Source organism: Kogia breviceps, chromosome X (assembly GCF_026419965.1).
Source record: "Kogia breviceps isolate mKogBre1 chromosome X, mKogBre1 haplotype 1, whole genome shotgun sequence".
NCBI classification, from domain to species: domain Eukaryota; kingdom Metazoa; phylum Chordata; class Mammalia; order Artiodactyla; family Physeteridae; genus Kogia; species Kogia breviceps.
Window position 1 is genome coordinate 61,259,096 of NC_081330.1, and position 288,358 is coordinate 61,547,453.

Consider the following 288,358-nt stretch of genomic DNA (forward strand, 5'->3'; position numbering starts at 1 on the left):
CTTTTTATTATGGCATCTCAATTTATTTATTTCTTTATTTATTTATTTAACATCTTTATTGGAGTATAACTGTTTTACAATAATGTGTTAGTTTCTCCTTTACAACAAAGTGAATGCATCTACATATGTTCCCATATCTCTTCCCTCTTGCGTCAACCTCCCTCCCACCCTCCCTATCCCACCCCTCTAGGTGGTCACAAAGCAGAGGTGATCACCCTGTGCTATGTGGCAGCTTCCCACTAGCTATCTAATTTACATTTGGTAGTGTATATATGTCCCAGCCATTCTCTCTCTTCATCACATCTTACCCGTCCCCCTCCCCATATCCTCAAGTCCATGCTCTAGTAGGTCTGTGTTTTATTCCCATCCTATCACTAATCTCTTCATGACATTTTTTTTTCTTAGATTCCATATATATGTGTTAGCATACAGTATTTGTTTTTCTCCTTCAGACTTACTTCACTCTGTATGACAGACTCCAGGTCTATCCACCTCATTACAAATAACTCAGTTTCATTTCTTTTTATGGCTGAGTAATATATTCCATTGTATATATGTGCCACATCTTCTTTATCCATTCATCTGTTGATGGACACTTAGGTTGCTTCCATGTCCTGGCTATCGTAAATAGAGCTGCAATAAACATTTTGGAACATGACTCTTTTTGAATTATGGTTTTCTCAGGGTATATGTCCAGTAGTGGGATTGCAGAGTTGTATGGTAGTTCTATTTGTAGTTTTTTAAGGAACCTCCATACTGTTTTCCATAGTGGCTGTATCAATTTACATTCCCACCAGCAGTGCAAGAGTGTTCCCTTTTCTCCACACCCTCTCCAGCAGTTATTGTTTCCAGAGTTTTTGATGATGGCCAATCTGACCAGTGTGAGATGATATCTCATTGTAGTTTTGATTTACATTTCTCTAATGATTAATGATGTTGAGCATTCTTTCATGTGTTTGTTGGCAATCTGTATATCTTCTTTGGAGAAATGTCTATTTAGGTCTTCTGCCCATGTTTGGATTGGGTTGGGTTTTTTTTGTTATTGAGCTGCATGAGTTGCTTATAAATTTTGGATATGAATCCTTTGTCAGTTGCTTCATTTGCAAATATTTTCTCCAATTCTGAGGGTTGTCTTTTGGTCCTGTTTATGGTTTCCTTTGGTGTGCAAAAGCTTTTAAGTTTCATTAGGTCCCATTTGTTTATTTTTTTTAATTTCCATTTCTCTAGGAGATGGGTCAAAAAGGATCTTGCTGTGATTTATATCATAGAGTGTTCTGCCTATGTTTTCCTCTAAGAGTTTGATAGTGTCTGGCCTTACATTTAGGTCTTTAACCCATTTTGAGTTTATTTTTGTGTGTGGTGTTAGGGAGGGTTCTAATTTCATACTTTTACATGTAGTTGTCCAATTTTCCCAGCACCACTTATTGAAGAGGCTGTCTTTTCTCCACTGTATGTCCTTCCCTCCTTTATCAAAGATAAGGTGACCATATGTGTGTGGGTTTATCTCTGGGCTTTCTATCCTGTTCCATTGATCTATATTTCTGTTTTTGTGCCAGTACCATACTGTCTTGATTGCTGTAGCCTTGTAGTAGAGTCTGAAGTCAGGTAGCCTGATACCTCCAGCTCCAGTTTTCGTTCTCAAGATTTCTTTGGCTATTCGGGGTCTTTTGTGTTTCCATACAAATTGTGAAATTTTTTGTTCTAGTTCTGTAAAAAATGCCAGTGGTAATTTGATAGGGATTGCATTGAATCTGTAGATTGCTTTGGGTAGTAGAGTCATTTTCACAATGTTGATTCTTCCAATCCAAGAACATGGTATATTTCTCCACCTATTTGTATCATCTTTAATTTCTTTCATCAGTGTCTTATAGTTTTCTGCATACAAGTCTTTAAGACAAATTTTTAAGAGCGGTTTTAGGTTTATAACAATATTGAGAGGGAGGTACGATTCCCATATATCCCCTGTTCCCACACATGCATAGCCTTCTCCATTATCAACATCACTCACCAGAATGGTACTTTTTTTTTAACCATGGATAAACCTACACTGACACATTATAATCACCCAAAGTCCATAGTTTACTGTAGAGTTCACTCTTAGTGCTGTACGTTCTATAGGTTTGGAGAAATGTACAATAACATGTATCCATCATTATAATACCATACAGAGTAATTTTCTCTGCCTGAAAAATCCTGTGCCCAAAGTTCTTTGTCCTTTTGCATAAATTATTGATCATCTCTTTTTCACAGCTTACCTACTACCAGTTCTCCACCCCAATGACTAAAGGAGGAATGTATTTAGACTTCACAATGCTATATTTTAAAAAAAATATTTATTTATTTATTTATTTATTTTTGGCTGCGTTGGGTCTGTTGCTGGGTGGGGGCTTTCTCTAGTTGCAGTGAGCGGTGGCTACTCTTCGCTGCGGTGTGCGGTCTTCTCATTGTGGTGGCTTCTCTTGTTCCAGAACATGGGCTCTAGGCACGTGGGCTCAGTAGTTGTGGAGCACATGCTTAGTCGCTTCGTGGCATGTGGGATCTTCCCAGACCAAGGCTCGAACCCATGCCCCCTGTATTGGCAGGCAGATTCTTAACCACTGCCCCACCAGGGAAGTTCCACAATGCTATCTTATCCAGGCAATATAAATCATTATCATAGAACATGAGTAGAATTGGAAGGTTTCCATATGCAACTTGATATTACATGTATCACTTCTGTATTGAAATCAAGTCTTTTCAGGAGATGTGATACATTTTTTTCAAATTCCTTGTATTAAAAGCCTGCTTGTTGGTCAGCAAGGGAATATTAATTCTACCACCTTAATAAAATTGGAAATTGGATTATGTAACATACAATATTTTCTAAATAATTCTTTACCCATTTTATTAAACATACTCAGATGTTCTAGCATCCATGTTTACATTATATTTTGTTGTAAGAAGAATAGCAATCAGACCATATGATCACCACTGTTTATGTCAGCATGGGAACTCAGAGGAAAGCATGATAGACCATATGCCATGAGAGGCGAGTAACTGGAGTCTAACATGCCCAGTGGGATGGCCACTTTGGAATAAGTTTAGTTGTAGATAATAAAAAGACACACTGAAAGGCAGGTGGGAGTGTTTAGAAGGCATAGTGGCAGCTAAGAGTTGGTAATCAAAGTAGTAATAAGGAGGTAGTAAATGAGTGTTCCCCATATCAGATGAGGGCCTAAGAGGAGAAGGGAGGGAGGGCGGGAGATCAGGGCAGACATAAGGAATGAGTGAGAAGGTGGCAAAAGGTTAGGGGACTGGGCCTGATGAGAAGAGAATGAGGGAGTAAGGAGAAAATGCAAAGGAGAGAGAAAGGGTGAGTTCTTGAGGGAAGAAGCATGGAAGAGGGCATGGAGAGAATTCAAAGGGGCTCAGGAAGCCTGAACATAGAATAGGGAGAGAAAGAAGTGGGAAGGCAGAAGCAAGAGGGGGTTGGGAAGGGAGGTTGAAGGAGATGAGGTATTGTGGAGGCAATCAGCTTGTTATTACAGGTTTTATGTTTTGCAAGCAAAGAGGATGGATGACATCTATGGATAATTTAATTTCTATTAATTTGAGTCACTTATTTAATTCCTATTTCTTTGCTCCAGTGAGTTTAAACAGTGTGGCTCCTCAAATTGTTTGGGGGCATAGGCAGAGTAAATAAATTATATATGTAAACAAAGTATTAATAAATAATACAACTCTTTTACTACTAATCTACCTTCTAAAAAAGAGGTTAAGATTAAGCAATGGGATAATTAGCAATGGCATGTAGCCACCTATTTGGGAGAGGTTAGTTACTGAGAAGACTGGTATTATAGCTATCTTTTCTTTTCAAAGAAGTTTAAAGTGTTGCTTCTTTTTCTGAAACACTTCCATCTTGAATTTGTGATAATGTGAGAATGTGCACAGGCTTAAATGGTCATAAGAAACTACAAAAGGCAGTGTGCAAGAAGTAGAGTTAGCTTTTACTTTAAGAAAATATTTGCAGTATCAGTGTTTATTAAATCTGTACGTACAGCATATTTATTTCTCTGATATTGAATATGAATGTTACATTTTTAAAGATATTGTCTTTCCCAAACATACATTCTTAACTATACATATTTCAAACACTTTCCAAAGGAAATTAAGATAATTCGAATAATGATTTTTATTCCTCTTGTAAAATATGTTAAAAGGTAAGTCATTTCTCTGCCATTTAATAAAGCAATTTATGCTCTACTGTGGCCTCATTTAAAGAAACACATATAAAATTTAAAATATCTAAATTTGAATGTGCTCCTTTCTGGGGATATCCAACAAAATTTTTTTAGGTGGAACAGTTGATGCTAGGGTGTAGCATATCAGAGCTATCCCTCTGGGCCTCCCATTTTAGGATGTTGTGCACTATTGTAGGGAATGTGTTGCTTGCACTGCACAAATACTCTGGAAGGACAGTGACTCAGTATGTTAGTGGGAGGGAAAAATCAGGTGACAGAACAGGCTATTGCTAAAAAGGATTTGAGGTATTCTTATATAATTAGCACATAAACACCCACACCCATAACCAAGGTAACAAGGCTAGTTTGGTCATAAGGTTTCCTGCCCTTTAAATACTTTCCTTGGGCCTCAAAATGCCCTTTTGCAAAATCCACTCTTTGTACTTCCTTACACACTCCTCAACTCTCTTTACATTACCCTCTACTATTGTTCACATTTTTTTTGTGTGTGTGTGTATTTCCTTTATTTTGGTCTGTTTGATGCCCTTTTTAAAAGTCAGGTTTATTGAAGAATACTTTTTATACAATAAAACACTATTTTTTGGGTATAATTCTATGTTTTGATAAACACATAAAGACATAATCAAAAATACAGAAATCTTCTGTCACCCACCAAAACATCTGCCTCTTTGAATAAAACCCTTCCTTTCACCTCCAGCCCCTGGCAACCACTAATCTGTTTTCTGCCCCTACAGTTTGCCTCTTCCAAGTTGTCACACAAAAGGTACAAGAGAGTATGAAGCTTTTTGAGGGTATGTTTTTTCACTTAAAATAATGTATTTACAATTCATTCATGTGTTGCAGGTACCAGTGGTTCCTTCATTTTTATTGCTGACTAATATTCCTTTCAATATACCACAGTTTATTTATCCATTTTTCCAGTTGAAGGGCATTTTGGTGGTTTCCAGTTTTTGGAGATTATGATTAAAACTGCTATAAACATTCACATGCAAGTTATTATGTGAAAATATATTTTAACTTACTTGGATAAATCTAGGAGTAAGGTGCTAGGTTATTTGATAATTATATGTATAACTTTACAGGAAACAGCCAAACTGTTTTCCTAAGTGGCTGTAAAATTTTGCATTCCAATTAACAATCAGTGTTCCAGTTGCTGCGTGTTCTCTTTAGCTTTTGGTATTGTCAGGTTTTTCTTGTTTGTTTTTTAAGTCATTCTATTAGGTATTGTCTTAGTCCATCTGAGCTGCTACAACAAAATACCATAGATTGAGAGGCTTAAACAACGAGCACTTATTTTTCACATTTCTTGAGGCTGGGAAGTCCAAAACTAAGGTGCTGGCAGATCTGGTGTCTGGCGAGGGACCACCTCCTTGTTCTTAGATGGCTGTCTTCTCATTACATCCTCACATGGCAGAAAAAGGACAAGAGACCTCTCTTGAGTCCCTTTTATAAGGGCACTAATCCCATTTATGAGGGCTCCACCCTCATGACCCAATTACTTCCCAAAGTCCCCATCTCCTAGCACCATCACATTGGTGTTATGGTTTCAAAATATGAATTTTGGGAGAAAACAAACATTCAGTCCCTAATAGGTGCTCAGTGGCATCATATCGTGGTTTTCATGTGGATTTCCCTAATGACTAATTGTGTTTAGCATTTTCTCAAATGCTTTTTCTTCATCAGTATATCTTTTTGGTGAGTTGTCTGTTCAAACAATGTGCACTTTTAAAAAATTCTTTTTCTTTTTATTATTGGGTTTTGAAAGTTCCTTATGTATTCTGGATACAAATCCTTTGTCAGATATATGATTTGCAAACATTTTCTCCCACCCTGTGGCTTCTCTCTTCATTCTCTTAATCATGTCTTACAAGAGCAGACATTTTAAATTTTGATGAAGTCCAATTTTTTTCTTTTATGGATAATGCTTTTAGTGTTAAATCTAAGAAACATTTGCCTTATAAAGTCACAAAATTTTCTTCTTTTTTACATTCTTTCCTCTAGAAATTTTATAGTTTTAGGTTTTACATTCATGTTTATGATCCATATTGAGTTACTCTTTGTATATGCTATAAGGAGTGGATCAAAGGTCATTTTCTTCCACATGGATACCCAAGTTTTACACCACCTGTTGTTGAAAAGTCTATTCTTTCTCCACTGAATTGCTTTTCCAACTTTGTAAACAGCTTACTATGCATGCATAGTTCTATTTCTGAGTCTATATAGTGTTCCATTGATCTATATCTAATAATACACTCTCTACATTACTGTATTTTTATAAGAAGTCTTGAAGTCTGATACTGCACATTTTTTAACTCTTGTTTTTGAGTTATTTTGGCTATTCTAGGTCTTTTGCCTTTCCATATCAACTGTAGAATCAGCTTACAAATTTCTATAAAAATCATGCTGGGATTCTCATTTGAATTGCACTGAATCAATAGAGCATATTGGAGAAAATTATGTTAATAATATTGAGACTTTGAATCTGAATCCAAATGCAGTCCATCTCTCCATTTACAGAGGTTTTCTTTGATTTCTTTCATCAGTGCTTTGTAGTTTCACCACACAAAGTCTGAAAATATTTTGTTAGGTTTATATCTAAGTGATCCACATTCTTTTATGCTAATATAAATGGTACAGTTTATTTAATATTAATTTCCAATTCTTTGTTGCTAGTATTTAGATATAAAAATGATTTTTTCATATTGATCTTATAGCCTGTTACCTTGATAAACTCTCTAACTACTTCTAGTAGATTTTTAATATATATTTTTGGTTTTTCTATGTAGATAGTCATGTTTTCTATGAATAAAGAGTTTTATTTTTTCCTTTCCAATCTGTACGCCTTTAAATTATTTTTCATCTCATATTGCATTGGCTGGAAGTGCCACTGTAATGTCAAATAGCAGTGGTGAGAATGGACATTCTTACCTTTCTTCTCCCTGACTTTTTTAAAAATTTAAGGTAACATTGGTTTATAACATTATATAAGTTTCAAGTGTACAACATTATATTTCTACTTCTGTATACACTGCAATGTGCTCTCACACACAAAATTTTAGTTTCCATCCATAACCATATGGTTGACCACCTTTACACATTTTACCCTCCTCCCCACCCCCTTTTCTCTGGTAATCACTACTGTGTTCTCAGTATCAACATATTTGTTTTTGTTTGGCTTCATTTGTTCATTTATTTTGTTTTTGTTTTATGTTGATTTTTTTTATATTCCACATACAAGTGAAATCATATGATATTTGTCTTTCCCCATGTGACTTATTTCACTTAGCATAATACCCTCAAGTTCCATCCATGTTGTCACAAATGGCAAGATTTCATCTTTATGGCTGAGTAGCATTCCATTGTGTGTGTGTGTGTGTGTGTGTCTGTGTGTGTGTATCTTATATCTTCTTTATCCATTCCTCCATTGATGGGCACTTAGGTTGGTTCCATGCATTGGCTATTATAAATAATGCTGATGATCTTGGTCGTGATCTTAGGGGGAAAGCATTTGGTATTTTATCACTGAGTATGAAGTTAGCTGTATGTTTTTCACAGATGTCCTTATTCAGCTTGAGGAAGTTTCTTTCTGTTCTTAATTTTCTGAGAGTTTTTATCATGAATGGATGTCAGATTTTGTCAAATGCTTTTTCTGCATCATTGAAACAATGTGATTTTTTCTTCTTCAGTCTCTTAATTTGTTGAATTACACTGATTGTGTTTCCAATATTGGACTAATCTTTCATTCTCATGAGAAATATATTTTGGCCCTAATGCCATTTATTTATTTTGTAATTAATTTTTTATTTATTGATAGATTGATTGCCACATTGGGTCTTCGTTGCTGCACACGGGCTTTTCTCTAGTTGCAGCAAGCAGGGGCCACCCCTCACTGCGGTGCGCAGGCCTCTCATTGCAGTGGCCTCTCCCACTGCAGAGCACGGGCTGCAGGCATGTGGGCTTCAGTAGTAGTGGCACACAGGCCTAGTTGCTCTGCAGCATGTGGGATCTTCCTGGACCAGGGCTCCAACCCGTGTGCCCTGCATTGGCAGACAGATTCTTAACCACTGTGCCACCAGGGAAGCCCCACCTTTTATTTTTTAATTTATTTGTGGACTCTGCTCATATTTTAGAGAAGATGTTTGCTTCTATGTTCTTGAAGTATACTTTATTTTTATTTTCTTGTAATTTCTCTCTGTTTTGGTATCAGGTTAATATTGGAATTAAAAATAACTTGGAAAATGTTTCCTCCTTTTATTTTCTGGAAGAGCTTGTGTGGAACTGGTATTATTTATTAACAAAATATTTGTTAGAACTCACATGTTGAGCTATCTGGGCTTAAATTTTCTTTGTTGGAGTGTTTTTAACTATGAATTCAATTACTATAATAGATACAGGATTATATTCATGATATCTATTTATTTTTATTGATATATAATTCACATACTATAAAATTCACCCTTTTGAAGTGTAGAATTTAGTATATATACGAGATTGTTTCACTGACACCACTATATAATTCCAGCACATTTTCATCTCCCCCAAAAGAAACCCCCTACCCATTAGTAGTCACTCCTAATTTTCCCCTCCCCCCAGACCCTGGAAACTGCTAATCTACTTTCTATCTTTATGAATTTACCTATTTTGGACATTTATATAAATGGAATCATAGGGGACTTCCCTGGTGGCGCAATGGTTAAGAATCTGCCTGCCAATGCAAGGGACACTGGTTCGATCCCTGGTCTGGGAAGATCCCACATGCTGCGGAGCAACTAAGCCCATGCACCACAACTACTGAGCCTGTGCTCTAGAGCCCATGAACCACAACTACTGAGCCTGCATGCCACAACTACTGAAGCCTTCGTGCTCTAGGGCCTGCATGCTGCAACTACTGAAGCCTGCACTCCTAGAGCCCATCCTCCACAACAAGAGAAACCACCACAATGAGAAGCCCATGCAGTGCAACGAAGAGTAGGCCCCTCTCGCCGCAACTAAAGTCCACAAGCAGCCAAAAATTATAAATAAATAAATAAATAAATAAATAAATAAATAAATAAATAAATTGAATCAAACAGTATGTGGTCTTTTGTGTCTGGCTTCTTTCATTTAGCATAATGTTTTCAAGGTTCATCCATGTTGTAGCATGTTTCAATATTTCATTCCTTTTATAGCTGAATAATATTCCACTTAATCTTTTTTTTTTTTTTTTTTTTTTTTTTTTTTTTTTTTTTTTTTGCGGTATGCCGGCCTCTCCTGTTGTGGAGCACAGGCTCAACGGCCATGGCTCACGGGCCCAGCCGCTCCACGGCATATGGGATCTTCCCGGACCGGGGCACGAACCTGTGTCCCCTGCATCGGCAGGCGGATTCTCAACCACTGCGCCACCAGGGAAGCCCAATTCCACTTAATCTTGAATGAGCTTTTGTTGTTTTCTTCTTTCAAGTAACTGGTCACAACTAACACAACATTATAAATCAACTATACTCCAATATACCTTTTTTTAAAAAGTAAAAAATATAAAAAGAAAGAAACTGGTCACTTTTATCTATTGGATTTATTGGCATAAAGTTGTTTTTAGTATCCTTTATTATACTTTTCATATATGTAGAATTTGTAGTGATATTTCTTACTTCATTCTTGATATCTGTAGTTTGTGCCTTCTACCTTTTTTTTTTTTTTGATTGGTGAAGACAGTGGCTTATAAATTTGATTCATCTTTTCAAGAAGTATCAGAGTTTGGTTCTATTGATTTTCTTTATTGTTTTCTGTCTTCAATTTCATTGACTTTCAGTCTTATTTTTATTATTTCCTCCTTTCTGCTTGCTTTGAGCTCAATTTGTTCTTCATTTACTACTTTATTAAGGTAGAACTTTAGGTTATTTATTTGAGAAGTTTCTCCTTTTCTAATATAAGCATTTAATGCTATCGATTCTAAGTACTAATCTAATATTGGGGGGACAAAAACATTCATACCATAGTAATGTTGAATATCTTATTTTTTTTAAAAAAATAGACACTTTAAAGAGCAATTTTAGGTTCACAGGAAAATTGGGAGGAAAATACAGAGGTTTCTCATATACTCCCTGCCTGTATATATGAACAGCCTCTCCCACTATCAACGTCTCACACCAGATGCATTTGTTACAACTGATGGACCTACACTGAAACATCATTATCACTAAAGTCCATAGTTTACTTTAGTGTTCACTCTTGGTGTTGTACATGTTATGTGTTTTGACTAATATGTAAAGGCCTGTATCCACTATTATAGTATTGCACAGAATAGTTTCACTGCCCTAAAAGTCCTCTTTGCTCCATGTATTTATCCCTTCCTCCTCATTAACTCCTGATAACCATTGTTCTTTTTATGGTCTCCATAGATTTGCCTTTTCCAGAATGTCATATAATTGAAATCATAACCTTTTCAGATTGACCTCTTTCACTTAGTAATATGCATTTAAGGTTCTTCCATATATTTTAATGGCTTGATAGCTTATTTCTTTTTAGCACTGAATAATATATTACCTGGATATACCACAGTTTATGTATCCACTCACCTACTGAAGGACATCTTGATTGATTCCAAGTTTTGGCAATTATTAATAAAGCTGCTATAAACATCCATGTGCAGGGTTTTATGTAGACATAAGTTCTCAGTTCCTTTGGGTAAATAGTAAGGAGCACAATATCTGGATCATATGTTAAGAGCATGTTAAGTTTTTTAAGAAACTTGCAAACTGTCTTCCAGAGCAGCTTGTACCATTCTGCATTTCCATTAACAATGAATGAGAATTCCTGTTGTTCTACATCCTTGCCAGCATTTGATGTTGTCAGTGTTGAATATCATTTCATGTGCTTATTGGCACATATGTTCTGTCTGGTGGAGTGTTGGTTCCAATATTTTTCCTATTTTTAAATTCAATTTTTTGGTATTTTTTTTCCTTTTGAGTTTACAGAATTCTTTATATATTCTGGATCAAGGCTTTTGTAAGATATGTAATTTGCAAACTTTTCCCCCAGTTTGTGGCTTATGTTTTCATACTTTTAATAGGATCTTTTGCAGAAAATAATTTAATTAGATGAAGTCTAATTTATCAATTTGTTCTTCTATGGATCATAGCTTTGATGTCCTATTTAAGAACTCTTCATCTACGACTTGTAACCCTAAGTCACAAAGATTTTTCTTATGTTTTCTTCTAAAAGTTTTATAATTTTAAATTTTACAATATGATCCATATTAAATTAATTTGCCATTGCTTTTTATTTGGTACAAACTAGCATAGTGGTAGGACAAGGGAATTTCTCTGTTGTCCCGGTGTAGCCTCAGTCTTAGACACACCTTGTTTCCCTTGGTTTACCAGAGTGGAGTTTTCTCAGCCATACTGCCTCTCCTCTGCATGGCAGCTAAATATTGCCTTATATATTTGGTGGGCCTTTGAAGGAAAGTTTTCTGCCCCTTCTCATTGCTAGGAAGCCTCTAACCGTCTGGGTCTGGGACAGCTTTCTGCCCCTCTCCTAAGCAACAGAGGGATTATTTTTCCTTTTACCCTTCCTTGGAAGCAGTGGGTGTTCACACATTTCCTGAGGGGCAACAGTGTGTGCTGCCGCACCTCCCCCTACCAGCCAGTAGCATTTGTGCAGAATTTTTGCTTTTTCTGTAGCAATGGCTTCCCCCCTCTTCCAGGCCTGCAATATTCAGAGAAGCTTTACCTGGTGTTCTGCCCTGCCACCCATCTTTCTCATGATCTCCAGGTGTAAGTCTGTGGAGAACAGCCTGAGAGTGGATGCAAACTTCCCTGGTCTTTGCAGTTCCAAGTTTTATAATATCATGTTACTCCACATTTGGACTTTAGAAAAATCATTTTAAAATTTAACTCAATTCTCCTTACTGCTTTATGGCATCATATATCTTTTACTCCTGTGTTGGGCTATAGGAGAACCAGGGCTAGCATTCCATCTCTCCTTGGAAGGCTTGTCTTTGGATTTTAGGCTACTCTGTTGCCCTGTAACCTCAGCTTTCTGATTGGTTCAAGAAAAGTTATTACTTTGTTGTTTATTTTCCTTTTTTCTTGTTAGGCTAGAAATGATGCAGTTTCCATCTTTTCTACATCCTAGGCTGAAGTGGAATTCTCGGTGATATCTTTTAAAAAATCAATTTTTTAAAAGAATGTTTAGGGAGAGGTCATATAGGAGTTTCCTTTGGCACTCTATGTCCTTGTGTATAAGCCTAGTCATCTATTTTAGTTCTAAGATGTATTGCAGTGTTAATATTTTATTATTTTTAAAAGGAAGTCAAATCTTCCCTGAGTTAAGGTATAGTATTTATGTTTTTAATGAGATTTTTTCTCATTTAAATGCCATTTGATAAACAACAAAGGGTTTCTAAGGTATGAAATTAGATTCATTTTGAATAGCTATTAATTTAAGTAAGGCTTTAATTTAAATTCTTTTCTTGAAAGAGATAAAGATCCAAAAGATAAGAAATGCCATTGCAGGACCACTGATTAAGGGTCATTTTTACTAAAAATTGAACTACCATATGAACCAGTAATCCCTCTTCAGGGTATATACCCAAAGGAAATGAAATTAGTACTTCAAATAGATATCTGCACTCCCATATTCATTTTGGCATTAGTCACAGTAGTCAAGATATGGAAATAACCTAAGCATCTATTGATGGATGAGTGGATTAAGAAAATGTGATATTTGAAATATTATTCAATCATAAAAAATAAGGAAATCCTGCCATTTGTAACAATATGAATGAATCTGAAGGACATTATGCCAAGTGAAATAAGTCAGACACAGAAAGAAAATACTGCATGGTTTCACTTATACATAAAATCTAAAAAAGTTGAATACATGGAAATTGAGAGGAGAATGGTAGTTAACAAGGGCAAACAGGGGAAGGAAATGGGGAAATATTGTTCAAAGGGTACAAGGTTGCAGTTATGTAGGATGAATAGGTCTAGAGATTATCTACAACATGATGACTCTAGTTAATAATACTGTATTGAATCCTGGAAATTTGCTAAGAGAATAGATTTCAGGTGCTCTCATCAGACATCAAAAATGATAACTGTGAGGATATATGTTAATTAGCTTGACTGTAGTAAACCTTTCACTATGTTCATATTGAACACCTTAAGCATATACAATTGTTATTTTAAAAATAGGTTTTAATCTTGCTTTAATTAAATGTCCAATTAAATATACTAGATCATACTCAAAGATGTAGAAAGCAGAGAAGTTATGTAGAGACTGTGTTGCCTTTAAGAACTTTTCCTGATTATATAGGCTATATTTTCTAAAAGTGTGCTAAAGAGTTACAAGATTATTTTCTATAACATTCACTTTGAAAATCTCTTGAAACTAGACTTTAGGTCAATTCAGTAAATAATTTAGGAGATAAATGAACTCTGAATCACTAAATGCAGAAAGAAAATAATAAAAATAATTCTCAGTTTTAGGATGGAAAGCCAATTATTGTTTTTAAACATGTTTATTGGAGTATAATTGCTTTACAATGGTGTGTTAGTTTCTGCTTTATAACAAAGTGAATCAGTTATACATATACATGTATTCCATATATCTTCCCTCTTGTGTCTCCCTCCCTCCCACCATACCTATCCCACCACTCTAGGTGGACACAAACCACCAAGCTGATCTGCCTGTGCTATGCAGCTACTTCCCAATAGCTATCTATTTTATATTTGGTAGCGTATATATGTCCATGCCACTCTCTCACATTGTCACAGCTTACCCTTCCCCCTCCCCATATCCTCAAGACCATGCTCTAGTAGGTCTGTGTCTTTATTCCCGCCTTACCCCTAGGTTGTTCATGACCTTTTATTTTTATTTTTTTCTTAGATTCCATATATATATATATATATATATATACCTTTTTCTTCTGTAGCCACCTCCAAATTTGCCTATTTTCCCAGTTGAACTCCTAATATAGGGCATCAGGAAAAAGGGACTTTTATTTCCTTCAACTATATGTACTAATAATAAGTTGTTAGCTTGCCAACTGTTTTTATATAATGAGGTCTTAAAGGGCTTCAGTGGAGTTTGTACCTTTTATAAGATTTCCTTTGTAGATATTTTGCAGTTTAAATTCGCATTTACTTTCCAATCCCTATAATTTTTGATATGAGTTTAAAACTGTGAAATGTGAATGAATCATATTGGCTTTTTGAACAAAATTACTCTCTAAAATATCTGTCTCTTACTTTGGCTTATTCTCACTTAAAACAGTGGTTCTCAAAGCTTGACTCTAAGACCAGCAGCATCAGTATCACCTGGGAACTTGGTAGGAATGCAAACAATCAGTCCCCAATCAAGATTTAATGAATCAGAAACACTGGGGCTCAGCAACCTGTGTTTTGACAAAGCCCTGCAGGTGATTCTGATGTGCACGAATCTTACCAACGACTTATAGTACAATGTTAATAAGACCATGACCATAAGCCTGTAATTATCTGGTTCAGTTTAATATAATTCCTATTTAGAAACTTTAAATACCAGGAGAACCTAGTGAACATGTATGGATGGGCCCAGGGAAATCTTTTATCATTACCTCAGTCATGGGAACTCTAATCACATGTTTTATTGTAGGTGACAAGAGTCTTGCAAATTATATGCAAAAGACAGTCTGACACTAGGTAAATTGGTGGATGCACAAATTTACTTTTTTTATTGCTTTACAGATTTATAAGTTATGTTTGAAGTCTTAGCAGGGTAACATGGTTACTCTCATATCCTTAATCAAATATTGGTCCACTTTTATCTCAGAAGAAACTCTCCTCAAAAAACTTCTAAGATTTGCAAGGGACCCAATTGAAAAATTGTGAGCTAGGGAAGAGACATTATATAACCAGTCAAATTAATTGGCTCTACCTTGGTTAATAATGCTGTGAAGGATGTGGGCAGCCTGATTACCTTCGTATCTGGTGCTATTGCTTGGGCTCATAAAAATGTATCTGTTTTTCTTCAACTATGGCTGATTATTACATTTATGTATGTCATCCTCAGAATTCATTTCCTGTTTAGTAGATCCATCATTCTAACATTTTGGCAAACCCACTATTAAGATCAGCTGTTTTTGTTTTTGTTTTTCCAGAAAATGCCATTATAACCAAATATGTTGGCTGAATTTAAAGATATTTAGAAATAAAAAGAAAATAAAATTTTACTTTTTGATATTTTGCTTGTATATAATACAGAAGAATTCCTTTGTAACCTGTGCCATTGTTAAAATGAAATGAGTTGCAGTTCTAGCTAAATCGTAAAATGTAAGTATCTTTCATAAAAATCTTAGGAGTTAGACTACAAACAATGGTTACTACTCTTCCCCCTCTCTAGTATTATTAAGGGATTTTACTCTCTGTGCACTATAAACCTTAGTTACTGTCCAAAGAGGAATAACTACTAAACTATGGTCATATGTATCATCTATTTACTGTTTAATCTCATTCATCTCAACAAAAAGGCAATAATGAAACATATTTCACAAGTATGTGTGACTTGCTCCCACTTTTGAAGTTGATTTGCAGAGGGACCAAAGTTAATTAGTATTTTTAGAGAACAAAAGTTATCTGACACTCCTAAGGAATTATTTAAATATAAGTATTTGCTAAAACAAAAGTTTCCTGTTTCTGTACATAGATCCCATTTTTATATTTTTCAATCAGAGTATCTCTAAGATAAAATATTTGAATATTTTTCTAATAGTGCTTTTATGCTCTGTGTTGGCTCATCACTTTCCAGCTATTTGGATTTTAAACTTCGGGGAACTTGGAAGAGATTACTTAGGGATTGTGTGGATGTTTCTATAATTATACCCTAAATATACATTACTTTGTATATGTCACAGTTTTGGAATCAGAACCACAATGTATGATCTGTGGGTGTTATGTGATCTTCTGCTCAACGGTCCTTGGTTCATACTTCACACCACCTCAGTGGAGCCAAGATGGGTTGTTATTTTATCTCCATAGGGGTCAGTTAACTTTTTTCAGCTAAATTGCATGACCACCCACTTTCACACCTGACCCTGATCATCCAGTGTGTGCCATTTGTCACAGGGTAAAGAAGTCAATGTGGAGGTTTGTGTACCCTTTCCCTAGTCCTGGAAATACTTAGAAAACATGCTCTAATGATGGTAGAGTCCATCTTTTTTTTTTTTTTTTTACATCTTTATTGGAGTATAATTTCTTCACAATGGTGTGATAGTTTCTGCTTTATAACAAAGTGAATCACCCATACATACACACATGTTCCCATATCTCTTCCCTCTTGCGTCTCCCTCCCTCCCACCCTCCCTATCCCACCCCTCCAGGCAGTCACAAAGCACCGAGTTGATCTCCCTGTGCTATGCGGCCACTTCCCACTAGCTATCTATTTTACGTTTGGTAGTGTATATTTCTCCATGCCACTCTCTCACTTTGTCACAGCTTACCCTTCCCCCTACCCATATCCTCAAGTCCATTCTCTAGTAGGTCTGTGTCTTTTTTCCCATCTTACACCTAGGTTCTCCATGACATTTTTTTTTCTTAGATTCCATATATATGTGTTAGCATACAGTATTTGTCTTTCTATTTCTGACTTACTTCACTCTGTATGAAAGACTCTAGGTCCATACACCTCACTACAAATGAGTAAATTTCATTTCTTTTTATGGCTGAGTAATATTCCATTGTATATATATATACCACATCTTCTTTATCCATTCATCTGATGATGGACACTTAGGTTGATTGCATCTACTGGTTATGGTAAATAGAGCTGCAATGAACATTTTGGTACATGTCTCTTTTTGAATTATGGTTTTCTCAGGGTGTATGCCCAGTAGTGGGATTGCTGGGTCATATGGTAGTTCTATTTGTAGGTTTTTAAGGAACCTCCATACTGTCCTCCATAGTGGCTGTACCAATTCACATTCCCACCAGCAGTGCAAGAGTGTTCCCTTTTCTCCACACCCTCTCCAGCATTTATTGTTTCTAGATTTTTTATAATGGCCATTCTGACTGGTGTGAGATGATATCTCATTAGAATTTTGATTTGCACTTCTCTAATGATTAATGATGTTGAGCATTCTTTCATGTGTTTGTTGGCAATCTGTATATCTTCTTTGAAGAAATGTCTATTTATGTCTTCCCATTTTTGGATTGGGTTGTTTGTTTTTTTGTTATTGAGCTGCATGAGCTGCTTGTAAATTTTGGAGATTAATCCTCTGTCAGTTGCTTCATTTGCAAATATTTTATCCCAGTCTGAGGGTTGTCTTTTGGTCTTGTTTATGGTTTCCTTTGCTGTGCAAAAGCTGTGAAGTTTCATTAGGTCCCATTTGTTTATTTTTGTTTTTATTTCCATTTCTCTAGGAGGTGGGTCAAAAAGGATATTGCTGTCATTCATATCATAGTGTTCTGCCTATGTTTTCCTCTAAGAGTTTGATAGTTTCTGGCCTTACATTTACGTCTTTAATCCAGTTTGAGTTTATTTTTGTGTATGGTGTTAGGGATTGTTCTAATCTCATACTTTTACATGTACCTGTCCAGTTTTCCCAGCACTACTTATTGAAGAGGCTCTCCTTTCTCCACTGTACATTCCTGCCTCCTTTATCAAAGATAAGGTGACCATATGTGCGTGGGTTTATCTCTGGGCTTTCTATCTGTTCCATTGATCTATATTTCTGTTTTTGTGCCAGTACCATACTGTCTTGATTACTGTAGCTTTGTAGTATAGTCTGAAGTAAGGGAGCCTGATTCCTCCAGCTCTGTTTTTTGTCCTCAAGATTGCTTTGGCTATTCGGGGTCTTCTGTGTTTCCATGCAAATTGTGAATTTTTTTTCTAGTTCTGTGAAAAATGCCAGGGGTATTTTGATAGGGATTGCATTGAATCTGTAGAATGCTTTGGGTAGTACAGTCATTTTAACAATGTTGATTCTTCCAGTCCAAGAACATGGTATATCTCTCCATCTTTTTGTATCATCTTTAATTTATTTCATCAATGTCTTATAGTTTTCTGCATACAGGTCTTTTGTCTCCTTAGGTAGGTTTATTCCTAGATATTTTATTCTTTTTGTTGCAATGGTAAATAGTAGTGTTTTCTTAATTTCACTCTCAGATTTTTCATCATTAGTGTATAGGAATGCCAGAGATTTCTGTGCATTAATTTTGTATCCTGCTACTTTACCAAATTCATTGATTAGCTCTAGTAGTTTTCTGGTAGCATCTATAGGATTCTCTATGTATAGTATCATGTCATCTGCAAACAGTGACAGCTTTACTTCTTCTTTTCCGATTTGGATTCCTTTTATTTATTTTTCTTGTCTGATCACTGTGGGTATAACTTCCAAAATTATGTTGAATAAGAGTTGTGACAGTGGGCAACCTTGTCTTGTTCCTGATCTTAATGGGAATGGTTTCAGGTTTTCACTGTTGAGGACGATGTTGGCTGTGGGTTTGTCATATATGGCCTTTATTATTTTGCAGAAATTTCCCTCTGTGCCTACTTTCTGCAGAGTTTTTATTATAAATGGCTGTTGAATTTTGTCGAAAGCTTTCTCTGCATCTATTGAGATGATCATATGGTTTATCTCCTTCAGTTTGTTGATATGGTATATCATGTTGATTGATTTACGTATATTGAAGAATCCTTGCATTCCTGGAATAAACCCCACTTGACCATGGTGTATGATCCTTTTAATGTGCTGTTGGATTCTATTTGCTAGTATTTTGTTGAGGATTTTTGCATCTATGTTCATCAGTGATATTGGCCTGTAGTTTTCTTTCTATGTGACATCCTTGTCTGGTTTTGGTATCAGGGTGATGGTGGTCTCGTAGAATGAGTCCATCTTACCATTTTTTTTTTTTTTAGTTTTTGTGGCTGAGCATTATTTTCTTAATTTTTTAAATGTATTTTATATTGGAGTATTGTTATTATGAACGATATATTATTTAGAAACTAGTTATAATACATCCCATTTCTAGAACCACCAAAATATTGCCAAATATTTTTTGAACTTTTAATGCTATGCTACAATAATTGGAAATCCAGAGATACATAGGCATATAGAAATTCTGAGGCAAAATTATCCTGAAGACTTAATGGAAAGCAACAAACTATGCTGTTTATACTTTGTAGAAGATTTAGAAGTTCCAGTCCTCCTTAGTACATGCCTTTGTGCTTAAGTAAAGTCATCATATTTTTCACCAACAATTCGAGGGTCTTCTTGTCTAGTAGAAATTAGATGTAATAGTCCCTGGTTACTAATAACTTAAAATCAGATATACATCTTTTATACAGGGAGTCAACACAGAACAAATTGGCATTAAACTTCGCAGAGTTAAGTACTGTCATACATTTTTATATCAGATCACAGCTTTAATATAGTGTCTGGCTAAAGCAGAGAAGTGTTGTTTGTCCATCCAACATATTTATTGAGCACCAGCCATATGCTGTGAATGCAGAGCTTAAGAGGTTAATACAGTAACATAAAACAGCTCAAAATTCTCTGGTAAAGAAAGATAAAGAAGTGCTGAAATTAGTATATGGAAAAGATATTATGTAAGTACAGAGGAATGGGTGACTAATTTATCCCTGTGATGAGTGGAAGGAAGGAATGAAGAGGGGAAGTTAAGCTCAGAGAGGTTTTACAGAACACCAGAGTGGGGTAGAAGGTTTGACACCAGGCAGACCTGGTTTTAATTCTAGATTTTTCATTTAATATCTGTGAGGTCTTGGGGAAATTACTGAACCTTAGGCTCAGGTTCCTCATCTGTAAAATATAGATGATATAAATTTTCACAAGTTGTTATGTGGGCTAAATGAATTCATGAAGGGCATATGCCTGGAGCATAGTCACCTCTCAGTAAGTAATAGTTAATGTTGACTGCTATTAAGAGAAAGTTGTCTAGGAAGACTAGGATAGGGAGGAGACAATAACATATGCATAAATTTGACTGGAATATGAAATGGTAGATGAAGCTAGGAAGATAGTCAGAGGCCAGATGGGGAAAACATTTAAACATTTGCATTTAGAGCTAAGGAGTTTGGATATTTTCCTGAAGATGATAGAGGAATCATTGGAGAATTTTGATCAATGGGCTGCCAAGTGAGGAGGATGGATTGGGGAGACAGTATAAATTTAGAGTCAGAGAGATCAGTTAAGAGGAATCATTGTTATCATTGGTTCAAGTAAATATTTTACAAGGTGAACTGAGTCAATGGCAGTGGGGATAGAGCAGACATTGAAAAAATATTTTAGATAGAAGAAAAAAGACTTGTTAACTGATGGAAGGATTTGAAAAATGGGAGTCTATTAAAACCAGTGAGTTGAGGAAGGAATTTTTAATAATTTTTTAATGAGAGAGACATATGTATGTTTATATGCTAAGGGGAATGTTGAATGAATGAACATATATGAAGGTTAAATTGTATATAGAAGCAGAGTAATACATAAGCAGATAAGCAGAGTAATACATTCATAGTGAGGAAGATTCTTTTTTTTTTTTTTTTTTTTTTTTTTTTTTTTTATTGCAGTACGCGGGCCTCTCACTGTTGTGGCCTCTCCTGTTGCAGAGCACAGGCTCCGGACGCGCGGGCTCAGCGGCCATGGCTCACAGGCCTAGCTGCTCCGTGGCATGTGGGATCTTCCTGGACCGGGGCACGAACCCGTGTTCCCTGCATCAGCAGGCAGACTGTCAACCACTGCACCACCAGGGAAGCCCGAGGAAGCTTCTTAATATAGTTGATGTGGTGTATTTATCAAATGCATAAAACAAGAGCAAAGGACAAATTCAGTCATTCAGAAAATATTTACTGAGCCTCATTATGTTCCAGGCATTATGCTAGGTGCTGGAGGGAATAAATAAATAAATAAATAAATATTATACCACATGTTGATTGGTGTTATGAAGAAAAAGCAGGATGAGGCTAGATAGTTATGGGATGGTGTTTTAGACTGGATGGTCATAGAAAGACTCTGAGGTGACATTTGAGCAAAAAACTAGTGGATGGTGGAGGTCATTAATTATTCTGAAGAAGATTAGGTGAGGAGCAGGTTGGTTAGGGTCGAATCAAGAATTCAGTTTGAATGGGCTGTTTGAGATGCCTACCAGGTATCCAAACAGAATAGGCAGTTGCATGTGCAAGTCTTGATTTCAAGAAGAGTGTATGGTTGGGGGTAAAATTTGAGAGTCCTCAGCATACAGATGGGATTTAAAGCCATGGAACAGGATGGGATATGGAAATGCCTAGACTGTTGGGGAAGGTAGAGGTCAAGGATTGAGCCCTGAAGTTCCAACTTTTAGAGATTAGGAAGATGAAGGATGATCTGGCAAAGGACACTGAGAAGAAATGGCCAATGATGGAGGAGGAAAATGAACAATGTTTTGTTTTGGGGGCCAAGTGAAGAAAATGTGTCAAGAGTCATGAACTGCATCGAATGCTAATGAGTGGTCCAGCAAGTTGAAGTCAGTAACAGCATGTTTTTTGTTGATGGGAAATGTCCAGTAGAGGGAGGAAAATAGATGATGTGAAAGGAGCGGGTGGGGGGCGGGGCGGGGGATTACAGAACAAAGCCTTTGAGTAGGCAAGAAAAGATGATATCCAAATCTCAAAAGTGCTGGCCTAAGACCGCTGTCAGTTCAGCCAAAGGGGAGTTTATGTGCGTGTGCGCACACACTCACATATTTTCACTGTTTATAGCCCCATGCCCCCCACTACTTTCAAAACTTTCATTTTCACAGAATCATATTCATAAAGCTCACTTTCTCCCTGGGATTTTAAGCAGAGTAGGTGGGAGTGACCTACTAGTGATCTTTGCGATTCTGTGACTATCTCTGTGGTCCACTTTACTTTGCTAACGCTGGACACTAGATGGTGAAATAAATAGAGGGCACAGTTCAACGTTTTCTGAGAGCACATTACCACAGCCCTAGATGTAGTAGGTGGGAGGGGGTGCTTTATGTCTACCATTAGAAACCTCTCCAAGGTACTGAGCTGGCTTAGTCGCTGTTACAGTTGCTCTTTTAAGTTCTTTGAAGTGTCAAACATGGAATAACTTTTTAACTTTAAGTTCTGAAGTGTTTCCATGAGCAGGATCTTGATCATCTCCCTTGTATGAGGCTGTACTTTATCTCAGTTAAATCGCTAGTGCCTAGTACACCGTGTGGCTTAGAGTAGCAAAGCAGTAAATGTTTGATTTGGAGAAGAGAGAAAAATGATAATTTCTGTCACTATAGGTCCAATATCCTCAGAGCAGGGTGGAGGTGAGGTTAGCTTCATACATTCTGCCCTTACTGCCACAAGTAGAGTCCAATAAGTGGTGATGTATGTGAATACTGGAAACATTGTGTGCCATCAATAGTAGGAAGACAACCAACGTAAACACCAACACCGTGAGCGGAACAAGCGGCGGGCCGGGAGTTAGGGAGCGCAGGTGTATTGATTTATTTTAAACGGATTTTATTCCTATCTACAGCTTCTAGGAGGATAACGTAAACCGGACTAAAACCCTTGCCCTAGTATTTGTCACTAAGTACCAAAATGGGCGTGGTTCGGTGTATAGGGCGCCTGCTTTTGCGAGCCCGGAAAGCAGATATTCCTGGAGTCCTCCCCTGACACTGACCCCCTCCAACGCTCAGGAGGGTCCCCGGTTACCCCAACCTTTTTGGGAATCCTCCCGCCGGCAAGACTGTTCGGTAGACTTGAGAGGGCCTGCTGAGCATGTGTGAACAGCGCCGCGCATGCTCCGTGGAGAGGGCAGGTTTACCGAGGAGCTAGCAGAGGATTTTACTACTCCTCTCTTGCCTCCCCCGCCCAGCTCGCCCCCCTCCCCTCTTTCCCACCCCCCACCACGCGGTCTCCCGCACCCACCCCCGCCCCTCTTTCCCACACCCCCTTCACCCCAGGCTGGGGAATCTCCATTGACGTTCGGGTGACGCTGCTGTGTCGCCGCGGTGGGGGGTTCCAGGCGCCGCACAGGTAAAGCCGCCGCTGCCGCCATATTGACAGAACTGGGAGCTGGGAGGGGGCCCGAGGAAGCGGGGTGGGGGGGGAGTCACCGCTGAGCGACTGTCGCGGCGGCTGCAGCGGCGGCAGTGGTGAGCACGAGCCGAGCGGCAGCTCTTGGAGAGGCAGCACAGAGTTGTCTTCTTTATGGGGAGCAGCAGCCTGCGGCGGCGGCGACCCCTCGCTCCGAGTCTTTGAGGGACCCCACGGCGAGGGCAGCTGTCGCAGAAGGCAAGGCTGGGTATCCCGGCGGCGGCAGCGGCGGCGGCAGTGGCAGGCAAGCTCAAAAGACGGGATGCGCGGCCGCGCGGGCGGTTGGCAGCTCCTGTTCGAGTGCTCCTGAAGGGGCGATGCTACCGTTCGCTCCTCAAGACGAGCTCTGGGACCAAGAAATGGAGCTGTTCGGCGGCAGCGCAAGCAGCTGCGAGGTTAGTGCGGTGGCCAAGAGGGGCTGGAGCCGCCACCCTCCTCCTCTCAGGACCGTTGCCGGGGGCCCGAGAGAGAAGGGGCGTGGGGCTGGGAAGCGAGGTGCCCAGGCCAGCCTACTTGAGGCTGCGGGGCGGCGGAGCACACTGTGCCCAAACCGCGCTTTCGCCTGGGAGCCGGCGGGGACTGGGCGGCGGGCTCTCGAGTTGGGAGTGAGTGCAGCCCGGGCCCGGGCACGGCCTCGGGCGGAGTGACTGCCTCGCGGGCCACGCCAGAGTTGTGACTAAGTTTCTTCACTTTGCGACCTGAAGTGGAACTGGTGGATGCGCCAGGTGCCGCTCCTGGCTCCGCGTGTCCCTCTTTCTACTCTGCGCCAAGTTTGCTAGTTGGGAACATTTTGGGGGACAGCTGCTGACTGCAGCTCTCTGTTGAACCCCGGGTGCTTTAGGAACCCAGCGCAGCAGAAGCACAGCAAGGTGACAAACTCTGGGGAGATTTGCACATAGGGATGAGTGCTCCTTACTTTTCTCATTTCTTTGTGGCTTATTGTGGTTTCTTTGTAACAACCTAAGTGGAGATTAACTGGAGGCGAGGTTTCTTTATCTACATTCAGGTGATGTTCTGCAGCCTCCTTTGCGGTCCCCTGAATTCTACTGCCCTCTTCCTCCCGCCCCTTCTCCCTTGCCCAACTGTTGTCCCCGCCCCGTTGGTCAGTAAAAGAAAACGCAAAGTAAACCCCAGCCCTTGTGAGACCAATCTTTGGTAAGACAGCGAGGTTCAACCGAAGTATTTTGGTTCGCCTCTCTTCCCGCTCTTCTTACTTTGAAACTGTTCTGGTTGGGCTTTGGTCAGCTGTGCAGTGAGAACTTAGATGTGCACAGGTACTTTGTTTTTATTATTGTTGCTTTGTTGTTTTTGTTGTTATTAAAGCAAGCGGCATTTAAACACAAAAACGAGACTTTGGGGATAGAAAGTCAGATCTTTTTTCTGATAACCTAATCACTGACAGCCTAGTAGTACAGTAGAGACCATCACAATCACAGACATTAAAATATTGAATGCCAAATTGATTCACAGTAGGATATTTTGAGGTAGGACTCCCGAGCCTCCACATCTCTAGGTGCAAGTTTGTCTTGAAGTACTTGCTTCATCCTTAAAAAATACACGTTGAACTGCTGTCTGTTTAACTTGTTCTTTTTTCTTTTCAAATTTCCAACTGAACTGGGATTAAAATTACATACCAGAATAACATTTAACAAGAAATGTAGTGGAAATATGGAAGGAGTCTAAAGTTGAACCGTCTCTACTTATAGGAAATATTTTACTAGTATGCTAAGGAATTCCTAAGTACATACTAATATTCTACATCTCTTAAGAACAGGATAAATGAAGAGGGGTTTATTTCTTCTTGGAATGTTTCACAGTTGCAAGAATTTTCTAGAAGACTATTCAAGGGGAGGGGAATTTTGTTTTATTTATGTATGTAATCTATTGACTTGTAGTTCCAGGCATCTGGTTTATAAAAACAGTTAAATACTTGGATATAAGGTTGGGATGGGGGGGGGGCTTTCGCATGCCTACTCCTTATTATTTTTGTTAACTTTGAATGTAGAAATGTTTTAAATTGTAATTACTGCATATGGTTTTTTTTTATTGTTTGCAGTATGTTTTAGGTATTATAGAGATTTAACAATGGGTCTCTCTACCTCAGCAATTTGGAAAAATACTGGAGTGGAAATTGTTAATCCCTATGAAGTAAAACGAAAGGTGAAGGTAATGTGGTAAAGATAGTATTTCTGCCTTCTTTGTCTAAAACAGTTATGATTGGTTAGATTTAACCCTGCAAGTGACTTAATTAAAAATATTCTTGGTGAAAACTAAATGCTACATCTGAATCTCCTTAGACCTGCTTAGTACTTAGAAGAGGGTTTTGTTGTTGTTGTTGTTGTTGTTGTTATTGATGTTTGTTTATAATGGTATTCTTTTGATAAGAAGGAAACAATTTTACTTCCCAGAATTTATATTTATTTTAATTACATGTTTGTTGATGTTGGCTTTAGAAATGTTAACCTTGAGCATGAGCTTTGCAGCCCTCAATCGTGATAGTTTTTAGGACTAAGGGTGCTTTCATTGTAGAATATATTTTTTGAAAATGTGTTGGAGTCCTTAAGAAAATGTAAGTAAGAATCTGTTAACTTTAATGTCAAAGGAAACTTTAATGTCTATTTCTGTGTGTGTTAAATACTGGTAAAATTAAAGATTATATACACTGTCATATATTGTGGAGTGTTTTTCAACATCTTTTACCTGTCTTGTTTCATGGGCAGCTGTTAACCTTTGAATTATCATTCAGAAGTGTGAGAGTTGGTTGTTTAGACTCTTAATATGTTTTTGCACAGGAAAAAATTATTAAGGATAGTTACATTTTTAGACCAGTGCACAGTAGAGAGGTATCGTGATGAAGAGTCTAATTACTGTATGTAAAATTGTCCTATGGGAAAATGTGTCAGAGGTTTCAAACAAGAATTAGGTTGGCACCAGTGAGAGGTGGAGAATGGGCCTGAAAAAGGGAAATATGGGCTCTATGGACTCCTGAGAAGAGGGTTCTTGGGAGAGGGGAAATAGGATAAGCAAGAATCTTTGGTTGTGAGAACTCTTACAGGGACTGTCTCAATTAGGTCTACTGGGACTAGGGACTTCAAAGGATATCAACCCTCAGGCAGCCATATTACCTGTTGCCTGGATTCTGTCAGGATCAGGGAAGAGGTATAATGATGAAGAGCCTAATCACTGTTTGTAAAATTGTCCTGTGGGAAAATGTTTCAGAGGTTTCAAACAAGAATTAGGAGGTGTGATAGGTATTGGTCATTCCTGGACGAGGGCCATTAAGAATAGCCTGTTTTAGTAAAGTTGACTTTTCATGAGGTAGTGCCATGTACATGGTTTGTGCATTTTGTGTTTTGGTGAGGGAGTGCTTGGTTCCTGATGGAGTTTACTATAGAGTTTTCAAATTGTATATTATATCATATCATCATATTATATTAAGTTTTAATTGGTACTTATTTCTTTAGCAATACTGCTTTTGTTTAAAGAAGTTAGCTTTGAAAGTAATACAGTTCACTGCTAAAAACAGTTTGGAGCTAAAGCTACAGACTCTAAAAATTTAACTAGGATGGCAAATTATGGCAGATTGGGAAAAACTGCTAGTTTTAATTAACTTCATGAGACCCTGTAGTAATAGGGGAAATAATATGGGCTTTGGAGGCCAGTTTAATCTGAGTTCCAATCTCACCTCCAACGTATACTAGCTGTGTGGCCCAATGCAAGTTACCTAACTTCTCTGAGCCTCAATTTCTTCATCTGTAAATGGGAGAAAAACCATCTTCAAGAGTTGTTATGTAAAAACTGAATACTGTACTGTGTTTAATTCACTTGGCAAGGTGCTTTTCACACAGTAGGTCTCCAGTTCCTTCTCTTTCCCCACAGTCATCATCATAGCCCTTGCTCTGCCCCTAAACTCTGAATTATTGTTAACTATATTAAAACCTTGGGATTTAGATAGCCATGGTCATTGGTCCAGCTTTCCCTTTTATGAGCAGTTTTTGTTAAGACCTCCTTCATAGATCTGATTATTTCATTTAAGTATGGTGATCACATTTGTAATCACAGGATGATTAAGGATGAACTATGAAGTCATATTTAGGACTACTTTGGGGGATAAGGAGAGACAAATAATTTAATTTGTTATAACTGGCCAGTGAGGTGTTTCACTGACATTTATTTTTTCCTATTCTGAATTTTTGTCATGGTAGGAATTGGTTCAATTCATGAAGTGTTTATTGGGTACAAGGCAGTGCAGTACATGGCATTGTAATGTGAAGTGTCTAAAGGTATACCATTCTGAATCCCATCCCAGCCCCATGGGTTTACATTCACGTGGGCTAGATAGACATACACAGAAACTGCTATTATACAGATCACAAGACCATCAACAATGGGGTGGTTGTGGTGGTGGTTTAGGGATGGATCTAGGAAGGCCTTGTGAAAGAGGTGGAATTTGAGCAGGGCATTGGAGAGTGGATTATATTTTCACAGACAGATTAAAGGAACATATTTCTGGTGGATGGGGACAATATAAGCAAAGGCATGGAGGTGTTCTTGGAGGAAGGAGGAATCTGATATTGCTAGGATATAAGTCTGTGATGTGAGAATGGGGATATAGTGTGAGATGAGGTATTCATCTAAAGTTAGGCAAGGCCCGGATTGTATGGGGCTTTTAAAGCTAGTTTAAGTGTTTTCAGTGTTTTTCTGTAAATGGGAGCTACTGAAGATTTTTGAGTTCATGAATGACATGACCAGATCTGTGTTGGCAATAACAGATGGCAGTGTATAGGATGGATTGGAGTTGGGGAGAGACTGAGGGTAGGGAATATTAATCAGTGGAAGTAGTAGTGAGATTTTTAAACTAGGCCAGAAGGGGTAAAAGGAGAAGACTGTTGGGAAATACCTTGCAGACTTAAAATAGTTTGGCAACTGATTAGATGTTGGGGAGTAAGAGAAATTAGGAGTGTTGTGGTAGGACTTAATTCAATATAACAGATATTTAATGCTTGTCTGCCAATAAAAGAGTCTATGCTAGCCACTGGACTAATAAAGATAAATAGATATTTGCAGCATAGGGAGATAGAAAGCTAAAATGACCCCCCCCCATAGTGTCTTGACCAAGAACAAGCCAATCTAAAGATTTCTGGTTATGCTTGGCATGCTTAAAATCTTTACTACTAATGGTGAATGCACTTACTACTAGCTAAAAAGTTTTTCAGTGCTTTTAAAATGGTGCTCAGGCCTGTAATTTTTGCTTTATCAATATTCATCTTAAATAGCAGCCCCCGGTGCAGAGGGCTGTGCTGAAAATAGTGACTGGTGCTTCTTTCTAGAATGTGGAAAAGAGAACAGGGACATATATATTTCTTATATACTTTCACCAGGTTTATTTGGACTAGAAAGCGGGGAGTGACCGACAGGGCCCTGACCCCTCACCACCACTGGTGCCTTCCCAGTTTCTCCAAGACTATCTTCCTTTGAACCAGTCTGGTCTGGAAATATTCAGGTCAGTTCCTTCAGGGCAGGGCCTCTATATTTCCCTACCTTGATTATTTCATCGAGAGGTAATCATTACCTCACCATTCCAAAATAAGGCCTGACTTGGTGCCGTTGCTTCCTCAGGCCATATTGTTGTTTCAGTACCACCCCTCTCAGTCTCTCTCATTTACAATTTTGAGAGGGAAATATAAGATTTTTTCCCTTCTTGCTATTTCTCTCTTGGTGGATGCTGTCATTATCTTTAGCGGCAGTTCTCAGGATCTGGTAAGTACTTCGAATCTTGAGGTCTTACATTTTAGTACTTTGTCAGAATTTGCTGTATAATATTTACACATTTATGTTATTTCTAAAGATTATTTACTGTTCTTGATGATAGTAGTTTTTTTTCTTTGTCTATATTGTTTTCTTTTGGTTTGTTTTTAGGTGGAAGGGAGTTGAATGGGAGAGAGATTTAGAGCTAAGCTTAAACTGGCTTTTGTAGATAATAGAGATGTTTTCTGAATTGCCCTGGAGGCATTCTATTTAACTGATTTTGCTGCTCGATTTTAACTTGTATCTGTACATTTGAAGTAGGTCCTGCTGTGTGTGTGTGTGTGTGTGTGTGTGTGCGTGCGCGCGTATGTGTGTGTGTGTGTGTGTGTGTGTGTGTGTGTGTGTGAGAGAGAGAGAGAGAGAGAGAGAGATTGAGAGGGAGCGAGTGTGTTTTGCTTATTACTTGCTTCATTTCACAAAGTATTTGAGATGGTTTATAGAAAGTAAAATCCAATAAAAATCATTTTGATATTCAGGATACAGGAAAACGTAAAGTAGAAGGTATATGGAAAGGATGGAGGATGGAGTTGGAGGGCGAACTAGGACACAGGTAAGCAGGTTCTAGAGGTTTGCTACACATTTAAAATATAGTTGAATTGCAAATTTGGCCTCGGATTTCCTTGGGCTGGTAGTTCTCAGTTCTGACTATAGATCAGATATACCTGGGAATTAAAAATAAATTTTCCATGCTAGTGCCTAACACAGAGATTCATATTTAGCTATCTGGTGGGTGCCTGGGCATCATTTCCCAGATGATTATGATGTACAGCCAAGGATAAAGAACCATAGCTCTAGGCCAAAGTAAAAAGAGATATAGTCATATAGTTCTCATTATTCAACAGGAAAAAAGCATATCAGTTCCTAAGCTAGCAATTAGCTTGAAAATAAATTTTCTTTGAATTGTAATGTTTTTCTGTATGTTTTATTCTGTTGTTGTTTGAAGATATAACTGGGGCAAAGAAAGTATTTGAACTGTCTTGTATGCTTTTGCTGTGTAGTTTTGAGGAATTTGCTTTTCCATAAGAGAAAAAAAATATAGTGTCCCAGCTGATTTCTGATACAGTTTAGCCTTATAATTTGGAAGCTAAATAATCTGCATACCTTATTCCTAGCTAAGTAAGGGGATAGTGACTCCGTTGTGAATAAAATATCCTATCACATCTCTAACAAAAATTTCAAAGGCGACAGATAATTATTCTTACTATAGGACCTGTCTGTCTCTCCTGTAAAGTGGCTGGGGACAGACTTTAAGAGGAAATAGTAATTTTAACACCCAATGTAAATTTTTTTACCCAAAAAGACATTGGACGCCATTCCATCTTAAATGTATCTCTTAACTTAAGGGAGAAAGAAATGACATTTATTGAGCATGTATTATCTTTTCAGTTTTATTCACTCTTCAAAGCAGTTTGGTGAGAAAAAGTGTATCTTTTTGATACATCTCATCTTTTTGACAGATGAGAAAGACATATAAATCAGTGGAAGGCACAGCTGGAATTTGAACGTAGATCATTTTAAATTCATGCTTTTTCCTCTATACATTGTTGTCTCACTTATAAGGACGATATTGAAGATAAGGAGAAGATACAGACAAGTTGTTGACAACCATATCAGATCAGTAAATCACAGCTGCTGATTCAATAGCTATTTTTACTCAAAATGAAGGTCAATAAAATCCAACAAGGTTTTATATAGACATAGACAAGTTTATTCTAAATTTCATATGTAAAAGTACAGGGCCTAGAATATCTATAACAATTTTGAAAAAGAAGACTAAAGTGCAAGAAATCACTCTATATGGGATGGTAATGCAATAACAAGTAATTAAGGCAGTGTGGCATTGGAAGAATAGACACATAGATCAGTGGAACAGAATAGGGAACCCAGAAATAGATGCACACAAATAGGCTCAACTGATTTCTGAGAAAAGTGCAGAAGCAGAGTAAAGGTCTTCGGTTTCCTCATATATAAAATGGAAATTAATGTGTTTATCTCTGATTATTTTGAGAAGTAAATAAAATGTTCTTTATGTATAATATTTGACAAGAATAATAAATTTCTTGTTTTCAACCAAATAACTCTAAGATTTAGGTGTCCTAGACAAAGTACTTCTTTTAGCCAGATAAATAACTCAATGGACAATTTAAACTTATTTCACATTCCCCAAGGTTATATTTTAATGAAATTTCATGGACCTCATATCTCTAAGAAGTTACTACAGTGAGGAGAATTACTGCTAAAGAGTGCTATGTGTGTACACATGTCATGTATATATGTGCATTCATCTGTACTACACACAATACATGTATCCTTTGAAAGTAAAATTTCCAAAGCATATGTTGTAGTTCATATGAGACTGGCCAGATGGCCAATGCCTTGGCATGGGGAACATTTTGGAGCTATTTAGAACCATTAAAATCATTAGCTCTGATTTCAACCACACAGAGTAAACATATTCCTGCCTGAACAGTAACCAGGGAAGCTGCTTTACTGTCACTGGACCAAAGTTTTAAAATGTTTCCCAGATACCTTCTAATGTATATATAATATTGATATGCTTAGCTCACCTCATAGTAACCTATCATTTGTACAACTACCAGTCCTTTTAAAAGCATGATGATACTTAGATTGGTTTTAATTGGTTCTAAATATTATTTTGCATGCATTAATTAAGCAAATGATCATTAAATGCCCACCTGTGTAAGTTATTGTGTTAGTTACTAGATAGGATTCATTTGGTTATTGCTCCGGGTTTCTACTGTGATAACTGAAAACCAATTAACTGTATATCCATCCATTCTTCATAGTCACAAGGAAATGTTTGAAAGGACAGTATATTATGTCACAAAGACCAACAAATTTAGGCTGACAGAAAGCTTTTTAAAATTTTAATTTTTCTGGGGTATTAATGTCAATTCCATACTCCTGTGAAATTACTCACAGGTTCACTGATAACTCCTTCCAACTCATTTGCTTTTTAAAAATATTGATAGTTTTAAAAAATATTAATAGATTTCCTCCTATTCAAATCAGCTATCAAGAGTGGAGCCTCAGTAGGTATGGCAATTCTATTTGTCTTATTTTTTGCTTTATGTACCTCCACTCCTGGCAGTGGATTATGGCAGTTGATGAATATTATTATTTGGGGGCATGTGTCCCTTTTGCTTTTATTTAGTGCTCTTCTACAGTCGTTTTTGCTACATGGGAAAGGAAATGTATTTTCCTAATGAATTGTCTTTGAATTTGGGTCTCTTAGTTATTGATAGAGAAATAATGAAGAGTCTACATGTTGGTTTTCTGTGTTAGCAAGTTACCCTTCAAGTTGCTAGTGATGGTTGTGTTTGATTTTGTATATTTCACCTCCAAGTTTCTGAGGTGTATGCTAAAATATGGCAGAGAACATAAATGACTATTGTAGCAATAGTAGTAAAATTTTGAAATTAGGTTTATCCTCATTGTTTTCATAATGAGATTATTCAGAACCTGGGTAGCAAGATAAATAATAGCTTATGTGACCAATTTTAACAGATACATGTAAGCAGTCGCTGGGAAACATGGGCTTGGCTAGATAACATAGGGCTGACTTAGGCCCTTTTATTTAAACTTTTGGGCTCTGTGTTGCAGAGAGATTATTAAGAGGGCCATGGCATGACTCTTTTTCTAGAAATAACAACGTCTCTGAAGATACAGAGTGATCCTGAATTAGGGTATTATTTTGAAGACTCATCCCAATTGAATAAATTTAGTAACTTTAGTGTCATTGTCTCTTTTTAATTTGAGAGAAACAGAAATGTCATCATCATTACTTCAGTTTTTACATTTTTAGATTCTTGTTTTTAAACAGCAGTGTACTTACATGCCATGGAGCGGCTGGGCCCATGAGCCATGGCCACTGAGACTGCGTGTCCGGAGCCTGTGCTCCGCAACGGGAGAGGACACAACAGTGAGAGGCCCGCATAATGCAAAAAAAAAAAAAAAAAGCAGTGTACTTGACTCTATTTGTTTTAAATCCTTGTAGCACTTAGTGTGGCAGAGTGAGATACTGAAAATGATTTGACTGAATTATGCCAGTTCCAAAAAGTGAACTAAGTATTCATTAGTCTCTTATTAGGGTTAACAACTTCTAAAAATATAACATACTCTTCTTCTGCCTTAAGGGAGGTGATTATCACAAGTTTCTGTCAATAAAGTTATTTCAAAAAGCATGGAAAATAAGAATCCATTATGCTGACCCTTTTTTTTTTTTAATTTAAAGGGTACAAGGGACATTGGAGTAAAAGTAAATTGAAAATACAGGTTGAGTGGTATGAAATTATGAATATAATCTGGATGAAACAATATTTGTACTGCAGCAATTATAATTCCATAGAGTAGATAATTTTAGTTTGTTATTTCTTTGCTAGGCCAACTTGGTATTCTTTTGTGCATTTTTTAAGGTAAATGCTTCTAATTACTAAAAAATTATATAGTTTAGATCAAGGAGTGGTAAACTTTTTCTGTTAAGAGTCAGATAAATATTTTAGAGTTTGTTTGCCTTTTATAATCTCTATTGCACATGTTTTAAACAATCCTTTAAAAAAATTAGCCTATGGGGCCCAGTTTAGACAAATGGCTTTAAAATGTGGTTTGCAAAGTTAAGTTTATACTAATCTGCTGACAAAATTTAGGGTTAGGAACCTAACTAAAAAAAAAAAAAATATATGAACCTTTGAAATAACTCCCATGCAATATATGAATTACCAAGAATTTATTCTTTTTTTGAAAAATATCTTATGAATGACCAAAGCTATGTGTTTTTAAAATGATTTTGAAAAAGTTCAATTTCTGTTGGCTGTTAGAATTTAAAATTGAGTCAGAAATGATAAGCAAAATGACTACTGGAAATACTTTTTGAAATTAAGTTTCAAAGTTCCTTTTAAATGTTTCAAGTAAGAAAATTAATAAAAACTAAGGAAAACCTATAGCAGTTACTTATTACTGAAGTTATTTTTACATTTAATTCATTCAGATTACAAATTCAGTCATTCTATTCCACAAATATTTTTCCAGGATCAATTATATTCTAGATAATATGCTAGATATTGGGGTTACAAAGAGTCATAAGACATGATCCTTTCCTCGGGGAACTTACAGTGTGATAGAGGAATGGGACAGATACTTAAGTAAGACAGTGTTTATGGATAGAAGTCTGTGTGTGGTAAGGTGGAAGGAAAAAAGGGAATGTGACATTGAGTCTTGATAAAGGTGAGTTAACGTTCAGAAGCACAGGCATTTTGGAGATTAATCCTTTGTCAGTTGCTTTGTTTGCAAATATTTTCTCCCATCCTTAAGGTTGTCTTTTTGTCTTATTTATGGTTTCCTTTGCTCTGCAAAAGCTTTTAAATTTAATAGGTCCCATTTGTTTATTTTCATTTTTATTTTCATTACTCTAGGAGGAGGGTCAAAAAAGATCTTGCTGCAATTTATGTCAAAGAGTGTTGTGCCTATATTTTCCTCTAAGAGTTTTACAGTGTCTGGCCTTACATTTAGGTCTTTAATCCATTTTGAATTTATTTTTATGTATGGTGTTAGGGAGTGTTCTAATTTCATTCTTCTACATTTAGCTGTCCAGTTTTCTCAGCACCACCTAATGAAGAGGCTGTCTTTTCTCCATTGTATTGGGTTGGCCAAAAGTTTCATTCAGTTTTTTCTGTAAGATGGCTGTAGTAGTGCTTAGTTGTCATTAACTTCATTTGAAACAGTTTTGTTAGATTGTATTGTGACAGCTGTCATAGTGTGCATTTAAAAAAATAACTTATCAAAATTGGTGAATTTTTGTGTAGCCATTTTAATATTGAAGATGAAAGGAAAAAACCAACATTTTCTGTGTATTATGCTTTATTATTTCAAGAAACATAAAAGTGAAACTGAAATGCAAGAACAGATTTGTGCTGTGATTGAGCAAACATGTCAAAAGTGGTTTGTGAAGTTTTGTGCTGGAGATTTCTCGCTGGATGATGCTCCACAGTCTGGTAGACCAGTTTAAGTTGATAGTGATCAAATCGAGACATTAATTGAGAGTAATCAACATTATACTATGTGGGAGATAGCCGACATACTCAAAATATCCAAATCAAGTGCTGAAAATCATTCGCAGCAGCTTGGTTATGTTAATCACTTTGATGTTTGGGTTCCATGTAAGTTAAGTGAAAAAAACCTTCTTGACCGTATTTCTGCATGTGATTATCTACTGAAATGTAACAAAAACATTCTGTTTTTAAAACAAATTGTGATGGGCCATGAAAAGTGGATACTGTACAATAATGTGGAATGGAAGAGATTGTGGGACAAGTGAAATGCACCACCACCAACCACACTAAATGCCAGTCTTTATCCAAAGAAGGTGATGTTGTGTATATGCTGGGATTGGAAGGGATTCTTCTATTATGAGCTTCTTCCAGAAAACGAAATCATTAATTCCAACAAACGCTGCTCCCAATTAGACCAACTGAAAGCAGCATTCGACAAAAAGCATCCAGAATTAGTCAACAGAAAATGCATAATCTTCCATCAGGATAACGCAAGACTGCATGTTTCTTTGATGACCAGGCAAAATCTGTTACAGCTTGGCTGGGAAGTTCTGATTCATCTGTCATATTCATCAGACATTGCACTTTCATATTTCCATTTATTTCAGTCTTTACAAAATCCTCTTAATGGAAAAAAATTCAATTCCCTGGAAGACTGTAAAAGTCACCTGGAAAAGTTCTTTGCTCAAAAAGATAAAAAGTTTTGGGAAGATGGAATTATGAAATGGCCTGAAAAATGGCAGAAGGTAGTGGAAGAAAATGGTGAATATGTTGTTCAATAAAGTTCTTGGTGAAAATGAAAAAATGTGTCTTTTATTTTTATTTTAAAACTGAAGGAACATTTTGGCCAACCCAATATATTTTTGCCTCCTTTGTCATAGATAAGGGGACCATAGGTGTGTGGATTTATCTCTGGGCTTTCTATCCTGTTCCATTGATCTATATTTCTGTTTTTGTGCCAGTACCATGCTGTCTTGATTACTGTAGGTTTGTAGTATAGTCTGAAGTCAGGAAGCCTGATTCCTCCAGCTCCATTTTCCTTTCTCAAGATTGCTTTGGCTATTTGGGGTCTTTTGTGTTTCCATACAAATTGTAAAATTTTTTGTTCTAGTTCTGTGAAAAATGCCATTGGTAATTTGATAGAGATTGCCTTGAATCTCCAAAATATACAAGCAGCTCATGCAGCTCAATAACAAAAAAACAAAAAAACTCAATCAAAAAATGGGTAGAAGACCCAAATAGACATTTCTCCAAATAAAACATATAGATGGCCAACAAACATATGAAAAGATGCTCAACATCACTAATGATTAGAGAAATGCAAACTGAAACTACAGTGAGGTATCACCTCACACTGGTCAGAATGGCCATCATCAAAATCTACAAACAGTAATTGCTGGAGAGGGTGTGGAGAAAAGGGAACCCTCTTAAACTGTTTGTGGGAATGTAAATTGATACCGCCACTATGGAAAACAGTATGGATGTTCCTTAAAATATTCAAAAAACAAAACTACTGTATGACCCGGTAATCCCACTACTGGGCATTACCCTGAGAAAGTCATAATTCAAAAAAAGTCGTATACCACAATGTTCCTTGCATCTCTATTTACAATAGCTAGTACATGGAAGTAACCTAAGTGTCCATTGACAGATGAATGGATAAAGAAGATGTGGCACATATACACAATGGAATATTACTCATCCATGTAAATAAATGAAATTGAGTTATTTGTAGTGAGGTGGATGGACCCAGGGACTGTCATACAGAGTGAAGTCAGTTAGAAAGAGAAAAACAAATACTGTATGCTAACACATATATATGGAATCTAAAAAAAAAAGTGGTTCTGAAGAACCTAGGGGCAGGACAGGAATAAAGACAGATGTAGAGAATGGAATTGAGGACACAGGGAGGGGGAAGGGTAAGCTGTGATGAAGTGAGAGAATGGCATGGACATATATACACTACTAAATGTAAAATAGATAGCTAGTGAGAAGCAGCCGCATAGCACAGGGAGATCAGCTTGGTTCTTTGTGTCCACCTAGAGGGGTGGGATAAGGAGTGTGGTAGGGAGATGCAAGAGGGAGGAGATATGGGGATATATGTATATGTATAGCTGATTCACTTTGTTATATAGCAGAATCCAACACCATTGTAAAGCAATTATACTCTAATAAAGATGTTAAAAAAAGACACATGCACCCCAATGTTCATAGCAGCACTATTTGCAATAGCCAGGATATGGAAGCAACCTAAATGTCCATCAACAGAGGAATGGATAAATAATATGTGGTACATATACACAGTGGAATATTACTTAGCCATTAAAAGGAACGAAATTGGGTCATTTGTAGAGATGTGGATGGACCTAGAGACTGTCATAAAGAGTGAAGTAAGTCAGAGAAAACAAAAAACAAATATTGTATATTAAGGCATATATGTGGAATCTAGAAAAATCGTAAAGATGACTTTATTTGCCAGGCAGAAATAGGGACACAGAGGATAAATGTATGGATAGCAAGGGGGAAAGGGATGGAGTGGGAAGAATTGGGATATTGGGATTGACACATATACACTATTGATACTATATGTAAAATAGAAAACTGATGGGAACATACTGTATAGCGCAGGGAACTCTACTTAATGCACTGTGGTGTCCTAAGTGGGAGGGAAATCCAGAAAGGAGGTGATATATGGCTGATTCATTTTGCTGTGCAGTAGAAGCTAACGCAACATTGTAAAGCAACTATACTCCAATAAAAATTAATTTAAAAAATAAAGTTATTGTCAACTATATGAAAGAAAAAAGCACAGGTAACCTGAAATGGTAAATACTTCAATGATCATTCATATTTAAATTTGGACTCTGTTTTTATGCTTTGATTTGAACATGGATGTGTTTTATCAGCTAATTTACTTTATAGTAGAGTCTCATATTTGTTTTTCAATACCTGACTAACGGAATAGCTCAGAGGCGGTTCTCTCTTTCCCAACCCGAGACTCTCTTTTAAAAAGATAACTCTTTCAGGGGAATTCCTGGGCTGTTCAGTGTGTGACCACCTAGAGGGGTGGGATAGGGAGGGTGGGAGGGAGGGAGATGCAAGAGGGAAGAGATATGGGAACATATGTATATGTATAACTGATTCACTTTGTTATAAAGCAGAAACTAACACACTGTTGTAAAGCAATTATACTCCAATAAAGATGTTAAAAACCAAATAAGAGTCTGCTCTTGTGGTATGGACATATATACACTACCAAATGTAAAATAGATAGCTTGTGGGAAGCAGCTGCATCGCACAAAGAGATCAGCTCGGTGCTTTGTGACCACCTAGAGGGGTGGTATAGGGAGCGTGGGAGGGAGCCGCAAGAGGGAGGGGATATGGGGATATATGTATACTTATAGCTGATTCACTTTCTTGTACAGCAGAAACTAACACACCATTGTAAAGCAATTATACTCCAATAAAGATGTTAAAAAAAAAAAAAAAAAAAAGACTCCGCTCTTTCTATCCCTGGTCGGGGAACTAAGATCTCACAAGCCATGTGGTACAGGCAAACCCCCCCCCAAAAGAATAACTCTTTCAGATCGATTTGAAACACAATTGCCCTTTCTTAAATCTTCCCTGAAGCAGTGACAGTGGTTAGGTGGGTATGTTTGAAAGGACTAACCTATTGGCGTAAAAACAACAGGAATATTGTATAATTAGAAAGCCAGAAAGATCAAAGCAAATCATTTTAATGAGTATTGCAGGTGCTATCAAATTATCTATAAGTTGTCTGTTGACTGTAGAATTCAATCTAAAAGATTAAAAATATAAAACGTCTACTGAGGAGGGCTTCCCTGGTGGCGCAGTGGTTGAGAGTCCGCCTGCCGATGTAGGGGACACGGGTTCGTGCCCCGATCCGGGGAAGATCCCACATGCCGCGGAGCAGCTGGGCCCGTGAGCCATGGTCGCTGGGCCTGTGTGTCCGGAGCCTGTGCTCCGCAACGGGAGAGGCCACAACAGTGAGGGGCCCGCATACCACACACACAAAAAAAGTCTACTGGGGAAATGGCCATAACTGTTAATAAATTTGAAAATATTTAGTAGTTTAAAACTCAGGATGCAAATTAAACCTTCTATGTGGAAAGCAAAACAAAAAGACTTATTTTTGGAAATGCCCAACTAAAAGACTTAGTGAAATTGATAAAGTGTGTTATAGTAAAAATATACAAAGATACTTTTCACTTCTCTCCAATTTGATTCTTAAAGTAAGGCATTTATGCATGAATATATGTACCTTTATGGGTTGATTTGGAAGATGGAAGATTGTTTTCAAGTTGACCAAAAATGATTCTATCATTATTTGAGTAATGTTCCCACAATAGTATGTTGAAACTAAATCTATTAAATTAGTAGCATATGATGATGTAGCAGTAAGTTTTGATGCACAGATATATTATTTTGCACACAGGTAGCATTATGCACCTTTGGTGAATTATTAACTAAAATGTTTCATATACACTTTTCCTGTATTTTCTTTTTGGCAGGAAAACATTCACACATCGGGTATTTATGAGCACATGTCAAACACTGTGCCAAATGCTTTAAGAACTTTATATTAATCCTGAAAACAAAACGGGGGTTATCATGATAATATGTTGTTGCACAGTGAGGTAAATGTGGGTGTGTGGAAGCTGGATCTGATGTTTCCAGGTAACCTCAGGATTCCCTTGGAACAAATGTTCCTAAGGAACTGTTGGGCATTTGGTCTAGTTCTGTTGACCAAACAGGGAAAGGGAACTGTGGATTTGAGTAGATGGACACAATATGCTAGGAGAATAGATGAATTATAAACAAGACATGGTGGGGGGATACCAGTAAGATTGGAGGTAGCTAAGGTAAGGGGATCTCAGTATTCAGTGAGTAGTCTGGGGCACTGATGATATATCCAACAGTCTGTTTGATTTCCTCCAGTGGCTAGACTTTGGGAAATGTGGACTAAGGGATTATTTTCCCAGGCGTAAGGGGTCTGTATGGATATTAAGAGAGACATTATAACAACATAACTCTAGTGAAAGAACTATCCCAAGAAAAGTCAGCCATTTTAATATAAAGGGGAGTAAAGTTGGCTCATTGGCCTTGGTTAGTGAAAGAATCCCAAGCTGAACAGATTAATCAGATGGCCAAGAATTGGGGCCAGAGGCTTATTCCCAGCAGAGTTAAAGCGAGGTCTATGGTTTTCATAGAATTACCACCAACAGAGGATGCCCACTGTATGTAGTAGGGCACAGAGCATTAAGAAACCTGTAGCCACAAGGAAGAGTCCCAAAAGTTCAGTTCTCCAGTCCTTCAAAATTAGGGGATCAAAGGGCCAGGGTTACTTTTTCTGGACTGTCATTCTAGGTGTAAACACATTCATGAAAATTTTTACTCTTTGAAAACGTGTCTAATATAAGAAGGAGTATAAGGAGAGTGGTAGGTTGATGCATCACCAGATATTACATAATGAAGGAGATATCACAACTCTATGGTGACCACAATTAGAACACGGGTAATGAGAGAAATTTCATTGCTGGGGATCATGGAGAGTACTGGCCTGGTCCAGAGTCTTGGAAGAGCCATCTATATCAGGTGTCATCTGTTTCACATCTGGGTCAATTTCAGCTTTAGGTCTCCAGCTGTTTCAGAGGCCCACTCAGGTGGAAACACTTTTTTTTAAATGTGAAAAATGAATCCAAGAATCAGTGCTTTTAAGTTTAGCAGCACAGGGGTTGGTTAAAAGTATTATGATAGGGTCCCTTCCATCTGGGCTGTAAGGAGTCCTTTAAAAGATGTCTTTTTCCAATAAACATAGTCCCCTGGTTGAAAACTGTGGTGGTCTATACCTTTGTCCCCTGGGAGCACAGTGTGAAAAGGTTTTTCAACCAGGTGCTCATTTTTCTTTATAGCCGTAATGATACTTTGACAATAATGTAAAAGGTCTCCCTTGACTAGAAGTGGCTCTTACAGTCCTGAGTCATGAATCGTGGATCTTCCAGTGATTATTTCAAATGGTGACAGTTTCTGTTTTCCAAAGGGTATAGATCTTCAGTTTAATATAACTGTGGGTAGCAATTTAAACGAAGGCTGAAGGCCTTAGAGAGTTTTGCCAATTGAGTTTTGATTATGCCATTGGTCTTTCCACTAGACCAGAAGATTGAAGATGATAGGCACAGTGGAAATGTAATACAGGCCAGATCACAAACAGCATTTAGAATTTGTCCAGTGAAGTGGGTACCTTTATCACTACGTAATTCCAAGGGAATTCCCCAAGTAGGAATAGTCCTTAGCCGATAGGCATGCTTTTGTCTCCGTGTGGCTGAACGAGCACTCCAAGGGTATTTCCATTAACTTCATAGTAGAAAGGGAAGAGAATAATTAGGATTTCCTAAAGCAGGGGCTGTGGCTAACTGAGTTTTTTTTTTTCTTTTTTATTCTTTTTTTTTTTTTTTTTTTTTTTTTGCGGTACATGGGCCTCTCACTTCCGTGGCCTCTCCATTGCGGAGGAGCACAGGTTCCAGACGCACAGGCCCAGCGACCATGGCTCACGGGCCCAGCTGCTCCTCGGCATGTGGGATCTTCCCGGACCGGGCCATGAACCCATGTCCCCTGCATCAGCAGGCGGACTCCCAACCACTGCTCCACCAGGGAAGCCCCAGCTTTTTAAAAGCTTTAAAAGCTGACTCAACCTCATGATTCTAAACAAGAGGATTGTGTCTCTTGTCCTTTAAAGTGAAATAAAAGGGTTTTGCATAAAAGGAGAAATTGGGAAACCAACTCCTATAATAGCCTGCTATCCCGGGAAAGCCCCTCAACTGGTATTTGGTGACAGGAAGGGGAAACTATGATATGCCTTGGATGTGTGTAGTATCCATCATTAGCCCTTGAAGGGTAAACAAATGACTCAAGCATCCTACCTGGGTTTTGCTGACTTAAAGAAAAACATACAACATAAGAGTTGTGAGTTGAAGTTTTATTCAAGGACCTTAATGAACATCTTTTTATATGCCTAGCAGACAGCCTCTCCATAGCTCTGAGGGAACTGCTCCACGGAGGTAGGGGAGAAGCCAGTATATATATGATTTTTTATCTGGAGAATACGTGCAGGCAAGCATAATGCATCTTCCTGAAAGTTTACTGCTAGTCACGAAGAACAGATATCTCAAGTTATGATTTTAGTGCTTCTCTACGTATGGGAAGATGCAAGAATCTGGGTTCATTAAAATTCTTCCTGAGATATATATCTAACTATTTAAGGGGCCTGCTTGTCCAAAGCACAGAGCATCCTGTTATTATCTTAATTTCCTCTCAGACCACGCTGTTGGTCAGTGATTGCAGTGGGTTGTGACTTGATCCTTGTAGAACTGGTTGGTGAGCAGAAGCACTCTTTGCTCTTCTTTGTTTATATCTCGAACAAATTGGAACTTAGCCCTTGAGACCTTATGTTCTTTATGTGCTAGCTGAGTGAGGAGGTGTACGCTATCCTTGAGGCTTGCTTTCTCAATGTGGGGAGCATAACAAAAGGTCATCACCATATTGGAGTAAAGTAGAGCCTTGGGCAAAATATAAATTGGCCAAGTCTTGTCTCAATATCTGTGAAAAATAAGTAGGGCTTTCTGTGTAGCTCTGAGGCATAATGGTCCAAGTAAATTGATGTCCTTCCTACATAAAGGCAAACAGGTACTGACTATCTGGGTGGACAGGAATGCTGTAGAAAGCACTACATAAATCTCTGACTGTAAAGAACTGTGTGGTTAGAGAGATTAACTTGAGAATGGTATGAGTGTTGGAGACCACAGGGTGACACGGTATGACTATATTGTTTATAGCTTGAATATCTTGAACAAGATGCCAACCTTGACCATGAGGCTTGCATACAGGAAGAATTGGTGTGTTGCAGGGACTGGGGCATGGGCTCATTAGGCCCTTCTGGAGTTGTGCCTCTACAGTGAGATAAATTCCTTCCAGTGCCTCAATCCTGAGAGGGTATCATCTGAGGTGAGGCAAAGGTTTATTAGGGTCTACCTGGATCTTAATTGGTAGTGCTGAATGAATGCATCCTATGTTATTTAAAGAGGTGGACCATAGACAGGAAGAACATAATTTAGCAAATCCTTGTGATTAAGAGTTGACAAGACAGGAGCAAGGAAGGGATCTCAATATTAGGACTAGAGTTAGAAGTAGACCTTGAGGAGTCAAGGATTTGTAAGTGTATTTCCCCTTTTGGGGAAGAAGAAATATTAGGTTGTAATTTTTCCAGGAGGTCTCAGCCCAAAAGGTGTACATGAGCAGAAGGAGTAAGAAGGAACTGGTGAGTTCCCTAAAGAGAGCTTATCTGGAAAGACAAGGGGGCCACCATTTGTACTTTTTATGTACTCTGAAGAAGGAGGACCTTGAGGCTGGTGGGGTTCAAGACAGACAAAGTTGCTCCTGTGTCCATAAGAACAGTAATAGCCTTGGCTCCTTATAAAAAGGTGCAGTTCTCCCAGTGGGAGTACTGGGAAGACCCCGACATTTTCCTCAGAGCATCCCTATTCATGAGTGTACAAAAAGGAGGCACTTCTCAAATTTCTCAGAAAGTTCATGAGAAAAGTCAGAGCAAGGTGTCTCGGGCTGCTAATAGGACCTTCTTTTTAACTTTATGCAATTCTTCTAGTGGCCAGTCTACTTACAATAGTGGCAGGCACTTGGCTCCTGGAAGGGGACCTTATGGGAACTCTGGTCTTTCCACTGAGGTGGCCACTGAGCAGCAGCAGCCAGTTCGATGCAGTTGCACATTCATGATTTTAGTGGTCTTACTTTTTTTATACATTTGATTGTTAGATAGCTGATTAGCCAAATTTACTAGATCAGGAGAGACCACTGTTTCCCAATTTGATTGTACCCATTTCATCAGCAGTCCAAGTTCCTCATCTAGTCCCCAACAAAGATTGAATTAAAGAGGGTTGAATATTGTTTACCCCAGCATGTAGTCTGGAGTTTTCCCAGAATACTAATTTTAGGTATGAATAATAATCATGAACAGTTTTATCAGGTCTTTGTGTAGTAGACTGAATTTTCCCCAGTCAGCGGGGTGTGGAAAAGTCTAAGGAATTACTTCATGAAGGGCTTGAGCCACCTGAGAAGCTGGTGCCATCACACTGATGACCTTTCTGTGGATATCATCTAAAGGGTGAAGCCAGCTGGCAGTAGTTTGCAGTATCTGGCTTAATTTTCTCCAACTAAGATTCCTTTTAGTTGATACAAGTCAGAAAAGACTGGATCATAGGTTTATATCACAAGGTTAAATTCTTCTGCAAAGCGGAGGGGGTCCTCAGTGACGTTGGGAAATTCCTTGGCTATGACCCATAATTCTGCAGGGGATGAAGGCCTGTAGTCTACCAGATAGCAAATGCTATCAGTGTTCAAAGCAGTGACAAAGGGAAAGGTTTTTATGGGAGGGCTAGGAGGTGGGGATAAAGATTTTGGAGGAGGAATAGGAGAATCAGAAAGATAGAATGGCAGCTCAGCAAGTTTAGTATACATAGGAGCCAAAGGAGAAAGAGGGGAGGAAGAGGGCTCTTGAGCCTTTTCTGGAGTATTTAGATGAGAGCATAGATCTTTATTTGCAGCAGTGAGTTTGGAAACAGTATCCTGAAGTGAAGCAGATTTTGGTTTTTTTTTAACGTCTTTATTGCAGTATAACTGTTTTACAATGGTGTGTTAGTTTCTGCTTTACAACAAAGTGAATCAGTTATACATATACATATGTTCCCATATCTCTCCCCTCTTGTGTCACCCTCTCTCCCATCCTCCCTATGCCACCCCTCTAGGTGGTCACAAAGCACAGAGGTGATCTCCCTGTGCTATGTGGCTGCTCCCCACTTCCTATCTATTTTACAGTTGGTAGTGTATATATGTGCCTGCCACTCTCTCACTTCGTCACAGCTTACCCTTCCCCCTTCCCATATTCTCAAGTCCATGCTCTAGTAGGTCTGTGTTTTATTCCTGTCCTACCACTAATCACTTCATGACATTTTTTTTCTTAGATTCCATATATATGTGTTAGCATACAGTATTTGTTTTTCTCCTTCAGACTTACTTCACTCTGTATGACAGACTCCAGGTCTATCCACCTCATTACAAATAACTCAGCTTCATTTCATCTTATGGCTGAGTAATATTCCATTGTATATATGTGCCACATCTTCTTTATTCATTCATCTGTTGATGGACACTTAGGTTGTTTCCATGTCCTGGCTATTGTAAATAGAGCTGCAATGAACATTTTGGTACATGACTCTTTCTGAATTATGGTTTTCTCAGGGTATATGCCCAGTAGTGGGATTGAGGGGTCAAATGGTAGTTCTATTTGTAGATTTTTAAGGAACCTCCATACTGTTCTCCATAGTGGCTGTATCAATTTACATTCCCACTAGCAGTGCAAGAGAGTTCCCTTTTCTCCAAAACCTCTCCAGCATTTATTCTTTCCAGAGTTTTTGATGATGGCCATTCTGACCGGTGTGAGATGATATCTCATTGTAGTTTTGATTTGCATTTCTCTAATGATTAATGATGTTGAGCATTCTTTCATGTGTTTGTTGGCAATCTGTATATCTTCTTTGGAGAAATGCCTATTTAGTTCTTCAGCCCATTTTTGGATTGGGTTGTTTGTTTTTTTGTTATTGAGCTACATGAGTTGCTTATAAATTTGGGATATTAATCCTTTGTCAGTTGCTTCATTGGCAACTATTTTCTCCCCTTCTGAGGGTTGTCTTTTGGTCTTGTTTATGGTATCCTTTGCTGTGCAAAAGCTTTTAAGATTCATTAGATCCCGTTTGTTTATTTTTGGTTTTATTTCCATTTCTCTAGGAGATGGGTCAAAAAGGATCTTGCTGTGATTTATGTCACAGAGTGTTCTGCCTATGTTTTCCTCTAAGAGTTTGATAGTGTCTGACCTTACATTTAGGTCTTTAACCCAGTTTGAGTTTATTTTTGTGTGTGGTGTTAGGGAGTGTTCTAATTTCATACTTTTACATGTAGCTGTCCAGTTTTCTCAGCACCACTTATTGAAGAGGCTGTCTTTTTCTCCATTGTATATCCTTCCCTCCTTTATCAAAGATAAGGTGACCATATGTGTGTGGGTTTATCTCTGGGCCTTCTATACTGTTCCATTGATCTATATTTCTATTTTTGTGTCAGTACCATACTGTACTGATTACTGTAGCCTTGTAGTATAGTCTGAAGTCAGGGAGCCTGATTCCTCCAGCTCCATTTTTTGTTCTCAAGATTGCTTTGGCTATTCAGGGTGTTTTCTGTTTCCATAAAAATTGGGAAATTTTTTGTTCTAGTTCTGTAAAAAATGCCAGTGATAGTTTGATAGGGATTGCATTGAATCTGTAGATTGCTTTGGGTAGTAGGATCATTTTCACACTGTTTATTATTCCAATCCAAGAACATGGTTTGTCTCTCCACCTATTTGTGTCATCTTTAATTTCTTTCATCAGAGTCTTATAGATTTCTGCATACAGGTCTTTTGTCTCCTTAGGTAGGTTTATTCCTAGATATTTTATTCTTTTTGTTGCAATGGTAAGTGGGAGTGTTTTCTTAATTTCACTCTCAAATTTTTCATCATTAGTGTATAAGAATGCCAGAGATTTCTGTGCATTAATTTTGTATCCTGCTACTTTACCAAATTCATTGATTAGCTCTAGTAGTTTTCTGGTAGCATCCTTGGGATTCTCTATTTATAGTATCATGTCATGTGCAAACAGTGACAGCTTTACTTCTTCTTTTCTGATTTGGATTCCTTTTATTTCTTTTTCTTCTCTGATTGCTGTGGCTAGAACTTCCAAAACTAGGTTGAAGAAGAGTGGGAGAGTGGGCAACCTTGTCTTGTTCCTGATCTTAGTGGAAATGGTTTCAGTTTCTCACCATTGAGAACAATGCTGGCTGTGGGTTTGTCATATATGGCCTTTATTATGTTGAGGAAAGTTCCCTCTATGCCTACTTTCTGCAGGGTTTTTATCATAAATGGGTGTTGAATTTTGTCAAAAGCTTTCTCTGCATCTATTGCGATGATCATATGGTTTTTCTTCTTCAGTTTGTTGATATGGTGTATCACGTTGATTGATTTGTATATTGAAGAATCCTTGCATTCCTGGAATAAACCCCTCTTGACCATGGTGTATGATCGTTTTAATTTGCTGTTGGATTCTGTTTGCTATTATTTTGTTGAGGATTTTTGCATCTATGTTCATAAGTGATATTGGCATGTAGTTTTCTTTCTTTGTGACGTCTTTGTCTGGTTTTGGTATCAGGGTAATGGAGGCCTCATAGAATGAGTTTGGGAGTGCTCCTCCCTCTGCTATCTTCTTGCAGAGTTTGAGAAGGATAGGTGTTAGCTCTTTTCTAAATGTTTGATAGAATTCGCCTGTGAAGCCATCTGGTCCTGGGCTTTTGTTTGTTGGAACATTTTAATTCACAGTTTCAATTTCAGTGCTTGTGATTGGTCTCTTCATATTTTTTATTTCTTCGTGGTTCAGTATCGGCAGCTTGTGCATTTCTAAGCATTTGTCCATTTCTTCCAGGTTGTCCATTTTTTTGGTATAGAGTTGCTTGTAATCTCTAATAATCTTTTGTTTTTCTGCAGTGTCAGTTGTTACATCTTTTTCATTTCTAATTCTATTGATTTGAGTCTTCTCTCTTTTTCTCTTGATGAGTCTGGCTAATGGTCTATCAATTTTATTTATCTTCTCAAAGAACCAGCTTTTAATTTTATTGATATTTGCTATTGTTTCTTTCATTTCTTTTTCATTTATTTCTGATCTGATCTTTATGATCTCTTTCCTTTTGCTAAATTTGGGGTTTTCTTGTTCTTTCTCTAATTGCTTTAGGTTGAAAATTAGGTTGTTTATTTGAGATGTTTCCTGTTTCTTAAGGTAGGATTGTATTGCTATAAACTTCCCTGTTAGAACTGCTTTTGCTGTATCCCATAGGTTTTGGGTCGTCGTGTCTCCATTGTCTTTTGTTTCTAAGTACTTTTTGATTTCCTCTTTGATTTCTTCAGTGATCACTTCGTTATTAAGTAGTATTTTATTTAGCCTCCATGTGTTTGTATTTTTTACAGATCTTTTCCTATAATTGATATGTAGTCTCATAGCATTGTGGTCGTAAAAGATACTTGATACGATTTCAATTTTCTTAAATTTACCAAGGCTAGATTTGTGACCCAGTATATGATCTATCTTGGAGATTGTTTCATTTGCACTTGAGAAAAATATGTATTCTGTTGTTTTTGGATGGAATGTCCTATAAATATCAATTAAGTCCATCTTGTGTAATGTATCATTTAAAGCTTGTTTTTCCTTATTTATTTTCATTTTGGATGATCTGTCCATTGGTGAAAGTGGCGTGTTAAAGTACCCTACTATGATTGTGTTACTGTAGATTTCCCCTTTTATGGCTGTTAGCATTTGCCGTATGTATTGAGGTGCTCCTATGTTGGGTGCATAAATATTTACAATTGTTATATCTTCTTCATGGATCAATCCCTTGATCATTATGTAGTGTCCTTCTTTGTCTCTTGTAATAGTCTTTATTTTAAAGTCTATTTTCTCTCATATGAGAATTGCTACTCCAGCTTTCTTCTGATTTCCATTTGCATGGAATATCTTTTTCTGTCTCCTCACTTTCAGTCTGTATGTGTCCCTAGGTCTGAAGTGGGTTTGTTGTAGACAGCATATATATGGGTCTTGTTTTTGTATCCATTCAGCCAGTCTGTGTCTTTTGGTGGGAGCATTTAATCCATTTACATTTAAGATAATTATAAATATGTATGTTCCTATTACCATTTACTTAATTGTTTCAGGTTTGTTCTTGTAGGTCTTTTCCTTCTCTTGTGTTTCTTGCCTAGAGGAGTTCCTTTAGCATTTGTTGTGAAGCTGGTTTGGTGGTGCTGAACTCTCAGCTTTTGCTTGTCTGTAAAGGTTTTAATTTCTCCATCAAATCTGAATGAGATCCTTGCTGGGTAGAGTAATCTTGATGGTAGGTTTTTTTCCTTAATCACTTTAAATATGTCCTGCCACTCCCTTCTGGCTTGTAGAGTTTCTGCTGAAACATCAGATGTTAACCTTATGGGGATTCCCTTGTGTGTTATTTGTTGTTTTTCCCTTGCTGCTTTTAATATGTTTTTTTTGTATCTAATTTTTTTTTTTTTTTTTCGGTACACGGGCCTCTCACTGTTGTGGCCTCTCCCATTGCGGAGCAGGCTCCGGACACGGAGGCTCAGCAGCCATGGCTCACGGGCCCAGCCGCTCCACGGCATGTGGGAACTTCCCGGACCAGGGCATGAACCCGTGTCCCCTGCATCGGCAGGCGGATTCTCAACCACTGCGCCACCAGGGAAGCCTTGTATCTAATTTTTGACAGCTTGATTATTATGTGTCTTGGCCTGTTTATCCTGTATGGGACTCTCTGTTCTTCCTGGACTTGATTGACTATTTCCTTTCCTATATTAGGGAAGTTTTCAACTATAATCTCTTCAAATATTTTCTCAGTCACTGTTTCTCTTCTTGTGGGACTCCTGTAATTCGAATGTTGGTGCATTTAATGTTGTTCCAGAGGTCTTTGAGACTGTCCTCAGTTCTTTTCCTTCTTTCTTCTTTATTCTGCTCTGCAGTAGTTATTTCCACTATTTTATCTTCCAGGTCACTTATCCGTCCTTCTGCCTCAGTTATTCTGCTTTGATCCCATCTAGAGTATTTTTCATTTCATTTATTGTGTTGCTCATTGTTGCTTGCTTCCTCTTTATTTCTTCTAGGTCCTTGTTAACTGTTTCTTGCAATTTGTCTATTCTATTTCCAAGATTTTGAATCATCTTTACTATCATTATTCTGAATTCTTTTTCAGGTAGACTGCCTATTTCCTCTTCATTTGTTAGGTCTGGTGTTTTTTTATTTTGCTCCTTCATCTGCTGTGTGTTTTTCTGTCTTCTCATTTTGCTTATCTTATTGTGTTTGGGGTCTCCTTTTTGCAGGTTGCAGGTTGGTAGTTCCCATTGTTTTTGGTGGCTGTCCCCAGTGGCTAAGGTTGGTTCAGTGGGTTGAGTTGGTTTCCTGGTTGGCAGGACTAGTGCCTCTGTTCTGGTGGATGAGGCTGGATTTTTTCTTTCTGGTGGGCAGGTCCACGTCTGGTGGTGTGTATCGGGATGTTGGTAGCCTTATTATGATTTTAGGCAGCCTCTCTGCTAATGGATGGGGCTGTAGTCCTGTCTTGCTCTTTGTTGGGCATAGGGTTTCCAGCACTGTTCATTGCTGGTCCTTGAGTGAAGCTGTGTCTTGGTGTTGAGATGGAGATCTCTGGGAGATTTTCGCCATTTGATATTGCGTGGAGCTGGGAGGTCTCTTGTGGACCAGTGTCCTGAGCTTGGTTCTCCCACCTCAGAGACACAGCCCTGACACTTGGCTGGAGTGCCAAGAGCCTTTAATCCACATGGCTTAAAATAAAAGGGAGAAAAAATAGAAAGGATAGAAAGGAAGGAAGGAGGGAGGGAGGGGAGGGAAGGAAGGAAGGAAGAATGAAAGGAATTAAGGAAGGAAGAAAGGAAGGAAGCAATGAAGGAAGGAAGAAAGCAAGAAAGGCAGGAAGGAAGAGAGGAAGAAAGGAAGGAAGAGAGGAAGGAAGAGAGGAAGAAAAGGAGGAAGGAAGGGAGGAAGAAAGGGAGGAAGGAAGGCAGGAAAGAAGGGAGGAAGGAAGGGAGGAAGGAAGGAGGGAAGAAATGATCTAAGAAAGGAAGAAAGAAAGGAAGAAGAAAAAATAAAGTCGGATAAAATATAGTTATTAAAATAAAAATAATTATTCAGAAGAAAAATTTCTATTAAAAAAAATGGGTTGGTCTAACCCTAGGACAAATGGTAAAAGCACAGCTATACAGACGGAATCTCACATAGCAGCACACACATACACATTCAGAAAAAGAAAAAAAAGGGGAAAATAATAGTATATCTTGCTCCCAAAGTCCACCTCCTCAACTTGGGATATTTCGCTGTCTATTCAGGTTTTCCACAGATGCAGGGCACTAGAAGTTGATTGTGGAGTTTTAATCTGCTGCTTCTGGGGCTGCTGGGAGAGACCTCCTCTGCTCCTGTTTGTTCTCACAGCTCTTGGGGTTCAACTTTGGACTTGGCCCCGCCTCTGCATGTAGGTCATCCGAGGGCGTCTGCCCTTCGCTCAGACATGACGGGGTTAAAGGAGCAGCTGATTCAGGGGATCTGGCCCAGGCCGTGGGGAGGGAGGGGCACGGATGCAGGGTGAGCCTGTGACAGCAGAGGCCGACATGACGCTGCACCAGCCCGAGGCGCACCGTGCATTTTCCTGGGGAAGCTGTCCCTGGATCCCGGGACCCCAGCAGTGGCAGGCTGCACAGGCTCCCGGGAGGGGCAGTGTGGAGAGTGACCTGTGTTCGCACACAGGCCTCTTGGTGGTGGCAGTAGCAACCCTAGCGTCCCACACCCGTCTCTGCTGTCCGTGCCAACATCTGCGGCTCGTGCCCGTTTCTGGAGCTCCTTTACCCGGTGCGCTTAATCCCCTCTCCTCTGGCACCAGGAGACAGAGGCAAGAAAAAGCCTCTTGTCTTTTCGTTAGCTCCGCGCCCGGTTCTGGAGCTCCTTTAAGCGGCGCGCTTAAACCCCTCTCCTCGCGCACCAGGAGGCAAAGAGGAAGAAAAGGTCTCTTGCCTCTTCGGCAGCTCCAGACTTCAACTGGCCTCCCTCCCAGCTAGCCGTGGTGCCCTAACCCCTTCAGGCTGTTTTCACTCTGCCAACTCCAGACCTTTCCCTGGGATCCAGCTGAAGCCCGAGGCTCAGCTCCCAGCCCTGCCTGCCCCGGCGGGTGAGCAGACAAGCCTATTGGGCTGGTGAGTGCCGGTCAGCACAGATCTCTGCAGGAATCTCTCTGCTTTGCCTTCCGCACCCTGTTGCTGTGCTCTCCTCCATGGCACCGGAGCTTCCCCCTCTGCCACCCGCAGTCTCCACCCGCGAAGGGGCTTCTAGTGTGTGGGAGTCTTTCCTCCTTCACGACTCCCTCCTAGTGGTGCAAGTCCCGTCCCTATTCTTTGTCTCTGTTTATTCTTTTTTCTTTTGCCCTCCCCAGGTACGTGGGGAGTTTCTTGCCTTTTGGGAGGTCTGAGGTTTTCTGCCAGCATTCGGTGGGTGTTCTATAGGAGAAGTTCCACGTGTAGATGTATTTCTGATGTATCTGTGAGGAGGAAGTTGATCTCAGCGTCTTACTCTTCCGCCATTTTCTCGCCTCCGACTTGAAGCAGTTTTAGATTTGCAAACCTTTTGGGTTTCATGAGCTCACTGGGAGGCTTCAATGTACTAATAGAAATAGGCTTCCTATTTTATTTGTTTAGTTTTAAACCATTTAACTTCTAATTGTGCACATAAAAAGACCAATTTTGAAATTTCAGAAGTTCCCCATTGTAGCCAAATGTTATCTCTGGTATACCATTGTCATTCATCTAGGTAAGCACAAGAGGCAACACCATACTTTTTGTACAGATACCCAGCTGGAGTCCCAGATGGGCGAGAATCCTCCCCCAAAACAGTCTTAGACTGTGAACATCCCATTATAGTGCACTCACCAAAAGGGAGCAAGCCGTTAAGCGATTGACCAAACAAAAGACACCCAGAATATGGGCCTGACTCTCAACCTAGGAGAGAGGTTTGGGACTGAGAGGACTTATTACCCAGACCCAACGCCACTGGGGAGGCCACAGAGCACAAGGGGCTCATGCAAGTATGTTGCTCGAATCCATGGCGGCTTTGGAGATGGGAGGAAGACTGCTTTGGATCCCAATTCTGACACCAAAAATGTCAACCAAAAAGTCCATGAACTGTAAAGAGGCAAAAAGACAGTTTATTTGGGGTCTTGGAATTGCAATTCGGGGATCACAGATTCTGGAGGAACCCAGAATAGTGTCCCACTGGAAGAAAATAACAGGGATTTTTATAGGAAAAAGAGGGCAGTTAACATAGGCTTTCATAGGTTGTTTACCAAGAATTTGGATTGGAGGGTAAAATTGTTCTTTACATACAACTGGGTTTTGAAATGCATCTCATTCATTACTAGGGAAAGGTATGTTTTCTTTAGTCCTGAACAAATCCAGTTCTCAGCATTATTATTTCCTTTTGGCAACAGAGAAACTATTCAGCAGTTTTAATTTAGAGCGTTCAGCAAAAGTCCAGCATGAACAGCAAACATGGAGGTCCTCAGGTCACATGTCATTCATTCCTGACATAGTTCTTTTCACAACTCTTGCCAACTTTCCCCAGGTAACCTGGATGATATTTGTAAAAGTTGATCCTGTGTTGATGCATGCCACCAGCATTACTCTGGCCTCCTGGGTACTTCTGGCGTTTGCCAGTGCAGTCATGGCTATGGCTCACGTGGCCTTTCAGTGTTTGGGTCTTCCTTAGTCTGGATGACATGTCGGCAGCCAAGATCTGTGATCAGTGATCTTTGATGTTACTGCTACAATTCACTGAAGGCTCAGATGATGGTTAGAAGTTTTTAGCAATAAACTATTTTTAAATTAGGGTGTGTACATTGATTTTTAAGACACAATGCTATTGCACACCTAATAGACTACAGTATAGTGTAAACATGACTTTTATATGCATTGGGAAACCAAAACATTTGTGTGACTTGCTTTATTGCAATAATCTCTTTATTTTGGTGGTCTGGAACTGAACCTGCAATATTTCTGAGGTATGCCTATATACAGACAAGGACCTTTGTTTTAGGCAGATGTGGACCCACCTCCAAATTTAGATCTGATTTGCTGTAGCTATTTAAATGAAGTGAAAATAATTGAAGAACTCTTGTTTTTAAATCTGTCAGCAGCTAACCTGTAAACATGAAGCTTATTTGAGAGAGAAAATTTTCTTTATATGTGAACTTCTTAAACATTTGTAACATTAGGTACTATATAAATATAGGACTTTTGCTGCTGGGTGGAATTTGGGGGTCCTGGAGACTACTTGAAAGTTTATAATACTATCAAATTTGTTGTGAATACTGGTGTCCTATGTATGTTTTGTTAATGATTTACATCACCCATACTTCTCACTTACTTTGTACTTTGTTCTTCCTTTCTTGTTTATCTTGCTACTTCTTTCTTCAGTATATCTGTCAACACCAAGTTATGAGCTTCTTGAGTTTGACGAAACATATGTATGCTTAATAGTGTTAGCATGGCCAGATTGCAGTCTTTTTACAAAATTCTGTGCACTTACGTGTTCATTTTCCCACACTACCTCCAATTCTAAGGAACTGAAGGGAAAATATTTTTTTCTCAGTTTAATTTTCCATGATGAGCTGCTTTTGTCATTAGCAGTAAGAAAATGATAGTTTTGGGGTGACCTATATGATTTTCTGAGATCAGGTGAGTACTTTGACTCAGTTTAGTATTTCTATTTGTCCAGAATCTTTTAAAGTGATCTATTTAATTATTTTCTGAGAGTATGAAAATAATTTAAACGAATTATCCACTAGGCTCTGATATGAGAGGGTGTTCACTTGGGTTTGAGTATTTGAGTAAATTATTACTGTCTTTATAATTGTTGATAAGCTTTTCAGAATCTTATGTAGGAAATTTTTTCTTCCCTATTTGGCACTTAGTTGAGGAAAACAGCCTATCTGCGTGTTTTTTCAAATTATAAATTTTAGTTTTGAAATAAAGGTTTATCGTCCCAGAGAATTCTGAAAATGTTTTTGTTTTCATGCAGGTAAAAATGACTTAATTTATAGTAAATGTCACTGAATACTGAGGTCCTTTATAGGAATTAATACTCTTATGCTTCATGCTAATTTAATCATAAGATGGTATGAATTAGAAGTAACCAGTAACTGAGGTAATAGAGGAAAGCAATATTACCTTTTTCTATGGATAATCCTGAGAGCCATTTTGTAGTAAAATTTCAATTATCAGTATTCTGTCTTAATGCTGATTTGTGGACTCTCTTGCTGAATATGCCTTTTCCTATATGCTAGTGATGAATTCATTACCGTGTTTTTTTTTCATCCTGCATAGTCTATATGTGCTTTTGAGTTAAAATGATAAATAATGGTGCTGTTTATTGAAATCAGGAACCCTGGAGGAAAGCAGATTTATGTGTGTGTGTGGGTTCACTAATTTGTTTTTTTATTGGTTATTTTTGAGACATGTGAGATGAGCAAATGGAAATGTCAAGTAGGCAGTTCGTTATATGGATCAGGAGCTCAGAAGAGTAGTGTCTGAGTAAATGTGAGTCATGTCAGTAAATTAGCTATCTGGGGAAAGAATGAGGAGCGAGATGAGAAGGTGAGCCAAGTCCATTTCCTGAGGATCTACAATGTTTCAAGGATACTGAAAAGAGCAAAGAAATTGGAGTAAAAGAAAATTAAAGTATGGTATCACAAAAACGCAAATAGAAGAGAGTAGTTGGTCAATTGTGACATGCTACAGCAAGGTCAAGTAAGATAAGGACATCATTGGTGATGAACCATCATTTATCTGGTTTTTCTTGAGATTTTAGAAGAAAGATGCTAGTCAAGTAAATAATGCAGGATAAATTACTCTTTAATAAGTTAATTTTAAAATTTACCTACAGTAAAATTCACTCTTTTTCATGTAAGGTTCTGAGCTTGGACAAATACGTAGAGTTGTGTAACCACCACCACAATCAAGGTGTAGATTAGTCCCATCATTCCCCCCCGCCACCCCCCACAATTCCCATTGATGCCTACCCCTGGGCCTAACCTCTGACAACTGCTAATCCCTTCTCCATGCCTTATAGTTTTACCTTTTCCAGAATGTCCTATAAATGGAATCATACAGTATGTAGCCTTTTGAGGCTGTTTTTTCCCATTTACTATATAATGTATTTGAGATTCACCCATGTTGTTGAATATATCAATAAATCATTCCTTTTCATTGTTGGATAGTATTCCCCTTTCCTCTCTCCCCTTCCCCTGAAACCAGTGATATGAATTCTTTCCCTATAACATTTTTCAGTGTCATATACATGTAACCATACAATATTTAGCCTTTTGGGTTTGGATTCTTTGTCAGCACAAAATGTCAACATTTAAAATTTATCCATGTTGTTATAAGTATCAATAGTCTTTTCCTTTTTATTGATGAGTAGTATTCTATTCTTTCTCCATGTTGAAGGACATCTGGAATGTTTCCAAAAAAGTTATGAACAAAGCTGCTATACACATTCATGTATAGAGATTTTTGTGTTAACATATGTTTCCATTTATCTCAGGTAAATATTCTCCTACTGGTTTCTGACCTCCATGATTTCTCATAAGAAGTCTGCGGTTATTTAAGTTGATGTCTATGTAATGTGTTTTTCTCTCATTACTTTCAAAACTTCTTCCTTTTTTCTTTTGACTTAGAGTAGTTTAATTCAGGTATGTCTTGAGGTGGCTTTCTTTAACTTTATACTTTTTGGGTTTCACTGAGCTTCTTAAAACTGTAAATTTATATTTTTCAGCAAATTTGGGAAATTCTCAGCCTTTTCAAAAAAAGTAACTTTATTGAAACATAATTCATATACCACATAATTCACCCATTTAAAATGGACAACCTGGTGTATACTTAGTATGCAGTATTCACAAATATGTACAACTATCACCACAGTCAATTTTATCACTTCTTTGTCACATCAAATAGAAAGCTTTTACTATAGTTTTAGCTATCACCCCCATCTCCCCATCCCCCAGCCCTAAGGAACCACTGAATTACTTTCTGTCTCTACAGACTTTCCTCTTAACATTTTATGTGAATTGAATTGCAATTATTTATTTATTTTTTTCTGTATTACTGTTTTCTTTTTCTGTGACGTTAATGATATAGATTTTAGATCTTCTGATATTGTTCCACATGTCTCTAAGACTCTGTTCATTTGCTCTTAATCATTTTCACTCTCTTCTTCATATTGGTTAATTTCTATTGATCTGTCTTCATTTATTATTTCCTCTGCCATCTCCATTCTTTTATTGAGCCCATCCAGTATTTTAAAAATATTTCATACATTGTAATTTTTAGTTTTAAAGTTATTTACATTTGATTTTTTATAGTTTCTTTTTCTCTGCCTATAACTTTTAATCATCCCATTCAAGTGTGTTTATTTTCACCCAAAAGAGCATAGTTATAATAGCTGCTTAAAGTCTGTGTTAGCTATTTCAACATTGGAGTTGTCCTGGAATTGATACATGCTGATTTTGATTGTTTCAGCAGACAGTCTGTGTGGTTAGGTTCAGACTCCCAAGTTTTATCTCTCCCTCTCTGGATGATGGTTCCAATGTTAAATATGTTTTCAGAGTGTTTGGGTCAGCACCCTGCATTTGCCACTTAGTGCCTGTGCTAAGTCAGTGGTTTAGTCTGAGACTTGAGCAGTGATTGATATTGCAGTTCCATTTTCAAAGCCTTTGTTAGACTTCTTTGGTCCTATTCTACACATGTGCAGTTTGCTGTTGAGGCCAGTACTGTGTCTGTTCATACACAGAATTAGGGAATATCCTTTTCCCATATGGTCTCTTCCATGATTTCCTCTATGGATTCTCCAACTGACATGGACCTTTTATTCTTGTTCCTCTGACCAGAAATTTGAATTTCTCTCATAGTCTTAGCCTTTCATGCTGTTACGTAGCTTTGCACTGCTGGGGCTGCCTGTTGGGGTGAAGTGAAGGAGAGAGTGAAAAAAACAACAACAGGGATTACCCCCCATACTATTCTTATATGAGCCTCTTCTTCTGGTTCCTCTGACCAGAGAGAGAGGTTTTCTCATGAATGAGGCTTGCGTTGGAGCAGGAATGGCAGTCAAAACAGGGGAAAAAAGTGGGAGAAAAAGAAAAATTAGGTTTCTCCTTATGCTCACCAGTGCAAAAGTGTGTCATTTTCTGGTCCTCTGTTTAGAAAGTGGGATTTCTCTCGGAAATTTTGTTCATACAGGTGTTCCATGACTCAGTCTCTCCTTGTGTCAAAATCAAGAGATAAATGTGAAAAATAAACCCAAGAAACTCACCAGAGTACTAGTTACTATTCAAATTTTGATTTCCCTTCCTAATCTGCTTGCTATTATTTAGTTTACAGAGTCCTCAGGTAGTTGCTTTTTGTGTTTTGTCCAGAGTTTTTAGTTAATAATCAGAGGAGAGATAGTCTTATTCCATCTTGGCTGTCGCCAGGAGCTCTATTTAATTTACTTTTTTCTTCTCTCTTTCTTTTTTAATATTTTTAAAATTTTCTGTGGACTCATAAATAGTAACAGTGGTAAAATTTATTTTTTAGACCATCTTGCTGTTGCTTAATTTTCAAATATCTTAGATCAGTGGTTAGCAGACTTTTTCTGTAAAGGGCCAAACAATAAATATTTTAGGCTTTGCAGGCATAGGTTCTCTGTTAACTGGTCAACTCTGCTGTTGAAGTGAGAAAGCAGCCATAGATAATATGGAAACAAATGGATGTGTCTGTGTTCCAGTAAAATATTATTTATAAAAACAGTGAGCCAGATTTGGCCCATGGGCTACAGCTTGCAGACCCTTGATCTAAGTTCTCTATGCTTACTCCTTCTTGAAGTATTGCTTGAAGAGTATTATTACACAGTAAGCTTTGTATTTTGAAATAATTTTGTTTCCATGGCCATTTATATTTTTCTCCTATAGTTTATTATTTCTTCTGTAGAGTAACTCAAATTTTAATTGAACTGATCGAAAGGAAAGGAACTCACAATGGTACAATTATATGAAACTCTTCCCATCCTAATTTGCTTTGAATATATCCTCACAATAAATTTCCTCTGTGGTATTTTTCCTGTCTCATATATATTTGGTTCGGGACAGTCCTAGTGAATGTATATAGGTCATATGTTTAGTATATGTTCATTTACCATAGCAAAGCTTTAAACAATATGAAATGAAATACACAGCTCTGAAATTCAAGGATTTTCAAAGACAATCTGGAAATCATATTAGTAATGTTCCTTTTTTAGTACCTTCTATGTGTCCTTTGTCCTTTTGTGTTTCAGTAAGTGTGGATCTTGTTAAATTGTGAAGGGCAGTGCCTAGGGTCATATTTTTCTTAGTTACTACTCTTGTTCTATTACTCTTGAACTTCAGTTTTTGAACAATATTTTTCAGGTGAATGGTCTTAAAATGGTTGATGAGCCAATGGAAGAGGGAGAAGCAGATTCTTGCCAAGTAAGTACTCATGTTAACTTATTAAGCTACATTTTTAGACTATAAGGAAAGAGAATAATATGAAAGGAGAAAATCTTCTGTCAATTAAATAAATGTATTCAGGTAAGTTAATAAGCAAATCCAATTATTAATAAAATGGCAACAGTTCAAAATATAGGCCAGATTTTCTTGCCAGAAATTCTTATCCATAATTTTTTTTTTTTTTTTTTTTTTTTTTTTTTTTTTTTTGCGGTATGCGGGCCTCCCACCACTGTGGCCTCTCCCATTGCAGAGCACAGGCTCCGGACGCACAGGCCCAGCAGCCATGGCTCATGGGCCCAGCCGCTCCGTGGCATGTGGGATCCTCCCGGGCTGGGGCATGAACCCGTGTCCCCTGCATCGGCAGGTGGACCCTCAACCACTGTGCCACCAGGGACACCCCCATAAAGTTTTTTTTTAACAACTTTATTGGGGCATAATTTGCATGCCATGAAATGTATCCATTTTAAGTGTAATGGATGAAGTTTTTATTACCAGTATATGAGTAACTGGATTATTTAAATATAGAATCCTCTGAATTAAATAAGACTGTCTTCAACTTTAGAGTAGAAAGGAGATCTAACAAGAAAATATTTAACTAAAAGGATAAACTAAAGTCGTTTAAAATCTATTTCCTGGCTTTCAAAAAGGATTGCATGTAAATTATTTCAGAAATTTCTAACTAGTTTAAAAGACTGCTTAGCTATTAGGCCATTCTATGCAAGGCCTGTAATCCTAGTCTTTCGCTTTGCAAGATCTAGTTATACAGAAGAGAGTTCTTAAGATTTTAGGGAGGGTCTGACTAAAGTAGACATCTCCATTGATGATGTTATTTTGATTATCATTTCTATAGATATTTTCATAGAATTGTAGATTTTTTTTAAACCTGGAAGGAGCCTCAGAGATAGTACTCTATAATACCTTCATTGTATAGGTAAGTCTACTGAGACCTGTAGAGGTTATTATGATTTATACTAGGCCATAAAACTAACAAGTAGCAGAATCAAGGCTTAATGACCCAGTGTGCCTCATGTTAGGTCAGCTGTGTATTGTGTAGATGCAAAGAAGTGGAAAATAAGGAAAGCACTGTTCTTTTCTTATTTAATTGTGGATAAAATCATCCTTCATGTCTTTATTTTCCCCCTGAAACTGGTTAAAGTGAATTTTGCTCAGATAGGTACCAGCAGAGAGATTAAAATTGGGTTTGTCCAAGACTCTCCTTTGAAATGTCCTATGTAAAAATCAACTTTCTCTGCAGATACCGACGTTGTAACAATAATCTCAGTTCTGATTAACAAGATGGCACGTAAAATGTTGTCATTTTAGCTTTTGTAATTTACATAATAACTTTTATGTTAATTTTGAATGTAATTAAATGTAAACTTCTATCAAAATCATCTAGAGGGCTTCCCTGGTGGCACAGTGGTTGAGAATCTGCCTGCTAATGCAGGGGACATGGGTTGGATCCCTGGTCTGGGAAGATCCCACATGCCATGGAGCAATGGCCCGTGAGCCACAGTTACTGAGCCTGTGCATCTGGAGCCTGTGCTCCGCAACAAGATAGGCTGCGATAGTGAGAGGCCCATGCACCGTGATGAAGATTGGCCCCCACATGCCACAACTAGAGAAAACCCTCACACAGAAATGAAGACCCAATAAATAAATAAATAGGAAAAAAAGCCCGTGACAGATGTGGTGAACATGTGATCTAAAAGAAAAAATCATCTAGAGCTTTATCTGCAGATCATATGCACTAAGGCATAGTAATATTTATGTTGCTAGTTTATAAATGATAGAGTGTAAGGAAATACAAAGGCAATGGGTAAGTGTGTATTTCAGTATTAATAAATTAACAGGGAAATACCATGCCCCACAACACAGGAGGAAAAAAGAATGTGTGTGTGTGTATGTATGTATGTGTACATGTGTAGCCAATGTAAACACATAGACATATACATAAGGTTATTGCTAAATATTTACCTTTCTAACTTTAATTTAAAAAATGATGGTACCAATGAACTTATTTACAAAACAGAGTCACAGATGTAGAAAACAAGCTTATGGTTACCAAAGGGGAAGGGGGGAGGGAATAAATTGGGAGATTGGGATTGACATATACACACTACTATATATAAAATAGATAACTAATAAGAACCTACTGTATAGCACAGGGAACTCTACTCAATACTCTGTAATGACTTATATGGGAAAAGAATCTAAAAAGTAGTCGATGTATGTATATGTATAACTGATTCACTTTGCTGTACAGCAGAAACTAACACAGCATTGTAAATCAACTATCCTCCAATAAAAATTAATCTTAAAAAATGAGCCAAGGGGCTTCCCTGGTGGCACAGTGGTTGAGAATCCGCCTGCCGATGCAGGGGACATGGGTTCGTGCCCTGGTCCGGGAAGATCCCACATGCCACGGAGCGGCTGGACCCGTGAGCCATGGCCACTGAGCCTGCGCGTCTGGAGCCTGTGCTCCTCAATGGGAGAGGCCACAACAGTGAGAGGCCCTCGTACCACACACACACAAAAAATGAGCCAAGAAGTACAGTTTTAAAGGAAAGACAGTAAAAATATAGTGCTCGATGTTAATGTGATTTACATTAGGCAGTCAACTTCAGTGGCTAGAAAGGGGAATCTAAAGTTTTGCAGAATAAGGAATCTAGAATCACTTCCAAGGATTTGATTTAATTTGTGGCCTGAGTTATTGGGACTTAAAACATTATGTATTTCTGCTGTGTGAGAGTTCAGATATTCATTTTGTGTCATTTGAATGATCTGGGTGATAAGAAACACTAACCATATAAATTTTATTTTATTTTTTAATTTTTTTGCCTTGCCTCGCCTGGCTCCTGAGTCTAGCCTGCAACTGACCACAGGGCCATGGGAATACTTGGTGCTGTGTGGATTGGATTTGATCAAAATCCTGGGTAGAGAACAGGGGAAAAGTGGGGTCCCAAAGGAAATTCTGGGAGCTGTTTTACCAGATGAATGATGCTCCCTACTCTCTCTGAGGGAGGCAGGACAGACAGAGCACTGGATTGAGAGGAGGCCTGGGTTCCCATTCTGGTTCTGCTGTGGACTCACTGTGTGACCTTGAGCAAGTTACATATTAACTTCTCTGGGCCTGGCTTTAAAATGAGGGGATGAGGTGTGATGCTCTCTAAGGGACCTTCCAGCATCAACAACCTTACCACTCGGGGCCTTTCCCATCTGTTTAGTCCATCTGTTTTTTTTTTTTTGTGTGTGTGTGCCTCTAGATTCTAATAGTAATAATCCATAGAAAACCCAGTGGGTGTTTTGTAGGGAAAGTTTCGGAGAGTAGGGCTAAGTTTGGGAACCTGTAGCAGGGCTAGAGAGGCTTAATTTTCCACATAAAGGACTGGGTTCATGGGAGAATTTGGGGCCTGAGCAAATGGCCAGGAACTACTAAGATTTAGGGCTTGTCTGCCATTGGGGTTAAACCTCATCCTGTGCCAGGTGTCAGGGCTTAGAGTGTGGCCAGGGTTGGGGTGATTGTGAGCATTGGGGTCATTTTTTTTTTATTTCAAATTTTATTTCATTTGTTTTTTAATACAGCAGGTCCTTATTACTCATCAATTTTATACACATCAGTGTATACATGTCAATCCCAATAGACCAATTCATCACACGCCCACCCCAGCCCTCTGCCGCTTTCCCCCCTTGGTGTCCATACGTTTGTTCTCTACATCTGTGTCTCAATTTCTGCCCTGAAAACTGGTTCATCTGTACCATTTTTCTAGGTTCCACATATATGTGTTAATATACGATATTTGTTTTTCTCTTTCTGACATACTTCACACTGTATGACAGTCTCTAGATCCATCCACGTCTCTACAAATGGCCCAATTTCGTTACTTTTTATGCCTGTGTAATATTCCATTGTATATATGTACCACATCTTCTTTATCCATTCATCTGTCAATGGGCATTTAGGTTGCTTCCCTGACCTGGCTCTTGTAAATAGTGCATCAGTGAACATTGGGGTGCATGTGTCTTTTTCAATTATGGTTTTCTCTGGGTATATGCCCAGTAGTGGGGTTGCTGGATCATATGGTAATTCTATTTTTAGTTTTTTAAGGAACCTCCATACTGTTCTCCATAGTGGCTGTATCAATTTAGATTCCCACCAACAGTGCAAGAGGGTTCCCTTTTCTCCATACCCTCTCCAGCATTTACCGTTTGTAGATTTTGATGATGGCCATTCTGACCAGTGTGAGGTGATACCTCATTATAGTTTTGATTTACATTTCTTTAATAATTAGTGATGTTGAGCAGCTTTTCATGTGTTCTTGGATATCTGTATGTCTTCTTTGGAGAAATATCTATTTAGGTCTTCTGCCCATTTTTGTATTGGGTTTTTGGTTTTTTAATATTGAGCTGCATGAGCTGTTTATATATTTTGCAGATTAATCCTTTGTCCATTCATTCATTTGAAAATATTTTCTCCCATTCTGAGGGTTGTCTTTTCATCTTGTCTATGGTTTCCTTTTCTGTGCAAAAGCTTTGAAGTTCCATTAGGTCCCATTTGTTTATTTTTGTTTTTATTTCCATTACTATAGGAGGTGGATCAAAAAAGATCTTGCTGTGATTTATGTCAGACACTGTTCTTCCTATGTTTTCCTCTAAGAGTTTTATAGTGTCTGGTCTTACGTTTAGGTCTCTAATCCATTTTGAGTTTATTTTTGTGTATGGTGTTAGGGATTGTTCTAATTTCATTCTTTTACATGTAGCTGTACAGTTTTCCCAGCACCACTTACTGAAGAGACTGTCTTTTCTCCATTGTATATCCTTGCCTCCTTTGTCATAGATTAGTTGACCATAGGTGCATGGGTTTATCTCTGGGCTTTCTATCTTTTTCCATTGATCTATGTTTCTGTTTTTCTGCCAGTACCATATTGTCTTGGTTACTGTAGCTTTGTAGTATAGTCTGAAGTCAGGGAGTCTGATTCCTCCAGCTCCGTTTTTTTCTCCTCAAGACTGCTTTGGCTATTCGGGGTCTTCTGTGTCTCCATACAAATTTAAAAAAATTTTGTTCTAGTTCTGTAAAAAATGCCAGTGGTAATTTGATAGGGATTGCATTGAATCTGTAGATTGCTTTGGGTAGTGTAGTCATTTTCACAATATTGATTCTTCCAATCCAAGAACATTGTATATCTCTCCATCTGTTGTTATCATCTTTCTTTTCTTTCATCAGTGTCTTATAGTTTTCTGCATAAACCTACCCTAGGTAGGTTTATTCCTAGATATTTTATTATTTTTGTTGCTATGGTAAATGGGAGTATTTCCTTAATTTCTCTTTCAGGTATTTCATCTTTATTGTATAGGAATGCAAGAGATTTCTGTGCATTAATTTTGTATCCTGCAACTTTACCAAATTCATTGATTAGCTCTAGTAGTTTTCTGGTGGCATCTTTAGGATTCTCTATGTATAGTATCATGTCATGTGCAAACAGTGACAGTTTTAATTCTTGTTTTCCTATTTGTATTCCTTTTATTTCTTTTTCTTCTCTGATTGCCATGGCTAGGACTTCCAAAACTATGTTGAATAATAGTGGCAGGAATGGACATCCTTGTTTTGTTCCTGATCTTAGAGGAAATGCTTTCAGTTTTTCACTATTGAAAATGATGTTTGCTGTGGGTTTGTTGTATATGGCCTTTATTATGTTTAGTTAGCTTCCCTCTGTGCCACATTCTGGAGAGGTTTTATCATAAACGTGTGTTGAATTTTGTCAAAAGCTTTTTCAGCATCTATTGAGATGATCATATGGTTTTTATTCTTCAATTTTTTAGTATGGTTTATTACATTGACTGATTTACATATACTGAAGAATCTTTGCATCCCTGGGGTGAATCCCACTTGATCATGGTGTATGATCCTTTTAATGTGTTGTTGGAATCTGTCTGATAGTGTTTTGTTGAGGATTTTTGCATCTATATTCATCAGTGATATTGGTCTGTAATTTTGTTTTTTTGTAGTATATTTGTCTGGTTTTGGTATCAGGGTGATGGTGGCCTCATAGAATGAGTATGGGAGTGTTCCTTCCTCTGCAATTTTTTGGAAGAGTTTGAGAAGGATGGGTGTTATCTCTTCTCTAAATGTTTGATAGAATTCACCTGTGAAGCCATCTGGTTCTGGACTTTTGTATGTTGGAAGATTTTGAATCACAGTTTCAATTTCATTACTTGTGATTGGTTGTTCCTATTTTCTATTTCTTCCTGGTTCAGTCTTGGAAGGTTACACCTTTCTAAAAATTTGTCTTTCTTCCAGGTTGTCCATTTTATTGGCATAGAGTTGCTTTTAATAGTCTCTTAGGTTGCTTTGTATTTCTGCAGTGTCTATTGTAACTTGTCCTTTTTCAGTTCTAATTTTATTGATTTGAGTCCTCTCCCTCTTTTTCCTGATGAGTCTGGCTAATGGTTTATCAATTTGGTTTATGTTCTCAAAGAACAAGCTTTTAGGTTTATTGATCTTTGCTATTGTTTTATTTGTTTCCATTTCATTTATTTCTGCTCTGATCTCTATGATTTCTTTCTTTCTGCTAACTTTGGGTTTTGTTTGTTCTTCTTTCTCTAGTTCCATTAGGTGCAAGGTTAGATTGTTTATTTGAGATTTTTCTTGTTTCTTGACGTAGGCTTGTATAGCTATAAACTTTCCACTTAGAACTGCTTTTGCTGCATCCCATAGGTTTGGGATCGTTTTTTCAATGTCATTTGTCTCTAGGTATCTTTTGATTTCCTCTTTGATTTCTTCAGTGATCTCTTGGTTATTTAGTAACATATTGTTTAGCCTCCATATGTTTGTGTTTGTTACATTTTTTTCCCTGTAATTGATTTCTAATCTCATGGTGTTGTGGTCAGAAAAGATGCTGTATATGATTTCAATTTTCTTAACTTTACTGAGGCTTAATTTGTCACACAAGATGTGATCTATCCTGGAGAATGTTCCATGCGCAATTGAGAAGAAAGTTTAACCTGCTGTTTTTGGATGGAATGTCCTATAGATATCAATTAAATCTATCTTGTCTATTGTGTCATTTAAAGCTTCTGTTTCCTTATTTATTTTCATTTTGGATGATCTGTCCATTGGTGTAAGTGAGGTGTTAACGTCCCCCACTATTATTGTGTTACTGTCGATTTCCTCTTTTATAGCTGTTAGCAGTTTCCTTATGTATTGAGGTGCTCCTATGTTGGGTGCATATATATTTATAATTGTTACATCCTCTTCTTGGATTGATCCCTTGATCATTATGTAGTATCCTTCCTTGTCTCTTGTAACATTCTTTATTTTAAAGTCTATTTTATCTGATATGAGTATTGCTACTCCAGCTTTCCTTTGATTTCCATTTGCATGGAATATCTTTTTACATCCCCTCCATTTTAGTCTGTATGTGTCCCTAGATCTGAAGTGGGTCTCTTGTAGACAGCATATAGATGGGTCTTGTTTTTCTATTCGTTCAGCCAGCCTGTGTCTTTTGGTTGATGAATTTAATCCATTCATGTTTAAGGTAATTATCAAGATGTATGTTTCTATGCTGGTTTTCTTAATTGTTGTGGGTTTGTTTTTATAGTTCTTTTTCTTCTCTTGTGTTTCCCACTTAGAGAAGTTCGTATAGCATTTGTTGTAGAGCTGGTTTGGTGGTGCTAAATTGTCTTAACTTTTGCTTGTCTGTAAAGCTTTTGTTTTCTCCATCGAATCTGAGTGAGATACTTGCTGGGTAGAGTAATCTTGGTTGTAGTTTCTTCCCTTTCATCACTTTAAGTGTATCATGCCACTCCCCTCTTGATTGTAGAGTTTCAACTGAGAAATCAGCTGTTAACATTATGGAAGTTACCTTGTATGTGATTTGTTGTTTTTCCCTTGCTGCTTTCAGTAATTTTTCTTGGTCTTTAATATTTGCCTATTTCATTACTATGTGTCTCAGTGTGTTTCTCCTTGGGTTTATCCTGTATGGGACTCTCTGCATTTCCTGGACTTCATTGGCTATTTCCTTTCCCATGTTAGGGAAGTTTTTGACTATAATCTCTTCAAATATTTTCTCAGGTCCTTTCTCTCTCTCTTCTCCTTCTGGGACCACTATAATGCGAATGTTGTTGCATTTAATTTTGTCACAGAGGTCTCTTAGGCTGTCTTCATTTCTTTTTTCTTTATTCTATTCAGTGAATTCCACCATTCTGTCTTCCATGTCACTTATCCATTCTTCTGCTTCAGTAATTCTGCTATTGATTCCTTCTAGTGTAGTTTTCATTTCAGTTATTGTATTCTTCATCTCTGTTTGTTTGTTCTTTAATTCTTCTAGTTCTTTGTTAAACATTTCTTGCATCTTCTCAATCTTTGCCTCCATTGTTTTTCTGAGGTCCTGGATCATCTTAACTATCATTATTCTGAATTCTTTTTCTGGAAGATTACCTATCTGCACTCCATTTAGTTGTTTTTCTGGGGTTTTATCTTGTTCTTTCATCTGCTACATAGCCCTCTGCCTTTTCATGTTATCTATCTTTCTGTGAATGTGGTTTTTGTTCCACAGGTTGCAGCATTGTAGTTCTTGTTTCCTCTGTCTGCCCTCTGGTGGATGTGGCTATCTAAAAACCTTGTGCAAGTTGCCTGATGGAAGGGAATGGTGGTCCATAGAGCTAACTGTTGCTCTGGTGGGCGGAGCTCAGTAAAACTTTTATCTGCTTGACTGCTGATGGTTGGGTCTGGGTTCCCTCCCTGTTGGTTGTTTGGCCTGAGGTAACCCCAATCTGGAGCCTCCCTGGGCTCTTTGGTGGGGCTAATGGCTGACTCTGTGAGGACTCACACCAAGGAGTACTTCCCAGAGCTTTTGCTGCCAGTGCCCTTGTCCCCACGGTGAGCCACAGCCACCCCCTCCCTCTGTAGGAGACCCTCCAACACTAGCAGGTTGGTATGTTTCAGTGTCTCCTGGGGTCACTGCTCCTTCCCCTGGGTCCCGATGCACACACTACTTTGTGTGTGCCCTCCAAGAGTGGAGCCTTTGTTTCCCCAGTCCTGTTGAAGTCCTGCAATCAAATCCCAGTATCCTTCAAAGTCTGATTCTCTAGGAATTCCTCCTCCCGTTGCTGGACCTCCAGGTTGGGAAACCTGACGTGAGGCTCAGATCCTTCAGTCCAGTGGGTGGACTTTTGTGGTATAAGTGTTCTCCAGTCTGTGAGTCACCCACCCACCAGTTATAGGATTTGATTTTACTGTGATTGCACCCCTCCTACCATCTCATTCTGGCTTCTCCTTTGTCTTTGGATATGGGGTATCTTTTTTGGTGAGTTTCAGTATCTTCGTGTTGATTGTCCAGCAGCTAGTTGTGATTTTGGTGTTCTCGCAAGAGGGAGTGAGAACACGTTGATTTACTCCATCATCTTGTTTCATAATCCCAAGAGTTTCTCCACCATATAAATTTATCTTCATGCTTTTTAATGTTTTCATATATAGGATTTATTTTTATTTATTTTTTTGGTTGTGGTTGCCTATTCCAATGTGATGCTGGCAACTGTGTATTTTTTTTGTGTGTGGCTTTGTTATATTTTACTTTTTTACATAATCATGGATTGTAGAGACTGCTCTATGTTGCATAGATTCTTTAAAACAGTATTGTCTAAATTTGAAATTTATGTATTGTCTATCCTGGCCTAATGCTGATTTGTGATTGACTATTTTTGATAACCAGTCTGCCCCATTGAAATTATTGTCACCTTAGACTTTCATGGCCATTTGATTTCTTCAATTAAAACAAGCAAAATTAAATAAAATACTTCCCAGACTCCATATATATAGCGTATGATTAGCAAAGCTGAATTATAGTTAATATGATTTTAATATGTCTATATTTGTTATGAGGAATGTTTCCATCTCCCAAGACAGCCTTTACATTCAGTAAGCATTCAATAATAGGTCACTGATAAAAGATACCTGATATCATATTTCACCACTTGGTCCCATACTTCTCGGAACACTGTCTAGGTTAGAAAAAATATGTTATGATTCTTCTTTAGTAGATGACTGAAATGAGTTAATTGTTTACATTGTCAAAATAAGCATGTTATATTTGTTAGCTTATGACTCATTTATATTTACTTTTGTGTGTGTGTGTGTGTGTGTGTGTGTTGCAGAGTGGCTATATCTTTTTTTAACAATTTTATTGCAGTATAATTGCTTTACAGTGGTGTGTTAGTTTCTGCTTTATAACAAACTGAATCAGCTGTACATATACATATATCCCCACATCTCCTCCCTCTTGCGTCTCCCTCCCACTTTCCCTATCCCAGGTGGTCACAAAGCACTGAGCTGATCCCCCTGTGCTATGTAGCTGCTTCCCACAGGCTATCTAGTTTACATTTGGTAGTATATGTATGTCCATGCAACTCTCTCACTTCATCCCAGCTTACACTTTCCCCTCCCCATGTCCTCAGGTACATTCACTACATCTGTGTCTTTATTCCTGTCCTGCCTCTACGTTTTTCAGAACCATTTTTTTCTTTTGTAGATTCCATATATATGGGTAAACATAAGGTATTTGTTTTTCTCTTTCTGACTTCACTCTTCATGACAGACTCTAGGTCCATCCACCTCACTACAAATAACCCAATTTCATTTCTTTTTATGGCTGAGTAATATTCTGTTGTATATATGTGCCACATCTTCTTTATCCACTCATCTGTGATGGACACTTAGGTTGCTTCTGTGTCCTGGCTATTGTAAATAGAGCTGCAGTGAACACTGTGATTCATTACTTTTTTTGAATTATGATTTTCTTAGGGTATATGCCCAGTAGTGGGATTGCTGTGTCGTATGGTAGTTCTATTAGTAGATTTTTAAGGAACCTCCATACTGTTCTCCATAGTGGCTGTATCAAATTACATTCCCACCAACAGTGCAAGATGGTTCCCTTGTTTCCACATCCTCTCCAGCATATATTATTTGTGGAGTTTTTGATGGTGGCCATTCTGAGTGGTGTGAAGTGATACCTCATTGTAGTTCTGATTTGCATTTCTCTACTCATTAGTGATGTTGAGCATCCATTCATGTGTTTGTTGACAATCTGTATATCTTCTTTGGAGAAATGTCTATTTAGGTCTTCAGTCCATTTCTGGATTGGGTTGTTTGTTTTCTTGATATTGAGCTACATGTGCTGCTTGTAAATTTTGGAGATTACTCCTTTGTCAGTTGCTTCATTTGCAAATATTTTCTCCCATTCTGAGGGTTGACTTTTTGTCTTGTTTATGTTTGCCTTTGCTGTGCAAAAGCTTTTAAGTTTCATTAAATCCCATTTTTTTACTTTTGTTTTTATTTCCATTTCTCTAGGAGTTGGATCAAAAAGGATCTTGCTGTGATTTATGTCACAGAGTGTTCTGCCTAAGTTTTCCTCTATGAGTTTTATAGCGTCTGGTCTTACATTTAGGTCTTTTATTGATTTTGAGTTTATTTTTGTGTATGGTGTTAGGGAGTGTTTTAATTTCATTCTTTTACATGTAGCTGTCCAGTTTTCCCAGCACCACTTATTGAAGAGACTGTCTATTCTTCATTGCATATTGCCTCGTTTTTCAAAAATAAGGTGACCATATGTGTGTGGGTTTATCTCTGGGCTTTCTATCCTGTTCCATTGCTCTGTATTTCTGTTTTTGTGCCAGTACCATACTGTCTTGGTTACTGTAGCTTTGTAGTATAGTCTAACATCTGGGAGCCTGATTCCTCCAGCTCCATTTTTCTTTCTCAAGATTGCTTTGGCTATTTGGGTTTTTTTGTGTGTTTGCCTGCATATTGTGGAATTTTTCGTTCTAGTTCTGTAAAAAATGCCATTGGTAGTTTGATAGGGATTGCATTGAATGTGTAGATTGCTTTGAGCAGTACAGTCATTTTCACAATGTTGATTCTCCTAATCCAAGAACATGGTATATCTCTGCATCTGTTTGTATCATCTTTAAGTTGTTTCATCAGTGTCTTATAGTTTTCTAAATAGAGATCTTTTGTCTCCTTACATAGGTTTATTCCTAGCTATTCTTTTGTTTTTGTTGCAATATTTAATGGGAGTGTTTCCTTAATTTCTCTTTTAGGTTTTTCATCATGAATGTATAGGAATGCAAGAGATTTCTGTGCCTTAATTTGGTGTCCTCCTACTTTACCAAATTCATTGAGTAGGTCTAGTAAGTTTCTGGAGCACATTTAGGATTCTCTATGCATAGTACCATGTCATCTGCAAACAGTGATAGTTTTACTTCTGCTTTTCTGTTTTGGATTCCTTTTGTTTATTTTCTTGTCTGATCGCTGTGGCTAAAACTTCCAAAATTATGTTGATCAAAGCTGGTTAGAGTGGACAACATGTCTTTTTCCTGATCTTAGAGGAAATGGTTTCAGTTTTTGACCATTGAGAATGATGTTGACTGTGGGTTTGTCATATATGGCCTTTATTATGTTGAGGAAAGTTCCCTCTATGCCTACTCTCTGGAGGTTTATTATCATAAATGGGTGTTGAATTTTGTCAAAAGCTTTTTTTTGCATCTATTTAGATGATCATATGGTTTTTCTCCTTGAATTTGTTAATATGTTGTATCACATTGATTGATTTGCATGTATTGAAGAATCCTTGCATTCCTGGGATTCACCCCACTTGATCATGGTGTATGATCCTCTTCATGTGCTGTGGGGTTTTGTTTGCTAGTATTTTGCTGAGGATTTTTGCATCTATGTTAATCAGTGTTATTGGCCTGTAGTTTTGTTTCTTTGTGACATCTTTTTCTGGTTTTGTTATCAGGGTGCTGGTGGCCTCCTACAATGAGTTTGGGAGTGTTCCTTCCTCTGGTATATTTTGGAAGATTTTGAGAAGGATAGGTGTTAGCTCTTCTCTAAATGTTTGATAGAATTTGCCTCTGAGGCCATCTGGTCCTGGGCTTTTGTTTGTTGGATGGTTTTTAATCAGTTTCAATTTCAGTGCTTGTGATTCGTCTGTTTATGTATAGTTGTTCAGTCTCAGAAGGTTGTGCTTGGTTCAGTCTCAGAAGGTTGTGCTTTTCTAAAAATTTGTCCATTTCTTCCAGGTTGTCCATTGTATTGGCACAGTGTTGCTTGTAGTAATGTCTCATGATCCTTTGTATTTCTGCCATGTCAGTTGTTACTTCTCGTTTTTCATTTCTAATTCTATTGATTTGAGTTTTCTCCCTTTTGTTCCTGATGAGTCTAGCTAATGGTTTATCAATTTTGTTTCTCTTCTCAAAGAGCCAGCATTTAGTTTTATTAATCTTTTCTATTGTTTCCTTCATTTCATTTTCATTTATTTCTGATCTGATCTTTATGATTTCTTTCCTTCTGCTAACTTTCGGGTTTTTTTTTTTGTTATTGTTGTTGTTGTTCTTTCTTTAGTTGCTTTAGGTATAAGGTTTGTTTGTTTATTTGAGGTGTTTCTTGTTTCTAGAGGTAGGATTGTATTGCTATAGGGTTCCTTCTTCGAACTGCTTTTGGTGAATCCCATAGGTTTTCGGTCATCATGTTTTCATTGTCACTTGTTTCTAGGTATTTGTTTTTCCTCTTTTGTTTCTTCAATGATCTCTTGGTTATTTAGTAATGGATTGTTTGGCCTCCATGTGTTTGTATTTTTAACAGTTTTTTTCCTGCAATTGATCCTAGTCTCATAGTTATGGTCAGAAAATTACTTGATACAAATTCAATTTCCTTACATTTACCAGGGCTTGATTTGTGACCCAAGATATGATCTATCTTGGAGTATGTTCCATGAGTACTTGAGAAGAAAGTGTATTCTGTTGTGTTTGGATGGAATGTCTTATAAATATGAATTATTATTATTATTATTGTGTGTGGTACGAGGGCCTCTCACTGTTGTGGCCTCTCCCATTGCAGAGCACAGGCTCTGGATGCACAGGCTCAGCGGCCACGGCTCATGGGCCCAGCTGCTCCGCAGCATGTGGGATCTTCCCAGACTGGGGCACAAACCCATGTCCCTTGCATCGGCAGGCGGATTCTCAACCACTACACCACCAGGGAAGCCCAACTTGTCAAGTTTATGGCTTTTGGTTGGAGCATTTAATCCATTTACGTTTAAGGTAGTTATCAATATGTATGCTCCTATTACCATTTTCTTAATTTTGGGGGGTTTGTTATTGTCGGTCTTTTCCTTCTGTTGTGTTTCTTGACTAGAGAAGTTCCTTTAGCATTTGTTGTAAAGCTGGTTTGGTGCTGCTGAACTCTCTAAGCTTTCACTTGTTTGTCAAGATTTAATTTTTCCATTGAATCTTAGTGAGATCCTTGCTGGTTCATCTTGGTTGTATGTTCTTCCCTTTCATCACTTTAAATATGTCCTGCCATTCCCTTCTGCCTTGCAGAGTTTCTGCTGAAAGTCAGTTGCTAACCTTATGGGGATTCCCTTATATGTTACTTTTTGTTTTTCCTTTGCTACTTTTAATATTTTTTCTTTGTATTTAATTTTTGATAGTTTGTTTAATATGTGTCTTGGCGTGTTTCTCCTTAGATTTGTCCTGTATGGGACTCTCTGCACTTCCTGGACTATTTCCTTTCCCATATTAGGGAAGTTTTCAACTATAATCTCTTCAAATATTTTCTCAGTCCCTTTCTTTTTCTCTTCATCTTCTGGGATCCCTATAATTAGAATGTTGGTGCATTTAATGTTGTCCCAGAGGTCTCTGAGACTGTCCTCATTTCTTTTTATTCTTTTTTTTTCCCTTTTTCTGCTCTGCAGTAGTTATTTCCTCTGTTTTATCTTCCAGGTCACGTATCCATTCTTCTGCCTCAGTTATTCTGCTCTAAATTTCTTCTAGAGAATTTTAAAGTTCATTTATTGTGTTGCTCATCATTGTTTCTTTGCTCTTTCATTCTTCTAGGCCATTTTTAAACATTTCTTGTAGTTTCTCCATTCTATTTCTAAGATTTTGGATCATCTTTACTATCATTACTCTCAGTTCTTTTTCAGGTACACTGTCTATTTCATCTTCATTTGTTTGGTCTGGTGGGTTTTTACTTTGCTCCTTTATCTGCTGTGTGTTTTTCTGTCTTCTCATTTTGCTTACCTTACTGTGTTTGGGGTCTCCTTTTCGCAGGCTGCAGGTTCATAGTTCCCTTTGTTTTTGGTGTCTGCTCCTAGTGGCTAAGTTTGGTTCAGTGGGTTGTGTAGGCTTCCTGGTGGAGGTGACTGGTGCCTGTATTCTGCTGCATGAGGCTGGATCTTGTCTTTCTGGTTGGCAGGACCATGTCTGGTGGTTTTTCTTGGGGGTGTCTGTAACCTTATTATTTTAGCCAGCCTCTCTGCTAATGGGTGGGGTTTTGTTCCTGTCTTGCTAGTTGTTCTGCATAGCTTGTCCAGCACTGTGGCTTGCTCGTCGTTGAGTAGAACTGGATCTTAATGTTGAGATGGAGATCTCTGGGAGAGCTTTCGCCATTTGATATTACATACACCTGGGAGGTGTCTGGTGGACCGATGTCCTGCACTTGGCTCTCCACCTCAGACTCACAGGCCTGACACCCAGCTGGAGCACCAAGTCCCTGTCAGCCACACGGCTCAGAAGAAAGTGTAGAAAAAAAGAAAGAAAGAAAGAATAATATACAATACAATACAATATGATACAATAAAGTTATTAAAATATTTTTTTTAATTATTAAAATTTTTTAAAAATTATAACAATAGAAAAAATGGACAGAGAGAACCCTTGGAGAAATGATTAAAGCAAAGGTATATAGAGAAAATCACACAAAGAAGCATACACATACACCATCATGAAAAGGGAAAAAGGAAGAAATATATATATCTATATATACAAATTTTTAAACAGGAAGAGAGCAACCAAATCAATAACCACATCTACCAGTGATAATTAACTCTAAATACTAAGCTAAGATAAACATAAAACCAGAAACAAGTTAGATGCAGAAAGCAAACTCCAAGTCTCCAGTTGCTCCCTAAGTCCACTGCCTCAATTTTAGGATGATTCATTGTTTATTCAGGTATCCCAGAGATACAGGGTACATCAAGTTGATTGTGGAGATTTAATCTGCTGCTCCTGAGGCTGGTGGGAGAAATTTCCCTTTCTCTTCTTTGTTCACACAACTCCTGGGGTTCAGCTTTGGATTTGGCCCTGCCTCTGTGTGTTGGTCCCCTGAGGGCGTCTGTTCTTCTCTCAGCCACGACAGGGTTAAAGTACCAGCTGATTAGGGGCTCTGGCTCACACAGGTCAGGGGGAGGGAGGGGTGCAGAATGCGGGGTGAGCCTGTGGCAGCAGAGGCTGGAGTAATGTTGCAACAGCCTTAGGTGCACTGTGTGTTCTCCCATGGAAGTTGTTCCTGGCTCAAGGGATCCTGGCAGAGATGGGCTGCACATGCTCCTGGGAGGTGAGGTGTGGATAGTGACCTGTGCTTGCACACAGGCTTCTTGGTGGCTGCAGCAGCAGCCTTAGTGTCTCATGCCTGTCTCTGGTGTCCCTGCTGACAGCCGCGGCTCACGCCTATCTCTGGAGATTGTTTAGGCAGTACTCTGAATCCCCTCTTCTCACGCACCCTGAAACAATGGTCTCTTGCCTCTTAGGCAGTTCTAGACTTTTTCCAGGTCTCCCTCCTAGCGAGCTGTGGCACACTAGCCCCTTCAGGCTGTGTTCACACAGGCAACCACAGTAGTCTCCCTGGGATATGAACTTGGAAGCTGGACCCTCAGCTCGCAGCCCCCACCTGTCCTGGCAGGTGAGCAGAGAAGCCTCTCAGGCTGGTGAGAACTGGTTGGCACTCATCCTCTGTGCAGGAATCTCTCTGCTTTGCCCTCTGCACCCCTGTTGCTGCGCTCTCCACCGTGGCTCTGAAGTTTCCCCCCTGTCAGCCCCTGTCTCCGCCAGTGAAGGAGCTTCCTATTGTGTGGAAACTTTTCCTCCTTCACAGCTTCCTCCCAGAGGTGCAGATCCTGTCCCTATTCTTTTGTCTCTGTTTTTTCTTTTTGCTTTTGCCAGGTATGTGGGGGAGTTTCTTGCCTTTTGGGAAGTCTGAGGTCTTCTGCCAGCATTCAGTAGGTGTTCTGTAGGAGTTATTCCACATGTAGATGTATTTCTGATGTATTTGTGGTGAGGAAGGTGATCTCCATGTCTTACTCCTCTGCCATCTTGAAGATCTCCCCTATATTTACTTTTAAAGTTTGTATGGAATGGTTATTATTCCCTGAAATAAAATACATATTTTTAATGCTACCAGTGTTTTAGGAATTTTAAAAGAAGATTTTGTAGATTTTATTAGCACAAGGTCAGCAATATTTTTAGTCTCTAAATTGATTTATATATTTATTACCCAGAAATGTAAATGTTACTTTTAACTGAAAATATATATTCAAAAAAATAAAACTGATTTCCTGACATTTTTAAGCCATCAGTTTCAAATTTTAGAAACCATTCTTGACGTGTATCTATCATAAAAATATTTTAAAAAATACTGTCTCACAAAGATGTTTTACGGTTCACGGGCCTCTCACTGTTGTGGCCTCTCCCATTGTGGAGCACAGGCTCCGGACGCACAGGCTCAGCGGCCATGGTTCACGGGCCCAGCCACTCCGCGGCATGTGGGATCTTCCTGGACCGGGGCATGAACCTGCGTCCCCTGCATCAGCAGGTGGACTCTCAACCACTGTGCCACCAGGGAAGCCCTACTTAAACTTTTTGTAGCCATAAGTAGGGAGTATTTTAAGTTGGAGGGTCTGCTCCCTATATGGTGTGTTTTTCCTTCCTCTATTTGTCTTTCCATTTTGATGGACATTTAGCCTTTCTCTGCTTCAGTAGTTTTCTTCCCTTTCACAGTTGATGCTTGCTTCTACTTTTTATTCACCCACCCTGTTTAGAAAATAATTGGGGGACTTCCCTGGTGGCACAGTGGTTAAGAATACGCCTGCCAATGCAGGGGACATGGGTTCTATCCCTGGTCTGGGAAGATCCCTCATGGCACGGATCATCTAAGCCCATGTGCCATATCTACTGAGTCTGCGCTCTAGAGCCTGTGATCAACAACTACTGAGCCCACATGCCACAACTACTGAAAGCCACACACCTAGATCCCATGCTCCTCAACAAGAGAAGCCACCACAATGAGAAGCCTGTGCACCACAACAAAGAGTTGCCCCCGCTCACCACAACTAGAGGAAGCCTGCATGCTGCAATGAAGACCCAATGCAACCAAAAATAAATAAATAAATAGATAAATAAATAATTGATTCTTAAAAAATTAATAATAATTGGAACCCTTCTACTACAGATTTGCAAAACAATTATTGTTCAATTAAATGTTGGTGGACAGCCACTATAAGATGGGGTTGTATGCTGCACCACAAGGGATGCAAAGGTTAATAGTACAAATAAGTTTAATAGCTTTAATTTTTATAGGTGTTTTGTGGTTTTCAGAATTCTCAGTTGACTGTTATAACCGAAATCTGAAATGGATTGGGTAGGTTTTATTCCCATCTTATATATGAGGGAACTAAAGAGCTGACTCTAGTAAGTATTGAATAGAATTAGCCAACCCCAGTGGGAACTAGTTTATCACCATTTTTTGTTTTTCAGACATCACTACAAATTGATACAATTTTGCAAACCTAAGTATCCTGCAATTACTTTCCAGTGTGTACATCATTTGATGTGTTTAGTTCACTCTAGTGGCATTTTGACATGTAAATTATTACTACTGTTAGCTTCTTTCAAAGTATGCTGACACTTGGCTTGGTTTTCAATGACCCTGAATTATTCACTGCATGAAAACGGTATGTCAAGATGCTTTTCCAGAACTCTGCATGTATCTTCTAACAAATCTGTAGTTTTAACTCTTCTTAGAATTTCAGAGTGATCAAACTGGGCTATCTATCCACAAATAAAGCAAATGTTTGAACAGGTAGGTGGATGTTGCATTATTACATAAAAACCAAAACTTTAGGCTTTAAAAATCCCTCTTCTTTTGTTTTGTTGTGTTTTCTGTGGGTATCTGTGCTGAGTTCCACAGTCCTATGAAACTGTTGTAATAGAGTTATATAGTATGGCTTCCTAATAGGTTGTCATCACAGTATGTTTCTCCAGTGTTACTGCATTGTTGGCTCCCTGAATTCAAAAAGATGATCACAGATTTTAGAGGTCAGAGCACATTATTTTGGTTGTGGTTAAGCCTTCATAATTTTTCTCTTTATCAACAATTACTATGAAGTTAAAAAAAAAAAAAAACACACCATCTAACTCATAATAATCCTTGCCTCAAATTTGTCATTTGATGTTGGAAAGAATAGTAGTCCCTATTTCAAAGTCACTAAATTTTAATTTTATAGTACCAACTATTTTTACACAGATAACTATGATTAGGTATACTGAATATAAGTTTTCTAGGGCTGTCATAACTAAATATGACATACTAGGTGACTTAAATAACAAATTTGTTTTCTCACATTTCTAGAGGCTAAAACTTCGAGATCAAGGTGTTGGCAGTGTTTGTTTCTTCTGAGGCTTCTCTGCTTTGCTTCTAGATGGTTGTCTTCTCCCTATGCCTTCACATGCTTTTTCCTCTGTGTGTGTCTGTGCCTAATCTCTTCTTCTTATAAGAATACCAGTCATATTGGATTAGAGCCCACACTATTGACCTAATTTTACCTTAATTACAACTTTAAAGGCCCTATCTCCAAATGCAGTCACATTCTGAGGTACTACGGGTTAGGACTTCAGCATATGCATTTGAGGGGACATGTTTCATCCCATAATGTATTGTATACCTTTTTGTTTTATTAAGCGACCTGATATTTCTGACAACATTTGCTCTCCTCAAGTCCACATTTTATCTCTGTATCCCCAGTGTGTAGTATACTGCCTAATACATAGCATGTGCTTCATGAATGTTGTTGATTTTTTGAGTGAGTGAATACAGAGAAAAGAGTGTATTATGAGAAGAGAAGGTGTTATATTACAACTTTATTATACCAGGATAGGAATATTTTTTGGAAGATGATTCACTCTGAGGAAAAACAAATGGATCACTGATAAGTACATTACTACCTTATTTTGAGCTAGATTGCTGCCACTCTTAAGCTTTCAGAATGGTGCAGAACCAGAAGAAAGAAATGTGGAGGAAGGAAGGAGGATTGCAGATGAGAAGAAAAAGAATATTTTAATAGTAAGCATCAATAAATATAACCTTGGGAAAGCTGAGAATTTTTAGCCAATAGACAAGAATGGGGCAGGGAGCAGATGAATTAAGAAAGATCAATATTGGAAGTGATGGAACAGGAGGGTACCAGATAATTTGGCACTACAAAAGAGCTAGTGGCATACAAATACAATAGCACTTCTGTAATAAGTAGCCATTTGTGTGTGTATATATATTTGTGTGCACATCTATCTGTCAACCTAACTATATATCTTAGAAGCACCTAAATAGTGTTCCCCAATTCTGACCATTTATTAGAATCATCTGGGAACATTTTAAAAACTACATATGACTGAGCCCCATCCTAGTTCCTTTTTTTTGAGTATAGCTTCTTTACACTGCTATGTCACTTGCTGCTGTACAGCGAAGTGAATCAGCCATACGTATACATAATATATCCCCTCTTTTTTGTATTTCCTTCCCACTTAGGTCACCACATAGCAACAAGTAGAGTTCCCTGTGGTATATAGTAGGTTCTCATTAGTTATGTATTTTATACATAGTAGTGTATATATATATATATCAATCCCAATCTCCCAGTTCATCCCACCCCACCCTTTCCACCTTGAATGCATAATTTTGTTCTCTACGTCTGTGTTTCTATTTCTGCTTTGCAAGTAAGATCATCTATAACATTTTTCTAGATTCCACATATACGTGTTAATATATGATATTTGTTTTTCTCTTTCTGACTTACTTCACTCTGTATGACGGTCTCTAGGTCCATCCACATCTCTACAAATGACCCAATTTCGTTCCTTTTAATGGCTGAGTAATATTCCATTGTATACATGTACCATATCTTATTTACCCATTCCTCTGTTGATAGATATATAGGCTGCTTCCATGTCCTGGCATAGTGCTTCAGTGAACAATTGGGGTGTGTGTATCTTTTTGAATTATGGTTTTCTCTGGGTATATGCCCAGTAGTGGGATTCCTGGGTCATACGGTAGTTCTATTTTTAGTTTTTTAAGGAACCTCCATACTGTTCTCTATGGTGGCTGTATCAATTTACGTTCCCACCAGCAGTGCAAGAGTGTTCCCTTTTCTCCATACGCTCTCCAGCATTTATTGTTTGTAGATTTTTTGATGATAGTCATTCTGACCAGTGTGAGGTGATACCTCATTGTAGATTTGATATGCATTTCTCTAGTAATTAATGATGTTGAGTGTATTTTCATGTGTTTGTTGGCCACCTATATGTCTTATTTGGAGAAATGTCTATAGGTCTTCTGCCCATTTTTTTACTGGATTGTTTTTTTGATATTGAATTGCATGAGCTTTTGTATATTTTGGAGATTAATCCTTGTCAGTTGCTTCATTGATAAATATTTTCCCCCATTCTGAGGGTTATCTTTTCATCTTGTTTATGGTTTCCTTTACTGCACAAAAGCTTTTAAGTTTATTTAGGTCCCATTTGTTTATTTTTGTTTTTATTCTCATAACTCTAGAACGTGGGTTAAAAAAAGATCTTCCTGCGATTTATGTCAGAGTGTTCTGCTATGTTTCCTCTAATAGTTTGATAGTGTCTGGCCTTACATTTAGGTCTTTAATCCATTTTGAGTTTATTTTTGTGTATGTTGTTAGGGGGTATTCTAATTTCATTCTTTTACATGTAGCTGTCCAGTTTAGCCAGCACCACTTATTGAAGAGGCAGTCTTTTCTCCATTGTATATTCTTCCACCCTTTGTCATAGATTAGGTTACTGTAGGTGTGTGGGTTTATCTCTGGGCTTTCTGTCCTTTTCCATTGATCTATATTTCTGTTTTTGTACCAGTACCATACTGTCTTGATTACTGTAGCTTTATAGTACAGTCTGAAGTCAGGGAGCCTGATGCCTCCAGCTCAGTTTTCCTTTCTCAAGATTGCTTTGGCTCTTCGGGGTCTTTTGTGTTTCTATACAAATTGTAAATTTTTTTGTTCTATTTTTGTGATAAATGCTGTTGGTAATTTGATAGGGATTTCATTGAATCTGTAGATTGCTTTGGGTAGTGTAGTCATTTTCATGATATTGACACTTCCAACCAAGAACATGGTGTATCTCTCCATTTGTTTGTGTCATCTTTGATTTCTTTCATCAGTATCTTACAGTTTTGTGCTTACAGATCTTTTGCTTCCTTAGGTAGGTTTATTCCTAGGTATTTTATTCTTCTTGTTGCAGTGGTAAATGAGATTGTTTCCTTAATTTCTCTTTCTGTTCTTTTGTTCTTATTGTATAGGAATGCAGGAGATATGTGTGTATTAATTTTGTATACTGTGACTTTACTAAATTCATTCATTAGCTCTGGTAGGTTTCTGGTGACATCTTTAGGATGTTCTATGTATAGTATCATGTCATCTGTAAACAGTGACAGTTTTACTTCTTCTTTTCCAATTTGGATTCCTTTTATTTCTTTTTCTTCTCTGATAGCCATGGCTGGGACTTCCAAAGCTATGTTGAGTAATAGTGGCATGATTGGATATCCTCGTCTTGTTCCTGATATTAGAGGAAATGCTTTCAGATTTTCACCATTGAGAATGATTTAGCTGTGGGTTTGTCATATATGGCTTTTATTATGTTGAGGTAGGTTCCCTGTATGCCCACTTCCTTTAGAGTTTTTTTCATACATGGGTATTGAATTTTGTCAAATGCTTTTTCTGCATCTATTGAGATGGTCATATAGTTTTTATTCTTCAATTTGTTAATATGGTGTATCACATTGATTAATTTGCATATGTTGAAGAATCCTTGCATCCTGTGGATAAATCCCTCTTGATCATGGTGTATGATCCTTTTAACGTGTTGTTGGATTTGGTGTGCTAGTATTTTATTGAGGATTTTTTCATATATGTTCATCAGTGATATTGGCCCATAATTTTCTTTTTTTGTGATGTCTTTTTTGGTTTTGGTATCAGGGTGATAGTGGCCTTGTAGAATGAGCGTGGGAGTGTTCCTTCCTCTGCAATTTTTGGAAAGGTTTGAGAAAGACAGGTGTTAACTCTTCTCTAAATGTTTGATAGAATTCGCCTGTGAAGCCATCTGGTCCTGGACTTTTGTTTGTTGGAAGATTTTTAATCACAGTTTCACTTTCATTACTTGTGATTGGTCTGTTTATGTTTTCTGTTTCTTCCTGGTTCAGTCTTGGAAGGTTGTACTTTTCTAAAAATTTGTCCATTTGTTCCAGGTTGTCCATTTTATTGGCATATACTCACTTGTACGAGTCTCTTATGATCCTTTGTATTTCTGCAGTGTCAATTATAACTGCTCCTTTTTCATTTCTAATTTTATTGATTTGAGTCCTCTCCCTTTTTTTCTTGATGAGTTGGCTAAAGTTTTATTATGTTTTATGTTCTCAAAGAACCAGATTTTATTTTTATTGATCTTTGCTATTGTTGTTTTTCATTTCTATTTCATTTATTTTTGCTCTAATTTTTATGATTTCTTTCCTTCTACTAGCTTTGGGTGTTGTTTGTTCTTCTTTCTGTAGTTGCTTTAGGTGTAAAGTTAGGTTGTTGATTTCACATTTTTCTTCTTTTCTGAGGTAAGATTGTATGCTATAAACTTCTCTGTTAGAACTGCTTTTGCTGCATCCCATAGGGTTTTGGTTGTTGTGTTTTCCTTATCATTTGTTTGTAGGTATTTTTTGATGTCCTCTTTGGTTTCTTCAGTGATCTCTTGGTTGTTTAGAAACGTATTTAACCTCCATGTGCTTTTGTTTTTTACAGTTTTATTCTTGTAATTGATTTCTAATCTCATACTGTTGTGGTTGGAAAGGATGCTTGATATGATATCAGTTTTCTGAAATTTACTGAGGCTTGGTTTGTGACCCAAGGAGTGATCTCTCCTGGAGAATGTTCCATGAGCACTTGAGAAGAAAGTGTATTCCACTGTTTTCAGATGTAATGTCCCATAAATATCAATTAAATCTATCTGGTCTAATGTGTCATTTAAGGCTTGTGTTTCCTTATTAATTTTCTGTCTGGATGATATAGCCATTGGTGTAAGGGGAGTGTTAACGTCCCCCACTATTATTGTGTTATTGTCAATTTCCCCTTTTATGGCTGTTAGCATTTGCCTTATATATTGAGGTGCTCCTATGTTGGGTGCATAAATATTTACAATAGTTATATCTTGTTCTTGGATTGATCCCTTGGTCATTATGTAGTGTCCTTCCTTGTCTCTTGCAGTAGTCTTTATTTTAAAGTCTATTTTGTCTGATATGAGAATTGCTACTCCAGCTTTCTTTAGATTTCCATTTGCATGGCTTATCTTTCTCCATCCCATCACTTTCTGTATTTATGTGTCCCTAGGTCTGAGTTGGGTCTCTTGTAGACAGCATATTTACATGTCTTGTATTTCTATGCATTCGGCCAGTCTGTGTCTTTGGTTAGAGCATTTAATCCATTTACATTTAAGGTAATATTTGATATTTATGTTCCTATTATCATATTCTCAATTGCTTTAGGTTTGTTTCGGTAGGTTGTTTTCTTCTCTTGCACTTCCCACCTAGAAAAGTTACTTTAGCATTTGTTGTAAAGCTGGATTGGTTGTGTTGAATTCTCTTAGTTTGTGCTTGTCTATAAAGCTTTTGATTTCTCCATCGAATGTGAATGAGATCCTTCCTGGGTAGAGTAATCTTGATTATACGTTTTTCCCTTTTATCATGTTAAAAATATCCTGCCACTCACTTCTGGCCTGCATAGTTCTTGCTGAAAAATCAACTGATATCCTTATGTGAATTCCCATGTATGTTATTTGTTAATTTTTCCTTTCTGCTTTTAATATTTTTTCTTTGTATTTAACTTTTTCAGTGTGATTGATATGTGTCGGCATGTTTTCTTGGTTTTATCCTGTATGGGAATCTCTGTGCTTCCTAAACCTGGGTGATTATTTCCTTTCCCATTTCAGGGAAGGTTTTTTTTTTTTTTTTTTTTAACATCTTTATTGGAGTATAATCGCTTTACAATGGTGTGTTAGTTTCTGCTTTACAACAAAGTGAATCAGTTATACATATACATATGTTCCCATATCTCTTCCCTCTTGCATCTCCCTTCCTCCCACCCTCCCTATCCCACCCCACTAGGTGGTCACAAACCACCTAGCTGATCTCCCTGTGCCATGCAGCTGCTTCTCACTAGCTATCCACCCTACAATTGGTACTGTATATATGTCCATGCCACTCTCTTAATTCATCCCAGCTTACCTTTCCCCCTCCCCATATCCTCAATTCCATGCTCTACTAGGTCTGTGTTTTATTCCTGTTCTACTCCTAATCTCTTCCTGACATTTTTTCTTAAATTCCATATATATGTGCTAGCATACAGTATTTGTTTTTCTCCTTCTGACTTACTTCACTATGTATGACACTCTCCAGTTCTATCCCCCTCATTACAAATAACTCAGTTTCATTTCTTCTTATGGCTGAGTAATATTCCATTGTATATATGTGCCACATCTTCTTTATTCATTCCTCTGTTGATGGACACTTAGGTTTCTTCCATGTCCTGGATATTGTAAACAGAGGTGCAATGAATATTTTGTTACATGACTCTTTTTGAATTATGGTTTTCTCAGGCTATATGCCCAGTACTGGGATTGAGGGGTCGTATGGTAGTTCTATTTGTAGATTTTTAAGGAACCTCCATACTGTTCTCCATAGTGTCTGCATCAATTTACATTCCCACTAGCAGTGCAAGAGTGTTCCCTTTTCTCCACACCCTCTCCAGCATTTATTGTTTCTAGATTTTTTATGATGGCCATTCTGACTGGTGTGAGATGATATCTCATTGTAGTTTTGATTTACGTTTCTCTAATAATTAATGATGTTGAGCATTCTTTCATGTGTTTGCTGGCAATCTGTATATCTTCTTTGGAGAAATGTCTATTTAGGTCTTCTGCCCATTTTTGGATTGGGTTGTTTGTTTTTTTGTTATTGAGCTGCATGAGTTGCTTATAAATTTTGGAGATTAATCCTTTGTCAGCTGCTTCATTTGCAATTGTTTTCTCCCATTCTGAGGGGTGTCTTTTGGTCTTGTTTATGGTATCCTTTGCTGTGCAAAAGCTTATAAGTTTCATTAGGTCCCATTTATTTATTTTTGTTTTTATTTCCATCTCTCTAGGAGGTGGGTCAAAAAGGATCTTGCAGTGATTTATGTCATAGAGGGGTCTGCCTATGTTTTGCTCTAAGAGTTTGATAGTGTCTGGCCTTACATTTAGATCTTTAACCCATTTTGAGTTTATTTTTGTGTATGGTGTTAGGGAGTGTTCTAATTTCATAGGTTTACATGTACCTGTCCACTTTTCCCAGCACCAATAATTGAAGAGGCTGTCTTTTCTCCACTGTATAGTCTTGCCTCTTTTATCAAAGATAAGGTGACCATAGGTGTGTGGATTTATCTCTGGGCTTTCTATCCTGTTCCATTGATCTATATTTCTCTTTTTCTGCCAGTACCATACTGACTTCATTACTGTAGCTTTTTAGTATAGTCTGAAGTCAGGGAGACTGATTCCTCCAGCTCCATTTTTTTTTTTCAACATTGCTTTGGCTATTCGGGGTCTTTTGTGTTTCCATACAAATTGTGAAATTTTTTGTTCTAGATTTGTAAAAAATGCCAGTGGTAGTTTGATAGGGATTGCATAGAATCTGTAGATTGCTTTGGGTAGTAGAGTCATTTTCACAATGTTGATTTGAGACTTCTCCCTTTTTTTCTTAATGAGTCTGGCTAATGGTTTATCAATTTTGTTTATCTTCTCAAAGAACCAGCTTTTAGTATTATTGATTTTTGCTGTTGTTTACTTCATTTCTTTTTCATTTATTTCTGCTCTGATCTTTATGATTTCTTTCCTTCTGCTAAATTTGGGGTTTTTTTTGTTCTTCTTTCTCTAATTGCTTTAGGTGCAAGTTTAGGTTGTTTATTCGAGATGTTTCCTCTTTTTTAAGGTAGAATTGTATTGCTATAAACTTCCCTCTTAGAACTGCTTTTGCTGCATTCCATAGGTTTTGGGTCATCGTGTCTCCAATGTCATTTGTTTCTAAGTATTTTTTGATTTCCTCTTTGATTTCTTCAGTGATCACTTCATTATTAAGTAGTGTGTTGTTTAGCCTCCATGTATTTGTATTTTTTACAGATCTTTTCCTGTAATTGATATCTAGTCGCAAAGCATTGTGGTCGGAAAAGACACGTGATATGATTTCAGTTTTCTTAAATTTACCAAGGCTAGGTTTGTGAGCCAAGATATGATCTATCCTGGAAAAAGTTCCATGAGCACTTGAGAAAAATGTGTATTCTGTTGTTTGTGGATGGAATGTCCTATAAATATCAATTAAGTCCATCTTGTGTAATGTATCATTTAAAGCTTGTGTTTCCTTATTTATTTTCATTTTGTATGATCTGTCCATTGGTGAAAGTGGGGTGTTAAAGTCCCCTATTATGATTGTTTTACTGTCGATTTATCCATTTATGGCTGTTAGTATGTGCTTTGTGTATTGAGGTGTTCCTGTTTTGGGTGCATAAATATTTACAATTGTTATATCTTCTTCATGGATTGATCCCTTGATCATTATGTAGTGTCCTTCTTTGTCTTATAATAGTCTTTATTTTAAAGTCTATTTTGTCTGATATGAGAATTGCTACTCCAGCTTTCTTCTGATTTCCATTTGCATGGAATATCGTTTTCCATCCCCTCACTTTCAGTCTGTATGTGTCCCTAGGTCTGAAGTGGGTTTGTTGTAGACAGCATATATATGGGTCTTGTTTTTGTATCCATTCAGCCAGTCTGTGTCTTTTGGTGCGAGCATTTAGTCCATTTACATTTAAGGTAATTATTGTTATGTATGTTCCTACTACCATATACTTAGTTGTTTCGAGTTTGTTCTTGTAGCTCTTTTCCTTTCCTCTGTTTCTTGCCTAGAGAAGTTGCTTTAGCATTTGTTGTAAAGCTGGTATTGTGGTGCTGAACTCTCTCAGCTTTTGCTTGTTGATAAAGTTTTTAATTTCTCTGTCAAATCTGAATTAGATCATTGCTGTGTAGATGAGTCTTGGTTGTAGGTTTTTCTCCTTCATCACTTTAAATATGTCCTGCCACTCCCTTCTGGCTTGCAGAATTTGTGCTGAATGTTCAGCTGTTTATCTTCTGGGGATTCCCTTGTGTGTTGTTTGTTGTTTTTCCCTTGCTGCTTTTAATTTGTTTTCTTTGTATTTAATATTTGATAGTTTGATTATTATGTGTCTTGGCATGTTTCTCCTTGGATTTATCCTATATGGGACTCTCTGTGCTTCCTGGACTTGATTAACTATTTCCTTTCCCATATTAGGGAAGTTTTCAACTATAATCTCTACAAATATGTTCTCAGTCCCTTTGTTTTCCTCTTCTTCTGGGACCCCTATAATTCAAATATTGGTGCATTTTATGTTGTCCCAGAGGTCTCTAAGACTATCCTCAGATCTTTTCATTCTTTTTTCTTCATTCTGCTCTGAAGTAGTTATTTCCACTATTTTATCTTCCAGGTTACTTATCCATTCTTCTTCCTCAGTTATCCTGCTATTGATCCCATCTAGAGTATTTTTAATTTCATTTATTGTGTTGTTCATCATTGCTTGCTTCCTCTTTATTTCTTCTGGGTCCTTGTTAACTGTTTCTTGCAATTTGTCTATTCTATTTCCAAGATTTTGGATCATCTTTATTATCATTATTCTTAATCATTTTTCAGGTACACTGCCTATTTCCACTTCATTTGTTATATCTGGTGGGTTTTTACCTTGCTCCTTCATCTGCTGTGTGTTTTTCTGTCTTTTCATTTTGCTTATCTTACTGTGTTTGGTGTCTCGTTTTTGCAGGCTGCAGGTTCGTCGTTACCATTGTTTTTGGTGGCTGTCCCCAGTGGCTAAGGTTGGTTCAGTGGGTTGAGTAGGTTTCCTGGTTGAGGGGACTAGTGCCTGTGTTCTGGTGGATGAGGCTGGATCTTCTCTTTCTGGTGGGCAGGTCCACGTGTGGTGGTGTGTTTGGGGATTCTGTAGCCTTATTATTATTTTTGGCAGCATCTCTGCTAATGAATGGGGCTGTGGTCCTGTCTTGCTAGTTGTTTGGCATAAGGTGTCCAGCACTGTAGCTTGCTGGTCGTTGAGTGAAGCTGGGTCTTGGTGTTGAGATGGAGATCTCTGGGAGATTTTCGACATTTGATATTGCATGGATATGGGAGTTCTCGTATGGACTAGTGTCCTGAAGCTGGTTCTCCCACCTCAGAGACAGCCCTGATGCCTGACTGGAGAACCATGAGCCTTGAATCCACACAGCTTAGAATAAAAGGGAGAAAAATAGAAAGGAAAGAAAGAAAGGAAGGAAGGAAGGAAGGATGGAAGAGTGGAAGGTAGGAAGGCAGGAATGTAGGAAAAAATGAAGAAATGTAAGGAAGGAAGAAAGAAAGGAAGAAAGGAAGAAAGAAATGTAGAAAGAAAGAAGATAAAATAATGTAGGATGAAATAAATTTATTAAGATAGAAAATAATTATTAAGAAGACCAATTTTAAAAAGTAAAAACAAAAAAGGGACAGTCAGAACCCTAGGACAAATGGTGAAAGCAAAGCTATACAGACAAAATCTCATATAGAAGAACACACATGTACACTCACAAAAAGAGAAAAAGGGGGAAAAATTCTATATCCTGCTACCAAAGTCCACCTCCTCATCTTGGAATGATTCACTGTCTATTCATGTATTCTACAGATGCAGGGCACTTCAAGTTGATTGTGGGGCTTTAGTCCACTGCTTCTGAGGCTCCTGGGAGAGACCTCCCCCTCTCCTCTTTGTTCGCACAGCTCCTGAGGTTCAGATTTGGACTTGGCCCCACCTCTGTGTGTTAGTCACTGGAGGGCATCTGTTCTTTACTCAGACAGGACGGGGTTAAGGGAGCCACTGATTCAGGTGCACTGTCTCACACAGGCCAGGTGGAGGGAGGGGCACGGAGTGCGGTGCGATCCTCTGGTGGCAGAGGCTGGAGTGACGTTCCACCAGCCTGAGGCGTGCCATGTGTTCTCCCGGGGAAGTTGTCCCTGTATCCCGGCACCCTGGCATTGGTGGGCTGCACACGCTCCCAGGAGTGGAGGTGTGGAGAGTGACCTGTGCTCGCACACAGGCTTTCTGGTAGCGGCAGCAGCAGCCTTAGCATCTCATGCCCATCTCTGGTGTCTGTGCTGATAGCCGTGGCTCACGCCCGTTTCTGGAGTTCCTTTAAGCAGCACGCTTAATCCCCTCTCCTTGTGCACCAGGAAACAAAGAGGCAAGAAAAAGTCTCTTGTCTGTTCCGCAGCTCTATGCAGGTCTCTGGAGCTCCTTTAAGTGGCACGCTTAATCCCCTCTCCTCTCGCACCAGGAAACAAAGAGGCAAGAAAATGTCTCTTGTCTCTTCGGCAGCTCTGCACCTGTCTCTGGAGCTCCTTTAAGCAGCGCTTAATCCCCTCTCCTCGCGCCCCGGGAAGCAAAGAGGGAAGAAAAAGTCTCTTGCCTCTTAGGCAGCTCAAGACTTCTCCTGGACACCCTACTGGCTAGCCATGGTGCACTAACCCCTTCAGGCTGTATTCATGCAGCCAACCACAGTCCTCTCCCAGCTTCTGACCGATGCCTGAGCCTCAGCTCCCTGCCCCCGCCTGTCCCGGCTGGTGAGCAGACAAGCCTCACGGGCTGGTGAGTGCTGGTTGACACCAATCCTCTGTGTGGGAATCTCTCCACTTTGCCCTCTGCACCCTGTTACTGTGCTCTACTCTGTGGCTCTGAAGCTTCCCCCTTTGCCGCCTGCAGTCTCCTCCCATGAAGGGGCTTCTAGTGTGTGGAAACCTTTCATTCTTCACAGCTCCCTCCCACCGGTGCAGGTCCTGTCCCTATTCTTTTGTCTCTGTTTATTCTTTTTTCTTTTGCCCTACCCAGGTACGTGGGGGTGTTTCTTGCCTTTTGGAAGGTTTGAGGTCTTCTGCCAGCATTCAGTGGGTGTTCTATAGGAGCAGTTCCACGTGCAGATATATTTCTGATGTATCTGTGGGGAGGAAGGTGATCTCCACGTCTTACTCTTCTGCCATCTTCCCAGAGTCTCCTCAGGGAAGTTTTTGACTATAATCTCTTCAAATATTTTCTCAGACCCTCTTCTGTGACCCTTATAATTCAGATGTTGGTGCATTCAGTGTTGTCTCTTAGACGTTCCTCATTTATTTTCTTTCTTTTTTCTTTATTCTGCTCCATGGCAGTTATTTCCACCATTCTTTCTACCGGCTCACTTATCCGTTTTTCTGCCTTAGTTATTCTGCTATTTATTCCTTTTTGTGTATTTTTCATTTTGTTTATTGTGTTGTTAATCACTGAGTGTTTGTTCTTACTCCTCTAGGTCCTTGTTAAGCATTTCTTGTATCTTCTCGATCAATACCTCTGTTTTATTTTCATGATCTTGGATCATCTTTACTATCATTGCTCTGAATTCTTTGTCAAGTAGATTGCATATTTCCTCTTCATTATTTGGTCTTGTGGGATTTTACCTTGCTTCTTTGTCTGCAACATATATCTCTGTCATTTTGTCTAACATACTGTGTTCATGGTCTGCTTTCCACAGGCTCCAGCGTCGTAGTTCCTTTTGCTTCTGTTATCTGACCCTGGTGGGTGAGGTTGTGCAGGGGCTTGTAGTAGTAGGGACTGGTGCCTGCGCTTTGGTGGGTGTAGCTGAGTCTTTTCCCTCTGATAGGCAGGGCCCCATCAATGTGTTTGGGGGTGTCTGTGAGCTTAGTATGGCTTTAGGAGTTTGTCTCCTGATGGGTTTGGCTGTGTTCCTCTGTTTCTGGTTGTTTGGCATGAGCTTTCAAGCAGTGAAGCCTTCAGACAGTTGGGCGGAGCCAGGGCTTGATGTTGAGATGGATATCTCCTGGAGGGCACACACCAATTAATATTCCCTGGGCCTGGGAATCCTCTAGTGATCTAAAATCCTGGACTCAGCAGTCCCACCCAGGAAGCCCAGCCCTGACCCTTGGCTGGGGAATGAAGAGCCCACAAGCAGCACAGTGTGGCCAGAGAAAAAAGAAAAAAGGGAAAAGAAAACCAACAGACAGACAAAACCCAATGCAAATAGCAGAAAGAAAATCCAACAGACTGCAACAACAACACGGGAAAAGAAAGAAAAAAAAACATACAAACCAAACCCAGGAAAAATGATTAAAACAAAACCAAACAGAAACAAAGAAACCCACAAAAACCCCCAAGAAAACAAAAAACAAGAGAACAAACAAAAGAACTCAAAAATGAAAGCAGTCAATAAAGGTAAACTAAGAAAAAACAAAGAAATGAAAAGCAGAACAAGAACGGGAAGCAAACAACAAGAAAAGCAAAAAAACATAAAACAAACACATAAAAACGATCAAAAAAGGATCAAATATGAGAAGAAAACACAAAACAACACAAAATCAAAGTAAAATAAAAAAATATATTTTAAAAATTTAAAAAAAAATAATAAAAACAACAACAAGAACTTCACCTTCCTGCCAGGGTCACTGGTCCCTTTTATGAGTCCTCTTTTCATTTTTTTCTTTCTTTCATCCTAATCCATTGTGAGGGGATTTTTCTTGTTCTTTTAGGTGTCTGAAGTCTTCCACTAATGTTCATCCGGTGCTTTAGGAGAATTGTTCCATTTGTGGATGTATTCTTTATGCACTTGTCAGGAGGCATGAATTCTGTCTCCTCCTATTCTGCCATGTTGACTCCTTCCCCCCGCCCCATCCTAGTTCTAATGAACCATAATCTCTGAGGGTAGGAATGAAACATGCATATTGAATAAATATTTTATAAGTGATTTTTTGAAACTAGAGCATTGTAAACAACTGTCTACTTAAAGGCAAACAATCTATAATTTAGTAATATACATATAGTTGTTTGTCTAGGAACATATATCTATAACAGGCAGATGACCAATCAGTAAGTTAATATCAGCATTTTTTTTAAAGTGCAGATTCTGGGGTCATTATACCCTTCATTTGTGTTGAGTACAACACAGTGTAATAAGAATACTGATCATGAGGAATACCCTGGTGGTCCAGTGGTTAGGAGCCTGTGCTTCCACTGTAGGGAGTACAGGTTTGATCCCTGGTTGGGTAACTAAGATCCTGCATGCCATGTGGCATGGCCAAATCGTGAATTATCTGGGAAAATGTTTATTTATATTCCTCACATCTCAGGAAAAATGCTTATATTATTAAATTTAGATATATTGTCATCACAAAGTCAGTTCTATTCAAAATTTACATAATTCCATTATTCAGAATGAATCTCATGTTTCCCTATTACCTTTATATGTTTAAAAATTAAATTCTTCATACATATTTTTATGTTTTTTAAAAAGGTATTTAAAATAATTTTGAAGTTTCTTATTGATTACTTTTACAAATCTTTCTTTTAAAAAATAAGTTTCTCTTCATTCCCTTTTTATGAAATTGGTTGGATTTTTTGGGCTGTCTGCTCCCATAAGCTCAAACAAATATTGTGCTAAGCATTATGAATGCAGACATGAATGTGATATTACCTGGATACAGGTTGTTTACCTGTCTAGTAGGAGAGAAAGTAAAGGTAATAAGTTGTTAGGACACAGTGTAACAATATTCTTCCCTGGCTGTCTGCTGGGAAAAGTTGTCTTTTCTTATCTAATAGCATTTTCATATTTGAAATTTTATAGTGTAATGCTGCTGAAAATCGAAAGAGATATTGCATTTTTAAAGGATGGGCATATGTGGATTTTAATTAGAGGAGGCATTGGGCAGACACTTCCATTTGAAGACTTGCTTAGGTTTTGTGAATCTAAGTAGGGTAGAGTACAGTTGTTTCCTAGCTCTGAACATTTTTAAAAAACCAATGTCATGACCCATGTTTATAATGATGATCTTAAATGTGGCAGAGACTGAAGTGCCTTCTTAAACATAAAAATATTATATTGTGTTCAATATAATATCACAGACTTGAAGGGGACTTTAACGAACAGCCTAACATAATCTGTTTGTCATGTGAGGACACTGAAGTAGAGTGGTTTGTGATTTGCCCAAGGCTGCTTAGCTTATGCATGGGAGAACTAGAAGGAAAACTTAGGCTGTGACTCTTCCGTCAGTGTTCTTTACACTGGAGAAAACTTCCAGTAAGTATGTTTTTGTTATATTCCATTCTTTGAAGACTATTACTACATTCATAATATATGGTATAAAATCAGTTAGCATAATATTAATATGAGCATACAATTTGATGTTGCTTTTGGTGTACATGTATTGGAAAAGTGCATAAAGATATGCCATACTTTAATATAATTCAAAAATGTCAGCTACAGAACATATGTATTTGCATTTAAAAAGGTCCTTGACTTTTTGCAAAAAAGGCCCCTTGAAAAGGGGAAACTCACTCTCATAGCTACTTAAAAGAGTCCAGTGAAACTGGAAACATCCATGGACATATTTTCAGAACAGATACTTCATTTCTGACTGATTAGTGGTTCTTAATACCTAAAGCTAAAACTCCTCTGCTGGATACCCTTCTTTGAGAGTAAATGTCTGACTACTTATATAACATGACAGTTATTTTAGCTGGCATGAAGCCAGCTTACTTGGGACCATGCCTTGCCCAGTTTGACCAAAATCACCATTGATTAATCAGTTAATTAAAGGGTGAGTAGATTGGGAACATTCTTGCCATCCAGACCAGAATTGATATGATATGATAGAAAACTACCAAGACTTCTAGACATCATGATTAACTAGTCACATGAACTTAAACTCTGTGGGTCTCAGTTTTCTCCCCTATAGAGTCAGAAGGTTGGATAATATATCCCAGCTTTTGTTATTTTGTGATATATAATACATTTGAGGGTTTTTTTTCATCCTAGCTACTGTGCTAGGGACTAGAATTACAGTTCACCTGAGTGTAGTCTTGATATAGAGTCTTATATGAAGGAGCAGAAACATTTCCAAGGTGACTTCCTTCTGCCTGACCCAGGTGGTAGGAAATCTGGCATATAATTTATATATAAAGTTTCAGTAAAAGTAGGCTCATGGCCTGGAAACATATGTTTGGGCTTTGCAGATTTTGTTTGTCAATGCTAGTTTCTTTTTCATTGATATGGCTAGCTGGACATTTAAATATTCATATATCACTGACTACTTAAAATGGTATAGTGAAATACTATTTAAAAGAACTCTTGAGGTTCACATTTTTTGTCATGTCCCACAATTTACAAGGTTTTATCTATTTCTTGATTTTCTCTACCTCATAAGTCATACTCCATTGAGGGTCTTAAGACTTTTAGTTGTTGAATGTTTTTCTTCTGTCTCTGCCTAGTTGGAACAGAAGCTGAAGCATAGATTTTACATGCTTCTGTTTACATGAAATTATATAATAGGGGTGATGGTGGTGATGGTCTATCTCTATGTGTTAGAAAACCCAGGAAATGGGGATGCTAGTAGCCCATAAAACTCTGTGCTAGATTGAAGGAGTTAGGTATTAAATTATTTCTGTTGTGATTTCTTGTTCTAAATGGAGCTAATCATAAGATGTTGTAAGTATATTTGAGTATTGCTTGGATTTCTCTTTTCAGGATGAAGGAGTTGTTAAAGAAATCCCTATTACTCATCATGTTAAGGAAGGATATGAGAAAGCAGATCCTGCACAATTTGAATTGCTCAAAGTTCTTGGTCAGGGATCCTTTGGAAAGGTAATGAATGCCTTTTTCCCCATTTGTTTTTCTTCTAAGCATTTAGCCAAAAAGTGTACACATAGGTAGAAATCTGATAAATGTGCTGTTTCTAAATTGTCAAAGGATACACACAAAGGCAGCTCTAATTTTACTCCTTTTTATTTCTGTTGTATTTTTAGTTCAATTTCTTTATACTTCTCTGTAACAATAAAGGTTTTCTAATCCCCTAGGATCACTGATATCTCTAGGACAAAGTATAGCATGCTATTTATTAGCTGCCTACATCAAGAAAGTTTGAATTTTGTAAAAGAGATCTTGTTTCTCTGTTCACATGCTAGCATGACCTTAGCTTTCTTTCTTGGTGATTTCATCTGTATTCCTTAGCTCTATCACAGAAGTCAGAATGTATGTATCAATTCATGTATTGAATGCATGAATTAATCTTTTAAAGTAAATCTTTTAAAGTAAATATGCGTGTAAAGTACAGCTATGATAAGTACTGGGTGATATATGGATTATGTGAAACTCCTGCCTTAAAAGGGCTTAAATTTCAAGGGAAAAAGCAAAATTGAGGAAGATAAACTCTGACACTCATTATTAAAATTGGTTATTAAGTGCTTAATGGTATATGATTCTTGGAAAATAAGTGTGTAGGTCTGGTTCCTCACTTTTGTATACCTAACATCTAAGACATGAAAAGTATTGCATACACATATTAAGTAACAGCCTTTAGGAAACAGCAACAACGGCAATTTAAGGGGAGGAAGTTAATGAGAAACTACTAATTTCAGGGTGGCTGAGATTTAGTTTCAAAGGAGAAAGTAAGGAAGTTGAGCATTGCTTATTTATGCTCTGAAACATTTTAAAAGAGAGACATTTATTGAATACCTGGTTTGTATATAACACTTAAAAAAACAGCATTGGTTAATATAAAGTAGACATAATTGTCTTAAAGTAATCTGATACCTGTGTGGTATAGAATACAACATGTAAAATATAGAGAAACATTTTCAGGACACAAAAAGGACAAACTAAGGTGGATTATGGTTTGGCAGTGAATTGGTACAGGAGGTATATGATGACAAGGAGATAGGACTTGAATAGTTGTGCTAGGGAGAGTAAAACTAGAACTGACCTGTAGAGTAAGCATGTGCATTTTGAACACCTTTATTTTTTAAAGTTATTAAAAGTACAGTATTTTAAAAAATATTTTACATTATATTTTATGATGTTAGTTTTAGAACAGAGATGAAGTTCTTTTACATTCCCAATATATAAATGCTTACATAACGACTTAAATAAAATATCACCAGGCAATCATTTCAAGCCATTAAAAGTATTTGTTGTGTCATTTGATATATATAAATTTATTCATATGTGTATTTATTTATATCCAGCTTTGTTCCAGAAAGAATTTAAGGCTTTCACAGATGAATATTAAATAAAATAAAATTTAAAATAAGTGGGGAAGATGATGGAAGCAGAAAAATTAGAGCAGGAAAGCTGAGATGAAGCCAGGAATAAACTCTGTTGCTCACAGATGCATGGTATAAGGGCCTAGAAATGGGGCAAAAGTGAAGACAAATATTTTGGCAGCCATTATAAAGAGGCTGAAACATTTAATTATATGATTATTGACAGTATCTTTAAGAAACAGATCAAGCAGACCAGATAAATTTTTCTTATGGGGCTTCATGAAGAAACTACAGTATAACATAATAAAATGTCTTCAGTAACATCTTCACATTAATTATAGCAACATGCTGACAAGTTGTCAATGCAGTCCTTAAAAAATTCAGGGAACACTCAGCTTTGTACAGGAACTTTGCTTTAACAAGGATATCATAGAAGCCTTTTAAAAATTTCTGATACTAAAATACAGAATAGTGGTCCTTGTGCAGTTCATCAACCAAAGAAATATTAAGGAGGTGGCTTATTTTTTTCTTCCTAGGATGTGAACATACTTGCTTGTCAGTATTACGTCATTTGCGTAGGCATTGTGTGGGTGGGACTTGTTATATGCTGAACCTATTCAGGAATTTGGCCAGGGCTGTGCATCAAATAAGTGTAGGAGCAATTCCAAGAAACTTTGGGCTGCAGTCTTATTTATAAGTTTTTCTGTGAAAGGCCATTGTTAAAATGCAATAAATGGAATTTTAACCTATATAATGCTTTGTGACATTGAACATCTATATTGTCTATTTAATCAGGAAAAAATCTTACGAAAATCAGTTGCAAAATTGTACTTTAAAGAAGCATGCATTATCATAAAAGATGCATAAAAATTTCTGTACTAAGCACTTCAAGTAATGTGTGAATTGAAATGAAGTATACCAAACAACTTACATTACTTATTTTAAAACACAATAAAATAAAACACTTGAAAACATGTTTGACATTGTCAGACTAGCCTTTCATATATGTCACATGTCAAATCACATTTACACAAAGCATACATACATTTTAACATTCATGCTTCATATTTTTTTGCTTTTGTGATAGTAAAGCCTTTAAATATAGGACTTAAAAATGGATTTTTGAAAATATCAAACCCTTGCCCTCCTTAGTAATTGATTAGCTATCAAGAGATAGTTTTAAAAATATATGTTTACAACTTAAAATTTCTTGCAAATGGTCCTTTCTCTTCAATCAGTATTAAAGCTGTGCAGTTCTGCAGTTCACTTCAGCAAACATTTCTTAATGGAAAATATAAAAGTCCATATGACAGAGAGAAAAGTATATTGGAGTAATTCACTCATTCATTTCTCTTCTGAACAATTTCTGAGAATTGGATTAGGATGACTGAAAAGAAACCTCTCTGATCAGGAGAGAGATGTTTTTAGAAGCAGTAGTTTGAAGTCATGCAGCTTCTTCTGTAGTTGATCATGGGAAGAGAGTAGAGTGAGATGATGTTTTCTTATGCTAGGAAAATTCACTCATTAGACCTGAAAAGAACAAATCAGGTAATGAACAAATAAACAGTTACATCTCTAGACTGTGAATGATGGCTTCTATTAGATGCCATATTGAGATACTAATGAGTGTTTTAAGAGATAGGGGAAAAGTGGCTGCTTTGTGTGTCTTTTTTAAAAGCCTAGACTTTTTCTTTCTTCTTTAATTGCCTCTTTTTACCCTCTGTATTCTATTCTTTTCAACTGCACTAAAGGCTGTGTTCTAGAGCAGTGATTCTCAAAGTGTGGTCTTACTACCCCTGGATATCCACAGGACACTTTCAGGGGGTTCTCAAGGTCAAGACTGTTTTATAATACTAAGATATTATTTGTAAAACTTTTGGCACTTTGGCACAGTCAAAGAAGTGATTTTAAACTACATCAGTAATCATATTCTTCACTGTCACCCACTTACAGTTAAAAAATGTGTTTTACTTAAGAATGTCCTCGGTGAGGTTTTAACAGTGATTAAATTTATCAAGTATCAACCCTTGAGTACACATCTTTTTAATATTGTGTGATGAAATCGAGAAGTACACAAAATACTTTAGCTGCATACCAAAAGAGTATGATTGTCTCAAGACAGAGCACTTTTGCAATTTTTTGAGTTGTGAGCTAAATTAGACCCTTTTTTCATGGAAAAGCATTTTTACTTGAAAGAATGATCGACAAACTATGGTTAATTAAACTTGGGTATTTGGTAGATGTTTTCTCAAAAATGAATGGAGTGAACCTGTTATTTCATGGAAAACAACTGATAACATTTTTGTCAATGATCAAATTTGAGCTTTGAAGCAAAAAATTAGAATTTTGGAACATTTTTATTTGCCACTGTGGGCTCAACTCTTCTCAATACTCAAAAGACTTTCTTGATGAGATTGCTACTGTCAACATTTGGAAGGTCTGCATAACTCAGTGAACCAATGTTTTTGAGTTGACCAAACACATATTATCAAATCAGACATCAGTACAAAAATCCATTCAAAGTGTCAGGTAGACCATGGCTTATTATGTAAAAGAATATGGACAGTTAATTGATGTGGTTTCAGATTTTTCATTGCAACTAATCTTTAAGAAACTGCCACTTGTCAAATTCTTGTGTCGTATCAAAGAAGAATAACCACAATTATATGGAAAGGCTTTAAAATAGTATTCCCTTTTCCAAATACATATCTGCATGAGGCCTGATTTTCTTCTCATAATTTAAGCAAAACAACTTAATTGCAACAGATTGAATGTAGAAGCAGATATGAGAATCCAACTGTCTTCTGTTAAGCCAGATATTAGAGACTTGCAAAGATGTAGATCAGTGTCAATCTTCTCATTGATTTTTTTTGTTTTGAAAAAATATATTTATCTTTATAAAAATATTTATAGTCACATATAACAGGTATTTATTATTTTAATGAATCAATACATAGTTAATTTTTTGTTTTAATTTCTAATATAGTAAATATCAATAGATATAACCCACAAAAACAAAAGTACTTTGGAGTCATCAGTAATTTTTAGAATTATAAAAGAATTAATTTTTATTATGTTTATCATCTTTAAGGTTTTTATTTTTATTTTTTAAAATATTTATTGGAGTATAGCTGCTTTACAATGTTATGTTAGTTTCTACTGTACAGCAAAGCAAAAGAATTCTTGAGACCAAAAATATTGAGAATTGCTTTCTTGGAAGAGACTGTGGAAGATAGTTCTCCTACTTGTGGTGTAGTCAGCACTCACGAAATTACTTGACTCCTTTGTTGTCAACATCTTGGTCACATGATATTGATTAGGAAAGAGGAAACTGTTTATCTACCTTTATTTGCCCATGTCAGTAAAATTGAATGAAAACTTTAAGTCTGGTGCTTAGGGTTAATGCCGCTTGCTTAGCTTTGAAGCTTTTTTTTTTTTTTTTTTTTTTGTGTGTGTGTGTGTGTGTGTATGTGTGTGTGCGTGTGTGTTATGGCAATTAATTTAATCTGCTGTTTAAAAAACTGATATAGACTGAAATCATCTATATAAATACGTACAAGTCCACTTGTTTGCCAAAAGTGGAAAACTTGAAAAATACAGATAAGAAAATGTGCATCTGGGGTCATAGCTTATTTAGCTCACTCAATAAGTTTTATATGACATTTAGAACCCCATGGTAATCTAGTTTGTGTGTGTATTCTCTCTAACCCAGATTGAATATATTCTTCTGTGATTAAAAAGCCTGATTTAACACTATTCATTTCTAAAATACTAATTTTATTTTCTAGTGAATCTTCGTTATAAAGGAGACCAAGGGTAGGCTATAGGTGTGTTAAATTTGACATTTTGTTCCATTGCTTACTATTTTCATCAGTGAAAAGTCATGGATTTTTAGGACTATCCTCTCCAAGTTTAAACGCACTAAAAGTAACTCCATGGAATGAAGCTGCTGAAATCTTCTGTGGCAATGTACACTTCCTTGGGGTTCTACATTGTTTGGGGAGATCTTGTTGGAGTTCAGAGTAGATATTAGACAAGAAAGTAACATAGGGTAGTAGTTTTGTTATTTCTTTCAATACAGAAATGTTTATGATGATATGCAAAATTTATGATTTAGTTCAAGCCCTGAACTTTTCTTTTCTCCAAAGAGAGTTTTATGTTGCAAACCCAGCCATCTGTTAATATGTGAATTCTCTTGATTAGTCTACTCCAAGTGTGGTATGAACTATTACTAACTTACTGTAAGACATGTTCACAAACTGAGAGTAAGCATTTAGCAACTTTTACAGAAATTTGACAAAGTAATTTTATGTGTAGAATCTATTAGTATAAAAAGGGATTGTATTTTATGACATTTAAATTTCAATTTTCTAAATAATTCATTTTGATTATATTTTATAGAAGTATGGTCTGCAATGGACTTGGAGAAAAGGGGGAAAAATATTGGTTGGTCTACACAGAAAGTGTGAGAAGCACTACACTAGATGAGTATGAAAACTGTAAACCTGAAATGGTCCTTGAGTTTAGGTCTGATATAAAGAATAGGAGAAGCAGAGATTAAAAGAAGTAAAGATTCCACCCCCTCACCTGCCCAGTTGGCTGATACATAATTATCACATAAAATATTTGGATTAAAGGGTTTTAAGCTCTACCTTAGGAAAGAGGCAAGACAAAAAATTACTTACAAGCTCTCCCATCTGCAGTTTTGTGTGAACAAGTTAGTTACTTGATCACATTTTAAAGTTAAGCAACACTTGAATAGAACTTGTTAGAGTTGAGGATGGCAGGTAAGGCAGTGAACACGTTTTACTAAATAATTTAAAAAATTGAAACAACCCTTTACTAATAAACAACTCATAAAACTGTAATATACTCATATTTATCTTCATAACTGAGGCTTTTTAAAACTTAGCTTTTAATGAGTCATAATCCTGGTTTGAAAATATGAGATATTATTACTTAAGCTTACTTGGTAACTTTAAATAATTTAACTTTCAATTCTTTATTGAAATATTTGCCATTTTGATTCTTTTTCTTGGCAGACAGATAAGAATTGCCTCTGATTTCTTATTAGAAAATAAAATACCTGATAACTTCTAAAATAGACAAATAGGGAAGTAGAAATGAATATATCAAATTAATGGTCATCACATTTGTTTGCTCCTTATTAAGATAACAAAAAGGAGCTTGGGTCTTATAAGGAACTCCCTTAGCTCAAATTGTCTTTCGTTATATTATTTATCTCTTACATCAGAAACTTCTCAAATGTTCTTTAAAATTTTCTTTTCCACAATAGGATGTATGGGAGTGTGATTCACTAAGTGAATGAAAGTGAGAAAATATTAACCAAGTATAATTTATAGGGAAAGGTATATCTTTATAAAATTAGAGAAAATGCAAAGCCATATGTATGTGCTAAAGTATATGTTTAGCAGGAATGGCTTGGGATGTGAATTTCACTGTTTTAATTTTAATTCTCCTATTAGGTTTTTCTTGTTAGAAAGAAGACTGGTCCTGATGCTGGACAGCTCTATGCAATGAAGGTGTTAAAAAAAGCTTCTTTAAAAGGTAGAAAATTAGAAAGCTTATTAAAATAGAATTTGGTAAAGCTTGTTTTAAGAAATATGCTGTGTACTACTTATATAAGATGAGTAGATGAGTAGATTTAGTTTCCTTTTAAAATGAGTAATTGTTACAGATTTCTAGTGGTAAGTGATATTTCTAGGTTTGATATTGGCATATACCCTAAGTTAGTGAGAGTGTACCCTGGTAAAAATTTACTGGGATAAAAAGTGACATGTTTTATTTAAAGTGAACTTATTTTATTAAACTATATTCTTTTATTTCAAGATTCTTATTTTTTCTGTCTATCTGTGTTGGTATTGTATATTGAGAAAGCACAGCCACCTGCATACACTTATATACACTGTCTTCCAGGCTGTGATTACAATAACACTGTGCTCAGTTTTATTGTTTGTTTGTTTGTTTGTTTGTGGTACGTGGGCCTCTCACTGTTGTGGCCTCTCCCGTTGCAGAGCACAGGCTCTGGATGCGCAGGCTCAGCATCCATGGCTCATGGGCCCAGCTGCTCTGCAGCAATTGGGATCCTCCCAGACTGGGGCAGAAACCCGTGTCCACTGCATCGGCAGGCAGACTCTCAACCACTGCACCACCAGGGAAGCCCTGTGCTCAGTTTTAATCAATAAACTCATTTGAACAATTGGAGACTAATGTATAATAAATGCTTATTCACCAAATAACTTTGTGTCTATTTAGCCCATCTCTAGATCTAAACTGAATTTGTTAGCTTTCTGAGAATATGATAATTACTGTCTAGGAATATAGACTGCAAATGCGGGCACTTATAAAGTTATGTTTTATATTTCCATATTTTTGTTTGGTTAATTACTGATGGGATCTCTACTGAAATTATATATGAGAGCAATATATTCTACCCTTCTGTAATTTTTAGTTCGAGACAGAGTTCGGACAAAGATGGAGAGGGATATACTGGTGGAAGTAAATCATCCATTTATTGTCAAATTGCACTATGGTATGTAATCTTTTTTTTTTAAATTTTGGAATTAGAGAACTAAGATTTCCTTTCAGACAATAATATAACAGGAGATAAATACTTTAAACAGGAAATGAATATGGAATTATTTAATATATTCAACTATGTAAAATATATTTATCTGAAATAAGAATTAATATCTAGCTTTTAGTTGTATTTCCTGTATTTGTTGGTTAACTTGTCTAAGGTAACAAGATAGTGTCTTCTGATTACTTGTCTAGTAGTATTTCTGTACTATGCTATACCTCCAGGGATCTTAGGCTATAAACTACTGTGGTAATTTCTTCAAAACATTTTTGTGTTTGGAAGGGCTCCTCTTACATGTTCATAATGAGCATATTAATCTTACTTCCTCATTCTGTTGAGAGGACCATATGGTATATTAGTCTATTTGAGTTATTTTTTCTTATGTTTGGCAGGAGAGGAATACCAGTGAGAAGCAGTAGGTACAATGGAAAGAACATGAATTTGGAGTCAGACAGTTCTGAGGTGTTTTTTTTTTTAATTATGATATAGTTGACTTACAGTATTATATGTTTCAGGTGTACAATATAGCGATTCACAATTTTAAGGTTATATCCCATTTATATTTACTATAAAATATTGGCTATAATCCTTATGTTGTATTATATATCCTTGTAGCTTATTTATTTTATACATAGTAGTTTGTACCTCTTAATCCCCTACCCCTATCTTGCCCCTTCCCCCTCCCTCTCCTCATTGGTAACCACTAGTTTGTTCTCTATATCTATGAGTCTGTTTCTTTTTTGTTATATTCACTAGTTTGTTTTATTTTTTAGATTCCACATAGAAATGATATCATACAATATTTGTCTTTGATTTTCACTAAGCATAATATTCTCTATATCCATCCATGTTGTTGAAACAGCAATATTTCATTCTTTTTTATGGCTGAGTAATATTCTTCTGTGTGTATTGTGTGTGTGTGTGTGTGTGTGTGTGTACACCACATCTTTTTTATCCATTCACCTGTTGATGGAGACTTAGGTTGCTTCCCTATCTTGGCTATTGTAAAAAATGCTGCTGTGAACATTGGGGTGCATATATTTTTCATGGTAATATTTTCATTTTCTTCAGATATATACCCAGGAGTGGAATCACTGGATCATATAATAGTTATAGTTTCTTTTTTTTTGATGAAACTTCATACTGTTTTCCACAGTGACTGCACCAATTTACATTCCTTCTGACAGTGTATGAGAGTTCCCTTTTCTCTACATCTTCTCCAACATTTGTTATTTGTAGACTTTTTGATGATAGCCATTCTGACAGGTGTGAGGTGATACGTCATCATTGTTTTGATATGGGGTTTTGATACTCTGATGATTAGCAATGTTGAGCATCTTTTCATGTGCCAGTTGGCTATCTGTATATCTTCTTTGGAAAAATGTCTATTCAGGTGTTCTGCCCACTTTTTAATTGGGTTGTTTGTTTTTCTGATGATGAGATATATGAGCTATTTATATATTTTGGATATTAATTCCTTATTGGTCATACCATTTGCAAATATTTTCTCCCATTCAGTAGGTTTGTTCATTTCATTGATGGTTTCCTTTGCTGTGCAAAAGCTTTTAATTTTAATTAGATCCCATTTGCTTATTTTTGCTTTTGTTTCCATTGCCTGAGGAGGCAGATCCTAAAAAAAAACATTACTATGATTTATGTCAAAGAGTATTCTGTCTGTGTTCTCTTCTAGGAGTTTTATTGTTTAAGTCTTTAATACATTTTGAGTTTATTTGTTTATGTGGTTTTAGAGAATGTTCTAATTTCATTCTTTTACATGCAGCTGTCCAGTTTTCCCAGTACCACTTACTGAAGAGACTGTTTTTTCTCCATTGTATATTCTTGCCTCCTTTGTTGTAGATTAATTGACCATAAGTGTGTGGGTTTATTTCTGTGCTCTCTATTCTGTTCCATTGATCTATATGGCTCTTTTTCTGTCAGTACCATACTGTTTTGATTTTTGTAGCTTTTAGCATGGTCTAAAAGTCAGGGAGTGTGATGCCTCTAGCTTTGTTCTACTTTTCCATATTGTTTTGGCTATTTGGGGTCTTTTGTGTTTCCATACTAATTTTAAAATTATTTGTGCTATTTCTGTGAAAAATGCCATTGGTATTTTGATAGTGATTGCACTGAATCTGTAGATTGCTTTGCATCACCAATATTAATTCTTCCAATCCATGCAGTTCTGAGTTTTAATCATGGCTCCATTGCTAGTTTAATGTATGCATGAGATTGTGGCATTTGGCTTCCCTGGAGAATTCAAAGGCATATACATTATTAAATCACTGATCCAATCTACTATGTCACTCTCAGTTTTTGAAATTTAAAAAGATAGCAGCTATTGATTTTATTCTTAGGTAATTTTGACAAATAATGCATTATAGTATGTACCCAACTCTCTCTGTAAAAATCCCTCTAGAATTTTCCACCCATTATTCTTTTATTCCCCATTACCCTAATGGAATGAGAGTAGTAGTAGTATCTAAAGATCTCCTTCCTTGAATCTCTAGGATATCATTAGATTAATCACTAAACACCAGTTGTGTTCAAAATATTCTATTCAATTCAGTGGGCTCTAGAGGTAAAATAATCTCTGATCTCAAGAAATTTATAATCTATAGGGAACACAGACATGTAAGACCAATTAATTGTATAAATCAAAATGGATTAAATACCATAAGAGAGACATAAATAAAGTCCAATGAGATCTCAAAAGTAGTAACAAGTAATTCTGATGGGGAAGAGGTTAAGGATGCTACAGGGAAATGTAAAAAGAGGGAAACCCTTAATAGGAGAGAGCTAAATAGAGGAGGTGGCATTTTTGTTGAGCTTGACAGAATTAGTAGATTTTCAGTAGGTGGGGAAGTAGAGTTCAGGCAATTGCAGTAGAACATGGTGCTCCATAAATCAGGAAAACGATGGTGGTACAAGTTTCTGTGTAAAGCTACATCCAAGGTTAATTATGTTCTGGGAAGGGGTTTATAGCTTTTTCAACACTAGTTTTAATTTTGAGATAATGTTATCCAATCATGGACCATGTGAGTAAATGCTTAATTGCTTTATACTGTTCAGTAATAAAATTCTAAACATATATATTAATTAAAAACTATGCTAAGCTTTGTAAGTCTTAAAATTATTATTACTACATTCTAATTAGCCTTTCAGACTGAAGGGAAGCTGTATTTAATACTGGATTTTCTCAGGGGAGGAGATGTCTTCACAAGATTATCCAAAGAGGTGAGTATCTGTAAACTTTTGCTATATTTTATTGAAACAAAACTAAGAATAATTGTTTTTGTTCTTTTGCTAATTACTTTTTTCCTATGAAAATTTTAAATAATTATTATTTTTTTGTTACATAGTATTTAGTGAATGTGCCACAGTTAATGGCATTTTCTGTCTGCCTGCCATTTAGATCATCTCAATGTGTTACTCATTTTTCTCTTAGGCACAAGATCAGTATAAATAATTGGATGAAGTAGATAGGGGCAAACCTAGGACTTTGGCTACTCAAGCTACCAAAATGCCTCTGGGAGTAGTGTTTAATTTATTCAAATTTAAAACAGCTTTATGGAGGTACAGTTGACATACACTAAACTGCACATATTAAAGTACATGCTTTGATAAATTTTGACATTTGTATAAACTTGTGAAACTATCAACACAATCAAAATAATTAGGTTATTCATCATCCCTAACATTTTCTTATGGCCTTTTTTAATGCTTCCCTCCTGCCCAACCCCTGCTGAATCTGCTTTCTGTCACTGGTTTGCATGGTCTAGGACTTTATATAAATGGAATCATATAGTATGTATTATTTTTTGGTCTGGCTTTTAAACTCAGCATAATTATTTTGAGATTCATCCAAGTTGTTGCATGTATCAGTAGTTCATTTTTATTGCTGAGTGGTATTCCACTGTATGGATATACAATGATTTGTTTATTCATTCGCTTGTTGACGGACATGTGTGTTTTTTGCAATTTTTGGATATTACTAATAAAGCTGCTACAAACATTCATGGACAAGTGATTGTATGGACATGTGTTCATTTTTCATGGTTAAATACCTAAGAATATAATGACTGGGTTATAGAGTAGGTCTATATTTTAACATTTTAAAGACACTGTCAAACTGTTTTCCAAAGAAAACTGTTATATAATTTGTTATATAATTTTTACATTCCCACCAGCAGTATATGAGAGTTTCAGTTGCTCCATATCCTTACCAACATTTGGTATGGTCAGTCTTGTTTTAGTTTTGAATATCTGGTAAGTGTGTAGTGATACCATATTGTGGTTTTGAATTGCATTACCCTAATGACTAATGATGTTAGGCATCTCTTCATGTGCTTATTTGACATATATCTATCTTTTTTGATGAAATGTCTGTTTAAATCTTTGGCCCATTTTTTATTGGGTAGTTTTCTTACTGAATTTTGAGTCTTTGTATATTTTGGATGGTAAGTCCTTTATCATGTATGTTTGAAAATATTTTCTTCTGGTCTATGACATGTCTTTTCATACTCTTTACAGTGTCTTTCAAAAAGCAGAAGTTCTTAATTTTGATGTAGTCTGATTTATAATTTTTTTCCTTTTATGAATTGTGTTTCTTGGTGTCCTGTTTAAGGAATATTTGCCTAATCCTAGGTCACAAAGACTTTCTCTTATGTTTTCTAGAAGTTTTGTAGTTTTTGGTTTTACATTTATGTTTATAATCAATTTTGAGTTCATTTTCATATATGGTGATAAATATGTGTTGGAGTCCTTTTTTTCGTTTATAGATATCTCATTATTTTGGCATCATCATTGGAGAATACTGTGCTTTCTCTACTCAATTACCTTGCATTTTTTGTTGAAAATCGATTGACCGGATATGTGAAGATCTGTTTGTAGGCACTGTTCTGTTCCGTTGATCTGTTTGTCTGTCTTTATGACAATACAACACTTTCTTGATTACTGTACTTTTATAATATGTCTTAAAGTCAGGTAGTGCAAATCCTTGATCTTCGCTCTTCTTTTTCAAAGTTGTTTTGCCTCTTCTAGGTGCTTTGCATTTCCATATCAATTTAAAAATCAGGTTTTCACTCTCTACAAAAAAGCCTGCTGGGATTTTGATTGGGATTGTATTGAATCTGTAGTTCAATTTTCAGATAATTTACATTTTCACAGTATTGAGTCTTCCAATCCATGAACATAGTATCTCTCTCCGTTTATTTAAGTCTTCTGTAATTTCTCTCGGCAATGTCTTGTCATTTTCAGTGTACAGGTCTTGAATATCTTTTGTCAGATTTATCTCTAAGTATTTTCTTTTTAAAAAATGCCATTGTAACTGGAATTACTTTCTTAATTTTATTTTCAAATTGGATGGAAATATGATTATTATTTTTGTATATTGGACTTTGTATCCCACAGTATAACTAAACTTAGTGATTTTATCTAGCAGCTTTTTGGTAGACTACAAATAGAACTTTCTATTGGTAATCTGCACATAAGGAGTTTTACTTCTTCTTTTCCGTTATGGACATCATTTATTTGTCTTTGTTACACTGGCTTGATCCTCCAGATCAGTGTTGAAAAGTATTGGTAAGAGTAGACATTCTTGCCTTATTTCTGATTTTAGGGGGGAAAGCATATTTTCACCATAAATTACAAAGTTAAGTATAGGTCTTTTTGCATGTTCTTTATCAGGTTGAGAAAGTTCCCTTCTATTACTAGTTTGTTGAGGTTTTATCAGGGATGTATGTTAAATTTTGTCAAATACTTTTTTTTGCAGTTATTGAGATGATGATCGTGTTTTATCTTCTTTAATCTTTTAATATGGTGAATTACATTGATTGATTGTCAAATGTTGAAGCAGCCTTGCATCTGTGGATGAACCCCATGTAGTCATGATGTTTTCATCCTTTTTGCATATTATTGGACGTTATTTACTAAAAGTTTGTTAAGAATTTTTGCATCTATTTTCATGAGAGATATTTGACTGTAGTTTTCTTTATTGTTTATATCTAATTTTGGTGTCTGAGCAATTCTGGTTTCATAGAATGAGTTGGGTAGAATTTTCTCCTCTTCAATTTTCTGGAAAAATTCAGTGTTAAATTGTTATTAAATGATTGGTAGTATTCACTAGTGAAGCCATATGGGCCTGAAGTGTTTTTTTAATGGTACAGTGTTTAACTATAAATTCAACTTATTTAATATACTTGGGACTATTCAGTTCATCTTTCTTTTTGAATGAGCTTTAGTATCTTGTGTCTTTTAAGGAATTTGTCCATTTCATCAAAGTTATCAAATTCATTGGCATAAAGCTTTCATAATATCCCCTTGTTATGACTTTTATAGGTGTAGAATTGTTAGTGATGTTGATATCATCATTCCTGATGTTGGTATTTTGTGTCTTCTTTTTTCATCTTACTTAGCCTTGCTAGAGGTTTATCAATTTTATTGTTCTTCTTAGAGAACCAGCCAACTTTTGGTTTCACTGATTTTCTCTATTGTATTTCTGTTTTGTTTCATTGTTTTCCACTTTAATCTTTATTACTTCATTTTTCTCTGCTTAATTTTGTGTTTCACTAGCTTTTCTGGTTTTTAAGATGGAAGCAGAAGTTATTGATTTGAGACCTTTTCTTCTTTTCTAATATAAGCATATAGCATTACAAGTCCTCTAAATACTGCTTTAGCATCATCTCACAAATTTTGATATGTGATGTTTTTATTTTCTTTTAGTCCACCGTGTTTTCTAATTTCCTTTTATTTCTTCTTTGTCTCATGGGTTATTTAGAAGTATGCTAATTAATTTAAAATTATTTAGTCAGTTTCCAGATAAATTTCTATGATTGATTTCTAATTTAATTTTATTGTAGTCATAAAGCATACTTTGTATGACTTGAATTCTGGTAAATTCACTTAAATTATTTTATGCTTCAGAATATGGTATATCTTGGTAAATGTTCCATGTGTACTTGAGAAGAATGTGTACTCTGCTTTTGGGTAGTAGAAGGTTCTGTAAATGTCGATTAGATTAAGTTGGTTGATAGTGGTATTAAGTGTACTATATTCTTCCTAACTTTTTCTCTACATGTTCTAACATTTTTTGAGAGACAGGGATTGAAATCTTTTACTATAATTATGGATTTATCTATTTCTTCTTGAATTTCTGTCAGATTTTGCTTCATGTATTTCAAAGTTCTGTTATTAAGTGCACAAACCTTTAGGGTTATCATTCCCTCTTGGTGAAATGACCCTTTGTCATTATGAGATAACTCATTTTATCCCTGCTAATGTTCTTTGCTTTGAAATCTACATTGATATTAATACAGTCACTCCAGATTTTTAAAAAAATTAGTGTTAGTTTAGTATATTGTTTTCCATATTTTTATTTAATCTATTTGTCTTTATATTTAATGTGCAGTACTTAAGGCAGCATATAATTGTCCTTGTTTTTTATACAGTCTGAAAATCTATGCTTTTTAATAGGTGTGTCAGCCTTGTTACATTTAATCTGACTATTGATATGGTTGGGTTTGAATCTCCATCTTTCTATTTGTGGGTTTTTTTTTTTATCCCTTCTGTGTTTTGTTCTTTTATTCCTCTTTTGCTGCCTTATTTTTAATTAATTATTTTTCATGATTTTATTTTTATATCTTTGGTTGACTTTTTATCAAAATAACATTTAGTTGTTGTGTTATTTTAGTAGTTGCTTTAGGGATTTTAGTATAAATTTTTAATTCAGGAGTCAGGAATCTATAGTCTCAGGCCAAATATGACCTGTTGATTTTTTTTGTAAATAAAGTTTTATTGGAACACAGCCACACCCTCTTGTTTAGGTATTGTCTATGGTTGCTTTTGTGCTTTAGTGGCAGCATAATTGTATGGTCATTTTTTATTGGATGGCAGGTGTTATGTAATTAATTTTCTTGTATTCTAGATACTTGTGTTTTCTTATAAGTAGTATTTAGCTTTGTTCTGGGATGCAGTTAACCTGTTGAATCTTGCTTTTAACCTTTGTTATGTGGTACCAATGCAGAATTTAGGATTAATTTTTCCCAATACTGAAACATGACCCTCCTTAGTACTCTAACTAGCCTATCAATTATGAGATTTTTCATTCTCACTGTTTGGTACAGGACTTATCCTGGTCCTTTGTGAGCTCTGTGAATTCTTTTTAAAAAATCTCTTAGGGTTGTTATTTTCCTGGGCTCAAGTAGTTTCCTTAGATCCATGATTGGGAATTCTTCATTGGATGGCAGACATCCTGAAATTCACCTTGTTAGGTGATGGATATTTTTGTATTCCTATAAACATTATTGAACTTTTTTCTGGAATTTGTGTGGAACTAGTTTATTTCAGATTGTTAAACTGGACCAGAGCAGTGTCTAATTGGGATGATTTTACACCACTGTGAAGCATCTGATTACTCTGTCCAGTGCCCTGTGAATTATGGGTTTTCTGCTCTGTGTGGAGGTAACAGGAACTATTCCTGTCCCTGAGTGAGTTCCATGGATTAGTCCCTCTAATACTTCCATTGGTTATTTTTCTGGCTCAGGTTTCCTCACTCACATGTGCTGAGCATTTCTCTGCTGAATACTTTAGAGAGACCATCTACATAACTCTACAGTTCTCTCTCTGTAATTCTCCCTTCTATACTCTATCTTGTGAATTCTGTCCTTCTTGTCTCCCCACTCTCTCAGCTCCATCCCATCAACTCAGGAGCCTTCCAGGCTCTGGCCTGACTTTGCCCTCCCTGCATTGCTGCTTAAGAACTCTTTCTAGGTAGTGAGCTAGGACAGTTGTAGGGTTATTTCCATCTCTCAATATTCACTGTCCTTTGTTGCCTGATGTCCAGTGTCTTGAAAAGTGTAAGTCCATATATTTTGTCCTGTGTTTTAGTTGTTTCAGATGGGAGATTAAATCCTGTCTTTGTCTACCTCATTTTGTCTTGAAGTGGCAGTCTGGGAGTAGAATTTTAATTGGGTGATAGTGGTTCAACATTTCACTTCCAGAATTAAAATATGGGAAAAATACTCTTGATTCTCAGAGCTCTAGAACTTTCTGTGAGAAAGGAACAGTGTGATTCTGGGATGCTAGCTAGTGCTTAAGTGGCTAAGACCTGTCTACCTGTCTACCTCTACCTGTCTACCTCCAGTATAGAACATTCCATGAATGAACATAGACTGTGACCTTGGTATATTGTTTACTGTAGAACAGAGTTCAGTATGTGATAGGGTCTGTCTAGGACCCCCTTCCCAGAGGGTCTTTAAAGGACCTTATTAAAAGCTGGTTCCAAGACACAGAGGGGAAATAGTATAACAAGTATTCATGATTTCTTGTGTTAGATTGCAGAAGCATGAAGAATATGTTTGAGAAATTCTTACTTGTAGTCATTTCTAATTTTCTTTTAAACTCTTCAGACCTCTATTCTCGATGTGGGACTATCTAAACCCATACTAGCACAGAGATGCAGTCAGTAAGTTTTGATTCCTAAGTCTGGAATATTAGGTAAGAACAAGCATTTTAAATGCATTTCCCAAAAGACAATAAATTTATATATTCATTGAAGAGGATGCTAAGAAATTTTTTAATGGTTACTTCTATAGACAGCTTATTAAGTTTTTTATTGGTTATACTTCATGTGTATGTACAAAAAACTGCTATATCATCAAAAATGAGAACTTACTCTTTATGCCTTAGAAAAAGACTTTTAAAAATACATTTTTGTATTTGTTAAAGAAATTTATAATGTATGTCATATATATTTTAAAGGGAATGGCACCTCCCCAAATTTCTCTCCTCAAAAACACACACACAGACACACACCTCTAAGATCATACCATATTTTGTTAATGTCAAGAAAATACAATGAGATGAATGCCTGAGAATTATAAAGCTGCCAGTTCTTCCAGAATTAATTTGTAGACTTAACAAAATTTCAGACAAAGTCCCAATAGGAATTCTTGTTTGAAATTGACAGATGATTTTATCAGCGTGCTTGGAAAAGTAAACAAATGGAAAGAACTAAGACATTTTGAAAATAAAGAACACCATTTCCTTGCCCTACCTCTTGTTTAAAACTTTATAAAGCTACTGCGATAAGCAAACCATCACAGTATCAACACAAGATTAGAAACATACTGTATAGTCCAGGAATATTCTGTTATGTATGACTTACCGTATATTATTATAATAGAGGAAGAATCACAAGTTAATGGCAAAGATATTGATTGTTCAGTAAACTGTATATGAGAAATTTCAGAAAGAAAAAAACATTTTAAATTGTTATTACTACTACATACAAAGATAAATCTTACTTACATTAAAGAGCTAAATCTGGAAAACTTCCTATCCTAAAAGAAAATGCAACTGAATGTGTAGTTGACTGTTGAATGGGGGTCTCCTAAATCATTAAAGTAATGAAGTAAAATCATATAGAAATTATATATAAATTTGACTACATAAAATTAAGAATTACTGAACATCAAAAACTAGCACGAAGTGGGGAAAATATTTTCAAATAGTATGATGAGGACTGATATTTTTAATATTTAAAGGGCCTTTACCAATTGAAAAAACAGTAAGTAAATAATGGAAGATAGGCAAGAACATTACTGATAATTCACTAAAATAATAGAAAGGCCACTAGACATGGAAAATTATATAGCCTAAGAATCAGAACAATTGATTCCATTTCTGTATATCAAATTAGAAAATATATTTTAAAAGGATATATTCAATGCTATCATGAATGTGGTAAGACAGATTCTTTCATAAGCTGCTGATGGGAGTGTAAGTTATTATAACCCTTTGACAAATAATTTTGTTGTATATGTCGAGTCTTGGACTATTTATTCTCCTTGACTGCCTAGTATTTGCTTTTTTATTTCTCAGAAATCCATTTTGGGGAAATAACCATAAATATCAAAAATATATATGCATATTACAGAGTTATTTATAATAGTGAAAAACTGGAAATAACCTAAATGAACATTAGGTAAATTATAGTAAATTAGCATGTTGAGATTGTACAGCTATTAAAAACTCTTTATTAATAAGTTAAAAATATAGAAGAATGCCTATAATATAATATTAAGTGGGGAAAAAGGAGGCCACTAAATAGTTTATGTAGTGTGATCTCAAATATGTTAAAACACACACCCTCATACATACATACGTGAATGACTTGAAGAGCAGACAGAAAGACTAGCAGTCCTTATCTCAGGGTGCTAGGGTTTTAGATGATTTTTATTTAGGGGAAGACTCAGGATAATTAGTGATTAGAAAAGCATTAATGGTAGTGAACCTGAAACTTAAAAAGTTGTAACATAACATATGGCAGAAGTAGCTTCTGGGGAAGAGGTAGTTCTTAGGGACAATTATTTCTGAGTTCAAATCCTGCCTGCTTCTTACTGTGTTTTTCCAGGCAAGTTACTTTATCACTCTGAGTCTCCATATGTAAGGTGGTGATAATACCTACCTCATAGGATTGTTTAGAAGATTGTAATAACATAATGAAAAGTGGCTGGCACATGATAGTTACTTAATAAGTTTCTTATTTGTGTCCATCATGAAGCTTTCCTCACAGACAATTTCATGACAAGATAATATGCTTGTCATAAACTGTAAACTAGGCAGTTTTCTTCTTTTAGCGTTTGAAAGGTTTTTCTTTAGGGTTTTCTTATGTGTTAAATTTCCATGAACGTTTTGATTAGCCTTCCTCAGAAGTGAAATAGGTTAACACCTGTTTTCCTTCTTAATAAAATACCAAGTGAAAATGATGTTCTTATACTTTTACCATTATAATATTCAAATGAATTCTCCTGAAACTTAGATGATGAACAATCGTTTTTCTATAGATCATTTTAAAAAGTGGGTGGAATATCAAAATGTATCTTTCATTGCTCATTCTCAGAAATTTTACTGGTACCTGAGTCTGCATAATGTAATTCAGTGGCCATAATTCTAAGTGGGCAAGCCAGTTATAAGATTTTATGATATTTCATTAAAATGTTGAGCTTTCCTAATAAACTAGATATTTCTTTAATGACAATAACCAATTTCTAGACAAGTTATTTGTTTTGCCAATTAGAAGCCCTTGATAAATCTTAACAATTACGTCTAATGGTTGAGTAATGCCCAATTCTGTGTGTAAATTAACACTTACTTTTGAATGAATATAGACATAAACCTATAACAATAATACCTCATGGTTACACACATAGGATTTTACAATTTGCAAAGATTTTTCCCACAGAAACTAAGCTGACTCTTAAAACAACCTTGTTAAGTAGATGTAGCAGATACTATTATCCTTATTTTACAGATTTGGAAATTGAAGCCCCGAGGGCTAAGTGAAATATCAAACATTACACTGCTAATTCTAATTCCAAGTCCAGTGCACTTTCCACTTCATCATAGAAGCTGTGTTCCCAGGCAGAAAAAGATTGAGGAATTCAGTGCCTTTAAGCTCATGTATTCTACTAGCAGAAGAGTCCTGGAGCTACCCCTTAGGTCAGAGATTGGGTTTAGAACCATGTTTAATATGAGTTACTAATTCGACAACTTATGTTGGTATAATTGAAGCTTTAGATTAGTAGAGCTGCTAAAAGCAAAATTCCTGAGAAGTGATAGTAGACAGTGAAAGAGAAAATAGTAGAAATAGTGGAATTACCAATGCTAAAACAAAATATCTAATATACTGCAAAGATCCTGAGAGCATCCCTATATAGTAGTGTACTAAATATAATAACCGAATTATGACACTAAGTCATTTTTAAAAAGGTAAATCCTGTGCAGTACATTCAGAGTAAAAAGTTATGCAAGCTACATAATATGTTTTAGGAAGATCTACATTAAAATGGTTAATGCTGAAGAGAAGGATTTTTTTAAAAAAATTTCAGTATATTTTATTTATTTATTTATTTTAATTTATTTATTTACTTTTATTCTTTGTCTGCGTTGGGTCTTTGTTGCTGCATGTGGGCTTTTTTTAGTTGCAGTGAGCGAGGGCTACTCTTTGTTGCGGTGCGCAGGCTTCTCATTATGATGGCTTCTCTTGTTGCAGAGCACAGGCTCTAGGCGCATGGGCTTCAGTAGCTGCAGCACATGGGCTCAGTAGTTGTGACTTGCAGGCTTTAGAGATCAGGTTCATTGGTTGTGGCACACGGGCTTAGTTGCTCCGCAGCATGTGGGATCTTCCCGGACCAGGGCTCCAACCTGTTTCCCCTGCATTGGCAGGCGGGTTCTTAACCACTGCATCACCAGGGAAGTCTGAGAAGGATTCTTAAATAGTTTAGTTCCATCTATATACTTCTTTTATTTTCTTGTTTGCCTAGATTTGTCTGTTTACTGGTTTTTAAAGAAGAAAATTTAAATAATTCAACATTGAAAAAAAAGATCAAATGGTAAATTATTATTTTATTCTAGGTTCTGTTTACAGAGGAAGATGTGAAATTCTACCTTGCAGAACTGGCTCTTGCTTTGGATCATCTGCACCGGTTAGGAATTGTATATAGAGACCTGAAGCCAGAAAAGTAAAGCTATATTCTCTTTATATATCCCTGTTAACAGTATTTCTATAACTACTTTTTTTCTCCATTAAGTCTTTTATTTTAAAGATTATATGAAAATATACATGAATTATACAGTTATATGAAACTTACTTTAAAAAGTAATCTTCATAAGATACCCATTGGTTTTAAATTAGTCATTTCAAAATTTTCCAGTATATCAAATAGATATTGACCTCTTTTATGATGATTTTTATGTAAATGTTTTATGTAAAAATATTTTATCCCACATTGTTGAATGTGAATTTTGATTTACAGCATTTTGCTTGATGAAATAGGACATATCAAGTTAACAGGTATGTAAATTTTCTCATTCTACCCTAAGCCTGTTTTATATTTTTTGTTATTTTAATATATATATTTGTCTAAGCCTGTTTTTTCCCTCTTTCTTGACTTAATTTGCGTTTTGTTTATTTCTTTGGTGAACTAAAATTCATTTAAAGGGTGGATAAGATAACTCTCAATATGCTCTAATTTTAATACTAAAAAATTATATGGTAGAGTCACTGTCCTCATTAAGAAATGACATTTGGTTTTCTAGGTAAAATCACATCATTTTTGTTTCAGTCTAGGCTGAAAGATTTATCATAAGTAGTTATCACATTTGAAATATAGTGAATTATAAACTTCTGAACCAAGTGTTTCATAATAAGAGGTTCATTTTATTCTTTCTTTTGTAAAAACACATTTTATTTTACTTTATTTTAAATGTTGAGTGTTTACTGTATGTGAAACACTGCTAATTTTCACAGGACTCTTAGTCATAAAGTATCCTTATTATACCATTAAAAAAACCCTTTAATTTTCAAATAATTGTAGACTCACAATAAGTTGCAAACATAGTACCAAGAGGTCCTGTGTACTGTCACCCAGCTTCCTCCAATGGTGACATTTTACAAAATTACAGTGCATTATCCAACCCAAGAAATTGATAGGTACAGTTACAACTCACTAGACTATATACTTTACTTGGATTTCACCAGTTTTTGCACGTATTCATTTTTTTGTTTGTCTTTGTGTATATTTCCATGACATTTTATTCACATATGTAGAGTCAAATACCATCACCACAATCAATAAGAAAAACTGATCTACAACCACAAAAGAACTCTCCTGTGGTGCCCATTTATAGTCATACCCTTCCCACCTTCCCTAAATCCTGGCAACCACTTATCTGTTCTATATCTCTAAGTTTGTTATTTTAATAATATTATATAAATAGAACTGTACAGTAGTCACACACCTGGACATTTATCCTAGAGAAATAAATACTTACATGCATACAAACAACCTAAACATGAATTTTCATAGCAGCTCTGTTTGTAATAGCCCAAGGCTGGAAATGTCCCAAATGTCCTTCAGAGAGTGAATGGATAAACAAACTGTGATACATCTATGCAATGGAATACTACCCAGCAATAAAAAGGAAATAACTCTTGATATATGCAGCAACTTGGATAGACTCAAGGGCATTGTGCTGAGTGAGCCAATCTCAAAAGGTTACTTATGTTTTAAATAGATAGTAAATTCTGTATTTAATTATCAGAATGTTAAAACAGAGATAAAATGAAGATGTGGTCTTTACAGAGAATTTTGGACCAGTACACTTTAAAGGTAAGTTGCTTTAAATTCCTAAGTATACTACTTCAATGTAAAAATAAAGTATGAAGTTGTTAACTTGAAAGCTCAAGTAAATGTGACAAAGTTCAAGTAAAGTTTAGTAAATCTTTTTGATTCATAACCTGATTCTCTTTCTAATATATGAAAGAAGCAAAGCAGATTTAAAGAGATTCAAAGAGGACAAGGAAGGGAAATATGAAGAGAGAACAGTAGAGTTTTGAAATGTTACATAATACATAATTTTTATTTTACAACAATATTTAGTTGCAAAGCTAATTAGAATTTAATTCTTTTCATTTTTCTTAATAAGTTATGCCTGTTTTGTCATGGGTGAGGAAGGAAGGTGGGGAAAGAGTAGAATAAATTCTACCTATATCTCTCTTCTACATTAAGGTTAATTGGGTGAATAATGATGCCAACTTGTTTTATATTTAGTCTTATAATATGAATTCTGCTTTTACACCTTTTGGACTTAAACTGGCTGAGGAGTAAAGAGTAATTAGAATGAATGTTAATTTATAAGCAAGGCACACAAGGCTTCTGACAGGAATAAACTGATTTATATATATTTTTAAACAATTTAATCTATTTTCCTTTAAAGTGACACCAATATTTCTTTAAAGAAAGTATACAATGATAAATATTAGATAATTTACAGTTTCATGATTATAACAGAATTCAAAGTCTTGTAATGAATAATAAATTTATGGGTTTAACCTCACAACATTCCAGTAAGGTTGGTTAAAGTATGACCATTCATAGCAAGTGTTTTAAGACATTTCATTTATTTCATTCTTTCCTTTAATTTCTTTTTCTTTTTATTCTTCCTTTCTTTTTATTTCTTTTCTTTTTCTTCCTTTCTTGCTTTCTTACCTGCTGTGCCTTTGCCCTCCTTCCTTCCCTTCCTTTTTTCCCTCCTTCTCTTCCTATCTCCTTCCTTCCATTTTGAATACTATCATCGAGTACTATTTGCTTGATGAACTATGGTTATTCATTTGGTTTATTTGGTGAACTATGTTATTCATCTCTATCACAGCCTGTGGAATTTGTAGAGGAAGCACAGGTCACGTTGGCATCTTCTTAGAAGCAGACAGAAAGGTTCCACAGCTGTCTCTTCCTGAGTTCAGTTTTCCTTGTTCAGGTTTGCATGCTTTGGCCAGTCTGGTAAATGCACTGAGTCACGTGTAGTACTTTCAGTGAGCCCTTCGGGTTCTCATTTTAGGCAAAAGATCTAATTTCTCTGAGACATTAACTCAATTAACAACACAGTCCTGTAAATGAAAAGGCAGGAGGGACCAGAACTGGGGATCTAGTGTGAGGAGAGTGTGCTATGGATGTGGAGGGTCAGGGCATTTGGACAAGGATGGGTGTAAGAGTATCACAAACCTGGGTGGGAAAGGGAATCTGGAGTCACCAGAATCACTTCTGAGGGACATAGTTCAGAAATAATTTTTATAAAAAGAGGGAAGATAAAATATACAGTGTCAGAAATTAAATCACACAGTACCTGAGATGAATATTTAAGAAAAATGTATACGTAAGAAAATAGTTTAAAGTAATTTTTATGGCTATCTGAAAATTAATCGCTGAAATTACTTTTACATATAGTAGATATGTGTTGTGTTTTGGACATGCTTTTAAAATTTAAAGTCTTTAAAAGAGTCATTTAAGGAAACAAAGATATATTCCCCCCCATCAAAAGCCCCTTATATAGCTGATTTCTACATTTTCTTTTCAAATTAGTGGTTTGGAAAAACCACTGATTAACATATGTCTTATTTAATCTTGTAGCTAACTCTTAGTATTGTAAAAATGTTTGTCAGTTGATTGCTGAGCAAATTAGAGTGTTAAATGTCAGTTTTGTCAGAAATAGTACAGCAAAGGACCTTTATGGAGTGTTATAAATCTCTGAAAGGTAACAGAGGATAAGAAAATTATCTTCCCTTCTTCCTTCTCTGTGGAATGGCCAAAGAAGCCAGTGTTCTTCTCTGCGAGGTATGTTGTTATATTCAGCTGAACTGACCTCAGAGACTAGGTTTCATTAAATTTAATTTTGAAATGGAATTGCAGAGTTTAAAAGCCTTAAAATGTAGAGAAAGAGCATAGTATATTGAAAATATTTTTAAAAATTATGCTGAAAATCACAATGCATTCAGTTATTATACAAGAATAAGTAATTTTTAAATGAAAATATTGAGTATGGTTAGAAAATCAGTTTCAAGGGGCCCTAAAATTAAGTATTAATATTGTATTTTATTTTAAAATAGAATTATAGGGCTTAGAAATTTTTCATTTATAGAATTAAGGTATAATTTACACAGAGTAAAACTCATTGTTCAGATTCTCGTGATAATGGAACTAATTTGTATCTTGACCTGCATCATTGTCATTATTGTGGTTGTGATGTAATATAGCTTTGTAAGATATTACCATGGGAGAGACTGGCTAAAGGGTAAATGGGATCTCTGTAGTATTTCACATAAGTGCGTGTGAGTCTACAGTTGCCTCAAAATACAAAAGTTTATTTTTTAAGTTACTTTTTTGTGTATAGTTCTGCAAACTTTGACAAATGCATACAATCAGCATCAAGATATAAAACAGTTCCCTCACCCCCCCAGAATTTCCCCACTATAAGTCAATTCTCCCTTTACCCCTCAACAACCACCAATCTGCTTTCTGGCCCTATAGTTTTGCTTTTCCACAAAATAATATAAATAGGAAGACAGTATATATTCTTTTGAATCTGGCTTTATTTATTTAGTATAGTGCATTTGAGATTCATCTATATTGTTGTGTGTATCAGTAATTTCTTTTTTATTGCTGAGTAGTATTCCATTTTATGATGGTACCATGGTTTGTTTATCCAGTCACCAATTAAAGGGCATTTGGGTTGTTTCCTGGTTTTGACAGTGACAAATAAAGCCACTATAAATATTTTGTACAGGTTTTATGTGAACATAAATTTTTATTTCACATCAGTAAATACCAAAGTGGTGGGATTGGTTGATCATATGGGAAGTGTGTGTTTAACTTAGCAAGAAACCTCCAAACTGATTTCCAAAGTGCTTGTACCATTTTGCATACCCACCAGCGATGTAAGAGAGTTCCAGTTGCTCTGCATCCATGCTATTACTTGGTATTGTCAGTATTTTTTTATTTTAGCCCTAGTAAAAGACATAGAGTAGTATCTCATTATGATTTTATTTTGCATTTCCCTAACAAATGATGACATTGAGCATCTTTTCATGTATTACTTTGGAGAAGTGTCTATTCAGGTTTTTTGTCCATTAAAAAAATTGGATTGTTTGTTTTCTTATTACTGAATTTGAGTTTTTAAAAATATACTCTGAATGCAAGTCCTTTATCTGATATGTGATTTTCAAATATTTTCTCCCAGTCTGTAGCTTCTAGCTTCTTTTTAATTTTCTGAACAGTATATTTTGAAGAGCACTTTTTGACTTTGATAAAATCCAATTGTCAACTTTTTTTCTTTTATGGATTATACTTTTTAAAAAATATATTATTTATTTATGGCTGCATTGGGTCTTTGTTGCTGCACGCGGGCTTTCTCTAGTTGCAGCAAGGGGGGGCTACTCTCCATTGCGGTGCGTGAGCTTCCACTGCAGTGGCTTCTCTTTTTGCAGAGCACGGGCTCTAGGCACACGGGCTTCAGTAGTTGTAGCATGCAGGCTTCAGTAGTTGTGGCTCAGGGGCTCTAGAGTCCAGGCTCTCTAGTTGTGGCACACAGACATAGTTGCTTCGTGGCATGTGGGATCTTACCGTACCAGGGCTTAAACTCATGTCCCCTGCATTGGCAGGCGGATTCTTAATCACTGCACCACCAGGGAAGCCCTGGATTATACTTTTGATGTTGTATCTAAGAAATCCTTGCCTAACCCAAGCTCACAAATATTTTCTTCTATATTTCTTTTGGAAGTTTTACAGTTTTAGGTTTTACACTTAATTCTATGATTCATTTTGAATTAATGTTTATGAGGTATGATATGAGGACAGATTTTTGTATATCAATATTCTATTATTCTGGCACCATTTGTTGAAAAGACTGACCTTTTCTCCATGGAATTGCTTTTACATCTTTGTCAGAAATCAGTTGGCAATATATAGCCAGTTTTGTTATAATGCAGCACATATGATCTTAAAAATCACTGTACTATGTGTAATTGCATAGTAAAAAATATGACTTACAGAGAAAATGGAGTTAGGGGTTTAACACTAAAATATATAACCAGTGACACATTAAAGAAAGATAGGAAGCTGTTAAAAATTATGGCATTGTTTTATATGTTCTAACTGATTAAGAATAGATAAATAATACAATAAATATGATACCTTACCTTGAAAAAATCCTGAAATTTGCTTGTATAATCGGTATCAGAAAGGTTGCAGTTTGTAAGTTATTGTGAAGTAGTGGGAGGTAAATTATCTGGAATTGGGAGTTCTAATACTACAGGTGAACAGAAGTGGCTTGTAACACACATGATGTGCTGAAATAGCTGGTAGATATTTGAGGTGTGTGCATGTATGTATTTCTGCTTGGCTCAGTTCAACTAGTTGTACTTTTCTATGGTTTCACCTATTATTTCTTGTAGGCAAAATTGCACCTAAACCAAGATGAAATTTGAAATTCATGTTATATTTGCCAAGGAAACTCTAGTGTTAAATGTCAGTTTTGTCAGAAATAGTACAACAAAGGACGTTTGTGGAGTGGTATAAATCTCTGAAAGGTAACAGTAAGGTATCAATCGCATTGGAACAGATTTGCAGTTTTAAAACAAGCATAGCAGAGCTGACTATATATATCAGTCTATTCTTGGATGCTGTTTTGTTGTACTCATATATGTATGTGTGTGTGTGTGTAGCCTTTCTCCAGTACAACACTGTCTTGATTACTATAGCTTTATAGTAAGTATTGAAGTCAGGTAGTGTGAGTCCTCGAATTTTCCTTTTTTATTCAAAATTGTTTTGGCTATTCTATTTCCTTTGTCTTTTTATATAAATTTTAAATTCAGATTGTTGATTTCTACAGAAGAAATCTTGCTGGGATTTTCATTAATGTTTCATTGACTCTGTAGATCAGTTTGGGGAGAACTGACATCTTTAACAACATTGACTCTTCCAAATCATGACCAGTATCTCTCTCCATTTACTTAGATCTACTCTGATTCCTTTAATTGATGTTTATAGTTTTCAGCATGCAGGTCTTGTATATACATACTTTGTATATTTATACCTGTGGATTTCATGAGGGTTTTTTGGTGGTGTTATAAATAGTACTTTTAAAATTTCACCTTTCAATTTTTTATTGCTAGTATATAGAAATAAGATTAATTTTTATATATCAATACCTTTAGCTCTTTGAATACCATAAACAAAATGGAAGTTCTCCAAAGCCAAAGCAAAATTTGTTTTTCTAATATTTTTTAAAGTGCAAATTACTATCTTTTTTTGTCTTAGTCTGTTCTAAAAATTAGATCACTATGACAGTGTTGATTTAATTTTTGTCCTTTCAAAATTGTTGAATCATTTTCCTGTATAGACATGAAAACATGTATTTTGAGGATGAGGTTTAACTGAGCAATTTTAAATGCTCCGAAAGAGTATTATAAAATACAGGTTGTTTTCTATTACTGGTGTCTTAATGGTAAGGAGCTTTCTTAATGGTAATCGTAGGCCATCATGAGTAGGTTTAATTCATAGTTTAGTTTCTTTTGGTATTTTCTATTTTCTGAAGATCTTCAGATATGATTTTGTATAATATTGTTATTATAGATTTTGGACTCAGCAAGGAATCAGTAGATCAGGAGAAGAAGGCCTACTCATTTTGTGGTACAGTGGAGTATATGGCTCCTGAAGTAGTAAATAGAAGAGGTCATTCCCAGAGTGCTGATTGGTGGTCATATGGTGTACTTATGGTAAGTAGTGTTTTTTAAAAAAATTATGCCAATATACAATTAGTATTGTTTAGAATTTTAATCTGAATGTTGGGGTGTGTTAGGTGAGAATAGGGTTGTCAAGTTCGTGACTGTTAAAAAACTTGATTAGCTAGCTGTTATATGATAAAAATTAGGGTTTTGGTGTTCTGATTTCTTTTAGTTGCTAGATTAAAAGGTAAATGGCAGCATTCTTTTATAAATTATTCAAATTTAAAACTTAGATAAAGGCCTACCAGGTTTTAGATTTCAGAATACTGTGTTTAGTAGTTACATGTCATTCTAACTAGGTATCACGGAATTTAGCACCTATGGTATATTATCTTATTGTCACATTTTTTCAAGCATGTCCCTAGAAAGATTGTAAACCTCTTAAGGAGAGCAATTCTGTTTCTACTACTTATAATCTCCCACAGTATCTAGTATAATGAGCATATGGACTGACTGATTTGGTATAAGATTAAGCATAGAATTTAGTATTAAGTAGGGTGATAAATGAATAGCTATTGAATCAGATACAATTTGCTTTAGAAGCCTGATAATCCATTTTTGCCTATTTATCACTGAATTACCATATGATTTATCAATATATTAAGTGGCTATTAAAAGCCTGGCATTTGGTAAGGGCAGTGGGGTGGGAACAGACTAGAAGTACAATATTTGGCATTTTCCATGACCTAAGAAAGCATGCTATCTGGTTGGGGAAACAAATGGAATAGCTAAATAATCTGCCTGGAAATACCTTAGGAGTTCAGGTAAGAATTAATATAAGTTAATGTAAGAAAAGCAGAGGAGATATAACTTAAATTAAGCCCTGAAGGATGGATAAAATTCAAATAGCTGTGTGTCAAGAAGAATAGTATTGTGATAGTATTAGGAAAGACCTGGAGAACCAGTTTGACTAGAGTCGTAGTGGAGAATGAGGGTGAAGGTGGAGGAAATGAGGCTATAAGCCTATAAGGATTTGTATGCAATTCTCTGGGTGGTAGGAAATTTTGTAGAGTCTTGAACACGATAGTAATTAGAGAAAAGATGTATTTTAGGAAAATTAGTCTTGGTAGCATTATATAAATGGATTGCACATGGAGGAAACTAAAAGTAGGGAGACCAAGAATTTCTCCTTAGAAGACAGTTGTAAGATTATAGAATGAAAAAAAGGAAATCTTAAAGACATTTCAAGGGAAGAAGTGGCTGACCTTAGTAACAGATTAAATGCCACAGATGAAGCAGAGGGGAAGGGTCAAAGATATAGATACCTCTAAAACTTCAGGGGATTTAAAGAAAGGTAGTTCAATAGAAAAGAGATAGCTGGGAAGGACAGCTGATTTTGAAAGTGGGGAAAATTTATTTTTAACATGTTGCATAGGTTACTGTGGGTTAGCGTTTAACCCCTTGATAGTAATGAGTTAGGAGAGGGCAGTGGAGAGAGCATCAGAATCATCTGAAGACCTTAAAAAACAACAACAACAACAACAAAAAACCTACTCTGCCAGACAGCATATAGTTTATTTGAGGGGAAGGTGTGATTCCAATGTACTATCCTTCTCTTTTTCTTTTTGTTCTTGCCTTTCCACCTCTTAATCCTCCAGTCCCCAGGAGAGAACCATTACTTTAGGTTTGGGGGCAGGGGACTGGAGCTTGAGAGAGATGATCCCCATACACCATACTTCCCTTCATCTTCATTCCCTTTCTATGACTCCTACCCCTATCTCTTCAGGCTCCAGTTGAGAACCATTACTTTAGATTTGGAAGGGAAAACTGGAGATTAAGAGAGATTGAAACTGGAATCGATTTGAGAGTCATCAGTCATCAGGAGAGAGTTGAATGCATAAGCTAACTAAGGTTGTAAGTTCAAATAAATGAACAGAGGACTGAGGCCAAAGCCATTATTGAATCTAAGCTTAAGATTTAAATATTAGGGATATAAAAACTTTTCTCTCTAGTGAGCTATAATGGTCTTCATTTTCAGATCTACCTTTTCTTTTAAATACGATTATTTAATGTTCTAGTTATCCACATTTCAATTAACTCTCTTGGAAAATGTTTTCATTATGCTATGTACAACTGTCTCAAATTAAAATACATATATCAGTGTGTGGTGTGTGTATCTGTGTGTATAGCTTCTTGTTTGGTTCCTTTTTTTTTGAAAGAGAGCAAAGGGAATGAAAATGATTATCTTTCTTGAGCATGTATGAATTTGAAATGGCTCAGTACTTATTTTTGCTTTTCTTTCATTGTTAAATGTTTGTTTTAAAAGCTTATCTTTGGTTTAAAAGAAAATGTCTTGTTTCTATTTCCATATTGCTTTGGTTTGGGGAATTTAGGATTGAAAAAATGGTTGGTTACATTTGCTACAAATCACCTCTCATTTGGCCTATATATTGTGGGGTACCAGAGGTGTATTTCCTTAAGCGACCTAGTTTTCTGGTCCTGTTTTGACCTACTATCATGTAGATTCTGCATGATTTCATGATCATGTATTACAAGTCTCATTTTTTTTCCTGAAGAATTTCATTGTAAATTCTAAGTTGTACTAAGTTGACTCGTGGTGTTTTTTGTTTGTTTTAGTTTGAAATGCTTACTGGTACTCTGCCATTTCAAGGTAAAGACAGAAATGAGACCATGAATATGATATTAAAGTAAGTGTAAACATTTTTTTTTCTTTTGGGAAAAATTCCTTGCTTTCAGTTTTGAGAAACTTGTTATGGTTTTCATTTGACACAAAAGAACATTTTTCACACTATCTCATTCCCTTCCACCATATAAGGGACATTATTTGCCATTGTGAAAGCATTCTTTAAAATTCTTTTTGGGATTTATCAATTTAGAAGTATGGCTAGATTTAAATGAAATTTTCTTAAATCCTCTTTTCCAGAGCAAAACTTGGAATGCCTCAGTTTCTTAGTGCTGAAGCACAAAGTCTTCTAAGGATGTTATTCAAAAGGAATCCAGCAAACAGATTGGGTATTGTTTATTTTCTTAGCTTTTATAACAATATACTACATGCTTTGGGAGGATAATTATAACTTTATGTTTTCTGATCTAAGTTCATTTACTGCTGCTATGTGTTTATACATAGAATTCTATATTTTATGTTTGCAAAGATCCCAGTAAACTCTGTTATATCCATCATTAAAAAATGGAGTGGTCTAGTTATTCAGAACTTATGTTTAATATATATCATTATATCATATGAATATGTCTTTTGACATAATTCACAGAATTCTCCCTTCTATAGGTAATCCTTTTAGATATTTGGAGATAATTATTTTGTCCCTTCCAATATTCATCAAGATAAATGTTATGTTTCCATAACTGCTCATTATTTGGCTACTTTCTAGTAGCCTTTCCCTGGATCCAAATGTGATCCTATTATCCTGTTTATGTCCATGTGTTAAAATTTTGATGTCACTTTATTCATTGCATTTTTAATTTGACCTATAGATATGAGATCATAAATTGAATTGTGAAGAAAATGAAAATTGCTTAAATTTTAATGCTATGTTAGACATGATTTTTATTTGATTCAGAAGGCATTTCAGTATTTCATGATACCCTATGTGCTTCAGCATGAACATCAGCTATTTTTTTATTATATTAAATTCAGAGGACCAATTAATAAAACATCAGGTAAGAAATCATAAACTTTTCACTTCAGGGAATCTATGAAATGTGTGTACTCCTATTTATAGATAATAGCCTGGAAGCCAGGTAGGCAGATTAAAAAATCAGACTGGTAAAAACATTCTTTCCAATTTTTATAGGTTCAGAAGGAGTTGACGAAATCAAAAGACATCTTTTTTTTGCAAATATTGACTGGAATGTAAGTTCAGTAGAAAGTTCGTTACTGAGTACCTTTAATAAAAGCAAAAACTCAAGAGTAAATGGTAATATATGGACTTTGCTGATAAACTTAATCTATTTGTTTTATATTTAGTATGAGATTTTATTTACAGGTGTAGCATTTCATGCAATTACCTTGAACCAGTAGATGTGTGGATGATATGCAGTAAATTTTTGTTGCTCCTTTGTCTTACCTTTTCAATATGGTTAATATTCTCCCCTATTCTAGGTTGGGGAATGTGGAGGGAAGAAGAGAAAGAAGTAGGATGAATCAAAGAACAGATTCTTATAGAAAAATGAATTCTAAAGAATCTAAGATGTTATTTAATTTCAAATGGTTCTTTGTCATGTATTAGAACAAATTAAATTTGTTAAAAAGTGAAAATCTTTGTATATAGGTATTTTACTAAATTTTGAGAGAACATGAAAACAGAAACATTGTGAAATTCTGCAAAGTCATATATTAAATTTTTTTAAGTTGCCACTCCCAGACTAATGAGCTTTTCTTAGAAAAGCTCACTTTTTGTTGTTGTTTACAACACAGCTTTATGTATTTTATGTACTATTAATCATCATAGGTAAGTGTTTTTGATTATTTAGTTCTGGCACTGGTATTGAAAATTTTCCCAAAATAAAAAGTGTCTCTTTTGGTTTCTAAGGCAGAGGTAGGGAGCCACTATTCACTGACCAAATTATTATTTCTTCTGGCTTGTAGAACAGGTTTCAGAAGTTAATATTTTGATTTACTTTTTATAGTTGTAAAACTGCAACACATTAATAGTATTAATAACTTGAAAGGCCACGCAGTGAACTTAGTGCATGGGAGTCTGCCCTTTGTCATATCTGTATGCATCCCTCTTTTGGTGTCCTTGCATTCCTTTGTCATTTTTTTCTAATGCTTCTCTGCTCTTCCTTTTTCTTTAACTAGAAAAACTAGAAATTATTTTTCCATTATTTTTATATCTAAACAGTTTGTTTATTCCTGTTAAATAATAAAAGAGTGGAATGTGTACATATTTAAATAAGTTAAAATTACTTTAAAGTAATCCTCTATTAATTTTTCCTCACTGTGAGACTGTGAGCTTTTTAAAAAGTAGATTTCCAAAAACAGTTATGTTGTAAGATATTTTATATGTCTTTCAGAAACATAAATTTTAGGAAGTTATATTGTTAGACAAGTTTAAATTTTTGAATTCTGTAAAAAGAGCTCTAAACAGTACATCTAATGCATATTTTTATGTGAAAACAAAATAGGTATAATGCATATTTCTTGGAGATAGACTAATTATTAATTTTGATATCCTAGAATGTTATTAGTTATTTCTACATGGTAACATTGTGATATGTTCTGTATGGTTATTTTATCAGTGAGAATTCAAGTCAGTTTTTGAAATCCAAAACTGAACAGAATTATTCCTCATGAATGCAACCTGTGGCATTGCTGCTGTGTTTCTTGGTCTCATTTGATTCTGTACATTATCTCTCAAGTTTAGATGATACACAGAATTTGGTTAACAGGTTACAATTTAGAATTTGGTTAACAGGTATCTGAAGCCTGTTGAAATTTCATTTATGAAATTGTGAGTCTTCTGTTAAGGACTGTGAATATCATGTTCTGCTTTAATAATTTTTCAAGTATTAATACGTTTCTATGTTATTCTGTTATTTCTTCTAGAAATTATATAAAAGAGAAGTTCAGCCTCCTTTCAAACCAGCTTCTGGAAAACCAGATGATACTTTTTGTTTTGATCCTGAATTTACTGCAAAAACACCTAAAGGTAATGCATGTTTATGTGTAACATCAGGGCTTTCATTCAGTTAAATGGTTAAAAAAGTAAACTAGCTTCTTAGGTAAAAACTAAAAGAATTGTAAGTTTGCAGAGGGTGGTTTGCCCTGTGTGGAGGTGTGGATCCTATATACAGCATTGCTTGGACACATTTCAAGTACAGGCTTTACATGGGAAATATTTACTAGGGAAGCAGAGACTAGAGCAAAGGGTGAACAGTTTCTTTTTTTCTTAATTTAAACGTTTTTTTGACATGCTAATGCATTAGAGGATGGGGGTAAGAGGTAAGATATGAGATATATCACTCTGACTTTTATAGTTTAGAATTTAATGAGGTTTACTTTTATTGGCATCTGTGTCATACATTCATTCAACAAATATTGAATACATACTATGTACTAAGCAGTGATGGTTCAGAAGTTAACAGAACAGACAAAAATTATAATCTACATTGAGCTTGCATAATAGTATGGGGAAACAGATAATATAAAATAAATCAAATACCTAATATAGTATGTCTGATGATAACATTGAATGGTTTCCTTTATATTTAAAGAAATGATGACATTTCATATCATAAAATTCTGTGTAGTTTTAATTAAATATAATTATTTGGACATTAGATTCTCCTGGTTTGCCAGCTAGTGCTAATGCTCATCAACTCTTCAAAGGATTCAGCTTTGTTGCAACTTCTATTGCAGAAGAATATAAAATCACCCCGATCACAAGTGCAAATGTATTACCAATTGTTCAGGTAAATTCCACTTAGATTATTCAGATTAGGGATAATTATTTCTTTCAGTTATTGCTAATGGATTTATAGTGATTTTTAAGTGATTTTTAACTGCTTCATTTATCTCTGTATAATGAATTAAAGATGTCTCCATATGTTTTGGAAAAAAGCAGATAGTAGTAACTTTTAATTATATTTATATATTTGTGTGATCTCTTTTGGCAAGAAAATGTAATGGGTGATGTATTAGCTAGTCGATTTAATTATTGTATTGGCTTTGGGGATCTAGAAATTCTATAATTTAGGATCAGTTCAGAATCTGTGTAAACCATTTATAAATACTGATAAAACTTCTCTATAATTATTCTTGATTTTTAAAAGATTTAAGAAGAATGTATACTTAGGAGAGAAGATAAAAAATGTGAAACATATCATTCTCTTTTGTATTTTACTTTTTAACAAAAACAGATAAATGGAAATGCTGCACAATTTGGTGAAGTATATGAATTGAAAGAGGATATTGGCGTTGGCTCCTATTCTGTTTGCAAACGATGCATACATACTGCTACCAACATGGAATTTGCAGTGAAGGTATTGTCTCTGAGGCTAACTTTTGTTTGTTTTATATGCGTAAGTTAAATTGCAGGTTAACTGACAGACAGTTTTTCAGTGGAGCAAGTGGAGAAAGCAAAGATAAAATGATGAGGAAAACCTCTTAAGACTTAATATTTTCATTTTGAATTTCTTTCCAAGACTTTATTTTGTTCAATAAAAAAGACTTTATTTTGGAGGAACCGTGTGTTTCATGAATGTCTGCTTTTGAATAATTTTATTTTAATGTAGTATGTTAAGATTGAGCAATTGTGACAATTACTGTCACATTTGGATCAAATTATCAGTATAGTTTTAGATGGAATATAATGTTGAAGAAAGTGCTCTGTTTTTATTGTTTCAGTTATAGGAAACTTTTAAATATTAAAATAATGTGAGACAAACATTACTCTTGAGTTTTATTATTTGCTTGAAAATATAACCAAATTGCAATTATGTCATTCTTTTTTAGACAAAGAAAATATTTTTCCTCTGAGATTTTTCTTTTCTTATTTCTTAGATCATTGACAAAAGTAAAAGAGACCCCTCAGAAGAAATTGAAATTTTGATGCGCTATGGACAACACCCTAACATTATCACTTTAAAGGATGTAGGTATTTAAAATCTATGTATCAGCTAATCTAATGAAGTTATGACTTGGCACTTTATTTTCTTATTGAAACTTTTCATGTCCATGGTATGTTTACTTTCATGCCACAAAATCTTAAGACTCTTAAATTTGCCACTTCAGTTCTTCTTTTTCCCCCTATGATTTTATACTACTACCCTTCTTAAAAAACATCAGAAAGGAACTATGATGGTTGGTAAAGGAGAGTGTCCTGATTACTTGAATGTATTCTAGCTGTTAACTAGTTAATATTATCACCAGCAACATTTATTATTCTCTAGCACTACAAGTATAGAAGATACAGGAGATTGGGAATATGCCAAATTCTAGGAGATTTTACTTTCTTGATTGTACAGCAGTTGGCTGTAGCACTGTGGATTGTTGCTTGGGTGAAATAGTATTAGTCTACTTTTTTTAAAGTGAACATATAACTCATATTAATAGATGTTACTGAATGCTGACTTTTCACATAAAGAAAATAATGCTCTTTCCTCTGTAGAAAAGGCAGACAAATAAACCATCACCTTGATCAGTTTGTTTCAGATAATATGATATGCATTTTGATTTATAATGCTTAAATAGTATTTTATATATATGTAAATGTACATATGTGTGTGAATAGATAGATATATGTCTACACATATGTGTTTGTATGTATAGATGTAGATATCACATGCTCTGAATAAAAGGGTGTACATATTTTTAATATATTCTTGATATAGTATTTGAATTCAACAAATATTTAAGACACCATGTCAGATAATAGACTATGGGGAAGATATTAAAAAACAAATAATATATTTACTGCCAGAAGGAAAGCTTACTATCATTAAGGAAGGTAAGTGCCTATAATACAGTAAAAAAATGAGACAGATGCCATTTAAGAGGCACAAAGTTCTACTTTTCCATTTATATTCTTTGATGAAGTATAACAGAAAACTTCAAAAGTTAATACAATTATATGTTTAACATGGTCTCACAGAATGGTGTAAGAGTCCATTTAGCCAGTTTAACCTTCAATAGAGCCTGCACTATATTACTACTAAAGGAATAATATATTTTTAACACTAGAGGTTCATTAGAAAAGCAAAGTAAGTATAATTTAAAACATTTCAGAATTGTAATTATAAATAATATCATTTAAAATATGTTCTTTTTTAGGTTTATGATGATGGTAGATATGTTTACCTTGTTACGGATTTGATGAAAGGAGGAGAGCTACTTGACCGTATTCTCAAACAAAAATGTTTTTCAGAACGGGAAGCTAGTGATGTACTGTTTATAATAACTAACACAGTTGACTATCTTCATTGTCAAGGAGTAAGTTGTAATTATATTCTTCCTTTTAATTCTGGGGCTTATATCTTCACAAAATAATTTATAGGATATGACACCTAAAAATGAATTACTTTTTCTCTCACATATTTTTATATGGAATAGCCTAATAAAATTCATAATGTAGTGAAAGTTATAGGATTAGAAAATTGGATAATACCTTATTAATTTTCTTCACTCTACCTGTTAGCCCTAATTTAATAGCATATTAGTTTGAAAAGTGGTTTGAATTATATAAATATATCTAACCTTGACTTTTAAATTATTAAACCTAATCAAACTTAAAAGTGATCCATAAAAGAGTTATCCAAGGGCATGTTGTGAATATTATTCAAATTATACTATGCCTAACATATAAAGTTCTGGCAAGACTGCATATCTTGATTGTTGCCAGCCCCTCCCCCAATACAGTAAGAAATTTGGATTCTAAACATTTGAAGTATTACTATATTGAAATTTCTAGTGGAGGGGCAGGCCTGTTATTTTGCTTCCTATCTCTTCATAAAGAAAGCAAATGAACTGAGTTATCGAAACAAGGTCACTTTTATTATATATATAGCTAAACAAGAAAACAAAGTCACAAATAATTTAAGAATATAAGTTTGAATAGTTGTAGTAGTAGATATGTACCCACTTACATATAAACAATAAAACAATGAACGACTCAGAAATGACATAATGAAAATTCTACAGGGGCCAGAACTCATTTCTGAGTGTGGTTTTATAGAGTACATTTTCAGCATTTTGAAATGTAAATTGTACAATGCTAAAGGAGTAGTTCTATAATAAGTTAATTCCTTGATTGTCTTTATCAACACACTCTAAAATAAAGGATGAGCAGAATTTTTGAGAAGAAGAAAATGATAAACATCTTTTCTTTTGTTTATTATTTTAGAAATTCAACAATACATCAATTAAGTAAATTAATGACAAACGTATTGAGCACTTCTACATGCCAGACATTGTAAAAGGTATTGCAGATTCAAGCATGGGTTTAAGTCTTGACCCTTGTCTTGAAAGACCTTTTAATGTAGTAAACTGCTGATTAAAAATAGGTCTAGATTAAATGAAGTGGATAGTGTATCAGAAAGAAAATCATCACATAGAGAATTTCAGAATATTTTCCATTTCTAGCATTTCATTTGGTTCTTACTGTTTCTGTTTTTCTGCCGAGTTTTCATGCATTGAAGGCGTTTTGTTTTACTTCACTGAAGATAGTTATAATAGCTACTTTATTTTTTAATTTATCTTATATTTATTTAGTCTTGTGAATTTTGAGCAAAGGCATTTTGATGAGCTATAATTGACATATAACATTGTGTACGTTTAAGGTATACATGTTTATTTGAGACATTTATATACTACAGTATGATTACCACCATAGCATTACCTAGCACATCTATCATATCACAATAATAGCCACTTTAAAATGCTTGCTGTTAGTTCCAACATGGTTAATATTGGAGTTGGAATTGATTTTCTTTTTTCTTGAAACTGTATTCCATTTTTTTGGGGGGAGGGGTTCTTTGTATATCAGATAATTTTGGATTGTGTACTGCACATTTGTGTATTAACTTATGGAGATTTGTTATATTCTGTTATTTTTCTCCAGTTATTATTTTTTGTTTTGTTTTCAGTGGGTAATTTTCTTAGCAGGGTTTGTGCTGAAAACTCTGCTTTTTGAGCAGCAGCTGTGGTCTCTATCTATATCTTTTGTCTTTATGAACTACTTTGAGCCTCCTCTACACATTTTTGATTCAAGGGTCAGTTTTGGCTCTTTCCCTTACTGTGTTCCTCCACTTAGCATTCACAGTTTCCCAGCATATATTTTCTGGTCCTCCAGGCCAGAAAGACAGTGGCCTTTTCTTCATGTCTTTATTACCACTGTGTGCCCTAGGGGCTGTACTAAGCTCTAGGCTAAAAGCCACTGATATGGGAACCTACTCATGTAGCTCCCTCCTTCAACCAAGTATGTACTCCCCACCAGAGTCTTGTCTCCTTTTGCTCATTCCCCAGTACCTTCAAGGTAGTTGATTTTTCTACCCAGGTTTTATAGTTGTTTACCATGGGGAGGGGGTGTTGAGTAGGGTCTTAGCCCATTATAGCTACAAGTGGAACTGATAATTGAGTTTTGAGATTGGAAGTGGTTAACAAAACTGGTGGCTTGATAAAAACTGGCACATCTGTCATATAGAGATAATTTTGTCTGTGTACTTCAGGTTGTCAGGGCCATGATGGTTGGAGAAAGTATCATTTTCAAAATTTTATGATTGAGACATTTCCTTTTCCTAGAAATATATTAACTTACAATGTTTTATTCCACAGATATTTAGTTAGCTATAGAAATGTAAAGCTTTTTTTTTAATGTTCGAGGTTGTTCATCGTGATCTTAAACCCAGTAATATTTTATACATGGATGAATCAGCCAACGCAGACTCCATTAGGATCTGTGATTTTGGGTTTGCAAAACAACTTCGAGGAGAAAATGGACTTCTCTTAACTCCATGCTACACTGCAAACTTTGTAGCACCTGAGGTATTCTTTAAAACTTCAGTATTTGCCTTTCATTCTTTTCCTTTAGTTAAATGTATTTGATATCATGTATATGTTATGGTAGGTAGGTAAAAGCTGAGTTATCTTGCCCTTTCCCAGCTATAAAGCTCTTTAAATCATTGAATTCTGATAACTCCCAATATAAATATTCAGACTAATAATTATCATCTGAAACCAACCTGAATGTAATAATCAGATTATTCTATTCTGTTGGGTTACATAGTGGTTTCAGAATCATACCCTTTTAGAGCAGGGCAGAGAGTGAAGATAACCTTGCCTTAAATATATTAAATATTCTAAATGAGGAAACTGAGGCTCAAAGTACTTAATATCAGCATTCACTGAGTAACAAAGCCAGGATAGATTTTCAGATATTTTAGTTTGTGCTGAACATGAGGTGATTTATATTGTTTAGCATTATACATAACATGGGCAATGCCATCCCCGATTATCTTTAAGATCTTCTAATTCATGGAGAAAACAGCTTCACAGGGTTTTTTATAAGCAATAGGGTTTTTCTTGGCAAATAACTTTCGTATATAGATCTTAGAGAGAAGAGACAGGAAAGGTGATGATGAGGAAGTCAAGGGGTGCACATTTCACATTTGACAAGCTCCAGCAGTCTGTCAGTTCTGATAATGGGGATGGGAGCTTTGACAGTAGCAACTCCCACAGCAGTGAAAGTATGGGTGATGAAAAATGAATCAGGGATGGCTTTGGTCATATAGATTCTTTATAAGTTTTCTTTGTAAAAGTCAAGAACTGTTCTTATATGTTATGAATAATGCTAAGTCATATGAATAAATGTTTAACACAAATCAAAATATACAGATATCCTCAGGTTAGAAAACTAGAATTTTCCAAGTCAGAAGAAGAATAAAATAATTTGAGGATGAATTCCTCTCTCATGTGCTTGTTTTGTGGTTTTTTTTTGCATTAAATACTAGTCCTTTATGGATAATATTGCACATCAGATATAATACAAGATACAGCATATTTCTTGTATTGAAATATCAACAAATCTGTATTTTAATGTAGCTATTAGAAAAATAATATTTCTAGTGATGAAAATAGAAACATAGAAAATAGGAAAATAACTTTCTAATAGTGAAAAGTTCCCATGTTAAAATTTATTAAATCTTCCCTTAGGATGTTAATGTTGAGGAAGAAGTATAACACCTGCTTTACAGGTTTCTTTTAGTTTTTTTTTGTTTGGGTTTTTTTTTTTTTTGCGGTATGCTGACCTCTCATTGTTGTGGCCTCTCCTGTTGTGGAGCACAGGCTCCGGACACGCAGGCCCAGCGGCCATGGCTCACAGGCCCAGCTGCTCCACGGCATGTGGGATCATCCCAGACCGGGGCACGAACCCATGTCCCCTGCATCAGCAGGCGGACTCTCAACCATTGCGCCACCAGTGAAGCCCCAACAGGGTTTTTATGATAAGATTTGCCCTGTAAGAAATTATGTGTGTATCCAGATAATGTGCTTTAATCTATATTTTAATTATATTCATAGAATAATGAATGCACAAATTTTTGTCACATTAAAATATATAGAAACTGTATTTCCCAAAACAAAAATTGGGATGCATGCATGATTCAAGAAGGGGTTATTGTACTGCCCCCAGGTGTAAGAGGTATCTTAGACATAAAAAAATTAGCTTTTCTAGGGCATTTTAATGGTTTTATAGAATAAGATAGAAATTTGAGATTAAGGCTCTTCTGTTAAATATAGGGTATACTGTATATTTCTCATTTCATTAAAATGAGAAATATACAGTATGTCTGTGTTTAGATTAATGGTTAGGTAAACATTTTTACATTAATGCCTAGGTAAACATTTTCAAATGAGTACAAATCTGCAGAGTAGAATACAGCCCATTGATGCTTTTTTATCCTAAAAGACTTCCATTGTAGTAAGACACTCTCACCATTGTAATAGTGAAGGTTTTCAGGTGGGCATATGGAAACCACTTGTCTGTAACGAATGCCTCTAGTGTCTGAACTACCTTTGGCTAGGTTAGTATTTGTATTTTCAAAATGCTTTGAAAAGTTTTATTATCAAGAGCTGAAGCCTCTGCTAGCAATCAATGCATATTTGTAAATTGTTATAAATGAAAAACAGGTTTGGAGTAAGATTTGTTTCTAAAATTTCAGACCCTTTCAAAAATTATTAGTGAAGTGTATGAAATGCATTATCTTTTAAACTAGAATCAGAAAGATTCAAGTATCCATGTAGATATTTGAATAAATAATAGCACTTATGAGAGTATAAATTCATTATTTCATCACAGTTCATTAAGAGCCCTTATTTGCTAAAAGAGAAACTAATTAGTAGTACAATTTCAGCTGAACAATAAGGAATATTCATTCACTTTTTTGGTATGCATCAATTCAGTCAACCTCTTAAGGCTTATTTACTTAATAGATGTGCTTTTGTACTATACCTATGTCACAAAAATTAATGTATCTCAAAAATGTTTATTCTTTTATAAAAGCAAATCTATCATATTATTCAACTGACATTTAATGTCTACTGAGGTCTAAGAATGATCCTGAACTAAAGGAATTGACAATGTATTGGATGGATGTTATGCCTGCAACTCTTTAAAAAAAAGTAAATGTGAAATTACCCTGCTTTGCTCTGGCTTTGGGCTGTCATATGTTTTGCTCCAAATATGAATTTATCTGAATGAGAATCTCTGTCTATGTTACATTTTGATGATTTGGGAAGCCAAATGCGAGAGAAAGGAAAGTCATTAACTACTTTAATTCTGACTTCTATCTTCTTTGTATTTAACTCGATGCAAGTAAGAAGGTATGAAACGTTACTTTCTACACTGTACTCTTTCATTCATCCCGCTACCTTGCCTTGTTTTTTTTTTTAATGGCTGTATGTTCTTACTATTAATAAGACATTGAGACCTACTCTAGAACAAAAGTAGACTGCCTCTGGGGCTTCCCTGGTGGCGTGGTGGTTGAGAGTCCGCCTGCTGATGCAGGGGACACGGGTTCATGCCCCGGTTCGGGAAGATCCCACATGCCGCGGAGCGGCTGGGCCCGTGAGCCATGGCCACAGAGCCTGCGCGTCCGGAGCTTGTGCTCCGCAACGGGAAAGGCCACAACAGTGAGAGGCCCGCGTACCGCAAAAAAAAAAAAAGAAAAAAAAAAAGTAGACTGTCTCTTCTTTACGCATACAAAATGGGTTTAAGTGTGTGGTAAAGCTAAACCAAGTTTTTCATGGTTGACCCTAATTAGATTAAGCAATATGATCCCTCCAGTGCCTTTCTTCTCATTAACTCTGAAGGTTTTGGGAGTATGAAATACCTATAGCTGACTCACTGATTAACCCTTGCCTGTACGACTAGTTCACTAAGCAGTCCCTCAGCCTTGGCTTTGCATTGGATCATCTGGGAACCTTTAAAAATATTGTCCTAAGGGAACCAGGGAAAACATGGTGATGCCCAGAACTGGAAGAAATGATGAGAGGGCTTCCCTGGTGGTGCAGTGGTTAAGAATCCGCCTGCCAATGCAGGGGACATGGGTGATCCAACATGCCGCTGAGCAACTAAGCCTGTGCACCACAACTACTGAGCCTGTGCTCTAGAGCCTGCGAGCCACAACTACTGAAGCCCACAAGCTACAACTACTGAAGCCCGCGTGCCTAGAGCCCATGTTCCACAAGAGAAGCCACTGCAATGAGAAGCCTGTGCACCGCAACGAAGAGTAGCCCCCACTCGCCACAACTAGAGAAAGCCCATGCACAGCAACGAAGACCCAATGCAGCCAAGAATAATAAATAAATAAAATAAATAAATTTATTTTTTAAAAAAATGAAGTGATGAGACAAGGAAAGAGATAAGGGAAAAAAGCAGGAGAGGTTTATATTTCATTAGAGGATGCCAGGTTAGGCTTATCGTGATGAGAATTGTTTAGCTGTACCTTATTATTTATTAGGACCTTTGTAGTCTCCACTTGTGTTATTTACATAAGCCAGTTAAATAGGTATTTTGATAGCCTATTCAGCTTCCCAAGTTTGCAGATACATGTGTTCTTATAAATACACTTTGACTATGAAAGGAAACATTATATCTTGAATTTTAAGTTAGTTAGATACTTATTATTCAAGTCTGGCCATTGTCAAAGCTAAACAATATTTTTAGCCTTTTATAAATGAAATGTCCATTCTGGTGGTTATACAATCCCCAGTGTTAATGCATTAATAATGTTTCTATTTTGTTCCTATGTCTAAAGGCTTTAGCAGTGGGCTTGTTTTTCTTTTTTTTTTTTTTTGCAGTACATGGGCCTCCCACTGTTGTGGCCTCTCCCATTGCGGAGCACAGGCTCCAGATGCGCAGGCTCAGTGGCCATGGCTCACGGGCCCAGCCACTCCACGGCATGTGGGATCTTCCCGGACTGGGGCACGAACCTGTGTCCCCTGCATCAGCAGGCGGGCTCTCAAACACTGCACCACCAGGGAAGCCCTTGTTTTTCTAAATTTAAAAAAAGGCCTCATTTCACCTCAAACTAGCTATTAACTTCACAGAGAATATTCACATGAATATATAATAAATATGTTATTTGATTTTTATTAATACTAGTCTCAAAAGAAAAAAAAAACTACCTAAATTATTATATGAAAAATTAACGAAACAATTCAGAATTTATCAAATGTGTGTTTGTGATCCAGAAATATACTATTTTTTTTAAGACATGAGCCTTGTATATAAAATATAAATGCATCTTGCTTTTATGAGATTATATATTATCTTACCACCTCTCGTGTAGTAAGGAGGCAATTATCATAGATATTAAAATCACAGACACTAGAGTAAGAATGCCTGCTCCACCACTCACTAGTTTTGTGATAGTGGGCAAGTTACTTAACATTTACCTCAGTTTCCTCATCTTCAAAATGGAAGTAATATCTATCTCATAGAGTCAGTGTCAGGGTTAAAAGACAGTACTCTGTAGAATATATTAAGCTCTCTGTACATATTATTTTAAATTTTGATGTGTCTGGATTTCCTGAGAGGAGGAGTGAAAGCTCTTTGAGGTCAGGGATCATATCTTAAAAGGTTGTTTTTTGGTATCACTCATGTTGCTTAATCACATTAATATCTACTTACTGAATGCTTGTTAATTGCAGAAGACTTTCCCTTTAACATTGTGAATCTATTTTTGAAAAGATTAAAATGAGCTAAATTGTGAACATTTGTGAGATTATTAGAAGCACAACTTTTTTTTAGGTGAGAAAACTGAGTTTATACTGAGTAGTACCAGATGAGTATTTCTTTCTCAGGTTCTTATGCAACAAGGCTATGATGCTGCTTGTGATATTTGGAGCCTGGGAGTCCTTTTTTACACAATGTTGGCTGGGTAAGAAATTTATATACTCAAATTAATTCCCATCATTATTTGAATTTCACCTGTATATTTTCATCTCAAAAGAGGACAGATGAAAATAACCTTAAGGAAAATGCTATCAACATTTCAAAATATTATATATTATGTACTTATAAAATTAAAAAAACATAAGGTAAGGTGTTTAAGGAGGCATTTTTAGATATATAATTAAAAGATTGTTCAATTAGAACTAAAACTTCTAAAATAAAGCATATATTTTTATTTTTATATTTTACATTTGAGTGCATTACTTTTTGAAAATGTTTACTTGAGCATAAAATAATTTCATGGTTCAGCAGGTGCTTACCCACTGAACTTGCTGATGTTAATTGTTTTTTAAGTACATGAATTTTGGTTCTCTTGGCAGTAGAGATTTAGTAAGATTGAGCTGTATAACAAAGCTAAATAAATAGTAACAATACTAAACTACAGAACCACGTACAGCTGCCTTCTCTTCAAAGGCTAAAGAAATACTAAAAAATGTAACCATTGGATTGTGTTAATATTGTTAATTTATAAATAATACAAGTGCTATTTTACTCTTAATAATGAGTAGCACTTTTATTTAGGAGTAAAAATGTGTAGCTGTAGATAAAGGCTAGGTTTAGCAAAGTCTAATGTGTAGAATGGAATGTGAAGAATTATAATGTACTTAGGTGTGAGTTTTTAAAGAAGCCATTTATTATAAAATATGCTTGACATAGCAGGAGCTTTATAAAGATAAGTTATGAAAATGGTGACTCTAAATTATTTATTGGCTTACACTTATAGTCTAAAAATTTTAAGTTTTAAAACAACAACCCAAAGTTGTCAGTATATTCCACGTACTTTTAGATATATGCAAAATAGTTATGACCACAGCAAGTGCTAAAGTTAAGGGTAGCTCAAGTTTGCATGTGAACAGCAATTAGCAGTATTGGTTTCAAAACATGGGATACGATTTCTAGATAGCTGCTTTCAAATATTTACTTTGTGACTAAACAAAACATTTTGTGTGTGTGCATATGTATGTGTGTTTATCTCAACTTAATTGTTACATGAGGGAATTAACACATTAACACATTAAGACATCTTCCTCATACTTTTTAACCATAAGCTTTCTGTTCCCAAATTTGAATACCATTTTTAGTTCCATTTGTTACAATGGTATAAAACTGATCACTTTTTCTCATTCTATAATTATTTTTTAAACTATTTTAACTTCATACAATGTATTTGTCTTTCTGTCCGTGAATACTGATCCATGTAATAACTGTAATGGCTATAGAGGATTTTTCTGTTACATTGATATAAATATTTAACCAGTTTTTCATAAACAATTAAAACTATTGTTAACTTGTTTTCACTGATAATATTGATAAAATGCTAATGAATAAATTTGAGCCAATTCAATAAATATATTATGAATATATAAAATTAACAATTTCTTCATAGCAGGTATATTTGGTTTGCTAACTTATACCTGTGAGAATATAAAATTTGCATGTTTCATTCTGGTCTGATTTTCAGAATGTAGAGCTACATAAAAAGCTACCTTTATTTTATTTTACATTGATTAACTGACCAAAGGCAAAAAAAAATATTGATGTAGGCAAGACTCTTCATTTTGTTAAATAATTCATTAGAATTAAGTTTATTGTTTGAAATGTAAAATTTCATATGAACAGTAAAGGGAAATTTTAGGTGGTATTCTTAATTTGCTATAGTAAATATATTCTTTTAGTTCTATACTCATCACTTTCAATTAGATTTAATATATATATTAGGCCCTTATGTATACTCAAATCTTTTTTATTAATAGCTATACTCCATTTGCTAATGGTCCCAATGATACTCCTGAAGAGATACTGCTGCGTATAGGCAATGGAAAGTTCTCTTTGAGTGGTGGAAACTGGGACAGTATTTCAGATGGAGCAAAGGTATAAATTATAAATGTTTTGTTTTGTTGAATTACTGTTAATTCCTGAAATCTTTAAGTTATAGCTTAGTCTGCATTTGCAGAGTATCTGATGGTGTTTTATGTCAGTATTTGTTTTTAAGTCAACTCACATATATGTGTGGATTGAAGAAGACAAAGACTGATTTTTTTTTTTTTTGCCATGCTTCTGGGACACATTTCTCTCTTATCAGTCCACATGTGATCAGGGAATATAAACCAGTTCCAGTTTTAACCAAAACCAAAAATGTAAATCTACTGAGGAAAAAATACATAAAGCCAACTAAAGTTGATTTCTGCATTTAGTATGATTTTACACATCATATCTTCTTTAGCACAGACATTGACTAGTGATTATGTAGGTGATTTTTATCTTAGAGAATATACAAACTTTTTATCAGTTGTACCTAGATATTTACGATTGATGGCTAAGAGCTGTTCAATAGAAATGTTCAATATGCAAGCCATGTATGTAATTTTAAAATTTCTAGTAGTCACATTAAAAACAAACAGGTGAAATTAATGTTAATAATATATTTTATTTAACCTGGTATATCCAAAATATTTCAACATCTAATCAATATTTAAAAAATCAGTGAGATTTTACATTCCTTTTTCATACTAATTTTTTTCAAATTTTGCTGTGTATTTTATACTTATAACCTATCTGAATTTGGACGTACCTACATTTTAGAAGTGCTTAATAGCCACAGGTGGCTAGTGGCTGTCGTTATTAGTGAAGTTTCAAAGTAACTGGCCTTACTTAATTTAGGGAAAAAATAATAGGTCAAGGCTTGAATACTAATTCTTACATTTATAGTCTAAAAATTTTAAGTTTTAAAACAACAACCCAAAGTTGTCAGCATGTGGTTTATAGGGCCTTGAAGCTTTTAAGCTACATTTTGAAGTAGAAAACATTTTAAGACAAAAGGATTTGCTTGTATTTAATATCTGCTAATGATAAAACCTAATTGTCTCAAGGACATTAGCTAATCTATAGGATACATTATGGAGTAAATCTTGTATCCTGATCACTGTAGAATAAAAAAATCAGGGATTTGATTATCATTACCTTTTAAATATTAGAAACACAGGGAGGGGATTGTGTTTGGGTCTTAGCCATAACACAAGTATGCTGTGTGGTGTAGTAAAAGGAACACCTGATTGGAAGCCAAGAGAACTGAGTGCTAGTTTTTGATCTACTAACTAGCTGCCTCACTTTGCTCATCTGTAAAATTTGGGGATTAAGTTCTCCCTTTGGTTCCTTCCAATTCCAAAATTTCATCTCTATGCAATTTGGTTTATTTATAATTTGTCAGATTTCCCTTTATAAAGTGATTGAAACTACTATTATTCATTAAATATATGTATTTTCTAGTCTGCCAGGTCATGTGTCAAAACGTACATTTTCCCAAGGAACAGTTCCAATGTTTAAGGCTATACACATGATACTCTTGTGTTCCTTTAAAAGAAATAACGAGCAACAGTGAATCTAATGCTGAAATAGAGATTTATATGCCACTTGTGCTTAGATTTTTGGCTTTCCATGTTCTGTGTGTTTTATGTTTGAGTCTGTGTAGTGCTTAAGGAATAATAGATATCAAAATTCAGTTTTATTCTCACCTTATTTAGTCTGATATTCTGGAGAAATTAACATAGAAAAAAGATATTGGGGGATGTTGAAATATTTCACAAGGTCTTTCATGTATTCCCTTTTTATGGATTAAATTACTTTAGTTCTGTCTTTGGAATTTTTTCTGAAAATGGTGGCAGATTACTGAGCAAGTGAGCTATATGAACTTTAAAAAAATCTGTACATTTTAACAATTCGATAATTTCTTGTCTGTTTTAAATTAACGATGAAGGTAAACTATTGTTCAGTTACCCATAACCCCTTATACTAGTTCCCTTTATTTGAGAGAACTGTAACATGTACTGTCACCTCATGACAATTGTTTTACTCAATTATAGTTCCTTATAAGTTGTTTTTCCCTTTCCAGTGCTTTTCTTGACATTGGTGAGCGTCACTATCAGAAGCATATAGAAAATGATTCTGTTTGTCTCCTGTCCATGCACAGTTCTTAGAATTTGTTCATTCAGTTAAATGGGGTGGGGGTGGGGGTGATAGTGGAAGTCATGTTAGCTTTGTGTGTCTTATTGCTACAATAGTTTCAGCATTGAGGACATTGACATTGCTGCTTCCCTTTTGTTAAACAGTGGGGACAGGAGAAGAATCTGGTAAACAAAACAAAAGTAGAAGAGGCAAGAGAGTAATGAAATTTTCATGGTGTCACAATATATTAAAAATAAACACAATAATACCTGATTAATTAGAAGGCATTTCTATCTAAATTTTACAATAATTTAAGTGAGTAAAATGTCACTTATTTCAGCTACATACACCCTTGACCAAAAAAAGAATTGCCCAGTAGAAGTTTTTATAAGACAGTTATTTGTGGCTTCCTCCCTTGCCTTCTTTAGAAAGAGCAACTTGTGCTTTTCCTCAACTGCATTCCTATTACTCCGTTGTATGTACTTTTATTAGAGTATTAGTACTTAATCACTTTCTCCCTGGTTATATATTCATTTGTACGCATTTTTATTTTTCCTACTCAGGGAGCTTTAAATGTCATATTCACCTTTGCATTTCCTATCATACCTAGCATAATAAATACTTAATTGAATACTCTTTTCACAAGCTATTTAATCTTTTCTTCAAGTATACCTTGCATTGTTAATTTACACTATAAGCTTTTATTGTCCAGTATAGAAATATAAATATTTTCCAATTGTGAATGGCTATAAATTTGAAATAAATGGTCAGGTTTTTTTTTTTTGATTAATCAATATAATGCCAATTTATAATAACACCAAGTTATCATTATATGTGGGTAATTTCTTGAGCACTCTGAACTGTTACATTGACATACAGTACTTGCCCACTCCCATGCCAACATTACACTACTTTTATTTTAAAAGTCTTGTTATTGCATAAATAAGTCTCCACACCTTATCACTACCACATCTTCTTCTTCCTCTTCAAAATTGTCTTGGCTGTTTTGGTTCTTTTTTTTTAATACAGCAGGTTCTTATTAGTCATCAATTTTATACATATCAGTGTATACATGTCAATCCCAATCGCCCAATTCATCACACCACCACCCCCAGCCCCCCGCGGCTTTCCCCCTTTGGTGTCCATACATTTGTTCTCTACATCTGTGTCTCAATTTCTGCCCTGAAAACTGGTTCATCTGTACCATTTTTCTAGGTTCCACATATATGTGTTAATATACGATATTTGTTTTTCTCTTTCTGACTTATTTCACTCTGTATGACAGTCTCTAGATCCATCTACGTCTCAACAAATGACCCAATTTCATTCCTTTTTATGGCTGAGTAATATTCCATTGTATATATATACCACTGTGAATGGTTGTAAATTTGAAATAAGTGGTCAGGTTTTATGTAAATATTTCTTTTCCATTTTGGCTTGAAGTTGCTTTTAAGTGAAGTATTTTGTTCACATATTTATAAGTCATAGATTTCTAGAGCTAGGTGGGATCTGGTCCATCATTTTGCAGATAGATAAACCAAGGTGTGCAGAATTTATCTTGTCCATGGTCATACACTGAGTGGCATAGCTGGAATTGATTTTTAGTCCAGTACTCTTTTCAGTCTACCACATGTTAAGGAAGACTTTCCAGAGGAAGAAAGGCTTGATTAGCTTGGCTTATGTGGATGGAATGGAGAAGAAAGAGGTCTATAACCCTTTAATAATAGAAGGCTCAGAGGAAAGGTGTTATCATTCACCTACTTCTTTCCTATAATATGGAAATTAAGTATACCAAAGCTTATTACTTGTTACTTAATCTATATTGCACAGCAGCTTTACAGTTAAAACACTATATAGAAATGTAAGGCTGGACACTGTAAAACTCTTAGAGGAAAACATAAACAGAACACTCTTTGACATAAATTGCAGCAAGATTTTTTTTGATCCACTTCCTAGAGTAATGAAACTAAAAACAAAAGTAAACAAGTGGGATCTAATTAAACTTAAAAGCTTTTGCACAGCAAAGGAAACCGTAAACAAAACATAAAGCCTTCAGAGTTGGAGAAAATATTGGAAAATGGAGCAACCAACAAGGGATTAATCCCCCAAATATATGAACAGCTCTTGTAGCTCAATATCAAAAAACCAAACAACCCAATCAAAAAGTAGGTGGAAGATCTAAATAGACATTTCTCCAAAGAAGACATGCAGGTGGCAAAAAAGCCCATAAAAAGATGCTCAACATCACAAATTATTAGAGAAGTGCAAATCAAAACTGCAATGAGGTATCACCTCACATCAGTCAGAATGGCCATCGTCAAAAAATCTACAAACAATAAATGCTGGAGAGGGTGTGGAGAAAAGGGAACCCTCCTACACTGTTGGTTGGAATGTAAATTGGTACAGCCACTATGAAGAACACTATAGGGGTTCTTTAAAAAACTAGAACTAGAACTACCATACGACCCAGCAATCCCCACTCCTGGGCATATACCCAGACAAAACCATAATTCAAAATGATAGATGCACCCCAATGTTCATTGCAGCACTATTTACAATGGCCAGGACATGGTAGCAACCTAAATATCCATCAACAGAGGGATGGATAAAGGATATGTGGTACATATATGCAACGGAATATTACACAGCTATAAAAAAGAACAAAATAATGCCAACTGCAGCATCATGGATGGACCTAGAGATTATCATACTGAGTGAAGTAAGTCAGAGGAAGACAAATATCATATGATATCACTTATATAGGGAATCTAAAATAAAGGGTACAAATAAACTTATTTACAAAATAGAAGTAGAGTCACAGATGTAGAAAACAAACTTACAGTTACCAGGGGATGGGGGGGATGAATTGGGAGATTGGGATTGACATATACACACTACTATATTTAAAATAGATAACTAATACGGACCTGCTGTATAGCACAAGGAATTCTACTCAATACTCTGTAATGACCTATATGGGAAAAGAATGTAAAAAAAAAGATTGGATATATGATATATGTATAACTGATTCACTTTGCTGTACACCTGAAACTAATACAACATTGTAAATCAACTATACTCCAATAAAAATTTAAAACAAAAACACTATGTTGAAATACTTCTAGAACTTCTAGTACTATGGCTTTCAAACACCTTGTGCCAAATAATACTAGAGAAAGACTACAATGTCTAAACAAAGCTAGAGAAATGCACTAGCAAAGTCAATAATTAGAATGATATTATTTAATTGTGAGGGATAATTATTTGTTGTTACCTGTAATCAGGGCATAAAGTGTTACTTATGTATGGAACTCAGTATTTTATACTGAGGAAGTATGAATTGTAATACATTTGACCAAATTAAAATTCTTGCAGTATAATTAGTAATAACTGCAGTGAAAATGGGTTATCTCAGTCACATGATTAAATTTGAAATGGAAGTGATGAATTATTAATCAGTAGTTTCCAAGCTTTAATGAACTTGCCATCTGAGTACTGTGAGAAGAATAGGAAAATTGTTATTCTCCCATATTAGTGTTTGTTCAAAGAATTTGGAGTTTTGCTGACTTTTACTTAAAATGGATATTAAAAAAATAGGAAATATTTAAGTCTAGATTAGATTAAGTTAATCATTTTAATTAGTAATGGCTTTCTTCCAACTGGATTATCTAACTAAATACCCAGGTGATTGTATATAAGTGATCATTCTTGTCATAGGTCAGTATCTTTTCTTAAAACTGGCCAACACTACTATATCTACTTTGAAAAAAGTGGAGAATTATTCATATTGTAGGGACAGATTTTTGTGTACTGTGGGTGAGCTCATTTTCCTCTTAGCTATCAAGAAAATTCAGTGAATATTACCTAAGATAATGCCACATTTGCTTTTTCATCTGTCATCCATCCTCTCGTCATTCTGTCAAGGAGAGTTTACTGCTTATTTTTCAGGGAGGTTAAAAAGAAGTAAGATAGATTAAGCCCTATTAAAACTACTTCAAGTTCTTTAAAATAAAGTAGCAAAATGTTGATACTGTGCTATGAAGCTATTTGATATTGTAAACTAATCAGCATTCTGTTCATCTTTCCAAAGAAAAAATAATTATAATGTTTTATAAGCATTTAGGATATGGCCATGTTTACTGCATTTTCATTTTCATTTAAGGAGAATACACTTTGCTTTTGGAAATCAATCTTTGTCTCCAAATATTAATTAACAATCTCAGTCTTATATAACTTAGCTGAATTTTACCCCAGAAATAATTATATCCTTTTTGCTTTAACAGGGTTCACCATATATCACAGTTTGCTTGGAACAGTCCTGGTTTATGCCTTTGGCTCTCAACTTTCCCATTTGGATAACAAATTGTATGGCCATCTTAGCTTTAACTGTCCTTAAGTACAGTTAAATTTTTTCAATGAATATATAATAAAGCAATATTGTTGAACTTTGTTATGAAAAACTGATTTTTTTCTGAAACAGATTTTGATATTTTTCATGAATGCTTACTTAGTGCTATGAACATTGAGCATTCATTGTGTGTACATGATAGTTATTACTTTAGAAAGAAAGCAGCAATTATGTAAAGTTCAGACATCAATATTGAGTTTAATAGGGAAGATTGAGAGGTAGTATAGTTTAGTACTTATGAGCCAGACTCTGACTGACTGCCTGGGTGCCTATCCTTACTTACTAGTTATGTATGTGTAAGTATGTGTTACATACTTAAAAGCTATGTGACCTTGGGAATGGTGCTTAACCTCTTCGTGCTGTAGTTTTCACATCTGTAAAGTGAAGTGAATAATAGTACCTACCTCAGGGTTGTTATGAAGATAAACCAGGTTAATAAATGTAGCACATAGTCATAATAAGTGTTCAGTTAGTATTAGCTAATATCATTAAGAATGTATAAAGCACTTTGATGATCAAATGTTAATCTTTGAAATTCCCATTAGCAATAAAACCCCTCATGAGTGAAATTAAAGCTATAGTAGTATATTTCAATATTTGTATAGGCCCATCTCCTAAAATTCTTTTTCATTCTCTCACCATCACTACCTGTACCTTTCAGTAAACCCTCAGAACCCACAGGAAAGTACAAAAGTTCAAATAAAGTTTAATGAGGAGCAGAGTAGTGTTAAATTTTAGTATGTATAGTTAATTTATATGTTGAAACATACTTTGGTAAGTGGGAGTAGAGGAACCTATTCTTTTGGGCTAGACCATTGATTTTTTTAAACAACTTTACTGAGGTGTGCTACACAACAAAATGAGTATATAATTTAATGTCATGACATATTTACACACCAATGAAACCATCACCAAATCAAGATAATAAACATATGCATCACCCCTAAAAGTTGCCTCATGTTCCTTTATAATCCTTCCCTCCTGCCTCACATCCGGAACTCACAATCCCTGCCCCTCACTCCCTGGCAACCAGGGACCTACTGTCTGATGCTACGGGTTAGTTTACATTTTCTCAAAATGATTATAAATTGAATCATATAGTATATACTCTTTTTTGTCTCTTTCTCTCATAATTATTTTGAGATTCATCCATGTTGGAGTGTATCAATAGCTTGTTACTTTACATCACTGAATAATATCCGTTGTATGGATACACAACAGTTTGTACATTTACCTATTGATGGACATTTGGGTTGTTGGCAGTTTTGTGATATTCCAGTAAAGCTGCAGTGAGTATCCATGTGAAAGTGTTTCCATGGATGCATGCCTTTCATTTTTGTATAAATACTCAGGAGTAGAATGATTGGATCATATATTTAACTTTTTAAGAAACCACCAAACTGTTTTTCAGTTCCCGTACCATTTTACATTCCCACCAGCAGTGTATGAGAGTTTAGTTCTTCCATATCCTTGCCAATACTTGATTTGTTTGTTTTTTGTTGTTGATTGTTTTTTTTCTTCTTTGGCCATGCGGCATGTGGGATCTTAGTTCCCCAACCATGGTTTGAACCTGCGCCGCCTGCATTGGAAGTGCAGATTCTTAACCACTGGACTGCCAGGGAAGTCCCCACCAACACTTGATAATGATCATTCTTCTTTAATTTTAGCTATTTTAAAATGTATGTAATGGTATCTCATATTATTTTAATTTGCACTTCCCTAGTAACTAACGATGTTGAGCATTTTTCATGTGCTTACTTGCCATCCATTTATCTTCTCTGAATTGCCCATTGACATCTTTTACCCCCTTTTAAAATTTTGGTCGCTTTTTTATTATTGAGTTTTGAGACTTCCTAATATAGTCTAGATGTAAGTCCTTTATCAGAGCTATGCCTTGCAAATATTTTCTCTCAGTCTATAAATTGTCATTTAATTATCTTAATTGTTTCCAATGTTGATAAAGACAGTGTTTCATTTCTATTTTCTTCTCTGTAGCATGTTTTTGGTGTTGTAGCTAAGAAATCTTTGCCTTGCCCAAAATTTCAAGTGTTTTCCCCTGTGTTTTCTTTTAGAAGTTTTATAGTTTTAGGTTTCATCTTTAGATCTATGATTTGATTCAGTATTTGTTTTTGGTGCAATATATGGTTCAAAACTAATTTTTCCACACAGACACATGATTATTCCAGCGCCATTTGTTGAAAATACTATCCGTTCTCTGTGGAATTACATTTCTATCTTGATCAAAAATCAGCTGCCTAAATATTCATGGTTCTATTTCTATAAAGTAAGTCCCCTACATACAAACAAGTTCCGTTCTGAGAGCACATTCATAAGTCCAGTTTGTTCGTAAGTCCAACAAAGTTAGCATAGGTACCCAACTATCACAATTGGCTATATAGTACTGTACTGTAATAGTTTTATAATATCTTCACACAAATGATACATAAAAATGAGCAAACAAAAAACATTTTAAATTGTACAGTACCTTGAAAAGTACAGTAGTACAGTACAACAGCTGGCATACAGGGGCTGGCATTGAGTGAAGAGGCAAGAAGGGTTACTGACTGGAGGATGGAGGAGGGTAGGAGATGGTAGAGCTGAAGGATCATCATCAGTAGGAGACGGAGAGCAAGCTGCAATTTCACTCATGTCTGACGTTGATGGCACAGATTCTGGTTCCTTGCTGGATTCAATTTTATCTACACTCTAGAAAAAAATGATCCAGTGATGTCTTGGTAGTAGCTCTTTTTTTCTCGTCATAAATGACACAGCACTGGATTGCATTCTGAACGGCTGCTGCAACCTTCGTGTACCGTTCTACATTCAGATCCTGTGCCTCAGAAACTAACAGTACCTCCTCAAATAAAGAAAATCCCTTGCCATTTCCTGTGTCATGAATCTCTTTGATTCTTCAGTTACTTCTTCCTATTATCTCTCTTTGTCCTTTCTCTGGGCTTCCAATTCCTGGCACTTCTTAACAGTACCAGCTACATCACCACTGCTTTTACACTTACTTCCAGACATCCTGGGCTTGAAATAAAGATACTGTACTACTGTACTCTATACAGTACTGTACAGTAAAGTACACAAAAGCACAGCCACTTGTACGTGATTGGACATGCGAATGAATGTTCGCATCTTTGAAAGTTCGCAACTTAAAGGTTCGTATGCGGGGGACTTACTGTACTTTCTATTCTGTTCCATTAACCAGTTTGTCTGTCTTTACTCCATTACCACACTGCCTTCATTACTGTTTCTTTATAATTAAGTTTTGAAATTAGATACTGCTAGTCATCCAACCGTTTTCTACTTATTCAGAGTTGTTTTGAACTGGGTCCTTTGCATTTCTTTATGAATTTTAGAGTCAGCTTTTCAGTTTCCACCAAAAAAGGCTACTAGGATTTTGATTGAGATAGGGTTAGAACTATAAGTCAATTGGGGGAGAATTGAAATTTTAACAACACTGAGTCTTCTGATCCATGAACATGGTATCTCTTTCCAATTTGTTAAACCTTCTTTAGTTTCATCAATGTTTTATAGTTGTCAATGTACAGATCTTACACATCTTTTATTGTGTATTTTACCTGTTTCCTATTTTGTGTGTGTGTGTGTGTGTGTGTGTGTGTGTGTGGTATATGGGCCTCTCACTTCTGTGGCCTCTCCCATTGTGGAGCACAGGCTCCGGACACAAAGGCTCAGTGGCCATGGCTCACGGGCCCAGCCACTCCGCGGCATGTGGGATCCTCCCAGACCAGGGCACGAACCTGCGTTCCCTGCATTGGCAGGCGGGCTGCCAACCACTGCGCCACCAGGGAAGCCCCCTGTTTCCTATTTTTCATGCTATCATAAATGGCATTGTTTTTAATTTCATGTTCTAATTTTTTTTGCTGCTAGTATGTAGAAATACAATTGTTTTTTGTATTGAACTTGTATACTACAACTTTGATAAAATGACATTCTAGTAGGTTTATTGTAGATTTCATCCGTTTTTCAACGTTGAAAATCATGTCATTCGTGAATAAAGAGTTTTAATTATTTCTCATATGGATGTATTTTCTTTATTTTCAATGGCTAGAACTTGCAGTATAGTGTTAACAGAAGTGAAGAGGATGGACATTCTTGTTTTGTTCCTGGTCTTGAGGGAAATCATTTTTTTACCATTAAGTATGATGTTGGCTGTGATTTTACATAGATGCTTTTAATTAGGTTAAGTTCCATTCTGTTCCCAGTTTGATGAACATTTTTCTTAGGGATGGATGTTGGATTTTTTCAAATGCTGTTTGTATATCTGTTGAGGTAAATCACATATTTTTGTTTTTTATTATAACATTTATAATTACATTGATTTTTAATTGTTAAACTAACCTTGTCTCCCCAGGATAAACACTTCATCATGATATGTTATCCTTTTTATATGTACATATAACCGAATTTGATTTGCTAAATTTTGGTTCAAAAGTTTTATATTATGTTGATGAGGGATTTAGGTTTGTGGATTTCTTGTAATATCTTTCTGATTTTGGTACCAGGGTAATAATGGCCTCATTAAATGAGTTGGGAAACATTACTTCTTCTTCAGTTTTCTGGAAGAATTATTTAGAATTGGAATTGCTTTTTAAATTTTTGTTATATTGACCTTAAAAAAAAACCAGAAGAGCCAGTTATTTTACCAGGAAAATGAGTTTATTTGGGGAAAAGCAGAGAATTGCAATTCAGGACAAGCAAACTAGGGCAACCTATAAGCAAGACTCCATTTTAAATGAGGTTTCCTTTATTTATTTTACAGTTATAATTCACCAGTGAATTCATCTGGGCTTGGGGTTTTCTTTATTTCTCCTTGAGTGAGCATTGGTATTCTTTTTCTTTCAAGGAAATTGTTCATCGTTGAATATGATGTCATAAAGTTTTTTCATGAAATCTCCTTACTAATCTATTAATGTCTGTAGACACTGTTGTGATATCTACTTTCACATTTCAACCATAATTATGGATTGATCTTTTTCTCTTTGCAGATATATCAGTTTTTGCTTCATGTATTTTGAAGCTCTGTTTTTAGGTGCATAAATCATTCATAAATTTGACCTCTTGATTAGTTGTCCCCTTTATCATTATGAAATGACATTCTTAATCCCTGGTAATTTTATCCATTATTATTGAAAGATATATTCACTCATTAGAAAATTTTAGGTTTTCATTTCTTTGTGATTTTTTAATTTCTAGTTTTTTGATTATATAATTGACATACAGCACTGTATAAGATTAAGGTGTGCAACATAATGATTTGACTTATGTACATCATGAAATATTTGTCACAGTAAGTTTAGTGAACATACAGCATCTCATATAGATACAAAATTAAGGAAATAAAACCCAATTTTTTACTTGTAATAAGAACTCTTAGAATTTAACAACTTTCATATAAAATATACAGCATTTTAATTATATTAATCATGTTGTATATTACATCCTTAGTACTTACTTATCTTGTAACTAGAAGTTTGTACTTTTTAGCTACTTCATCCAATTCTATTTCCCCCACACCCTGCCTCTGGTAACCACAAATCTGATCTCTTTTTCTATGAATTCGCTTGTTTGTTTTTGAAATATAATTGACCTACAACACTGTGTAAGTTCCTGTTACACAACATAGTGATTCAATATTTCTATACATTTCAAATTGGTCACCACGATAAGTCTAGTTACAATGTCACCAAAGATTGACTATATTTCCCACACTGTACATTTCATACCCATGAATCATTTATTGCACAACTAGAATTTTGTACCTCTTAATCTCCCTTACCTATTTCTTTATTCACTGTATTCCCCTCCTCTCTCACAAACACCTGCTTGTTATTTGTATCTATAACACTTTTTGTTTTGTTATGTGTGTTCATTTATTTTGTTTTTTTTAGATTCCACATATAAGTGAGATCATGTGGTATTTGTCTTTTTCTGACTTATTTCACTTCGTATAGTACCTTCTAGATCCACTTATGTTCTTGCAAATGGCAAGATTTCATTTTTAGTGGTTTATTAAAATTCCATTGAATGTGTGTGTATATATACACACATATATATATACACATATATATGCATTTGTTATTGATGGACATGTAGGTTGCTTCCATATCTTGGCTATTGTAAAAATTGCCACAATGAACACTGGATTGCATATAACTTTTTGGATTAGTGTTTTTGTTTTCTTTGGGTAAATACCCAGATGAAGTTGCTGGATCATATGGCAGTTCTATTTTTAATTTGTTGAGGAGCCTCAATACTGTTTTCCTTTGTGGCTGCACCAATTTACAACAGTGCATGAGGGTTCCATCTTCTCCACATTCTCTCCAACACTTCTTCACATTCTCGCCAACATTTGTTGTTTGTTGTCTTTTTGATAATAGCCATTCTGACAGATGTGAGGTGGTATCTCAGTGTGGTTTTGATTTTCCTTTCCTTGATAATTAGTGATGTTGAGCATCTTTTCATTAGTCTGCTGGCAGTCTGTAGGCCTTTGGAAAAATATTGATTCAGGTCTCCTGTCCATTTCTTAATCTGGTTGTTTGTTCCTTTGCTATTGAATGTATGAGTTATTTGTGTATTTTGGATGTTAACTCCTTATCAGTAATATTATTTACAAATATCTTCTTCCATTCAGTAGGCTTCCTTTTTGTTTTCTTGATAGTTTCCTTTGCTGTGCAAAACATTTTCAGTTTGATGTTGTCCCATTTCTTTAGTTTTGGTTTTGTTTCCTTTTCCTGAGGACACATGTTCAAAAAATATTGCTAAGTCTGATGTCAACGAGTGTACTGTTTATTTTTTTTCTAGAAGTTTTATGGTTTCAGGTCTTAATTCTTTAATCTATTTTTATTTTATTTTTGTATATGATGTGAGAAAGTAGTCCAGTTTGATTCTTTTGCATGTAATTATTCAGTTTTCTCAACACCTTTTATTGAAGAAACTGTCTTTTTCCCACTGTATTGTTTTGTCTTCTTTGTTGGAGATTAATTGACCATATATACATCATTTTTGTTTCTGGGCCTTGTTCTTTTCCATTGATCTATGTGTCTGTTTTTGTGCCAGTACCATAATGTTTTGATTACTGTAGGTTTGTAGTATAATTTGACATCAGGGAGCATGATATCTACAGCTTTCTCATTTTTTTCTCAAGATTGCTTTGGCAATTTGGGGTCCTTTCTGGTTCCATATAAATTTTAAGATTATTTGTTCTAGTTCTCTGAGAAATGTTATGGGTATTTTGATAGGACTGCATTAAATATGTAGATTGCTTTGGGTAGTATGGGCATTTTAACAATATTCTTTCAATCCAAGAACAAAGGATATCTTTCATTTATTTTTATTGTCTTCAGTTTCCTACATCAATATTTTATACTTTTCAGAGGGTAGTCTTTCACTTCCCAGGTTAAATTTATTCCTAAGTATTTTGTTCTTTTAAATGTGATTTTAAATTGGATTATTTTGTTGCTTTCTCTTTCTGATAGGTTATTATTAGTGTATAGAAAAGCAGTAGATTTCTTTATATTAATCTTGTATCCTGCAACTTTACTAAATTTATTTGTTCTAATAGCATTTTGGTGGAGACATGAATTTTCTCTATGTACCATCATGTCATCTGCAAATAGTGACAGTTTTACTCCTTCCCTTGCAATTTGATGTATTTTATTTCTTTTTTAAATTTGAAGTATAGTTGATTTACAATGTTGTGTTGGTTTCAGGTGAACAGCAAAGTGATTCAGTTGTACATATACATATATATATTATTTTTCAGATTATTTTCCCATATAGGTTATTACAAAATATTGAGAATAGTTCCCTGTGCTATACAGTAGGTCCTTGTTATTTATCTATTTTATATATATTAGTGTGTATATGTTACTCACAAACCTACAATTTTTCACTCCCCCGCCGTTTCCCTTTGGTAACCATAAGTTTCTTTTCTACATCTGTAAATCTGTTTCTGTTTTGTAAATATGTTAATTTTGTATCACTTTTTTTTACATTCCACATATAAGTGATATGATATTTGTGTTTCTCTATCTGGCTTACTTCACTTAGTATGATAATCTCTAGGTCCACCAATGTTGCTTTGGCGTTATTTCATTCTTCTTCATGGCTGAGTATTATTCCATTGTATATGTATGAAACATCTTTCTCATTTCATCTGTTGATGGACATTTAGGTTGTTTCCAAGTCTTGGCTATGGTAAATAGTGCTGCAATGAACATTGGGATGCATGTATCTTTTCGAATTATGGTTTTCTCCCAATATATGCCCAGGATTAGGATTGCAGGATCATATGATAACATTATTTTAAAATGTTTTAGGAACCTCCATACTGCTCTCCATAGTGGCTGCACCAATTTACATTTCTACCAACAATGTAGGAGGTTTTCCTTTTCTCCACACTATCTCCAGCATTTATTGTTTGTAGGCTTTTTGATGATGGCCATCCTGACCAGTGTGATGTAATACCTCATTGTAGTTTTGATTTGTATTTCTCTAATAATTAGCAATGTTAAACATCTTTTCATGTTCCTGTTGGCCATCTGTATGTCTTCTTTAGAGAAATGTCTATGTAGATTTTCTGCCTATTTGTTGTTTGGGTTATTTGGTTTTTTGATATTGAGCTACCTGGGCTGTTTGTATATTTCAGAGATTAATCCCTTAATTAGTCCATAGGTTGTCTTTTCATTTTGTTTGTGGTTTCCTTTTCTGTACAAAAGGTTTTAAGTTTAATTAGGTCCCATTTGTTTATTTTTGTTTTTTTTTTCATTACTCTAGGAGACAGAGCCAAAAAGATATTGCTGCAATTTATGTCAAAGAGTGATCTGCCTATGTTTTTCCACAAGGAGTTTTATGGTATCCGATCTTACATTTAGTTCTTTTTAAAAAAAAATTATTTAATTTATTTTTGACTGTGTTAGGTCTTTGTTGCTGCACGCCGACTTTCTGTAGTTGTGGGAGTGGGGGCTACACTTCGTTGAGTTGCACGGGCTTCCCATTGAGGTGGCTTCTCATTGCAGAGCACAGGCTCTAGGATTGTGGGCTCTAAAGTGCAGGATCAGTAGTTGTGGCACATGCGCTAATCTGTCCATGGCATGTGGGATCTTCCAGGACACGGGCTTGAACCTGTGTTCATGGATGACAGGTGGATTCTTAACCACTGTGCCACCAGGGAAGCCCCACATTAAGGTCTTTAATCCATTTTGAGTTTATTTATGTGTATGCTGTTCCAGAATGTTCTAATTTCATTCTTTTACATGTAGCTATCCAGTTTTGCCAGCACCACTTATGAAAGACACAGTCTTTTCTCCATTCTATACTCTTGCCTCCCTTAGTATAGATTAATTGAGGAAAGATGTGTGTGTTTACTTCTGCACTTTCTATCTTATTCCATTGATATATATTTCTATTTTTGTACGAGTACCATACTGTTTTGATTACTGTAGCTTTGTAGTATAGTCTGAAGACACAGAGTGTGATTCCTCCAGCTCTGTTTTTCTTTCTAAAGATTGTTTGGGCTATTCAGGTTCTTTTGTGTTTCCATACAAATTTTAAAATTTTTTGTTCTAGTTCTATGGAAAATGCAATTGGAAATTTGATAGGGTTTTCACTGAATCTGTAGATTGCCTTGAGTAATATATTCATTTTCACAATATTAATTCTTCCAATCCAAGAACATGGTATGTCTCTCCATCAGTTTGTGTCATCTTCCATTTCTTTCATCATTTTCTTATAGTTTTCAGAGTACAGGTTTTTGCCTCCTTGAGTAGGTTCATTTTTATGTATTTTATTCTTTTTTAAACATCTTTATTGGAGTATAATTGCTTTACAATGGTGTGTTAGTTTCTGCTTTATAACAAAGTGAATCAGTTATACATATATATATGTTCCCATATATCTTCCCTCTTGCATCTCCCTCCCTCCCACCCTCCCTATTCCACACATCTAGGTGGTCACAGACCACTGAGCAAATCTCCCTGTGCTCTGTGACTGCTTCCCACTAGCTATGTATTTTACGTTTGGTAGTGTATATAGTTCCATGCCATTCTGTCACTTTGTCACAGGTTATCCTTTCCCCTCTCCATATACTCAAGTCCATTCTCTAGTAGGTCTGTATCTTTATTCTCGCCTTGCCCCTAGGTTCTTCATGACCTTCTTTTTTTCTTAGATTCCATATATATGTGTTAGAATACGGTATTTGCTTTTCACCTTCTGACTTACTTCACTCTGTATGACAGACTCTAGGTCCATCCACCTCACTACAAATAACTCAATTTCGTTTCTTTTTATGGCTGAGTAATATTCCATTGTATATATGTGGCACGTCTTCTTTATCCATTCATCTGTCAATGGACACTTAGGTTGCTTCCATATTCTGGCAATTGTAAATAGACCTGCAATGAATATTTTGGTACATGACTCTTTTGGAATTATGGTTTTCTCAGGGTATATGCCCAGTAGTGGGCTTGATGGGTCGTATGGTAGTTCTATTTTTATTTTTAAGGAACCTCCATACTGTTCTCCATAGTGGCTGTATCAATTTACATTCCCACCAACAGTGCAAGAGTGTTCCCTTTGCTCCACACCCTGTCCAGGATTCATTGTTTCTAGATATTTTGATGATGGCCATTCTGACCGGTGTGAGATGATATCTCATTGTAGTTTTGATTTGCATTTCTCTAATGATTAATGATGTTGAGTATTCTTTCATGTGTTTGTTGCCAATCTGTATATCTTCTTTGGAGAAATGTCTCTTTAGGTCTTCTGCCCATTTTTGAATTGGGTTTTTTGGTTTTTTTATATTGAGCTGATTGTAAATTTTGGAGATTAATCCATTGTCAGTTGCTTCATTTGCAAATAGTTTCTTCCATTCTGAGGGTTGTCCTTTGGTCCTGTTTAGGGTTTCCTTTGCACTGCAAAAGCTTTTAAGTCTCATTAAGTCCTATTTGTTTATTTTTGTTTTTATTTCCATTTTTCTAGGAGGGGGGTTAAAAAGGATCTTGCTGTGATTTATGTCATAGTGTGTTCTGCCTAGGTTTTCCTCTAATAGTTTGATAGTGTCTACACTTACATTTAGGTCCTTAATTCATTTTGAGTTTATTTTCATGTATGGTGTTAGGGAGTGTTCTAATTTCAAACTTTTACATGTACCTGTCCAGTTTTCCCAGCACGACTTATTGAAAAGGCTGTCTTTTCTCCACTGTATATTCTTGCCTCCTTTATCAAAGATAAGGTGACCATATGTGCGTGGTTTTATCTCTGGGCTTTCTATCCTGTTTCATTCATCTATATTTCTGTTTTTGTGCCAGTACCATACTGTCTTTTTTAAAAAAATATATTTTATTTACTTTATTTTTGGCTGCATTTGGTCTTCATTGCTGCATACAGACTTTCTCTATTTGCGGCGAGCAGGGGTTACTGTTCGTTGTGGTGCGTGGGCTTCTCATTTCAGTGGCTTCTCTTTTTGTGGAGCACAGGCTATAGGGGCATGGGCTTCAGTAGTTGTGGCAAGTGGGTTTCAGTAATTGTCGCTTGTGAGCTCTAGAGCACAGGCTTAGTAGTTGTGGCACATGGGCTTAGTTGCTCTGTGGCATGTGGGACCTTCCCGGACCAAGGTTTGAACCCGTGTCCCCTGCATTTGCAGGCGGAGTCTGAACCACTGTGCCACCAGAGAAGCCCCCATACTGTCTTGATAATTGTAGGTTTGTAGTATAGTCTGAAGTCAGGGAGCCTGAATCCTCCAGCTCTATTTTTCATTCTCAAGGTTGCTTTGGCTATTCGGGGTCTTTTTTGTTTCCATACAGATGGTGAAATTTTCTGTTCTAGTTCTGTGAAAAATGCCAGTGGTAGTTTGATAGGGATTGCATTGAATCTGCAGATTGCTTTGGGTAGTAGAGTCATTTTCACAGTGTTGATTCTTCCAATCCAAGTACATGTTATATCTCTCCATCTATTTGTATCATCTTTAATTTCTTTCATCAATGTCAATGTCTTATAATTTTCTGCATACAGGTTTTTTGTCTCCTTAAGTAGGTTTATTCCTAGATATTTTATTCTTTTTGTTGCAATGGTGAATGGGAGTGTTTTGTTAATTTCACTTTCAGACTTTTCATCATTAGTGTATAGGAATGGCAGAGATTGCTGTGCATTAATTTTGTATCCTTCTACTTTACCAAATTAATTTATTAGCTCTAGTAGTTTTGTGGTGGCATTGTTAGGATGCTCTATGTATGGTATCATGTCATCTGCAAACAGTGACAGATTTACTTCTTTTCCAATTTGGATTCATTTTATTTCTTTTTCTTCTGTGATTGCTGTGGCTAAAACTTCCAAAACTATGTTGAATAATTGTGGTGAGAGTGGGCAACCTTTTATTTTTCCTGAACTTAGTGGAAATGGCTTCAGTTTTCACCATTTAGGATGAAGTTGGCTGTAGATTTGTCATATGTGGCCTTTACTATGTTGAGGAAAGTTCCCTCTGTGCCCACTTCCTGGAGGGTTTTTATCATACATGGGTGTTGAATTTTGTTGAACTCATTCTCTGCATCTATTGAGATTGTCATATGGTTTTTCTCCTTCAATTTGTTCCTATGGTGTATCACGTATATTGAAAAATCCTTGCATTCCTGGAATAAACCCCACTTGATCATGGTGTATGATCCATTTCATGTGCTGTTGGTTTCTGTCTGCTAGGATTTTGTTGAGGATTTTTCCATCTATGTTCATCAGTGATATTGGCCTGTAGTTTTCTTTCTTTCTGACATCTTTGTCTGGTTTTGGTATCAGGGTGATGGTGGCCTTGTAGAATGAGTTTGGGAGTGTTCCTCCCTCTGCAATATTTTGGAAGACTTTGAGAAGGATAAGTGTTAGCTCTTCTCTTAATGTTTGATAGAATTCGCCTGTGAAGCCATCTGGTCCTGGGCTTTTGTTTGTTGGAAGATTTTTAATCACAGTCTGAATTTCAGTGCTTTTGATTAGTCTGTTCATATTTTCTATTTCTTCCTGGTTCCATCTTAGAAGGTTGTGCAATTCTAAGAATTTGCCCATTCCTTCCAGGTTGTCCATTTTACTTGCATAGGGTTGCCTGTAGTAATCTCTCATGATCCTTTGTATTTCTGCAGTGTCAGTTACATCTCCTTTTTCATTTCTAATTCTATTGATTTGAGTCTTCTCCCTTTTTTTCTTGATGAGTCTGGCTAATGGTATATGAATTTTGTTTATCTTCTCAAAGAACCAGCTTTTAGTTTTATTAATCTTTGCTATTGTTTACTTCATTTCTTTTTCATTTATTTTTGATCTGATCTTTATGATTTCTTTCCTTCTGCTAACTTTGGGGTTTTATTGTTCTTCTTTCTCTGATTGCTTTAGGTGCAAGTTTAGGTTGTTTATTTGAAATGTTTCCTGTTACTTAATGTAGGATTGTATTGCTATAAAATTCCCTCTTGGAACTGCTTTTGCTGCATCCCATAGGTTTTGGTTCATCATGTCTCCACTGTCATTTGTTTCTAGGTATTTTTTGATTTCCTCTTTGATTCTTCAGTGATCACTTCGTTATTAAGTAGTGTGTTGTTTAGCCTCCATGTGTTTCTAATTTTTACTGATCTTTTCCTGTAATTGATATCTAGTCTCATAGTGTTGTTGTTGGAAAAGATACTTGATATGATTTCAATTTTTTTAATTTACCAAGGCTTGATGTGTGACCCAGGATATGATCTATCCTGGAGAATGTTCCATGAGCACTTGAGAAGAATGTGTGTTGTGTTGATTTAGGATGGAATATCCTATAAATATCAATTAAGTCCATCTTGTTTAATGTATCATTTGAAACTAGTGTTTCCTTATTTAGTCTCACTCTGGATGATCTGTCCATTGGTGAAAGTGGTGTGTTAAAGTCCCCTACTATGATTGTGTTATTGTCGATTTCCCCTTTTATGGCTGTGAGTATTTCCATTATGTATTGAGGTGCTTCTATGTTGTGTGCATAAATATTTACAGTTGTTATATCTTCTTCAATGTATCCCTTGATCGTTATGTAGTGTCCTTCTTTGTCTCTTGTAATAGTCTTCATTTTAAAGTCTCTTTTGTCTGATATGAGAATTGGTAATCCAGCTTTCTTTTGCTTTCCATTTGCATGGAATATCTTTGTCCATCCCCTGACTTTCAGTCTGTATGTGTCCCTAGGTATGAAATTGGTCTCTTGTAGACAGCATATATATGGGTCTTGTTCATGTATTCATTCAGCGAGTCAGTGTCTTTTGGTGGGAGCATTTATTCCACTTACATTTAAGGTAATTTTCGATATATATGTTCCCATTCCCATTTTCTTAATTGTGTTGGGTTTGTTATTGTAGGTCTTTTCCTTTCCTTGTGTTTCCTGCCTAGAGAAGTTCCTTTAGCATTTTTTGTAAAGCTGTTTGTTGGCGCTGAGCACTCTCAGCTTTTGCTTATCTTTAAAGTTTTTAATTTCTCCATCAAATCTGAATGAGATCCTTCCTGTGTAGAGTAATCTTGGTTGTAGGTGTTTCTCCTTCATCACTTTAAATATGTCCTGCCACTACCTTCTGGCTTGCAGAGTTTCTGCTGAAAGATCAGCTGTTAACCTTATGGGGATTCCATTGTGTGTTATTTGTTGTTTTTCCCTTGCTGCTTTTAATATGTTTTCTTTGTATTTAATTTTTGATAGTTTGATTAATATCTATCTTGCCATGTTCCTCCTTGGATTTATCCTGTTGGGAGTCTCTGTTCTTCCTGGACTTGATTAACTATTTCCTTTCCCATATTAGGGAAGTTTTCAACTATAATCTCTTCTAATATTTTTTCAGTCCCTTTCTTTTTCTCTTCTTCTTTTGTGACCCTTATAATTCTAATGTTGGTATGTTTAATGTTTTCACAGAAGTCTCTGAGAGTGTCCTCTGTTCTTTTCATTCTTTTTTCTTTAGTCTGCTCTGCAGTAGTCATTTCCAGTATTTTATGTTCCAGGTCACTTATCCGTTCTTCTACCTCAGTTATTCTGCTATTGATGCCTTCTAGAGAATTTTTAATTTCATTTATTGTGTTGTTCATCATTGTTTGTTTACTCTTTAGTTCTTCTAGGCCCTTGTTAAACGTTTCTTGTATTTTTTTCCATTCTATTTCCAAGATTTTGGATCATCTTTACTATCATTATTCTGAATTATTTTTCAGGTAGACTGCCTATTACCTCTTCATTTGTTAGGTCTGGTGGGTTTTTACCTTGCTCCTTCATCTACTGTGTGTTTTTGTGTCTTCTCATTTTGCTTAACTTACTGTGTTTGGGGTCTCCTTTTAACAGACTTCAGGTTTTTATTTCCCATTCTTTTTCATGTCTGTCCCCAGTGGCTAAGGTTTGCTCAGTGGGTTGTGTAGGTTTCCTGTTTGAGGGGACTAGTGCCTGTATTCTGGTGGATGAGGCTGGATCTTGTCTTTCTGGTGTGCAGGTCCACGTCTGGTGGTGTGTTTTGGGGTTTCTGTGGCCTTATTATTATTTTAGGCAGCCTCTCTGCTAATGGATGTGGCTGTGTTCCTGTCTTCCTTGTTTGGCATATGGTGTCCAGCACTGTAGCTTGCTGTTCATTGAGTGAAGCTGGGTCTTAGCCTTGAGATGGATATCTCTGGGAGATTTTCACCACTTGATATTACGTAGAGCTGGGAGGTCTCTTTTGGGCCAGTGTCCTGAAGATGGCTCTCCCACCTCAGAGGTACAGCACTGCCCTCTGGTTTGATCTCCAATAGCCTTTCATCCATGTGGCTCAGAATAAAAGGGATAAAAAATAGAAGGGAAGGAAGAAAGAGAGAAAGAGAGAAAGAGAGAAAGAGAGAAAGAGAGAAAGAAAGAAAGAAAGAAAGAAAGAAAGAAAGAAAGAAAGAAAGAAAGAAAGAAAGAAAGAAAGAAAGAAAGAAAGAAAGAAGGAAAGAAAGAAAGAAAGAAAGAAAGAAAGAAAGAAAGAAAGAAAGAAAGAAAGAAAGAAAGAAAGAAAGAAAGAAGGAAAGAAAGAAGGAAAGAAAGAAAAAGAAAGAAAGAGTATAAAATAAAGTGAATTAAAATAAAAAATAAAAATAATTATTAAGGAAAGAATTTAGAAACTAAAAAACAAAAAACAATGGACAGACAGAACCCTAGGACAAATGGTGAAAGGAAAGCTGTACAGGCAAAATCACATACAGAAGCATACACATACACATTCACAAAAAGAGATAAAGGGGCAAAAATAATATATCTTTGCTCCCAAAGTCCACCTCCTCAATTTGGGATGATTTGTTGTCTATTCAGGTATTCCACAGATGCAGGGTACCTCAAGTTGATTGTGGAGATTTAATCCACTTCTTCTGAGGCTGCTGGGAGAGATTTCCCTTTCTTTTCTTTGTTCGCACAGCTCCCGGGGCTCAACTTTGGATTTGAACTGGCCTCTGCTTGTAGGTTGCCTGAAAGCATCTGTTCCCCCTCAGACAGGATGGGGTTAAAGGAGCAGCTGATTCAGCATCTCTGGCTCACTCAGTCGGGGATAGTGAGGTTTACGCATGGGGGGCGAGCCTGTGGCGGCAGCAGCCGGTATGATGTTGCATCAGTCTGAGGCATGCAGTGCGTTCTCCCAGGGAAGTTGTCCCTGGATTCCAGGACGTTGGCAGTGGTGGGCTGCACAGGCTCCTGGGAGGAGAGGTATGGATAGTGACCTGTACTCGCACACAGGCTTCTTGGTTGCAGCAGCAGCAACCTTATCATTTCATGCCTGTCTCTGGGGTCCGCACTGATAGCTGTGGCTCATACCTGTCTCTGGAGCTCCTTTAATGGGCGCTCTTAATCCCCTCTCCTCGCACACCAGGAAACAAAGAGGGAAGAAAAAGTCTCTTGCCTCTTCGGTAGGTCCAGACTTTTTCCCGGACTCCCTCCCAGCTATCCGTGGTGCACCAGCTCCCTTCAGGCTGTGTTCACACAGCCAACTCCAGTCTTCTCCCTGGGATCCGACCTCCCAAGCTGGAGCCTCATCAGCTCCCAGCCCCCACCCTCCATGGTGAGTGAGCAGACAAGCCTCTCGGACTGGTGAGTGCAGATCTTCTCCAATCCTCTGTGCAGGAATCTCTCCGCTTTGCCCTCCACACCCCTGTTCCTGCGTTCTCCATGGCTCTGAAGTTTCCCCTCTCTGCCACCTGCAGTCTCTACCTGCAAAGTGGCTTCTAGTGTGAGGAAACCTTTCCTCCTTCACAGCTCCCTTCCACAGGTACAGGTCCTGTCCCTCTTCTTTGTTTCTGTTTTTTCTTTTCCCTTTGCCCTACCCAGGTACATGGGGAGTTTCTTGCCTTTGGGGAGGTCTGAGGTCTTCTGCCAGCATTCAGTAGGTGTTCTATAGGAGCAGTTCCACATGTAGATGTATTTCTGATGTATCTTGGGGAGGAAGGTGATCTCCACATCTTATTCTTCCTCCATCTTGAAACTCCTATTCTTTTTGATACAGTGGTAAATGGGAATGTTTCCTTAATTTCTCTTTCTGATCTTTCTTTGTTAGTGTACAGGAATGCAAGAGGTTTCTGTGCATTAATTTTGTACCCTGAAACTTTACCAAATTCATTGTTAAGCTCTAGTAGTTTTATGGTAGCATCTTTAGGATTTTCTATGTATAGTATTATGTCATCAGCAGACAATCACCATTTTACATATTTTCCAATTTGAATTCCTTTTATTTCTTTTTCTTCTCTGATAACTGTGGATTGGACTTACAAAATTATGTTGAATTAAAGTAGCAAGAATGCACATCCTTGTCTTCTTCCTGATCTTAGAGGAAATGGTTTCAGCTTTTCACTGTTGGGTATGATGTTAGCTGTGCGTTTTTCACATATGGATTTTATTATGTTGAGGTAGGTTCCCTCTTTGCCCACTTTTTGGAGAGTTTTTATCATAAATCGATGTTGAATTTTGTCAAAAGCTTTTTCTGCATCTGTTGAGATGATCATATGGTTTTTATTCTTCAACTTGTCAGTGTGGTGTATCACACTGTTTGGTTTGCAGATGTTGAAAAATCCTCATATCCCTGAGAAGAATTCCATTTGATCATGTTGTATGATCCTTTTAATGTATTGTTGGATTCAGTTTTCTAGTATTTTGTTGAATATTTTTGTGTCTTTTGTTCATTTGTGATATTGGCCTGTAATTTTCTTTTTTTATGATATCTTTGTCTGGTTTTAGTATCAGAGTAATGGTGGCCTCACAGAATAAGTTTGGAAGTGTTCCTTCCTCTGCAATTTTTTGGACTAGGTTCAGAAGAATAGGTGCTAACTGTGCTCTCAATGTTTGGTAGAATTCGCCTGTATAGCCATCTGGTCTAGGACCTTTATTTGTTGGGAGTGGTGTTTTTTTTGTAATTTTGTTCAAGTATAGTTGATTCACAATGTTGTGTTTAATTTCTGCTGTACAACAAAGTGACTCAGTTATATATAGATATAGATATAGATATAGATTCTTTTCCATTATGGTTTATCACAGGGTATTGAATATGGTTCCCTGTGCTATACAGTAGGACTGTGTTGTTTATCCATCCTATATATAATAGTTTGCATCTGCTAATCCATAATTCCCAATCCTTCCCTCCCCCACCCTCCCCACTTTGGCAACCACAAGTCTCTTCTCTATATTTGTTAGTCAGTTTTTGTTTTGTAGATATGTTCATTTGTATTGTATTTTAGATTCTACATAAAAGTGATATCATATGGTATTTGTCTTTCTCTTGATGACTTACTTCACTTAACATGATAATCTTTAGGTCCATCCATGATGCTGCAAATGGCATTATTTCATTATTTTTTATGGCTGAGTAATATTCCATTCTATGTATGTACCACAACTTCTTTATCCATTCATCTGTCAATGGACACTTAGTGATGGTTGCTTCCATCTCTTGGCTATTGTACATAGTGCTGGTATGAACATAGAGGTGAATGTATCTTTTCGAATTATAGTATTGGCTGGGTATATGATCCAGGATTGCTGGATCATATGGCAGCTTTATTTTTAGTTTTTGAGAACCTCTGTAATGTTTTCCATTATGGCTGCACCAATTTACATTCTCACCAACAGCATAAGAGGATTCCCTTTTCTCCACACCTTCTCTTGCATTTATTATTTGTAGACTTTTTAATGATGGCCATTTTGCCTGGTTTGAGATGATCCCTCATTGTAATATTGATTTGCATTTCTCTAATAATTAGTGATGATATCTTTTCATGTGCCTTTTGGTCATCTGTATGTCTTCTTTGGAGAAACATCTATTTAGGTGTTCTGCCCATTTTTCATTTGAGTTATTTGTGGATTTTTGTCATTGAATTGTAGGAGCTATTTGTATATTTTGGAAATTAAACCCTTGTTGGTTACATCATTTGCAAATATTTTCTTCCAGTCTGTAGATTGTCTTTCCGTTTTGTTTATGGTTTCCTTTACTGTGCAAAAGCTTATATGTTTAATTAGGTCCTATTTATTTTTGCTTTTATTTCTGTTGCCGTGGGAGACTGACCTAAGAAAACATTAGTAGAATGTATGTCAGAGAATGTTTTGCCTGTGTTCTTGTTACCGAATCCATGCTCGCTCTGCTTGCCACACGACTGGCCAATAAATTGGGAGATGAGGTGTTGAGGCACAGAATATGACTTTATTCAGGAAACTGGCAGACTGAGAAGATGGCAGATTAATGTCTCCAAAAAACCACCTTATCAGAGTCTGGATGCCAGTTTGTTTTATAGAATAGAGGGGGGGAGGAGGTGAGGAAGTAAAATAAAAAGGCTATGTCTTGCAAATATCTCCTGAAATGGCCAGCCTTGGGGAGGGGATGTGTTAATTTCTTCTTTCTTGCAGCCGTTCACAGGTGGACAGGGTCAGGATGTTTCCCTGAACAAAGACACTTTGGTTTAACATTCACACAGAGTGGCAGAGTTCCCCAAGGCAGGCCATTATGTATAGACAGTATCCTGTCAGTGAACAAAAGCAACAGGAAGCAAAGGTTAAAGTAAAGAAACAGGTCCAACATGGAGTCAAGATTGGCTCTTCCCTGTTACACTCTCTTCTAGGAGTTTTATGTATCTTGTGTTATATTTAAGCCTTTAAGCCATTTCGAGTTTATTTTTGTGTACGGTGTGAAAGGGTGTGTTCTAGCTCCATTGATTTTCATGTGACTGTCCAGCTTTCCCAGCATCACTTGCTGTAGAGACTGTCTTTTCCCCATTGTATATTCTTGCCTCTTTTGTCAACGATTAATTGCACATAGGTGTGTGGGTTTATTTCTGGGCTCTCAACTCTGTTCCATTGATCTGTCTGTCTCCTTTTGTGCCAGTACCATGCTGTTTTGATTACTGTAGCTTCATAGTATTGTCTGAAGTCTGGGAGGGTTGGTTATGCCTCCTGCTTTGTTCTTTTTCCTCAGGATTGCTTTGGCAATTCTGGGTCTTTTATGGTTCCATATAAATTTTAGGATTATTTGTTCTAGTTCTTTGAATAATGTCATAGGTATTTTGTTTAAAGCTTTAAATCACAGATTCAATTTCAGTACATGTAATTCGTCTATTCATATTTTCTATTTCTTCCTGATTAAGTCTTGGGAGATTGTACCTTTCCAAGAGTTTCTCCATTTCTTCTAGGTTGTCCAGGTTATTGGCATATAGTTGCTTGTAGTAATCTCTCATTATCCTTTGTATTTCTGTGGTGTTCATTGCAACTTCTCCTTTTTAATTTTAATTTTAATTTGGGCCCTTTCCCTTGTTTTCTTGATGAGTCCGGCTAAAGGTTTATCAATTTTGTTTATCTTTTCAAAGAACCAGCTTTTAGTTTCATTAATCTTTTCTATTGTTTTCTTAGTGTCTATTTAATTTATTTCTACTCTGATCTTTATGTTTCCTTCTACTACCTTCAGGTTTTGCTTGTTCTTCTCTCTCCAATTCCTTTAGGTGTAAGGTTAGCTTCCTTATTTGAGATTTGTCTTGTTTCCTGAGGTAAGCTTGTATTGCTATAAACTTCCATCTTAGAACTGCTTTTGCTGCATCCCATATCTTTTGGATCTTCATGTTTTCATTTTCTACCGAGGTCCAGCCCCGGCAGAACCAGGGTTCCCTGAGATGGAGGCAACGGCGTCGGCAAGAAAAATAAATAAATAAACGGGGCAAGGGGGTAGGTGCAGGAGCTTCTGTTAAGCTTCTGACAGCTTTATTTTTGACATATCATTTCTTATATAGGATTTTCTAAACAATAGCATCAGCATTTTCTACGTAACTCCTGTTTTTGACTCATTACCTCATTTCTACACCTACATACAGAAACATTAGCAAGCATTGTTCCGTCTTAAGATCTTATCGCGCAAACAGGATGTTTAGGTCTAGAAAGCTAATTATTCTTTTCTACTTCAGCTAACATCATATATTGGCCTGTGTCCCAGTATTCTCAATACCTTGTTCAAAACACATTGTGTGAAAATACAATTCTATTTTCTACGTAAGGCAATCAATTTTAACTTTCATAGTTACATATAATTCATTCGTAAAATATTTACAGTAAAGTCCTTCTGCTTCTCTCTTTTTCCTCCAATATACCGGAGAGGGGGCATATCACATAATCCACCATTTGAGGGCATCCTATACATAATACCCCACTATTTGCTTCCCGTCTATATCCCTTATTCCTTCTATGGGCCATAGCTCATCTAATTCTTCCTTTAAACTTCTACTCCTTAATTGAAACACTCCTTTGTTGCCTGAACAAGGGACTTTTTTCCAAAGTAAATTATTTACAGTGGGTATAGCTACTGTTGTGGTTACAGGGGTTGTTGTGGTCTCGTACCAAGGGGGATTTGCTTTGTAATACTTCCATCTTCTTGGCCTAAACCCTCCAGAAACCCCCTCAGTTTTTAGCAAGAATTTTCCTAGAATCAGAAGAGATGCTTTCCGCCGCCCACAGGGAGAGGAGCTTTGCTTCCTCATGCCATAACTTCTCGCCGAGCTTTGCTCAGGCAATAGTTGGCAATGCTGGACGGCTTCCGGCAATTTTCATTTGTCTCTAGGTATTTTTTTTATTTCTTCTTTGATTTCTTCAGTGATCCATTTGTTGATTAGGAGCATATTGTTTAGCCTACATGTGCTTGTGTGGTTTTTTTGCAGTTTCTTTCTTGTAGTTGATTTCTAATCTCATAGCATCATGGTTAGAAAAGAAGCTAGATATGATTTCAATTTTCTTAAATTTACCAAGGCTTGTTTTGTTGCCTAGCATGTGATGTATCCTGGAAACTGTTCCGTGGGCACTTGAAAAGAATGTGTATTCTGCTCCTTTTGGATGGAACACTATATAGATATCAGTTAAGTCCATCTGGTCTAATGTATCATTTAAGGACTGTGTTCCTTATTGATTTTATTTATTTTCCTTGTCTGATTCCTTTGGTGAGGACTTCCAGTACTATGTTAAATATAAGTGGTGAGAGTGGACGTCTTTATGTTGTTCCTGATTTTAGAGGAAAAGCTTTTAGATTTCATCATTGATTATGATGTTAGCTGTGGGTTTGTCATATATGGCCTTTATTATGTTGAGGTATATTACCTCTATACCAACTTTGTTTAGAGTTTTTATCATAAATGGATGTTTAATTTTGTCAAATGCATTTGCAGCATCTATTGAGATAATCATTTGATTTTTCTTCTTCAATTTGTTAATGTGGTGTATCACTTTGATTGATTTGCAGATACTGAAGCATCCTTTACACCTCTAGGATAAATCCTACTTTATTATTTTGTGTTCCTCTTAATAGGTTGTTCAATTTAGTTTGCTAATATTTTATTGAGGGTTTTTGTATCTATGTTCATCAGTGATATTAGCTTGTAATTTTCCTTTTTTTGGTGGTATCTTTGGTTTTGGTATCAGGATTATGCTTGCCTTATAAAATGAGTTCAAAAGTATTCTTTTTTTGTTTAATTTTCTAGGAATTCTTTGAGAAGGATGGGTGTTAACTCTTATTTAAATATTTTTAGAATTCATCAGTGAAGCAATTTGTCCTGGACTTCTGTTTGTTGGGAATTGTTTTTATTACTGATTCAGTTTTATTACTGTTAATTGGTCTGTTCACATTTTCTAGTTCTTCCTGTTCAGTCTTGGAAGATTGTATGTTTCTAGGAATTTATCCATTTTTTTCTAGATTGTCCATTTTTGCAGTATAACTGTTTGTAGTAATCTCATGATCCTTTTTATTTCTGTGCTATTAGTTATTTCTCCTCTTTCCCTTCTGATTTTATTGATTTGGGCTCTTTCTCTTTTTTTCTTGATGAGTCTGGCTAGAGGTTTTTAATCTCTATTTCATTTGTTTCTGCTCTGATCTTTATTATTTATTTCCTTCTACTAACTTTGAGTTTTGTTTCTTTCTTCTTTTTCTAACTCCTTTAAGTGTAAGGTTAGATTGTTTTACATTTTTCTTGCTTCCTGATACAGGCGTGGATCACTATCCACTTCCCTCTAATAACTGCTTTTGCTGTGGCCCATAGATTGTAGATCATTGTGTTTTTGCTTTCATTTGTCTCTATTTTTTTATTTCCTCTTTGATTTCTACAGTGATCCATTGGTTGTTTTAGTGCATGTTGTTTAGACTCCACATGTGTGTGTGTGGGGGGGGGTTGAAGTTTTTTGTTGTTGTTCTTGTACTTGATTTCTAGTCTCATACCATTGTTGGAAAATATGCTTGATATGATTTCAGTTTTCTTAAATTTATTGAGGCTTGTTTTGCAGCCCAGCATGTGAACTGTCTTTGGAGAATGTTCCATGTGCCCTTGAAAAAATGTGGGTTTTGTTGTTTTTGGATCAGAAGTTCTGTATATTTGTATTATTTCCATCTAGTCTAACGTGTCATTTAAGACCAGTGTTTCCTGATTTATTTTCTGTCTGGATGATCTCTCCATTGATGTAAGTGTGATATTGACATCGACTACTATTATTGTGTTACTGTCAATTTGTCCTTTGATGTCTGTATTTGCATTATGTATTTAGGTATTCCAACTTTGGTTTAATATATATTTACAATTGATATACATCTTGCTGGATTGACCCCTTCATCATTATGTAATGTCCTTCTTTGTCTCTTGTTACAGTCTTTGTTTTAAAGTCTATTCATCTAAAAAAGTATTGCTACCCCAGCTTTTTTTTCATTTCCATTTTGATGGAATACCTTTTTTATCCTGTCACATTCAGTTTTTGTGTGTGTTTACATCTGAAGTGAGTGTCTTATAGGTAACATATAGATGGTCATGTTCTTTTTAGTCATTCAACCACTTTCTATGTCTTTTGATTGGAACATTTAATTTATTTACATTTTAAATAATTATCAATAGTTATATATCAATACTTATTGCCATTTTGTTAATTTTTTTCTGGTTGTTTTTGTCTTTTTTAATCTTTCTTCATCTTTTGCTCTCTTCCCTTGTGATTTGATGAGTATCATTAGTGTTATGTTTGGATTCCTCTCTTTCTCTCTCTCTCCCTCTCTCTTGTGTGTGTGTGGGGGGTGTATGTGTGTCTGTTACAGGTTTTTGCTTTGTGGTTACCATGATGTTCATATTTCACAATATATATGATTATTTTCAGTTGATGATCTCTTAAGTTTGAACTCATCTAAAAACGCTGCATTTTTATACCCCTCTTTTTTTGTGTGTGTGGTATGTGGGCCTCTCACTGTTGTGCCCTCTCCCGTTGCAGAGCACAGGCTCCAGACACGCAGGCTCAGTGGTCATGGCTCATGGGCCCAGCCACTCTGCGGCATGTGGGATCTTCCCGGACCAGGGTACGAACCCATGTTCCCTGCATCAGCAGGCGGACTCTCAACCACTGCACCACCAGGGAAGCCCTATACCCCTCTTATGTTTAATGCTTTTGGCATCATATTTTGCATGCTTTTTGTGTGTATTTCTTAACTACTTTATGTGTATATATAGGTGATTTTACCACTCTGTCTTTTAACCTTCCTAGTTGTTTTATAAGTGGTTGACCTTTACTGTGCCTTTGCCTTTACCACTGAGATTTTGCCTTTTGTAATTTTTATATTTCTAGTTTTGGTCTTGCCTTTGCTACTTAGAGAAGTCCCTTTAGCATTTCTTGGAGAGCTGTTAGTTTAGTGATACCTAACTCTTTTAGTGCTTGCTTCTCTGTAAAACATTCTCTCTCCTTCAAACCTGAAGATAGCCTTGCTGGGTAGAGTAGTCTTGGTTGTATGTTTTGTCCTTTCATCACTATGAATACATCACTTTGGCACTCCCTTCTGGCTTGCAGGTTCTGCTGAAAAGTCAACTGAAAGTCTTATGGGAATTCCTTTGTATGTAACTAGCTGCTTTTCTCTTGTCACTTTTAAGATTCTCTATCTATAATTTTTGCCATTTTAGTTATAGTGTGCCTTGGTGTGGATTGCTTTTCATTCAGCTTGTTTTGGACTCAGTTGCTTCCTGGACCTGGATATCTATTTCCTTTCCCAGGTAGGGGAAGTTTCCAGTTATTATTTCTTCAAATAAATTGTGTCCTTTTCTCTCTTCTTTGGGACCCCTATAATGTCAATATTAGTACTCTTGGTATTTTTTCCAGAAATCTTTTAAAAGCTATCCTCACTTCTTAAATTCTCTTTTTCCCTTTTTCTATTCAGCTTGGCTGATTTACATTATTCTATCTTTCAGTTCACTGATCTGTTTCTCTGTATCATGCCACGTACTCTTGATTCCTTCTTAGTGTTTTTTGTTTTTTTTGTTTTTTATAATTTCAACTATTGTATTCTTCAGCTCTGTTTTGTTGTTCTTTATACTTTGTAACTCTTTGTTAGACTTCTCACTGTGTTCATCCATTATTCTCCCAAGTTCACTGAGCATTTTTATGATAATTACCTTGAAGTCTTTATTGGGTAGGTTGCTCTCTTCCAATTTGTTTAGTTCTTCTTCTGAGATTTTGTCTTGTTCCTTTGTTTGGAACATATTCCTCTGTCTCCTCGTTTTGCCCAGTTCTCTGTGTTTATTTCTATTTATTAAGTAGGTCAGTCATGTTTCCTGATCTTGGAGAAGTGGCATTATGTAGGAGATATCCTATGGGGCCAATCAGCATACTCCACTCTGGTCACCAGAGCTATATGTCCTAGGAGTGCCTGATGTGTGTGCTGCGTGGGTTCTTCTGTTGTGGTGGAGCCACTACTCTGGGTGTGCTGGCAGGCACGGCTGACTCCCAGCCCAGTTGGTTTCCAGGCCCTGTGTTTTGGTGGCTGCCAGCCCACTGTTTGGCAGGGCTGGGTCCTGGCATGACTGGCTGTTCAGCCCCAGTGGTCCCAGGGCTGGTGCTCTCTTGCTAGTTGGTGGGACCAGGGGCCTAGGTGACTGTCTTCAGGGTCTGGGGGGACCTAGGGCTGGTACCTCACCACTGGTGGGTGGGGTTATCCCAGGGCAGCTAAATGTATGTGCCTATGGGGCTTTTATTTTTATCTTTGTTTCATCATATGTAACATGTCTTTTTTCTTTATTCAGTTACTTTTAAAGTTTTCTCTGTCTTTTGAGCAATTTGGTTTCATGTCCCTTGGTGTAATTTTTTTATTTCTTTTACTTGGGGTTCACTGATCTTCTTAGATATGTGGGTTCATAGTTTTCATAAAATCTGTAAATTTTAGAGGCATTATTTCTTCAAATATTGTTTTCTTCCCTCTTACTTTCTGGGACTCTAATTGCAGTTGTGTGCTTTGTCAGTTGAAGTTGTCCCATAGCTCATTGATGCTCTGTTGTTTTGCTTGTTTGTTTTGCACTTTTTTTTTTATTTTTTATAGTGTCTATTGCCGTGTCTTCACCAGTCTTTTTACCTGCCATCTAAAATTTGCCATTAATCCTATTTGGTACTTTTTTTTTTTTTTGTCTCACATTTTAGTTTTCATCTCTGTTTTATTTGTTTCTTTTTATATCTTCTGTGTCTCTTAACTTTTGAACATATATTTCAGTTGTGGGTCAATTTTGATTGATTTTTTAAATTTTCATTTTGCATTATATTTTCCTTCTCTTTTGTATGCCTTGTAATTTTGGATAAGAAGCTTGACATAGTGAATTTTACCTTGGTGATTGCTGGATGCTTTTGTATTCCCATTCTTGAGCTACTTTCTGAGTTAAGTTAGGGAAAACAATTGATACTTTTGTGCCTTCCTTTTAAGATATTTTTAGGCAGGACCAGAGCAGTGTTTAATCTAGGGATACTCACTACTCAGGCAGGTTTCTTTCAAGTTCTCTACCATATACTCCATGAATATGAGATTTTCCAGTCTGACTGGTGGGAACAGACAATATTCTTCACCCTGCGTGAACTCCCATTTCCCTCTAAACCTTTCATACGGTTCTTCCCATGACCTCTGTTATTTTTTTCACCACATATGGGTTTGTGGTAGAAGACACTTGAAAGAGACCCCCTACAGGGTTCTCTCTCTGTTCCTCTTACCTCTTCATTAATCGTTCTTGCACTCTCTGCCCTGGTCTTCCTTGACTCTCAGTCTGCCTCATCACCACAGGGAATCTGCCAGGCTCTGCCTGAGTTTTCCTTACCTACCCAGCATCCTGAAAACTCCTTCAAGGTTCTAAGCTAGAGCAATCACAGGGCTTATGTGATTTGTTTCCCATCTTTTAGGGGTTACTTTCCTTCATTGCCTAATATCTGATCTCTTGAAAACTGTTGCTTTCTATATTTTATGGGTATTTTTTTTGGAGGGGCTGGGTTTCAACCAGGTGAGTGAATCCAGTTCCTGGTTTTACATCTTGGCCAGAGGCACAAAAGTCCTTGGAACTTTAATCATTTTTATGATTATCATTTATGTCTGTTTTATTGATGTAATTCACTGTTATGTTCTTTATAATATTATTTTTTCATTTATTTCTGCACATATGTTCTTTTTCCAATAGATTTTTTGATTGGTTGTTCTACTCCTACATAGTTTCAACCAATTACATTATTCTTCAAATTCTGACATTACAGTGTAGTCTTTGGTTTCTCACTGCTTCTGCTAGTGATGAAAATTTCACAAATGCTTTTGTTTCTATATTAGTAGATGCTTGTTAAGGAGAGTTTAATTCTCCTTTCTATAAAAGATGATTGGTAGAGATAGTTTATTTTAAATTGTTACATAATTTAATAGATTTAAAATTGTGTTTTACTATGAGGTTATATTACATTTATAAGGTTTTATTACAACATAGAGAAAATAGGCATATTCACATTTACTCTGATGAAAAATGTATGATATTCTGACCACGACAATGTTAGCAGTCAGCTGCTAACCTTGGATTTATATTTTGCTTTCTTTAGTATTTTATACAGTAAACGACCAGTTACTGAGCATATTAACAACATGGGACCCTCCCTTCTATGATGTTGTATCTGTAAACAGATACCCTTATACTTTGGGGCCCAGATTACCAGCAAAGATCAATAGTTCCTTTCTCCTCCTGACCATTTAGCACATTCCACCATAGTTCCTGCTACTTTACATTTTTCTCCTCCCTCACTAACCACATTCCATTTACACAGAATTGGTATCCCCTGATTGTAGAATGGTAAATAAGGATATACTATATTTTGAAAAATCTGTTTTAAGATTCTCTTTTGACAGTTAACTATGCAGTGTATGGGTTTTATTTTCCCTAATGATGGGTAAAATAAAACAGATTGCAAAGCTATTAATGCTTTCATACTTTGAGAAAATGTGAAATGATATATTTTACTAAAACCTTTAATGATATGTAGTTTCATATATGTATATATATATTTTTTTTTTTCATTTTAATTTAGGATTTGCTTTCCCATATGCTGCATATGGACCCACAGCAGCGGTACACTACAGAACAAGTATTAAAACACTCATGGATAACCCACAGAGATCAGTTGCCAAATGATCAGCCAAATAGAAATGATACATTACATGTTGTTAAGGTAAAAAGAAAAACATACTTTTAAGCACCTTCTAAATGCTTGATACCTAATAATGCCATTGCATGCCATCCACTGATGACACATATAATTACTTTAAAGTATCTTTATTTTTTAAAGGTATATTTATAGATGTTTTGGTTTGCATTGTTTTTTTAAGTAACAAACTTCTTTACCTACTTCCTTACTGATGATAAATAAAAAGTTCTTGATTGTATTTGACTTGCTCTTAAGAGACACTGGGGCTAGGAGCAGACTAAATTCAAGTTTTGTATGGAAACAAAAGATGGCTAGTGGTTCCTAAATTAATAACCATTGGTTTCCATATTTATAGACATTGAACCTAGATTTTAAAGTTTAGCATTTTATCCATTTATCTGTAGATGGACACTAAAGTGTTTCCATATCTTGACCATTTTGATATTGCTGGAATGAACATGGGAGTGCAGATAATCTCTGAGGGTAAAGAAATTGTGATGTGTGTGTGTGTGGAATATATTATATATAATAGAATATTATTCAGCTTTTTGAAAGAAGATCTTGCCATTTGCAACAACATAGATGAACCCATAAGACATTATTGCTAAGGGAAATAACATAGAAACACGAAGAAAAATAGTACATGATCTCTTTTATATGTGGAATCTAAAAAAGTCAAATATGTAGAAACAGAATAGAACAGTGGTTACCACGGAGGTGGTGGAAATGGGGAGATATTTGTTAAGGCATACAAAGTTACAGTTATGTAGGGTGAATAAGTCTAGAGATCTAATGTGAAGCCTGATGACTATTTGAATACTGGAAATTTTCTAAGATTTCAGGTGCTCTCATCACACAAAAAAGTGATAACTGTGTGAAGAGAAAATATGTTGATTAGCTTGACTATAGTAATAATTTTACTATATATATCAAAATAACATGTTGTATGCCTTAAATATATACAATTCCTATTAAAAATGAGATTAAAAAGATATTTAAAAGCAAATTCAATGAGTTTTGAAAGACTGGTAAAAATAATATTTTCATGTTTTAAAAATTTGTAAGAAGCATAGTTATTGAAGTAAAAAATATACAAGTAATCAAGTGTTAATTAATCAAGGGAGCATCAATACACAGTTTAAGGATTCTCAATTATTTTCCTGGGGGAAAAAAAGTTGTATTCTAGTTAAATTTCTCATGATATAATGTGGAAGTTTTCTTACTTCCAGAGATTGTTATTCATTTTGTGATATTTGTCATTATTTTAGGGAGCAGTGGTCGCCACATATTCTGCCCTGACTCATAAGACCTTTCAACCAGTCCTAGAGCCTGTTGCTGCTTCAAGATTAGCTCAAAGACGGAGCATGAAAAAGCGAACATCAACTGGCCTGTAAGATTTTTAGTGTTCCTCAGCCAAACTGGATGAATAAAAATTTAAATGTGTGGCTGTTTGTCTAATCTTATATCAAAGGCATTGTTTTCTACTACATTACTTGAATATTATGTTTAAGCTTCCTTTTTTTAAGGGAGAGTGAGATAAAAAATATATACAGGTCCACAATATTCATACTGCATTGTTTTTCAGTAGTGTCCAAGTGTTTAAGTATAAAATTGGTGTCTACAAGGTCCTACCAACTTCTCTGCACACTAACTTCTAAAGTTCCTTTCAAATAAAGTCACTTTAATAGTTTTTCTGGTTGTGTAAAATAATGGTTTGGGGAATCATTGCCAACAATTTAAATGAAAGTATAATAGTATAATGCCAAGCAATGTCAATATTTTTTAACATTAGATCCTGAAAGAATAAGCCTCTTTTTTTTAAGAAAAACAAAAAATGTATTGTAGAAGCTTATTGTGTGTAACCAAAGGACTCCATTCATTTGACTCTCTGTAGTTACTAAAATGTAAACATAGTAGTTTGGTGCCAGATTAAAAAATCATTTGTGCTAATATGTGAACTCCTAATATGGTTGATGCCAAATTTTACAGAAGAATTAAATCACATATAATGTGTGCCGACAGACCTGTATATTATCCATAAGTGGCCTCATCTAGAAATAAAGATTTTCATAAGGCTTCTGTAAATTTTACATCTAATGGAATTGTAGTACAAGTGAAGAAATTTTTAGCCAAAGGCTTTATATTGGTGTTGTAATCTACTAAATAGGTCATAGTTAAGCCTTTGAAAATAAAGTACATGGTGTTGGTACTACCTTGGTGTTATGTAAGCTGACTTTCAATTTAACTGATTGGATTTAATTATCATCTGTCCCTTTATAATGAACTACACTGTTGTTTTTTGGACTTCCATGTGCTTTGAATTACAGTGTAGCATATTAATCTATCTTTAATCCTATGGTCATATAGTTGAAACTTTACTATAGTGGATTTGTGAGCTTAGCACACATGATATAGTTATAATGCACTTCAGTAAATTTTAGATAATGCTACATAATAGTTTACTTAAAGAAGATAAACAGTCTTCTTAAATAGGAAGTAATGCTAATGATCTGCATAAAATTTGAACACATTTTAAAATAATATTTATAATAAAAAGGTCTGGCCAAATTTGTCCTATTATTAAATTTTATGATTCAGATCCACTGCATGGTATGTATTGTTTTCTCTAAATGATGGAATTTGAAAGAATCTTTTTGTGTTGTTGAAGAAAATACCATTACTACTACTTTAAATACCATTACTACTACTACTGCTGCTGCTACTGCTACTGCTACTGACAGAAGGAACTCATGAATGTAAACTGGAGGATATTACACTTTTCTTTAGTGAATATAAGTGATCTACTTGTGCGTACTTGGTATACTGTTTGCTGTGTATTTTATTTTGCTTAGTTCAGAGAGAGGTGATTATTGAGTGCTGAAGTATAAAATTTAGTCTAGGAGACTTGTAACTTCAGTATTTAATAAAAGAAACTATACATAATTCTCTTTATAATGTAAGTGCTGTATATTCCATTCACAAAGGTCTATTTCTTGTGTGTGATATATAAAAGTATGTATCCTTATTTTGAGGTGTCCTTTTGCAATAATGGAAAGACATTAAAAACATCTAGTGTTACAATGGAAAACATTACTTAGAAACATACTGGGATCATATCTTGCAGATTTTTATGTCCCAGTTTGGCTTTTTCTTTCCTCATTTTGCTTTATTACTAGAAGTACTTGTGTGTGACAATTTGTGTTCTCATATTCTGGCTTATTTTCCTCTTGTCATATCTTGTTTGTGATGTTATATCTTCTTATCAGAATTGATATGACAAACTCAGAGGTATGATTTTGGTGTTCAGCTTTTCAGGACAGAAATACTCTTTCCATGTATGCTTTTGTAGTAGTAGAATTAGGGTAAGTAAAGTTGGAAAATGAAAAATGACCACAAAATAACTTCCAGTCTTTCCATAATCAGAAGTTTTTGAAAGTAGATTATCTTAATTTTTCAGTGAGTTTGCTCAGAAAGGTCATGCCATACAGTCCCTTCCTGAAAGGAACATGATCAGAAATAAGCAATGAACAGCATGATTCCTTATCATTCAGTGAGGATTGACAGTGTATAAAAGACGCAGATGTGCTAGTGGATTTTCCCAATAACTGTGAGAACTTTCTTCTGGAATATTCGAACATGGTAGCTTAACAACAGTAGTAGGGGGCAACCTTATTATAAGGGAAAACTTCAAATTACACCCTCATTCTTTAGAAGGAACCCAGGTAGTGATGCCTAATCATGTCTATTTTGGCTAGAACTCTAGAGCAACAAAAGCAGATATGAATGGGACATTTTTTGATGGGATTTCTACAAATACTTAACCAGTATAAACAAATCCTTTCTTTGAGACTTTAGAATACTTTGGTTTCTAATGGATTTGTGAACACTATTTTTGCATTGCTTTTCTTTCTAGTTGATGGTTCTTGATAGTATTTAATCATAGCACAGTTTAGGGTTTTTATTGTTGTTCTGGAAAGGAGAGGATATTGTATTGTTTTCTCTAAGGGAAAAACCAGATTTGCCCAGATAGACTTTACCATCTATTGTCCTAAACACATATTATTATGAATAAACTCAGGAAACCATTCATAGGAAAATTAAAATGTAGTGCTGGTATTGGTGATTTTGTGGAAAAAAACAATGGTTTTAGTTCTTTCATGAAAATCAAACTTTAGTCTATTTTCTTAGATCCGTGAATGCCTAAACTTTGATTTCTGTCATTTATTGCCATTGGTAATTAAACATAGTAAAGCACTTTGATAGCACCTCTGGTTATCCCAAAGGGATTTTATACGTATAGGCAACTTGAAACCTTAAGAATAGATGCTTGGTGTTTATAACAGGGGTCCCCAACCCCCCGGGCTGCAGACTCATACCAGTCTGTGTCCTGTGAGGAACCAGGCCACACAGTAGGAGGTGAGCGGTGGGTGAGTGAGCAAGTGAAGCTTTGTCTGCCGCTCTCCATCGTTCCCCATCACTTGCATTACCGCCTGAACCACCATCACCACCCCCGCGATCCATGGAAAAATTGTCTTCCATTAAACCAGTCCCTGGTGCTATAAAGGTTGGGGACTGCTGGTTTATAATGTCTCCTCTTTGAAACATCATGTTAAAATAGTACTTCCCACAGAAACTTATTCATACTGATTGAGTAATATTTTCCTGACAGTAAGAGGCCCTTACTGAAGGGGAAAGAACCACTTACCTTGGCTTTAAGATCAACTAGAAAACTTAGGCTTTAAACTAGGCAATGTATGTCTTTGGCATTCTCTACATTCTCTTCCCCCTGACTTTCCAGCTCCCGCATGCTATCCTACTTGAGTACCTCACAGAGGACTCCAATGATTAAAGCTTACTCCAGAAGGATTCTGTGCTCCAAAAGGACCTCTACCCTTCCCCTTCCCGGAATCAGAACTTCCATTCTCACAGAACAGCTATTTTCAGCAAAAAGGTGAAAGGAAAGCTATTTTATTAAATTAATTCACATTTTCCTGTCAGTGGCTAATAGATAATTTGATATTTTTCAAGGAAGATGTCCATTAATCAAATGAGTTTCTAGTTGCTGGATTTTCAGGCAGTCTAGCCAGATGAGAATAATTTTAAAATCAGTTATTATCAAGGAAGATATTTTGTGGCAAGGAACTTACACAACATGCCCCTAGTATCAGATTATCCCAAAAAAGTGTATTTTTGTGGGGTTTTTGTTGTTGTTGTTGTTTGCACAGCTCCTTCCTTACTACTTCTCAATCTACATTTTCTCTTAAAAACTTCCAAGCTCTTTCACCACAATGAACTTCACAATGAACTTCTATGACAGAATGGTGTGGAGGGAGGCAGTTGTTGTTAAGCCCATATTTATCTGTATTCTTGTTTCTCATATTACATAGTCCATATAACATAAACAGTCTCCCCCCTAGCCCCAGACTCTATTCCTATTTTATTGATAGAGAAACAAGAGCACAGAAAGATTGAATGCAAACCGTCAGTGCAGTCAAAGTCTCCAGATCCTTTGACTAGATTTCAGGACACAGAGAACCTATTTATCACAATGTTACTCCTCAACAAGAATGCAAGCCATATTAAGTATAGATTGGTCAACTACACTTAAACTCCTTTAGAACAGTTTCTTACATTTCAAAGCTTATTCAAGTATTTTTGGCAGGTATCTCAAAATGAATGATTGCTGAAATTAACAGAATAATTCAGTAGTGTGCTACCTGCCTTCCTATGCAAGCGTGTAGTGTCATTGATAGTGATTATTATCAAATACATTATTATCAATACATTATGCTCATGGATGCACTGTTCCTGGTTTTAGTCATACAATATAGTGAAGTCCATCATATAATTTGAATAAAATGATAAAGCTTGATCATCTAAAATTCAGTTTGATTGCTAATACTTGAAGGTATAGTAAGCCCTAAATTATAGGCATAAGGTTATTTGAAATATGAAGAAAAACACAAAGGAAAATAATTTTTACAATATAGAAATTCAAGATTGCTTAGTTAGATAATATTCCACAAATTATGTACCTTTTACTTTATTGACCAGCAAGAAATCTTAGCTGAATGCTTAGGAATATAGACATATATATGTATATATACATATATATATGATGGACACATTAGAATTTGTTTTATATTCACATTTCTAAACTGTGTACAATAGAACTTCTTTGGATGACTGTTTTGCTTTCATTCTGTTTGTGTAATAACATGAACTAATTTACTCATCAAAAAATGTCTTATTAAGCATCTAATTTTATGTGAGACAGTTCTAGAGAATGTACAAAGTGCATTAGTTTCTTAATAAATTGTCAGAATGTGACTAATTAGATTTATTTGCTTGTTTTCTTTCCTATCAACTAATATTTCTTAGGTCACATTTGAGTTCTCTTTTCAAATTCTCTCCCTCTGAAATTGATACCACTTATAGCAAAAATGTTTGTTTCTTAGTATGATAAAATCATTTTTAACATCACGGAAGCAGTCTAGCAAGAAACAACCATTTTAAAAGTTATAAAAGGGAACTTCCCTGGTGGCGCAGTGGTTAAGAATCTGCCTGCCAATGCAGGGGACACGGGTTTGAGCCCTGGTACAGGAAGATCCCACATGCCGCGGAGTAACTAAGCCCGTACACCATGACTACTGAGCCTGTGTTCTAGAGCCCATGAGCCACAACTACTGAGCCCACATGCTGTAACTACTGAAGCCAGTGTGCCTAGAGCCCATGCTCCACAACAAGAGAAGCCACTACAATGAGAAGCCCACACACTGCAATGAAGAGTAGCCCTCACTCGCTGCAGCTAGAGAAAGCCCGCTCACAGCAACGAAGACCCAACACAGCCAAAACTAAATAAATATTTTTAAAATAAATAAATAAAAGTTATACAAGAAACTTTGCTTAAATATCCAAATGCAGGCATGGTTTGGAAATGAGAATTTATTTTACATTAAATTCCATAGTACAAGAAAGGAGAAAGTGGTTTTCCTGTGTTTGATTTTTTTTTATTTAATGGAAATGCATTTCTTTTATTTATTTATTTATTTTATTTTACCTTTTGCTGTGTTGGGTCTTCGTTTCTGTGCGAGGTCTTTCTCTAGTTGTGGCAAGCGGGAGCCACTCTTCATCGTGGTGCACGGGCCTCTCACTATCGTGGTATCTCTTGTTGTGGGACACAGGCTCCAGATGCACAGGCTCAGTAGCTGTGGCTCATGGGCCTAGTTGCTCCACGGCATGTGGGATCTTCCCAGACCAGGGCTCGTACCCATGTCCCCTGCATTAGCAGGCAGATTCTCAACCACTGTGCCACCAGGAAAGCCCTGATTTTTTTAACAGTAAATAGTGTTGGTAGTTGTAAGTTACATAGGTTTTATTCAGAAAGAGCATAGTTTGCTATAGCCACAGTGGGGAAAAAAATTGTCTTGCCAACACTTCCCAAGCACTTTGGGATTCATCGGCTTATTTTCTGATGTAGAAAATATATTTACTGACTTTTTTTGCACTTCTTAAGACAGAAATTGCATTAAGTAGAAGTTGTGTGTATATTTGATTCACGTGTACTTAAAAACTTAAAAGCTGAAATTGAAAGAAAAGGTCCTCAGTAGTCAGATTTTTAGTATTTTCTTTTTCTGCCTGCATTATGGAGTTTATACCGTAATTTATTTTATAAATGTTTTCTTTAATTTATTTTCACATTTTAATTTCATTTCTTTAATCATGAGTAAGATTGAGCAACTTCTCTATTTAAAAATCCATTTGTATTTCTCCTCTGTAAACCAAACTTGTACTTTGGCTGTTTGTTACTATTGAGTTTCTTACTGCACTATAAGCACTCCTTTCTGTACTATTTATTTTGTAAATAATTTTCTCCCAGTTTGTCACATCTCTCTTGACTATATTTTTAACCTGCAAAATTGCTTTTTTTACACAGTCCTTCATTTTTCTTATGGCGTATGGGTTCTGTGTCCTTAGATAAGACTTGTGGGCTCCGACCGTGACTTTCTCTCTCCCTGCTACTTGTACGCTTTTGCTGTTTTGTGCAGAGCCTTCGATTGGCTGTATCATTTCCACTGTGAAGGAGCTGAGGTTATGAGCCAGAGAAAGAGTCTTGGCAGGAAAATGATCCCTACTGTTCCTTTTGACATTAAAGTTTTCATTGTACTGCCTTTTTTATTTAAGACCAAACCCAGTACTGCATTTTACAATGTTTTTCCCCCTCATAGTGTTGCTAAATAAATAGCTATCATTTTGAATTTACGGCATGCCAAACATGACATAGAAATTTTATTTATTTTTATTCTTGTTAAAACTCTGTGAGCAACATTTATCAAGATATCATGTTAAATTACTGGCATTCTCTGGGTACGAAATAAAAAGGCTGCAACTTTCTAACATTTTACATTAGACCTTGCTTGATCATTTATGGATATAAAATTGTGTCAGCTTTTATACACACGTATATCTTCTTGCATGTTTCATTGAAAATTGCTATACATTGTTCAGGAGCCAGTTGTAAAAAAAGGCATATCAAGATATCATTTGTTTATGCATATAACCTTGATATTTGAACTGTATTATTTTCCCACTTTAGGATTACTCTTCTAATGTTATTAAAAGGCATGGGAGTTCAAGAAAATGAAGATGAAAACTTAAGTATTTTTAGGACTTATCAGGAGAATGCATCTGACTGTAAGTTAAGGTGACAATCTTTTCTGCAGTAAGGACAAATGAAAATCTTAGTCTCTACGTATTGGAAAATTTATTTTAAGCTTGAAATCAAGTAGAATAACAGAAATTCTATCCCCTAACATTTGTAGGCCATGTTAGGTTACAGCAGTTATGCATACACATATAGAAACTTAATTTCATATGAGGTTCAGAAATGCATCTAGAGCCTGGCAATCAGAATCTCCATGTACCTCTTCTGTTTTTTCTCAACTTCCTAAAAGTAAATAGACAGACCCTAGTGTAACTTTGGGAAGTCTTCAAAAATTGCTTTCTCATTGGCCACATCTTTTTCATCACTCTTATGCTTTTGATTCTTTCATGCCTCCCATCTCCCCCATCCCTTAATAAAATATCTGATCACTGCTTATACATCATAATACTTTAAGCAACTTTTTCCCACTAAAGTATACTTCATTCTGTATTTGTCTTTTAAACATTAGCTACCAGGATAAAGAATGCATTTTCATTGACTAGTGCCCTAAAATAATTTAGTCCTACCAGACTCAACTTGATTTAATATTTTTAGGTTGACTTAGAGGGTAGGATGAGGGGTAAAAGAAGCAGACCACAATTTGTTTCTCCCATGATTCCCCCAGTGCCCTCCTACTTACTTGGAGAGATAGTCTGAAGATGTTGGGTACCTATTTGTGAAGGTAGAGTTTATGTTATTTTACCACTTGCTTTTTCTAGAATTAGAACCTGCTCTATTCAAGCCTACAACAGCCTCTGTTTCTTTATCTCTTTCCCTCATCCCCATGCCCCATCACCCTGCCTAAGCACAGGTTAGGAGCCAAGCCTTGCCTTTCTCTCTCCTTTTGCTTCAAGACTCTCAGGTACATTGTTATATTTTCTGAACATAGGTATTTTAGATTTTCTTTTAGTATTGTAAAGTAAGCCACTGTATTTTACTTCCTCTGATTATTCAGATTCTGACAAAAATACATTCTCTTTGTTAATAGATGCAATTGTTACTTAACAGATGTATGTTGTGTTTTTGTGCCAGACACTATTACTGATTTTATTCTTCATTCTTCTAAAGGAGATTCAAGGATATTTATAGTAATAAATATGTATGCAATAAGGCTGTTAAAATTGAAACACAAAAACAAAACTGAAAAATGATAAGAAAAGTGTGCTGAGAGCCAGGGCTCACAGGTAATTTAATTGAACATTAAATTGAGCTCTGAGCTTCCTGACAGGGAAGGCAAGAAGAGAAACTCAGCAGATTATATAACAATTACATGACAAGAAGCATGCCAGTTCTGCAAGAGATGCTTTTTACTGATGCTGAAGTTTTAAACGTATTTGACATAGGATAACCTTATATAAGGGACACTGAACTAAATAATGTCTTTAACCATGGTTTTGTAGCAAATCCATTAGTATCTTTTTAGTTGCAAGTGCTAACACCTAACTCAAACTGATTTAAACAAGAAAAGGGGGTTTGTTGACTGGACTCATGTCTTAGGCAGTATCATGAGGACATTTTATCTCCATCCTTCAGATCTATTTTCAATGCTGACCCATTCTCAGGCTCTACATGATGGCAAGATGGTAGTAACAGGTCCAAACCTTATCTTCTCTCTCATGTTTAGCTCTTGGGGCTAGAGTCAACTCTGTAAGAAATACTTGAATAGAAAATGGGAAGAGGAGTGATCCTTCAGACGGAAATTGATGTAGCCATAATTAGGGCAAATTGATGCAGCATAACAAATCATGTCTGCTATTCTCCTATTGGCTACCCAGTATCCTTCCCATATACACACTTTTTTAAATGCCTATGTCTACATAAAATTCACATACCACTCTTCCCCAAACAGAATACCTAAAGTCTCATCCACTTAAAAAATGTACGTTCAGGACCATGAACTCTAGGTGACGTGCAGTTTCCTCAGTCAGGTAGGGATGCTGGATGACTTATGACTAAGTTTGTTGCTTATCTTTATTGTGGTTATGTTTTTCATTTGATATTCATTCAGGTTTATTTAATTTCTTTTGAATTTTAGCCCCCCTTTCTATTCTTATTGGTTTAATTTAATTTAATTTGAGATATAATTGACATATAACCTTGTATTAGTTTTAAGTATACAACTTCATGGTTTGATATATGTATATATTACAAAATGATTATCAGAATAAGTTTAGTTTAATATCCATCACCACACAAGTTATAATTTATTTTATTGTGATGAGAACTTTTAAGATCTAGTTTCTTAACAACTTTTAAATATACAGTATTAGCTATGGTCACCATGCTGTATATTACATCCTCATGACTTATTTATCTTATAGCTAGACATTTGTACCTTTTAACGATCTTCACCTATTGTATTAATTTTATTTTTAAGAATGTGTAGAATTTCAGTGTTTTCAAAAGTCAAAACTGTACAGAAAGTTATACTCAGAGAACTATCACTCCCTTCAGTATCCTCTGTACCCCATTTTCCCACACCCCTTATAAGTAGCCAACTTCATTGTTTTCTGGTTAATCCTTTCAGTGTTTCTTTATGTAATGATAAACAGATACATGCATGCTTTATTATTTTCCCTTCTTTTCTTGCATAAAAGATTGAATGCTCTGTGTTCTCTTGCACTTTGCTTTTACACTTAATGTATTTTGGAAATTTGTATAGGTTTATAGATATTCTCCATACTCCTTTTTACATTTGTTTATGGCAGCCTAGTTTGTTATTGTAAAATATTGGAAACTACATAAATGTGAAAGCATAGGAGTATATAAGTTTTCTTTCTTTTTTTTTTTTTTTTTTTTTTTTTTTCGATACGTGGGCCTCTCACTGTTGTGGCCTCTCCCGTTGCGGAGCACAGGCTCCAGTCACGCAGGCTCCGCAGCCATGGCTCACGGGCCCAGCCGCTCCGCATGTGGGATCCTCCCGGACCAGGGCACGAACCCGTGTCCCCTGCATCGGCAGGCGGACTCCCAACTACTGCGCCACCAGGGAAGCCCAAGTTTTCTTATTTTTGAAGTTGTATGGTCAGAGTAAATTTCTAAAAGTGAGATTGCTCGAATGAAGGGTAAATAAATATGTAGTTTTATTACATATTGCCAAAATTCCCTGCAAAGACATAAAGCTATTTTGCATTCTCCCCAGCATGTATGAGATAACCTGTTGTTCCTAGCCCCATCAGCCGAGTATATTGAAGGGCTTTGGTACTTTTATAAAATTTTTATTTTGTATTGGAGTATAGTTGATAAACAATATTGTGTTACTTTCAGGCATACAGCAAAGTGATTCAGTTGTACATATACATGTATCTATTATTTTTCAAGTTATTTTCCAATTTTTATTGGAGATTACAGATTTTTACAGATATTTTTACAGTGTTGTATTAATCTCTTAAAAATGTTCATTTAATATTGGAATATACTTGATTAACAGTGTTGTGTTAGTTTCAGGTGTACCACAAAGTGATTTAATTATACATATACATGTATCTATTCTTTTTAAAATTATTTTCCCATTTAGTTTATTACAGAATATTGAGTAGAGTTCCCTGTGCTATACAGTAGGTCCTTGTTGGTTATCTATTTTAAATAGAGTTGTGTGTATACGGCAATCCCAAACTCCCAATCTATTCCTCCTCCCCACCCTTCCCCCCAAGTTCATTCTCTGAGTCTGCTTCTGTTTTGTAAATAAGTTCATTTGTATTATTTTTTTTAAATTCTGCATGTAAGCAATATCATATGATATTGTCTTTCTTTGTGTGCTTATTACACTAAGTACGATAATCCCCAGGTCCATCCATGTAGCTGCAAATGGCATTATTTCATTATTTTTAATGGGTGAGTTATATTCCATTGTATATATGTACCACATCTTCTTTATCCATTCATCTGACGGTGGACATTTAGGTTGCTTCCATCTTGGCTATTGTAAACAGAGCTGCAATGATCATTGAGGTGCATGCATTCTTTCAAGCCATGGTTTTCTTCAGATATATGCCCAGGAATGGGATGGTGGCATCATATGGTAGATCTGTTTTTAGATATTTAAGGAACCTCCATACTTTTCTCCACAGTGGCTGTACCAATTTCCATTCCCACTAACAGTGTAGGAGGATTCCCTTTTCTCCACACCCTCTCCAACATTTATTGTTTGTAGTCTTTTTGATGATGGCCATTCTATCTAGTGTGAGGTGATGCCTCATTGTAGTTTTGATTTGCATTTCTCTAATAATTAGTGATGATGAGCATCTTTTCATTTGCCTGTTGGCCATCTGTGTATCTTCTTTGGAGAAATGTCTGTTGTGGTCTTCTGCCCATTTTTCTGATTAAGTTGTTTGTTTATTTGATGTTGAACCGCATGAACTTTTTGTAAATTTTGGAGATTAATCCATTGTCAGTCGAATTGTTTGCATATATTTTCTCCCATTCCGTGGGTTTTCCTTTTCTTTTGTTTATGGTTTCCTTTGCTGTGCAGAAGCTTTTGAGTTTAATTAGGTCCCATTTGTTTATTTTTGTTTTTATTTCCATTACTCTAAGAGACAGATCCAAAAAGATCGTGGTATAATTTATGGCAAAGAGTATTCTGCCTGTTTTCCTCTAAGAGTTTTAGAGTATCAGGCTTTATATTTACGTCTCTAATACATTTTGAGTTTATTTTTGTGTATGGTGTTAAAGAATGTTCTAATTCCATTTTTTACATGTAGCTGTCCAGTTTTCCCAGCACCACTTATTGAAGAGACTGTCTTTTCTCCATCATATAGTCTTGCCTCCTTTGTTGTAGATTCATTAACCATAGGTGTGTGGGTTTATTTCTGGGCTTTCTAACCTATTACATTGATCTATATTTCTGTTTTTCTGCCAGTACCATACTGTTTTGATTATTGTAGCTTTGTTGTATAGTCTGAAGTCAGAGAGTCTGATTCCTCCAGCTCCATTTTTCTTTCTCAAGATTTCTTTGGCTATTTGGGGTATTTTCTGTTTCCCTACAAATTTTAAAATATTTTGTTCTATTTCTGTGAAAAATGCTATTGGTAATTTGATAAGGATTGCCTTGAATCTTTATATTGCTTTGGATTGTATAGTCATTTTGAAAATATTGATTCTTCTACTCACAGAACATGGTCTATCTTTCCATCTGGTTGTGTCATCTTCCATTTCTTTCATCAGCATCTTATACTTTTTGGAGTACAGGCCTTTTGCCTCCTTAGGTAGATTTATCCTTAGGTATTTTATTCTTTTCGAGGCTATGGTAAATGGGAATTTTTTCTTTAATTTCTCTTTCCAATTTTTTGTTCTTAGTGTATAGGAATTCAACAGATTTCTGTGTATTAATTTTGTTTCCTGCAAATTTACCAAATTCATTGATGAGTTGTGGTAGTTTTCTGGCAGCATCTTTAGAATTTTCTATGTATAGTATCATTTCATCTGCAAACAGTAACAGTTTTACTTCTTCTTTTCCAATTTGGATTCCTTTTATTTCTTTTTCTTCTCTGATTGCCATGGCTAGGACTTCCAAAACTATGTTGAATAATAGTGGCAAGAGTGGACATCCTTGTCTTGTTCCTGATCTTAAAAGAAATGCTTTCAGCTTTTCACTGATGTGTATGATGTTAGCTGTGGGTTGTCATATATGGCCTTTATTATATTGAGGAATGTTCCCTCTATGCTCACGTTCTGGAGAGTTTTTAATCATAAATATGTGTTGAATTTTGTCAAAAGCTTTTTCTGTATCTATTGACATGATCATATAGTTTTTATTCTTCAGTTTGTTGATGCAGCGTATCATGTTGATTGATTTGCAGATTTTGAAAAATACTTACATCCCTGGGATAAATCCCACTTAATGATGGCATATGATCCTTTTGATTTATTGTTGGATTTGGCTTGCTAGTATTTTGTTGAGGACTTTTGCTTCTATGTTAATCAGTGTTATTGGCCTGTATTTCTTTTTTTCTTTATGGTATCTTTGTCTGTTTTTGGTATCAGGTGATGGTGGCCTCATAGAATGAGATTGGGTGGCTTACTTGCCCTGCAATTTCTTGGAATAGTTTCAGAAGGGTAGGTGTTAATTCTTCTCTAAATGTTTGTTAGAATTCACCTATGAAGCCACCTGGTCCTGGACTTTTGTTTGTTGGGAATTTTTAATCACAGTTTCAATTTTAGTACTTGTGATTGGTCTGTTCATATTTTCTATTTCTTCTTGGTTCAGTCTTGGGAAATTTACCTTTCTAAGAATTTGTCTGTTTCTTCTAGGTTGTCCTTTTTATTGGTGTATAGTTGCTTGTAGTAGTGTCTTATGATTCTTTGTATTTATGTGGTAACTTCCCCTTTTTCATTTCTAATTTTACTAATTTAGGCCCTCTCCCTTTTTCTCTTGATGAGTCTAAGCTAAAGATTTATCTATTTTGTTTATCTTTTCAAAGAACCAGATTTTAGTTTCATTGATCTTTGCTAATGTTTTCTTTGTCTCTATTTCATTTATTTCTTCTGTGATCTTTATAATTTCTTTCCTTCTATCAACTTCGGGTTTTACTTGTTCTTCTTGCTCTAGTTGTTTTAGGTATAAGGTTAGGTTGTTTATTGGTATTTTTCTTGTTTCCTGATGTAAGATAGTATTGCTATTAACTTCCCTCTTAGGACTGCTTTTGCTGCATCCCATAGGTTTTGTATCATCATGTTTTGTTTTTTCCATTGTCTCTAGATAGTTTTTTATTTCCTCTTTGATTTCTTCAGTGATCCACTGGTTGTTTAGTAGCATATTGTTTAGCCTCCACGTGTTTGTGCTTTTTACATTTTTTTTTCGTGTAGTTGATTTCTAATCTCACTGTGTTTTTGTCATAAAAGATGCTTGCTATGATTTCAATTTTCTTATACTGAGGCTCACTTTGTGACCCAGCATGTGATCAATCCTGGAGAATATTCCATGTGCACTTGAGAAGGATGTGTATTCTGCTGCTTTGGGATTGAATGCTCTATAAATATCAATTAATTCTTTCTGGTCTAATGTGTCATTTAAGACCTTTCTTACCTTATTGATTTTCTGTCTGGATAATCTGCCCATTGATGTAAGTGGAGTGTTAAAGTCCCCCACTATTATTGTGTTACTGTTGATTTCTCCTTTGATGACTGTTAGTATTTGCCTTATATATTCAGGTCTTCCTATGTTGGGTGCATATATGCTTACAGTTGTTATATCTTCTTCTTGGATTGATACCTTGATCATTATGTATTATCCTTCTTTGTCACTTGTAACAGTCTTTATTTTAAAGTCTATTTTGTTTTATATGAGTATTGCTACTCTGGGTTTCTTTTGATTTGCATTTGCATGGAATACCTTTTTCCATCCCCTCATTTTCATTCTTTTAGTGTCCCTAAATCAGAAATGGGTCTCTTGTAGACAGCATATATGAGTCTTGTTTTTATATACATTCAGCCAGTCTGTCTTTTGGTTGGAGCATTTAGTCCATTTACATTTAAGGTAATTACCTATATTTATGTTCTTATTGTCATTTTCTTGTTTTTGATTTGTTTCTGTAGGTGTATTTTCTTCCCTCACTCTTCTGTTCTCTCTCATGTGGTTTGATGACTTACTTTAGTGCTGTGTTTGGATTCCTTTTTCTTTTTTGTGTGTGCAGCTATTGTAGATTTTCAGTTTGCAGTTACCATGAGGTTTTGCTATAGCAGTCTCTCTCTCTATGTGTGTGTGTGTGTGTGTATGATTGTTTTAATTTGCTGGGCTTTTAATTTCAGATGCCCTTTCTATATCCTTAATTTGTACTCTCCTCACAATTACTGGTTTTGAAATCATTGTTGTGTGTGGATGATTTCCTACTTTTACTGTATGTTTGCCTTTACTGGTGAACTTTGCCATTTGTATTTCTCTTGTTTCTAGTTGTGGCATTTTGTTTTCAGCCCAGAGAAGTTCCTTTAGCATTTGTTTCAAATGCGGTGTGGTGGTGCTGAATTCTCTTATCTTTTGCTTGTCTGTAAAGCTTTTGATTTCTCTGTTGAATCTGAATGAGACCCTTGCTATATAGAGCATTCTTGGATGTGCGTTCTTCCTTTCACCATTTTAATATATCGTGACACTCTCTTTTGGACTGCAGAGTTTCTGCTGAAGTATCAGCTGTTAACCTTATGGGAATTCCCTTGTATATTATTTGTTGCTTTTCCCTTCTTGCTTTTAATATTTTTTCTTTGTCTTTAATTTTGTCAATTTTTTTACTGTGTCTTTTGTCATGTTCCTCCTTTTGTTTGTCCTCCCTGGGACTCTCTGTGCTTCCTGGGCTTCGGTATTTCCTTTCCCATGTTCGCTATGTTTTCAGCTATTATCTCTTCAAATATTTTCTCAGATCCTTTCTCTCTCTCTTCTTCTGAGACCCCTGTAATGGGAATGTTGCTTCATATAATGCTGTCCCTGAGATATCTTAGACTGTCTTCATTTCTTGTCATTCTTTTTTCTTTATTCTATTCCATGTCAGTGATTTCCACCATTCTGCCTTCCAACTAACTTATTCATTCTTCTGCCACAGTTATTCTGCTATTGATTCCTTCTAGTATATTTTTCATTTCAGTTATTGTATTGTTCATCTCTGTCTGTTTGTTCTTTAGTTCTTCTAGGTCTTTGTTAAACATTTCTTGTATCTTTGCAATCTGTGCCTCCATTCTTTTTCAGAGGTCTTGGATCATCATTACTATCATTATAGATATGCTTTCTCTAGTTCACTTAGTTGTTCTTCTGGGGTTTTATCTTGTTCCTTCATATGGGACATATTTCTCTGCCATCTCATTTCACCTAACTTTCTGTACTTGTGTTTTCTGTTATGCAGGCTGCAAGGTTGTAGTTATTCTTGCTTCTGCTGTGTGCCCTCTGGGGGATGAGGTGTCTAAGAGGCTTGTGCAGGCTTTCTGGTGTGAGGGATATTTTCCTGCCCCCGGTGGGTGGAGCTTGGTCTTATAACTCTGGTGGGCCAGACCATGTAAAGAGGTGTGTTTAGGAGGCAGCTGTATGCTCAGGAAGACTTTAAGCAACCTGTCTTCTGATGGGTGGGGCTGTGTTCCCACCCTCTTGTCTGTTTGGCTTGATGCATCCCAGCACTGGAGCCTATAGGCTGTACAGTGGGTCCAGGTTTTGGTGAGAAAATGACGGCCTCCAAGATGGCTCACACCAATGAGTACTCCAGAAAAGAACCGCCTCCAGTGTCTTTGTCCCTGCAATGAGCCACAGCCGATCCCCAACTCAGGAGGAGACACTCCGATACTGGCAGGTAGTTCTGTTCCTGTCTCCTATGAAGTCACTACTTTTTCCCTGGGTCTTGGTGCACACAAATCCTTGTGTGCAACATCCAAGAGTGGAGTTTCTGTTTCCCCAATCCTGTAGAATTCCTGCAATCAAATCCAGCTTGCCATGAAAGCCAGCTTCTCTGGGGGCTTCTCCACCCATTGCCAGACCCCCAGGCTTGGGAGCCTGATATGGGGCTTGGAACTTTCATTCCTATAGTAGAACTTCAATGGTATAAGTATTTTGCAGTTTATAGGTCACCCACCCAGCAGGTATAGGATTTGATTTTATCATAAATGCACCCCTACTACCTTCTTGCTATGGCTTCTTCTTTGGCTTTTGATGTAGAATATCTTTTTTGGTAGGTTCCAGCTTTTTTTTAATCGATGATAGTTCAGCAGCTAATTGTTATTTTGGTGTTTTCCTAAGAAGAAGTGAGCTCACGTCCTTGTACTCTAACATCTTGTCTCCATCTCCCTATATCTTTTTCTCTGAATACCTCTGGTTCTGAGCATCTGATGACCTCATGAGTCAGAGATTATAGGTCAGGGCTTTGGTATTTTTGCCAAGCTGAGGAGTGAGAAATGATACCTCAGTAGAGTTTTAGTTTGCATTTCTGCCAATATGAGTGAAGTTGAATATATTTTCATAAGTTTGTGTCTATAGGATTTTGGTTTTATTCCTCAGCTTTTAAAAGCTTTTATATAATTTAGGGCTGTTAACCCTTTATCTATGATCTATTATTGCAAATACTTTTTCCTACTTTGTCATATTTTATAACATCTCTATTCGAGTATAATTGCATTAAAATGTTGTGTTAGTTTCTGCTGAATAACAAAGTGAATCAACTATATGTATATATATATATATATATATATATATATATATATATATATATATATATATCCCCATATCCCCTCCCTCTTGTATCTCCCTCCCACACTCCCTATCCGATCCTTCTAGGTGGTCAAAGAGCACTGAGCTGATCTCCCTGTGCTATGCAGCTGCTTCCCACTAGCTAACTATTTTACATTTGATAATGTATACATGTAAAGGCTACTCTATCACTTCATCCCAGCATACCCTTCCCCCGCCCCATGTCTGCAAGTCCATCCTCTACCTCTGAGACTTAGTCCTGTGCTGCCCTTAGGTTCATCAGAATGATTTTTTTGGATTCCATATATATGTGTTAACATACAGTATTTGTTTTTCTCTTTCTGACTTACTTCACTCTGTATAACAGACTCTATGGCCACCCACCTCACTATAAATAAACCAATTTTGATTCCTTTTATGGCTGAGTAATATTCCATTCTATATATATGTCACATCTTCTTTATCCATTCATCTGTTGTTGAACACTTAGGTTGAATCCATGTCCTGGCTATTGTAAATAGTGCTGCAGGGAATATTGTGGTACATGACCTTTTTTGGATTATAGTTTTCTTAGGGTATATGCCCAATAGTAGGATTAGTGGGTCGTATAGTAGTTCTGTTTTTAGATTTTTAAGGAACCTCCATACTGTTCTCCATAGTGGCTGTATCAACTTACATTCCCACCAACAGTGCAAGAGGGGTCCCTTTTCTCCACACCCTCTCCAGCATTTATTGTTTCTAGAGTTTTTGATGATGGCCATTCTGACTGGTATGAGGTGATACCTCACTGTGGTTTTGATTTGGATTCCTCTAATGATGAGTGATGTTGAGCATCCTTTCATGTATTTACTGCCAATCTGTATATCTTTGGAGAAATGTCTATTTAGGTCTTCTACCCATTTTTGGATTCAGTTGTTCATTTTTTGGATATTGAGCTGTGTGAACTGCTTGTATATATAGGAGATTAATATTGTGTCACTTGCTTCATTAGCAAATATTTTTCCCATTCTGAAGGTTGTCTTTTCATCTTGTTTATGGTTTCCTTTGCTGTGCAAAAACTTTCAAGTTTCATTAGATCCCATTTGTTTATTTTTGGTTTTATTTCCATTATTTTAGGAGGTGGGTCAAAAAGGATCTTGCTGTGATTTATTTCATAGAGTGTTCTGCCTATGTCTTCCTCTAAGAGTTCTAGAGTGTCTGACCTTACATTTAGGTCTTTAATCCATTTTGAGTTTATTTTTGTGTATGGTGTTAGGAAGTGTTCTAATTTCATTATTTTACATGTAGTTGTCCAGTTTTCCCAGCACCACTTATTGAAGAGACTGTTTTCATTATATATTCTTGCCACCGTTGTCAAAGATAAGATGACTATATGTGGGTGGGTTTATCTCTGGGCATTCTATCCTTTTCCATTGATCTATATTTCTGTTTTTGTGCCAGTACCATACTGTCTTGACTACTGTAGCTTTGTAGTATAGTCTGAAGTCAGGGAACCTGATTCCTCCAGCTCCGTTTTTCTTTCTCAAGATTGCTTTGACTATTTGGGGTCTTTTGTGTTTCCATACAGATTCTGAAATCTTTTGGTCTAATTCTATAAAAAATGCCATGGTAATTTGAGAGGGATTGCATTGAATCTGTAGATTTCTTTGAGTAGTGTTGCCATTTTCACAATACTGATTCTTCCGACCAAAAACATGGTATATCTCTCCATCTGTTTGTATCATCTTTAATTTCCTTCTTCAGTGTCTTATAGTTTTCTACATACAGAACTTTTGTCTCCTTAGGTAGGATTATTCCTAGATTTTTTATTATTTTCATTGCAGTGGTAAATGGGAGTGTTTCCTTAATTTCTCTCTCAGAGATTTTGTCATTAGTGTATAGGAATGCAAGAGATTTCTGTGCATTCATTTTGTATGCTGTTACTTTACTGAATTCACTGATTACCTCTCGTAGTTTTCTGGTAGCATCTTTAGGATTCTCTATGTATAGTATCCTGGCATCTCTAAACAGTAACAATTTTACATGTTTTCCAATTTGGATTCATTTTATTTCTTTTTCTTCTCTGATTTCTGTGGCTAAAACTTCTAAAACTATGTTGACTAATAGTGGTGAGAGTGGACAACCTTGTCTTGTTCCTGATCTTAGGGGAAATGGTTTCAGTTATTCACCATTGAGAACGATGTTACCTGTGGATTTGTCATACATGGCCTTTATTATGTTGAGGTACGTTCCTTGTATGCCTAATTTTTGGAGAGTTTTGATAACAAATGTGTGTTACATTTTGTCAAAAGCTTTTACTGCATCTATTGAGATTATCATATGGTTTTTATCCTTCAATTTGTTAATATGGTTTTTCAATTGATTGATTTGTGTATATTTTAAAAGTCTTGCATTCCTGGGATAAACCCCACTTGATCGTGATGTATGATCATTTTAATGTGCTGTTAAATTTTTTTGCCAGTATTTTGTTGAGAATTTTTTCATTTATGTTCTTCAGTTATATTGGCCTGTATTTTTCTTTTTTGTGACATCTTTTTCTGGTTTTGATATCAGGGTGATGGTGGCCTCATAGAATGAGTTTGGGAGGGTTCCCCCTTCTGGTATATTTTGGAAGAGTTTGAGAAGGATAGGTGTTAGCTCTTTTGTAAATGTTTCATAGACTTTGCCTGTGAAGCCATCTGGTCCTGGGCTTTTGTTTGTTGGAAGATGTTTAGTCACAGTTTCAATTTCAGTGCTTGTGATTGGTCTGTTTATATTTTCTATTTCTTCCTGGTTCAGTCTCGGAAGGTTTTGCTCTTCTAAAATTTGTCCATTTCTTCGAGGTTGTCAATTTTATTGGCATAGAGTTGCTTGTAGTAATCCCTTATGATCATTTATATTACTGCAGTGTCAGTAGTTACTTCTCCTTTTTCATTTCTAATTCTGTTGATTTGAGTCTTCTCCCTTTTTTTCTTGATGAGTCTGGCTAATGGTTTATCAATTTTGTTTATCTTCTCAAAGAATCAGCTTTTAGTTTTATTGATCTTTTCAATTGTTTCCTTCATTTATTTTTTATTTTTTATTTTTTTTTTCTCTGTATGCGGGCCTCTCACTATTGTGGCCTTTCCCGTTGCGGAGCACAGGCTCCGGACGCGCAGGCTCAGCGGCCATGGCTCACGGGCCCAGCCGCTCCGCGGCACGTGGGATCTTCCCAGACCGGGGCACGAACCCGTGTCCCCTGCATCGGCAGGCGGACTCCCAACCACTGCGCCACCAGGGAAGCCCCCTTCATTTATTTTTCATTTATTTCTGATCTGACCTTTATGATTTCTTTCCTTCAGTTAACCTGGGATTTTTTTTTTGTTTTTATTCTTCTTCCTCTAATTGCTTTAGGTGTAAGGTTAGGTTTTTTTATTTGAGATGTTTCTTTTTTCTTGAGGAGGGTTGTATTGCCATATACTTCTCTCTTAGTACTGCTTTTTCTGCATCCCATAGGTTTGGATCATCATGTTTTCACTGTCATTTGTCTCTAGGTATATTTGATTTCCTCTGATTTCTTAAGTCATCTCTTGGTTCTTTGCTAACATATTGTTTAGCCTCCATGTGTTCATGGTTTTTTTACGTTTTTTCCCTGTAATTCATTTCTAATCTCATAGCATTGTGGTCTGAAAAGATGCCTGATATTATTTCAATTTTCTTAAATTTACTGAGGCTTGATTTGTGACCCAGGATGTGAACTATCCTAGAGAATGTTCCATGCACACTTGAGAAGAAAGTGTAGTCTTCTGTTTTTGGATGGAATGTCCTATAAATATCAATTAAATCTATCTTGCCTATTGTATCTTTTAAAGCTTCTGTTTCCTTACTTATTTTCATTTTGGATGTCTGTCCATTGGTGTAAGTGAGGTGTTAATGTCCCCCACTATTATTGTGTTACTGTTGATTTCCTCTTTTATACCTGTTAGCAGTTGCCTTATGTATTGAAGTGCTCCTATGTTGGGTGCATATATATTTATAATGGTTTAACTTCTTCTTGGATTGATCCCTTGATCATTATGTAGTGTCCTTCCTTGTCTCTTGTAACATTCTTTATTTTAAAATCTATTTTATCTGATATCAGTATTGCCACTGCAGCTTTCTTTTGATTTCCATTTGCATGGAATATCTTTTTCCATGCCCTCACTTTCAGTCTGTATGTGTCCCTAGGTCTGAACTGGGTTTTCTTGTAGAGAGCATATATACAGGTCTTGTTTTTGTATCCATTCAACCAATCTATGTCTTTTGTTTGGAGCATTTAATCCATTTACATTTAAGGTAATTATTGACATGTATGTTCCTATTACCATTTTCTTAACTGTTTTGGTTTTGTTTTTGGAGGTATTTTCCTTCTGTTGTGTTTCTTGCCTAGAGAAGTTCCTTTAGCGTTTGCTGTAAAGCTAGTTTAGTGGTGCTGAATCTCTTAGCTTTTGCATGTCTGTAAAGTTTTTAATTTCTCTGTCAAATCTGAATTAGATCCTTGCTTGGTAGAGTAATCTCGCTTGTAGATTTTTCCCTTTCATCACTTTCACTATGTCCTGCCACTCCCTTCTGGCCTGCAGAGTTTCTGCTGAAAGATCATCTGTTAACCTTATGGGGATTCCCTGGTATGTTATTTGTTGCTTTTTCCTTGCTGCTTTTAATTTTTTTTTCTTTATAGTTAATTTTTGTTATGTTGATTAATATATGTCTTTGCATGTTTCTCCTTGAATTTTTCCTGTATGGGACTCTCTGCTCTTCCTGGACTTGACTGACTATTTCCCATGTTAGGGAATTTTTCAACTGTAATCTCTTCAAATGTTTTCTCAGACCATTTGTTTTTCTCTTCTTCTTCTGGAACCCCTATAATTTGAATGATGGTTCGTTTAATGTTGTCCCAGAAGTCTCTGAGACTGTCCTCAATTCTTTTCATATATTTTTGTTTATTCTGCTCTGTGGTAGTTATTTCCACTATTTTATCTTCCAGGTCACCTATCCGTTCTTCTGCCTCAGTTATTCTGCTATTCATTCCTTCCAGAGAATTTTAAATTTCATTTATTGTGTTGTTCATCATTGTTCATTTTCTCTTTAATTCTTTTAGGTGCTTGTTAAATGTTTCTTGTATTTTCTCCATTCTATTTCCAAGATTTTATATCATCTTTACTATCATTACTCTGAATTCTTTTTCAGGATACTGCCTATTTCCTCTTCATTAGTTTGGTCTGGTGGGTTTTTACCTTACTCCTTTGTCTGCTGCATATTTCTCTGTTTTCTCATTTTGTTTACCTTACTCTGTTTGGGTTCTCCTTTTTGAAACCTGCAGGTTCATAGTTCCCATTTTTTTGCTTGTCTGCCCCCAGTAGGTAAGGTTGGTTTAGTTGTTTGTGTAGGCTTCCTGATAGAGGAGACTGGTGCCTGGCTTCTGGTGGGTGGGGCTGGATTTTGTCTTTCTGTTGGACAGGACCATGTCTGGTCGTGTGTTTTGGGGTTTCTGTGAACTTAGTATGATATTAGGCAGCCTGTCTGCTAATGGATGGGGTGTTTTTCCTATGTTGCTAGTTGTTAGGCCTGGGGCTTCCAGCACTGGAGCTTGCTGGCCGTTGGTTGGAGCTGAGTCTTCGCATTGAGACAGAGGACTCTGGGAGTGCTCTCACCTGATTGATATTACATGCGGCTGGGAGGTCTTTGTTGGTCCAATGTCCTGAACTCGGCTTTCCCACCTCCGAGGCTCAGGTCTGACATCCAGCTGGAGCACCAAGACACTGTAGGCCATGCAGCCCAGAAGAAAAGTGGGAAAAAACAAAAGCAAAAATAAATACAAATAAATAATAAATTTTTAAACATTTTTTAATTATTAAAATTAAAAGTAAATTAATATTAAGAAAAGATGAGAGCAACCAAACCAATAAACAATCCACCAATAATAGCAAGCCCTAAAAACTAAACTAAGATAAAGACAAAAATCAGAAACAAATCAGTCGCAGACAGCAAACGCCAAGCCTACAGTTGCTTCTAAAATCTACCACCTCAATTTTGGTATGATTTTTTGTCTATTCATGTATTGCACAGATACAGGGTACACCAAGTTGATTGTGGGGATTTAATCTGCTGCTCCTGTGGCTGTACGGAGAAATTTCCCTTTCTCTTCTTTGTTCACACAGCTCCTACATTTCAGTTTTGGTTTTGTCCCCACCTTTGCATGTAGGTCACCCTCAGGCATCTTTTCCCTTCCCAGACAGGAAGGGGTTAAATCAGCTGCAGATTAGGGGGCTCTTACTCAGGCCGGGGGGAAGAAGTGATATGGTATTCATAATTGGAATGCAAGGTGAGCCTGCCATAGCAGAGGCTGGCTTGATGTTGCAACAGCCTGACGTGTGCCATGTGTTCTCCCTGGGAAGTTGTCTCTGGATAATGGGACCCTGGCAGTGGCGGGCTGCACAGGTTCCTGGGGTGGGGGGCAGTGTGGAAAGTGACCTGTGTTTACACACAAGATTCTTGGTGGCTGCAGCAACAGCATTAACATTTCATGCTGATCTCTGGAGTCTGAGCTGACAGCCATGGCTCACACCCTTCTCCACAGCTAGTTTTGGCAGTGCTCTATCTTCTCTGGCAGATGGGGAAGGAACCCCCTCTCCTAGTGCACCCCAAAACAGTGGCTTCTTGCCTCTTAGGCATGTCCAGAGTTTTTCCCATGCTCCCTCCTGACTAGCTGTGGCACAGTAACCCCCTCAGGCTGTCTTCACACAGCCAACTCCTGTCCTCTCACTGGGATCTGTCCTCCGAAGCCCAAGCCTCAGCTCCCAGCCCCCACCCACTCCGACAGGTGAGCATTCAAACCTCTCAGGCTGGTGAGTGCTGGTTGGCACCATCCTCTGTGATGGAATCTCTCCACTTTGCCCTCTGCATCCCTGTTGCTGCACTGTGCTCCGTGGCTCCAAAGCCCCACTCCCACCCCCAGCCCCTGCCAGTGAATGGGATTTGTAGTATGTGGAAACTTTTCCTCCTTCACAGATCCCTCCCAGAGGTACAGGTCCCTTCCCTATTTTGTCTCTGTTTTTTTCTTTTTCCCTACCCAGTTACATGGGGATTTCCTTGCCTTTTGGGAAGTCTGATGTCTTCTGCCAGCATTTAGTAGATGTTCTGTAGGAGTTGTTCCACATGTATATGTATTTTTCATGTATTTGTAGGGAGGAAGGTGATCTCCACATCTTACTCCTCTGCCATCTTGAAGGACCCCTGTCATTTATTTTTGAATTTGCATATGGTATTTGTTCCATGAAAGGTTTTAAAATAATTTAAAATATTAAATCAGAGTTGTTCTATTTTTCTTCTATTGTATCAGGATTTTTAAACATAGTTAGCAAGCCTTTCCCAATACCTGTGTCATCTTCTAGTACTTGTATAATATTATATTTTACATTTATTTGTCTGATCCTTTTGGATTTTATTTTGTGTGTGGTATTAAGAATATATCTAGGGCTTCCCTGGTGGTGCAGTGGTTGAGAGTCCGCCTGCCAATGCAGGGGACACGGGTTCGTGCCCTAGTATGGGAAGATCCCACATGCCATGGAGCGGCTAGGCCCGTGAGCCATGGCTGCTGAGCCTGCGTGTCCGGAGCCTGTGCTCCACAATGGGATAGGCCACAACAATGAGAGGCCCATGTACCCCCCCAAAATAACAGAATATATCTAATTGTATCCTTTTCCAAATGGCTATCTAAGTTTCCTAACACCAGTTATAAAAACTCTAACTTTGCCAAAGTTACTTGAGTTATACTACCTTTATCATATACTATACTTTTTATGTAGTTAAGTCTTTTTCTTGGGGGGGATTTTGTCTAACCCATTGTTTTATCTATTCAATGCTCCATTGTTACCCTGTTTTACTTATGGAAGCTTCATGGTAGAATGTTTAAATATTTCATGGGGCTAGTTCTCCCCTGCCTTAAGCTCTTCGTTTTCAGTGTTTTCCTAGCCTTTCTTGTGTGTTTATTTTTTCTATATGAACTTTAAGATCAACTTGTCTATGATTCATTTAAAAAAGCAGCTAAATTTGAACTACCACAGCCTACAGTGGTAGAAGTAGAACAGTACCATTTCAATAAAAATTCTCATTTGGATGATGGGAGAATAGGAAATAATACTGTGACCTCAGTCCATAGAACATAACACACTTGTGGACTGGAATAAGGATTTCCTGCCCTAGCAGTGGAGTGTGGCCTTTAGTCACCTGATCTTTGAGTACCTGGTTTTGCTCCCTTGAGTATGTTCATTTTCCTCCATAGCCACATCGGTAATAGGCATTTAGATGACCTTAATGAAGATGATTTCATTTGCAGCCTTTCTCTCAGTGCCTCTAGACACTGGAGATTCACTTAGGCCAATGGTTCTCAAAATGTAGCCTCTGGACCAGCAGCATCAGTATCATCTAGGAACTTGTTTCAATGCAGATTCTTGGTCTTACCTCAGACTTACTGAATCAGAAACTCTGGAGCTGGTACCCCACAATTGGTAGTTTAACAATATAATCCTTTAGGCAATTTTGATAGATGCTCAAGTTTGAAAATTACTGGTTTAGGGTCTGTGTCTATTTCTCAACAAAACCCTGCTCATCCCTCCAGCTCTCAATTCAGTAACCTCCATTTTGACCTCAGACCATTCAAGATAGTGACCTCAGTGGGTAGACATAATAGGGATAATCATTGCCTTTTTCAGAAAGGGAGCTCAAGAGCTCAGGAATAGGAAATGTTTTAGAGAGGCCTAGGAATTTCATTTCTCTAATATTCCAATTTTATCTTCCATTTTGTTTCCAACACCCTGCCCTTTTGATCACTAATTTAACCTGAGGCAGGGGATTTGGCTCTCCCAGCCTTACCAGAATTTAATATTACCTGATACTCAGCCATTCCAATTTCTGGTTAAAGGGAGAAAGGTCTTTTAGCAAGATTGCATTTTCTTCCCTCTCTACTTTCATATGATCCAGTTTCATCCTTCTCTTTCTTATAGGACCTTATCTAGAGTGACATGAAGTAACCAGCATGCTCCAAAATCCTAAACTTTTCATATATAGTCCCTTAATAGGTTAATACCCTTGATAGGTTTATCTTCTGAGTCTTAAGCTAAAACAGGTGACATTTTAACCATCTCTTTTGCTACCACATAAGAAAGATAGTCAGCCAGCAGACGTTTGGTCCTGTCCAAAACATCCATAAGACATTTGGTCCATAAGACATTTTGTCCACACCAAAAGGTCCTTGAAATATGGTTCTGTACAAAGTGTGCATGAATATATTTGGTCCATGCCAAATCATTTTGGACAGGGCCAAATATCAAGGACCTTTTGGCATGGACTAAATATCTTATGGATGTTTTAGACAGGACCAAGTGTCCTGAAGGAGATTGCCAAATTTCCAGCTCAGGATAGAGATATCCTTAGCCCTACACCTTTGCTCAAGTCAACCAATTCTATATTTCAGGGTTCTCTCACTTGCAAACTCTACATTTTAGTAGCAATTTTGATTGCAAGTGACAGGAAACTCATCTAAAACTGGCTTAAATAAACAAAAGGTGTGTATTACATCAAATAACTAGAAAGTCCAGAGATAGACCAGTTTCAGGGATTGCTGGATATAAAGTTCAAACAATGTCATCATAACTCGTTTTTCTCCATCTCTTGACTCTGCTTTATTCTGTGGGGGCTAATTCTCAGTTCCCACATGAGGGCAAATTGTCTACAGAGTCTCCAGGCCTCTTTTGTTAACATCTAGTAGGAGAGAGCAGCAGTGCTAGAAGTCCTAGCAGAAGTTGGGTCACAAGGTTAAATACAGGATGCCTAATTAAATTTGAATTTCAGATAAACAATGAATATTTCTGTATATGTCCCAAATATTATAGGAGACACTCTCATACTAAAAATTAACTGGGTATGCAATATTTTATTTGCTAAATCTGGCAAGCCTAGACAGAAATCTCATTTTCTATCATTGGTTCTAATTAGGTTACTTGCTCAAATTCAAATTAGTATTGTGGCCTAGTGAATATAATGATCTGAATGAGCTGGGCTGATTCTTATAACCACCCCTGCAGACAGGAGGGAACTCCACCAGGAATACTTAGACGGGAATTGGAAAAACACAGTCTAGAGGCAGATCAAAATCAAGGAATGTTTACCAGAAGAAAGGTGAATGGTATTAGGCAGCAGAAACAATGTATTTTGTTAATAGGAGTGTTTATTTTACAGTATTTCCCCCTTATCTGCAGTTTCACTTTCTGTGGTTTCTGTTACCTGTGGTCAACCACCATCAGAAAATATTAAATGGAAAATTCTAGAAATAAACAATTCATAAATTTTAAATTGTGCTGTGTTCTGAGTGGAATGATGAAATCTTGCACCATCCTGTTCTATCCTTCCTGGATAGTGAATCTTCCCTTTGTCTAGTATATCCACACTGTATATACGACCTGCCCATGAGTTACTTTGTAACCACCTTGGTTATTAGATTGACTATCATGGTATCACAGTGATTGTGCACGAGTAACCCTTATTTTACCTAATAATGGCCCCAAAGGGCAAGAATAGTGATGCTGGCAATTAAGATATTCTCTTACCTAACTTATAAATTAAACTTTATTGTAATATGTACGTATAAGGTATATATATATATATATATATATATATATATATATATATATATATATATATATATATACAAAGTATATATAGGGTTTGGTACTATTTGTGGTTTCATGCATCCACTGGGGGTCTTGGAACATATCCCCTGCAGATAAAGGGGGAGTACTCTATCAATCAATAAAAAACAAAATTACAAAATATAACCCATAACAATGAACTTAAGTGAAGTAATTCTGGGGGAACTAACCTAATATATAGTCCAGAGTTAAAATGTTCTAGTACCAAAACAGGATGTATGGCATTTCCTTTATCATATTTTCCTTAAATATTGTTTCTCTTAACCAAGCTATAGATAGGAACTAGACATCAGATAATTCAAGGATATACTCTCAGAAGAAATTGTGGAGTTCTGATATTCTTTATTGCTAACTGTGGAGAGTTAATACTCAGCCAATTGTATCTCAATAGTGTTGCAAAATTGGAAAATATGCCAGCTATTTAAAACGTTACCAAATATCGATTAAGCAACTCAAAGGCTAAAGTGCACAGAAAATTCACCTTTATCTTTGTTTTCTAGCCTTCCTTGGGTTGATTGTTTGCTCTTTTCAATGATTAGCACCAACAGAAAGTCCCTTAATCTCTCACTCAAATTCTTGTTTTGTCCTTCCTCTAGTCACTGAGCTCTGCTCTTAGCCCGTAATTCTATCATCAACTAACTCTGCCTTAGCTAAAGTGTGAGCCTTTCTGTGCACACTTTGTATCCCATACCTTATGTAAATAATGATAGGTGGCAGTGACTCACAACTTTTCTGCCTCAAATGATGGTATATTTCATTTTCAGACAGCTTTAGTCATTAGAAAGTTTTAATTATATTGAGTCAAATAATGCTTCCTTATAACTATTCTACATTTTATTCTTCTGGGTAAAATTAAAATCAACAGACAATAAATATGCTTTTGCTTCAAAATTACAATCCTTTCAAGTATTTAAAAGCAATGTTTTAATTGTTATCCTCCCCCAATTTAGGTCTTTACTACTTCCCTGGCTAAATATTACAATTCTTTAGACTGTTCCTTATAGGACAGGGTTTTGTTTTTTTTCTTTTCTGATTCTTCACCAGTCCAATCACTACTCCTTGATTTTTTAAAGCATCAATTTCAGGAGTAAGTACCCCAGATGTGGTCCACTCCTAATTTCGTCTAGATTCTGTAATTTTAATGCAGACTAGAATCACATTAGATATTTTACTGGCCAGGTCAGATTTTTAGCTTATAATTTTCAGTGGTAGGGTTGTTTTTCCTCTCAAAAACTACTTTCTAGCCAGATTTCCTCTTCATCCTCCTTGGTCTGTACTTATATAAATGATAAGTCAAAAACTTTTCTTTGCACTACACTTCTAGACTTCCTGTAGGTTCAAATTAACACTTCAATGTTTTTAACTAGTTGTATAACTACATAATACAACTATGATTCACCCATAGTTCTACATTTTTCCACTAAGTGGTAGAGACTTTGTCAAATACTATGCTGAAATCAAGATCCACTATTTCTACAACTCTGAACTTTCGACTATAAAAACCCTATTAAAAGTAAATTGGCATTACTTGTTCTTAGTGAAGTATGACACATACTTCCCCCAAAGACCCGTACTTTTATTTTTTTTTAGTTTTTATTGCAGTATAGTTGATTTACAATGTTGTGTTAGTTTCTGCTGTACAGCAAAATGAATCACTTATATACTATCCATTCATGATTAGATTCTTTTCCCATATAGGTCATTACAGAGTATTGAGTAGAGTGCTCTGCTATACAGTAGGTCCTTATTAGGTATCTATTTTATATATAGTAGTGTGTATATGTCAATCCCAATCTCCCAGTTTATCCCTCCCCTTCCCTCTTCCCCTTTGTAACTATAAGTTTGTTTTCTACATCTGTGACTATATTTCTGTTTTGTAAGTTCATTTCTATCGCTTTGTTTTAGATTCCATATGTAAGTGATAGTATATGGTACTTGTCTTTCTCTGTTTGACTTACTTCACTTAATATGATAATCTCTAGGTCCATCCATGTTGCTATAAATGGCATTATTTCATTCTTTTTTATGGCTGAGTAATATTCCATTGTATGTATGTATGACATCTTCATTAAACATTCATCTGTCAATGGACATTTAGGTTGCTTCCATGTCTTGTATATTGTAAATAGTGCTGCTATGAATATTAGGATGTATGTATTTTTTCAAATTAGAGTTATCTCCAGACATATGTCCAAGAGTGGGATTGCTGGATCATATGGAAACACTATTTTTAGATTTTTAAGGAACCTCCATACTGTTCTCCATAATGGTTCTCCAATGTACATTCCCACTAACAGTAGAGAAGAGTTCCCTTTTCTCTACACCCTTTCCAACATTTATTGATTGTAGACTTTTGATTATGGCCATTCTGACTGCTGTGAGGTAATACCTCGTTGTAGGTTTTTTTTTAACATCTTTATTGGAGTATAATTGCTTTACAATGGTGTGTTAGTTTCTGCTTTATAACAAAGTAAATAAGTTATACATATACATATGTTCCCATATATCTTCCCTCTTGCATCTCCCTCCCTATTCAACCCTTCTAGGTGGTCACAAAGCACCGAGCTGATCTCCCTGTGGTATGCGGCTGCTTCCAACTAGCTATCTATTTTATGTTTCATAGTATATATGTGTCTATGCCACTCTCTCACTTTGTCACAGCTTACCCTTCCCCCTCCCCATATTCTCAAGTCCATTCTCTAGTAGGTCTGTGTCTTTATTCCCATCTTACCCCTAGGTTCTTCAGGACCATTTTTTTTTTCCTCTTAGATTCCATATATATATATGTTAGCATATGGTATTTGTTTTTCTCTTTCTGACTTACTTCACTCTGTATGACAGACTCTAGGTCCATTAACCTCACTACAAATAATTCAATTTCGTTTCTTGTTATGGCTGAGTAATATTCCATTGTATATATGTGCCACATTTTTTAAACATCTTTATTAGAGAATAATTGCTTTACAATGGTGTGTTAGTTTCTGCTTTACAACAAAGTGAATCAGATATACATGTGTTCCCATATATCTTTCCTCTTGCATCTCCCTCAATCCCACCCTCCCTATCCCATCCCTCTACGTGGTCACAAACCACCGAGCTTATCTCCCTGGGCCATACGGCTGCTTCTGACTAGCTATCCACCCTACGTTTGGTAGTGTATGTATGTCCATGTCACTCTCTCACTTCATCACAGCTTACCCTTCCCTCTCCCCATATCCTCAAGTCAGTGCTCTAGTAGATCTGTGTTTTATTCCCATCCTACCACTAGTCTCTTCATGACATTTTTTTTTTCTTAGTTTCCATATATATGTTTTAGCATACGATATTTGTTTTTCTCCTTCTAACTTACTTCACTCTTTATAACAGGCTCCAGGTCCATCCACATCACTACAAATAAATCAGTTTCATTTCTTTTTATGGCTAAGTAATATTCCATTCTGTATATGTGCCAAATCGTCTTTATCCATTCATCTGTTGATGGAAACTTAGGTTGCTTCCATGTCCTGGCTATTGTAAATAGGGATGCAATGAACATTTTCTTACATGACTCTTTTTGGATTATGGTTTTCTCAGGGTATATGCCCAATAGTGGGATTGCTGGGTCGTATGGTAGTTCTGTATATAGTTTTTTAAGGAAACTCCATACTGTTCTCCATAATGGCTGCATCAATTTACATTCCCACCAAGACTGCAAGAGTGTACACTATTCTGCACACCCTCTCCAGAATTTATTGTTTGTAGATTTTTTGATGATGGCCATTCTAACCAGTGTGAGATGATATCTCATTGTAGTTTTGATTTGCATTTCTCAAATGATTAATGATGTTTATTCATTATGATGTTAACTCATTCTTTCATGAGTTTGTTGGCAATCTGTATATCTTCTTTGGAGAAATGTCTATTTAGGTCTTCTGCTCATTTTTGATTTGGGTTCTTTGTTTTTTTGTTATTGAGTTGCATGAGTTGCCTATAAATTTTGGAGATTAATCCATTGTCAATTGCTTAATTTGCAAGTATTTTCTCCCATTCTGATGGTTGTCTTCTGGTATTGTGAATTGTATCTTTTGCTGTGCAAAAGCTTTTAAGTTTCATTAGGTCCCATTTGTTTATTTTGGTTTATATTTCCATTTCGCTAGGAGGTGGGTCAAAAAGGATATTGCTGTGATTTATATCATAGAGTGTTCTGCCTATGTTTTCCTCTAAGAGTTTGATAGTGTCTGGCCTTATATTTAGGTCTTTAAACCATTTTGAGTTTATTTTTGTGTATGGTATTAGGGAGTGTTCTAGTTTCATACTTTAACATGTACCTGTTCTGTTTATCCAGCACCACTTATTGAAGAGACTGTCTTTTCTCCACTGTATATTCTTCCTCCTTTATCAAAGATAAGGTAACCATATGTGTGTGGGTTAATCTCTGGGGTTTCTATCCTGTTCCATTGATCTATATTTCTGTTTTTGTGCCAGTACCATACTGTCTTGATTACTGGAACTTTGTAGTATAGTCTTAAGTCAGGGAGCCTGATTCCTCCAGCCCCATTTCTTGTTCTCAAGATTACTTTGACTATTTACCGTGTTTAGTGTTTTCATTCAAATTGTGACATTTTTTGTTCTAATTCTGTGAAAAATGCCAATGGTAGTTTGATAGGTAATGCATTGAATCTGTAGATTGCTTTGGGTAGTAGAGTCATTTTCACAATGTTGATTCTTCCAATCCAAGAACATGGTATATCTCTCCATCTATTTGTATCATCTTTAATCGCTTTCATCAGTGTCTTATAAATCTCTGCATACAGGTCTTTTCTCTCAGTTGGGTTTATTCCTAGATATTTTATTCTTTTTGTTGCAATGGTAAATGGGAGTGTTTTCTTAATTTCAATCTCAGATTTTTCATTATTAAATTATAAGAAAGCCAGAGATTTTTGTGCATTAACTTTGTATCCTGCTGCTTTACCAAATTCATTGATTAGCTCTAATAGTTTTCTGGTAGCATCTTCAGGATTCCCTATGTATAATATCATGTCATCAGCAAACAGTGACAGCTTTACTTCTTTCTGATTTGGATTCTTTTTATTTCATTTTCTTCTCTGATTTCTATGGCTGGAACTTCCAAAACTATGTTGAATAAGTGGTGATAGTGGCATCCTTTTCTTGTTCCTGATCTTAGTGGAAAAGTTTTCAGTTTTTCACCATTGAGGATGATGTTGGCTGTGGGTGTGTCATATATGGCCTTTATTATGTTGAGGCAAGTTCCCTTTATGCCTACTTTCTGCAGTGGTTTTATCATAAATGGGTGTTGAATTTTGTCAAAAGCTTTCTCTGCATCTATTGAGATGATCATATGGTTTTTTGCCTTCAGTTTGTTGATATGGCGTATAACGTTGATTGATTTGTGTATATTGAAGAATGCTTGCATTCCTGGCATAAACCCCACTTGCTCATGGGGTATGAACCATTTAATGTACTGTTCGATTCTGTTTGCTAGTATTTTGCTGAGGATTTTTGCATCTATGTTCATCAGTGATATTGGCCTATAGTTTTCTTTCTTTGTGACATCTTTGTCTGGTTTTGGTATAATGGTGATGGTGGCCTCATAGAATGAGTTTGGGAGTGATCCTCCCTCTGCTATCTTTTGGAAGAGTTTGAGAAAGATCGGTGTTAGCTGTTCTCTAAATCTCTGATAGAATTCGCCTGTGAAGCCATCTGGCCATGGGCTTTTGTTTGCTGGAATATTAATCACAGTTTCAATTTCAGTGCTTATGATTGGTCTTTTCATATTTTCTATTTCTTCCTGGTTCAGTCTCGGCAGGTTGTGCATTTCTAAGAATTTGTCCATTTCTTCCTGGTTGTCCATTTTATTGGCATAGAGTTGCTTGTAGTAATCTCTCATACTCTTTTGTATTTCTGCAGTGTCCGTTGTTACTTCTCCTTTTTCATTTCTAATTCTATTGATTGGAGTCTTCTCCCTTTTTTTCTTTCTTTTTTTTTGTGGTACGTGAGCCTCTCGCTGTTGTGGCCTCTCCTGTTGCAGATCACAGGCTCCAGACGCGCAGGCTCAGCGGCCATGGCTCATGGGCCCAGCCGCTCCGCGGCATGTGGGATCTTACCGGACCGGGGCATGAACCCGTGTCCCCTGCATTGGTAGGCAGATTCTCAACCACTGCACCACCAGGGAAGCCCTCCTTTTTTTTCTTGATGATTCTGCCTAATGGTTTAACAATTTTGTTTATCTTCTCAAAGAAACAGCTTTTAGTTTTATTGGTCTTTGCTTTCATTTCCTTCATTTCTTTTTCATTTATTTCTGATCTGATCTTTATGATTTCTTTCCTTTGGCTATCTTTGTTTTTTTTTTTTTTTTTTTCTTTCTTTAATTGCTTTAGGTATAAGTTAGGTTGTTTATTCGAGATGTTTCTTGTTTCTTAAGGTGGATTGTATTGCTATAAACGTCTCTTTTAGAACTGCTTTTGCTGCATCCCATAGGTTTTGGGTCGTCGTGTCTCCATTGTCATTTGTTTCTAAGTATTATTTGATTTCCTCTTTGATTTCTTCAGTGATCACTTGGTTATTAAGTAGTGTATTGTTTAGCCTCCATGTGTTTGTATTTTTTACAGATCTTTTCCTCTAATTGATATCTAGTCTCATAGTGTTATGGTCAGAAAAGATGCATGATACAAGTTCAGTTTTCTGAAATTTATCAAGGCCAGATTTGTGACACAAGGTATGATCTATCCTGGAGAATGTTCCATGAACACTTGAGAAAAATGTGTATTCTGCTGCTTTTAGATGGAATGTCCTATAAATATCAATTAAGTCCATCTTCTATAATGTATCATTTAAAGCTTGCATTTCCTTATTCATTTTCATTTTAATGATCTGTCCATTGGTGACAGTGGGGTGTTAAAATCCCCTAGTATGATTGTGTTACTGTCAATTTCCCCTTTTATGGCTGTTAATATTTGCCTTATGTATTGAGGTGCTCCTATGTGGGGTGCATAAATATTTACAATTGTTATAACTTCTTCATGGATCGGTCTCTTGATCATTATGTAGTGTCCTTCTTTGTCTCTTGTAATAGTCTTTATTTTAAAGTATATTTTGTCTGATATGAGAATTGCTACTCCAGCTTTCTTCTGATTTCCATTTGCATGGAATATCTTTCTCCACCCCTCACTTTCAGTCTGTATGTGTCCCTAGGTATGAAGTGGTTCTCTTGTAGACAGCATATATACAGGTCTTTTTGTATCCATTCAGCCTGTCTGTGTTTTTTGGTGGGAGCGTTTATTCCATTTACAGTTAAGGTAATTATCGATATGTCTGTACCTATTCCCATTTTCTTAATTGTTTTGGTTTTGATATGTTAGGTCTTTTAATTCTCTGTGTTTCTTGCCTTGAGATGTTCCTTTAGCATTTGCTGTAAAGCTGTTTTGGTGCTGCTGAACTCTCTCAGCTTTTGCTTGTCTATAAAGGTTTTAATTTCTCCATCAAATCTGAATGAGATCCTTGCTGGGTAGAGAAATCTTGGTTGTAGGTATTTCTCCTTCGTCACTTTAATTATGTTCTACCACTCCCTTCTGCCTTGCAGAGTTTCTGCTAAAAGAATAGCTGTTAACCTTTTGGGCATTCCCTTATGTGTTATTTGTTATTTTTCCCTTGCTGCTTTTAATACGTTTTCTTTGTATTTAATTTTTGATAGTTTGATTAATATGTGTCTTGGCATGTTTCTCCTTGTATTTATCCTGTATTGGACTCTCTGTGCTTCCTGGACTTGATTAATTTTTTCCTTTCCCATATTAGGGAAATTTTCAACTGTAATCTCTTCAAATATTTTCTCAGTCCCTTTCTGTTTCTCTTCTTCTTCTTGGACCCCTATAATTCAAATGTTGGTGAGTTTAATGTTGACCCAGAGGTCTCTTAGACTGTCCTCAGTTCTTTTTCTTCTTTTATCTTTATTCTGCTCTGTAGTAATTATTTCCACTGTTTTATCTTCCAGGTCACTTATCCGTTCTTCTGCCTCAGTTTTTCTTCTATTGATCCCATCTAGAGTATTTTAAATGTCATTTATTGTGTTATTCATCATTACTTGCTTCCACTTTAGTTCTTCTAGGTCCTTGTTAAATGTTTCTTGCATTTTGTCTATTCTATTTCCAAGATTTTGGATCAACTTTACTATCATTATTCTGAATTCTTTTTCAGGTAGACTGCCAATTTCCTCTTCATTTGTTAGGTTTGGTGGGTTTTTACCATGCTCCTTCATCTGCTGTGTGTTTTTCTGTCTTCATTTTGCTTATCTTACTGTTTTTTGGGTCTACTTTTTGCAGTCTGCAGGTTCGTAGTTACCATTGTTTTTGGTGTCTGTCCCCAGTGGCTTAGGTTGGTTCAGTGGGTTGAGTATGTTTCCTGGTTTAGGGGACTAGTGCCTGTTTTCTGGTGGATGAGGCTGGATCTTGTCTTTCTGGTTGGCATGTCCAGGTGTGGTGGTGTGTTTTGGGTTGTCTGTAGCCTTATTATGATTTTAGGCAGTCTCTCTGCTAATGGATGGGGCCGTGTTCCTGTGTAGCTACTTTTTGGTCATAGAGTTTCCAGCACTGTAGCTTGCTGGTCGTTGAGTGAAGCTTGGTGTTGGTGATGAGATGGAGATGTCTGGGAGATTTTCATTGTTTGATATTACATGGAGCTGGAAGTTCTTATGTAGACCAGTGTCCTGAAGTTGGTTCTCCCACCTCAGAGACACAGCCCTGATGCCTGGCTGGAGCACCAAGAGACTTTAATCCACATGCCTTAGAATAAAAGGGAGAAAAAATAGCAAGGGAAGGAAGGAAGAAAGAAAGGAAGGAAAGAAGGAGGAAAGGAAGAAAAGAAGGAAGAAAGGAAGGAAGAAAGAATGGAAGAAATGAAGGAAGAAAAGAAGGAAGAAAGGAAGGAAGAAAGAAAGGAACGAAGAAGTGAAGAAAGCATGGAAAAAAGGATGAAAGAAAGAAGCTAAAGTAGGATAAAATAAATTTATGAAAATAAGAAATAATTATTAAGAAGAAAAATTTTTTAAAGTAAAAAAAAAAGGGACAGTCAGAACCCTAGGACAAATTGTGAAAGCAAAGCTATACAGACAAAATCTCACACAGAAGCACACACATACACACTCACAAAATGAGAAAAAAGAGGAAAAAATAATACATCTTGCTCCCAAAGTCCACCTCCTCACCTTGGGATGATTCGCTGTCTATTAAGATATTCCACAGATGCAGGGCACTTCAAGTTGATTGTGGAGCTTTATCAGCTGCTTCTGAGGCTGCTGGGAGAGACCCCCCCCCTCCTCTTTGTTTACAGAGCTCCTGGGTTTCAGCTTTTGACTTGGCCCCGACTCTGCACATAGGTCGCCTGATGACGTCTTCTCTTCACTCTGACAGGACGGGGTTAAAGGAGCAGCTGATTAGGGGGCTCTGGCTCACTCAGGCAGTGGAGAGGGAGGCATCTGGATGCAGGTTGAGCTGGCGGTGGAAGAGGCCGGTGTGACGATGCACCAGCCTGAGGCGCGCCATGCATACTCCCGGGGAAGTTGTACCTGGATTCTGGGACCCTGGCATTGGCTGGCTACACAGGCTCCCGGGAGGGGAGGTGTGGATAGTGAGCTATGCTCACACACAGACTTCTTGGTGGCAGCAGCAGCAGACTTAGCGTCTCATGACCGTCTCTGGTGTCCATGCTAACAGCTGCCGCTGGTGCCTGTTTCTGGAACTTATTTAAACAGCACACTTAATCACCTCTCCTCACGTACCAGGAAACCAAAAGGCAAGAAAAAGTTTCTTGCCTCTTTGGAAGGTCTGCACCCATCTCTGGAGCTCTTTTAAGAAGCATGCTTAATCTCCTCTCCTCATGCACCAGGAAGCATATAGGGAAGAAAAAGTCTCTTGTCTCCTCGGCAGCTCCAGACTTCTCCTGGGCTCCATCCGGCTAGCCCTGGTGCACTAACCCCTTCAGGCTGTGTTCACACAGCCAACCCCAGTCCTTTCCCAGCTTCTGACCAAAGCCCGAGCCTCAGATCCCATCCCCTGCCCATCCTGGTGGGTGAGCAGACAAGCCTCTCGGGCTGGTGAGTGCTGGTCAGCACCGATCCTCTGTGGGAATCACTTCACCTTGCCCTCTGGACCCCTGTTGCTGCGCTCTTCTCTGTGGCTCTTAAGATTCCCCCTCTGCCACCCCCAGTCTCCACACGTGAAGTGGCTTCTAGTGTGTGGAAACATTTCCTCCATCACAGCTCCCTCCCACTGGTGCAGGTCCCATCCCTATTCTTTTGTCTCTGTTTATTCTTTTTTTCTTGTGCCCTACCCAGGTACGTGGGGAGTTTCTTGCCTTTTGGAAGGTCTGAGGTTTTCTGCCAGTACCCAGTGAGTGTTCTATAGGAGTAGTTCCATGTGTAGATGTATTTCTGATGTATCTGTGGGGAGGAAGGTGATGTCCACATCTTACTCTTCCATCATCTTCTCTCTGCCACATCTTCTTTACCCATTCATCTGTCGATGAACACTTAGTTTGCTTCCATCTGCTGGCTATTGTAAATAGAGCTGCAATGAATATTTTGTTACATGACTTTTTTTGAACTATGGTTTTCTCAAGGTATATGCCCAGTAGTGGGATTGCTGGGTTGTATGGTAACTCTATTTATAGTTTTTTAAGAAACCTCCATACTGTTCTCCATAGTGTCTGTATCAATTTACATTCCCACCAGCAGTTCAAGAGAGTTTCCTTTTCTCAACACCCTCTCCAGCATTTAATGTTTGTAGGTTTTTTGATGATGGCCATTCTGACCGGTGTGAGATGATATCTCATTGTAGATTTGATTTGCATTTCTCTAATGATTAATGATGTTGAGCATTCTTTCATGTGTTTGTTGGCAATCTGTATATCTTCTTTGGAGAAATGTCTATTTAGTTCTTGTGCCCATTTTTGGATTGGGTTGTTTGTTTTTTTGATACTGAGCTGCATGAGCTGCTTGTAAATTTTGGATATTAAACCTTTGTCAGTTGCTTGATTTGCAAATATTTTCTCCCATTCTGAGGGTTGTCTTTTGGTCTTGTTTATGGTTTCCTTTGCTTTGCAAAAGCTTTTAAGTTTCATTAGGTCCCATTTGTTTATTTTTGTTTTTATTTTCATCTCTCTAGGAGGTGGGTCAAAAAGAATCTTGCTGTGATTTATGTCATAGAGTCTTCTGCCTATATTTTCCTCTGAGAGTTTGATAGTTTCTGGCCTTACATTTATGTCTCTAATCCATTTTGAGTTTATTTTTGTGTATGGTATTAGGGAGTGTTCTAATTTCATACTTTTACATGTACCTGTCCTGTTTATCCAGCACCACTTATTGAAGAGGCTGTCTTTTCTCCACTGTATATTCTTGCCTCCTTTATCAAAGATAAGGTGAACATATGTGTATGGGTTTATCTCTGGGCTTTCAATCCTGTTCCATTGATCTATGTTTCAACATTTGTGCCAGTACCATACTGTCTTGTTTACTGTAGCTTAGTAGTATAGTCTTAGGTCAGGGACCCTGATTCCTCCCGCCCCATTTCTTGTTCTCAAGATTACTTTGGCTATTTATCGTGTTTAGTGTTTTCATTCAAATTGTGACATTTTTTGTTCTAATTCTGTGAAAAATGCCAGTGGTAGTTTGATAGGTAATGCATTGAACCTGCAGATAGCTTTGCGTAGTAGAGTCATTTTCACAATGTTGATTCTTCCAATCCAAGAACATGGTATATCTCTCCATCTATTTGTATCATCTTTTTTTTTTTTTTTTTTGCGGTATGCGGGCTATTTGTATCATCTTTAATTTCTTTCATCAGTGTCTTATAATTTTCTGCATGCAGATCCTTTTTCTCCTTAGGTAGGTTTATTCCTAGATATTTTATTCATTTTGTTGCAATGGTAAATGGGAGTGTTTTCTTAATTTCACTTTCAGATTTTTCATCATTAGTGTATAGGAATGCCAGAGATTTCTGTGCATTAATTTTTTATCCTGCTACTTTACCAAATTCATTGATTACCTCTAGGAGTTTTCTGGTAGCATCTTTAGTATTCTCTATGTGTAGTATCATGTCATCTGCAAACAGTGGCAGCTTTACTTCTCTTTTCTGATTTGGATTCCTTTTATTTCTTTTCCCTCTCTCATTGCTGTGGGTAAAACTTCCAAAACTATGTTGAATAATAATGGTAAGCATGGACAACCTTGTTTTGTTCCTAAGCTTAGTGAAAATGGTTTCAGTTTTTCACCACTGAAGATGATATTGGCTGTGGGTTTGTCATATATGGCCTTTATTATGTTGAGGAAAGTTCCCTTTATGCCTACTTTCTGCAGTGGTTTTATCATAAATGGGTGTTGAATTTTGTCAAAAGCTTTCTCTGCATCTATTGAGATGATCATATGGTTTTTCTCCTTCAGTTTGTTGATATGGTGTATAACATTGATTGATTTGCGTATATTGAAGAATGCTTGCATTCTTGGAATAAACCCCACTTGCTCATGGGGTATGAACCATTTAATGTGCTGTTCGATTTTGTTTGCTAGTATTTTGTTGAGGATTTTTACATCTATGTTCATCAGTGATATTAGCCTGTAATTTTCTTTCTTTGTGACATCTCTGTCTGGTTTTGGTATCATGGTGATGGTGGCCTTATAGAATGAGTTTGGGAGTGTTCCTCCCTCTGTTATATTTTGGAAATATTTGAGTAGGATAGGTTTTAGCTCTTCTCTAAATGTTTGATTGTGAAGCCATCTGGTCCTAGGTTTTTGGGGTTTTTTTTTGCTACATGTGGGCCTCTCACTGTTGTGGCCCCTCCTGTTGTGGAGCACAGGCTCCTGTTGCACTGGCTCAGCTGCCATGGCTCACAGGCCTAGCCACTCTACGGCATGGGGGAATCTTCCCAGACCAGGACACAATCCCATGTCCCATGCATCGACAGGCGGACTCTCAACCAGTGTGCCACCAGGGAAGCCCCCTGGGCTTTTGTTTGTTGGAAGATTTTTAATCACACTTTCAATTTCAGTGCTTGTGATTGGTCTGTTCATATTTTCTATTTCTTCCTGGTTCAGTCTTGGAAGTTTCTGCTTTTCGAAGAATTTGTCCATTACTTCCAGATTGCCCAATTTATTGACATAGAGTTGCTTGTAGTAATCTCTCTTGACCTTTTGTATTTCTGCAGTGTTTGTTACTTCTTTTTAATTTCTAATTCTATTGATTTGAGACTTCTCCCTTTTTTTCTTGATGAATCTTGCTAATGGTTGATCTATTTTGTTTATTTTCTAAAAAAACCAGCTTTTAGTTTCATTGATTTTTGCTATCATTTCCTTCATTTCTTTTTTATTTATTTCTGATCTGAGTTTTATGATTTCTTTCCTTCTGCTAACTTTGGGAGTTTTTTGTTCTTTCTCTAATTGCTTTAGTTGCAAGGTTAAGTTGTTTATTTGAGATGTTTCCTGTTTCTTTAGGTAGGATTTTATTGCTATAAACTTCCCTCTTAGAACTGCTTTTGCTGCATCCCATAGCTTTTGGGTCGTTGTGTCTCCATTGTCATTTTTTCTATGTATTTTTTGATTTCTTCAGTGATCACTTTTTTATTAAGTAGTGTATTGTTTAGCCTCCATGTGTTTGTATTTTTTAAAGATCTTTTCCTCTAATTGATATCTATTCTCATAGCATGTGGTCAGAAAAGGTACTTGATACAATTTCAATTTTCTGAAATTTATCAAGGCTAGATTTTTGACCCAAGATATGATTTATCCTGAAGAATGTTCCTATGAGCACTTGAGAAAAATGTGTATTGTTTTGTTTTTTGATGGAATGTCTGATAAATATGAATTAAGTCCATCTTGTTTAATGTATCATTTAAAGCTTCTGTTTCCTCATTTATGTTCATTTTGGATGATCTGTCCATTGGTGAAAGTGGGGTGTTAAAATCCCCTAATCTTATTGTGATACTGTTCATTTCCTCTTTTGTGGCTGTTAGTATTTGCCTTATGTATTGACGTGCTCCTATATTGGGTGCATAAATATTTACAATTGTTATATCTTCTTCATGGATCAATCCCTTGATCATTATGTAGTGTTCTTCTTTGTCTCTTGTAATAGACTTTATTTTAAAGTCTATTTTGTCTTATATAAGAATTGTTACTTCAGCTTTCTTTTGATTTCCATTTGCATGGAATATCTTTTTCCATCCCCTCACTTTCAGTCTGTTTGTGTCCCTAGGTCTGAACTGGGTCTCTTGTCGACATCATATATATGGGTCTTGTTTTTGTATCCATTCAGCCACTCTGTATCTTTTGCTGGGAGGATTTAATCCATTTATATTTAAGGTAATTATTGATATGTATGTTCCTATTCCCATTTTCTTAATTGTTTTGGGTTTGTTATTGTAGGTCTTTTCCTTGTCTTGTGTTTCTTGCCTAGAGATGTTCCTTTAGCTGGAATAGTGTTGCTGAACTCTCTCAGCTTTTGCTTGTCTGTAAAGGTTTTATTTTCTCCATCAAATCTGAATGAGCTCCTTGCTGGGTAGAGTAATCTTGGTTGTACGTTTTTCTCCTTCATCACTTTAAATATGCCCTGCCTCTTACTTTGGGCTTGCAGAGTTTCTGCTGAAAGATCAGCTGTTAACCTTATGGGGATTCCCTTGTGTGTTATTTGTTGTTTTTCCCTTGCTGCTTTTAATATGTTTTCTTTGTATTTAATTTTTGATAGTTTGATTAATATGTGTCTTGGCGTGTTTCTCCTTGGATTTATCTTGTATGGGGCTCTCTGTGCTTCCTGTACTTGAATAAATATTCCATTTCCTATATTAGGGAAGTTTTCAACTATAATCTCTTCAAATATTTTCTTAGTCCCTTTCTTTTTCTCTTCTTCTTCTGGGATACCTATTATTCAAATGTTGGTGTGTTTAATGTTGTCTCAGAAGTCTCTGAAACTGTCCTCAGTTCTTTTCATTCTTTTTTCTTTATTCTGCTCTGCAGAAGTTATTTCCACTATTTTATCTTCAAGTTCACTTATCTGTTCTCTTGCCTCATTTATTCTGCTATTGATCCCTTCTAGAGTATTTTTAATTTCATTTACTTTGATTTACTGCATTGCTTTTTTCCTCTTTAGTTCTTCTAATCCTTGTTAAATGTTTCTTCCATTTTCTCTCTTCTATTTCCAAGATTTTGGATCATCTTTACTATCATTATTCTGAATTCTTTTTCAGGTAGACTGACTACTTCCTCTTCATTTGTTAGGTCTGGTAGTGTTTTGCCTTGCTCCTTCATCTGCTGTTTGTTTTTCTGACTTTTCATTTTGCTTATCTTACTGTGTTTGTGGTTCCTTTTCACAGGCTGCATGTTAGTAGTTCCTGTAGCTTTTGGTCCATTAACTACTGTCCCCAGTGGTTAATGTTGGTTCAGTGGGTTGAGTTGGTTTCCTTGTTGAGGGAACTAGTGCCTGTGTTCTCGTGGATGAGGCTGGATCTTGTCTTTGTGGTGGGCAGGTCTACGTTTGGTGGTGTGTTTTGGGGTTTCTGTGGCCTTATTATGATTTTAGGCATCCTCTCTGCTAATGGATGTGGCTGTGTTCCTGTCTTGCTAGTTGTTTGGCATAGGATGTCCAGCACTGTAGCTTGCTGGTCGTTGAGTGAAGCTGGGTATTGGTGTTGATATGGAGATCTCTGGGAGATTTTCACTGATTGATATTACATGGAGCTGGGAGGTCTCTTTTGGACCAGTGTCCTGAAGTTCGCTCTCCCACGTCAGTGGCACAACCTGAGGCCTGACTGGAGCACCAAGACACTTTCCTCCACACAGAAAAAGAGGAAAAGGGGAAAAAATAAACTATCTTTCTCCCAAAGTCCAGCTCCTCAATTTGGGATGATTCATTGTCTATTCAGGTATTCCAGGGATGCACGATATATCAAGTTGATTGTGGAGCTTTAATCTGCTGCTTCTGGGACTGCTGGGAGAAATTTCCCTTTCTCTTTTTTTATTGCACAGCTCCCACGGTTCGGCTTTGGATTTGGCCCCACCTCTGCATGTAGTTTGCCTGAGGGCGTCTGCTCTTCACTCAGATAGGACGTGGTTAAAGGAGCCACTGATTAGTGGGCTCTGGCTCACTCAGGCCTGGTGGAAGGAGGGGTACCAAATGCGGGGCTAGCCTGCAGCGGCAGATTCCAGCATGACATTGCACCAGCCCTTCATGTTACATGCGTTCTCCTGGGGAAGTTGTCCCTGGATCCTGGGACCCTGGCAGTGGTGGGATGCACAGGCTCCTGGGAGGGGAGGTGTGCATAGTGACATGTGATTGCACACAGGCTTCTTGGTGGTTGCAGCAGCAGCCGTCTTAGCATCTCATGCCCATCTCTGTGGTCTGCGCTGATAGCTGTGGCTCATGCCCATCTCTGTAGCTCCTTTAAGCAGCACTCTTGACCCCCTCTCCTCATGCACCAGGAAACAAAGAGGCAAGAAAAAGTCTCTTGTCTTTTAGGCAGCTCCAGACTTTTCCCAGACTCCCTCCTGGCTAGCCGTGGTGCACTAACCTCTTCTGGCTGTTTTCATGCAGCCAACCCCAGTCCTCTCCAAGCTTCTGACCAAAGCCCGAGCCTCAGGTCCCAGCCCCCGCCCATCCCAACATGTGAGCAGACAAACCTCTGGGTCTGGTGAGTGTTAGTCAGCACCAATCCTCGGTTCGGGAATCTCTTTACTTTTCCCTCCTCACCCTGTTATTGTGCTATCCTCTGTGGCTCTGAAACCTCCCTCTCTGCCACCCGCAGTCTCCACCCATGAAGGGGCTCCTAGCATGTGGAAACCTTTCCTCCTTCACAGCTCCCTCCCACTGGTGCAGGTCCCGTACCTATTCTTTTGTCTCTGTTTATTCTTTTTTCTTTTGCCCTACCCAAGTACGTGGGGAGTTTCTTGCCTTTTGGGAGGTCTGAAATTTTCTGCCAGCGTTCAGTGAGTGTTCTATAGGAGCAGTTCTACATTTCCATGTATTTCTGAAGTATTTGTGGTGAGGAAGGTGATCTCTGCATCCTACTCTTCCACCACCTTCTCCTGTCTCCATGTAGTTGATTTCTAATCTCATTGCCTTGTGGGTGGAAAAGATGCTTGGTATGATTTCAGTTTCCTTTAATTTAATGAGGCCTGATTTCTGGCCTAAGATGTGTGCTACCCTGGAGAATGGTCTGTGTGCACTTGAGAAGAAAGTGTTTTCAGCTACTTTCAAATGGATTGTTCTATAAATAACAATTAATCCATCTGCTCTAGTGTGTCATTTAAGACCTTTGTTTCTAGTTTTTGGGTCATCCACCTGGCAAATATAGGATTTGATTATGTCATGAAAAATGCCCCTCCTGCTGTTTCTTTGTTGCTTCTTCTTTTCTTTGAATGTAAAATATATTTCTTGGTAGGTTCCAGTGGTTTTTATTGATGGTTGTTCAGCAATTAGTTGTTCTTTTTGCTCTTTTCTTAAGAGGATTTGAGCTGAAGTCCTTCTACTCCACACTCTTTTCCAGAATTGAGCGGCTGCTTGTAGTTTGGATGCTTGCTCTCTATTTCCTCAGTGTGTGTGCAGGCTGTTATCCCCTTGTTATTGGACATACAGGTACAGTGGCCCTTGAATGCTCCCAGGACAGTGGGGGCAGGGCCCACCACCTGCTCACAGATTCCCTATGGGCTGGCACTCTCCACACCATCTCAGGACAGCCGGGACAGGGCCTACTGCCTGCTCCTGGGTCTTGTAATTGTGGCCAATACCCACCTCTGGAGCCCACAATGGCAGCAACCACTCGTACCTGCCCCCAGAGCTCCTATAGGTGGTGTCTTATTGCCTGGGAGAGCTCACAGGGAAAGAAGCTCTTATGATGGTATCACCCGTCTCCTCATGCACTCCCAAATAATGGCACCTTGCCTCTTTGGCAGTCCCAGGCTTCTTCTGAGTACACCACCACCTGCCACAACCCAGCCTCTTCAGGCTATTTCCACACAGCCAACCGCAGTCCTCTCTCTGGGTCTGACCTCTGAAGCCTGAGCATAAGCACTCAGCCCACACCCATGCCAACCGATGAGTGTCTCAGGCTGGGGAGCTCAGGGTGGCAGTGCCAACCTTCTGTGCAGGTTACTTTCTGTTTGCCTTCTACAAACCAGTTTCTGCACTCTCTTCCTAGGCTCTGAAGCTCCCCCTCCATCCAGTCTGATAGCCCCCCCACCCCAGTGATGGGGATTTCCCAGGTGCAGAAACCTTTCCTCCTTCACAGCTCCCTCCCTGGGGCACATGTCCCATCCCAATTCCTTCTTTTTCTTTTTCTTTTTGTCCTACCCACTCACAAGGAAGTTTTCTTGTCTTTTCAGAAGTCTGAGTTCTCCTACCAGTGTTCAGTAGCTGTTGTGTGTGAATTGTTCCACTTGAAGATGTATTTTGTGTGTGTGTGTGTGTGTGTGTGTGTGTGTGTGTGTGTGTGTGTGGTACGTGGGCCTCACTGCTGTGGCCTCTCCCATTGCAGAGCACAGGCTCTGGACGCACAGGCTCAGCAGCCATGGCTCACGGGCCCAGCTGCTCCGCGGCATGTGGGATCTTCCCAGACCGGGGCACGAACCCGTGTCCCCTGCATCGGCAGGCGGATTCTCAACCACTGCGCCACCAGGGAAGCCCTGAAGATGTATTTTTAATGTTTTTGTGGGATAAGGTGGGTTTCACATCCTATTCCTCCACCATCTTGATCCCTCTCCCATACTTCCTTATTAACTGTGTTATATATTTTGTTAAATTATTATTGAACATTGATAGGGATTTACAGAGTACTACTAGCTTATAGGTTCTGGAATCCACTTCTTCCCACCTTTTTTTAATATTCAGACACTATACTGACAACTGTTAGCTTCTGTTAGTTTCTCATTTTCTGTAATTTCTCACGGATTACTGATGATGATTTTTTTCCTCACATCTGGAAGTTATTTTATTGCCAAGAACTGTAAATCACTAGGTGCTTGAGGCTTACATTCTTTTAGGTAGTTTTACTTGTTATCTTTTATTTTTGTTTTCATATCTCCATAACAATGTTTAATTTCACCTTTCCAATGTGAAGCTTATTCTCTTTGGTGGAGAAAATGGGAGAAAGATGTGAGTTAAGCAATTTTGTTTTCTCACCATTTCTTAAAATCATTTCTTAAAATCACATAATCTTCCTTTAAAAATTTGTTTATCTTTTCTATTTTTTCTTTTAATTTAAAAACAAACCAAAATAAAAGATCCCCATTTTTGTCATTAATGTTTTTATAAACTTTGGTTCATTGTCCTATTTAGCCTGGCTAAACTGTAACTCAACAGATTTGTACCACTCAAAGTGTTAATCATTGATTATTTTCTTTAATCTGTGGATATGTCATTTCATTTATATTTAAGCTCATCAGCAATCACTCTCTCAGCAGTCATATCCTTTTTTAATTTTGGATTATTTTAGATGGCTCTCTTCTATGTTATTTATTGTATTATATGTATTATATTCATTTCCTTTCATACTCTTTGGATTACACCTATATAACTTATGATTTTTTTCATATTGACACTTCTTAAGTCTGGGATGTTTTTGCCTATCCCCGTCATTCTCTTCATACATTATCACAAATTTCAACATAATATGGATCTTTTTCTCAAGGTTCCTATCACTTTCATAACACCAAGCTGTTTTTAACTATTGATCGATGTTTAACATAAAGTTGCAGTTTTCTTGTGTTTTTCTTTCTTCTTGAAAGATAAAACTTTCAACAGGGCAAGTAAAGAATTTTTAGAAGCACTGTTCTTATCAAAATGAGATTTAATATTTGAAGTATTCATGGGAGGTGAGATTCTGTCAGGATTATATTTTTCCTTTGTGTCTGTTTAATCTATTTTAAACATATTAGGAAACCAGTACCAGTGCCTTTCATAAATATGGCTATTCTCTAGTATATTACTAAAACTTCATTTGGGATTCCCTCTCCTTTGATCGTCACCCACATGTTTTCTCACAAATGCCCTCGTTTTTGGTTTTTTTTTTTTTTTTTTTTTTTTTTTTACTATGTTTACCTTAGATCTGTAAAAATATATATATACAATGGATAATTCTCCTGAGATTAGTTGTCTGTTACTAGAGGTATTCAAATGAAAGTAGAGGACCACTTGTCTTCTAAGTTTTAAAAGGATGGTCAAGCATTTGATAGGGATTTAAAATGATGCTTAAAGTCTTTTCCAAGACTAAGTATAGGGTGTTGAGCATAAATGTAGTACTAATATCACCACTTCTTCCAACTAAACCTATTCTTGATATGATATAATATTATATTTTGTGTGGGGTTCCGATTCCTTTGTTACATAAATTATTAAGTTTACATGATTCATTACCCATATTATATAGAATGAGAAACATATCTATATTTAATTCCAAACTCTATAACTTTATCCTAAAAATTGTTTGGTATTCATTTGCAGTATCTTCTATGTTATTCAGTTTTAATTTGGACATCTTCTCTTTCTCTCTTCTTCCTAAAATTTCAGTTTAAAGGAATTATGACCAGATTTGTAACTCTCCTACTAAATGTACTCTTCCTAGGATGCATTCAGTCCCTGGTCCATCTGTTTGTCATTGTAGATTATGATCCAATATCTGGAATTCTGTTTATTGATACTCTTGATGTAAGCAGTTGATGCTGTCCCAAATCTGCTTTCTGTTCCAATGTTACAATCTTTAACTGGAAGAATAAATAAAATATAAAATCCTACTCCCCCCCTCTAAGCCACTCATTTTATTTACTCGACCCTTAAAAGTAAAATAAAAGAGTTGAAAAAAATCAGAATATATTTTATACCAGCTATTGAAAATACAAATTTCAGAATCTGCACTGGTAATTGATTTTTTCATTAACATCAGAGTGTTGATAGAGGATTAATATCTCCCATGGTACTATAGAAGAGTTAAAGCACTTTCTGGAAATAATGTCATACAATAGAAATCTGAAAATTAATCAACATTTTCCCTCATCCAGGTTTCTAAGGAAAGCATGATGATACCACACACACACACCCTTTAAGAAAAATGGCACCACAGTCTTAGTCAAACGAAATGTGAAAGGTATATTCAAAAGAGATTTCCACTTCTTAGAAGGTAGAATAGATGTACTTTTCCCTATTCCTCCCACTAAGTACAACTAGAAATACTAGACATTATATGTAATACAAACATAATATGGCTCTGCAAGGTGGAGAAAAGACAAATCATCTAGGGTCCTTGGGACCTGAAAACAGAACTGTAGTGAATTCCCTGGATTTTCTTTTTGCCTCATGTATCCCAGACTAAGTGCCAAAGAAGCTAGCAATCACAGATGCCCAGGGTTGCAGGGGGAAAAGCCCCAACAAAAAGCCTGCTCTCTATAGCCAAAATACCACAAAAGGGGCAGCTTAACAAGACAGAAAAATTTTAGACACTAAGTGCTCTGCACCAGCCAAATACCACAGATATAGCTGCAGACCCATCCTTACCCCTGCCAACAAAAGCCACTTGGAGAATTTAGACTTCCATCCTCTCCAGGCTGTAATGAGATACCCCAAAGTCCCTGCCAAGATGGTTTCAAAGAATGTAGGGCAGAGAGATAAGACTTTCATCTTTGCTGAGTAGTAATGAATATCTTCCACTTCCAGTGTCAGTGGAGACCACAAAGGGTGATAAAGAAGCTACCACTCACATCAAGTTGTAAAGAGGCATCCTTCACCCTCCACGCTAGAGGAATGTCAGATGAGACATAGTGGCAAGTCAGGACTTTCACCATCATCTGGCAGTAATGAGGCAACCTCACCTCCCTTTTGGTATCAGTGAAGGCCATTTCGGGAACAGTAATGAGACACTCCTACCCCAGCCAACAAGGGAGGTATGAGAGAAGGCCTAGTGGAGCAGCTGTAATATCCCCAACCAGTAGTAATAAGGATTACCCTCCTTTGGGTGCCAACAGACAGGCTTTTTGTATCTGTAGATTCAAAAAGCTGAGCAAATCCCACACAGAATAAGCTCAAATTCACATCAGCACACATCATTAACTTGTGAAAACTAAAGACAAAAAGATCTTGAAAGCAGCCAGAGGAAAATGCCATCCTTGCCTATAGGGGGAAAACAATTCAAATGACAAGAATATCTCATCAGAATCTATGAATTCCAGAAGAAAATAACAAATTATTCACGTTCTAAAAGAAAAGAACTGTCAGATCAGAGTCCTACCCAGTGAAATATACTTCAAAAATAAAGAGGAAATCAAGATATTATCAGATAAAGGAAAACTAAAAGAGTTTGTTGCCAGCAGACTTACCCTAAAAGCCTTTAGATAAGGCTGTTTTCCACTAGTAGATAAGAAAAGATGTAAGAAGGAAACTTGAAACACCAGGAAGAAAAAGAACACACCAAAAATATAGATAAATACAATAGACATTCCTTTTCCTTTTGAGTTTTCTCAGTTATGTTTGATGGTTGAAGCAAAAAGGATAACACTGCTGGATGTGGTTGTAAATAGGCAGAGGAAATATTTAAGACAATTATAAATGGGGGAGGATAAATGGATGTAGGAGGTTGGTTTTCTATACTTAATGAGAACTGCTAAAATGATAACACCAGTAGAATGTCATAAATTTTGTATATACAATGTAATACCTAGAGCAGTCACTAAAACCATGCAAAGAGTTACACTCAACCTCACTATAAATTAAAATGGATTTATAAAAAAAAATACAGGTTGTCCCAGTAATGCAGGGAAAATAAATTAGAGAAATACAAGATAAAATAAAGAGAAAACAAAAAATAAAATAGCAGTCTTAAGCCCTTACATATCACTAATTATATTCAATATAAATGGTCTAAATACAGCAATTACTAAAAAGGATGGACAAAGTAGATTTTAAAAATGACCCAACCACATGCTATCTACAAGAAACTCACTTCAAATATAATGCTATATGTGGTTGAAAGTAAAAGGATGGAAAAAGATATATCACATAAACATTAGTCAAGGGAAAGCATAAATGGCTATATTAATATCAGAAAAATTATCCTTCAGAGTAAAGAAATACAGAGGGAATTATACCATGATAAAAGGAGAAATGCACCAAAAAGACATAGCAATCCTAAATGTGTATACCCTAAACAAAAAAGCTGGAAAGTATGTGATATAAATTAAAGGAGAAATAGAAAAATCCACAATTATAGTTGGAGACTTCAAAATATCTCTGTCAACAATTAATAGAACAACTAAAGAAAAACATAGCAAGGATATAGAAAACTCAAGAACACCATCAACCAATAGGGTCTAATTTACATTTGTACAACACTTCATCCAACAACTGCAGAATACACATTTAAGTTTCCATAGAACATATACCAAAATATGCCATGTCTTTAATAAATCTCAACACATTTAAAGGAATTGAAATCATACAAAGTGTGTTATCGGACCACAGTAAAATCAAACTACAAGTCAATAAGAGAAAGATAACAGGAAGATCTGCAAATACAAACAATGCATTTTTAAACAATTCATGAGTCAAAGAATTATTGTTTGGAAATGAAAATTCATTGAACTGAATAGAAATGAAAATACAACATACCACAATTTGTGGGATACAGCTAAATAAATGCTCAGAGGTGGCTTCCCTGGTGGTGCAGTGGTTGAGAATCCACCTGCTGATGCAGGGGACATGGGTTCGTGCCCCGGTCTGGGAAGATCCCACGTGCCGCGGAGCGGCTGGGCCCATGAGCCATGGCCACTGAGCCTGTGCATCCGGAGCCTGTGCTCTGCAATGGGAGAGGCCACAACAGTGAGAGGCCCGCATACCACAAAAAAAAAATAAATAAAATAAAATAAATAAATAAATAAATAAATAAATAAATGCTCAGAGGGAAATGGATAGCACTAAATGTATACATTACAAAAGAGGAAAAGTCTCAAATTGATAATCAAAACTCCCACTCCAATAATCTGGAGAAAGAATAGCATAAATCCAAACCAAGCAAAAAGAAGAAAATAATAAATACAAGATAAGAAATGCACAATATTAGAACAGAGAAACAATGGAGAAAATCAATGAAAGGAATAGAAATTTCTTTGAAAAGATATCAATAAAATCAACACATGTCTAGCAAGACTGTCAAAGAAAAAAGGGAGAAGACATAAATAAACAATATGATATTAAAGAGAGAATACAAATACACACCATGCACACATCAAAAAGATAATAAAGGAACACTACAAATAACTCTACACACATAAATTTGACAACTTACATGAAATGGACAAATTTTTTGAAAAACACAAACTGCCACATCTTACCCAATATGAAATAAAGAGTTTGAATAGTCCTATAACTATTAATATTCAATGAATTAAATTTGTAATTTAAAACACTTCTCAAATTCATTTTATGAAGCTAGAATTACTATGATACCAAAAGCATAGGGAGTAAAAAAAGAAACCCTACATACCAAAATCCCTCATTAATATTGATGCAAAAATCCTTTTCAAAATATTAGCAGATAAAATTCAGTGACATATAAAGAGAATTACACACCATGACAAAGCAGAGTTTATTTTAGGGATGCAAAGCTGGTTCAGTATCTGAAAATCAATCATTATAATTCACCATATTAACAGGCAAAAGAAGAAAAAATATATGATTATTAAATTAATGCAGAAAAATGATTTGGTAAGATTCAACACCTGAGATTCATACTAAAAATTCTCAGAAAAATAAGATTAGAGGGGAACTTTCTCACCCTGATAGAGTATTTATGAAAACCCTAACATACTTAATGACACTAAATCTATTCTTTTCCCTTAAGATTGAGAACCAGATGTGAATGTCCACTTTCACTGTCCTTATTCAACATCCTGAGGAAAGTTCTAATCAGTGGAATATATCAAAGAAAAATTAAAACTTTTTCTAAAGATGACATGATTGCTATATAGTAAATCACAAGAAATATACCAAAAAAAACCCTCTTGGAACTAATAAGTGTATTCAGCACTATGGCAGGATACAAAATCAACATACAAAAATACATCATAATTTATATATAATGGAAATAAGCATGTGAACACCAAAATTACAAATAACACTACAATTTACAATGACTCAAAAAATGGAATATTTATGTGAAAATCTAATAACATGTATAGGACTTGTATGTTGAAAACTATAAAAAGCTAATGAAGGAAATAAAAAAGATTTAAAGAAACAGAAATAGTGTTCATTAATTGGAAGACTCAACATAGTAAAGTATCAATTCTCCCCAAGTTGATATACAGATTAGATGAAACTCCTGTCAAAATCCCAGTAAGATCTTTATAAGTACATACAAGATTATTCTGAAATTTGTATGAAAAAGCAAAGCAACTAGAACAGCTAAAACAATTTTGAAAAAGAAGGATAAAGTGAGAAGGACCAATCTACCTGATTTCAAGACTTACAATATAGCTACAGTAATCAAGACTATGTGGTATTGGTGGAGGAATAGACACACAGATCAATGGAATAAAATAGAGAATTCAGAAATAGAAGCACACAAATATGTCCAGTGGATTTTTTACAAAGGTGCAAAATCAATTAAATGGGGGAATTAAACCTTTTCAACAAATACTGCTGAAATAATTGAACTTCCATAGGTGTGGAGGGGAAAGGAAGGCCAAAAAAAAGTCTTTCACCTAAACCTCACACATTAAATTCAATTAATTCAAAATGGATCATGGACTTAAGAATAAAACATAAAATTATAAAACTTTTTGTAAAAAACAAAATCTTCAGATTTTAGGGCTAGGATAAAGATTCTTGGGTCTTTAACCAAAAACATGATTTTTTAAGCATTGTCTCTTAAAATGTTGGGGCAGTAGATTTTTTGTTTGAGTTTTTGATTTTTTTAAGTGATATATAGTTGGTGTACAATATTATATAAGTTTCAGGTGTACAATGTAGTAATTCATAATTTTTCAGGTTATATTCCATTTATACTTGTTTTAAAACATTGGCTATATTCCATGTTTTGTGCTATATGTCCTTGTAGCTTGTTTATTTTATACATGGTAGTTTGTACCTCATTCCCCTAACCCTATCTTGGCCCTCTCCTCTTCCCTCTCCCCACTAGTTTGTTCTCTATATCTGTGAATCTGTTTCTTTTCTGTTATATTCGCTAGTTTGTTGTATATTTTTAGATTCCTCATGTAAGTGACATTATATGATATTTGTCCTTGTCTGGCTTATTTCACTTAGCATAATACCCTTCAAGTCCATACATGTTGTTGCTAATGGCAAGAATTTCATTCTTTTTTATGGCTGAGTAATATATCATTGTATATATGTATATATATACCACATCTTTTATATCCATTCATCTGTTGATGGACACTTTGGTTGCTGCTTCCATATTTTGGCTATTGTAAGTAATGCTGCTATGACCATTCGGGTGCATGCATCTTTTGGAATTAGTGTTTTCCGTTGTTTGTTTTTTTTTTTTTTTTCCAGATAAATACCCAGGATTGGAATTGCTGAATCATATGGTAGTTCTATCTTTAGATTTTTGAGAAACCTCCATACTGTTTTCCTTTCTGGCTGCACCAATTTATACTCTCACCAACAGTGTAGGAGGGTTCTGTTTTCTCCACATCCTCACCAACATTCATTATTTGTGGTCTTTTTGATGATAACCATTCTGACATGTGTGAGGTGATATCTCATTGTGGTTTTGATTTGTAATTCCCTGATAATTAGTTATGTTGAGCATCTTTTCATGTTCCTGTTGGCCATCTGCATGTCCTCTTTGGAAAAATGTCTATTCGGGTCTTCTGCCCATTTTTAAATCAGGTTGCTTGATTTTCTGATGTTGAGATATATGAACAGTTTGTATATTTTAGATATTAACCCCTTATCAGTTATATCTTTTGGAAATATTTTCTCCCATTCAGTAGATTGTCTTTTCATTTTGTTGATGGTTTCCTTTGCTGTGGAAAAGCTTTTAAGTTTATGTCACATTTATTTATTTTTGCTTTTATTTCCTTCACTTTAGGAAACAGATCCAGTCTTACATTTAGATCTTTAATCCATTTTGAGTTTATTTTTGTATATGGTATTAGAAAATGTTTTAATTTCATTCTTTTACATGTAGCAGTTTGGGTTTTTGGCACCACTTATTAAAGAAACTATTCTTTCTCCATTGTATATTCTTGTCTCCTTTGTGGTAGATTAATTGATCTTAAGTGTGTGGCCTTTATTATTTTGAGATATGTTATCTCTATACCCATTTTCTGGAGAGTTTTTAATGATAAATAGATGTTGAATTTTGTCAAAAGCTTTTTCTGCATCTATTGACATGATCATATGGTTTTTATTCTTAAGTTTGTTAATGTGGTGTATCACACTGATTGATTTGCAGATACTGAAAAATCCTTGCATCTCTGGAATACATTCTACTTGATCATGGCGTATGATCCTTTTAATGTATTGTTGGATTTGGTTTGTATTTTGTTGAGGATTTTTACACCTATGTTCATCAGTGATATTGGCCTGTAATTTTCTTTTTTTGTGTGTTATCTTTTTCTGGTTTAGGTATCAGGGTGATGCTGGTCTCATAAAATTAGTTTGGAAGTGTTCATTACTCTGTGATTTTTTTGGAATAACTTCAGAAAGATAGGTGGTAACTCACATCTAAATGTTTGATAGAATTCACCTGTGAAACCACCTGGTCCTGGCCTCTAGTTTGTTGGGAGATTTTTATATTATTATTATTAATGATTCAATTTCATTACAGGTAACTGGTCTATTCATATTTTCTATTTCTTCATGCTTCAGTTTTGGGACATTGTACATTTCTAGGAATTTGTCCATTTCTTCTAGGTTGTCCATTTTATTGGTGTATAGTTGTTTGTAGTAGTCTCGTGATCCTTTGTATTTCTTTGGTGTTGGTTGTAACTTCTTTTTCATTTCTGATTTTATTGATTTGGGCCCTCTACCTTTTTTCTTGGTGAGTCTGGATAAATGTTTATCAATTTTGTTTATCTTTTTGAAGAACTAGCTCATAATTTCACTGATCTTTTCTATTGCTTTTTATTGGTCTCATTTAATTTACTTCTCCACTGATCCTCATAATTTCTTTCCTTCTACTAACTTTCAATTTTGTTTATTCTTCTTTGTCTAGCTTCTTTATATGTAAAAAAAGGATAATCCTTAAAAGTAAATATCTATAAATTGGACTTCCTCAGAATTAAAAACTTTTGCTCTGCTAAAACTCTTTTAAGAGGAAGACAAAACAAGCTATGGAGTGGGAACAAATATGTGTAACCCACTTTCTTACAAAGGTTGAGTATAGAGAATATGTAAAGAACTCTCAAAACTCAACCAAAATAACCCAGAGTATGGGCAAAATACATGAATAAACAGTTCAATGAAGAGGATACAAAGACAGCAGATAAACACCTGAACAGTTACTCAACATCATTAACAATCAGGGAAATTTAAATTAAAACTATGACATATCACTATGCACACCCATAAAAACAGAAAAAAAAGTGTCATGTGCAGAAACTGGATCTCACATACATTGTTGGTGGGTATATAAAAAGGTACAGACACTTTTAAAACAGTTTGGCAGTCTCTTTAAAAATGTGCAAATATTATGTAACCTAGCAATTTCACTCCTAGGGATTAATCTCAGAACAATGAAAACTTATATTCACACAAAAATCTGTACACAAATGTTTATAGCTGCTTTATTCATAATAGCCAAAATTTGGAAACACCTCAGATGTATTTCTGTGGGTGAATGGTTAAACAAACTAGTGCATCCATAATATAAACTACAACTCAGCAATAAAAAGCAATGAATGAATAGATACAACAACCTGGATGAATATCCAGAGAATTATGCTGCGTAAGTTATGCCAGTTTCAAAAGGTAACTATCTGATTCCATTTATATAACATTCTTGAAATGTCAAAATGATAGAGATGGGGAATGGATTAGAGGTTACCAGCTTTTACAGATGGGGGAGAGGAGGGAAGTAGGTGTGGATACAAAAGAGCAACATGAGGGATCCTGTGGTCATGGAAGTGTGCAGTGTCTTGACTTTATCAATCTCAGGATCCTGCTTCTGATATTGTACTATAATTTTGCAACATGTTACCATTCAGGGAAAGTGGTAAGTGGTACATGGAATCTCTCTGCACTATTTCTGACAAATGCATTTGAATCTATAATTTTATTTATTTATTTTTAATGTTTATTTTATATTGGAGTAGAGTTGACTAACAATGTTCGTTACTTTCAAGTGTACAGCAAAGTGATTCAGTTACACACAAACATGAATCTACTCTTTTTCAAATTCTTTTCCCATTTAGGTTATTACAAACTATTGAACAGAGTTCCCTGTGCTATATAGTAGGCCCTTGTTGGTTATCTATTTTAAATATAGTAGTGTGTACAGGTCAACCACAAACTCCCAATCTATCCCTTCCCCCTGGTAACAACATATTTGTTCTCTAAGTCTGTGAGTCTCTGTTTCTGTTTTATAAATAAATTCATTTGTATCACTTTTTTTATATTCCACATATAAGGAATATTATGTGATTTTGTCTATCTCTGTCTGACTTACTTCACTTAGTATGATAATCTCCAGGTCCATCCATGTTTCTGCAATTGTCATTATTTCATTCTTTTTAATGGTAGTCTAATATTCCATTGTATATACGTACCATATTTTTAATCCATTCTTCTATCAAAGGACATCTAGTTTGCTTCCATAACTTGGCTATTTAAACAGTGTTGCAATGAACAGTAGGATGCATGTATCCTTTGAACCATGTTTTGCTCCAAATATATGCCCAGGAGTGAGATTGCTAGATCATATGGTAGCTCTATTTTTAGTTTCTTAAGGAACCTCCATACTGGTCTGAATAGTGGTTGCAGCAATTTCCATTCCCAGCAACAGTGTAGGAGGGTTCCCTTTTTTCCACACCCTCTCCAGCATTTATTGTTAGTAGACTTTTTGATGATGGCCATTTTGACTGGTGTGAAGTGGTATATCATTGTAATTTTTTTTTTTTTTTTTTTTTTTTTTTTTTGCGGTATGCGGGCCTCTCACTGTTGTGGCCTCTCCCGTTGCGGAGCACAGGTTCCGGACATGCAGGCCTAGCGGCCATGGCTCACGGGCTTAGTTGCTCCGCGGCATGTGGGATCTTCCCGGACCAGGGCACGAACCCGTGTCTCCTGCATCGGCAGGCGGATTCTCAACCACTGCGCCACCAGGGAAGCCCGATCATTGTAATTTTGATTTGCATTTCTCTAATAATTAGTGATGTTGATCATCTTTTCATGTGCCTTTTGGCCATCTGTATGTCTTCTTTGGAGAAATGTCTGTTTAGGTCTTCTGACTATTGTTTGATTTGTTTGTTTGTTTTTTTGATACTGAGCTGTTTTTAAATTTTGGAGACTAATCCCTGGTTGGTCGCATCATTTGCAAATATTTTCTCCCATTCTCTGGGTTGTCTTTTCCTTTTGTTTATGTTTTCCTTTGCTGTAAAAAGCTTTTGAGTTTAATTAGGTCCTATTTGTTTATTTTTGTCTTTATTTTCATTACTTTAGGAGATGGCTTGGAAAAGATATTGCTGCAATTTATGTCAAGGAGTGTTCTGTCTATATTTTCTTCTAAGAGTTTTATAGTATCTGGTCTTATATTTAGGTCTTTAATCCATTTTGGAGTTTATTTTTGTGTATAGTGTTAAAGAGTGTTCTAATTTCATTTTTTTAACATGTAGCTCTCCAGTTTCCCCAGCACCATATATAGAAGAGAATGTCTTTTCTCCATTGTATAGTCTTGCCTCCTTTGTCATGGATTAATTGACCATAGGTTCCTGGATTTATTTCTAGGCTTTCTATCCTGTTCCATTTATCTATATTTCTGTTTTTCTGCCAGTGCCATACTGTCTTGATGACTATAGATTTGTAGTATAGTCTGAAGTCAGAGAGCCTGATTCCTCCAGCTCCGTTTTTCTTTCTCATGATGGTTTTGGCTATTCGGCTATTTGGTTATTTCTGTCTCCATACAAATTTTAAGATTTTTTGTTTTAGTTCTGTGAAAAATTCCATTGGCAATTTGATAGGGATTGCATTGAATCTGCAGATTGTTTTGGATAGTATAGTCATGTTGACAATATTGATTCTTCCAATCCAAGAACGTGGTATATATCTTTCCATCTGCTTGTGTCATCTTCAATTACTTTAATCACCATCTTATAGTTTTTGGAGTACTGGTCTTTTGCCTCCTTACGTAGATTTATTCCTAGGTATTTTATTCTTTTTGAGACTATGTGATTTGGGATTGTTTATTTAATTTCCCTTTCTGATCTTTCATTGTTAATGTATGGAAATGCAACAGATTTCTGTGTATTATTTTTGTATACTGCAACTTTACTGAATTCATTGATGAGCTCCAGTAGTTTTCTGGTAACATCATTGGGATTTTCTGCATACAGTGTCAAGTCATCTGCAAACAGTGGCACTTTTACTTCTTTTCCAATTTGGATCCACTTTATTCATTTTTCTTCTCTAATTGCTGGGGCTAGGACTTCCAAAACTATGTTGAACAAAAGTAGTGAGAAGGGATATCCTTCCTTATTCCTGATCTTAGAGGAAATACTTTTGTCTTTTCACCATTGAGAATGATGTTAGCTGTAGGTTTGTCATATATAGCCTTTATTGTGTTGAGGTATGTGCCCTCTATGCTCATTTTCTGGAGAGTTTTTATAATAAATAGGTGCTGAATTTTGTCAAAAGCTTTTTATGCACCTACTGAGATGATCATATGATTTTTATTCTTAAATTTGTTGATGTGGTATATCACACTGATTGATTTACGGATATTGAAAAATCCTTGCATCCCTGGGATAAATCCCACTTGATTGTGGTATATCATCATTTTAATATATTGTTGGATTCAGTTTACTAGTATTTTGTTGAGGATTTTTGGGTCTGTTTATCAGTGATACTGGCCTGTAATTTTCTTTTTTCCTTCTTTTTTTTTTTCGTGGTTTTTGTACCAGGGTGATGGTGGCCTCATAGAATGAATTTGAGAGTGTTCCTTCCTCAGATATTTTCTGAAATAGTTTCAGAAGGATAGGTGTTAATTCTTCTCTAAATGTTTGATAAAATTTGCCTGTGAAGCCATCTGCTCCTGGACTTTCATTTATTTGATGATTTTATATCACAGGTTCACTTTCAGTACTTATGATTGGTCTGTTCAGATTTTCTAGTTCTTCCTCGTTCAATCATTGGGGATTGTACCTTTCTAAGAATTTGTCCATTCCTTATAAGTTGTCTATGTTTTTGGAATATCAAGGCTTGTAGTAATCCCCTATGATCCTTTGTATTTCTGTGGTGTCCATTGTAACCTCTCCTTTTTCATTTCTAATTTTATTGATTTGAGCCCTCTCCTTCCTTTTCTTGATTAGTCTAGCTAAAGGTTTATCAATTTTGTTTACCTTTTCAAAGAACCAGCTTTTATTTTCATTGATCGTTTCCACTGTTTTCTTCATCTCATTTATTTCTGGTCTGATATTTACAATTTCTTTCTGTTTACTACCTTTGGGTTTTGTTTATTCTTTCTCTAGTTGCTTTGGGTGTAAGTTTAGGCTGTTCATTTGAGATTTTTCTTGTTTCCAGAAGTAAGATTTTAATGCTATAAACTTCCATCTTAGAACTGCTTTTGATGCATCCCATAGGTTTTGGATCATCGTGTTTGTGTTGTCATTGGTTTCTAAGTATTTTTTTGATTTCCTCTTTGATTTCTTAGGTGATCCATTGATTGTTTACTAACATATTGTTTAGCCACCCTGTGTTTGTGATTTTTAGTTGTTGTTGTCTTCTTTTCCTGTAAGTGATATCTAATCACATAGGGTTGTGGTTAGGAAAGATGACTGATACAATTTCGATTTCCTTACATTTACTGAGGGTTGATTTGTGGCCCAAGATGTGATCTATCCTGGGTAATTTTCCATGTGCATTTGAGAAGAAAAAGTGTATTCTGCTGCTTTGGGTTGTAATGGCCTGTAGATATCATTTAAGTCTGGTATAAAGTCTCATTTAAGGCTTGTGTTTCCTTATTAAATTTCTATCTGGATGATCTGTCCATTGTAGTAAGGGGGGGAGTTAAAGTCCTCCACTATTATTTTATTGCTGTTGATTTCCCCTTTTATGGCTGTTAACATTTACCTTATATATTGAAGTGCTCCTATGTTAGATGCATATATATATATATATATATATATATATATATATATATATATATATATATATATATATACACAATTGTTATATCTTCTTCCTGGATTTTTTGTTGTGTTTTATTTTTTATTGGTGTATAATTGCTTTACAATGTTGTGTTAGTTTTTGCTTTCCAATGAAGTGAATCAGCTATATGTATACATATATCCCCTTCCTCTTGGACCACCCTCCCACCCCACCCCACCCCAATCCACACATCTAGGTCACCACAGAGCACCAAGCTGAGTTCTATGTGCTATATACATCAGGTTCCCACTATCTAATTTACACATGGTAGTGTACATATGTCAATCCTGATCTCCCAATTCCTCCCACCCTCCCTTTCCCCTGCTGTGTCCACATGCCTGATCTCTAAATCTGCATCTCTATTCCTGCCCTGGAAATAGCTTCATCTGTACCATTTCCCTAGATTCCACATATATGCATTAGTATATAATATTTATTTTTCTCTTTCTAATTTACTTCACTCTGTATGACATACTGTAGGTCCATCCAAATCTCTAAAATTGAGCCAATTTAACTCCTTATTATGGCTGAGGAATATTCTATTGTATATATGTACCACATCTTCTTTATCCATTCATTAGTTATTGGACATTTAGATTGCTTCCATGTCCTCGCTATTGTAAATAGTACTGCAATGAATACTGGGGTACATGTGTCATTTTGAATTATGGTTTTCTCAGGGTATATACCCAGTAATGGGAGTGCTGGGCCATATGGTAATTCTATTTTTAGTTTTCTAAAGAACCTCCATACTTTTCTCCATAGTGGCTGTACCAATTTATATTCCCACCAATACTGCAAGATGGTTTCCTTTTCTCCACACCCTCTCCAGCATTTATTGTTTGTAGATTTTTTGATGATTGCCATTCTGAATGCTGTGAGGTGATACCTCATTGTAGTTTTGATTTACATTTCTCTAATAATTAGTGATGTTGAGCATCTCTTCATGTGTTTGTTAGCCACCTGTATGTCTTTTTTAGAAAAAAATGTCTATTTAGGTCTAACACCCATTTTTTGATTGGGTTGTTTGTTTTTTGGATATTGACCTACAAGAACTGTTTGTATATTTTGGAGATTAATCCTTTGTCCATTGCTTCATTTGCAAATATGTTCTCCTATTCTGAAGCTGATCTTTTCCTCTTGTTTATGGTTTCCTTTGCTGTGCAAAAGCTTTTAAGTTTAATTAGGTCCAAATTGTTTATTTTTGTTTTTATTTTCATTACTGAAGCAGGTGGGTCAAAAAAGATCTTGCTGTGGTTTACATCAAAGAGAGTTTATCCTATGTTTTCCTCTAAGAGTTTTATCATGTCTGGTCTTACATTTAGGTCTTTAATCCATTTTGAGTTTATTTTTGTGTATAGTGCTAGGGAGTGTCCTAGTTTCATTCTTTTACATGTAGCTGTCCAGTTTTCCCAGCACCACTTATTGAAGAGGCTGTCTTTTCTCCATTGCATATTCTTACTTCATTTGTCATAGATTAGGTGACTGTAGGTGCATGGGTTTATCTCTGGGCTTTCTATCCTGTATAATGGATCTATGTTTCTGCTTTTGTGCCAGAACCATATTGTCTTGATTACTGTAGCTTTATAGTATTGTCTGAAGTCAAGGAGACTGATGCCTCCACCTCTGTTTTCCTTTCTCAAGATACCTTTGTCTATTTGGGTATTTTGTGTCTCCATAAAAATTGTAAAATTTTTTGTTCTAATTCTGTGAAGAATGTCATTGGTAATTTGATAGGGATTACATTGAATCTGTAGATTGCTTTTGGTATTATAGTCATTTTCACAATATTGGTTCTTCCAATCTAAGAACATGGAATATTTATCCATCTGTTTGTGTCATCTTTGATTTCTTTCATCAGTGTTTTATAGATTTCTGCATACAGACATTTTGCCCTCTTAGGTAGGTTTATACCTAGGTATTTTATTCTTTTTGTTGTGATGGTAAATGGGATTGTTTCTTTAATTTCTCATTCCAATCTTAACATTGTTAGTGTATAGGAATGCAAGAGATTTCTGTGCATTAATATTGGATCCTGCAATTTTGCCAAAGTCATTGATTAGCTCTAGTAGTTTTCTGGTAGCATCTTTAGAATTTTCTATGTATAGTATCATGTCATTTGTAAATCATGACATTTTAACGTCTTTTTTTCCAATTTGTATTCCTTTTACTTCCATTTCTTCTCTGATTGCCATGACTAGGACTTCCAAAATTATATTAAATAGTAGTGGTGATAATGGACATTGTTTTCTTTTTCTTGAAGTTAGAAGAAATGCTTTAAGTTTTTCACCATTGAGAATGATGTTTGCTGTGGGTTTTTCATATGTAGCCTTTATTATGTTGAGATAGGTGCCCTCTATGACCACTTTCTGGAGAGTTTTAACTATAAAGTGGTGTTGAAATTTGCCAAAAGCTTCTTCTGCATCTATTCACATAATCATATGATTTTTATTCTTCAGTGTGTTAATATTGTGTATCACATTGATTGATTTGAATATATGGAAGAATCCTTGCATTCCTCTGATAACTTGCACTTGATCATGGTGTATGATCCTTTTAATGTGTTGTTGGATTTTGTTTGTTGTATTTTGTTGAGTATTATTGCATGTATGCTCATTAGTGATATTGGTCTATAATTTTCTTTTTTTGTAATCTTTGTCTGATTTTGGTATCAGGGTGATGGTGGACTTGTAGAATGAGTTTGGGAGTGTTCCTCATTCTGCAATTTTTGAGAAGAGGTTGAGAAGGATAGGTGTTAGCTCTTCTCTAATTTTTTTTTTGTGTGTGTGTGTGTGGTATGCGGGCCTCTCACTGTTGTGGCCTCTCCCATTGCGGAGCACAGGCTCCAGATGCACAGGTTCAGCGGCCATGGCTCACGGGCCCAGCCGCTCCGTGGCATGTGGGATCTTCCTGGACCAGGGCACGAACCCACGTTCCCTGCATTGACAGGTGGACTCTCAACCACTGCACCACGAGGGAAGCTCTCTTCTCTAAATTTTTGATAGAATTCACTTGTGAAGCTATCTGGCCCTGAACTTTTATTTGTTAAAAGATTTTAAATTACAGTTTCAATTTCATTAATTGTGATTGGTCTGGTTATATTTTCTTATTTTTCCTAGATCAGAAGAATTTCAGTCTTAGAAATTTGTACTTTCCAAAAATTTGTTCATTTCTTCCAGGTTGTCCATTTTATTGGCATATATTTGCTAGTAGTAGTCTCTCATGATCCTTTGTATTTCTGTGGTGTCCATTGTAATTTCTCCTTTTTGATTTGTAATTATATTGATTTGAGTCCTCTAATTTTTTTTCTTGATGAGCCTGGCTAAAGGTTTGTCAATTCGGTTTATCTTCTCAAGTAACAAACTTTTAGTTTTATTGCTATTTGCTATTGTTTTCTTCATTTCTATTTCATTTATTTCTGATCTGATCTTTATGATTTCTTTCCTTTTACTGACTTTGGGTTTTTTTGTTCTTCTTTCTCTAGTTGCTTTAAGTGTAAAACTAGATTGAGTATTTTCTTTTTTTCTTGAACTGATGTGGAATTGTTTTAAGCTTACCTCTTAGAACTGCTTTTGCTACATCCCATAGGTTTTGGGTTGTCGTGTTTTCATTGTCATTTGTTTTTCTGTATTATTTAATTTCCTCTTTGATTTATCCAGTGATCTATTGGTTATTTAGCACTGCACTGTTTAGCTTCCATGTGTTTGTGCTTTTTACAGTTTTTTTTTTTTTTCCCTGTAATTGATTTCTAATCTCTTAGCGTTGAGGTTGGAAAAGATGCTTGATTTGGTTTCAGTTCTCTTACATTTCCCAGGGCCTGATTTGTGACCCAGGATGTGATTTATCATGGAAAATGTTCCATGTGCACTTGAGAAGAAAGTGTATTTTGACTCTTTTGGGTGGAATGACATAAATATCAATCAAATATATCTGTTCTATTTTGTCATTTAAAGCTTGTGTTTCCTTATTTATTTTCTGGATTATCTGTGTGTTGGTGTCAGTAGGGTGTCAAAGTCTCCTACAATTATTGTGTTACTGTTGATTTTGCCTTTTATGACTGTTAGCAGTTACCGTATGTATTGAGGTACTCCTGTGTGGGGTGCATAAATATTTATAATTGTTATATATTCTTATTGGATTACTCACTTGATCATTGTATAGTAACCTTCCTTATATCTTGTAACAGTATTTATTTTAAAGTCGATTTTATCTGATATAAATATTGCTACTAGAGCTTTCTTTTTTTAACATTTTAAAGGAGTATAATTGCTTTACATTGTTGTGTTAGTTTCTGCTGTATAACAAAGTGAATCAGCTATGCATATACATATAACTCCAAATTCCCTCCCTCTTATGTCTCCGTGCCACCCTCCTTATTCCACCCCACTAGGTGGTCACAAAGCTCTGAGTTGAACACCCTGTGCTATGGACCTGCTTCCCAATAGCTATCTATTTTATATTTCATAGTGTATATATGTTCATGCCACTCTCTCACTTATTTCCTGCTTGCCCTTCCCCTGCCCATGTCCTCAAGTCCATTACCTATGTCTGTGTCTTTATTTCTGTCCTGCCCTTAGGTCCTTCAGAACCATTTTTTATTAGATTCAATATATATGTGTTAGCATACGGTATTTACACTTTCTGACTTACCTCACTCTGTATGACAGACTCTAGTTCCATCCACCTACAACAAATAACTCACTTTTGTTTCCATTTATGGCTGAGTAATATTTCATTGTACATATGTGCCACAACTTCTTTATCCATTCATCTGTCAGTCAACACTTTGGTTGCTTCCATGTCCTGGTTATTGTAAATAGAGCTGCAATGAACATTGTGGTACATGACTCTTCTTGAATTATGGTATTCTCATGATAGATGCCCAGTAGTGGGATTGCTGGGTCATATGGTAATTCTATTTTTAGTTTTCTAAGGAAGCCCCATACTGTTCTCCATAGTGTCTGTATCAATTTACATTCGCAACAACAGTGCAAGAGGGTTCCCTTTCCTCCACACCCTCTCCACCATTTATTATTTGTAGATTTTTTGATGATGACCATTCTGACCAATTTGTGGTGATACCTCATCATAGTATTGATTTGAATTTCTCTAATGATTAGGGATTTTGAGCATCTTTTCATGTATTTGTTGACAATCTGCATATCTTCTTTGGAGAAATGTCTATTTAGGTCTTCTGCCCATTTTTGGATTGGGTTGTTTGTTTTTTGGATACTGAGTTGCAAGAGCTGCTTGTATAATTTGCAGATTAATCCTCTGTCAGTTCCTTCATTGACAAATATTTTATCCCATTCTGAGAGTTGTCTTTTGGTCCTGTGTATAGTTTCTTTTGCTGTGCAAAAGCTTAGAAGTTTCATGAGGTCCCATTTTGTTTATTTTTTAAATTTCCATTTCTCTAGGAGGTGGATCAAAAAGGATCCTGCTGTGGTTTATGTCATAGAGTCTTCTGCCTAAGTTTTCCTCTAAGAGTTTTACAATGTCTGGTCTTACATTTAAGGCTTTAATCCATTTTGAGTTTACTTTTGTGTATGGTGTTAGGAAGTGTTCTAATTTCATTCTTTTACATGTAGTTGTCCTGTTTTCCCAGCACCACTTATTGAAGAGGATGTCTTTTCTCCATTGTTTATTCTTGCCTCCTTTATCAAACATAAGGTGTCCATGTGTGCATGAGTTTATCTCTGGTATTTCTATCCAATTCAATTGATGTGTATTTCTGTTCTTGTGCCAGTACCATACTGTCTTGATTGCTGTACCTTGTATATAATCTGAAGTCAAGGAAACTAATTCCCCTAGTTCCGATTTCTTTCTCAAGATTGCTTTCACTATTTGGTATCTTTTATGTTTCCATACAAATTCTGTAATTTTTTGTTCTATTTCTGTGAAAACTACAATTGGTAGTTTGATAAGGATTGCACTGAATCTGTAGATTGCTTTGGGTATTATAGTCATTTTCACAATGTTGATTATTCCAATCCAAGAACATGATATATCTGTATATCTGTTTGTATCATCTTTAATTTCTTTCATCAGTGTCTTACCATTTTCTGCATACCAGTCTTTTGTCTTCTTAGGAAGGTTTATTCCTATGTATCTTATTCTTTCTTGTGCAATGGTTAATGGGAGTGTTTCCTTAATTTCTCTTTCAGGTTTTTCATCATTATTGTATAGGAATGCAGATGATTACTGTGCATTAATTTTTTATCATGCTAATTTACCAAATTCATTGATTAGCTCTAGTAGTTTTCTGGTAGCATCTTTAGGATTCTCTATGCATAGTATCATGACATCTCTAAACAGTGACAATTTTACATGTTTTCCAATTTGGATTCATTTTATTTCTTTTTCTTCTCTGATTGCTGTGGCTAAAACTTCCAAAACTATGTTGAATAACAGTGGTGATAGTTTGCAACCTTGTCTTCTTCCTGATCTTGGTGGAAAGTATTTCAGTTTTTCACCATTTAGATTGATGCTGGCTGTGTGTTTCTCATATATGGCCTTTATTATGTCTAGGTAAGTTCCCTCTATGTCTATTTTCTGGAGTTGTTATTTTTTTTTTTTTACCGTAAATGAGTGTTGAATGCTGTCAAAAGCTCTTTCTGCGTCTATTGAGATGATCATATGGTTTTTCTCCTTCAACTTGTTAATATGTTTTATCACATTGATGGATTTGCCTATATTGAATAATCCTTGCATTCCTCGGATAAACCCCACTTGATCATGGTGTATGATCCTTTTACTGTGTTGTTGAATTCTCTTTGCTAGTATTTTGTTGAGGATTTTTGCATCTATGTTCATCACTGATATTGGCCTGTAGTTTTCTTTCTTTGTGACATCTTTTGTTTTGGTATCAGTGTGATGATGGCCTCATAGAATGAGTTTAGGAGTGTTCCTCCCTCTGCTATATTTTGGAAGACTTTGAGAAGGACAGGTGTTTGCTCTTCTCTAAATGTTTGATAGAATTCACCTGTGAAGCCATCTGATCCTGGACTTTTGTTTGTTGGAAGATTTTTAAGCACAGTCTCAATTTCAGTGCTTGTGATTGGTCTGTTTATAGTTTTTATTTCTTCCTGGTTCAGTCTCAGATGGTTCTGCTCTTCTAAGAATTTGTCCATTTCTTTCAGGTTGTCCATTTTATTGGCATAGAGTTGCTTGTGGTAATCTCTCATGATCCTTTGTCCTTCTGCAGTGTCAGTTGTTACTTCTTTTTCATTTCTAATTCTATTGATTTGAGTCTTTTCCCTTTTTTTCATGATGAGTCTGGCTAATGGTTTATCAATTTTGTTTATCTTCTCAACAAACCACCTTTTAGTTTTATTGATCTTTGCAATTGTTTCCTTCATTTCATTTTCATTTATTTCTGATCTTATCTTTATGATTTCTTTCCTTTGGCTAACCTGTTTTTGTTGTTGTTGTTGTTCTTCTTTTTCTAAATGCTTTAGTTGTAAGGTTTATTTTTTTATTTAATATTTTTCTTGTTTTTTGAGGTAGGGTTGTATTGCTGAAAAGATCCCTCTTAGAACAGATTGTTCTACATCCCATAGGTTTTGGGTTGTCATGTTTTCATTGTCATTTGTTTCTAGGTGTTTTTCAATTTCCTCTTTGATTTCTTCAGTGATCACTTGGATATTTATTAGCCATATTGTTTAGCCTACATGTGTTTGTATTTTTTACCCTTTTTTTTCCTGTAATTGATATTTAGTCTCATAAGATTGTGGTTGGAAAAGATGCTGGATATGATTTCAATTTTCTTAAATTTACCAAGACTTGATTTGTGACCCAATATATAATCTATCCTGCAGAATATTCCATGAGCACTTGAGAAGAAAGTGTATTCTCTTGCTTTTGTGTGGAATATCCTATAAATATCAATTAAGTCCATCTTGTCTAAGGTGTCATTTAAAGCTTGACTTTCCTAATTTACTTTAATTTTTGTTGAACTGTACATTGGTAAAAGTTGGGTGTTAAAGGCCCCTACTCTTTGGTGTTTCTATCGATTTCCTATTTAAGGCTGTTAGTATTTGCTTTATGTATTTAGGTGCTCCTTTGATCAGTGCATAAGTATTTACAGTTGTTATATCTTCTTCTTGGATTGATTCCTTTTTTATTAAGTAGTGTGCTTTTTTCTGTCTTGTAATAGTCTTTATTTTAAAGTCTATTTTCTCTGATATGAGAATTGCTACTTCAGCTCTCTTTTGATTTCCATTTGCCTGGAATATCTTTTTCCATCCCATCACTTTCAGTCTGTATTTGTCCCTTGGTCTGAAGGGGGTCTCTTGTAGACAGCATTTATATGGGTTTTGTTTCTCTTTCTATTCAGCCAGTGTACGTATTTTGGTTGGACCATTTAATCCATATACATTTGAGGTAATTATCAATGTGTATGTTCTTAGTACCATTTGCTTAATAGTTTTGGGTTTGTTTATGAAGGTCTTTTCCATATCTTGTGCTTCCTGCCTAGAGAGGATCTTTTAATGTTTGTTGTAAAGCTGGTCTGATGATGCTGAATTATCTTAGCTTTTGCTTTTCTGAAAAGTTTTTAATTTCTACATCAAATCTGAATGAGATCCCAGAATTCTCTGACACTTTTTCATTCTTTATTCTTTATTCTTCTCTGCAGTAATTATTTCCACTATTTTATCTTCTATGTCACATATCTGTTCTTCTGCCTCAGTTATTTTGCTATTGTTTCCTTCTAGAGAATTTTAAATTTTATTTATTGTGTTGTCCAACATTGTTTGCTTGCTCTTTATTTTAATATATTTATTAAATTCATGTGGTGGATTTTTTTAACATCTTTATTGGTGTATAATTGCTTTACAATGGTTTGTTAGTTTCTGCTCTATGACAAGTGAATCAGTTATACATATACATATGTCCCCATATGTCTTCCCTCTTGCATCTCCCTCCCTCCCACCCTCCCTATATGACCCCTCTAGGTGGTTAAAAATCACCAAGCTCATCTCCCTGGGCTATGCAGCTGCTTCCCACTAGCTACCTATTTTACGTTTGGTGGTGTATATATGTCCATACTACTCTCTCACTTTGTCCCAGCTTACACTTCACCCTCCCCGTATCCTCAAGTCCATTCTCTAGTAGATCTGCATCTTTATTCTCGTCTTGCCCCTAGATTCTTCTGACCTCTTGTTTTCCTTTTGTCTTTTTTTAGATTCCATATATATGTGTTAGCATGCAGTATTTGTTGTTCTCTTTCTGAATTACTTCACTCTGTATGACAGTCTTTACATCCATCCACCTCACTACAAATAACTCAGTTTCATTCCCTTTCACGGCTGAGTAATATCCCATTGTATATATGTGCCATATCTTCTTTAACCATTCGTCTGTTGATGGACACTTAGGTTGCTTCCATGTCCTGGTTATAGTAAATAGAACTTCAGTGAACATTGTGGTACATGACTCTTTTTGAATTATGGTTTTCTCAGGGTATATGCCCAGTAGTGGTATTTCTGGGTAGTATGGTAGTTCTATTTTTAATTTTTTAAGGAATCTCCATACTGTTTTCCATAGAGGCTGTATCAATTTAAATTCCCACCAACAGTGCAAGAGGATTCCCTTTTCTCCACACCCACTCCAGCATTTATTGTGTGTACATATTTTGATGATTACCATTCTGCCTGGTGTGAGATGATATCTCATTTTAGTTTTGATTTGAATTTCTCTAATGATTAATGATGTTGAGCATTCTTTCATGTGTGTGTTCCCAAAATGTATATCTTCTTTGGAGAAACGTGTATTTAGGGCTTCTGCCCATTTTGAATTGGGCTGTTTTTTTTTTTTGTTTTTTTTTTTTAATATTGAGCTGCATTAGCTGCTGGTATGATTGAAGATTAATCCTTTCTCAGTTGCTTCATTTGTGAATATTTTCTAACATTCTGAGGGTTGTCTTTTCATCTTGTTTATGGTTTCCTTTGTTGTGCAAAAGCTTTTAAGTTTCATTAGATCCCATTTGTTTATTTTGGGTTTTATTTCCATTTCTCTAGGAGGTGGGTTAAAAAGGGTATTGCTTTGATTGATGTCATAGAGTGTTCTGCCTATAATTTCCTCTAAGAGTTTGATGGTGTCTCTTCTTACATTTAGTTCTTTAATCCATTTTGAGCTTATTTTTGTGTATGGTGTTAGGGAGTGTTCTAATCTCATACTTTTATATGTACCTGTCCAGTTTTCCCAGCACCACTTATTGAAGAGGCTATCTTTTCTCCACTGTATCTTCTTGCCACCTTTATCAAAGATAAGTTGACCATATGTGCCTGGGTTGATCACTGGATATTCTATCTTGTTCCATTGATCTCTATTTCTGTTTTTCTGCCACAGCCATACTGTCTTTATTATTGTAGCTCTGTAGGATAGTCTGAGGTCATGGAGTCTGATTCGTTGACCTCCGTTTTTCTTTCTCAAGATTGCTTTGGATATTTGGGGTCTTTTGTGTTTCCATACATATTATGAAATTTTTTGTTTTAGTTCTGTGAAAAAAGCCAGTTGTAGTTTGATAGGGATTACATTGAATCTTTCTGTACATTGCTTTGATAGTAGAGTCATTTTCAAAATATTGATTCTTCCAATCCAAGAACATGGTATATCTCTCCAACTATTTATATTATCTTTAATTTATTTCATCAGTGTCTTATAATTTTCTGCACACAGGTCTTTTGTCTCCTTAGGTAGGTTTATTCCTGTATATTTTATTCTTCTATCACTGTGGTAAATGGGAGTGTTTTCTTAATTTCACTTGCAGATTTTAAATCATTAGTTAGTGTATAGCAATGTAAGAGATTTCTGTGCATTAATTTTTATCCTGCTACTTTAACAAATTCATTGATTAGCTCTAGTAGTTTTCTGGTAGCATCTTTAGGATGCTCTATGTATTGTATCATGTCATCTGCAAACAGTGACAGAGTGACAGCTTTATTTCTTCTTTTCCAATTTGGATTCCTTTTATTTATTTTTATTCTCTAATTGCTGTGGCTAAAACTTCCCAAACTATATTGAATAATAGTGGTGAGAGTGAGCAACCTTGTCCTGTTCCTGATCTTAGTGGAAATGGTTTCAGTTTTTCATCATTGAAGACGATGTTGGCTGTGGGTTTGACATATATTGTCTTTATTATGTTGAAGAAAGTTCCCACTATGCCTACTTTTTGGAGGGTTTTTATCATAAATGTGTGTTGAATTTTGTCAAAAGCTTTTCTACATCTATTGAGATGATCATATGGTTTTTTTCTCCTTCAGTTTGTTAATATGGTGTATCACATTGATAGATTTGCATATATTGAAGAACTTGTGCATTCCCCAGATAAACCTCATTTGATCATAGTGTATGATTCTTTTACTGTGTTGTTGGATTCTGTTTGCTAGTATTTTGTTGAGGATTTTTGCATCTATATTCATTACTGGTATTGGCCTGTAGTTTCCTTTCTTTGTGACATCTTTGTCTGGTTTTGGTTACAGAGTGATGGTGGCCTCATAGAATGAGTTTGGGAGTTTTCCTTCCTCTGCTATATTTTGGAAGAGTTTGAGCAGGACGTGTTATCTCTTCTCTAAATGTTCGATAGAATTTGCCTGTGAAGCCATGTGGTCCTGGGCTTTTGTTTGTTGGAAGATTTTTAATCACAGTTTCAAGTTAAGTGCTTGTGAGTGGTCTGTTCATATTTTCTATATATACCTGGTTCAGTCTCAGAACGTTGTGCATTTCTAAGAATTTGTCCATTTCTTCCAGGTTGTCCATTTTATTGGCATACAGTTGCTTGTAATAATCTCTTATGATCCTTTCCATTTCTGCAGTGTCAGTGGTTACTTCTCCTTTTTCATTTCTAATTCTATTGATTTAAGTCTTCTCCCTTTTTTTTCTTGATAAGCCTGCCTAATGGTTTATCAATTTTGTTTATCTTCTCAAGGAACCAGATTTTAGGTTTTTTGATCTTCATTATCATTTCCTTCATTTATTTCTTATCTGATCTTTAAAATTTCTTTCCTTCTGCTAACTTTTGGGATTTTTTGTTCTTCTTTCTCTAAAGGCTTTAGGTGTAATATTACATTGTTTATTTGAGATGTTTCTTGTTTCTTAAGGTAGGATTTTATTGCTATAAACTAACCTCTTAGAACTGCTTTTGCTGCATCCCATAGGTTTTCGGTCATTGTGTTTTCTGTCATTTGTTTCTATGTATGTTTCAATTCCCTCTTTAATTTCTTCACTGTTCTTCAAGTTATTAAGTAGTGTGTTGTTCAGCTTGCATGTGTTTGTATTTAGTACATATTTTTTCCTGTAATTAACATCTAGTGTCATAGCATTTTGGTCACAAAAATTACTTGATATGATTTCAATTTTCTTATTTTTACCAAGGCTTGATTTGTGACCCAAGATATGATCTATCCTGGAGAATGTTCCATGAGCACTTGAGAAGAATGTGTGTTGTGTTGTTTTAGGATGGAATGTCCTATAAATATCAATTACATCCATCTTGTTTAATGTTTCATTTAAAGCTTCTGTTTCCTTATTTATTTTCAGTTTGGATGATCTGTTTTTTGTTGAATGTGGGGTGTTAAAGTCCCCTACTATGATAGTGTTACTGTCAATTTCCCCTTTTATGGCTGTTAGTATTTGCCTTATGTATTGAGGTGCTCCTATGTTGCTTGCATAAATATTTACAATTGTTATATCTACTTGGATTGATCCTTTGATCATTATGTAGTGTCTTTCTTTGTTTCTTGTAGCAGTCTATATTTTAAAGTCTATTTTGTCTTATAAGATAATTGCAACTCCAGCTTTCTTTTCATTTCCGTTTGCAGAGAATATCTCTTTCCATCCCCTCACTTTCAGTCTGTATGTGACTTTAGGTCTAAAGTGGTTCTCTTGTAGATAGCATATATATTAGTCTTGTTTTTGGATCCACACAGCCACTCTATGTCTTTTGGTTGGAGCATTTAATCCATTTACATTTAAGGTAATTATCACTATGTATTTTCCTGTTACTATTTTCTTAATTTTGAGGGGATTATTTTTGTACGTATTTTCCTTCTCTTGTGTTTCCTGCCTAGAGAAGTTCCTTTAGCATTTGTTGTAAAGCTGGTTTGGTGTTGCTGAATTCTCCTAGCTTTTGCTTGTCTGTAAAGGTTTTAATTTCTCCATCAAGTCTGAATGAGATCCTTGCTGGGTAGAGTAGTCTTGGTTGTAGGTGTTTCTCCTTCATCAGTTTAAATATTTCCTGTCACTCCCTTCTAGCTTGTAGATTTTCTGCTGAAAGATCAGCTGTTAACCTTATGGGGACTCGCTTGTGTTTTATTTGTTTTTTTTCCTTTGCTGATTGTAATCTGTTTTCTTTGTATTTAATTTTTTAACAGTTTGATTATTATGTGTCTTGGCCTGTTTCTCCTTTGATTTGTAGTGTATGGGACTCTCTGTGCTTCCTGAACTTGATTAACTATTTCCTTTCCCATATTAGGGAAGTTTTCAACTATAATGTCTTCAAATATTTTCTTAGTCCCTTTCTTTTTCTCTTCTTCTACTTGGACCCCTATAATTCGAATGTTGGTACGTTTAATGTTGTCCCAGAGGTCTCTGAGACTGTCCTCAGTTCTTTTCCTTCCTTTTTCTTTATTCTGCTCTGCAATAGTTATTTCCACTATTTTATCTTCCAGGTCACTTTTCCATTCTTCTGCCTCAGTTTTTCTGCTATTGATCCCATCTAGAGTATTTTTCATTTCATTTATTGTGTTGCTCATCATTGCTTGCTTCCTCTTTATTTCTTCTGGGTCCTTGTTAACTGTTTCTTGCAATTTGTCTATTCTATTTCCAAGATTTTGAATCATCTTTAGTATCATTATTCTGAATTCTTTTTCAGGTAGACTGCTTATTTCCTCTTCATTTGTTAGGTCTGGTGGGTTTTTGCCTTGCTCCTTCATCTGCTGTGTGTTTCTCTGTCTTCTCATTTTTTATACCTTACTATGTTTGGGGTCTCCTTTTAACAGGATACAGTTTCATAGTTCCCTCTCTTTTTGGTGGCTGTCCCCAGTGACTGAGGTTGGTTCAGTGGGTTGTGTAGGCATCCTGGTGGAGGGGAGTAGTGTCTGTTTTCTGCTGGATGAGGCTGGATCTTGTTTTTCTGCTGGGCAGGTCCATGTCTGATGGTGTGTTTTTGGGTGTCTGTGGTCTTATAATGATTTTAGGAAGCCTCTCTGCTAATGGATGGTTTTGTGTTCTTTCCTTGCTAGTTGTTTGGCATAGGGTGTCCTGCACTGTAGCTTTCTGTTTGTTGAGTGGAGTTGGGTATTGGCCTTGAGATGGAGATCACTGGGAGATTTTCATCATTTGGTATTACGTGGAGCTGGGAGGGCTCTTCTGGTCCAGTGTCCTGAACTTGGCTCTCCCACCTAAGTGACACTGCCCTGATGCCTGGCTGGAGCACCAAGAGCCTGTCCTCTACACAGCCCAGAATAAAAGGGAGGAAAAAAAAGAAAGAAAGAAGAAGATAAAATAAAATAGAAGTATAATAAAATAAAATAAAGTTATCAAAATAAAAAAATAATTATTAAGAAACAAAAATATTTTAAATAATAAAAAAAATAAAAGAATGGACAGACAGAACCCTAGGACAAATGGTAAAAGCAAAGCTATACAGACAAAATCACACCCAGAAGCTTACACATACACAGTCACAAAAAGAGAAAAAGGGAAAAATATATATTTATCATTGCTCCCAAAGTCCACCTCCTCAATTTGGGGCGGTGTGTTGTCTTTTCAGGTATCCCCAGATGAAGGGTACAACAAGTTGTTTGTGGAGATTTAATCTGCTACTACTGAGACTGCTGGGACAAATATCCCTTTCTCTTCTTTGTTCTCCCACCTCCAGGGGTTTAGCTTTGAATATGGAACTACCTCTGCATGTAGGTCGCCTGAGGGCCTCTTTTCTTTGCTCAGACAGGACAGGGTTAAAGGAACAGGTGATTTAGGAGCTCTGGCTCACTCATGCTGGGAGGAGGGCAGTACCACATTGGATGGTGTGTTTTGAGGTGTGTGTGAACTTAGTATGATTTTAGGCAGCCTCTCTGGTATTGGGTGGGTTTGTGTTCCTGTCTTGCTAGTTGTTTGGCACAGGGGGTCCAGCACTGGAGCTTGCTGCTCGTTGAGTGGAGCTGGGTTTTAGCTTTGAGAAGGAGATCTCTGGGAGGGCTCATGCCAATTGATATTATGTTGAACAGGGAGGTCTCTGGTGGTACTGTGTCCTGCACCCAGCTCTTCCACCTCCAAGGCTCAGACCTGACACCCAGCCAGAGCATTAAGACCCTGTCAGCCACACGTCTCAGAAGACAGGGAGAAAAACAAAAAGAAAAAATAAAAATAAAATAAAGTTATTAAAATAAAATAAAGTTATTAAAATAAACATTAAGGAAATATTATCAAAATAAAATATTAAAAAGTAATTAAAAAAATAAGACAGCAACCAAATCAATAAACAAATCCACCAATGATAACAAGCGCTAAATACTAAACTAAGATAGATATATAAATCAGAAACTAGTTGTTCACATACAGCAAACTCCAAGTGTATAGTTACTCCCAAAGTCTACCACCTCAATTTTGGGATCATTTTTTGTCTATTCAGGTATTCTACAGTTGCAGGATACATCTAGTTGATTGTGGAAATTTAATCCACTTCTCTTGAAGCTGCATAGAGAAACTTCCCTTTTTCTGGTTTGTTTGCACAGCTCCTGGGGATCTGCTTTGGATTTGGCCCTGCCTCTGCATGTAGGTTGCCCTCTGGCATCTGTTCTTTACCCAGACAGGAGGGGGTTAAAAGTGTGGCTGATTAGTGGGCTCTGGCTCTATCAGGTCTGGGGGAGGGTGGGGTACACAATGTGGAGTGAGCCTGCGGTGTCGGTGTCAGAGGCCTACGTGACATTGCAACAGCCTGAGGCATACCGTGTTTTCACCTGGGGAAGTTGTCCCTGGATCACAGGACCCTGCCAATGTCAGCCTGCACAGGTTCCTGGGAAAGGAGGTGTGGATAGTGACCTGTACTTGCACACAGGATTCTTGGTGGTTGTAGCAGCAGTGTTAGCATTTCATGCCCATCTCTGTTGTCTGCACTGATAGCCAGGGCTCGCACCAGTCTCTGATCTAGTTTAGGTGGTGCTCTGAATCTCCTTTCCTTGATCACCCCGAAACAATGGTCTCTTGCCTCTTAGGCAGATCCAGACATTTTCCTGGACTCCCTCCCTGCTAGATGTGGTGCACTAGCCCCCTCTAGGCTATGTTCAGGCAGCCAACCCAAGTCTTCCCTGGGATCTGAACTCTGAAGCCTGATCCTCAGCACCCAGCCACCACACACCCTGTCAGGTGAGCAGACAAGCCTCTCAGGCTGGTGAGTGTTGGTTGGCACCTATCTTCTGTGCTGGAAGGTCTCTACTTTGCCCTTTGCACCCCTGTTGTTCTGCTCTCCTCCATGGCTCTGAAGCTTTCCCCCTTTCCTCCCGTCTCCACCAGTGAAGGGGCTTCCTAGTGTGTGGAAAATGTTCCTCCTTTACAGCTCCCTCCCAGAGGTGCAGGTCCCATCCCTATACTTTTTGTCTCTGTTTTTTTCTTTTTTCTTTTGCCCTAGCCAGGTATGTGGTGAGTTTCTCGCCTTTTGGGAAGTCTGAGGTCTTTTGCCAGTGTTCAGTAGGTGTTGTATAGGAGTTGTTCCTTATGTAGATGTATTTTTGATATATTTGTGGTGAGGAAGGTGATCTCCATGTCTTACTCCCCTGCCATCTTGAAGGTCCTCCTTCCAGCTTTCTTGTTATTTCCATTTGCCTGGGAACTATTTCCATCTCCTCACTTTCATGCTGTATGTGTCCCTAGGTCTGAAGATGGCCTCTTGTAGCTGGCATACATACAGTTCTTGTTTTTGTACCCATTCAGCCAGTCTGTGTCTTTTGGCTGGACCATTTAATCCATTTACATTCATGGTAATTATCTAAATGAATCTTCCTATTAACATTTTCTTAATTGTTTTGGGTTTGTTTTTGTTGGTGTTTTTCTTCTCTTGTGTTTTGCACCTAAATAATTTCCTTTCATATTTGTTGTAAAGCTGGTTTGGTGATGTTGAATTCTCTTATGTTTTGCTTTTCTGTAAACCTGATTTCTCTGTCAAATCTGTATAAGATCCTTGCTGGGTAGATTAATCTTGGTTGTAGGTTTTTTCCTTTCATCACTTTAAATAAATCTTGCCACTCCCTTCTGGTTGCTGAGTTTCTGCTGAAAAATCGGCTGATAACCTTATTGGGATTCCCTTGTTTGTTATTTTTTGCTTTTCCCTTGCTGCTTTTAATATTATTTCTTTGTGTTTAATTTTTGTTAGTTGATTAATATGTGTCTCACTGTGTTTCTCCTTGGGTTTATCCTGTATTGTACTCTGCTCTTCCTGAACTTGGGTGGCTATTTCCTATCTTATGTTAAGAAGTTTTTGACTATAATCTCTTCACATATTTTCTCAGACCCTTTCTCTTTCCCTTCTTCTTCTGGGGTCCCTATAATTCGAATGTTGGTGCATTTAGTTTTGTCCCAGAGGTCTCTGATACTGTCCTCAATCCTTTTCATTCTTTTTTCTTTATTCTGTTCCTCAGCTGTTATTTCCACGTTTCTAAATTCATGCTCACTTATTCGTTTTTCTGCCTCAGTCACTCTGCTATAGATTCCTTCTACTGTACTTTTCATTTCAGTTATTGTGTTGTTCATCACTGTTTGTTTTTTTCTTCAGTTCTTCTAGGTGTTTGTTAAACATTTCTTTGATTTTCTTGATCATTTCCTCTATTCATTTCTGATATTTTGAATCATCTTTACTATCATTACTCTAAATTTTTTTCACATAGGTTGTCTATTTCCTCTTCATTTGTTTGGTCTTGTAGGTTTTTACCTTGCTCCTTTCTCAGTAACATATTTTTTTGTCGTCTCATTTTTTTTTGATGTGTGGGGCTCGTTTCCTGTCTTACTGGTTGTTTGCCCTGAGGCTTCTAGCACTGGAGTTTGCATGCTGTTGTGTAGAGCCAGGTCTTGGTGCAGAGATGAGGACCTCTGGGAGACCTTACAATGATTAATATTCCTTGGGGTCTGAGCTTCCTTGTTAGTCTAGCATTTTGGACCTGGTGCTCCCACCACAGGAGCTCAGACCCAACTGCTGTCCTGTCTTCCTCTTGTATTGATCTCTTGATCATTATGTAGTGTCCTTCCTTGTCTCTTGTAACAGTCTTTATTTTAAAGTCTATTTTGTCTGATATGAGTACTGTTATTCCAGGTTTCTTTTGATTTGCATTTGTACAGAATATATTTTTCCATCCCCATACTTTCAATCTGTATGTGTCTCTTGATCTGAAGTTGGTCTTTTGTAGACAGCATATATATGATTCTTGTTTTTGTATCCATTCAGCTACTCTACGTCTTTTGGTTGGAGCTTTTAATTCATGGATGTTTAAGGTAACTATCAATACATATGTTGTTACCACCATTTTGTTAATTGTTTTGATTGGTTTTTTGTAGGTCTTTTTTCTTCCTTTCCTCTTTTGTTCTCTTCTCTTGAAAGTTGATGACTAATTTTAGTGTTGTCTTTGTATCCCTTTTTCTTTTTGTGTGGTATCTATTATACATTTTTGTTTTGCATTTATCATGAGGTTTTGATATAGCAGTCTATGTATAAAAAAGACTGTTTTAAGTTGCTGGTCGTTTAATTTCAAATGCATCTCCAACATCCTGTGTTTGTACTCTCCTCACCATTGCTGGTTTTGATATCATATTTGTGTGCATATGGTTTCCTACATTTACTCTATGTTTGTCTTTACTTGTGAGCTTTTCCATTCATAATTTTCTTGTTTCTAGTTTTGACCTTTTCTTTTATACCTAGAGAATTTCTTTAGCATTCATTGCAAAGCTGGTCTGGTGGTACTGAATTTTCTTAGCTTTTGGTTTTCTGTAAAGTTTTTGATTTCTTCATCAAATCTTAATGAGAGCTTTGTTAGGCATTCTTTCTTGTAGTTTCTTCCCTTTCATTACTTTAAATATATCATACCACTTGCTTCTGGCCTGCAGAATTTCTGCTGAGAAATCAGCTTATAACCTTATTGGAGTTCCCTTGTATGTTATTTGTTGCTTTTCCCTTGTTGCTTTTAATATTTTTTTTGTCTTTAATTTTTTTCTATTTGATTACTGTGTGTCTCGGCCTGTTCCTCCTTCAGTTTATCTTGCCTGGGACTCTCTGTGCTTCCAGGATTTTGATGACTCTTTCCTTTCTCATGTTAGGAAGTTTTCAGCTATTTTCTCTTCAAATATTCTCTCAGGTCTTTTCTCCTTTCTCTTTCTCTTTTCCTTCTTGGATCCCCTATAATGTAAATGTTGGTGTGTTTAATATTTTCCCAGATGTCTCTTAGACTGTCCTCACTTTTTCCATTATTTTTCTTTACTTTGTTCCATGGCAGTGATTTCCACCATTCTGTCTGGCAGGCCACTTACCCATTCTTCTGCCTTACTTATTCTACTATTGATTCCTTCTAGTTTATTTTTCATTTCATTTATTCTATTGTTAGTTTCTGTCTATTTCTTCTTTAGTTCTTCTAGGTCTTTCTTTAACATTTCTTGAATCTTCTCTATCAGTGCCTCTATTTTTTTCCAAGATCCTGAATCACTTTACTCTCATTACTCTGAATTCTTTTTCAGGTAGATTGCATATCTCCACTTCACCTAATTGTTCTGAGATTTTATCTTTTTTTCCTTCTTCTGGAACATATTCTTCTGCTGTCTCATTTTTCTAACTTTCTATGATTGCACTTTCCTTTCTGCATGCTGAAGGTTTGTAGTTCTTCTATCTTCTTATGTCTTCTCCCTGGTGGATGAGGCGAAGAGGCTTGTGCAGGCTTCCTGGTGCAAAGGACTGTTACTCACTGACAGGTTGAACTGGGTCTTATCCCTCTGGTTGTCAGGGCTGTGTCTGGGGATTTGTTTATTATCAGACAGCTATTTATTCAGGAATATTTTAAGCAGCCTTTCTACTGATTGTTGGGGCTGTGTTCCCAACCTGTTGGTTGTCGGCCATGAGGTGTCCCAGCACTGGAGCATGCAGGGTGTTGAGTGGGGCCAGGTCTTGGTGAGAAAATGGCAGCCTTCTCGAGGACCCATATTAATGAGCACTCACCAGAGCTGCCATTGCCAGTGTCCCTTTCCCCACAGTGAGCCACAACTACCCCGTATCTCTGTAGGGGTCCCTCCACTACTAGCAGGTAAGTCCGCCCCAGTCTCTTATGAGATCACCACTTTCTCCCCAGGTTCTGGTGTGCACAAGAACTTGTGTGTGATCTTCAAGAGTAGAGTTTCTGTTTCCCCCAGTCCTGTGTATTTCCTGTAGTCAATCCCTGCTGTCCTTCAATGTTAGACTCTCTGGGGGCTCCCCCTCCCATTGCCAGACCCCCAGACTGGGAGCCTCATGTGGGGCTCAGTCAGAACTTCCACTCTTATGGGAGAACTTCTGTGGTATAATTATTTTCCAGTATGTGGGTTGCCCAGCTGGTGTGTATGGGATTTGATTTTATCATAATAGCCTCCCTCCTACAATTTTGTAGTGGCATCTTCTTTGTCTTTGGATGTAGGGTTGAATCTACAATTTTTAAAATTGGTGTCATAGTGTTATGGAAATATACACCTTATAGAAACAAAATTAGAAGTTACTTTTAGAAGTGTCATGATCCTTGGAGAGTTATTATTGGATACACTGTCCTTTGAGAACTTTCTTATAAAATTCTAGGTAAGTAGTTTGTAGCAATTAACAAAGCAAGAGAAAATGCCAGTAAGCCTCTAAGATTATATGTCAGAATGCCTCCTATGTGTCTAGGGTGCTGTGGACACAGAGAGATTAGTTTAACATAATTAATAATTTAAAATGACGCTGATATTTCCACCTAATAAACAATACTCCTACAGTTCACTAAGAATACCCAATGGTCAGTGCAGAGGAAAATTTATGACTATAGTCCTGTTTATTCCATTTTTTGACTTTGAAATTAAGAAAAGAGAAGAAATGGACATGACAAAAAAAATTGAGCCTCTTCTTGAGCTTTAAATTTGTGTGGTGGAGTACATTCAAATATGGTTAAGAAGCCAAATTTGGAAATTAGTCGGAGATGGCTTAAAGATGGCAGAAGAGTAAGACACAGAGATCTCCTTCCTCCTCACAGAGACATCAGAAATACATCTACACGTGGAACTTCTCCTATAGAACACCCACCAAACGCTGGCAGAAGACCTCAGACCTCCCAAAAGGCAAGAAACTCCCCAAGTACCTGGGTAGGGCAAAAGAAAAAAGAATAAACAGAGACAAAGAATAGGGATGGGACCTACACCAGTGGGAGGGAGCCGTGAAGGAGGAAAGACTTCCACACACTAGAAGCCCCTTTGCGGGCGGAGACTGTGGGTTGCTGAGGGGGAAGCGCCGAAGCCACGGAGGACAGCGCAGCCACAGGCTGCGGAGGGCAAAGCCCAGACATTCCCGCAGAGGATCGGTGCCAACCGGCACTCACCAGCACGAGAGGCTTGTCTGCTCCCCCACCAGAGTGGGTGGGGGCTGGGAACTGAGGCTTGGGCTTCAGTCAGATCCCAGGGAAAGGTCTGGAGTTGGCAGAGTGAAAACAGCCTGAAGGGGTTAGTGTGCCATGGCTGGCCGGCAGGGAATCCAGTTGAAGTCTGGAGCTGCCTAAGAGGCAAGAGACCTTTTCTTCCCTCTTTGATTCCTGGGCACAAGGAGAGAGGATTAAGTGCGCTGCTTAAAGGAGCCCCAGAAACGGGCGCGGAGCTGCCGAACAGACAAGAGACTTTTTCTTGCCTCTTTCCTTCCTCGGGAGCTAGAAGAGGGGATTAAGAGCACTGTGTAAAGGAGTTCCAGAAATGGGCGCGAGCTGCGGCTGTTGGCAGGGACAGTAGAGACGGCTGTGGGACGCTAAGGTTGCTGCTGCAGCCACCAAGAGGCCTGTGTGTGAGCACAGGTCACTCTCCACACCAGCCCTCCCAGGAACCCATGAAGCCCTCCACTGCCGGGGTCCCGGGATTCAGGGACAGCTTCCCCAGGCGAAAGTGCAGCACACCTTGGGCCTGTGCAGTGTCCCGTAAGCCTCTGCCACTGTGGACTCGCCCCGCACCCATGCCACTCCTTTCCCCCAGCCTGAGTGAGCCGGAGCCCCAGAATCAACTGCTCCTTTAACCTCATCCTGTCTGAGCAAAGGGAAGATGCCCTTGAACGACCTACATGCAGAGGCGGGGCCAAGTCCAAAGCTGAAGCCCAGGAGCTGTGCGAACAAAGAGGAGAGGGGGAGGTCTCTCCCAGCAGCCTCAGAAGCAGCGGATTAAAACTCCACAATCAACTTGAAGTGCCCGGCATCTGTGGAAAACCTGAATAGAAAACGAATCATCCCAAGTTGAGGAGGTGGACTTTGGGAGCAAGATATACTATTATTTTCCCCTTTCTTTCTTTTTGTGAGTGTGTATGTGCATGCTGCTGTGTGAGATTTTGTCTGTATAGCTTTGCTTTCACCATTTGTCTTAGGGTTAGACCGACCTGTTTTTCTGGCTTTTTTTTTTAATAGAAATTTTTCTTCATAATAATTATATATTATTTTAATAACTATACTTTATCCTACTTTATTTTGTCTTCTCCCTTTCTTTCTAACTTTCTTCCTTCCTTTCTTCACTCCTTTCTTCCTTCCTTTCTCCCTTCTTTCCTCCCTTCCTTTCTCCCTTCCTCTCTTCCTTCCTCCCTTTCTTCCTCTCCACCTTCCTTCCTTCCTTTCTGGCTTTCTTACTTCCTTCATTTCTTCCTTCCTTTCTTCCTTCCCTCCCTGCCTCCTTCATTCCTTCCTTCCTTTTCTTTCATTTCTATTTTTTCTCCCTTTTATTGTGAGCCATGTGGATTAAAGGCTCTTGGCGCCCCAGCCAGGCACAAAGGCTGTGTCTCTGAGGTGGGAGAACCAACCTCAAGACACTAGTCCACAAGAGACCTCACAGCGCCATGCAATATCAAATGGCAAAAATCTCCCAGAGATCTCCATCTCAACACCAAGACCCAGCTTCACTCAAGGACCAGCAACAAACAGTGCTGGACACCCTATCCCCAACAAAGAAAAAGACAGGTCTACAGCCCCATCCATTAGCAAAGAGGCTGCCTAAAATCATAATAAGGCTACAAACATCCCCAAACACACCACCAGACGTGGACATGCCCAGCAGAAAGACAAGATCTAGCCTCATCCACCAGAACAGAGGCACTAGTCCCCCCAAACAGGAAACCTACTCAACCCACTGAACCAACCTTAGCCACTGGGGACAACCACCAAAAAGAGAGGGAACTACGAACCTGCAGCCTGCAAAAAGGAGACCCCAAACACAGTAAGATAAGCAAAATGAGAAGACAGAAAAACAAACAGCAGATGATGGAGCAAGATAAAAACACACCAGACCTAACAAATGAAGAGGAAATAGGCAGTCTACCTGAAAAAGAATTCAGAATAATGATAGTAAAGATGATTCAAAATCTTGGAAATAGAATAGAGAAATTGCAAGAAACAGTTAACAAGGACATAGAAGAAATAAACAGGAAGCAAGTAACGATGAGCAACACAATAAATGAAATGAAAAATACTCTAGATGGGATCAATAGCAGAATAACTGAGTGAGAAGGACGGATAAGTGACCTGGAAGATAAAATAGTGGAAATAACTACCACAGAGCAGAAGCAAGAAAAAAGAATGAAAAGAACTGAGGAAAGTCTCAGAGACCTCTGGGACAACATTAAACGCACCAACATTCAAATCAAAGGGGTCCCAGAAGAAGAAGAGAAAAAGAAAGGGACTGACAAAATATTTGAAGAGATTATAGCTAAAAACTTCCCTAATATAGGAAAGGAAATAGTCAATCAAGTCCAGGAAGCACAGAGAGTCCCATACAGGAGAAACATGCCAAGACACATAATAATCAAACTGTCAAAAATTAAATACAAAGAAAACATATTAAAAGCAGCAAGGGAAAAACAACAAATAATACACAAGGGAATCCCCATAACGTTAACATCTGATCTTTCAGAAGAAACTCTACAAGCCGGAAGGGAGTGGCAGGACATATTTAAAGTGATGAAGGAAAAAAACCTACAACCAAGATTACTCTACCCAGGAAGGATCTCATTCCGATTTGATGGAGAAATTAAAACCTTTACAGACAAGCAAAAGCTGAGACAGTTCAGCACCACCAAACCAGCTCTACAACAAATGCTAAAGGAACTTCTCGAGGCAAGAAACATAAGAGAAGGAAAATACCTACAAGAACGACATGAAACAATTAAGTAAATGGTAATAGGAACATACATATCGATAATTACCTTAAATGTAAATGGATTAAATGCTCCTACCAAAAGACACAGACTGACTGAATGGATACAAAAACAGGACCCATATATATGCTGTCTACAAGAGAGCTACTTCAAACCTAGGGACACATACAGACTGAAAGTAAAGGGATGGAAAAAGATATTCCATGCAAATGGAAATCAGAAAAAAGCTGGAGTAGCAATTCTCATATCACACAAAATAGACTTTAAAATAAAACCTATTACAAGAGACAAAGAAGGACACTACATAATGATCAAGAGATCGATCTATGAAGAAGATATAACAATTGTAATTATTTATGCACCCAACATAGGAGCACCTCAATACATAAGGCAAATACTAACAGCCTTAAAAGAGGAAATCGACAATGACACAATTATAGTAGGGGACTTTAACACCCCACTTTCACCAATAGACAGATCATCCAAAATGAAAATAAATAAGGAAACACAAGTTTTAAATGATACATTACACAACATGGACTTAATTGATATTTATAGGACATTCCATCCAAAAACAACAGAATACACATTTTTCTCAAGTACTGATGGAACATTCTCCAGGATTGATCATATATTGGGTCACAAGTCTAGCCTTGGTAAATTTAAGAAAATTGAAATCATATCAAGTATCTTTTCTGACCACAACGCTATGAGACTAGATATCAATTACAGGAAAAGATCTGTAAAAAATGCAAACACATGGAGGCTAGAGAATACACTACTTAATAACGAAGTGATCACTGAAGGAATCAAAGAGGAAATCAAAAAGTACTTAGAAACAAATGACAATGGAGATACGACGACCCAAAACCGATGGGATACAGCAAAAGCAGTTCTAAGAGGGAAGTTTATAGCAATACAATCATACCTTAAGAAACAGGAAACATCTCGAATAAACAACCTAACTTTGCATTTAAAGCAATTAGAGAAAGAAGAAGAAAAAACCCCAAATTTAGCAGAAGGAAAGAAATCCTAAAGAACAGATCAGAAATAAATGAAAAAGAAATGAAGGAAACAATAGCAAAGATCAATAAAAGTAAAAGCTGGTACTTTGAGAAGATAAATAAAATTGATAAATCATTACCCAGACTCATCAACAAAAAAAGGGAGAAGACTCAAATCAACAGAATTAGAAATGAAAAAGGAGATATAACAGCTGACACTGCAGAAATACAAAAGATTATTAGAGATTACTACAAGCAACTCTAGGCCAATAAAATGGACAACATGGAAGAAATGGACAAATTCTTAGAAATGCATGAGCTGCTGAGACTGAACCAGGAGGAAATAGAAAATATGAACAGACCAATCACAAGCACTGAAATTGAAACTGTGATTAAAAATCTTCCAACAAAAAAAAGCCCAGGACCAGATGGCTTCACAGGTGAAGTCTATCAAACATTTAGAGACGAGCTAACACCTACCCTTCTCAAACTCCTCCAAAAGATAACAGAGGGAGGAACACTCCCAAACTCATTCTATGAGGCCACCATCACCCTGATACCAAAACCAGACAAAGACGTCACAAAGAAAGAAAACTGCAGGACAATATCACTGATGAACATAGATGCAAAAATGCTTGACAAAATACTAGGAAACAGAATCCAACAGCACATTAAAAGGATCATACACCATGATCAAGTGGGGTTTATTCCAGGAAGGCAAGGATTCTTCAATATATGCAAATCAATCAACGTGATACACCATATCAACTAACTGAAGGAGAAAAACCATATGATCATCTCAATAGATGCCGAGAAAGCTTTGGACAAAATTCAACACCCATTTATGATAAAAACCATGCAGAAAGTAGGCATAGAGGGAACTTTCCTCAACATAATAAAGGCCATATATGACCAACCCACAGTCAGCATTGTTCTCAATGGTGAAAAAGTGAAACCATTTCCACTAAGATCAGGAACAAGACAAGGTTGCCCACTCTCACCACTCTTATTCAACATAGTTTTGGAAGTTCTAGCCACAGCAATCAGAGAAGAAAAAGAAATAAAAGGAATCCAAACAGGAAAAGAAGAAGTAAAGCTGTCACTGTTTGAAGATGACATGACACTATACATAGAGAATCCTAAGAATGTTACCAGAAAACTACTAGAGCTAATCAATGAATTTGGTAAAGTTGCAGGATACAAAATTAATGCACAGAAATCTCTGGCATTCTTATACACTAATGATGAAAAATCTGAGAGTGAAATTAAGAAAACACTCACATTTACCATTGCAACAAAAAGAATAAAATATCTAGGAATAAACTTACCTAAGGAGACAAAAGACTTGTATGCAGAAAACTATAAGACACTGACGAAAGAAATTAAAGATGATACAAATAGGTGGAGAAATATATCATGTTCTTGGATTGGAAGAATCAACATTTTAAAAATGACTCTAGGGCTTCCCTGGTGGCGCAGTGTTTGAGAATCCGCCTGCCGATGCAGGAGACACGGGTTCGTGCCCTGGTCCGGGAAGATCCCACATGCCGCGGAGCAACTAAGCCCGTGAGCCATGGCCGCTGAGCCTGTGCGTCCGGAGCCTGTGCTCCGCAACGGGAGAGGCCACAACAGTGAGAGGCCCACATACAGCAAAAAATAAAAAAAATAAAAAAAAAAGACTCTACAACCCAAAGCAAGTTACAGATTCAATGCAATCCCTATCAAATGACCACTGGCATATTTTACAGAACTAGAACAAAATATTTCACAATTTGTATGGAAACACAAAAGACCCCGAATAGCCAAAGCAATCTTGAGAATGAAAAATGGAGCTGGAGTAATCAGGTTCCCTGACTTCAGACTATACTACAAGGCCACAGTAATCAAGACAGTATGGTATTGGCACAAAAACAGAAATATAGATCAAGGGAACAGGATAGAAAGCCCAGAGATAAACCCACACACATATGGTCACCTTATCTTTGATAAAGGAGGGAAGGATATACAGTGGAGACAAGACAGCTTCTTCAGTAAGTGGTGCTGGGAAAACTGGACAGCTACCTGTAAAAGTATGAAATTAGAACACTCCCAAACACTACACACAAAAATAAACTCAAAATGGGTTAAAGACCTAAATGTAAGGCCAGACACTGTCAAACTCTTAGAGGAAAACATAGGCAGAACAGTCTATGACATAAATCACAGCAAGATCCTTTTTGGCCTACCTCCTAGAGAAATGGAAATAAAAACAAAAATAAACAAATGGGACCTAATGAAACGTAAACATTTTTGCACAGCAAAGGATACCGTAAACAAGACCAAAAGACAGCCTTCAGAATGGGAGAAAATATTTGCAACTGAAGCAACTGACAAAGGATTAATATCCAAAATTTATAAGCAACTCATGCAGCTCAATAACAAAAAAACAAACAACCCAATCGAAAACTGGGCAGAAGAACTAAATAGACATTTCTCCAAAGAAGATATACAGATTGCCAACAAACACATGAAAGAATGCTCAACATAACTAATCATTAGAGAAATGCAAATCAAAACTACAATGAAGTATCACCTCATACCAGTCAGAATGACCATCATAAAAAACTCTAGAAACAATAAATGCTGGAGAGGGTGTGGAGAAAAGGGAATACTCTTGCTCTGTGGGTGGGAATGTAAATTGCTACAGCCACTATGGAGAACAGTATGGAGGTTCCTTAAAAAACTACAAATAGAACTACCATATGACCCTGCAATCCCACTGCTGGGCATATACCCTGAGAAAACCATAATTCAAAAAGAGTCATGTACCAAAATGTTCATTGCAGCTCTATTTATGATAGCCAGGACATGGAAGCAACCTAAGTGTCCATCAACAGGTGAATGGATAAAGAAGATGTGGCACATATATACAATGGAATATTACTCAGCCATAAAAAGAAATGAAACTGAGTTATTTATAATGAGGTGGATAGACCTGGAGTCTGTCATACAGAGTGAAGTAAGTCAGAAGGAGAAAAACAAATACCGTATGCTAACACATATATATGGACTCTAAGGGGAAAAAATGTCATGAAGAGATTAGTGGTAGGACGGGAATAAAACACAGACTTACTAGAGCATGGACTTGAGGATATGGGGAGGGGGAAGTGTAAGCTGTGACGAAGTGACAGAGTGGCAGGGACATATATACACTATCAAATATAAATTAGATAGCTAGTGGGAAGCTGCCGCATAGCACAGGGAGATTACCTCTGTGCTTTGTGACCACCTAGAGGGGTGGGATAGGGAGGGTGGGAGGGAGGGTGATGCAAGAGGGAAGAGATATGGTAACATGTATATGTATAACTGCTTCACTTTGTTGTAAAGGAAAATCTAACACACTATTGTAAAACAATTATACTCCAATAAAGATGTTTAAAATAAATAAATAAATAAACAAATAAATAAATAAATAAATAAATAAATAGAAGCCAAATTTATTCTCATGCACCAGTGAAATGGGGAGGCTTTGCAAAGTGGAGACTGACTCAGGACACAGAGATTTAGAGGTCTAGAAATCTCTCATTAGCCTAATTAGGAAGATAGTAGCCTGTGTGGGAGAAGAAGGGAATTTTTTTCCTTACTCCTTTCTCTGAAGAACTAAACTGTTAAGCAGAGCTTCCTTTTAGTTAGTTGGTACACTTTACTGTTTTTTGAGATAAGACTCTGTTTCAGAAACAGTCCCCTGTAGCTTGTTTTTATACTTGTGCAATAAATGATAATGTCAATGGTAACTCAAGACGTTTTTAAAGTAATAAGGAAATATCGAAGAAACAAAAAATTAGTACATGGAAAAATTCAATAACATAAGCAAAACTTTGCTATACTGACTAAGAAAAAAAAATTCAAGTTACTAATATCAGGAATGAAAAAGAAGATGTTATTTCTTATCTTACCAAAATATAAAGGATAATTAAGGAATACCATGAACATGATGGTAAAATAGGTAACATAGATAAAATGAACAAATTCTTTGAAAAACACACTACTAAAACTGGCTAAAGAAAAGATAGAAAAATCTGAACAGAACTACAGTAAGTATAAATATTGAATTAGTAATAAAAACAACTACCCACAAAGAAAAGTACAAGCTCAGAGGGCTTCCCTAGAGAATTCTGCCAAACATTTAAAAAGAATTAATACTGGAGTGATGTCACCAACCTGGCAACATAGGTTGTTCCTGACTTCATTTCCCCTCACAGGAAGAAAAACTAACAACTAGTCATCGACAAGACACCACTGAGAAAATTCTAGAACATGGAAGTGAGGCTGAAGCACCCTCATGCACTACAGAGACCAAGACAGACTGAATTAAAAGGATAAGAAGAGTGGTTACATGCAAACTGCATTGCTCCTCCCCCAGACGCATGTAGTGCTGCACTTAGAAGGCTCCCCTGAGTCTATAGTTCCTCCAGTGGGAAAAAAGAGCTCAGGTGGACATCCATTTCCTCCAGCATCATGTGTCACTTCTAGGGAGCCCCCACTCTGATCTTGCCTTATGGGGAGTATGGCAGAATATGCAGGGTTTGACCACTAGGAATCTGATTGTGATGGAGAAGATGGTAAGAGCTTGAAACAACCAGCATTCAGATCTTAGCAAACCAAGTTCCTTCCTGCAGCAACCAAGTAGTAGTCCCAACCAGCAGCTTTGTTCATCTGCAGAGTCAAATGGTTGCACAGTCTGACCAGGGAACTTGGCAAAGTGCAGGTCTGCTTGATTTAGGTCCTCAGAAGAAGAACATTATCAGCGTTGGAATCTGGTTGGCCCCCACCAAGGCAGGGGAGCTGAGTCACAGCCTTGCCAACTGCTGAGTGTAGCTCCAAGCCCCACCTGATCCAGAAAGGCTGGCTAGAATACCTGGAAGCTGTGTAACCCAACAACGTTCAAGCAGAGAGTACAACAGGCAGAACTGATCATCCACAGAGCAAACCCAGTACCCTGTTCAGCCAGGGAATGTGGGGATCAGGTTGCCTTGATTCAAGATCACAAGCAAAGAGTCGCTGGACATAGAGTCAGTTCACTTGCTCTTCCCAGGAAAGGGAACTAAGTCACAGCCCCATGTACTGCTGAGTGTAGTTCCTGGCCCCCTCCTGACCAGAAAGTCTGATCTGGAACACCTAGGAGCCTGCTTAGAGTGGGCCCTCCCGTGCTACCCAGGTAGGGGAGTTAATTCATATCCCTGCCACTGCTGAGTATAGCTCCTGGCCCCTCCTGACCAAAAAGCCTGATTTGGAATAGCTGGTAGGTTGCTTGGAGTTAGATTTCATATCCCATCAAGGCAGGGAACCTGAGTCATATCCTGGTCAACTACTGAGTGTAACTTACAGCTCTGCCAGATCAAAAAGGCTGGTCAGGACAATGGGAAGCTGTGTATCTCAGTGACACATGAACAAAGTTCAGCAGGCAGAGCTCATCATCTGCAGAGCAAGGCCAGTATCCCTGTTTGGCTAGACTACTTGGGACACAGGTTGGCTTGAGTCAAGACAAACAAAAAGAACCTTGCAAGCCTTAGAGCTGGTTCTCCTCCTCCACCCAGGCAGGGAAATTAATTCATAGCTTCTCCCATTGCTGAATACAGTCTTTGGCCTGCCTGACCAGAGAAATAGCCAAAGCTGTATAGCCCAACCAACAACACTACATACAATGGCACTTGAACAGAGAGCACAACCTGTGGCTTTCCTCATCTTCAGAGCAAAACTGGTATCCCTGTCTGGCTGTGGAATTCAATTCAGAGTCCTGCCTAATTCTGGTCTCCAAACAGAAAGATGTGCAGGCCCTGGGGTCTGTCCTGCTGCCCTGCCATATTAGAAAAGACAATTCATAGCCCTGCCTACTTCTGAGTGTAGTACGCAGTCCTGACAGTATAGAAAAACTGACGAAAGAACCCAGTCAATCATGGAGCCCATCCTTCAACCTCACTTGGGCAGAGAACCAAGCCATCAGTCCTATCCAACTGTTTTCAGTCAGCAGCATTCCCTCCCCCAGACTTCAGAGCTTGGTCAGTGACCTCACCCCTAAATAGTCCTTTATAGCAAGTCCCACCTGCAGAAGGACATTACCAGCAGACATGTCCAGAAACTCAAATTGAGCTGACTGCTGAAGAACTGTCTCTGCCAAAGCAAACCTGTAAAGTCTGAAAGAGGAGACCACTTACTCAAATTCACAGATACAAATTTAAGAAATAAAGGATCGTGAAAAATAAGATAAACATGACAACACAAAAGGAAATTAATAAAACTCCAGTAACTGACTCTAAATAAATGGAGACCTATAAACTGTCAGACAAAGAATTCTGACTAATTTTCTTAAAGTAGTTTAGTAAACTACAAGAATACACAGGCAGACAGTTAAATGAAATTAGGAAAACCATAAACAAGCAAAATGAGGAGTTCAACAAGGAAATAGAAATAATAAAAAATTAAACAGAGATTCCAGAGCTGAAAAATACAATGACTGGAGTGAAGAATCAATAGAGAGCTTCAAAAGTGGACTTGACCCTATAGAAGAAAGAATCAGTGGCCTAGAAGACAGGACATTTGAAATTAGAGGAACAAAAAGAAAAAAGAGTGAAGAAACCCTGTGGGAATTATAGGAGACAAACAAAAGAAACAATATCCTCATTAAGGGAATTCCAAAAGGAGAAGAGAAACAGAACAGGACAGAAAGTATATTTAAAGCAATAGTGGCTGAAAACTTCCCAAACCTGGGAAGACATTCAGATCCATGAAGCCCAAAACATGCCAAATAGGTTGAACCTGAATAAGTTTACACTGAAACACAGTATAATTAAATTTTCAGAATTCAAAGATAAAGAAATAATTTTGAAAGCAACGAGAAAAGAGATAAGTACATACAAAGGAACCCCCATAAGACTATCAGTGGTTTTCTTCACAGAAATATTTCAGGTCAGGAGAAAATGAGAGGATATATTCAAAATATTGGAAAAGAAGTCAATCAAGTATTCTATGCCTGTCAAAGCTGTCCTTCAGAAATAGAGATAGAGGTTTTTCTGAATAAACAAAAGCCAAAGGAGTTCATCACCAATAGATCACCTGCCATACTCCCTTTTTTTTTTCTTTTGGTGGTACGTGGGCCTCTCACTGTTGTGGCCTCTCCCGTTGCGGAGCACAGGCTCCGGATGCACAGGATCAGTGGTCATGGCTCATGGGCCTAGCCGCTCCGTGGCATGTGAGATCTTCCCGGACCAGGGCATGAATCCGTTTCCCCTGCATCGGCAGGTGGACTCCCAACCACTGCACTACCAGGGAAGCCCCTGCCATACTCCCTTTAAGACCTATCTTGCTAAAGGGAGTTCTTGGAGTGGAAGTAAAAGAATGATAATCAACACCATAAAAACATAAGAAGGTAACATAAAACTCAGTGGTAATGGTAAATATATTGTTAAAGTTAGATTCTACAATATGGTGATGGTGATGTGTAATTCACTTACAACACTAGTTTAAAAGTTAAGAAAAAAACATAGTAAAAATAACCATGTCTACAATAATCTGTTATTGGTTACACAATATAAAACATAAATTGTAGCATCAATAGCCTAAAATGTGAAGGAGAGAAGTAAAAGTGTAAAACTCGTGAATACTATTGGTGTTAAGTTGTTATTAGTTTAAAACAGGGTGTTATCATTTTAAGGTTTTTCTTGTAAGCCTCATGGAAACCACAAAGGAAAAACCTGAAACAATTACACAAAAGAACATGATAAAGAAGTCAAAGCATACTGATACCAAAAGATATCAAAAACACAGAAAAAGACAGCAAGTTAAGAAGCAAGGAACAAGGGATCTACAAAACAACCAGAAAACAACAAAACAGCAATAGTAATTCCTTACCTATCAATAATTACTTTAAATGTAAATAGATTAAATTCTCTAATTAAAAGACAAAGAATGGTTGAATGGATAAATAAAATCCAACACAATTCTGCCCACAAGAGACTCACTTTAGCCTTAAAGACACAAATAGACTAAGACTGAGGGGATGGAAAAAGATATTTCAAGCAAATGATAACCAAGAAAAGCAGGGGTAGCTATTCTTATATCAGTAAAAAGAAACAAAGAAGGTCATATAATGATGAAGGGACAATACATCAAGAAGATATAAAAATTGTAAATGTTTATGCACCAAATTGGGCACCTAAATATATTATGCAAAAGTGAACAGAGCTAAAAGGAGAAATAAACAGTAATGTAGTGGTAGCTGGGGAGTTCAATTCTCCACTCTCAACAATGGATATATCATCAAGACAGAGAATCAATAAGGAAACAACAAATTTGAAAAACACTATAGATCAAATAACACTAACAGACATATACAGAACAATCCAATCCATCAGACAACAGCAGAATACACATTCTTCTCAAGGGCATTTGGAACATTTTCTAAGATAGACCACATGTTAAGCCATAAAACAATTCTTAGCAAATTCACGAAGATTGAAATCATACCAAATATCTTCCCTGACCATGGTATGTCATTAGAAATCAATAGCAAGAGGATTAATACCAAATTTTCACACATTCTACAAAAAAATAGAAGAGGAGGGAATGCTACTCAACTCATTCTATAAGGCCAGTATTAGTCTGATATCAAAACCTGACAAAAAATAAAACTACAGACCAATTTTGCTTATGAATATAGACACAGAAAACATTAACAGAACACTGAAAAAACAAATCCAACAACATATAAAAAGGATTATATATCATGACCAAGTGGGATTAATCCCTGGATTTCATGGTTGGTTCAACCTGTGAAAATCAATTAATGTATTATACCATATTATTATACTAATGGATAAAAGCCATATGTTCATTTCAATAGACACAGAAAAAGCATTTGTTAAAATCCAACACCCTTTAATGTTAAAAGCCCTCAGCATACTAGGAATGTAAAGGAACTACTTCAACCTTATAGAGTGCATGTACACAAAACCCACAGCTAACTTAGTATTTCATGGTAAAGACTAGATGTTTTCCCCATAAGATCAGAAATAAGACAAGGATGAGCACTCTCACTTTTATTCAGCATTGTACTAGAGATTCTAACTAAGGCAATTAGGAAGAAGAATGAAATAAAAGTAATCCATGATTGGAAAGGAAGAAATAAAACTACATCTATTAGCACATGACATGATCTTCTATATAGAAAACATCATAAGGATTAACTAAAAAACTATTAGAGCTAACAAATGAGTTCATCAAGGTTGCAAGATATGAGATCAATATACAAAAATCAATTATATTTCTATATACTATGAATAAACAATTCAAAAATGAAATTAAGAAAATAATTACATTTACTGTAACTTAAAAATAATAAAATATATAAGGATAAATTTGACAAAAGAACTTCAAAACATGTATGCAGAAAATTGAAAATGGTAGCATTATTAATTTAGATTCATCTCCTAGAGTAATGGAAGCAAAAATAAACAAATAGGACCTAATTAAATTTAAAACCTTTTGCACAGCAAAGTGAACCATAAACAAAACTAAAAGACTACCTACAGAATGGGAGAAAACATTTGCAAATGATGCAACTGACAAGGAATTAATTTCCAAAATATACAAACAGCTTATACAGCTCAAAATCAAAGAAACAAACGACCCAATCAAAAAATGGACAGAGGACCTAGATAGACATTTCTCCAAAGAAGACATACAAGTGGTTAACAAACACATGAAAAGATGCTCAACATCACTAATTATTAGAGAAATGCAAATCAAAACTACAATGAAGTATCACCTCATACCAGTCAGAATGGCCATCATCAAAAAATCTACAAACAATAAATGGTGGAGAGGGTGTGGAGAAAAGGGAACCCTCTTGCACTGCTGGTAGGAATGTAAATTGACACAGTCACCATGGAGAACAGTATGGAGGTTCCTTAAATAACTAAAAATAGAACTACCATGTGACTCAGCAATCCCATTCCTGGACATATATCTAGAGAAAACCATAATTCAAAAAGATACATGCACCCCAGTGTTCATTGTGGCAGTATTTACAATAGCCAGGACATGGAAGCAACTTAAATGTCCATCAACAGATGAACGGATAAAGAAGATGTACATGTATACAATGGAATATTACCTAGCCATAAAAAGGAACAAAATTGTGTCATTTCCAGAGACGTGGATGGACCTGGAGACTGTCATACAGAGTGAAGTAAATCAGAAAGAGAAAAACACATATCATATATTAACTAATATATGTGGAATCTAGAGAAACGGTAAAGATGATCTTATTTGAAAAGCAGAAATAGAGACACAGACATAGAGAACAAACATATCAATACCAAGGGGGTAAGGGGGTGAGGGTGGGTTGAATTGGGAGATTGGGATTGAAGTATACACACTATTATGTATAAAATAGATAACTAATGAGAACCTACTGTATAGCACAGGGAACTCTACTCGGTGCTCTGTGGTGACCTAAATGGGAAGGAAATCCAAAAAGATGGGATATATGTATACGCATGGCTGTATCACTTTACTGTACAGCAGAAACTAACACAGCAGTGTAAAGCAACTATACTCTGATAAAAATAAAGTCTACAAATAATAAATGCTGGAGGGGGTGTGGAGAAAAAGGAGCTCTTGTACATTGTTGGTGGGAATGTAAATTGGTGCAGCCACTACAGAGAACAGTATGGAGGTTCCTTAAGAAACTAAAAATAGAGCTACCATATGATCCAGCAATTCCACTCCTTGGCATATATCTGGAAAAGATGAAAACTCTAATTCGAAAATATACATGCACCCCAATGTTCATAGGAGCACTATTTATAATAGCCAAGAATGGAAGCAACCTAAATGTCCATTGATGAATGGAAAAAGAAGATGTGGTATAGATATATACCACATATATATATATATATATATATATATATATATGCATTACATATACACACACATATATACATAAATATATACATACATACATATGAATGGAATATTACTCAGCCATAAAGAAGGATGAAATAATATCATTTGAAGCAACATGGATGGACCTAGAGATTATCATACTAAGTGAAGTAAGTCAGACAGAGAAAGACAAATATCATATGCTATCACTTATATGAGGAATCTAAAAAATTTATACAAATCAAGTTATTTACAAAACAGAAATAGACTCACAGACATAGAAAACAAACTTATGGTTACCAAAAAAGAAAGGAGGGAGGAATAAATCAGGAATTTGAGATGAACATATACACACTACTACATATAAAATAGATAAACAAGGACCTACTGTACAGCCCAGGGAAGTATATTGAATATCTTGTAATAACCTATAATGGAAAAGAATCTGAAAATGAATATATACATATAATATACATATTTATGTGTGTACCTGAATTACTTTGCTGTGCACCTGAAACACTATAAATCAACTATACTTCAATACAAAAGGAAAAAAAAAACTGCAAATATTGTTGAAGTAAATTAAAGAAGACTTAGGTAAATGGAAAAAAAAATCATGTATATGGAAATATAAGGTACCCAGAATAGCCAAAACAATCTTGAAAAATAAGAATAAAATTGGAGGACTCATACTTCCCAGTTTCAAAACTTGCTACAAAGTTACAGTAGTAAATACATTGTGGTACTGGCATAAGAATAGATATATAGATTAATGGAATAGAATTTAGAGTCCAGAAACAATATGATGTATTCATGGTTAATTGGTTTTCAACCAGGATGCCAATATAATTCAATGGAGAAAAGAACAGTCTTTAAACAAATGGTGCTGAGGCAAGTGAGTATAAAGCTCTAGTACATGGTACAATGAGGATGAACCTTGAAAACATGCTAAGTGTACATAGCCAGACACAAGAAGTCACTTACTGTATGTTTTCATTTATATGAAATGTCAAGAATAATCAATTCCAAAGAGACAGAAAGTAGATTGGTGGTTGTCAGGGACTGGGGGAAAAGAAGAATGGGGAGTGACTGCTAATGGGTATGGGGTTTCTTTTGGTGGATTATAAAAATGTTCTCAAGTTAAATAGTGGTGATGGTTGTGCAACATTGTGAATATACTAAAATCCACTGAATTTTATACTTTAAATGAGTGAAATATATATTAGAATTATATCTCAATTTAAAAAGTATTTTGAGCAGCTATTCCATGCCAGACACTATACTAGGCAATATCTATAATGATTGTGTAACTGGAGTGTGTATCACAATTGTCTAGTTTATTGACATGCAGATTATCAAGCATATATATACATATATAAATATATATACACATATACATATTCATATACATATTTATAGAGTCTTAATGCTTATATATGCTAAAAAATACTTCTAGGAGGGTATTCAACAAATGGATAACAGTGGTTGTGTCTGGGTAGGAGAGCAGTGTAAAACCAGGGATATATGAAGGTTTATTTTTCATTGTATACTCTTTTGAACTGTTTGAATTTTTTACCATGTTTGCATATTTTATAGAGTTTTTCTATTAAATTTATTTGAGACATTCATTATTGTTATAGAATCATCTGGGGAGCCTGTTAAAAATGTAGTTTGGCAGCACCACTGCGAGATGTTCTAATTCAATGGATCTTGGGTGGGGCCTATGGTACCGTATTTTTAACATGCTCTTAGATGACTTTGATGCAGGTGGTTCTAAAACCACAATTTGACAAGGGCTTTTGTAAGGAATATCCAGAGTGTAAGAGAGTCCTTGCCTGTGAGCATAGGACAGAATGACAAGGCAAAAAAGATTCCTGAATGGCTGTTAATTTTAGGGAAATCTGTTTTTTTATTGAGCTGTGTATTGTTCTCTCCTTTTGATTTTATTTCTACCTTCACAATGAAGAGAAACACTTGGCAAAAGCATCAAAATGCCAACAAGTTAACAGTGGATGTGCTAGGCCAATGGGTTATTTTATTCTTTTCTTTAGTTTGCATAATTGTTTCTGCAATAAAAATACATTTGTAAGAAAAAGAAACACACATACTGGAAAAGACAAATCTAATTAGTTTACTCTGAGCCTCAGAGGAAAAAAAATGGCCTGAAATTCAAACTTCCAAGAAATGAGGTGTTTAAAACAGTAGACTGATATATGAACCCCCCCAACCCCTCAATCACCCATTCAGACACACACTCACACACACACACGCACACGGTGGGAGATATTTTCATTCAGCTATAAGAGCATTTTAATTAGCAACAGCAGCAGGTTTGACTCATTCTATTAGAAACTAAATTTAGGAGGAAGGAAGGTTGAAAATAAATTTAGGAGAGTGGCAAAAACCAGATTATCTTCCTCATGATAATAGAAGTGCTGCTAAGCATACTAATGAGAACACCTTACATTTCCATTGCATTATGGCTTTGCAAAATACTTTTATATTCTCATCCATTTTTCTCTGGAGCACTTCCAACAAGTTTGTAAGTGAAGTAAGAAAACTGAGGCCTGGAAAGTTTGTATGACTTGACCAGAGTCACATAACTAGTTGATATCTTCTGACTCCTAAATGCTGTGTTCTTTGCATCTCATGAAAAGGACAGAAGAAAAAGAGTTTGTATTTGTTGGGTACATAAACTCTCTTCCATGCACATTGTATTTATAATTTCATTGAATTTTCAAAATAATTCTATGAAGCAGGTGTGATTGCCATCTCCATTCTGCACAATGGGAGAAGGGAAATAAATTAATTACTCACAGCCACAGAGTTAGTACGTGACAGATCCAGGATTCAAATCTTCATCATTCCAATTCCCACACCAGATCTGTCTTCTTCATGCTGTGTTCTAGAAGCAAAGGGCTTACGGAATGGAGACCATTTGTTCCAATGATTTGAGAAGGAGCAGACAGATGTAATTTGAATGTTTAGTTGTTTAGTTGTGATGAGACACTGGTGCCCACCAAATGGTGGTCTGTGGTCAGCCCACTAGTTCCATTAACTTAATCTGGCTTACTTTCTCCCTTTATCCTGAATCTTTTGTCGTTTATGGTTGATTATAGCTGTGAGCGTTTTGTTGTTTGTGCACATGGGCTGCATGTGCTGTTTCAAAAATTCCTCAACGCACTTGATACATTGTCACCTAGAAGCTGTGCCACAAGTGCTGTTGACTGGCTCATAAGACATAAACCCCCTAGAAATGAAACACCATCTTTAGATAGGAATTATTTGTATAAAAAGTTATTTGCCAGCTGATTATGATGAATCAAACTCTCAGATGTACAGAAAAACTGGTCAGCTAGGCTTTTATAGTAAAAAGGCATCTGAAACTGTGTCAGAAACACTGGCAATAAAGCAAAAGCTGTGTAGTGTATGGTACTGTATTTTTCCTACCAACTCCCATTTTAAAATTGGGGAAACCATATTCAGAGAAAGAATGGACAACACATATAATGAATTCAAATTTAAGAATGAAAACAACAACAAAGAGATGTAAAATCTCCAAATGCCACCCTGAACCCTTTTTGCACCAGTTTGGAGAAAAACTGACAAGAAAATATGCGGTCAAAGGATCACAAATGTCACAAATTCCACAAATGTCAGAGATGCTCCTCAGGGAGTCTGGAGCTGCCAGTGAACTGAATAGCAGCAGGAAGAAACTTTATGATTTGCTTCACTCTGTGAGTTAACTCCAGCCGAATGGCTCCTGCTTCTCTTGATCTCCCAGAACACACACTCTTTATGCTGTCTGGCTAGTATAATAGTTATTTATGTAGCTACCTCTGCTCCCAAACTGTGAGCTACCTTTCCTCACCTACAGGCCAAGCACAGTTCTCCGCATAATAGTCACTCAGTAAAGGTTTGTTGAATAGAACAAATGAGTGAATAAAAGATGAATGAGTGATTCAGGCTAGGCTACCAGGGTAGGACGAAGGGTGAAATTCTGTGGTTTACTTGTATTTGGGCATCTCAATCAAGTTTTCGTTTTGTGCTTGTTTTATTCCCTCTAACTCTATTGCATCTTTATAAAACTTTTGGCCAGTTTTCTTAACCCATTCTTGCCTGCACACTTGCTCTGCCTCCCTTTCTCTCTTGCCTGGCAAATGAGTTGAAACGTATTAGTCTGAGAAGCTTTAAGCTTTTAGGACCAAAGACTATGCTTACAACAGAATCACCTTACATATACCCAGTAGGTTCTCCATAAACCTTTTTTTACCAAATAAATACATTTCTAAAAATATTCTCAGTAATATTTTCATCTTCTTCCTAGAACGTATTCAATAGTCCCCTATTTTTCACCAAAACAACTTGGTATTGGAATTATGAGAAACAAGCCCAGGAATTAGTCTTCTTTTTGGCATTTCAGTTATAATTAATAGGTTTTCAATTTAACAAGTTGATATTGAACGCCTATTGGGTATTTAGCACTGGAAGATAAAGGAGACAAGGTCCCTGCCTTAAGCAGCTTATTGTCCCATGGAGGATAACACAAGTATACAAAGTACTGAAATTTCGCTTCAGAGGAGGCATTAAGCACATCTTTTCACCAAGGGGACAAGAAACCTTACTTGGAACAGATGGCATTTGAGTCAGACTTACATGAATTTTGCTAGATTTACATGGAATAAAAGGCATTTCAAGCAAAAAGATTAGCATGAGTAAGTGTCTTAGGATGTTTTGTCAAAACAAAATACCATAGGCTCATTCCACATCATAGCCTAGCACAAGATCAAGGCAAAGATTCAGTCTAGCTACAAAGAGACAGACCCAGGTGCCTGGGGTGTGATCTAGGCAGAGCCGTGCACACCATTCAGTGCATGCACTGGTGTGGGAGGCAAGTCTGTGTAGACATTGTCAGCTTGTGCACAAGGAGGTGAATCTAGATGGGCAAATCCTGTCAGTGTACACAGTGGTCGGCACCACAAGAATGTGCTAAAACTGAATCTTGGTCAGACAGGTCCTGGGCAGGAATGTGCAGTGTTTCCTTTCCCAGCAAAAGCACCCTGGCTCCATCCACTCCATGCCATAGTTTAGCCCTAGATCTGGGGCAGACAGGTCCTGGGAGAAGCCTGCTACAGAGGCAGCCCAGACCTCAGGAAGCACAATGGCCACTTCATTGCCCACTGCCACAACACCCAATCCCAAACCTCAGCCTACTCCATATCAAAGCCTTGAACTAGATCTGGGACAAACACAGCAGAGAAAGGACTCGACCTTGGGTTTCTTCTGAGCAGAACCATGGACACATACATGGGTAGTGCATAAGTTTGCTGAGACCTCATTGGCCTCACATGCTTCAGCAATCACTTCCTTTAAGTTAGGGCATTCACTCAAGGACAATGGAGCCTAATGGATTCCAAACCTCAGGGTTTCTACCCTAACAATTGTGGAGCAGACACCATGCTACACAGGTTACAGGTACAGAGATAGCCATGAAGCAAAGAGGAAGACCTGCCTCACATCCAGCAGTCTCTGGACACCACCACAGCAACCACACCCCCATCAAGGGGATAACAGTCAGCACATTCTGAGGTAAGACGTGGCTGGCATCCATACCAAAACCAGCCCTTGCACCAAAAATACTGGACACACAGTCTACAAAGGGATGTTCCCGAATTAAAACACCCCTACAAGGTCACAGTAGTTAACTGTTTCTCCTAAATTTATACAGAGAGGAAGTTAGGTAAAATGAAAATGAAGAGGAACTACTCCCAATTTAAACAATAAGAGAAATCCCCTAAAAGAACAAAAAAGGAAACAGACCTCACCAATCTACTACATTGCAAGTTCAAAAAGAGGGTAATTACAATGCTAAAGGAATTAAGAAATGTTATCAATAGAAATGCAGATCACTGTAAAAAGGAACTAGAAACTTTAAAGATGAACCAATCAAAAATAGACAAGTCAATTGTTGAGATAAAAACCAATCTAGAAGTGATGTTATTGCACACTAAATAATGCAGAAGAACAAATAAGTGACCTGGAAGATAGAATAATGGAAATCATCCAATAAGAACAGCAGACAGAAAGACAAATAAAAGAAAAAAGTAAAAGCAACATATGAGACCTACGGATTAATATAAAGTATGACAACCTATGCATAATAGGGGTTCCAGAAGGAGAAGAGAGAGAGGGCGTATCAAAAATGTATTTGAAGAAATTATGGCTGAAAAGTGTCCAAACCTAAAGAAAGAAATAGATATTCAGTTATAGGAAACACAGAGGGTCCCAAACAAGACAAACTCAAACCGTTTCACACCAAGACATATTGTAATTAAAAAGATGAAATTTAAAGAGAGGATTGTAAAGGCAGCAAGAGAAAAACAAAGAGTCAGTTACAAAGGAACCCCTGTGAGGTTATCAGCTGATTTCTCTGCACAAATTTGCAGGCCAGAGTGCCATGATATATTCAAAGTCTTCAAACAGAAAAGCCTGCAATGTAGGATACACTACCCAGCAAGATCATCATTTAGAATAGAAGGAGAGATAAAGAATTTCTCAGATAAGAAAAAACTAAAATAACTCGGAACTACTGAACCTACCATAAAATAAATATTTATGGGTCTTCTCTAAATAGAAAAGAAGTAAGAATCTATAGGAAAGGGAAAATAACAATACGAAAGCTAAATATATAAAAGGATTGAAGATCACTTAAATAAACCAGTACATAGATTAAAAAACAAACAATTATAAAAGCAATTATAACTGCAATTAATAGTAAAAGAGTAAGCATGAAGATGTAAAATAGGATACCAAAATCACAAAATGTGGAGGAGGGGAGTATAAAAATGTATATCTTTTAGAATGAGTTTGAACTTGAATGACTATCAGCTTAAAGCAGATATGTATAGTTATGGGTCAACATACTTGTACTACATGATAACCACAAATCAAAAATATACAGTAGAATCAAAGAGAACAAAAAGAAAGGAAATCAAGCATACAACAAAAGAAAATCAACAAACCACAGAAGGAAAAACAAAAAGAAGGAGAAATGAACAAAGAAGAACTACAAAAACAACTGGAAAACAAGGATTAAAATGTCTGTAATTACATACCTATCAATAATTACTTTAAATGTCAATGGGATAAATGTGCTGATCAACAGACATAGAGTTAGAGATTGTATAAAAAAACCCAAGAACCTACATTATGCTGCCTATGACAGACTCACTTTAGCGTGAAAGACACACAAAGATTGAAAGTGAAAGGATGGGAGTTTTGGGAAGATGGCAGAGGAGTAAGACGTGGAGCTTACCTTCTTCCCCACATATACATAAAAAATACATCTACATGTGGAACAACTCTTACAGAACACCTACTGAACACTGGCAGAAGACCTCTGACTTCCAAAAAGGCAAGAAAATCTCCACATAATTGGATAAAGCAACAGAAAACAGGAGAAAAAAAGTGACAAAGGAATTAGGACAGGACCTGAACCTCTGGGATGGAGGTGTGAAGTAGGAAAAGTTTCCACACACTAGGTAGCCCCCTGACTGGCGGGGACATGGGAGAACTTCAGAGCCTCAGTGGAGAGTGCAACAAGGGTGCAGAGGGAAAAGTGGAGAGAATCCTGCACAGAGGATTGGTGCCAACAAGCACTCCCCAACCTGAGATGCTTGCTTGCCTGCCAGGGTGGGAGACTAGATGCTGAGGCTTGGGTAGAGTTCAGACCCCAGGGAGAGAACTGCATTTGGCTGCATGAAGACAGCCTGAGGGGGCTAGTGCACCACACATGAGGGAGTCCGGGAAGAAACCTGGGCCTTCCACAGAGGCAAGGGACCATTGTTGTGGGTGCGTGAGGAGAGGGGTGTGCCTGCCATAGGAGCTTCTTTCTCCATGTGCTCACAGAGAGCAGGGCACCAACTACATGACCTCTAGGGCTGGATGCAAGCTGCAGCTGCTATCTAGGACCCCAGAGGTGGGCACGATGGCTACCGCAGCCACTGCTGCCACCAAGGTGCCTATGAGCAAGTGCAGGTCACCAGCCAAACCTTCATGGGAGTCTGTGCAACCCACCACTGCCAAGGGTCCTGTGAGCTGGGGCCAACTTCCCTGGGAGAGCAAATGGCACACCTCAGGCTGTTGCAACTTCCTACTGGCCTTTGCTGCTGAAGGCAGTCCCAGAACATCCTAATTGTGACTGTTGTATACCTCCTTTTCCCTGGCCTTAGTGAGCAAGTGAGCTCTAATCAGCCACTGCTTTTGCCCCCTCTTGCCTGGGTGGGGAACAGATGCCTGAGGGTGACCCTGTGCAGAGGCAGGGCCAAAACAAAAGTTGAACTCCAGGGGGAGTGAGATCAAAGAAGGGAAAGGGAAATCTCTCTGTGCAGTTGCAGGAAGAACAGATAAAATTTCTGCAATCAGCCTGGTAAACCCTGCAACTGTGGAATATCTGAATAGATAATGAGTGTTGCCACAATTGAGCTTATGGACTTTGGGGGCAAGTAAACGCAGGAGTAAAGCCAGGTAAGAGTCTGAGTTGGCCCCACAGTGCCCATAGCAGGTCCAGAGACCTACCTAGAGTTTGCTTTCTGCTTTTAATTTGTTTTTGGTTTTATGCTTTTGTTATTTACTTTCAGTGTTTGTTTTTGCTTTTGTGTTTCTTTATTTGTTTGGTTGCTCTATTCTTTTTTTTTTTCTCTCCTTTGTGTGTGTGTGTGTGTGTGTGTGTGTGTGTGTGTGTGTGTTTCCTTCTGTGTGTCTGTTTGTTTTCTTTTTTTCCTCTTTGGCTTGCGGGGTCATGGTGCTCTGGAGAGGGGAGAGACCTGAGCCTTGGAGGTGGGAAAGCCGAGTCCAGGATATTGGACTGCCAAAGAAGTGCCAGCCCCAGGGAATATTAATTGGAAAGAGCTACCCAGATGTCTCCATCTCAACACAAAGATCTGGCTCCCCCCAAAGGCCAGCATGGATCATGAGAGAGTACTACAAAAAACAATATGCCAATAAAATGGACAAGCTGGAAGAAATGGACAAATTCTTAGAAATACACAACCTTCCTAGACTGAACCAGTAAGAAATAGAAAATATAAACAAACCAGTCACAAACACTGAAATTGAGACAGTGATTAAAAATCTTCCAACAAACAAAAGCCCAGGACCAGATGGCTTCACAGGTGAAGTCTATCAAACATTTAGAGAAGAGCTAACACTGATCCTTCTCAAATTCTTCCAAAATATAGCAGAGGGAGGAATACTCCCCACCTCATTCTAAGAGGCCACCACCACCCTGAAACCAAAACCAGAAAAAGATTTCACAAAGAAAGAAAACTACAGGCCAATATCACTGAAGAACAGAGATGCAAAAATCCTCAACAAAATACTAGCAAACAGAATCCAACAGCACATTAAAAGGTTCATACACCATGATCAAGTGGAGTTTATCCCAGGAATGCAAGGATTCTTCAATACATGCAAATCAATCAATGTGATACACCATATCAACAAACTGAAGGAGAAAAACCATATGATCATCTCAATAGATGCAGAGAAAGCTTTTGACAAAATTCAACACCCATTTATGATAAAAACCCTGCAGAAAGTAGGCATAGAGGGAACTTTCCTCAACATAATAAAGGCCATATATGACAAACCCACAGCTAGCATCGTTCTCAATGGTGAAAAACTGAAACCATTTCCACTAAGATCAGGAACAATACAAGGTTGCCCACTCTAACAACTCTTATTCAACATAGTTTTGGAAATTTTAGCCAAAGCAATCAAAGAAGAAAAAGAAAAAAAAAGGAATGCAAATCGAAAAAGAAGTAAAGCTGTCACTGTTTGCAGATGACATGATACTATACATAGAGAATCCTAAGGATGCTACCAGAAAACTACTAGAGCTAATTAATGAATTTGGTAAACTAGCAGGATACAAAATTAATGCACAGAAATCTCCAGCATTCCTATACACTAACAATGAAATATGAGAAAGAGAAATTTAGGAAACAATCTCATTCACCATTGCAACAAAAATAATAAAATGCCTCAGAATAAACCTGACTAAGGAGGTAAAAGACCTGTATGCAGAAAACTATAAGACACTGATGAAAGAAATTAAAGATGATAAAAACAGATGGAGAGGTATACTATGTTCTTAGATTGGAAGAATCAACATTGTGAAAATGACTCTACTACCCAAAGCAATCTACAGATTGAATGTAATCCCTATGAAACTACCACTGCCATTTTTCACGGAACTAGAACAAAATATTTCACAATTTGTATGGAAACACAAAAGACCCCGAATAGCCAAAGCAATATTGAGAAACAAATATGGAACTGGAGGAATCAGGCTCCCTGACTTCAGACTATACTACAAAGCTACAGTAATCAAGGCAGTATGGTACTGGCACAAAAACAGAAATATAGGTCAATGGAAGAGTATAGAAAGACCAGAGGTAAACCCACGCACATATGGTCACCTTATTTTTGATAAAGT

The 288,358-nt window shown here is 36.4% G+C and overlaps 1 protein-coding gene across 8 annotated transcripts; it reads left to right on the forward strand.

Annotated features, from left to right (window-relative positions):
* The first annotated feature begins 22,995 nt into the window (after window positions 1–22,995).
* On the forward strand, window positions 22,996–181,695 carry RPS6KA6 (ribosomal protein S6 kinase A6). 8 transcript variants are annotated; one of them, XM_067023964.1, is made up of 24 exons: window positions 23,012–23,225; window positions 23,411–23,680; window positions 25,342–25,451; window positions 59,354–59,413; window positions 95,213–95,329; window positions 102,213–102,294; window positions 103,199–103,279; window positions 106,482–106,561; window positions 116,741–116,847; window positions 117,142–117,179; window positions 124,294–124,436; window positions 127,023–127,093; window positions 127,330–127,418; window positions 128,219–128,277; window positions 129,973–130,075; window positions 130,708–130,838; window positions 131,286–131,408; window positions 131,929–132,018; window positions 133,198–133,356; window positions 135,745–135,906; window positions 141,226–141,302; window positions 143,131–143,248; window positions 178,555–178,695; window positions 179,940–181,695. In XM_067023964.1, exons 3-24 carry the CDS (start codon window positions 25,371–25,373, stop codon window positions 180,063–180,065), a joined length of 2,238 nt encoding a protein of 745 aa, XP_066880065.1. In that variant the 5' UTR covers window positions 23,012–23,225; window positions 23,411–23,680; window positions 25,342–25,370; the 3' UTR covers window positions 180,066–181,695. The 8 variants fall into 8 exon arrangements, with proteins under 8 accessions (XP_058907243.1, XP_066880066.1, XP_066880069.1 ...); XM_067023965.1 differs by lacking the exon at window positions 25,342–25,451 and having other exon boundaries at window positions 23,003–23,225; XM_067023971.1 differs by lacking the exon at window positions 23,012–23,225 and having other exon boundaries at window positions 23,617–23,680; window positions 25,390–25,451.
* The last annotated feature ends 106,663 nt before the right edge of the window (window positions 181,696–288,358 follow it).

What these genes read in the sequence shown, in the direction of transcription:
- RPS6KA6 (XM_067023964.1), top strand. Translation starts at nt 25,371, where the DNA reads ATGGGTCTCTCTACCTCAGCAATTTGGAAAAATACTGGAGTGGAAATT. An exon ending in TACTGCAAAAACACCTAAAG is followed by an intron (nt 130,076 to 130,707) that starts GTAATGCATGTT and finishes TTTGGACATTAG; the next exon opens with ATTCTCCTGGTTTGCCAGCT. An exon ending in GTATTTCAGATGGAGCAAAG is followed by an intron (nt 143,249 to 178,554) that starts GTATAAATTATA and finishes ATTTTAATTTAG; the next exon opens with GATTTGCTTTCCCATATGCT.